At 42.7% G+C, this 206,186-nt stretch overlaps 4 protein-coding genes and 1 long non-coding RNA gene across 18 annotated transcripts; 3 read left to right on the top strand and 2 right to left on the bottom strand.

Moving 5' to 3' along the window:
- Window positions 1-13,627: 13,627 nt before the first annotated feature.
- Il2ra (interleukin 2 receptor subunit alpha) lies at window positions 13,628-60,463 on the top strand. The gene is made up of 8 exons (XM_021650916.2): window positions 13,628-13,854; window positions 43,040-43,213; window positions 44,628-44,738; window positions 47,428-47,643; window positions 51,136-51,207; window positions 51,992-52,063; window positions 54,028-54,094; window positions 58,312-60,463. The coding sequence occupies exons 1-8, from the start codon at window positions 13,791-13,793 to the stop codon at window positions 58,334-58,336; spliced, it is 801 nt and encodes a 266-aa protein (XP_021506591.1). The 5' UTR covers window positions 13,628-13,790; the 3' UTR covers window positions 58,337-60,463.
- Window positions 60,464-68,351: 7,888 nt separating this feature from the next.
- Window positions 68,352-111,219, bottom strand: LOC132649165 (uncharacterized). The gene is made up of 2 exons (XR_009587602.1): window positions 109,586-111,219; window positions 68,352-71,989 (listed from the first exon to the last, which is right to left on the bottom strand). It is a non-coding gene; the product is annotated as an uncharacterized LOC132649165 (long non-coding RNA).
- Window positions 70,833-97,972, top strand: Il15ra (interleukin 15 receptor subunit alpha). 5 transcript variants are annotated; one of them, XM_021650912.2, is made up of 7 exons: window positions 71,189-71,321; window positions 83,692-83,886; window positions 86,777-86,875; window positions 88,283-88,480; window positions 88,989-89,021; window positions 94,468-94,543; window positions 97,144-97,972. In XM_021650912.2, the coding sequence occupies exons 1-7, from the start codon at window positions 71,225-71,227 to the stop codon at window positions 97,238-97,240; spliced, it is 795 nt and encodes a 264-aa protein (XP_021506587.1). In that variant the 5' UTR covers window positions 71,189-71,224; the 3' UTR covers window positions 97,241-97,972. The 5 variants fall into 5 exon arrangements, with proteins under 5 accessions (XP_060228346.1, XP_060228347.1, XP_021506587.1 ...); XM_060372363.1 differs by lacking the exons at window positions 71,189-71,321; window positions 86,777-86,875 and adding an exon at window positions 70,833-70,960; XM_021650915.2 differs by lacking the exon at window positions 88,283-88,480.
- Window positions 111,220-116,249: 5,030 nt separating the features above from the next.
- Window positions 116,250-155,300, bottom strand: Fbh1 (F-box DNA helicase 1). 5 transcript variants are annotated; one of them, XM_060372793.1, is made up of 22 exons: window positions 155,146-155,278; window positions 150,961-151,143; window positions 142,488-142,643; window positions 139,853-140,433; window positions 136,595-136,725; window positions 136,354-136,489; window positions 135,170-135,360; window positions 132,762-132,854; window positions 132,537-132,631; window positions 130,759-130,927; window positions 129,949-130,171; window positions 129,135-129,222; window positions 128,970-129,056; window positions 128,194-128,330; window positions 126,106-126,205; window positions 125,884-126,005; window positions 124,265-124,340; window positions 123,515-123,712; window positions 122,879-123,004; window positions 121,576-121,682; window positions 117,340-117,471; window positions 116,250-116,711 (listed from the first exon to the last, which is right to left on the bottom strand). In XM_060372793.1, exons 4-22 carry the CDS (start codon window positions 140,366-140,368, stop codon window positions 116,541-116,543), a joined length of 2,898 nt encoding a protein of 965 aa, XP_060228776.1. In that variant the 5' UTR covers window positions 140,369-140,433; window positions 142,488-142,643; window positions 150,961-151,143; window positions 155,146-155,278; the 3' UTR covers window positions 116,250-116,540. The 5 variants fall into 5 exon arrangements, with proteins under 5 accessions (XP_060228776.1, XP_060228777.1, XP_021506572.1 ...); XM_060372794.1 differs by having other exon boundaries at window positions 150,961-151,140; window positions 155,146-155,270; XM_021650897.2 differs by lacking the exon at window positions 150,961-151,143 and having other exon boundaries at window positions 155,146-155,300.
- Window positions 155,301-155,489: 189 nt separating this feature from the next.
- On the top strand, window positions 155,490-188,137 carry Ankrd16 (ankyrin repeat domain 16). 6 transcript variants are annotated; one of them, XR_009587741.1, is made up of 8 exons: window positions 155,490-156,510; window positions 157,483-157,703; window positions 159,574-159,616; window positions 161,973-162,081; window positions 162,625-162,786; window positions 164,277-164,355; window positions 166,292-166,519; window positions 186,269-188,137. XR_009587741.1 is itself a non-coding variant. In XM_060372957.1 (8 exons), exons 1-7 carry the CDS (start codon window positions 156,125-156,127, stop codon window positions 166,447-166,449), a joined length of 1,158 nt encoding a protein of 385 aa, XP_060228940.1. In that variant the 5' UTR covers window positions 155,490-156,124; the 3' UTR covers window positions 166,450-166,481; window positions 167,206-169,804. The 6 variants fall into 6 exon arrangements, 3 of the variants coding, with proteins under 3 accessions (XP_060228940.1, XP_060228941.1, XP_060228942.1); XR_009587740.1 differs by lacking the exon at window positions 186,269-188,137 and adding an exon at window positions 169,154-169,804; XM_060372957.1 differs by lacking the exon at window positions 186,269-188,137 and adding an exon at window positions 167,206-169,804 and having other exon boundaries at window positions 166,292-166,481.
- The last annotated feature ends 18,049 nt before the right edge of the window (window positions 188,138-206,186 follow it).

Consider the following 206,186-nt stretch of genomic DNA (forward strand, 5'->3'; position numbering starts at 1 on the left):
TACAGCTAAGCAGGGGAGAGAACTGGGCTTCCTGTCAGCCAGAGGAGGAGGAAGTAGGGGGATTGAGCCATGGGAGAGGTCCAAGAAACATCAAGAGAAAGCGCTGGATCAGAAAAGCTACAAATTGCAAGTATCTCTGGAATGTTTGATGGAAGAGAACCAGATTAGTTTAGAGGGTTAAGAATAGAGTAATAACTGTTCAGTTCTTGTGCTCTGACACTTATTATTAGACAAACATAATAGAGTCTCAATTATTTGTGTGATAGCCAGGTTAAGAGAGAAACTAAGAGAAAAAAAATCACAGCTATATAACAATAACTGTAACAGCATACACAAAGGAAAAACACCCATATACATGAAAAATGAAAAAAATATTTTAACTATGTGTACATGTGTGTAATGCATGTGGGATGTGCGCTTGAGTGCCGTTGCCCATGAAGACCGGGGGTGGCAGATCGATTCTTACCCAGTCTGATCAATGAAGCAAGTACTGTGGAATGGAGAGAGAGAGTTGAGGGCGGTGCTGGGGGTGCTGAGTTTAGACTGTGGGCCTCACAGATACGAGGCAATCACTCTGTCACTGAGCTACACCCCAGCGACTGCCATGCTTTTAAAACGGAGCCTCAAACAGCCACCACGCAACATCTCCCGGCTCAGACTGTACGTGACCCCTATAGCACCTGGGCAACTGTAACAGCTTGAGTGCATTCTTCATCAGTTTTCTTCTACCTGCAGCTTCCCAGGACAGATGAAAATGCCACGCCTGACCTGCCTGCTAGCCTTGAAACAATTTAGTCCTGTGAAAATTCTCATCTTTCATCTCTCACCCATGTGCCTGGCTTCTCTACCCCGCTAGCCTGTGTATTGCTCTTGCGACATTAGTTACACTGAACCCTTTAGCTCAGAGGTGCTCTCCCCTTGGAGAGGGATGTTCACTGTTCTGTCAGAGCACCATTTCTCCAATGAGCTGTTTATCCAGCACACACAGAGTGTCTCTGTTTCGTTTTTATGTGGTGTCTCGTGTATCCCAGGCTGGTCTTGATCTCATTATGCAGCTGAGGATGACTGGGTCTGCCTCACCCCACCCCCAATCTCATACGTAGGCCAGCTTTTACTCAGTTCTCTCTCAAAGTGTTTCTGGCCCTCCCGCCCCTACGTCCAGATTTCTGGAATTACAGGGTTGTGCTACCATGCCTAGTTTTATGAACTGCTGGGGAAGGAGTCCAGGGCTTTGTGCATGTGACAGGAGCACTCTGTTCACATAGTTACGTCCCCGATCCAGAATCGCCAAGTGTCAATATCAAAAGCAGAATTCTTGACTGTATGTCTTTCTCATAAACCCAGACCAGCTTCTACTCCACTTCAGCATAGCAAGCATTGACATCTCTCATTTCCACACAAATGGCACCTTCCCTGAATCACGTTTCCCACTTGGAAGGGCATCCTCTCCACTCTATCCCTGGCACGGTTTGCCTACTTTCATCACTTTTTGTGTGACACATATCACCATGGAACATTGTGCTGCACTCTCGTTTCGTTGCTTCTTGTTTGTGAGCCCCACCCCTGCTGAAGCGCCGTGGTGATAATAGCAAGGGTTCTGTGTGGATTTTCCTCCTGTTTTGCCAGTGCTTAACATGAACCTGGCACATAGTAGCTACTTCATAAAGAGTAAGGGGGTCACAAGGGTCCAAAACTAAGCAGAAAACATTCTCTATAATGTTTATAAAGCAGGTAGGCCTATCGACAACATGGGGAAATGTAGATCATGAAAACAGAGATTGTGTTCAGCAAACGGCAGAGAGGTGAGACAATAATTAAAAATGTATTCTTTCAGCCTGGTTTGGTGGCATAATCGCAGCACTAGGGAGGCAGAGGCGGGTGTGCCTCTGTGAGTTCAAGGCCAGCCTGGTCTACAAAGCAAATTCCAGGACAGCTAGGTCTCTGTTACACCAAGAAACACTGCCTTAAAAAAAAAAAAATGTATCTTTTCTGAGCTGAATGTGATGGTGCACACCTATAATCCCAGCTCTCAGGAAGTAGAAACAAGATGATCAAGAATTCAAGGTTATCTGCAGCTACATAGCAAGTTCAAGGGTAACCTATCTACATAAGAACCTATCATGAAACAAAAAAAGGGGGAGCGGGGGGAGAAAGATGGAAGAAAAGGAGGGAGGGAAATGGAGGAAGGAAGAGACGGAGGAAGGAAAGAAAGGAGAGAAGGAGGGAACAAGGAAGAGAGGGAGGGAGGAAGACAGTCCTTTACACCCAGGCTCAGTCTTTTCCTGCATAAAAAAAAATTACAGACCAATTCCCCCTATGAACATTAATTCGAAATTCTCAGTAAAATACTTGCAAACTGAATCCAAAAACACATTAAAAGTATCATCTACCATGACCAAGTAGGCTTCATCCCAGGGATGCACAGATGGTTCAACATATGGAAATGGTAAGTGTAATCCTAGACCATATAAACAAACTGAAACCATCTCATTAGATACAAAAAAAGTCTTTTGACAAAAATCTAATACCCCTTCATGATAAAAATCCTGGCTATATTGTGGATACAAGGAACAAATCTCAAAATAATAAAGGCCATTTACAGCAAACCCATAGCCAAAATCAACTTAAATGGAGAGAGTCTCAAAGCAATTTCAATAAAATCAGGAACAAGGTAACATCCCCTCTCACTATACCTTTTTAATAGAGTACTTTAAGTCTTAGCTAGAGCAACAAGATAATGGAAGGAGATCAAGGGGTTACAAATCGGAAGGGAGGGAGACAAGGTATCTTTATTTGCTGCTGATATATGATACATAACTGACTCAAAAAATTCTACTGGGAATCTCCTAAAGCTGATAAACACATTCAGCAAAGTAGCTGGATACAAAATTAACTCTCAAAAACCAGTAGACCTCATATATACAAAGAAAGAAATCAGGAAAACACCACTTTTCACAATAGCTTCAAATAATATAAACTATCTTGGGGTAACTCTAACTAAAAAAGTGAAAGACTTGTATAATAAACACTTTAAGACACTGAAAATGATATCAGGAGATTGAAAGATCTCCCCAAGTCATAGATCTGTAGGATTACTATAGTATAAATCGTCATTCTGCCAAAAGCAAGCTACAGGTTCAATGCAATCCCCATCAAAATTCCAACACACTTCTTCACTTCATATGGAATTTTCAGCTTCATATGGAAAAAACACACACACCAAAAGCAACAACAGGATAGCAAAACCAATCCTGAGTAAAAATAAAACTGCTGGAGGTATCTGTGCTACTTCAAAGCTATAATAGTAATAATAAAAAAACAGCATGTATTGGCACAATAAGAGACACTAATCAATGAAGACCCAGATATAAATGCGCACATATATGGACACTTGAGCCCAGAAAAACTACTGGAAAGAAGACCTTCTTCAACAAATGTTGCTGGTCAAACTGGATGTCTGCATATAGGAGAATCCATATAGATCCATACTTATCACCCTGCCCAAAACTCAAGTCCAAATGGATCAAAGACATCAACATAAAACCAGATACATTGAACTTGATAGAGGAGAAAGTGGATGGATTGACACAGGAGACAAATTTCTGATCAGAACACAGATAGCAGAGGCACTAATATTAACAATTAATAAATGAGACCTCATGGAGCTGAAAAGCTTCATGGCAAAGATTTTTTAGAACCTATTAGAAGGCTGATATCCAAAACACACAAAGAACTTAAGAACTAGTAATAATAATAATAAATGATAACCCAATTTTAAAATGTGATGCAGACCTAAACAGAGAATTCTTAAAAGAGAAAACTCAAAATGGCTGAGAAATACTTAAATGTTCAACACCCTTAACCAACAGGGAAAATGAAATTCAAAACTACTTTGAGATTCCATCTTACACCTGTCAGAAAAGCTAAGATCAGTAAAACAAGTGACATCTCAGGCTGGTGAGGATATGGAGCAAGGGGAAGAGAAATATGATATGTATTTGCTTATATGTTGATATTAGCTGTTGAGTCAGTGATAACCACGCTACAATCAATGTAACTACAAAGATTGCATATAGAGTAAGGGACTAGGAGGGACAGATAGATCTCAGGAAAGGTAAACAGAATATGTAGTTATGGATGAATTGAGGAGGAGAGCTACAGGAGAATCAAATGGAGATGTTAAGGGGGAGGGAGGGAATATGGGGAGAGTGTTAAAATTAAGGGCCATTTGAGGGGTAGTATGGAAACAACACAGTAGACTCTTTAATATATGCATATGTGAAATGATCTAATGGAAATCACCAAATAATGGGGGAGACAGAGCTTTAACTAGTGATCTCTTGTCACCAAATGAAGCATCCAGTACCAGGACTGGGTTACATCTATTTAATTTTTGGCCAAATGGGTTCCCTGGGAATCTCCAAACAATCTAGGCTGAGGCCAAGAATATAGGTTGCTCTCTGCAGACTAACGTCAAGGCCCCATCGTCGAAGACAACACCGACACAATTAATTGAACACGGAGAAGTTGAGCTGCTGCCTACATAGAGCCTTTTACCACTATGTTCTAGCATCTTTGGTACAGGGAAGGTATTCTTCATGCTACCAAAAAATAAATTCCGACTCAGCCACAAAATCTTAGGTAGACAATGCTGTCCTGCCTGCAGGGTATACTAGTTCGATGGTGGCACAAAGCTCGTGGGAGTAATCACCCAATGTCTGCTTTGACTTCATACCTACTCCATGAGATGAAAGCCATGCCCAACACTGCTTGGGTAACCAAGAATTTAAGACTAGATTGCCCAGGGACCTAGGGTAAAACCAAATACTGCTGTTCTAAAACAAGACAAAACAGAACAGCAACACGAAAAATGTAGCAATGAAACAACTCTTAATGACATTCCTGCTCCACTCTCTGATGATCAGCCAATATCAGAGAAGCTCCCTCTTGCAGCACATGGGAACAAATAGAGATTCACAGCCAGACATTATGCAAAGAATGAGAGACCCTGGAATACACAGCCCTAAATGGGATATATCCATCAAATCCCTTCCTCCAAGGCTCTGGGAACCCCATGGAAGAGAAGGTGGAAAGAGTGTAAGAGCTAGAGGCAATGCAGGACACCAAGAAAACAAGGCCTTCTAAAATCAACATGATCAAAGCACATGTGAACTCATAGAGGCTGAAGCAGCATGAGCAGGGCCTATATGAGTCTATGTTATATATATATATATATATATATATATATATATATATATATAATATTATTCTAGTTAGGTTTTTATGGGATTCCTGAGTGTGCGAATGAGTGGGTCTATGATTCTTGTGTCTTCTCTTGGCCTCTCTTCTTTCTTTCTGTTTTGTCCAAATCCAATAGGTTAGTTTTTGTTATATCATATCATATCATACATATCATATCATATCATATACTGTTCTCCTTTAGAAGCCTATTTGCTTTCAAGTGAGAGGCAGAAAGGGGGTGAATCTTTACTGAAAGGGATGAGAAACAGAAGTAGGTGGAGTAGAGGGAATGGAAATGGTAATCAGGATATATTACATGAGAGAAAAAAATCTGTTCTCAATAAAAGAAAAGAAATTTGAAAGAGTAATTGAGGAGTACATATGATTAAAATATGACCAAATATGCATGTCTGAAAATGTCATAATGAAATACATTTCTTTGTAAAATTACTATACACTAACTTTTGGGAAAAAAAAAAGAGTGAGCAAGGCTTGGGGTTATAGACGTTTCAAAGACAACTAAAAAAGGAGAAGGCTATTTTGGGGAATGATGATTGAACAGAAAGTGTGAAGGAAAAAGTAGAGAATTCATATTGAAGAGGGAGGCCGGGGCAGAATATGAAAACTTGAAAATATCAGGCCAGAGAATTTGGGATTAATTTCAGTGTTGTTTTGGCCATTTCTAAGATTAACTTGAAAAAAGGGGAGAACAGTGTTCTTCAGGTAGACTTACCTGAAGTAACGGGTGAGACTAAGGGAGGCTTTAGGACTAGGGCAGTGATGAGGCACTTGCCTTGGCATGTGCCAAGCCTTGCATCTGATTACAAGCACTGGAAAAAGGCAGAGGAGGGCAGAATGTCTGAGTCAATGAAGTCAGTAGGAAAGCCATAGTTACACAGATGTCTAGACAGGTGACACAGACATGACTTCACCTTCCTCCAAAAACCCAGCCCAGTGCTACCAAACCTCACAGTCTTTGCCTCCAGAAGGCACTGGAGTTCGTCACTGCTAACTTGAGAGAGTGAGCTTCACTATTTTCCACACTTGAGCTAGAACCAGGTCAGAAGAGGTCAGGGAGCTTTTCCTGATGTCCACATGGTGATCACTCAATAGACAGGGGGTTCACGGCTTGGGAGGTGCATCAGCACTTGCAACACAAGCATGGAGACCTAGGTTTGATGCCCAGCCTCACTATAAGTGGTGTCCTATAGTCCTAGGACTAAGAAGACAGACAGGACTTAAGAATCAAGTAGCTGAGTAAAACTAGGCAAGTTCCAGGTTCGGTAAGGAACCGTGTCTCAAACTACGATGAAGAGTGATTGAGGAAAACACTCAACATCAATCTCTGCTGATACAAACACCTGCATGCCCCCCATACACGTACACACACACACACATACACACAGAGAGAGAGAGAGAGAGAGAGAGAGAGAGAGAGAGAGAGAGAGAGGAGACAGAGAGGAGACAGAGAGGAGAGAGAGAGAGAGAGAGAGAGAGAGAGAGAGAATAGGAAACTGACTACTACTTGGCATAAGCAGCAAATGATAGCAAAGTTGATGTTCAGTTTCAGCATGGGGACTGAGCTTGTGAATCCAACAAGCCAATGATTTCCCAGTTCTGTTTTTGGGGAGTAACTTACAGGTCAGGTAGCCCCCCTCCCCAGCATTGCACAGAGGACAGGTCCTTGGTGCATAGTTGATTCTGGTTTTCCACAGGACCCTGTCTAGTAAAACCTGGTGGAAATTACAAACTGAGACCTTCAGCCCCATGCCACAATAACAGGATGCACCTGTAGATTTCACAGAACTAGCTGCTGTCTTCTCTTAACCCCAGTTTGAGAAAAAGAAGCCTGTTTGTCTGCTGCCAAATAGGGCAGAATCTGAAGTGTTCCCATATATCTGCTAATGATGGAAGTTATTAACCACAGTGGCACTGTCTTTCCCCCAGCCACCCGACAAGGACTGAGACCTGCTTGCCTTCCCTTCCCACCATGTTCCCTCTTGTTGGTTCCTCTGGGAGCTATCTATTTGGACTTGTCTGGCCCTGCTTCTCCATCTCCATGGTTAGATTTCCAGCTCTTTGAGAACAGGGATCCATTTCAATCCATTTTTTGATTACACGCTATGGCACAGGATCCCCTTTTTAGATCCTTAACTCACATTTATTGAGTTGAATACTAGAAAAAAGATGCACCCACAGTGCATGATATGTGAACTGTGTAAAGGTGAAATTGTGGGGACTTAGATGGACATCCAAGCCCGTGCCTAGGCGATAAGGGCTCAGTGCCCCATAGGCTGAAAAGCAGCTCTAATTCACCTAAGAAATGCAATAAATATATAAATTATGGGTTCTCTGAGATACTTACAGCCATTTCCAAGAAAATGAAGGGTCCTTTTCTCCTCACCTCTCCCTTTTCAACTTTCCCTCTCACTGCCTCCATTTTCTTCTCTGTACCTACCCTTTCCAGTCCTCTCTCTTACCACTCCCTTCTCGTCTTCCTTCCTTTCACCTCTCCCTTCTCTCTCCTCTCCTTTCTCCTCCCCTCCTCTTCTACTCCCCCTTTCCCTCTTTTCCTTTCCTCTTCCCTCTTCTCCCTCCTTTTCTTCCCCTTCTCTCCTTCCCTTCTCCTCTCCTCCCCTTCCAATCCTCTTTTCTTCTACCCCTCCATGTCCCCTCCCTACCCTCTTCTCCCCTCTCCTCTTCTAATTCTGAGACCACAAATGAGCACAAGGCTCTTCAGAGAGGGGAGTGAAATGACAGAGTGAGGGTGCTTTCATGTGGTGTCACTCGGGTGGTGCAGACGAGTCTGATAGTGTCAAGGATCAGTGAGCAATTGCTTCCCTTTTCAAGGCCTGGTTTCTTTTTCTCCTTGAGTGAATTATGGGCAGTGATGAGGTTCGCAATTACATCATTTCAGAGCCAAGTGATAACAGTTTAATTTATTTAATTGCAGGCACTCAATCAACATGAGTTCATGGATTACTTGAGAGAAATGAAGTGCTTTGATTTGAGTTTCAGTTCTTCCTTTTTGTGGACATCCTCCAAAGACATCAGTAGACAATTAATAGACAGGAGTATGGGGAGGAGGCAGCGAGGGAGGGAGGGAGATCTTGAGACTCAGCACTACACAACTCCCTCTTATGCCTGGCTCACAGAGAAAGCGCTGCTCAGAATTAGAACACACTCTAGAAGCTAATTCAACTCCAGAATGTATAAGAAAAGGGAATTTAATTTTTAAAAAAACTTTGGGGTGTTGGGGAAAAGGGTTAATGTCACAAAAAGAACTATAAAGTATTACTGACTAATGATTTTTAGGATTTATTTTGCTCTCTCCATTGTGCCCCCAAAGTTGCCCTAGTCTTTCTACTCCGTCTTGGTACTGTCCTGGTACTGTCCATCTACCACATTTCCTTTTCTTTCTATTAATTCACTTTCTATGCATTCATGTGTGTGTGGAGTGCATGCGTGTGGGACTGTTTGCATGTAGGTGGGTAACTGAGCTCCTGGGTGTATGCACGTGTGCATGTGCGTGTTTGACATCCGGTGGCTTCCTAGGTCACTTTCTACTCCATGTTCTGAGGCAAGTCTCTGGCTGAACCCAGAGCTCCCCTGATTCAGAGGGTCTAGCTAGCCGGCTTGCTCTGGGGACCCCATTTGTAAGTGCTGGACTTACAAGCAGCTACCATGCCTGCCTGGTTTTAACCCGGATTTTAGAGCTCTGAACTCCAGTCCTCATGCTGGTGTGGGAGTATACTTCATCCACTTAGCCATCTCCCTGCCCTTCCTCATCTTTTCTATAGGGGAAATCTTCTTGCTCTTTGTATCTCTAATTTGTGAAGTCTTGCCTACCACGTTAAGCATGTGAGAAAGACAGAGAGAGACAGATATGCTGGGAATCAGAGCCTCATACATGCTAAGCAAGTGCTCTGTTGCTAAACTATGCCTTGTCTTTGAACCATGTCTTAACAACTGAAAATAATGCTCAATTAATTCAACTGATCCCTGTTTTTAAAAATAATCATATGTTATTATTAATTTATTTTTCATTGATGTTTTACCTGCATGCATGTCTGTGTAAGAGTATCAAGATCCCCTGGAACTGAAATTACAGACATTTGTGAACTGCCATGTGGGTGCTGGAAATTGAACCTGGGTCCTTTTTGTAATATTTTTTTATTTTTAAATATTGATTACAGTTTATTCACTTTGGGTTTTTTTTTTTTAGTTACAGTTCATGAAGATTTATTTATTTGTATACAATATTATGTCTGCATATACATCTGCACACCAGAAGAGGGCACCAGATCTCATTATAGATAGTTGTGAGCTACTGTGTGGTTGCTGGGAATTGAACTCAGGACCTCTGGAAGAGCAGCTAGTGCCCTTACCTCTGAGCCATAGCTCTAGCCGAACCTGGGTCATTTGGAACACCAGTCAGTGATCTTAACCACTGAGCCATCTCTTCAACCCATTATTTCTATTTCTTATATGTACGAGTCTTTTGCTGTGTGTATGTAAATGCACCATGTATGTGGTGCCTTGGTGGTCAGAGGGAATTAGATGCTCTAGAACTAGAGTTATGGCTGAAAGCTGCTATGTGGATGCTGGGAACTGAACCCAGGTCCTTAAGAAGAGCTGATAGTGCTTGTAACCCCTGAGCTATCTCTCCAGACCCTCAGCAGATGCCTTTTGAAACTTATCTAATGGTTACCAAAATACAGTTAGAAGGAATAGAGCAGCTCTAATGTGTAGCATGGTAGAATAACTGTAGTCTACAAAGCTTATGAGAGAAGGATCTCCATGTTCCCAGTACACAGGAATGAAAGAATTCAAGGAGATGGAAATGCCATCATCAGACTACATCATTACAGATTGCACATATGTACTGAGGTGAAATACTGCACCTCATAAGTGAGTAAGGCACTAACTTTCAGTCTTTAGAAAAAGAATGCTTTGGTCTGGAGGTCTATGACTCAGAGATAGAACATGTACCTAACATGATGGGACATGTGCTTAGCACATGTGAGGCTCTGGGTTCCATCCCCAGCCACAAGACAAACAACAAAAGGTCCAACATTATGAAAATGTTAAAGAAAAACATTAGAGTAGTTTTTATTTGTTTTTAAAAGTAGGACATTGGGCCTTCCAGAATCAGAGAAAATAAAAGCAAAGTTAACCTGCAGAATAGAAGATTAAAACCATCGTAATATGATTAAAAAAGGAAAAAAAAAAACAGAAAGCAGAGATGACAAATTATACAAAATATCTGTGTCAAAACAATTCATGTGAATATTTTAAACTTGCCTACAAAAAAATCAACGGAAATGTAACCTGGGTGTGGTGGTGCATGCCTTTAGTCCCAGCACTCAGGAGACAGAGGCAATGGATCTCTGTGAGTTCAAGGCCAGTCTCCTCTACAAAAGTTCCAGAATAACCAGGGCTCTGACTCAAAACACATTCATGGAAACATTAAAATGCTTCATATATGAAGGTAAAAAGAATCCAGTAGAATTCTTATCCTAGTACCCTTTTATGTGTAGGGTGAGGCCATCTGCAATAGAGAAGAATGAACAAATGTGGTCCTCGCTAGCAAGGAGAACATGCCACCCTCTGAGCAGTTCTGCCTTATCCCATTCATGTCTCCAGTCTTCATTCGATCCTTCATGCACATCCTCTTCCTTCCTTTCTTGGGCTCCTCTATGCTCTCTGAGACTGGCAATGTTTCTGAAGTGACTGTGACAAAGCAAGGGGACAGGGAAAGGGAGTGAAGGGGGGTTGACTTTTCTCTTCACCTTCTCCTTCAGCTCCTTTCCATCTTCCTCTCTAGTCTTGATTCTCATCAGCAAAACCTCTATGTGAAAAGTCAAGTGAGGTGGGGATGGGAGAGACTAGGAATCAAATGTTCGGGTAGACAGTAAAAAGATCATCTTCAAAGACCATCCCATCCAGTGGGAATGAGGGAACTGCCCAAGCTGACCCTAACTTCTTTCTGTTAGTGGAGCTAATCCATCTTTCTGCTGCTCACTTACTACCATCCACACTTAATACCTGAACTCAACCCCTTCATGTGCTTAACTCAAGTCAATGAATTTTACCTCTGCTAATGCCCACAACCTCGGTTCTCTGCCTCCCGCATTCTGTTTTCCCTGTACAAATACTCTGCCAGCAAGACTCCATGTTATTTGGATTTATAATAAACTCATTTAGGTATTTATTATTTAATGCCTGGAGTGTTTTATTAGCATCTCTCAGCCTCCATTCTCCTTGAAAATGTACTCTTCCCAGCATACCAATACCAGTTTTGGTGTTCCTGGCTGTCTTAGTTCGGGTTACTATTGCTGTGATGAAACACTATGACCATAAGCAACTTGGGAAGGAAAAGGTTTATTTCACTCACAGTTCCAAAAAACAGTTCATCATTGAAAGCAGTAAGGGCAGAAATTCAAGCAAGGCAAGACATCTGGAGGCAAGATGAAGAGGCCATAAAGGAGTGCTTCCTGGCTTGCTCATCATGGCCGCCTCAGTATTCTTTCTTATAGCACTCAGGACCACCAGCCCAAGGAGGGCACCACCCTCCCCCACCAATCACTAATTAGGAAAATGCCCTACAGCCAGATCTTATAGAGGTATTTTCCTCAATTGAGGTTTCGTTTCTGATAACTCTGACCTGTGTCAAATTGACATAAAACTAGCCAGCACATTGGAATCATGCCCCACCCTGTTTGGACATAATCAGTGGCTCAGATCCAATCATCTTAGACTGTCCTTCAAAGTCTTTTTTATTATTAACCCAGCTGACATTTCTGCCCCCACCTTCTTCTGGCCTCCTACTCAAATTTACTTCTGGTTAACTGCTGACCACGGTGGCGTGAAGCCGCAAGATCCATCTGAAAAGGCTACATTCACCCTTCCTGGGTATATTCATCTACAACTTTTCCCATGCTAAGTGTCTCCAGCTCTCCTTTATCATGGTCACCAGCCAGCTGCTACCTTGTACTGTTAGAAAAGCCTTGTTTCTAACCTAAGATGAGGCAATCTGGGTCAGATATTTGGTGCCTGATATGACATACCCTTTCTTCTGAGAAGTACCAAACATTTCTGATAACAGAGTTGAGCAGCTTCCTGATATGCCAAGACTCGGCTTTATACATTGACTGACCAACCACCTGTCCTGAAGGAACACAGTGACCTTTAGACAAATGTTTCTTAAATTAATCTATTGGGGCCATCTAGACTACCTTTTCTTCCTTAAAAGTATTTGTCAGGAATAAATATTTGAAGTAGACTTAATGAAAACTATTTCCAAACAAAACTTTGACATGTGCTCTTAAGAGCATGTTGGGAATGGCTTGACATGTATGCTTGCTAAATATTCATGCTCACATGTCCTAATGCATCATGGTTGAATATCCATGTGTGTTGTGTACAGCTCAGTGGTGATGTCAAAAATTCACTGGCTGTGGCCTGTCTCCAGAGCCCACAGCGTGGTAATTTAACCTAAGGTCCTCAGACTGCTGGAGTTCAAAGTGCCTGTGACTCTCCTATAAGTGGTCTCTTACTGATTATAAGCCAGTGTGCACTTTTTCCTCGAGGGAGGAAACCAAGATTCCATCAGATTTTGTTCACAAAACAAGATGTTCAGCAGCTAGGCTACAGATTAAAAAAAAAAAAAAAAGCATATAAATAGTGGGGGACAAGACAGCATGGTGACCCTATGAGAGAATACAAAGGGTTCTGAAAGGCCTTCTGAGAGAAGTCATACTCAAGTCTTCCACCACAACTGCAAACTCATCTCAGGAGCATTTGTGGATCCCACACTCTTGGAGCAATGAACCATGCATCAGAATTATGCAAAACAATCTTGCATGGGCTGGAGAAATACAGATGTGTTTGCTTGTCATCATCCTCTAAACATACAGCACAGCCTTGAACCCAGCTAGACTTCTAAGAGGGCTCCAGGGTCAGGCCAATTTAGATGAACAAAAGCTTTAACAAAAGCTGCCTTTCCACATCCTTTTGTGACCTGGCTTCTTGATCCCCAGTGGCTTTTTAGTCCTCTGGGGAAACTCCACCCAGGGGACTCAGTTTACAAAACCCTAAGTGAGACCACTGCCAAGAAGTGCTTGCTCACCCCTCCTGCAATGGCTGGGGAATCTCCCTTTCCTTTTATGAGTGAAGCACAAAAAAGAATTCATAAGTGGAGCCTGATCCTTCTCACCAAACACAGCCCACACCTCCCAGTAATTGAACTTGAAAAAAAAAAGAAGTTTGAAAAAATTACCGCAAACTATATTGTCATCAAAAACGCTTCCTACATGAGATCACAGAAGAGAGTAGGCTCAACTTCCTGCTGAGCAGATCAGCCTAATGCTTAAATAGAACAGCTCCTGACGGTCATTGACATTGTATGAAAGCCAACAGTGACAGTCTGAGAGGACTGGGCCCTTAATCTGGCATCCTCCCAGTAGGATGCAGGAAATAGGCTGACCCAACATACTACAGAGAATTCATCCAGTTCCTGCTCCATCCAGATTCCACAGGCCTGGAAGATGGAGTCACGCTTGCTGATGCTGGGGTTATTCCCATTCATCATAGTACCCTGCTGTCTGTCAGGTAAGAGGCCAGGGGTTGCCCTGGGGATCTTGTGAAGAAGACTTATGGAATCTTGAGAAGCCTCCATCTCCTCAGCTACAGAGCCAGAGGGAGCACAGAGGTAGAAAACTGGGAAAAGAGTTGGATCCTGGGTTCTACCTCTTTTCTGTGGCGCACCAGGAAGCTATTTTGTACCTCAGTGGTCCCTAATCTATGAACCTTGCCAAAATGGCATGAAGGATTTTGTTACAGTCCTTTCCTTTTTGGTTTTTTTTTTTTTTTTTTTTTTTTTTTTAGACAGATTCTCATGGAGCCTTGGCTGGCCTCAAACTTCAGTATGTATAAATAAGGATGATCTTGAACTCCACTGTTTGGTATCTGCTTGTTTTCAGGCAGTCATGTAGCCCAGATTAGAGCTACCTATATAGCCTAGACTGGCTTAAGGCTGAAGATCCCTTTCCTTAGTCTCCTAAGTGCAGGGATTATAGGCCTGGGCCAACATACCCAGCTAATACATTTTCTTTTATTCTCCCACTACATCCCCAAACACAACTGTATGATAAATCTAAAGAGCTACTACAGACATCTCAAGAGTCATCTTTAATCAGAAATGCTTCATCCCAGGAATGCTTTGGTTTTGCTGTCTTGGGAAGTTCTTTGTGAATGTGATTTTTATGGCAAAGTCAGAAAACATAAATATACTCATTTTCAGCGCATGCCATCTTTCTGCTCTTTATGTAGCTTCTCTACGTATACATGTAAATTGTGAATTCAATCAACATAAATTTTTTCAGATATTATCTTAAGAAATAAAGGTGACCAACTCAGATACCAAACAATTCTTAATTGGGATGAATTTTCATATATATATATGTATACACACACACATATATATATATATGAATGTATATATAGAGAGAGACAGAGACAGAGAGATACCAGCATCTCACTATGTAGTCTTGGATTGCCTGGAACTTCCCATGTAAACTAGATTGGCCTCAAACTCATAAAGATCCACCTGATTCTGTGTGTGCCACCACACTAGACTGAAAATATATTTTTTTGAAAGTCTATAATGTCACATTCTTAATTTCTAGAAATGTATTGGATTTCAGGGAAAAAATTATTTAAATGATTCCAGGAAAAAAAATGTGTTGAGAAGAGAAAAATTATGACCTGTGCTCAAAGTTTGGTTGCTGACTTGGGGGCCAGTGACCACACTGTTTTGGACCACTTAATGGCCAGCTGTAGAAGCATCTTGGCTTTGGAGTTTAGGTTTTTATGCTTTTAGGAAGCTTTTAATGCCATCTCTCCCTCCACAGCACCTTTTCCAAGCCAGTCCAAGTCAGAACAATCAAATCTTTGCAATCAAGCATATTCTGTCTGTGAGGAAAGCATTTAAAGTAAACTTGTGTTATGAGCTATGACTGACTTATATAGGGCTCATTCACTTGGTTTTGTGAAACACTAATACTTCTTCTGGCATATGCATCTGGAGAAATGATGGTAGTACAGGTATTAGAATGTACTTAATGCTGCAGGAGTGTGGGGCTGTCAGAGAAGACTTCATGAAGGTAGCATGTCAGTGGAGCCCTGGGGACTAGTACATTTTCATAAGAAAAGATTTTTACATGAGAATATACATGGACCAATACATAGAAGGGACTGGAGAGTCAATAAGTGGTCCCATGTATTCTCTTCCCTGGACAGAAATATGGGAACACTGGGTGAAGAACAGAAAGATACGAATGGGACGAAAGGATTTAAACCACTGTTCAGAAAGTTCAATCTTTTTCTTTTCCTGTGTTGCAGGGGATAGAAATCCAAGGCTTTAAGCATGTGAGACAAGCACTCTACCTCGGAGCTGCATTCCTAGCCCGCAACTTAAAATGCTTTCACTGTATTTGGTAGGCCACAAAAAAATTCTCGAAAATGTGAAGGGATACCATTTGTAGCGTACATTTGAGGCATCAGACATATGCATTTTATTGCAACTTATAACTACTTTGCAGTGTGCGAGTCATAAATCAGCAAAATAACCCCAAAGGCAGATTATCATGATTGTAAGGCTCACATCCAGCTTATCCTTTGATATTGTAAACGAGAGCAAAGGTGACGGTGTCTGAGATTAGGGTATCAGGTGCAAGGAAGCATGTCAAGAGGCAAATTGACTCCCAGTGAGAAAGAGAATAAAATAGCTGGGCTTTCTCTGAGGTCAGCAAGCAGTTCAGAAACTACCCCAGAGCAAGAGATAATCTCATTTAAGATTTCTTTTTCCTCCAGGAAGAATCAGGTTTAAACAATCAATGCGGATAGGGAAATGGATCATTATTGGTTTAGAGTACCCATTGCCCTTGCAAAAGACCCAGAACCCAACATGGTGGCTCATACCCATCTGTAACTCCAGTTCCAGAGCATCTGACTACCTCTTCTGGCTTCCATAGGCACTGTTCACACATGGTGAATAGAATACATGCAAGCCAAACACACACAGACACACACATAGGTATAAATACATACATATATATATATATATCTTAAATATTGAAAAGTTTAGAAAGAGAAACAAGTCTTTCTATTCCTCAGGGGTAAGAGAGAAGTCTTTAACAAAATAAAACAGACTGTCAACAGATGTAATTTCTAGCTGATTCATAAGGCAGATTTTCATTCTGAAAATTTCCAAAGCCACCATTTAAAATTGTGATGTGGTTCAAGGGCTGTATTAGTCAACCTGGGTGGTTTTAGTCTCTATATCACTAGCCTTGGGATGTGGTTAAAAGAGAATTCTCCCTGATGTTGCCAACACAGCGGGTTACTGAACGCACCTTTCTCAGAATTGTGGAAATTCTGAGGCGCCTCTTGATCATCTTTCATTCTAGGAATTCTGTAATCAAATCTTTATCCCTGTAGAGTCAACAGACAAAAGGTGTGGAAACCCATTAGGGTGATACGCTTGTCTAATTATCTCTTCTGGTAAAGGCTACTGCCCACACTAGAATTTCCCATCTTCAGCTTTGTTACTGAAACATAGCCTTCACATGGACTCCTTCAGTTTCTCCACAGAATTATTACTGTTACTTTGTTCATCTTCAAAATAGACCTTGGAGTGATGAGGCTTTCCTAAGTATTGGAAACACTTATAAAATAGTCATGACATCCCCCCCCAACACAGTGTCTTAAATAGACAGCTTGATATGAAACCTATGCTTGTGCTTCATTTAGCTTTGAGAGTTGAGAATTCCGTCCACTTATGTGTTGACTGGCCATCCTCTGAAAGAACAGCTTGTGTGCTTAACACCTCCGTCACTCTCTTCATCCCATAGACAAGGATTTTGGAGATTTTTGTGTCCATATATTTACATGTGTGTTCACATGGACACAAGTACATATGAATGAGTGTGTGTGGAGACCAGAGGTCAGCTTTGGTATTAATCCTCAGCTGCCATTCACATGAGGTTATTTTCTTATTGCTTGGAGCTTTTATTGTTGTTGTCTAGAAATGGAGTTTCTGGCTATTCTGGGCCTACATGGTCAGGCTAGGCTGGCTGGCCAGAGAGTTTCAGGAATCAGCCCATTTCTGATGGGCTGGTATTAAAGGTATACACTGCTTTAAAATTTTTGACATTATTTTATTTTGAGTGTATGAGTGTTTTGCCTGCGTGTGTATATGTGCAGCACATGCCTTCCTGGTGCCCCTCAGAGGTCAAAAGAGGGCATTGGCTTGCCTGGGACTAGAACTTCAGATGGTTATGTGCTCCTATGTGCGTGCTGTGAAGAGCAGCAAGTGTTCTTATTGCTTTCTTATTGCTAGCCCCCCCCCTCAGTTTTTATGTGGGTACTAGGGATCAGACCTGAGGTCCTCATCCTTATGCAGCAAGCGATTTACAAACCGAGGCATCTTTCCCGCCTTGGAAACACACACTCAAAATAAAAATTGAGAATTCTAGGTACTTTTGTATAATTTCTTGTGGAAGTCATTCCTGTGGTAGCAGTGAGCACCATGAAGGCAGACCACACCTCAACACAGTGGTTGTTCATGCTCATTCTGCTTTCTTTATTGTCCAACAGTGGACACGCATATTGCAAACAAAGAATGAGTTTCCTTAAGAAATTTAGCATGCCACCAGTGGTCAGTGAGGAAGAGAATTAGGAAGCAAATGCGCTTTTTAAAGAATTGGAGTGTGAAGCAAGAAATCTTATGATGTTAGGAGAACCGAAAGCAAGCCCTAGGAAATAATCACTTTCAGTAAATTTCTCTCTGCAAAAGAAGAAGGTTAATACAGAGATCTTGAAATCCCCTTCCAGTTCCATATTCTATGTCAAGAATTCTGGAAATAAAAAGATCTGCATGGACATACAAAAATCCTTTTTATCCTAGGGGACTTTTGGAAATAAAAAAAATTCCCAGCCAAAGACATGCCCAGTATCATATGGATTGAAAGGTCATCCAGTATCAACAGACTGAAATCTGATAGTTTGGTTGTAGGTTATTTCCCACTCTCAAAAGGTACTGCCCTGAATTGCAGCACAATTACTACTTCCGTACTTGTCAAGTTGTGGGTGTAGGGTAAAAACACCACTGTGTTTTGGTGAAGCCTTCTTGTGTTGGTTCACTTGCTCCGGGGATTTTTACCTTCAAACAATGTCCATGCTTCTCAAAAGGAGTGGGAATCTATCTCTTTCTTCTCTTGATCTTGAGTCATTCCATGTGAGGGAAAAAGAGGAACCTCATTCAATGCATTACTTCGAAAAGTTCTAAACCCCAGGCCTGCGATGCCTCAGTGGTTAAGAGCACATACTACCTTTTGCTGAGTTTGGTCCCTATTACCCAGGCTGGGAGTCTCACAACTGCCTGTTTGGATCCAGTGACCTTTTCCAGATTGCATTTACTATATACAGACACACACAAAAATAAGAGTAATTCTTTTTAAAATGTTATAAGCCCTTTATCCCTAAATGGGTTTCAAATAAAGGCTGGACTCAAATCCAGACATTTTTGCTGTTGTTCTGTTTTGTTTTTTGAGACAGAATTTCTCTCTTGTAGCCCTGGCTGAGCTGGAACTCACTTTGTAGAGCATGCTGGCCATGAACTCAGATATCCACTCTCCACCACCTTCCAAGTGCTGGGATTAAAGGTGTGTTTGGCCACCACCTAGTAAACCCAGGCTTCTTGATTATTGGCTCAATGTTTCTTTATCCTGATTCTCAGAAGTGACATCCCTTTATTCATCCATTCATACATTATGGTTATAGGGATGGAAAAGGTACAGCCCTTGTTCTCCAACATTCCTATCTTGAAGACTGCCAAGGGAAAGCCAAAATCTGCCAAAGAGTCAACATTCCATTCCATTACCAGTTCTCCACCATGTTTTCCAGAAAGTCATCCATTTGTAGGAAAAACAATTAGGCAATCCCAGGAAATGTTGGTACGTTCTACTCTAAAGTTGCTTAGAGAGGTCTTGAGTGTTTGATTTTATAGTCATCCTGGGCTTTGCCTTCATCAACAAGAGAACACAAGTCTCATTGGAGACTGTGTAGAACAGTGTTTTGCAACAACAGTTGCACATTGTTGCAACTGGGATACCTGGGACTTCTTAAGACCAGTGAAGTCAGACTCTCTAGGGAGAAGAACAGATGTACTGATGACATTGTTTTTATGTCTCTCCAAACAATGAAGACTCGGCTAGGATTGAAATCCAACCAGCACAGTACAGAAGTAAAACAATGGCACAGGCCAGCATGGTGTGCACAACTGTAATCCTTCCACTTGGGAGACTGGTGCAGGAGGATTGTGTGTATGAGGCCAGCCAGAGCTGCACAGTGAGCTTGTTTTTTGTTTTTTTCAAGAGAACAAACAAAAAGAGGAGGAAGAAGAGAGAAGGAGAAGGGAGAGGAGGAGGAGAAGGAGGAGGAGGAGGAAAAGAAACTCAAATGATTCCCATGTTGGTCTAATTTCATTATTTCATTTTTATTCATTAAGAACAGAGAAGGACTTCTCAAACTTTACAGGACACCTGGAGATTCTGTTATAAAGCATTCTGTTTGGGTGGAGATTTGGTAGCTTCCAACAGTTCAAACTAGTTCAAACAGGCCCCAACATGAGACCTGTATAGTCAGTCCATGAGCACAGTTCTGAGCAGCAGGCTGTCGTGCAACAGAAGAAATGCATACTACCTAGCCACACAGAACTGGAGACTAAACTGGGAAGCAACTCCAGAGAAGATGAACTATTGATCAAAGGATACAAAGTCTATATAACAGCCTGTGGATATTGTAAGACTATAGAGAGCAGCCTACTGCCTGGATAACTAAGGAACAAGCTCTGAGAAGGGCTTTTGGAGAACCTAGCTCTGAAGGGTACTTAAGTATAACAGAGGATGTTGGGAGACAGTACAGTGTGACAGCTCTTTTGAAGCTGTACCCATGGACCACCATCCATGCTGGTAAACTGAAGACTGAGGAGCTGAACAGAACTACCAAATCAACGAGCTCTGTCATATTAATATGCACGTGTATATACATACATACACATGTGTCTGAACAAAATAAGATTCAAGTGCATAGTGATTCTCCAATAAAAAGTAATACCTTACCCACGCAAAGAAGATGAACGTGGAGGCACATGTTTGTAATCTCAGTGCTGGGAACGCATAGATAGGCAGATTCCTGGGGCTCACTGGTCTACCAGCCAAATTGGTGAGCTTTAGACTGATGGGAAACCATATCTCAAGAGAAAAGGTGGATGGATTCCAAGGAATGACTCCTGAGGTTGACCTCAGGTCTACACGCACACACACACACACTCACTCACACATGCACACACACAGACACACACACACACATAGACACACAGAGATGTACCCACATGAACATTGCAATAATTATAATAATAATACTGTTGTTCAGACAAATGACTTTGCATGTTCCTCATCCTACTTTAATCCTCCAGTGCCTATAAGCATTAGTTGATGGATTACTGACCAGTGTTGCAAGTATCACATGGTATCACTGGATATAGTCAAAGAATTTTTGAGTCTTCTACCCCTACATCTATGTTTTTAACTCTTACCCAGCCCTGTCAACCTCTGCCCTCCAGGGCAGAATCCCAGGGCTTCTAACATGACAGCTTTCTTCTATCCTGCCAGTGCACTAGGCTTCAACCAGCAACTTCCAAAGCAGTACCAGGCATCCTACAAGCAGGAGGCTTAGGCTCACAGAAGTGGACTATCATCAATATATGGTTTCACCCAGAAGAAGCAACTTTTTGTTTCTTTATTTAAAAGTCTTAGCGATTTTAAGTTATATTTTCTGTTCAAGTATTTGGCCTGTGTGTATGTATGTGCACCATGGGAATGCTTGGAGCCCAAAGAGGCCAGAATATGGAAACAGGTCCCCTGAAACTGGTTTTATGGAAGGTTCTGAGCCACTATGTGGGAACTGAACCCAGATTGCCTGCAAGAGCAACAAATGCTCATAACTGCTGAGCGGCTCCTCCAGTCCCAGAAGAAGCATTTTAACCAGTGATGATAAAGCCAAGAACTTATGTTCACAGTCTATGTGCAGCTTCTCAGGTATTGCATTAAATCAGTCTCTCTTGATTTGATTTTCAGAATAAGGTGGCTTTGTTGGGTACTGTGGCCTATGCCTTTAAGTTCAACACTTGGAAAACTGAGACAGCAGATATCTGAATTTTGTGCCAGCCTTTTTGACACAGAGCAGTGGTTCTCAACTCTCCTAATGCTGCGACTCTTTAATATAGTTCCTCATGTTCTAGTGACCCCTAACCATAAGATTATTTTTTATTGCTACTTCGTAACTGTAATTTTGCTGCTGTTATGATCATAATGTAAACGTCTGTGTTTTCCGACTGATCCTCTTAGGCAACCTGTGGCCCACAGATTTAGCACCACTGAAATAGAGAGTTCCAAGCCAGCCAGAGCTACATAGTGAGCCCCTGGTACTCAAAAAATTTTTTAAAAAGTTATAATTATCTCCACTTTATAGCTGAACTGAGTCTTTGATCAGGTCATCAGCAACTTATGTAACACAGCTAGAAAGTCTCTAGGATTTGAGTTTGCAATGTCTCTACGTACCATTCTGAGCCATGACTACCTTGCATAGCAGCTCCACGGTCTACCAGAATGGACCACTTGTTGAATCTCTTGTATTTTTTTTTTGTTTTTTTGCTGCGTATGTATACATGTATACACACACACACACACACACACACACACGTATGTGTAGGTCAGAGGTCAACATTCCACCTTCTATTTCTTCACCTTATGTATTTATTTGTTTGTTTGTTTATTTTATCTTATTTTTTATATAGACAGTGGACTTGAGAGCCATCTGGTCAGAAAGCTCGAGTGACCCTCCCTGTTTCTCCCAGTCCCACTGCTGGGGCTACAAGCACACAACATCAGGTTTGGATTTTTAGTAAGGATCTAAAATCTGGGTCCTGTGCTTTCACAGCTGTTACTACCCAGCATACGCTTAGCCTTTCTTTCTTTCTGAAACATGGTCTTATGTAGCCCAGGGTGGCTTAGACATTCACGATGTAATTAAGGGTGGCCCTGAAGTCCTGATCTCTCTGCCCCCACTTCCCAGTGCTTGGATTACAAATGCATGCCACTATACCTCAGTCTGACAGGACCCGTCTAGCCCTGAGAACCTCTATTTCCTGGATCATGCTGCTTCCTTTGCGGCCCTCTTTCTGGTTCTTTCAGTGAGCACTCTAGGGTGTTTTCCTTGCATCTGATTGTGCTTCAAAGAAAGCACTGCAGCCAAGAGTCTTGGCAGCTTACACAACAGAGGAAATTCTGAGCACCTTTGGGCATGAGTCACCACACCTTGTTCAGGAATTGCCATCTCTGCCCACAGAATCACCCACTGTTTTCTGTTTGGGACCAAAATAGATACCTCCTTCAGAAACTGTCAAATTTTTTGTGCTCTCAGTAATAAAATAAAATTAAAAAAAAAATAGGCAAAGATGGGTTTGTGCCTCCAAAGTTGGACTAGGAAGCTGCTGTACAGGTAAATGTGACCGGTAGAAGGAACAGAATGACAGGGAACAGCCCATCTTTGTGGCAGGACTTCTGATTATTTCTATGTCTATTGCTTTGTTCAGTCCTCTTTTCATTAAATCAATCACTATCTATCTATTAAGCGCTTACTGTGTGTTAGTCACAAGGTTAGATGGGCAGAGCTGAGTAAGACCCAGCTCTTCAGGAACTTACTGTTTATGAGGAAAGAGAGACTGCCTGGACTCTTGCCACCCAAGCCAAGTGCTGGGTTCAAGTACAACACAGAGTTGGTGGACACATAGGCCACTGCCCATTACTCCTGCAAGACCAACATGCTGTAAGCCTCCCATTACTCTTACAATTTAGAACAGGGAGGAGGGTTGAGGGCCTTGTTTTGTCAGCATGAATCGTTAGTATTATTGGAATCCAATCCTTTCCATTTTGAATTTAGATCAGTTTGGATGGAGGGTATGTGTTTTATTTGTCTCTCCTCTCTTCCCTCCCCTCTCCTCTCCTCTCCTCCCTCCCCTGTCCTCTCCTTCCTTTCCCTCCCCTACCTTCTCCTTCCTTCCCTCTCCTCTCCTCCCTTACCCTCCTCTCCCTTCTTTTTCCCTTCTCTTTTTCATCTCCTTCTGTCATGCAGGAACATTTCAGGTAGGATATATTTGGAGTTCTTTAGTAGCAGACTTTGTTTTGCACAGCCTCATGAATCTTAGAGGTACCATCTATAGGGCAATTGCCACATGTCTGAATGCTTTTGAAGTTCTCTCCAGCCCTCAACACCTATGACCTCTTCAAGGAAGAAAGAAAAAAAAGGGAGGGAGGGAAGAATGGAGGGAAGGAGGGGAGGAATCCCATTAATCCAATTCATACTGTTAGTGAGTTTCCCTTTCCCTCCCTTCCCTTCCCTTCCCTCTCCTCTCCTCCCTCCCTTCTCCTCTCTTCCCTCTCCTCTCCTCTCCTCCCTCCCTTCTCCTCTTTTCCCTCCCCTCTCCTCTCCTCTCTCCCCTCTCCTCTCTTCCCTCCCCTCTCCTCTCCTCCCTCCCTTCTCCTCTCTTCCCTCCCCTCTCTCTCCTCCCTCCCCTCTCCTCTCTTCCCACCCCTCTCCTCTCCTCTCCTCTCCTCCCTCCCCTGGCCTCTCCTTCCTTTCCCTCCCCTACCTTCTCCTTCTTTTCTTCTCCTCTCCTCCCTTACCCTCCTTTCCCCTCTCTTTCCCGCTTTCTTTTTCCCTTCTCTTTTTCATCTCCTTCTGTGGTGCTAAGGATCTAAGCCAGGACCTTACACATGCTAATAGAGTAAGCATTCTACCACTGAGCATAGCTCTTGTTTTTTAAGAACAGGATTCTTCTAGCTTGGGCTGAACTTGAACTTACAGTCCAGGCTGGCCTTAAACTCATAACCTTCCTTCCTCGGTGTCCTCCAAGTGCTGGGATTACAAAGTATATTATCACCCTAGGCTTTTGTTTTTGTTTTGTGTCACACTGAGGATTGAACCCAGGGATTCATTTATGCTAGACAAACACTTTACCACTGAGCTGCATCCTCACTGCTTACTATATTTTATAGAGCAAAGAAGCAGAGCTTCTTTAAACATTTATTTATAAACTATAAGAACAATACATGATAAATGAGTATAAATAAAAATATAAAACATATATATACATAAATGAAATTACCTCCCAAATCAAACTGGCCCATGTCCCCAGGGAAAGGTCAGTTTATCATGTTGCTGGGTGATGGCAAAAGAAATGTTTCAAAAACTTTTGTTTGAAGTCTCCGACATCTACGTTGACGTCAACCTCTTCCTGCCCAGCACTCTGAGAGTTTCCAGGGAGTTTTGGGGCCAGTGACTTGACACCTGTTTGCATGTTTGACACTTGCTGACTGTGGGCAGGTTGTGGTGGCTTTCCCTACCAAGCCCGTCACTCAGCTGAGCATCAGCGCAGTGTCTGCTTCCTGTCCTTGTGGTAGTGACACCACTGTTCAGAGCCTGATTTAGAGCAGAAAGAACCTTTGTAAAGAGAAAACTCCTTATTTAAAGGAAAGTAAAACAAACTTTTTAAGAGGATTTTCAGAATAGAAGGCAATGTCCTCAGACTTCCTGCTGGTACCCCTGAGGGGAGGCACACCTTGCAGGCTCTTGATGTGCAGTTTTTCACTTCTAGGTTTTCCTGCCTGATACCAACCAGTCCATCACTTTCCCTTTCTCACTGTTTCCTCAGGTTCTGCTTTTCTGAGGCAATTTCTAGCTACTGATGCTGAGGAACTGTTGGCCAGAGCTTGCCAGGCTCTAGAGGCATCTGGCGGCCACTCTCCTCCTCCTTAGAGACTACAGTTGAAGCCGTTGATAACCTGGGCTGTCTAGCCAGTAAGCTCATGGGGTCTGCCTCTCTCCACCTCCTCTTCTTCTCCAGTATGGAGTTTGAACATGCACAGCCAAACCGAGTTTATGCTATGTGGGGTAAACAAACTTGGGATCCCATGCTTGTGTGGCAAACCCACGGGACTACCTCCCTGCTTTGGTTTTATATATTTCAAGACACATTCATATTTTAATATACATGTAATATAAGTTCTTATACTGCAGTATTGGCAATGCTCAGTATGCTTGCTCCTAGGTGCCTCTTATTTTCCATTACTTTTTCTTTGTTTTCTGTTTCTTTTCTAATCCTAAATTGCTGTCCCACATCATGTTTACTTCTGTGGTCTTTTTTTGTGTTTTATTTTATCATTTATTTTTTAAAAGATTTATTTATTTATGTATTTTATGTATATGAATGCTCTATTTGCATGTTTGCCTACATGAGGGCATCAGATTCCATTACTGATGATCATGAGCTACCATGTGGTTGCTGGTAATTGAACTCTGGACCTCTGGAAGAGCAGCAATGCTCTTAACCACTGAGACATGTCTCCAGTTCTTATTTATTTAGAGACAGGGTCTTGCTATATATCTTGAGCTGACCTGGAGCTTACTACATAGATAGGCTGGCCTTGAACTCATGGTGGTCATATCTCTCAGCCTCTTGAGTAATGGGACTACAAATGCAGGGGAAACCCCACAGACATCCATTTAAAAATCTCCTCATCAAGACAACTTAACATCTTGGAAGGCTCTCTCTCTTTTCAGAAGACTGTGGGTGGGATTTACTAATTTAGCACGGCTCTGCTAAAAATATGGCTCCTTCCCAAGAAATCAGTTTCCAAGATTTGAGGGGAAATTTGTCTTTTCAGAGAAAGAACAGGGATATTTTCTCCCCCATCTGTTTTTTTTTTTTTTTAATCTGATAATACCTTATTTAAATCAAGTTGACATTCTGCGGTAAGCTTGTGGTTAACTCTTTCAAGTACTGACACTTGTTTTTCAATGAGGAGACTGAAGAATTAGAAAAGGCCAGCCTCCACCACTATAAGGCTGGAGTGTTGCAGATTCCCGGACTTGGCAGTGTAGAGGCAGCTATGTGTGACAGTAGACATTGTCAGCCAGTAGCTTCTGTTTCTCTTTCTAAAAACAAATTCCTAGTTCCTCTAGGCCTCTTGCTTGTTGTTTATGTAATTACTGTCAACGAAGGCACAAGGTTTTCTCAAAAAGGGTCTTACTGGTGAGTCACTCATTCCTCTCTTGTGGAAACTGCAGCTTTGATGCAGCCTGGGAGAACTGGGCCTCAGAAACTGTGGGTCAAATAACACCAAGACTCACAAAGGAGAAAGATGAGCCCTAGTGAGACACCATTGTGCAAATATTGTTTATTTTTAGTGACTTCCCTTTAAGTTTAAGAAACTTCTCTTTAATAATGACTACACACATATGTATTTTTGACAGGGTCTCACTATGTAGCCCTGGTTATCCTGGAACTCACTATGGAGACCAGGTTGGTCTAGAACTCACAGAAATCCCCCTGCCTCTGCTTCCCAAATTCTGGTATTAAAGGGATGTGCCACTGTGCCTGGTTTTAACGAAAATTTTTAAATTATCTTTGGATTATTATTATTATTGCTTTTAACACGACCACAGAATTTTCTACCTTTCAACAGTCATGAATCACATCAAGAGATTTTTTTTCCATTAGTTTACCATCCACCATTGCCAAGATAAATTCTAATTGATCAGAACGTTAGCTTTAGTCATCCATGGCTAAAACTGAGTACAAATACTATAATCAAAATTCTAACATCTGTTTTTATAAGTGAGACTGTTCTATGACCATTTTCTTTGCAGTTCTTCCAAGTTTGATAGAAAGACTAAATTAACCCTATAAAATGAATTGGAAAGAATTATTTAACCATCCGTGTGATCTGAGTGAGAATGTCTCCCATAGGCTCATATATCTGAACACTTGGTCCCCAGTTGGTGGAACTTCCAATTTGAGAAGGATTGAGAGAACTGGCCTCGTTGGAGGAGGCATGCCACTGGTGGTGGGCTTTGAGGTGTCAAAAGACCCCTGGGATGCTCCAGTGCTCTCTCTCTCTCTCCACCTCATGGTTGTGAACCAAGATGTGAGCTCTCAGCTGTTCTTTTGTTCTGCCGTCACGGATCCTACCCTCTGAAACCATAAGCCAAATGAAATGTGCTCTTTGTAAGTTGCCTTGGTGGCCATGGTGTCAAATCACAGCCATAGAAAAGTAACAAAGAAACCCTCTGGAACAGTTTGCTTTAAACATCTGGTACTTATTTCATATGTTTGTTCATGAGTTGACTTTTTCAAAAAGATTGCTTTCTTTATTAGTTATAGTTTTACTCCTTCAATTTCTCCCTGTCTTTGGTTTCTCTATGTGTCCCTGGCTGTCCTGGGACTCACTCTGTAGACCAGGCTGGCCTCAAACTCACAGAGAACCATTTGCCTCTGTCTCCCAAGTGCTGGGATCAAAGGCATGCACCACCACCATCGGGCTTCTCTCTCTCTTTCTCTGTGTCTCTTTTTCTAAGACAAGGTGTTGCTATGTCCCTTGGGCTAGACCTAAACTCAAAATCCTGCTTACTTTTGAGTTTTTGATGATCAGTAGTTACACCTCCTTTTCTTCAGACTGTTGTTTTGTTGTACTTGCTCCTTCTATCCTGTTTATTTTCGGAATCTGCTTAAATTAGTAGCTTTTATTTTGGCTGACATTCTCTGCTGGGTTTTTTGTTTTTTGTTTTTAATCAATCCTATCTATAGTCTTTGTATCTTCTGATGTCCTTTTTTAAAAAAAATATTCCACTGTTTTTAACTTCCTTCAGTAAATATTTAATTGGATAATGCTTGTTCTAAACGTGTATTTAGAGTTGTATACCTCCCTGTAGATAAGAACTGCAGGATTTAATGCTTATTGTTTTCATTGCCATTCAGTGCCAAGTATTTTACAGAGTTCAGAGTTCAGAGTTCCCCTTTGATCCACTGATTTATTTGGAAGTTTAAGCTTTCTTTTTAAAACGTGTGAAGTTTTATTATTGTTTGTGGTTTTTTTTCTTTCTGTTCTTAACTTTTGATTTCGTTACACCATGGTTAGAAAATGACTCTGTGTGACACTTACTCTTTGACACTTGTAGAAACCACCTCTGCTGCCGGGTAAGAGTTCAACTTTTGTGAAGGTTCCACAGGTGGTAAAAAGAATGTACATTTCCTATATGTTGGGCATACAGCTACACAAATACCCACAAATCAAGCTTACTGAACAATTACCAAGACCTTCTCATGGAATAGCCTTCTCTTGAGAGTGGTCCTTGGAATATCAGTTTGTTGTGTAGTGAGTGGTGAGTTAAATTCTAGTTAGTTTGCTTCTTGTGGTTTCCTGTAGCTTCCTGGGCTGCCTTTGGTAGCTTCTGATTGGTTGAGTGCTGAAGGACCTGCTTCTACTGTAGGATTCCCATGGGGGGGGGTCTTTGGTAGTTCAGGAGTTGTGTTATAGACAGTGAAGCATATGAGATGCATTATCTCTGGTTATTGCTGTAGACTCAGGACTATGTAACTTGGAAGACAGTAGAAGTGATTTGTGCTTCTCTCGTGTGGAGTGAGCACAATGTGCTACTTCTCTCTTTTGTTATATCCAGTGTTGAGTCTTCAGCCCTGATCCCAACCCCACTTTTCCGAATCTTGGGACTTTTGTCTTCTTTGTTATTCATGTTGAGATATTTCCTAAGTTTGAGCAGGCCTAAGGAATAGAGGGAATAAGAAGGGTGCATCCAGAGTGTAGCCAAGTGGATAGATAATAAAGCATAAGCTATAACACTACTGAATCATAGTAAAATATAATGTCAGCTCCACCCTCTTGCCAGCTGTGAACAACCACTTCCAGAAAGAAGAGTTGAAAAGTTTAAAATTTTGAACTTAATTTCACCTTAGAAACAAAATGAAAGCTGAATATAAAGATGGCTGCAGCTTTGTCTCAAATAGCAGGCTGCAGCACCCTATGTGTTTACAATGCTGGCCTTAAGCCTCAGCACCAACAGTAACATCAATGGATCAGCAGCAAATCATGTTCTAAATGTACAATAAAATCCCATTAAAATAACATCTCCAACACCAATGACCATAAGAAAGTGAAGAGCTAATATCAAACACACAGAAAAAAATAAACAATAATGAAAGCAAAATTAATATAAAAAAAGGAATAAAGTGAAAAATAGATGGAAAAGATCCAAGTTAGGTAATTAACAAACACAGATAAAAAAGCGAGAAAAAGTAGTGAGGGAAAACAAAGGTAAATGCAAAACAAATGAAATTAAGCAAGTTGAAGGTTCCTTCTTGCCTAGGTGACAGAAATGTTTCTTTCCCCAGCCCAGGACTCTATGGCTATAGGAGGCGCCTACATGCTATTCTCACTGGCCAATCTTGTCCATGTGCCTGCAGGAGTGGGTGGAAAATGGCCCAGTCATTGGCTAATCCTCTAAATGTCTCAGAACCTCTGAACATGGAGAACATGACCAAACCAAAGCAATTGGTGCTGAGCTGAGGGTGGGGTGTCAACAATACTGATTGTCTCACTCTTCACCTCCTAGAAGGTCCTCTACATCTGCCCCCGCTTATAAAGGAAGCCACTTCCAGTTCCTTCTGCAAAGGATACCATGGTTTCCACCAAACAGATTCTGATCTGTAAATCTGTGTCTAAGTCATGGTTAGTGTCCTAGTTCTGTACTGAATCTTGGTGTGGCCACATGCTGAGCCAACCAAGAAGGCAAGCCTATTGGAACTTGGAGATGTTAAAGAACAATAGTGCGTGCTGGCAAGATGGCTCAGCAGGTAAAGATACTTGATATGAAGCCTGATAACCTCAGTTCAATGCCTGGGACCCACATAGAAGAAAGAGAAAACTGATGCCAACAAGTTTTCCTCTGACCTGCACACATGTACTGTGTGGCATATGAGCACTTGAGTATATACACAATAAAAATAAATAAATAAATAAATGTATCAATAATAAAGAAAGAACATATCACTAGGTATAGTGGCATGAGCCTTTAATCTCAGCACTTGGAAGGCAGAGGCAGGTGAATCTCTGTAAGTTTGGCTATACCATATACAAAACACACATATCAGACATTCAATGGTCCATATTTTTAAAAGAAAAGAACGAGCACAGTAGCCCATGATCTCTCAGGAAGAAGATCACATTCCAACCACAACTAGAAAGAACACATGAATGTATGCATGTTAGTGTTCGGCTTGCTCTCCTTGTTTTAATTAGTGCCCAGGGAATGGTCAGCCCACAATTAAGATGGGTCTTCTTACATCAATTAATGCAATCAAGACAATCCCTCAGACATTCATAGAGGCTACCCTTAAGAGCCAGACAATTTCTCACTGGTGTGAGATACTTACCTGCTAAGTGACAATTAATACTGAGCATCACAGCTACTGTGTACAAGGGGGCGAACTGAAGAACCTGCTGGCATGGCTCCTCCATGGCAGGGTGAAGATTTTTACTGCAGATATGAGAGAAAGCAGAGAGAAAAAGAAGCCAAATTAACATGGCCAAAGCAAGGGAAACAGAAAAGAAGAGCAGAGATGGCGAGATACCAAGAGACGAAGCAAAAGACAGAGAATAGAGCAGAAAGAGAGTGAGAGGAAGGATAGTAGAGAATTGTGGGTTATAAGTAGGGTGAGTAGCTGGGGAGAGAAAGGCCAGGAGACTGTCATGGGCTCTTGGAAATGTGTAACAGGTACTGAGGAACCTGGAGGCAAGCATGATAAGCTTTGATATGCTGACAGAGACTACAGGTAGCCATATGTTTCTCCTGTCGGAGGTCAGGGAAATGACTTCTTTTGGTAGAAGGGAACCAGTTTCACAAGTTCCTGAGGAGTGCTGGTTTTTATCCTCCTGTAGTCTGGGTTGGGCTCCTCTCTGGATATTTGGACTGCCTATACACCACCTGCCTTCTCTCTGTTTACAGTATTTGGAAGTGAGGTCTTTGGGAGGTGATTACCATATAGGAGGCCATAGGAGTAGGGACCCACAGTGGCCTTAGTGGCTTGACAAGAGCAGAGAGGCAAGCTACCACTCTTGCTCCATCTACCCATGTGATACCCTCTGCCTTGGCTTGCTCAGTTTGCTTTATTATATACCCCAGGACCACACCTGCTCAGGGGTGTCACCACCACAGTAGGCTGAGTCTGGGCCCTTCCATATCAAGCAAGAAAATGCCTTACAAGACTGCCTACAAGCCAATGGGTTGGAGACACTTTCTCAGCTGAGGTTCTCTCTTCTCAGTTAACTGTAGCTTGTGTCAAGTTGGCAAGGAAAAAAAAAGAGCAAACAAACAAGCCCACTACCAGAACAGCTGGTTTTGAAAGTCAGTGGAGAAGGGGCTATGAATGCAAGAGTGTTGTGACTCTTGGAGGATGTGTGGATGTGAAGATCAGGTTTAAGTGCAATTGGCTTGGATGATAACAGCTACTAAGGGAAACTGGATGGCTTGTGTGTTTATTTCTAGCTTTTTACTTCAAGATAAATTCACACTCTGTTCTTTTCCCTCTTGGCTATGTCCTAACACATTTGAGTTTTCCATTTGAAGTAATTTTCTGAAGGTAAAAGGAAGATTTGGGTTTGTTTGTTTGTTTGTTTGTTTGTTTGTTTGTTTTTTAAGATATATATACAGGCAGCCATCAGACTTTTGACAGCCAGTTACTACCACTATGAGAATGTGGTTTGGGTAACTTGGCCTTTTGGGACCTCAGTTTCTGGCTGTGTGAAGCCGGAAGGATATCTCCCTTTTGTGATTGCAGAGACCATTGGAGGTGATATACACAAAGCAGAGCTCAGAAATTAGAGCTGTTATACTTTAAAAAAAAAAAAAAAAAAAAAAAAACAAGCGGGGGCCTGACCATTCTGAGTTCATAGATAATGATCTGAATGGAACCACAACGTCAATAAACACCGCCTGCTATTCAGGTGGCTTAGACAGCTGAGCCATCTCCCTGCAAGTGACAGCCACCAATCATCCTGTCTCCTGGAGGTTATACATCTTTGACATGGTAGGAAGATTTCTGAACTTGGAATCAAAGAGTTCAGGTCTTCCCTCCGGCTTTTCCAAATTTCGCAGAAAGGACAAAGAAAGGGACAGGTTCTTCCTTGTGATTTTACCAACTCTCAGAGCATTTTGATTATGTCAAAAGATAGTCATCATCATGTTCTTATTTTATTTTAAGTATTTTATTTTGCACAAAAGCACACTGACTATAAGGCCCAACCATTGATTTGGGCTGGAGACAACCTTGACATTGTCCTTGGCTTTCTTGGATGTGATGTGGAAAAGAATGAGTTTCAGGCAAAAGCCAAACTGTTTATCAGGTGCCTTGAACTCCTGAATCCCTTATAAAACTTAGTAAATGCCCAACCAGCAGATACTGTGCTTGGTGAGTGATTCTAAACTTCTTCCTCACTCCCTATAGCTGGATAGGGGAGAGGCACAAAGGCAAAGACACTTTCTCCGTGCTGGCAGCAATACAGACGAAACAACTTTCCCTTAAATCACCCACACAGCAAGGACTCTTATCTCAAACTCTGTCCCCACCCTTTGGGAGCCCCGTCCTCTTCTGTACCTTTCATGGCACTTCCATGGGGCCACAAGGGTCAGAGAAGTTCCCATCTTAGACGTCCTAAGACAAAACAATGCTGCTTTCTCCGAGCCCACAGTATTTCTCACTCACCTGCCTTTCCTCCAGCCGCGAGCTAGATCCTGAATCAAAGTACTCGCCACTTTGAAGTCACAAGAGTCCCCTGGAAAGCAAGAGGCAGCAGCCAGAAGTTCCCCCTAAACCTTACCTACCCAGTGTGTGTCTGTAGGCAGTAAGCACCAACACCTCTCGTGAGTGTCTTAGAAAGAGCCAAGTCTATAACTCCAGGTGCTCTGAGCCCCCCTTCGGCTCATCTTTCACCCTCCATTAGTGCCACTGCCACCTGTCTTCCGGGTAATCTTCAGACTGTCCAAACTGTGTCCCGCTTAACTCGAGGGACACAGAAGTATGTCAAGGCACAATTAATTCTAGTTTTATTCTCTTTCTAAAAGTGAAGGTGTTAAAAAATAAATTAAGGGGATGTTTTTCTGTTTGAGGAGTGGAGTTGAAGCCAAAAAAAAAAAAAAAAACCATAGAAAGGGGACCAGCAGCTAGGGTAAGAAGTACTGAGCCAAGTCCACGCTCTTTAATCTCTTTACTGTTCATGGAGGTTCCTTCCTGGGGTGAAGAGGGGAATGGTGAGAAAAGCAAACATGACCTCATTTCACAGCAAGACTCCACCTCTGAAAGGCTCCCACAATCGTCCCAAAACAGCGCCACCAGCTGGGGACCAAGTGTTCAAACACAGGAGCCTACAGGACATCCAACTTTCCCATTCAAATTACACGGGCATCATTCTCTACCTGTCCTGCGCTGCAGTCCACAGGGAGGAGGATATGTGATTGTCACTAGTATTTTCCAGAGTGTTATCTGGAGGACTCAAAAGTTGCTACAACGCCTTGTATTCCAGTTGTTCAGGAAGTTCCTGGAGATCCACAAATAATCGCAAGAGAAGCTGCATCATGGTCTTATTTCAGAGTGATAGGAGGGAATTGGGGAGAATGGGACCACCCCAATGGTGCATCTGACACAAGACGGGGAGCTTGCTCAACACCGGAAGGGTTTGGCTTAAGTCTCTCATCGTGGGTCTCGGATCAAACCCTTGTATCGGGCTGATAAACAACCGCCGGCTGCCTCTGTGGCCCTGTGCCCGAATCTCGAGAGGTTTAAGAGCTGAAAGGCAAAGCCACACTCATGTACTTGGGAGTCTGTGCTAGGAGTCTCCTGGGAGCCCCACATCCCAAGAATTTAGGAGGAGAAAAGCCTGGCAGCTGAGTTTGGAAGAAGTGCTGCTAGTGTTTTCAGCAGGGAAAAGTAGAGAGTGGAGGCAGCCGCCACATGATGCCATCTAAGGCTGTTAATTTAGCGTTTCTTTTCCGAGTTGTGCACATGGAATTCTCCTTCATGACCTCTCTGAGAAACGTCTAGACGATTTATATTTTGTTCTTTTTGGCCATAGCGCTAATGTTTCTTTTATGACACCGGAGTGAGAAAAGCTAAGAATAATCCAGATTTATTTTCTTATGGGATTATAAAGAAGAAGAAGAAGAAGAAGAAGAAGAAGAAGAAGAAGAAGAAGAAGAGGAAGAGGAAGAGGAAGAGGAAGAGGAAGAGGAAGAGGAAGAGGAAGAGGAAGAAGAAGAAGAAGAAGAAGAAGAAGAAGAAGAAGAAGAAGAAGAAGAAGAAGAAATAATGTAATAATGTCCAGGGCTGCCTGTCCCACGGACTCTTCTGCCTCGGGGTCGTTGGGTAATTTTTGGAACACGTTTGGCAAGGCCTTTCAGGGAAGAGAATTTATGAGCAATTCCAGGAAAGTTTTTTATTTTTTGTTTTTTTAGGATTGGAAAAATCTGTGAGAATACAAAGTTCTAGAATTTTGTGTTCCCCACATGTCCCCACATGACCTCCTTGGACAGTGAACCAGTCTATGATGCCTATGGAAATTTCCATGGCCTTGTCTAGAAAGACACCACCGTGCATTGAAGAATGCCTAGGGGTGCACAGTTATCCCAAAGATAACCTATCTGACCCTTTTCAAAGTTATGTGTTTGAAACATTTCTTGGCTTGTGGTTTGGTGCCAGATTCCAAATGTACTTAAAATTAATCCTTGCCGGGCAGTGGTGACACATGCCTTTAATCCCAGCCCTTAGTAGGCAGAGGCATGCAGATCTCTGTGAGTTCGATCCTACCCTGGTCTTACAGAGAGAGTTTCAGGGCTACACAGAAAAACTGTCTTAGAAAACAAAAAAGAAGATTGATCCTTGACTATTTGTGTTGATGGATAGTAATTCAAGAATTTGCTAATTGATTTTGTTGCAGTAAAATAAGTTATAGAGAAATTATTTTTAAAGATTAATTATTATTGTTAAAGATTACATACATTAATTTAATGTATTTAATGTGTGTTCCTGTGCCTATGTGAGTGTATTCACACTTGTACGTATAGGGGGATATGCTTGAGTATTATTTTTATTTATTTTTTTAAGATTTATTTATTTATTATACATACAATGCTCTGTCTGCATGTATGCCTGCAGGCCAGAAGAGGGCACCAGATCTCATTCATTAGAGATGGTTGTGAGCCACCATGTGGTAGCTGGGAATTGAGCTCAGGACCTTTGGAATCACCTGAGTATTATTAAAGTGCATAGATGTTATTAGGTGCTCCCCTCTGTCACTCGCTGCCTATTCCTTTGAGGCAGAGTCTCTCTCTGAACCTGGGGCTCAGACTTTCTCAGCTAGTCTGGAAGCTAGTAAATCCAAGCTGTCTTCCTGTCTGTCCAGCTCTGGGCTGGTGTTATAGGCATTTGCAGGAACACCCAGCTTGCTTCATGGTTCTGGGATCCACACTCTGGTCCTCATGATTGTGGCACAGACAAGAACAGCAGCTGATCCATCTCTCCAGACCGCAAACCTACAGGTTTTATTTTATTTTCCTTATGAAGGTGATGATTATTATTGTATGGGGTTGTGTTAGGAAGCCTGTTTATAAAGAAGCAGTTTGTACAGATTTGAAGCAACTGTGCAAAATCATGTGGTCAACACTGAGCTCTTTTGTGCTGTCTCCTTTGAACTGATCTCCATCTACCACAAGAAACCACTGGCCTAATTTCTCTGTTTAAGCACGCGCACTCTCCTCTCCTCCCCTCTCTCTCTCTCTCTCTCTCTCTCTCTCTCTCTCTCTCTCTCCTTTCATCCCTCTCTTCCCCTTTCCATTCTTTAAATTTCATGTAATTGGATCATACAGTATGACTAGTTAATTTTTTTTTTTTTAGATTTAATCTATGTTGTGTGTAGCAGGAATTCATTCCTTTGAATGCTTGTGTGCCTTTTTGAATTTGTACTTTATTCTCACAATGATAGGTACGTAAGTTATTGAGTTGTGGTTTTGTTACTTTAGAGATAAGGTCTCTAGTAACCCAGGCTGGCATCAAACTCATAATTCTTCTGCTTCAGCTCCCTGCAATCTGAGATTAGAGGTATTTACCACCATGTCTCACCTTGGGCTGGTTATTAATCAGTCTGCTAGAAGCCTTTGTAAAATTCTGTCTATGTGCACATTATTTCACTGCTCTTAGACAAATGCCTCAGGGCGGAACTGCTACACCGTAGCTTAGGGGTAGTTATTTTCTTTATTATTATTATTATTTTTTTTTTAGATTTATTTTATGTTCAGGAGTTCTTTGCCTACATGAATATGTGAGCACTACATTCATGCCTGGTATTCACAGAAGTCAGAAAACAGCATCAGGTCTCCCTGGAAATGGAGTGGCAGAGAGTTTGGAAACACAGTGTGTGTTCTAGAAGCCAAATCTGCATCTTCTGCAAGAATACCAGCTCTTAATTGCTGAGCCATCTCCCCAGCCCCCATTTTAAACACCTTAAACCAGTGATTCAAAGCCTTCCTGATGCTGCAACCCTTTAATTCAGTCCCTTACGGCATGGTGAACCCCCACCCAAGAGATTATTTTGGTTGCTACTTTATAACAGCAGTTTTGCTACCATTATGAATCACAATGTGAATGTTTTTGGAGACTGAGGTTTGCCGAAGAGGTCACAACCCACAAGTTGAGAACTGCTGTCTTAAATGTTTCTCCAAGTAGTTTTGTGTTCTTACTACTGTAAAAGAGAATTCCAGCAGCTCTGATTACCCTTCACATTTAGTGCATTTTTCTTTTCTTTTTTTTTAATATTCATTTGTTTGTTTGTTTGTTGCCATTTCACCCAGAATGTGCAAATTCATGGTGATTTTTAATTTGTGTTTTATTTGTGTGTGTGTGTGTGTGTGTGTGTGTGTGTGTGTGTGTGTGTGTGAAGTGCATAAGCATACACGTATGGAGGTCAGGGAACAACTTTCAGGCATAGATTTTTCTCCTTCCTCTGTGGGTTCTGTTTAATGAACTCGGGTCATCAGGTTTGGGCGTCAAGTACGCTTAACCTACTGAACTCTCCAGCCTCTGTATTTTCTTGATAGTTTGGTGAGTGCCATTTCAACTTGACTTTTTGATAATTGTATATTTTCTTTGGAAACATGACTATTCACGTGTTTGTTCACTTGTCAAGTCACTTACCTTTAAGTGTTGATATGTAGGTCTATTATTCTGGAAAGAAATATTGTCATATACACATTATAAATACTTTTTCTCATAGTTTGCCATAGTTTGTCTTTTCTATCTTCTCACGACCTTTGGATTAGTTGACACTGTTTGAATTTTTTTCTTTTATAAAATGTTTAATCTGTGCAGCAGTGGGTAGGAAGATGTTGTCAGGTCCTCTGGAGCTGGAGTTATAGGTGGTTGTGAGCTGTTTAGTTTTAGTGCTGAGATCAGAATACAGGTCCTCTACAAAAGCAGCAAGCTCTCTCAACCACTGAGCCATCTCTCCAGCCCTATTTTTACTTTATACTCAGCACATGTTGTGTCCTAAGGAATCTCCACCGATCCCCAATTTCTAAAGCTGTTTGCCTTAATTTCCTTTAAGACATTTTACAATTTAAATTCTATGGTTTCATGTTTAGTACTTGTTGCTAACATATGGTTCTTTATATTAAAGAAAAACAAGTTTTTATCTGTGGAAGGAAGTTCTTTGCCCTTCACACGTTTGTCCATATGAATTGATAGTATTTGTCAGGAGCATTTTTCTTTCTTCGTAGAGCTGCTCTGGCAAATTGGGGTGGGGGGGCAATTCAATGTGTGTGAGTTTCTAGAACTTATTTCTGTTGCTGTATTTGTTTTTCTTCCAATTGATGACTAGCTTTATTGATAGTCTGGGTAACAGATGGGTATGAGTCTCTAAACTTCATTTTATGACTAATTGTCTTAGACACATCCAAGGAAGTTTGAAAACAACTTGAAAATTTAACTAAAAAAGCATGTTGGCTGTTTTTATTGTAATTACCTTGAATTAACAGATGGATTGATGGGAAACTGGTGTGTCTTTTTAAAGATCAGTCTTCTAATCTATAAACACCATATGTTTCTCTGTTTACTTCCCTTAAAATTTATCTCAGCAATGTTACTGTTTTCAAGTCTGATTTTCTTGGAGGTTTGGGTGAATTTATTCTTGAGTATTTTGTGGTTTCGATGTGTAAATGCAATTGATTTTAGATTTTTGTCTAATTGATTAAGTATATACAAATGACAAGTGATTTGAGATTGCCACACCTAATGACTTACAAATGCCATTGTGTAGAATTCTTGGTGCTTTTATAGAAAGAGGCATTTCAGCTATTAATAACACCCCTTCTCATGAAACTTCTCTCTGATAGTAACATAGCCATATCAGCTTTCTTATGCTTGTTTCTGCATATCTTTTTTTAAATTTGTTCACTCTCAATTTGTTGTGGTTTTTATATTTAAGCATGTTCTCTCATATACAGCATGTTGTTGAGCCTTGCTGTTTGTTGTCTGAAAGTTTTCATTTTAGAACATTTAGTACCTTTGTGTTTAATGTATTCAATGATAATGGCTTAACCTCCACAGCTGCCTCCACCCTCTATTCTGTATTTGCTGGACAGCTTTCCTATCTGTTCCATTTGTATTCTTACTTCTTTATTCTTCTTCATTTTGGCTACTCAAATATATGTCCGATACATATTGGAATATTCTATTTAATTTATTCTATTACCACCTTTTTAATGTGTTCATTATTTCATTATTGGATGCCTTCTCTGAGAAATTTACTATGCATTATTAATTTTCCATGTCCTATTTGGTTAATATTGTACCATTTCAGACACGCTAGAAAAACTTAAAAAGCTAAAGGTCCATTAGCCTCAACCCTCTTTCTAAGCTTGTCATATGTTTTATATTTACATAGGTGGTAAGATGTGTCATGCAGGGACTGGTAAGATGGCTAGTGGTTAAGAATGCATACTGCCTAAAGAAGATAATCAAGAAAGCGGACACGGGGTATGATGATCAATCCTCATTTAGAAAGACAAATGGGATATGCATTGAATGTATGACAGGAGTCTACCGCAGAAAGCATCTGAAAGCTCCAAAGTAGATACTAAGACTCATAACCAAACCTTCGGCAGAGTGCAGGGAATCATATGAAAGAAGAGGAGTTTGATGTGGAAAGGATAGGAGCTCCACAAGAACCAAACATATCTGGGCACAGGGTCTTTTCTGAGATGGACACTCAATCAAAGACCATGAGAGGATAAAACCTAGAACCTCTGCTCGGATGTGACCCGTGATAGCTCAGTAATCAATTGGTTTCCCATAGTAAGGGGAACAAGGACTATTTCTAACAGGAACTCAATTACTGGCTCTTTGACCTCCCCACCTCCCAAGGGAGGAGCAGTACTGTTAGGCCACAGAGGAGGACTTTGCAGCCAGTCCTGAAAATACCTGACAAAACGAAGTCATATGAAAGGGGAGGAGGTCCTCCCCTATCAGTGGACTTGGAAAGGGACAGGGAGGAGATGAGGGAGGGAGGGTGGGATTGGGGAGGGAATGAGGGATACAGCTGGGATACAGAATTAACAAAATGTAACTAATGAGAAAAATAAAATTAAAAAAAAAAAAGAATGCATACTGCCCTTTCAGAAGATCTGAGTTTAGTTCCCTGCACCCACATTACAAAACTCATAATCACCTGTGGCTCTAGAGATCTGTCACTCTCTTCTGGTCTCTAGGAGCTCTTCGTTCATGTGCCCCACCCTAACACACAATTAAAATTAAAATAAATAAAAGAACTACTACACACTGTTATTATTATATATTAAGTAATCCTTTCAAGAAAATTATGGCATCACCACACTCATGTATATTTAGCATGACTTCATTATTCCCAATAGATTTCTATTTCTGACTAATATAATTTTCCTGTGGCAGTCCCCAGCTTTTTTTTTTCCATTTTTAATAATGCAATACAAGTGAGCTAGTGGGATTCTGTAAACTTTCTCTTACCTGAAAATGTGCTAGTCCCACCCTCATCTTTGAAGAGTGTCGCATCTAATCAGGATTCTGAGCCGACAAGCTATCTGTTTGAAGGCTGGCTTTGTTATTTTCTGGCTCCTTTTGTTTCTGTGGCAAAGTCAGTCGTCACCCATCACTTTTTCCACTATTGTGTGTCACTTGTTCCTCTGGCTGCTTTGAGATGTTCTCCTTAGGTTTTTGGCAGTTTGGCAGTGGATGCACACCCATCTGCCTTTCTTCATTCTGTAAGGTGTAGTGAACATCCTGGATCCGTAAGTTAATGTCTGTCTTCAGATTTCAGAAATGGGCTGGTAGGGTAGCTAAGGGTAGAAAGGTGCCATCCCGTGTTTCATCCTTCCCAAACAGTTCCACCAACTGGAACCAAGCATTCAAATACATGAGGGCCATTCTCATTCAAACCACCACACAGAAAGAGGTAGAAGAAAGAGAAGGAGAGAGATATAGGAAGAGGAAAAACAGGAAGGGGTGGAAGAAAAGGAGGGAGGGAAAAGCAGAATGAGTGGAGAGAGAAAAGGAAAAGGGAGAAGCAGACTGGATGATAGAGAGAACATACTTCTTTGCCTTCTACTTCCTGTCTCAGCCATGTCCCCAACTGACTGTTGGGTGTCTGCCCACCCTGAGGGTGGGTCTTTTCCCTATTACTTTGTGAACCCATAGACAATCATTCCTGGTAATATGCTTACTAATACACCCAGAAGCATGCTTTGAATTCTCTAGGCATCCATTAGAACATTCAAAATGATACTGCAAACTAACCATCATGATAAACAACAGTCTGGTATATACAGCAGTTGCTGGGACCAGCCTCAGCATGCTCCACAAGATGGAATAGCAGCTTGATGGCAAGCACCTTTACATACTAAGCCATTTTGCCACGATGGTCTCCTGCTTCCCCACAATTTCCTTTCCTTGCCATCATGCCATCCCTTATGCAGTTTGTGGCATTTTCCTAGTCACCAATCTCATCAAGCAGAAGAACTTTTTGCAATAGAATGATTTTCAGTTAGATCAAGATCACTTCCCCCCAAGAGTTGAGTGTAGAGAGTTGGCTGTGCTGGTGTTCACCTGTAACCCCAGAACTTGGGATTGGAAGCAGGATGATAGAAGTTCAAGGTCATCTTCAGCTACATAATGAACTTGAGTCCAGTTTGGGCTACATGAGAAGGCCCCTTCTCAAAAAAAAAAAAAATTACACATGGAACCACTGTTTCTGGTGTCATACTAAGATACCAGGTCTGACCCTGAAGCTTTGACTTACCTTGGCCCACCCACCCTCTCTTCTGTATTTGCTAGACATGAAGTATCTTCAGGATAAAACTCTACTCATTTATAGTTATTCCTTCTATAATGTGCATTTTATACTATAGAGGAATTCGAGTGAACACTGCTGTAGCATCTCTGACACAAAAATTTATCTTTTTAGTTTTATTAGCATATATTAATCATATAATGGCTTTCATTATGACATTTGCATACATGCATGTGGTGTATTTTGATCATACTCACATACATACCCATTACCCTGTGTGGTCCCACTGATGCCCTGCCGCTAACTCCCAACTGGTTGTTCTTCTGTGTTCACACCTCTCTTTGTGGTGAACCAATGAGTTTAGTGCTACTCATGGGAGCATGGTATACGGCTATTGATAGAGAGATAAGCAACATACCAGTGGCTCTGCAGTCTTACTTTCCTGAGGAAAATGTCTCTCCCTCTCTCAGCAACCAACAATTGCTTATATCTTTAGTGGTGGGGCCTCCGGATATCCCTCCATCCAGCAACTGTTACCCGTTTATAAACCATCAAGAATGGGTGGAACTTCGTGAACCCCTCCCCTCTTTGTGAGGGAACGTTGACAAGCACAGTATTGTGCAGGCAGTGATAGTTGCTGGGGGTTCAAGAGGGCCACACCCAAGTCATACTCGGAAGACAGTGTTCCACATTACCCCACTCCTTCCTCTCACTCTTACTTTGTTTCCTTCCCCTTTTCTGCAGTGTTCTCAAGCCTTGCAGGCAGTGGGCTAGATGCCACATTTAGGGTCTGAGCATTTAGCAGCCTTTTCTTCTCAGCATGCAGATCATGCTGTGCATGTGACTGACACCCGCTGCAAACGGAAGCATTCCTGGTACTGAGATTTCTAAGGAATTTTCTTAGTTAGGGTCACGGTTGCTGTGATTAAAACATCATGACCAAGAGTAATGTGGGGGGGGATTTGGCTTAAACTTCCAGATCGTTGTCCATCATCAAAGGAAGTCAGGACAGGGACTCAAACAGGGCAGATCCTGGAGACAGGATAGGCCAAGAAGGGGTTCTGCTTACTGGCTTCCTCCTCATGGCTTGCTCAGCCTGCTTTCTCATGGCACCCAGGACCACCCGGCCAGGGTGGGGACACTCACAATGGTCTTGACCCTCCCCTATCAATCACCAATTAAGAAAACACCTTACAGGCCTCCATCTTAGGGAGGCCTCATGTTATGGAGGCATTCTCTCGGTTGGGGTTCCCTCCTCTCCAATGACTCTATCCTGTGTCAAGTTGACATAAAAAGCAGCCAAGACAGGATCCACAGTGTGAGCCCTAGTTCCTTTCCTGAGGAAGTGGAGTGCCATCCTTTAAATGGAGGGAAGAAATGTGTGACTAAGCCACTACACCATCAAACTCACGCCTCACCAGAACATCGCACAGTAACATTTCTTCCTTTCTTTACAGAGATGTGTCCACTGGACCCACCAGAGGTCCCCAATGCCACATTCAAAGCCCTCTCCTACAAGAATGGCACCATCCTAAACTGTGAATGCAAGAAACATTTCCGAAGAAGCAATTCTATTTATATGTCTTGTTCGGGGAACTCCTGGATCAACCCCTGCCAGTGTACAAGCAACTGTAAGTGTCCCTTTTGTAACCTTGATGGGAAAGGGACTGGGCATAAAAGGAAACACACCCAGCTCCCGTGAACTCAGGCCAACAGACCGAAAAAAAAAAATGGTAGACAAGTCTTTGGGATAATGGATCTTATCGGCTTCTGGGATAACCGCCCATTTAACATGATTTAACGAGTGTCTGCTTGGTCTAAGAACTAGGCTTGCTAAGCCTGAGTCAATCTGATAGATTCCAGGACTGTGCTGTTGGCCTTTCTTCTTTCTTCCTTGGGTTCAGAATGCTCCTTCACACAACCTGTTTCTTCTCTCTTCTGGGGCGGGGGGTGAGATTGTGGAAAAGTGGTAGTTTTATGAATGCATGCACACACACACATATCTAACATTTTCATTACATGTATCTATCATACATAGTCCTGGGTTATATAGGGATATTTTCACACAGGTACACACTGTAGAATGAATGTGTTCTGCCCCCGCTCAATACCCCCTACTCTCTCCTCTATTCCCCCCCCAACCCATTAGTCACTTTTAGTTTCCATGTAAGTGGTTTTCTTACATTTTTAGGTCATATAAACATACTTGATTTTAGGGACCTATAGAAAATCTAGGAACCACAAATGGAAAAAAAAAATCTTTCTGTAGGTTTATTAATTTGCTTAATATTTTTCTCTAGTTGCATTCATTTTCTTTTTATGGCTGAAAATTTTCCATCGTGCAGCTGAGCAGAGAGGGGTGGCACAAATGTTTAAACCCAGCACTCATCAGGCAGAGGCAGGCAATCTCTATGAGTTTGAAGCCAGCCTGGTCTATATGATGAGCTCCATGCCAACCAAGACCGCAGAGTGAGATCTTGACTCGTGTGTGTGTGTGTGTGTGTGTGTGTGTGTGTGTGTTTTCTGATCACTGCCTTAAGAGCACATTTCTCCAACCACTAGAGGCGAGTGAAGGGATTAAATGAAGGCTGTGGGGTTAGCCTACTCCTACCTGCCATGTGTGACACTGGCAGCGCTGATGACAAGGAAAGATCCACTTATGTTTGAGTCACATGCACACAAGGATTTTCCAGTAGGAAAATCTCGCATTTCTTCTAGGAATATGTTGTGTCCATTGCTAATATGCATATGAATATGAATATTTAGAAGTCAGTGCTGGGCTAAGTGTGCTGATTCTGTTCAAGGGAGGCCTTATTTGTGCATCTTTCCTAACCCAGCACTGGGCACTCGAGAGATGTCCTGGGGTGAATGAATGTATGAACAGCATTTTTTATTAAAATTTTATATTAGTTTATTTATTTTACATCCCGCACTGAATTTTTCTATTCTGGGAATAGAAAATTCTATTCTGAATTTTATTCTGAATTCTATTCTGAATTTTCTATTTGGGAACTTATATACCTCATTCCTCCCATAATTCTCTAGCCAATGACAATGCAAGAAAGGAAGTTACACATGCACCTGAAGACCAGAAAAAGCAACAGACCACAGTATCGCAGAAATCAACACAGTCTGTGCATCAAGGGAACCTTCCAGGTAAGACATGAGACTCAAGAGTCATCCCCTAGCTAGCCCCTGGGAGCTGGTCTTTGGCTACATGGAAAGGATGAGCCAGATGAGGGAGAATAGTCCTGTTCTCCACAGACAGGTGCAATTTATTCACTCCTCAGAACACCATGCAGATGCAGATAACAATGTTGCCTATGTTACCTCATTCTGAAGGTAACATAGGCTATGGTTTGGCAGCATAAGAATTCAAGTCCTCAGATTCAATTCAGTTCAACAGCAAGTGTCGGGAATAGCCGTGCATAGGGCACTGCCCACAGAAGAAACAAGATGAATAGACAATGATCCCTGCCCTCACAAATTCCTCCTGTTTTCTCTAAAGTACAAACAATGAACTGCAAGCAAAACCACTGATAACAATTTGCTTCTTACAGAACATTTATAAAATGAAAAGCTCAGACAGTTATTTACTAGTTAATAAAGAGTGTTGGTGAGTGGACACTGTGTCTGCCCACACCTCTACCAAATGAAATAATAGTACTTAAATTAAGCCACAATGTCAGGAAGAAAGAGAGTCAGCTAGGGTTACATGACATTTGTGGGGACCAGTTGGCCATATGAAGACCCTATAGTCTTATGACAGAGTTTTAACCTTATGAAGAACATCATATGTAATATCATTTGAACCCCACAACTGAGTGATTCAGGGAGCGGGAAGAAGTACCTTGATGACCAAAGAAACTGAGACATAGCAACATTAAGCAATTTAGTTAAAGGCACATAATAGGGTAAAAGCAAGACCACTGGTCTCCTAGATTAGAAGAGGTATCTCTCTACTGAGAGCTCATTTTTAAATACTTAAAAACTACTCACAGCATCCAATACTGGGGGTGGAGGGTCAATCTAGGAAGTGCTATTGCGATGTGATGTTTTCAGTTCCTTTCTTCTCCCAGCTCTGTCCTGGGGTGATGTTTTCAAATACATTTAATGTTTCCTATGTTCTTTTAGAAACTGATGGCAATATCTACAGTTATTGGGAGGTTTCAGGAAAGTCGATGTTTGTTCTTACTCGAGAAAAATCAGCTGAACTAGGCATGTCTGTAATCCTAGCATTTGGGGAGCAGAAGCAGGAGGATCAGAAGTTCAAAGTCATCCTGAACTGTTTGATGTCCGCCTCGCCCCCACAAATAATAAAAAAGAGAGAACCAGATGTTTCTAACTGAGGGATTGTTCACAAATCGTCATAGTTTGGTGTTTACGTCTTAAAGAAACAAATCAAATTCAAACAGGTTCTGACAATTATGTTGTTTCTTGACCTTAAAATAATAATTTGTTCTGGGAGTAAAACATAGTCCCAGCACTGTTATGCTAAGTGCAGAGTCAGAAAATGGCTCAAGTCAGGAGCACTCAGCTTCTAGTTTGGGGCAGAAAGTCTGTATGTGGTTCTTTGGGAGATTATTTCGGTTACTGGGGGTTTTGAAAATCTGGAAGGTTCTAAACTTATGAGTAATTTCATGATCCAGAGTTAGACAGTATGTATAGTTCTGTATGACCAGATGGAGGGCAGTTGGTAGGGAATTCCAAGATTAATTCAGAACAGGCCGTGATCTCTGGGGCCAAAGTTCAGCCAAATCTGGCTTCATTCCAGTGGGTGCAAAGCTGCTGGCCATAGAGGATCTTTGGAAGGCTTGACTGGGCCAATATGGGTCAAGCTTTGGGTGTGGTTTAATCAAGGACCATGATATGTTTCACTGAGATTCTCTCTGTATCTCCCCTGCTCCAAACATTTGCCTTATCCTAGGTTAGCTCCACAAACTCCTAAGATAACTACCAAATTTGGTCCTCCTCACGTATTCAATGGCAATACAGAGTGGTCTGTCTCTTGGCTCCATGCTGCTGCTGTCTCTCAGCTGAGAGCCCTCTTCCACCTGTCTACTTTTCCAAAGCCCTTGGGATCTTTGTAACATCAGTCAAATAAAGAGCTCATTCCCCTGTGCTCCCAGGAAGCAGCCACTCTTAATCTGCCACAGCCACTGTCTATCCACTAGCCTAAGTCTTTCTTACTTAATCAACTGTCTGACCCTTGCAGGAGTGACAGGGTGCTGTGCTCCTGGGGAGACCTGAACAAACATTTGGTCACCAGACAGAACACTGACATCAAACTAAAAAAAAAAAAAAAATCCACCCAACTATCAAATTTATGAACCAATGAATTTATTGGGCTTGTTTTGGGGAGTATGGAAGACTCAATTGCAGCTGCCTCAACAAAAAACCCCATAGTATGGACGACAGTCCTCAAAAATTGCATCTCTGGAGCTCCCTCCTGGGCAGACCTCTCCCACAGTTTGAGTCTCCTCCCCTCAGTCATTGTCACTGCTTATGTAGCAATAAGAAAAGGAGGGCAATGAGTTTCAGGAGCATCCTGAGATCTGTGGGGTTTGCTTATTTTTCAGAATTGTAAGGAGCCTTCCTCCAAAAGGGAGTATTTCAGCTCAGAGAAATAGTTGCATCACACGGGGTTCCAGGCTTTCCTATGATTGCCTAAATTCCTGTCAGCTGGATACACTCAATACTTGTATGTTCAGTGAAAAAGTGAAACAAAAGAATAGAATCAAGATCAAGTTTCTAGTGACCAGAACCGGTCTGAGAGCAAGAAGTTACCCAGAGGCATTCACTGTGCCTTCCCAAACTTGCCTTCAGAAATCTCTTCCTCTTCCAGGTCACTGTGGGGAGCCCCCTGCGTGGGAACATGAAGGTGCCAAGAGAATCTATCATTTCGTGGCAGGACAGAGTGTTCACTACGAATGCATTCAAGGATACAAGGCTCTACAGAGACGTCCTGCTGTGAGCATCTGCAAAACTATGTGTGGGAAAACAGGGTGGACGCAGCCCCAGCTCACGTGTGTAGATGAAAAGGAACACCATCACTTCCCAGGTAGGCTGTTCCTTTCTTGTGTCCATCCCATTCGTTTTTCATCTGGAGTACTGCTGCTTATTGGCTTCTTTCTCCTTGCGACTTGCTCAGCCTGCTTTCTTTCTTTTTTTAATTTTTATTATTATTATTTTTTGTTACTTTACATCCTTGTTATAGCTCCCTCCCTCCTCCCCTCCCAATTTCACCCTCCTCCCCCTTCCCCTTTCCTCAGAAAAGGGGAGCTCCCTTTTCTATCCACTCCAGCTCATCAAGTTGCATCAAGACTGAGTGTGTCCTCTTCCCCTGTGGCCTGGCAAGGCAGTCCCACCAGGGGAAAGTGCTCAAAGAACTGGCAAGTGAGTCCCTGTCTGATGCAGTCCCCACTTCCCTTACTAGAGGACCCACATGAGGCCTAAGATGCCCATCTGCAACATCTTTGTAGGAGGCCTAGGTCCAGTTTATGCATGGTCCTTGGTTGATGCTTCCTTCTCAGTAAGCCTCTCTGGGCCCTGGTTAGTTGGCTCTGTTGGTCTTCTTGTGGAGCTCCTGTCACCTCCAGGTCCTTTTCTCTCTCCTCCACTTTTCCACAAGACCCCCTACGAATCACCCAATGTTTGGCCCGAGTCTCAGCATCTGCTTTGAGGTGCTGCTGGGTAGCAACAGCCTGACATCTCTGTCAGGTTCTTGTCTGCAAGTTTAGAAGAGCATCGTTCATAGTGTCAGAGGTTGACACTCTCCGATAGGGTGGGTCTTTGGTGGGCAGATAGGTGGGTAGCTATTGGTTGGGCATTCCCTCAATCTCTGCTCTATCTTTATCCCTGCACATCTTGTAGGCGGGCTAAATTTTGGGTCAAAGTTTTTGTGGGTAGATTCATGCTCCCCTCCCTCTGCTAGGAGACTAGTCTAGTTAGTGGTGTCCTTTTCAGTCTCTGTGGCCTCTGCTACTAGGAGTCTCTGCTTGAATCCCTCTCGTAGCCTCCCAGGAGCCTACCCTGACTTAGGTCTCCAGCTTGTCACAGAGATCCTCCCATCAGTTTCTCTTTTCTCTACAGGTCTTCTGCCCTCTTGCCCTCACTCTCCCCATGTCTGTTCTCCACCTTCTTAATTCTCTGTGCCCCCTCTCCTACCCTGTTCCCTCTCTTCAGCCGCTACCACTGTCTATTCTATCTCCCCTTCTGAGTGAGATTTACACCTCCTCCCTTGGATCCTCTATGTTACTTATATTCTCTGAGTCTGTGCCTCGTAGTATGCTTATCCTGTACTATATGGCTATATCCTTACAAGTGAGTACATACCATGTGTGTCTTTCTGGATCTGAATTACCTCACTCAATTCTTTTCTAGTTACATCCATTTACCTGAAAATTTTATGATTTGTTTGTTTTTAAAAGCTGAGTAGTATTCCATCGTGTAAATGTGCCAGTTTCTTCATCCATTCTCCACTTGAGGGACATCTAGGTTGTTTCCAGATTCTTGTTATTGTGAATAAAGCTTCTATGAACAAAGTTGAGCAAGTGTCCTTATTATATGGTGGAGCATCTTTTGGGTATATACCCAGGAGAGGTATAGCTGGGTCTTAAGATAAAGCTATTCCCAATTTTCTGAGAAAGCACCAGATTGATTTCCAAAGTGGTTTACACTCCCACCAGCAACGGAGGAGGGTTTCCCTTTCTCCACAACCTCGCCAGCATGTGCTGTCATTTGAGATTTTGATGTTAGACATTCTGACCAGTGTGAGATGGAATCTCAGAGTTGTTTTTATTTGCATTTTCTGATGACTAAGGAAGTTGAGCATTTCTTTAAATGCTTCTTCAACAGTCAAAATTCCTATGTTGAGAATTCTGTTTAGTTCTGCGCCCCATTTTTTTAATTGGGTTATTTTGTTTATTGGTTATTTTGATTTCTTGAGTTCATTTTACATTTTGAATATTAGCCCTTTGTAGGATGCAGGACTGGTGAAGATCTTTTCCCAATCTGTAGGCTGTCTTTTTGTTCTATTGACAGTGTCCTTTGCCTTACAGAAGATTTTCAGTTTCACAAGGTCCCATTTATTGATTGTTGATCTTAGAGCCTGTGCTGCTGGTGTTCTGTTGAGGATGTTGTCTCCTTTGTCAATGAGTTCAAGGCTCTTTTCCACTTTTGCTTCTAATAAATTTAGTGTATGTAGTATTATATTGAGGTCTTTGATTCACTTGGACTTGTGCTTTGTGCAGGGAGATAAATTTGGATTTATTTGCATTTTTCTACATGTAGACATCCAGTTAGACCAGCACCATTTATTGAAGATGCTGCCTTTTTTTCCATTGTATGGTTTTGGCTCTTCCTGTTTTTAATCAATCAATTTATTTATTCACTTTATATCCTGATTGTAGCATCCTCCTCTGCTCTCTCTCCCTCCCCCTTCTCCCACCCCTCTCCTATTCCTTAGAAAAGGGGAGACATCACACCCCATCTATCCACCCCATCTCATCAAATCACATCAGGACTGAGAGTGTCTTCTTCCTTGTGGCCTGGCAAGGCAGCCCCATCAGGGGGGTAGTTCTCAAAAGCATAATTTAAGGTTTATTTATTTATTTATTCATTTATTCATTTAATGTGTATGATACTCTATCTGCATGTACAACTGCATGCCAGAAGAGGGCATCAGATCACATTATAGATGGTTATGAGCCACCATGTGGTTGTTTGGACTTGAACTCAGAACCTCTGGAAGAACAGACAGTGCTCCTAACAGCTGAGCCATCTCTCCAACCTACCAGTCTGCCTTTTTTAGAGAACCCAGGATCACCAGCCCAGAGGTGGCACCACCCACAATGCACAGGGCCCTCCCACATCAATCACTATTCAATAAAATGCCCTACAGTTTTGTCTACAGCCCAATCTTATGGCAGCATTTTCTCAATTGAAGTTTCCTCCTCTCCAACGACTCTAGCCTATGTCAAACTGACATAAAACTAGCCTGCACACTGGGTCACTGATCACAAAGGAGCTGTCAAAGCTCTGTTTAATTCTTTTCATGATGGTGGTGAAGGTGGTGGTGGTGTGTAATTTTGACCCAATTCCAAAACAAGGGTGGCATCCAAGGCTGAGTAGGCAGCCTGAAGAGAAAGACTCTCTCATAGTTCTATAAGAGAGTCACTGTCAGGGTTAGGATTCCCCCTTACATGCTCTACTGTGCCCCCCTTTTGGTTATTGTTTTTGAAGACAGGGTTTGTCTGTGTGTCCCTGGCTGTCCTCGAACTAGTTCTGGAGACCAGACTGGCCTTGAACTCATAGGCCTCTGCCTCCCAAGTTCTGGGATCAAAGGCAGGGGCCACCACCACCCAGCTGCTATGGCCTCTTAACTGCTTCTAGTTCCCCTGATGTGAAACAGTGCCTCAGAGACATTCCCAAAAAATGTGCCATGTGTTAGCAGGTGTATGTGGGGCCATCAGCAGATGGTGGGTGGAAGGAGGCATCTGAGTCTCATAGTTCCAGCTTGGCCTCAAAGTGCATTGCCTTCTTTCTTCTGCAGCTAGTGAAGAATCTCCAGAAAGCAGAGATCCTTCTCCTGAGAGTGAGACTGACTGTCCCATCACCACCACAGGTATGGAGAGAGCTTCCACAAACAGACATTTGGCCATCAGGCACAAGCTGACAATGACTATGCAAGCCTCTCCTGAGAGGAACGAGGGGGAAGCCAGCATAGCTGTCTCCCTCTCTCTCTCTTCTCCAAAGCAAGAATGTGGCCATTGCGATATAATTACCCCAAGGCAGTCTGGGAAGATGGCTCAGCTGGTATGGTTCTTATTATGTAAAGCCCAAGGACCTGCCTTTGATTCTCCCAAAGAATCACACTAAAAATGTAAAAAAAAAAAAAAAAAAAAAAAAACAAAACTATGCAAGGCAGTGGTTATCCTAGCACTGGGGAGGCAGAAACATGAGGGTCTCTACAGCTTGCTGGTCATAGTCTAGTCTAACTGAACCAATGAGAATCAAATAAGAGAACCTGTCTCAAAAAAAAAAAAAAAAGTGATCAATGAAGAAAGACATCTGATGTTGACCTCTGGCCTCCAAAGGCACATGTGCATAGGCACTTGCACACACAGATGCACACATACGTACACAGGCACATGAATGCATACGTCCCTTACACACACACACACACACACACACACACACACACACACACACAAAATCTAAAGAAAGTGTCAGAAGGAGAAATCACAGGACTGAGGTTGAGGTCTCCAGACAGACTCTGCTCACCCGGCCCTCACATCCCTTCCCCTAACCTGAGTGACTAATCCACCAAGAAGCCCCTTCTCTTCCAGCATCGTGCCGTCCTGTTCTTGCCATAAACCTGAGTGCCCCCTCATCTCTCTTTTCCACAGACTTCCCACAACTCACAGAAGCAACTACAGCCATGGAGACATTCATATTTACAATGGAGTATCAGATAGCAGGTAGGTCAGGTCATTTCATTTATGCACAAACTGTGCAGTGCCAAGATGTAAAAGTAACTTTTATTTGCCTGATGTAATTGTTGTCTTGGAGGCTTACTGCCTCCATCTGCTAACCTAGGCCTAGACCTGGAAGCATCTAGTCTCTGTACAATCTAATCTAGGCCTAGAATGTTTTCAGCATCTGAGACTTACTGCTGAATAAGCTCACTCTAGTTCATTCTAAGCTCTGACTGGCTGGTCAACTCAGCAGTTCTGGCTCAAACTACTCTCCTAGCTGACTGATTCAATCTGACTTCTCTCTTGGCCTCTGACTGAATTGCTCTGCTTGGCCTCATACTAACTTTGGCAATGTGTTCTAATCTTCTGGTTCTTTCTCATTCACTAGTTCATTCTGCCTTCACCTGTGTTCTAGGTTGTAGCGACCTTTCTCTGTACAACTGTCCTGATAAAACTGCCTCCTCCCTTTCTCCTTGGGCACTGTTCTCCCTTAAAATGTGGGCATATCCTATTCTGTCAAATCTTCCTCGGATTCGTCACTTTTTCTGCCCCTCAATTAGACGTCACTTTAAAACATAGGGGGTTCCTTCTACCAACTAACTTTAGTTCATTGTTTGGGATTAAAAATGTATACTCAGGGCATGTCTATTCCAGGAAGAGGGATTAGAGGTGTGTGCTAAGGGTGTGTCTGTATTCCAACCAGAGTTGGAATTACTGGATTAAATTCCCTCTGCACCAAGACATTTGTAGTCTAGTTGAAATAACCCCTTCTTTCTCTAATGTTTGCTTATAAGGGGAAAAGATGACTTTAGTTGCTAACATTGCTCAAAATCGCATGAATCAGTTCTAGTATGTTGTGAGTTGTGTTAGCTACCTTTTGCATTGCTGTGATTAAATGCTTGACAAAACAAACCGAAGGGAAGAAAGGTTTGTTCTGACTCACAGTTATAGGATGCAGCCTATCACTAGGAGAAATGAATGGCAGCAGGAAAGGAGCAGCTGGTCGTGGTGAATCTGCAGTTAAGAAACAAAGGCTGGCCGTGGTGGCCACACCTTTAATCCCAGCACTTGGAAGGCAGATCTCTGTGAGTTTGAAATCTCTGTGAATTGCAGCCAGAATGACATCAAGGGATCCTGTCTCAAAAAAATTAAAAAGAGAAAGATGAATGCTTGTGTTCAGCTCACTCTTTTCATGGATCCTAGAATCCCAGCCCATGGAATGGTACCGCCCACTTTTAGAGTGGATCTCCCTGCCTCAGTTAACCTAATCTTAATCTCTGACAGACATGCCCAGAGTTTTGTCTTTAAGGTGACTTCAGATTCTAGCAATCAATATTGAACCAAGAGCATCACCACCGTTAACCCTTAAATCACCCTAAATCAGTTCCTCCCACATACATCTTCAAAAACAATGACCCCCAAACTTTCAGGAGGGACAAAGCAAGGCCTCAGGGAGAGAAAGAAAAATGTCCATAAGCAACTCAGTTGTTCCTGGTAGGAGGCGAAAACGGGCTTCAAAGCTACCCCCGCCTGGGCCACTGAATAAATGGTGGGTTCTGGAACCTTCACAAGTCAGCACTTGGGAAGTCGAGCACTTCCGGGAGATATCAGTGTGTTCAGGATTTCTCATCTTGTTTCAACATTTCCTTCATGGAAGATGCTACTACTGAGGCCTGTCCTCTGTGCCTTCCTCAAGATTCCAGCTACAATCTGGTCCAGAGGACAAGTGCCAGTTTTCCTACAGATGCTCCTTCCATGCCCAACCGGCTCTGCCCTGGCTCCTTGAGCCTTCTTAGAAATCCTCAGGGAGAGGAGGAAAGAAAGAAGAAACTGTAGCCCCCACCATGCAGGAGGTCCTCGCTCACCTAGATGATTTTCTCTCCAGCCCTTCGGATCCATCAGCCTCTCCCATCCACCCACCCACCCCAAGCATAGCCCAGACCTAAACTCCCTTTCTCTCTTGACAGTGGCCAGCTGCATCTTCCTGCTCATCAGCATCCTTCTTCTGAGTGGACTCACCTGGCAACACAGATGGTGAGTCCAACACTGTAAGGATTAAACGTCCCAGTGTTTGGTCCCCGGCCTGGCAGTATGAACTCTGCCTAGAACTTCTCAGCTGACAGGCTGGGAAGACAGCCCCGTTAGTCAAGGGCTTCCCATGCAAGCATGAAAACTTGAGATCAATCGCCAAAAGCTTTTTTAAAACAAAACAAACAAACAAACAAAAATGGATGTGGTGGTACTTAACCTGTAATTCTGTAACTCCAGTGCTGAGGGACGGAGCAGAGGTGGATCCCTCAGACTCTTGGGCCGGCTAACCTGTTGACACTGGTTCATTGAGAGACCCTGTTTCAAACAATAATGTGAATGGTATTCTAAGGGACAATACCCAAGGCTGACCTCTACCTCCACATACACAGACGCACACATGTCCCCATTCATACATGCTTACACACACACACACGGGGGGGGAAGAGGGGCTGGGTATGATGTCACATTCTCAGAGGCTGGAGGAAGAAATAACATGCCGGGGGAGGTGGTCTGGTGGGTAGAGGGAGGGCTGAACATGCTCGCAAAGCTCAGGCTTGATCTCGGCGCCATAAGAAACCAGGTGTAGTGGCTTCCACCTGTAACCCCAGCACTCAGGGGTAGAAGCAGGAAAATCAGAAGCTCAAGGTTAGTCTTGAACTTATATTAAAAAAAAAAAAAACAAACAAAAAACTAATCTTATATTAAAAAACTAAATAAATTATTTTTAAAGAGTTAAAAAGGTAAAAAACTTCTCGAGAAAAGCCAACCCACCCTCCTTAGAGTCAGCTGTTTGAGATGTTCAGTCCCCGTCTTAGTTTCACTTCCTGTGCCTGTGATAAAATGTCCTGACAGGAGGGACTTAAGAGAGAGAGGGTTTCTTTGACTCAGTGTTCCAGGCTGCAGTCTGTCACCGGTGTGGAAGCTAAGGTGACCAGAACCTGAAACAGTTACTCACACCATACCAACGATCAAAAGCACTGTGCAATGAATTAATGCATGCACACTCGTGCCCAGCTCACTTTCCTTTTTTTTTTTTTTTTTTTTTTTTTTTTTTTTTTGGTAATACAATCTATGACCCAAACTTATGGGATGGGTTTAAGCTGGGTCTTCCCACATCAAATTAAGATAATGAAGACAATCCCCTGTAGACAGACCCACAGGCAACTTAATCCAGGCGAGCCCTCCGTGAAATTCCCTTCCAGTACTTTTAGGTTGTGTTAAATTGACAATTAAAACTAAACCACCACAGTCCTAAAGGTCAGGGGTGTGCCTCTCCTGCCAGGGCAGGGTTTGCCTAACCCTGATACTCTTAAATTTTAATATCATGGCCAGAGGGTAGATGGGTAGGAATCCAATTTCTCCCATTCTTATGTTGTTCATCTGGCCTATTCCTAATTTTCCTCAACTGAATAATTGCTATCCAAATGAGGATACCGTATTTGGTTATTTACAGCCCTGACTGTCTACCTATGTCCTTATGCTGTTCTTTTTTGGGGTTCTGGGACATGAAGTATGATATCTGACAGTCGAGGGCCTCAGTACTTGTGACACCTCCTCCCCTCTCAGGATGAGCATCTACCTGGCAAGGGCCTTTTCATTTGGTATCTTAAAGACCCACATACCCAGATTTGGTGTCTTAAAAGACCTTCCTCGGACCTGGAAAGCAGGACTCTTTGTGAGCCGTGAGAGCACAGAGTTTTTAAATTAAAGTAAGGAATGGCCTAAAACCAGGTGAGATCACCCTAGTATCACAATCACCCCAAAGATCGCCCAGTATCACAATCATTATTAGGGAGACCGAAATATAACATCAATACGACTCCTTTGGTCAAAGAACTTGTCCAAAACAAACAGACAGACAAAAATAATAAATAAACACATAAATAAGTAAATAAATAAATAGGTAGATAGATAGATAGATAAATAGATAAATAAATCAATCAAAAACAAAGTTCTATAGTTCTAAAATTCCAGCACCAGGGAGTCCAGCCTGTGGCTACACAATGAGACCCTGTCTCAAACATACAGGAGCCTACATTCACATTTGCACACACTCCCACGTAGACACATAATCAATAATAAGATTTTTTTTTTCTTACATGAAAAAGTCTAGAAGCTAATTTCATCTAATGATGCCCTCTTGTGGCCATTTGGAAACCCTACCTCTGAATTACTGAAAAAAAAATGAGATTTTTTTCTCTTTTCTTTTTTTTTATTAATTACACTTTATTCATTTTGTATCCCCCCATAAGCCCCTCCCTCCTCCCCTCCCGATCCCACCCTCCCTCTCCTTTCTGCATGCATGCCCCTCCCCAAGTCTACTGATAGGGGAGGTTCTCCTCTCCTTTCTGACCTTAGTCTGTCAGTTCACATCAAAAGTGGCTGCACTGTCCTCTACTGTGGCCTGGTAAGGCTGTTCCCCCCCAGGGGGAGGTGATCAAAGAGCAGGCCAATCAGATTATGTCAGAGGCAGTCCCTCTTCACATTACTATGCAACCCTCTGCCCTACAGACAGATGCTCAGCAGATGCTGAGCCTGATGGTCAACTGTTGGGCAGAGTGAATGGAATTTTATGTAAGAAGTGGGAAATAGTAAAAAATGAGATCTTTGCCAGAGGAATTTTGGTTGTTTTGGAATAATTACTAGGAGTGTGCAATGGCTGGCTCAGGCTGGTTAGGTTTTTAGGAATTTCGTGCTTTGTTGTTATTTCTTTTTTGTCCTGGGAACTGAATCCGAGTCCTTGAGCATGCTAGACACGTGTGTTCTATTCACCTGCAACCTAGCCTTTATACTGTTTGCTTCATATTTTTTGTCTTTTTATGTTTTTAATATTGATTTTTTTTTTTTTTTTTTTTTTTTTTTGGTGGGGCTGGGACACTTCGTGTGTGTGGAAGTCAGAGGACAACTTTTGATAGTGAGTTCTCTCCTTCAGTCATCAGGCTTGGCACCAAACATCTCTGCCCGCTGAGACATCTTTCTTGCCCTGTTGGATTGTTTGGGTTTTATTTGTTTGGTTTGGTTTAGATCAGTGATTCTCAACCTTCCTAACACCAAAACCCTTTAATAGAGTTCTTCATGGTGTGCTGGCCCCAACCATAAAATTATCTTGTTTTTTACTTCATGACTATAATTTTGCTAATGTTGTGAGTCATAAAGTAAATATCTGTTTTTGAATGGTGTTAGGTGACTCCTGTAAAAGGATCATTAACAACCCCCCCAAGGGGGTTGAGACCCACAGGTTGAGAATGACTGTTTTAGAACAGCTGTTTTGAGACAGGTTTTCACTATGGAACCCAAGATGAGCTTGTCTTCACTGTGTAGCCCAAGTATCTTTGAACTGACAGCAATCCTCCTATCATACGACTTTTTAAGTGTTGGGATTACAATGGTAGCTGAACACAAGATGTGGTGGGAGTATTTTTACAAAAGAACTAGGTAGCATCTTCGTGGATCGGGCTGTAACATGTTTCCAGCACACATCTCTTTGGAGCTGTGGCCTGTGATGTTCCAGGGGAGATGGGAAACACCCTCGTGAACTAAGAACTGGGGGGAGCCCAGCTCCAGAAATGGATTGTATTTCATTTAAGTTTCAACTTACAGAACTACAGTATGGTCTTAATTCAATTCTTAGAATGGGAGTCTGTGGATCTGCCTGAAAGGAGGAAAAGAATCAAGCAGTACAGAAAAGAGTTGACCAAATCAGTATGATTGGTTAAGCTGAATAAAAGCAGGAATTAAGGAAGAGAAATAAGTCAGAGAGGGGCCCTGGGTTCCGAGATAGGGAGACCCTGGAACCATCAGATCCTACAGTGAATGGAAAGTGGGAGTCTGAAGTAATACACTTCAGAGGTTAGCCACAAGTACAGCCCATTAGGACATCCCCTTGCTCAGACCCACTCAGCCTCCATATCTGTACCATCCAGCCTGAAGTAAACAGGGGTGTGCGATGATTTCTTTCCTTCTTTCTCAGAGCACTAAGTTGAATTACTAACGCACAGAGCAGAGACTGGGTGGACAGCTGGTTCTGGCCTCTGGAGGAATGGAAAAGCCATGAGGTTGGGTTTCATCAGGTGGGAAAATAACAAGATTCTGAGGCAGGATTTGGAGTTAGAATATCAGAGATAAAGTGGACTGTTCTGTCCACATGGGTTTGAGTGGGGACCGCGTAATTCTTGGTATACTATGACATATGTGGCTGTCATGAGTTAATCGTCTTCCAGGAAGAAGAGTAGAAGAACCATCTAGAAAACTAAGAACAGTCAGAGGCCAAGAGAAGTTAATGGGAATTATGAAGCTCAAGCAAAATCTAAGAAGTCACTCACTCAACAGGTGCCTTTGGGTGATCTCTTGGGTTCTACAAAGTTCGGAAGTCACAGGACGTATCAGCGCATCGGGAAACTTCAACTCCATCACTAAATTGGACTTTGCCATGGAAGAACAGGAGTTAACCATTCTCTCTAAAGTCTTTAAGAGGAGAGAGGGCCCAACGGCACTCTATGTGTTTTGTTTTCATGTATATATGTTGATGAGAGCTCGGTGGCTTTAGGTCGATTTCATTGTAACCTCCCCGTTTGGAAAGCCTAAGTAAAGCCCAGCACTAATGTAAATATTCCTCCTCCTCTCTCCTCCTCCTCCTCTTCTACGCCCCAACCCACTTTTCTTCTTCCTTTCTGTTTTCACAAGCCATGTGACTCCTTTCTCAACCTCTGGTTGCCTAACTGGTTCTTCTGATTTCATCACTTACCGATCAGCCTGTAAAACTCCAGGCTGGTAACCAGGACTCCGTACGCTCTTAGCCCAATCCTAGATGGAAACCCCCTTTCCACTGAAGCTTCGGTTTTGAATTCCTAAAGAACAGAACCTGTGGTGGAATGATTTTTGGATAACATCAAAACAAAGTAGCCAAGGTGTGGGGACCATGGAGTGTCAATATTTGGAAGTCTCTGTCTAGGGACAGTGCCAGAAGGCTAAACTGTATTCTAGGACATGAACTATACTAATCAAAAGCTTTATGAACAGGTCACTGTAAGAGCTGGCTTCTTTGAGACTGCTATCAATTGTACTCTAGATTTGATCTGCACTTACAGGTGAACACAGACATACACCTGGTATGTATCATGAAAACACTGAAAAGAAGGGATAGTTTCAATGTTTACGGGGCCGGGGGGATGATAAAGAAGTAAGCAGAAGATTCTATACTAAAGATGAACTATAGACTGGATATCCCAGCCATCCTCGTGTAACTCCAGCCCCCCAAACTCCCAATCCAGAGTCACCAGGAAGCCTTGTGAAAACAGATCGTGGAGGCCAGCCCTATCTTTGAGTCAGTACATATGGAATTTCGCACACATCCTGGGTGGAGCCTTTATGCTGACCTCTAGACCACACTTTGGGAACCACTGGGCTGTTCCTGTGTGTCTCCTCTTCCACTGCTACCAAAAGCAACTGAGTTTTGGTGCCCAAGCTCCCGGGAGCATTCTCGTTCAACCTCTTGCGTAAGATTTCCTTTCAAATGAGTTGAGTCAGATGGTAGAGTTTAACAGCTCTTTAGAGGATTCATAAGAAGCTTAAACTATATCAGTTTTCATTTCTGAAAAGACCAGAAAATGTTATGAAAAAAAAAATCAAAGGTCAGAAGGAAACATTTTGGATCTTTTATGTGATCAAGTGTGAACCAGACTTTTCCTACCTATGGTCTCCTCTTTCCAGAATATACCTTTAGTGCTGGTGGAGGTGGGGCGGGGGCAATTAAGTAGAATCTCAAACCACTAATTTTAGAAAAAAAAAAAAAAAGAAAAGTTAAAATCTTATTAAAGAGCCCTAGGTACTGGTACATACCTACAAGCCCAGCACTCAGGAGGCTGAGGCAGAAGGATCACAGTGAGTCTGAGGTCAGCTTGACCTACACAGTAAAACCCTGCCTCACCATCCACCCTCTCCATAAAAAGTCTTACTTACGTGAAATTAAACTTTTAATATATATATCTGTACACCACGTGTGTGCCTGGTGCCCAGGGAGGCCTGAAGAAGATGTTGGCTTTCCCTGGAACACGTGGTGATGAGCTGCCATGTAGGTGCTGGGAACTGAATCCTTCTCCTCTGAAAGAACAGCCAGTGCCCTCAACCACTAAGCCGTCTCTCCATCCCCAGTAAATTGAATTGTACTGTCATTATTCATGATGGAGATGGAGTTAGTACAACAAAACTTCTTCTTGATAATACTAAGATGTTGTCTACCTGTTTTTTCTCTCCTTCACAAATGTGTGGTGGAATTTTTAAAAAGCTAAATGTGTGATGTTGTCATCACTCTGGTGTTAACATATAATGGATTTATCTTGCTTATAAAAAATTAATAAACAATATTTTTAATTTTTTGGTTTTAGATTTAAGATGATTACTATTGATAGATACTAGTTTACATTAAGAGAGCCTTTTGGGATCCTCAATAGTTTTTAATGGTTTTAGTAATTTTTAATAACATTAAAAAGGTCCGACAAACTATGCTAGAAAGCTGTTGTGGTTTGAACTGTCAGTGTCTCCCAAAGGCTCCTGTGTTCAGACACCAGCTAGTAGTGCTTCTCTGGGCTGTGGAACATTTAAGAGGTGGGAACTCGCTTATGGAGCCGGGTCACTGGAGATGAACCTTTTCGGGTGACAGCCCAGTATTGCTTCCAGTGCCCAGTGTCCAGTGTTCCTCCACTGTCCCGTGAAGCCACCACGTGAGGAGTTCCACAACACAGTTCTGCTGCCACAGAGTCACTCCTCCATGCCTTGCCTGCCTCTGTGGAGTGTACCCCAAAACTGTACACTACAGCCAACCTCTCCTCCCTACGTTATCTCTGCCAGATGCTTTGTCACATGATGAAAAAAGTAGCTAAGACAAAGGTGAGACATGGTGTGGAGACCCATGTGAGCATCACAGCCAGACTGAGTTACAGCTGAGAGGCTGGAATTACCGAGTGTGGGGTGTACAGCAATGAAAAATGAATTCTTTTGACAGAAATTGCTATGGCACCCTAAGTCTATTCTTCTCTTCTTTCCATTGGCAATGAAAGCCCCATGTTTTAGAAGAGCATATCTTGTTGGTGTTAGAGTTAGTTTATATTGTCGACTTGGCACAACCTAGAGACACCTGGGCTGAGGGAACCTCAGTTAAAGACTCCCCCTGATCAGATTGTCTTTACTGATGGTTGATATGGGAAGGCTCAGTCCATCCATAGATAAGTGGACTTGGGTTAGACAAGAAAATTCGCCAAGTATGAACCAGTGAGTAAGCCAGCAAGCAATGTTTCTCCATGGCTTCTGCTCCAGCTTCCACTTGATTCCCCTCAATAATAGACTGTGACCTGGAAGGATAGGCTAAAAATAAACTTGTTCTTACCTATAGTTGCTTTAGATCATGGTATTTATCTCACAGGAACAGAAAAGTAAAATAGAACATCTTTCTCCCAAGCTAACAATGACATTTTCCAGCCTCCTTTGTAGCTACATGTGGCCATTTGATTAAGTTTTGTACACAGAGATAGGAGTAGAAGCAATATGTGCAATGTTTGAAGAGAATGTAAGTTGCATTTCCTCTTTTAGCTTTTCTCGCTAGAAGTCACTTGGCCTTGTGGTGGGAACTAGAACTACCAGCGGCATAGAAGCTCATTTTAAGTTTGAAGAGGAGACAAAATTGAAGAAGTCTAGACATTTGTCTGATGCCAGGGAGGATTTACAGTGTGACTGTAAATCCTTTATGTTAGACTGTACTTAAGACCAGAAGTGCCACTCCGATGGAGGCCACTATGACTTCTGCCCTTGTTAGGACAAACTTAGCAGTAACTAACACCTGCACTGTTATCAGCTCTATACATTCTCTTGTTCCACCTCTAAATGTTTTCTTATGGTAATATTAGCATCAAAATATTTTACTAGAGAGAGAGGGAGGGAGAGAATCACTATTTGACATAGTGCACACTCAGGTTACTTGTTCTATGTTGAATGGCTCTTTGCCTGAGAGTACCCTCCAGCAGGTAAGTACACGAGATGAAATGGCAAATCTCTTTCCTACTTGGACACATGCCTTTACTTGCCTTTGGAAATGCAACCAATTTACAACAACCCTGAAGGATTTCTAGGAATTGTTGGCTCATATGGAGATATGGGGCCCTGGAGAAGTCACGAATTAGAAAAAGAAAGCTGCTGAGATTTCCAAAGCCCTTCCTCTTAGTTCCATTCCTCTTCAAGAGATAAAGGGTAAAATGCATTTCCTCTTCTGCTGAAATAGTAAGGACTTTTTTGTCTTGGTCCTCGGCCACACAACAAAACCTTATAGAAAGGCACCAGTGAGATGGATCACCAGACAAAGATACTTGCTGCCAAGCTTGATGACTGAATTCAATCCCTGGAAATAGAGACCTGACCCCATTAACTTATCCTATGAACTCCACATGCACACCATAGTACAGGGTTTTCCCAACACACACACACACACACACACACACACACACACACACACACACACACAGGAACATGCACATGAAGCCCTTCTAGGAAGAAAAACGAGAGGCAGAAGTTGGGCATACAGGCTTCATGAAGTTAAGTTGGTCTTTGGATAAACCTAACACTACTGGTGACATAGAGGAAAAAAAAACTGCAAATTAGGTAGTTTTCTTATTTGAGACAGACTCTCACTAGGCAGTCTAGGCTAGTCTGAACTCACTTTTATTTTTATAGCCCTTTTATTTCAGCTTCCTAGGACTGCAAGCATTCACCAACTTACCCAGCTCTAACTTTTTTTTTTCTTGAGCCTTGAACTTCCTATGTATTGAAGGGTACCCTTGAGCTTCTGGTCCTCCTCTCCACCTCTTGGGGGCTGGGGTTACAGGCACACATAGCCATGCTTCACTCATGCAATACAGGGAATAAATCACATGACCTAGTGCAAGTTAGCCAAGCACTCCGACAAACCAGACTCAAAAAAATAAATTCTGGGCCAGACATCAGGGTACCAGGATATCCTCTAATCCTCCATTTCTCTTCCAAAATTATAACTAGAGTCCTAATCTCTGTCCCCTAGGCTGTCCAGACAGTCCAGATAGACCTGAACTCTAGTGGTAAATTCAGGGGAGGAGAACTTCCGATCCACACACTTTAAGATGAGGTTTAAGAGAGCTGGGGCATTCTTTATTCTGTTAAGTTTCCGGCACCTGGTACCTACCAAGTGGTAATGCTGGGTAGTTGTTTTGATGAATGGATGGAGAAATGAAAGTCTGTAGGACTTGAGTGAAAATGCTAAGAAGGGAAAAGACTTGAAGCAGCCCCAGGAAGCAGAGCTGTTTTTTCTAGAACCAACCTTTCCTAACACAGGCACTGTGGGGTACCAATGATACAGCCCATCTCAGGGAGTTCGGAAATACTGGCAGGACACCTACATGGAGAAACTCCATAACTGAAGTGCTGCATTTCAGCTAACAAGCTGAAAAAACTAAACTGTGTGCATGTCCCTTACAACCACCTACACATGGATGTAGGAGCTTAAAAATCACTAGATATTAATCTCCTGGGTTGAAAAACATTCCACCTGACGTGTGACCAGAAAAGTGGAGGAGCAGGAAACAAACAGAACTGGTTTCCTTCCTACCCACTCACTGCTTCACTGTGAAGGAAAGGGGAAAGATGGATAGTGAGTGGGTTAGGCCAGAGCTTCAATCTTTCTCATGCTTTGTGACCTGTGGAGGAAAGGTGGTTCAAAGCTCCAGTTCCCTGCTAATCTGAGGTACCTGAGAACTTACAGCTGTCTAGCTGTGTGTTGAGACCAACTGCTGTGAACACAAGTCCTGCAGAACGGAGGTGGGGAAACAAGGGAGAATTAGACACACCTCTCCGAATTTTCCTCTAGCAAATGTGGTCCAAATAGGACCCAAATGTTCCCACCTGCCCAGCTTGTGGAGAATGGTTAGCTGAGGGCATGAGCAGGCATCCCTCCCAGGGGATTCAGGAGGAAAGTGCTCAGAGACCCTGCCACAAGTCCACGGGAAAGTGGGTCTCCATGTGGGCACCGTCCTGGGAATTGAATGGACACCCACAGATCTGCAGGCTGCTGCCTGTTACACTCCCTCTCCACCACAAGGCATCTTTGACATCTTGACACACACAGGACAGAAAAGGAACTGAGGCATCTACTGCAATGTGTGACTAGCCACAGCTTTTCCATTGTTCCTTCCCAGAGTGCCTGATGGCTGGAGTTTTCGCAGTAGGTACCCAGGAAGAGTGAGTGAGAACAATGAGGTCAAATTTTAAACCAAATTAATAATTGACCTAGGAAATTACTGAAGTGGATAAAGAAAACAAGCTCGGGGGGAAAAAAAGTTCAAATGAGGACACCTTGTAGACCAGGGGCTTAGAATCAGATATTAACTACTATGACTCTAAAATATGATTCTTACCCTAAATTGTAAGGCCAACATGTTCCTTTGTTTTAGGAAAAAAACAAAAAACAACATTGTATTTTGTATTATTTTGTATTATTATTTTTGTATCCACAAAAATAAATAAAATAAATAAATAAATAAAATAAAAATAACTGAAATTGGGGGTCATGGCTGTTTTATTTTCTCTTCAACAGTTCCCGGAGATGTCTCGGGGTGAGCCGTTTTAAATCGACAAAACATCTCCTATAATTCTGTATTAGTTACTGTGATCAAACACTTGACAAGAAACAACTTAAGAGAAGAAGGATTTGTTTGGGATTGCTGTTCTAGGGAATGCAGCCCATCCTGGCAGGAGAGGTACGACAACAGGTGTGGGAGAAAGCAGGCAACATCTAAAATCTGGCAGCAGAAATGAATGGTCGTGCTGAGTTTGCCCAGCAAATGATACCACATCCACATTCAGTGTGGATCCTCCCTACTCAGTTAAACCTTTCCAGAAACATCTTCATAGACACACACAGAGGTGTGTTTCCATGGTGATTCTGCATCTAATCAAGTTGACAATTAAAAATTCAAAGAAATCCTAAAAGACATATTATGGGATACATTGGCTACAAGGAGAATGCACCATACTCTCTCAAAGCAGGTACATATATTCATAACTATTTGGTGGCACACACGGGGAAAATACTCTTCACCACACTCGTAAGCTCAGGTGAGGTCGCATGATTTGGTTTAGCCAAGAAATATGATAGATGCATGCATACCCATTCTGCAAGCTGAAGCTTAAAGAGATAGCACCTGCCTTCCCAACTACTCTTCTCTTTCCTTGCCTCCTAAGTCTGGAGATATTTTTTTCTCGCAGTGTATCAGGTTGTCGAGACTAATTGGAACATATTCTTAGCCAATTTTTAATACAATGTAGCTCAACTATAAAACCACTTGTGTGGTTGTAAACCATAAATGAGGGATCTTTGTTACTGAAGCTCCACCTGACTGATTATGATTGATACACAGACTCTCAGACCCACATGGAAATAGCTGCTTCTTCCTCCATGCTGGCTAGCTACCATAGTATTAGAAGATGCTATGTAGGCTGTGGGGGAGAATTCTCAACATCTTACACAGCTGTGGATCCTGTACACTATACTATTGACCTGCCAGGCAAGATATGCCCTTTGGTACAATAGTGTATGATTACTATGAGGTAACCAACCACTCTTCCATTCAATTCATGCCTGGAACTGTAAACCTGGTCAAAAGCCACAGGCCAGGAAGGTCATAGGCTCTACTAGAGAAGCAACTGCTGTTGTTTTGTTAAATGGACAAGATGTCCTGTCAAACTGTCTCCTGGATATTTGTGCTTATACCTATAGAATATATTTGGTCAACTTTGGTCATAGAATCTTCTTTTTGCAATGACAAGTAGTTACTGTAGAGATTTATAACTGATCAAAGCTCTGAAAATAATAGACTGTTGAGCTAGATGGTAGTGGTGTATGCCTTTACTTCCAGAACTCGGGGGGGGGGGGAGGAGGGGGAGCAGAACTCTGCAAGTTCCATGCCAGCCTGGTCTATAGAGTGAGTTCCAGGACAGCCAGGCCTATACATTGAAACCCTATTGAGAGAGAGAGAGAGAGAGAACTGTTGAATGTTCAACCATAAATGGGACATTTATCCCACCCCCTACAAAGAACAAAGAACAGCAAGATGAAGAAAGAATGTAAAAGCCAGAGGATGGAGTTGGGTAGAGTGTGGTGAGGCACTTTCTTCTGGACATGATGTAACCATTGACCTCTTGAACTCTCAGAAACAGATTACCTGCTTAAGACCTGCATAGAGCCCATCAACACTCTATCATAGAGGCTAAGGGCCTTCCTGAGCATCTGTAGACAGTTATTGGTTGCTGGGAGACAGAGAAACATTTTCTTCAGTGTTGTAACTACTGGTAAGTTGCCCGTGCTCCTATAATAACCCCTCATCTATATTCCTATACGTAATCTTCTGTAACTTTAATTAAAGTTATTGTTTATACACACACACACACACACACACACACATACACACACACAATGTGCAAGTAGAAGGGGAACTATCCGTGATGAGAAAAGAGAGTGAGAGAGGGACAAGAGGGTAATGAGGGCGTATATACATGTACTAAAATATCATAAGAAAACTATATATGTGCCAAACAAATAATTACAGCTTCCTCATTGACTCTATAGTAAATCTGGCTTCATTCACTAGTTGGCAGGAAAGTGTAATGTCTTATCTAGTTTAAACAATTCTAATAGGAATTTCTGGGTCTCTAATTAACAGAAATGCTGCTTGCAGGCCGGCCAAATGGCTCAGCAAGGAAGGGCACTTGCTACCAAATTTGACAACTAGAATTTGATCCCTGGGATCCACATGGCAGAAGGAGAGATCCAATTCCCATGCTTTGACCTCTGACCTGCTTCTTCCAAGCAATGTGGAGACCTGTGGGGAGAAGATCAGCAGCTCCAACTTCACAGTACTGTACGGAGTCAGGGTCCACCGAGGCAATGGTCAACAGAGGCGATGCTCCCCACATCTTTCTCCAGATGTAGACATTGATTTACCAGCTGGGGAAGGGTTTCTTTAACTTTACAGATTACAGTTCATCATGAAATGACGTTCAGGCAAAAGCTAAAGGCAGGAACTGATGGGGAGACCTGAAGAAGTGCTGCTTATTGGCTTGTGCCCCGTGGAGCCATCAGCCTGCTTCCTTATAGCACGCATGACTACCACCTGTGTAGGGATGATGCTATCCACAGTGATAGGCCTGTCCACATCTATTGTCACTCACAAAAATAAAAAAGCTTCACAGACTTGTACTTCCTCAGCTGAGGTTTCCTCTTATTCCAGCTTGTGTCAAATTGACACAGGAATGAACTAGCACAGATGTCATTCGGTATGGGACTCCGCTGGATAAGGTTGAAGTCAGTCGTCTCTGGATGGTCAGTCATTTGCACTTGGTCTGTGACATAGACTGCTTTTTCTCAGCAGGGTTTGGAAACATCTCCCCTGATCTGGGTAATTCCAGGACTTGTAACAAGGGCACATACCCCTCAGGGCAGATTACAAGCCAGACTCTTCCCTGATGAGGAAACTGCTCTAGCAAGCAGCTGGGAATTCCTAGAAACCCCACCACCACCCTGCTAAGGATCTTAGTCCAGCAGTGACCTTCAACTGTACTTGGAGATTTGCCCTGCCCCCTCCCCCCCCAAGGATAATTAATTACTGTATTTTCCTTCTTGTGATAAGACCGGTTAAGTATCCCTGACCCCAGAGAATAGAAGACATTCACCCTCGAAATCCCTTCCTCTGCCCAGGGTTTATATTACCCTTGATTTCACATGAATAAAGGTACACAGGTTCGCGCTTTCTCACTTCAAGACCATCTGAGATTCGTCATTTATCCTCTGCCTGGTTTCCTCTCACTGGACCTGCCCTCTGGCCCACTCTTCCTGGGCCTCTCCTGGCCTGTGTCATAGCTGCAAACCAACCAGGCATGGGCCTTGGCCGTCACCTCTGCCATGCTCAGCACAGCAGCTGGACCAAGAGCTGGAACACTTCGGTATCTCCGTAAGCTTTGGAATTGCCACTGGCAACCTCATGCTAAAAGAGCTAAACTGTAACACTCTGTGGAAAACCTTTTCCATACCCGGCTTAACATGTTCTCCGTCTTGAAGCTGAATTCCAGGACCAACGTGCCCCCCCCCCACGAAAGGAAAACAACAATTCAGATAATTTAATCCTGAAACTGAGAATTGATTCGGATGAATATGATGAAGGAAGTTGTGGTAGTTTGAATGAAAATAGTGTCAGTTTTTCATTTTGCTTTATTACCCCTACATACATGCTTAAGTATTCAGGAAGGAAATGGAATGGCATCCAGGTTGGCCTCAGTTGGAGGCATTATTCTGTTCCTGCTTGGATAAAATAGTGGACTTCCTGTGGCCACCATCTGGATGGGGGATGAGTAGGTGGGTTTAACTGTCTTGTTTTGTTTTGCCTTGTTTTTATTTTTGAGACAGGGAGGGTCTCATGCAGCCCTGGCTGGCCTCCAACTCTGTGAGGCTGATGCTGACTTTACCTCCCATCTCCCACCTCTAGCTCACCAGTATTAAGATTATGGGCATGTGCCGGCATGCCAGGCTTACGCAGTTGGAGGTTAAGGATTCAGGGACCCATGCATGCTAGGCAAACGTTCTGCCAACTGAGCTTTATTCCCAGCTTTTTCTGTTTCGGTTTTGGTTTTAGATTTTTTTTTTTTTTTTAGACAGAGTCAGCTTGAGGCAGGCTAGAAAGACAGGAAAAATTAGGGGAACACAAGAAGGAGAAGGAGTCTTCACTCAGGAATCTAGTTAAAGTGTTTCCCATCTAGGAAACAAGAATGCCAATGCTGCTGATGTTTTCTGTAAATGCTGCTAATGTAGAAACATCATTCCTTTCACATATAGATATATGTTACATATGAACCTGGCTTGAGGTTGGCGTGTCTGTGACCTGGGGTGGGGCCTCACTCCTCTCCCTGGATATTGTGGGAGAATCTCAGAAAGACGGTTAACTGTGTGTAATAAAGGTTGTCTTGCTCTCCTATGATCTAAACCTTTACTTATCAATAGGGTCCTCAGCCTTTCTTGGAAGAAAATAGCTTCTACACCCAACAAAATTATTGTAAACGTGGTGAAATATAACCCCCTTTTAGAGAGCCCCACACCTGAGTTCTAGGATGTGCTTTAGCTTTCTGAGATCCTCCTTCTTTGAACTCTCTTCTGAAACCTGAATTAAAAGTATCTTCAGTAAATCCCAAATCTGCACTATTGCCCAGTCCTGGCACTTTTTTCTGCATTGAAAGCCATGAGTCCCAGTTTGGTTCTAGACTTTTATCAGGTTGCTGAGGGTGACACTAGAAAGCTTTGTTACTGTCCCTCACACATCACTCACAGTATCCTGTGACAAGCTGGCAATGAAGATGCTGTGTAGTTAGACTGGCTTCTGGTCCTTTTGCCTTCACCTCCCATGTGCTGGAACACCATGCAGGGCTCCTTCTGTTTTTGAATTTGAAAATGTCCATCATAAAAGAAGTGTTTATAGTTTTGAAGGACACAAAATGTTGGCATTAATTTTAATTATTTTTTACATTTTATTTTATGTGTATGAATGTTTTGACTATATGTATGTTTGCACACCATGCACATACAATGCCTGGGGAGGCCAGACAAGGGAGCTGGATGCCCTGAAACTGGAGTTATAGTTAGTGATGAGCCCCTTGTGGGTGCTGGGAACCGAACCCCGCTCCTTGGAAGAGTGTCCAGTACTCTTAACCACTGAGCCATCTCTCCAGCTCTTTCATTAATTGTAAGAGACGGGGATATGTGGTTTCTGATCCTCTCTCTGAACTCTTATTGTGCATTTTTCATATTTATTGTGCCAATTTTAAGACTTTGTAGGGAAGAGGGGGACAAATATAGAAAGGTCACCTTTTCCTAGTGTGCCTAGGGGGATGGGAAACTTCAGTCACATGTTTCTCTACATTTTTTTCCAAACAGTATCAGCATGAATTCTCTCCCTGGCTCCATGATGGTGCTAGATTTTATTTAGAAAGCTATAAACTGAAACTAAGGTTTGTCTGTCTTCCTAAAACCACATCTATATAGACAGGAGCATTTCTCACTGAGCGCTCAGTGTTTTCCCAGGGCCAGATCCCATCCTCCACAGCATGGGGATTGACTTAAAATCTCAAGAAAGTTAAAAATAAAACAAACAAACGAACAAACAAACAAAACCACATACTTAAAAGAGGATGTTTTCTTAGATGCTGAAGACTATTGTCTAAAGAAATCAAATGTGAGGTATAGAGATGAATAACTTGCCTTCCTTCTCTCCCTTCCCCCTCTCCTCCCACCTTTCTCCTTTCCTTTTTTTTTTTAACTCAATGCCTTTTCTCCCCCCCCATCTTCCCCGGCCTTTCCTCCTCCCTCTTTTCCTATCCCTTCTCTCTTTCCCTCTCCCTCTACTTGGCATTTTCTTGAGTTAGAAAGGTACAGCCGGAACACAGCAAAGTGTCCTGGGCCTGGAGAGGAGTTAGTCATTGCCATTACCACTGCAGGCAGGCAGCTAGGAACAGATGTGCTCTTTTCTTGAGGCTGGAGTGCACCAGGAAACTGATCTGGGTGTAGAATCTACCATCCGCTCAGAACTGCCGCTGGCTGCACCGGGGCGACAGACACCTCCTCAATCGAGGGATACAGGGAGGGAAACTCTGAATTGCAATCGGAACTACTGAAGGCCAGCAGCCAGGGTAGGAGACAAATGGACGAGGTTGGAGTCAGGTGTGGAAGCAAAAGCAGCAGAGTGGACCCAAAGGAATTTGCCTCTGCAGTGAAGACAGCATCAAGGAGCAAAAGGGAGATCGCGGCTTATACAGGTGAGGCCCCCGAGCTTCTGAGGACAAAAGCAGTCTCACTGGGGAGGGGGTGTCACTGGGGCCCTCCGGGGCTTCTTCCAGAGCAGGGGTGGGGATGCTGAGTCACAGATCTGTCACCACTTAGCACCTCTCTGCAACCCCGGGGGCTAAAGCAAAAGCGAAAGCGAATGCTCCTGGCTGCCGGCTGGTCTTGGAGCTGAGCTAGGCACCTCCAAGGGACCCCAGCCTTGCATCCCGGTGGGTCACCGCGAGGGACGATCAGCCATGGCCTCTCCGCGGCTCCGGGGCTGTGGAGTCCACGCCCTCCTGGTGTTGCTGCTGCTGCTGCTACTGCTGCTGCTCCCGCTGCGGGTGTCATCGGGTAGGAAACGTCATGCGCCCAAGCAAGGGCGCAGAGGGGGACCCCAACGCCCAGCTGAACTTGACCCGTGGGGGTCACACCTTCCCGGGGCCACGCCAGGGGTCCAGCCGGAGAGGGTCGCTGCGGGGCGTGAGGGGTTAGGGAAGGACACGTGGAGGCAGCCTCGGAGAGCACAGATATGAGCACGGCCGCTTGCCCTTCTCCAGGCTGGCTCCTGGGCCACGCGTGCCAGAGAGAGTCGAGCGACCCCACTGGCGGCGTTTCGGTGACTTAGGGAGGAGAGCAGGTCTGACGAGATCGGCAAGAGTTAGGGAACTTGGAGAAATGTAGGAGTGTTTCTGCCAGCCCACCCGCACAGCTCTGGGATGTCGCGCCGCGTTGTGGGGTTCCAGGAGGGGCTGGAGGAAAATCACCCCTCATGACTCTCAGGTCCAAGTAAATTAGATGGTAGGCACTGGGCAAAGGACTGCGCTCCCGGGGCAGGTTGCACATCTGAATGCTGGGAAAAAGTCCCAGTTCTCAAGCACACAGGAAACTCCGTGCTGGGATGGTTGGAGCGGAGAATGTGCTTGCAGGAAAGACGGGGTGTTGTATGTTCCAGGACGTGTTGACTAGATCTCATCTCATTGAGAAGAATGAATGAGACTCCTAGTTTTGTTCCGATAGGTCTAGAAGGAAAGAGAAAGAACAGATGAATCTAGTAATGTCCCAAACCGGGACGTTTCATCTTTTTATAATTATGAAATTCTTCAGTCTCATAAAAATCTATGTACTCTCTGTACAGAAATGTGCAAGAAAGCACATGCTTGCAAATATGCGCATGATTTGGGGGCCAAGAAGTCATCAATGGACTTGCCTGTGAGTTAGCAATTCCTCATCCCTGAGAGTGTTTTATTTTATTTTTTTTTTTCAATGCAGTTTATTCAGGAACATTGAACAATCCTCGGACCCCGGGGAAAGCCAGCCCACAGCTTAAATAGCCTCTGGGTAGCCAACCCAGGCGTGCCACGGGGGCAATGCAGATAGGTCCACATACATGGAAGCAAGCCAGATCCTTGGCCTTAGCCAAATGTGGAGTTGTTCGTGACAGAGAGCACTCACCATCGGGAAGGTGGAAGGCGGAAACCAGCTCTATCTTTAAGGCATAGCATTCCACAGCTCTCTACAGTTCCCCCTTTTTGTTTTAGACGCATCAGGCAAGAGTAGAGGTCTGATCTCTGATATTAGAAATAAATTGGGACTTTGTACAGATGTTCATTTAGGTGTCATCCACCCAAAGAGCATCAGACCCGTCCAATACCTTTTTCTCAGAGGCGGGACCTGGGGCATCAACCCGCATGCAATCAGACATACTCTCCTGAGAGTGTTTTAAAGCAAGATTTCCCAGATGGGCAGCAAACCCAGTCTCCTTGGGATTTGGTCATAGTTATCCCACTCAGACATGCTCCTGGTGTTGGTTCTGTAGAGGTGTTGTGGAGTTTCGTTTTCCTACGGCTGTGATTCTTGCCTCCACCCCCCATCTGTAAAGCTGGGTTTTGTTGGTAAATTCCCCTTAACTGGATACCAAAGAATGTGGTCCTGAGATGCCAGAAATAGCCTACAGCTATTTCAAATAGCCTGAAAGTGAATGTAGTTTTACTGCAGCACAGTCTAGAGAAAGCACCTCCCTTTTGCCTGAACAAGGTCTTTCTGTCGTTATGGTACCCTACTGGGTCAAAACTAACTCAGGTAAACTGAATATATTTAAATTGTGCATTTGTTAAGTTTCTAAATAAAAGCATATGCTCTTGAAACTATCACCACAATCAAGAAAGGACATGCCCATTACTGACAAGCTCCCGTGTCCTCCAAAATCCTTATCTCCTGCCCTGCTCTGCAATGGCTTATCTTTTTTCTTTGGCTTTGTTGCACTTTCTAGAATTTTACACAAATGGAGTTTTACAGCAAGTTTTTTGTTTGTTTGTTTGTTTGTTTGGTATGGCTTCTTTAGCTCCGTAATTATTCTTCGTTCCTGTCGGAACTTGTATCAACAGTAAATTCCCAGCACTCTGAAGGCTGAGGCAGGAGGATCTCTAGCTCAAGGATAGTCTGGGCTATATAGTAGGACCTAAAAGCTTAAATATATATATATATATATATATATATATATATATATATATGTAGAAGAGTGGCTGCTGAGGAGATGGCTTAGTGCCCCCCAGATTTGAGGACCTGGATTCATGTGAGCTGGGTACACGCACAGCAGAATAGGGTGGGATGAGAGGCAGGGACAGAAGAATTTCAGGTGGGAAAACAAGAGAGAGAGGGGGAAGGGAGAGGAGAAAGAGAGAGAGAGACACTCAAATAATGTGGAAGGTGAAGAATGACCCACTACTCCCTGCACCTCAGCATCCTTTACATACCCAGTTAAACAACTAGTTATTGTTAGAGCTGTGGTTGAGCTTTAATCGCCTCCTGACTATTGGGTATTTGGGTGGTCTCAGCATGGCACTATTTAAGAGGCAATAAGTTGGGTAACTATATTCTCTCTTCTCATCATCATCCTCTTCCTCCTCTTCCTTTTCCTTCTCCTCTTCCTCTTCCTTTCTTTGAGACAGGGCTTACTGTGTAGTACTGGCTGGCCTTGAACCTTCTAAGTAGACCAGACTGTCCTTGACAGAGCTCTGCCTCCCAAATGTTCACTCTGATCCCTGGCCCTGCTGATCCTTTTCCTTATATAATCCCTTCAATGTGTTCTAAGAATCACATTAGTGTCCTTCATCACATATGGTAGTAGATATTACTGGAAGGCTTCTCCCTTGAAAGAGTTAATACTCTTTTGGCCAATACAGTAGGGGACTTTTGGGTCTGTGGAGGAAGTACATTGCTAGGCTGCATGATGGACGGGTGCTCTAAGACTGTAGCAAACAAAGTGTAATCAGGAGATCCTGAAAGCTACAAGTGAGATTAAGGTTTCTGTAATAGATCAGTGAGTGGTGAAGAAATCCTGAAGCAGAGGTGGTGTCTCTGGGAAGCTGGAGCAAGATAATCCCTCCGGAGTCCAAACAGTATGGAACAGGTTTCATTCTTTTCCTGTCCTGTGATCTACAACTTTGTACCCACCCAGCCTTCTCACCCTCAAAGTTGATTGGGAAACCTAGCTAATGGACCCAAGGGGTAAAGGAGAATGGATGAGTTCAGGGGAAATGAGCTCAGTACAGCCTGTCCTTATTGCACCATGAGGAAGTATGTTGGGTTGCCTGGCACTTCAGCCAGGAAGAAAAATAGGTTACTGGGAGCCTAGATGTCCTGACTCTTTCTTTGGGCATGTTTGATTCAGAGTGAGCTTCTGGAGGGCAAGAGCCCTCTTCTCGGTGTCTTACTGCCTATCACCGTGTTCAAATGGAAGAGTAAGGACAAGAAAATGCTGAAATGAAGCCTACTCCACATAAAGAATGGGAGGGGCACGCTAACCCGACAACTCTTGAACTCCAGATACAAGAGTAGGTGAGGGCTCCTTGCCCATCTTAGACTCTGGTGAGCCAACTTGATAAAGAAGCCTGATCCACAGGTTCTGGAAAACAGAAAGGGGTGTAGCCTTGTGCTTCATGCAAATGATCGTTAGGACTAGCTATGTAAGTTAGCTCCAGTTTCCATAACTTCATCCACTATATGCTCCCAACTTAGAAAAACCTACTGTGTATGGGGCTTAGACTTGAGAAAGGAGTACTAGAGAACTGTGACATACACTTGCCGTCTTCATGGTGCTTATAATCTGGCAGACAAGATGAGACTTGCTTACACTGGACATCTCCCATCTAAATACCAACCAGGCCTGACCTTACTTAGCTTCCAAGACCAGACAAGACCTATTGTGTTCAGTATGGTATAGCTATAGATTTACATTGAATATCTTAGGATATATATGGATATATATACACATATCTGTATGTATATATAGAGAGATTGTGTCATTGTAGTATTAAAAGATGTAATTAAGGCTGAAGGAAATGAAAGTTAACATTACAATGAAAAATATTTCATTGTAACGTGAGACCATCTAGCTTTGTAAATTAACTGCCACTTGGCTGTTTGGATTGACTGCAGTATTTTGATATCCTTGTACATTCAAATGCCAACTATTCCTATGTTTATCTCTGAGTACCATTCACTATGGAAAGACCCAATATAGACTTCCTTTTTTAGCAGAAAGACAAAGTAAATAATGCAAAGCCATTTTAGAACAAAACACCCAGGAAAGATTAAAATAACATAAGTACCTCTCTAAATTGATGGTTGGTAGAAGAAAATTTTGCTGTTGAAAACAAAAACAATAATAACACATTAGTGTACTACAGTGTATGTAAAAGAAAAATGTATGATAACCATAACACAAGGCCTAGGAGAAAATACATGGAGAATAGTCTTTAAGGTGTGTGTGTGTGTGTGTATGTGTGTGGTGTGTGCATGTGTGTGCCAAAGGAGAACATTTGACATCCTGTTCTATAACTCTTTGCCTTATTCCTTTATGATAGATGTAATTAAGTAGTTCTCTCCCTGAACCCGGAGCTAGGCTGGCCGAGATCCTCTTGTCTCCCCACCCTCAGCTCTGGGGTTGTATGTGCACACAACCACACCTAACTTTCTTACATGAGTGCTGGGGATTTGGACTCAGATCTTCACACTTGGACAGCAAGAGCTCCTCCTGGCTGAGCTATCTCTCCAGCCCTGTTCAGAGTTCTTATATTGTAGGTGTGAGATAATAGAATACCACTTGGTGGTAAACAGTGGTACCCTAAAGCAACCTATAAAATAGTACAATAATGCAGCTGGGTGTGGTGGCTCGTGTCTATAATTATAGCACTCGCAAGACTGAGAAGGAGAATTGCTATGAGTTTGACGGAACGCTGGTCTAAATAGTTTTAGGCCAGCCTGAGCTACATAGTGAGCTCATGTCCAAAACTAAAACTCAATCAATGAAACTAATAAAAATAAAATGCAATAATGATTTCATTAATAAGACAATAAAGGAGATAAAATGGTATCATGAAATATGTTCAAGCAAGTCATGGCCAGATCATGTCCTCAGGAAATCCCGTAGGACCTATAGAATGTTTTTGAGTTCGTAGAGACTGTACAATACCAAGTCAATACATTTTTTGGTTGTTAAAAAAATAAAGCCACAGTAAATAACAACTTAAACACATTATTTCCATTGACATCAAAAATATTAAGTCCAGAACTCATGAGGCCCCGACCCAACCTGAGTAGTTGCTAGTTAATGGCTCCTGATGTCTGGGGAGTCACTTCTATTTATTGGTGTAGCCAATAACTCCACACCCAAACTCGTGAAAGCAACTGTACTAACACTCTGTGTGTCATGCTTCAGCAGCTAAAAGTACAGGCTGCCTTTCGGGAAGGCTTAGGTTCACAACCATCTAACTCCAGTTACTCCAGTAACTCCAGTTCCAGGGCGTCCAGCACCTTCTCCTGCCCCTATGGGCACTAATTAAGAAAATGCCTTACAGGTCTGCCAACAACCCATGCTATGGAAGCAGTTTCTTAACTGAGAGGTTCCCTCCTCTCTGATGACTTTAGCTTACGTCAACTTGATACAAAACTAGCACAATATATATTTTAAAAAGACATGAAAGTAAAAGGAGGACTTATTGGAAAGAAGAAGGGGACTGGAGGGAGCACGAAGGTGATAAGAGGAAGCCACTGGGAGTGAATATTATCAAAGCACATTATGTACATGCATGAAAATATCAGAGAATAAATTTTAAAATTAAAACACTAAACCCTTAGCACACCTGGCAAAAGTTATACAAGGCTAGCAGGCTGAAAGCTCGAGGTGAGATGGCGTGAACAGACTGCTGGAGATAAACCTGTGTGGAGACAGGGTCACAAACGCACTAAAGATGCATGTGAGGGGCTAGAAGTCAAGAAAGCCTGAAATAACAAAGGCTGAAAATAACAAAGCTCACCTGACTTTGATCCCTGGCATCCACATGATTTCTGCATGTTGCCATCTGATTACCACTCAAAAGCTGCAGCAGGAGTAACCCCCTGTCTTAAACACACACACACACACACACACACACACACACACACACATATATGCACATACACAAAATAAATAAATAATCTTTTTTTGGTTTTTTTTTGTTTTTTTTTTTTTTTACTTTAACAAAAAGGAAGGGTTAGAAATGTTGATTTAGACTTGGGGAGGAATATGCTGAGAAATAAATAGCACCTGCTTAGGAAACCACAGAGTGTGAATTTTGGGGGTAAAATTTTTGACATGGTCTCATATAGCCCAGGCTAGCCTCCAACAGGCTATGTAGCTGAAGATGCCCTTGAATTTCTGGTCCTCTTGTTTTCATGTCCTCAGTGCTGGAATCACTGTCATACGTCACCAGAACTCGGCAGCAATTTCACATGCCTTTAATTCTAGCACTTTGAAGGCTCAGGACGGATGATCTCTGTGACCTAGAGACCAGCCTGGTCTACCTAGTGAGTTCCAGAATAGACAAAACTACACAGAGGAACCTTGACTCAAAAGACAAAAGTGTGGGGCATGGATGGCACACATTTTTAATCCAAGCACTTGGGAGGCAGAAGCAGATAGATCTCTGTGAGTTCAAGGTCAGTCTGGTCTATAGGACCAGGGCTACACAGAGAAACCCTGTCTCAGAAAACCAAACAAAAAACAAAAACATACCTGGCTTTAATACAGAGTTAAGGATCAAACCCAGGGCTTCATGTGTGATTGCCGAGCACTCTACCCACTGTGTGTGTGTGGGGGGGGGGGGGAGAGTGTGTGATTAAAATAAAGATACAGGAGGATAATAGAGAGACAGATGAGTAGATGAAGTGGCAAAAGCAAAGAAGGGTTGCAGAGAGGTGCTGGGGCAGAACTTAAGTGCAGGCAGTGCTGACATCAAAGGAAAGGATGCAGGAGCATCAACAGATGCGGATGAACAGACTCGAGGTCCACAGTCCCTGCTTTTTCTAGTGTACTTTTTTTTTTCTATTAGTTGTTGTTCTGTTTTCATCATTTACTCATTTCCTTGCTCCTTTTAAGATTTATTTATTTATTTTTTGTTGTTTTGTATTTTATTGTGTGAGTATATCTGTCTCTGTGAGTGTCTGCCATGTGTAGAGACTGTGACCATACCCAAGGGAGCCAGAAGACGATGTTAGGTCATCTGGAATTGGAGTTACAGGCAGTCATGAGCTGCCTGATGTGGATGCTGGAGCCTAACTTCAATCCCCTGGAAGAGCAGTATTTGCTCTTAACCCCTGCATCCCATCTATTCAGCTCCAACTTGCTTTTAAACGCCCATCATACCAGGCAGGGCTTCACAAGATACTGACCCTGAGGGGAGACACCTCAACCTGCCAGCAGTGAGCATGTCCTGCAGGCCCACAATGTCTGAGTCCTCTCACAGGAATATTCTGGAAATGTATCAGTTCTTGTTGACCAGATTGAACTGCTTGCCCTGCTTTCCCCCTTATTCATCTGGCTAATTCTTGCTCGTCCTTGAACTTTTTCATGACAGCACTTTTTCAGCCATTGCAGTTTAGACAACAATGTCTATCATTCCCAGCTGTGTCCATCTGGTTCATCTGATACACCCTGTACGTCATGTTCCAGGAGCAGGAACGCTCCAGATGTGTGGAAGGATCAAGCAGAGCTCACAGCAATTATCAGCCTTCAGGAAGAATGTTCCATGAAGAATGTTCTTGTGATTCCAAAAGGCAGAAATGCCCCATGCGACGAAGGGGTTCTTAGGCTCCTTTGCCTCCAAGGTTTCGAAACGACCCATGACAGGGCCTGCCAGTTCTCCGGGGGAAGAAACCAAACTGTCTGATCTCACAGGATCCCCTGCTGGCCCAAGACAGGACAATAACTTTAAGAAGAAGGCTTGGGGCAAAATAGACAAAGGGTAGTTCATCCAGATGCCTCTCTCTAGTCTTTCCTCCTGGGAACCACAGGAGTCTCTGGAGATAGTGATCTATGGCCACAGACTGTTTATCCAAAGATGATGTAATAGCTCTGCCAGAGGTCCAAAGGTCCAAGCATAGTTCAGAAGGAGGGAACATTTTATCAAAGATCAGGCCTGGTATTTCTCACTGGATTTTCCATTCTGATCTCCTGCCAAATGTTCTCAAGATTATTTGAATTGATTTTTATGATTGTTCCTTCCCACCCCACACCATTACTCCAAGTCTAAGCATTTTCCAAACAATGTAACATACGGCCGAGTACCACAAATGAAGATTTAAAAGTTTGGAAACATTGAGCTAAACACATGACACACACACAGTGGGATATGGATTTTAGAGATGGAGGTGGAGGAGTAAGATCCACTTAATAGATAGCCATTGAGATGGCTCTGCGGGTAAAGGTACTTGCCAAGCCCGATTTGACCACCACCACCCCTAGCGCCTGCATGATGGAAAGAGACAGCTGACCCCCACAGCTTGCCCCAACCTCCACATGTGTGCTGTGGTAAAACACACACACACACACAAATAAATAAATGTGTGTGTATGTGTTTTTTTGAAATAGGGTTTCTTCATATATCTCTGGCTGTCCTGGAACTCACTCTGTAGACCAGTCTGGCCTCAAACTCACAGAGATTCACCTGCCTCTGCCTCCTGAGTGCTGGGATTAAAGGAGTGCACCACCACTGTCTGTCAATAAGTGCATTTTTAAAAGTTAGAGCCTTAGACTAGAAGTTTGAAAGATCATATAAGAATGCGTAAGAGAAATCCTTAATGATGGAATCCGTGCCAGGACCTGGAGATGCTGTGAGCAGGCTGTCCTTCACACCTTTGTGTCGTAAACAAAACACCATTTGCTCTGCTGCACTTGTAGACAGCAAATTCCCAAAGCGTGGTTCTTGGACCTGCAGGGCCTGCACCATATAGGACTTGAAAATGCAGATTCCTGGGCTCTGCCTCAGATCCACCAGCTCAGTAGCTCTGGGTTGGAGCCAGCTAGTTTTTACGGGCTTTTCAGGTGGGTCTACACATAACGCCTGAGCATCGATGAAAAAAGAGGACCTGAGGTGACAGGAGGCAGGAAACAGCAGAGAAAGGGCTCCACATGGCAATGGTGAGCTTGCCTTGAGAAACAAAGCTACTGCTAAAATTCCACAAACAGAACAAGTGGAATTGACAGCACCGGGCCCTGGTCATGGAAGAGGGAACTCTGAAAGGTGGGACTAGGTGGCTTATAAAAAGGGGTGGCACGTCAGCACTATGAAAGCCACATCTAGGGGAGTAACTAGAGAAAAATGTCCTCACTAACTGATAGTCTTGGCCTGAACTGTCAATGGGCCTTGGAGTTTTTTTCAAGAAGAATCCTGGTAGAACACTTGCCTAGTATGTGCAAAGCCCTGAGCCTAATCCACAGCACTGAAGAAGAAAAGGAGAGGGAGAAGGAAAAGAGGAGGAGGAATTTTCAGAGGTCCTAGTCATAGGTAATTTTCTGTTGCAATAATAGAATACCTGAGAGTCACAGGTTTTTTTAGAGACCCGAAATTTATTTATCTTGTGCTTCTATAACCTGGGAAACCCTGCAAGAGACATCTTCACCTATTCTAAATTAAATAATGCATTTACAGTTAGATGTGGGATAGTTATATAATGTTAAGTGGAATCATGATCTGGTTATTGTTTTCATTTGGAAATTAAGCATGACATAAGCGGGTGTGACTGTGAATGAAGCTGGCAAGATGTGCACTTGTGGTGGATAATCTTGGTTGTCAACTGATTACATCTGGGATCAACTAAAATCCAAGCAGCTGAGCACACCTTTGAGGGATTTTCTCGCTTGGATCATCTGAACTGCACCTCTGGGGGCAGCCCACATGAAAGGATGTGGAAGAAGGAAGCTTTTGTCTTTTGTCTGCTTGCCTTCAAGCTGGCTGGCAAGTTCATCTATTCTTTCCTGAGACATTCCTCTGATGGTATTCTGCAGGATTCCATTGTAGAGTGAACAGCAACAGCTCTCCAGGACTTCTCTGGGACTATATATATCACCAGATTATGATTCTGAGACATTCAGAATTGCAACTGTCTTTGTGCCAGCAGGCAGCCATTGATGACTACATTGTAACTATTGTTAACATGTTCCCCACTTTAAAGCCTCTCCAGGGAAAGTCATGAGTGTTTTATCTCAATGTGTGCAATGAATGCTAAGAGTTGAAAGAATCCTCGAGGAGAATACTTCAAAACTTAGAAAATGTAAAATGACTTGTTGATAAAAAATCCCCCAGCCTGGGTTGGCTGCTCTTCCAAAGGTTCTGAGTTCAATTCCCAGCAATCACATGGTGCTCACAAATATCTAGAATGATTTCTGGTGCCTTCTTCTGACATGTAGGCATACATGCAGGCAGGACACTGTACACATAATAAATAAATCTTTTTTTTTTAATCCCCCAGTCTGGAAAAACAAAACAAAACAAAACAAACAAACAAAAAAAGAGAAAGCAGTGGAGACAGAAAAGTGGCCCTGAAAAAAAAATGGATTCATAGTCAAGTTATTTCAAATTAAATTCAGTTGAACTTAAGTAAAAAATGTTCTAAAAGGAAGTCAGGCAAGCACTGTGCAATCAGAGATCGGGAAAGATAAAGAGCAAAGAAAGTACAAAACCGGCTGGAGTGATGGCTCAGCAGCACTCGCTGCTCTTCAGAGGACCCAGGCTCAGGTCCCAGCATCCATGTGGTGGCTTGCAACCATCTCTAGATTCTAAGTTCCAAGGGATCCAACACCCTCTTCTGACCTCCAGTGGGCATAACACACACATGTGGTATACATACAAACATTCAGGTAAAACAAACACATAAAATAAAAGCTAAAAATCTAAAAGAAAGAAAATTACAAGAAGTCAAACACATGGGGGTGGAGAAATGGCTCAGTGGTTAAGAGCACTGGCTGCTTGTCTACTGGGTTTGGTCCCCAGCACCATAAAGAGGTTAAAAACCATCTGTAGCTCCAGCTCTGGGAGCTCTGACATCCTCTACTGGATTCCCTGGGCACCAAGGATACATGTGGTTCACATACGTTCAGGCAAAACACCCATACACATAAAGTTTTTGTTTGGTTTGTTTTGAGACAGGGTTGCTCTGTATAGGGAGGTCCTGGAGCTTGCTGTGTAGACCAGGCTAGCCTCAAACTCACAGAGATCTCCCCGCCTCTGCCTCTGGAGTGCTGGGATTAAAAAGAAATCAACACAAGTATGAAGTATGACAAACAGAAGTGACCAACATTTTGGACCCTCCATTTGTTTCTAGGACCTTAGATATCATACCTCCTATAACCCCTCATTTCCACAACACAGAGCTCTCCCACTGTAGTTTTGCCATGTGGGTCCAGTTCCACCTATCATGAAGGCCTACCTATCTGGAGCAGTTCATCTTTGGGACAGTTCATCTTGTTTCCTAGTTTCTTCTGAAAACGTGAAAATAATCTACATGTATAAAAATAAAACAAACCAAACTAAATTACACTGGGAGGTCAAACTCCAGCTTGATATTGAAGAAAAGTGTTTATCCATCATTTTTTTTCAATTGTTTGTTTTAGACAAGGTCTCACTATATAGCCCTAGCTCTCCTGGAACTTACTATGTAAGCTAGATTGGCCTCAAACTCACAGAGCTCTGCCTGCTTCTGTCCCGAGTGCTGGGATTAAAGACATGTATCTCCATACCAAGCCTACCCATCATTCTTTTAACAAGTATCTGAGCATCTGGTATTTCCAAGTACAATGTTGAGCAATGTAGACGTGGCCTGAACTCTCACATAGCTCTGACAGCAGATGGTAAAACATACATTAATTATCTAATCTCAACATCTCAGATACAAACTGTCAAGCAGGCTATAGAGTATAAAGGGGAAGATCACGGAACTTTAGGATAAGGTTACCAGCAAGCAAATAAAGGCTTTCCTGGCAGGTAAATATGGCAGTCGGCAAGAGACCATGATGGGAGATAGTCAGCTGAGAGTATGGTAGTGGGTTGTGAAGAAGGAGGGGTCATGGTGAGTGGCAAGGGGGAATCAAAGACTGGCGCAGCCTTTGATTATGTGAAACCAAAACAGAAGACATCTAGAAGGGCAGACTGACGAAATCTCATAGGCTTCTTATGCATTTTGTTTTTTTTTTTTCCGTGAGAGTGGCAGGCTGCCAAGGAAGAAGAAAGTCTAGGATACCTGTGCTGTCCTTTCTTATCACACCCACGCGCTGGTGCCTGGTGTCTACCTGATGGGGTCCCTGGTGTAAGCTCGACCCTAGCTACAAACCTGTTTCTGTGTTCCCCTGAGGACACCCAGGAAACCCCAGTCTTCTCATCTCTCTCCCATCTCATGCACTTTATAGGCACCACCTGTCCAACCCCCATATCCGTTGAGCATGCAGAGATCCGGGTCAAGAATTACAGCGTGAACTCCAGGGAGAGGTATGTCTGTAACTCTGGTTTCAAGCGGAAAGCTGGCACATCCACCTTGACTGAGTGTGTGATGAACAAGAACACAAACACTGCCCACTGGACAACTCCCAACCTCAAGTGCATCAGTAAGTAGCCAGTCTCCACACCGCTCCCCCGCCTCCCGCCAAGGCTGAACCGAGAGCAGAGCTCAAGCGTGGGAGCTGTGGGAGCCAAAGAGGCCTGTTCTGAGATACAGAGCTAACTAAACCAGTGGGGCGTGAACCCCCGCCTAGGATGGGAATACAGACATCCACAGTGGGTTCTGTCATCCAATCTTGATTCAAGTCCCAGCTCTGCCACTTGCACATTTGTGACCTTGGGCAAAACCCTTAGCTTCTTTCCCCCTCCCCCCTCCAACCTGGACTCTCTGTGTGTCCTGGAATTCACTTTGTAGACTAGGCTGGCCTCAAATTCACAGAGATCCACCCGCCTCTGCCTCCCAAGGGCTGGGATTAAAGACATATGTCACTATGCCCAGCATTCCTTAGCCTCTTGGAACTCTGGTTGGTCACCCGGAAAATGAACCTGATGTCAGCAGTGGTTTATAGAATTGAGTGGAACCTGGTAAATGTTAACTATTACAACCATCAGTGTTTGTTTTGGCTGACAGTAGCAAGTTGTCTGTGGACAAGGGTGTGTGCTCAAACTCACCACCCAGTGAGCTTTTTGGAACTTTTACAAGGCATAAGGCTGCAGGTAAACATATGCTGTTCTTGTTTGCTAGAACCCAGGAAGTTGGATAAACCTAACAAACAGAATATCCCTCTCTTACCCACCAGTGCAGTGTCCAATTAATGCTCAAGAATAAAATGAAGGGGGGGGGGGATACCAGTCAGTGGTGATGTAAGCCTTTGATCCCATCACTCAGGAGGTAGAGGCAGATGGATCTCTAAGTTTAAGTTCAGCCTGGTCTACAGAGTGAGTGCCAGGACAACTACCAACACACAGAGAAATACTGACTGGAAACAAAACAAAACATAACAACAACAACAATAATGATGGCTGTAAGAATCGAATTAAAAAATAAAAATCACCCACAATTGGATGAAGGTCAACATTCCTGGGGTGAAAGCTACTTGGTGGTGCTTTCAAGCATACTAATCCTCATTCTACTCCCTAGAAAAATTAAAAGTGGCCCATAATCTTCCAAGAGAGTACTGCTCAAGCAATCATCCACAATGTATCCAGTACATGGCAGCAGCTAGTACAGTCACCCAGAGTGTGTGTCAAAATGTTAGACCCATCTTCTGGGAACTCCTGAAAGAGTCAGGTTTCTCTCAGGCTGTCAGATCGCCCTCATCCCTCTTCTCCATCCAGCCCCAACTCCATACACACCCAGCTTCAGCATGAGAGTTCAGCAGAGGGGAGGGCAGAAGAGAGCCCTGATACCAGTTCACAGGAAATTCAGAGCTGGAAAAGCAAATTGGCTCATGGTTCCAGCTGCAGTTAAAGGGAAAAGTCTGGGGAAGACCAAAGACAAATAGTAGCTTTGGGAACTGGAAATGGAAACCCGGCACTTTTGCATTCTTGGGAAATGTAGTGAATCAGTTAGTTTTGCATTGCTATGACTAAAATGCCTGGCAGAAAAAGTATTGTTAGGCTCATGATCTGGTTCACAGTCCATCATCACACAGAAGGAAAAGCCAAGAGGCTCAGTCGTGGTGGTGGGGACGTAAGGTGGAGCTAGCTCTTCACATGACATGGATCAGGAAGCAGAGAACGGTGGCAGAAGCAGGGCAGAGCTGTGATGTTCAAAAGCCCATCTCTGGTGACTTCCTTCATTCAGCAGACCCTGCTCCCTTGCATAGCCTTTGAAGAAATGCTACAAGCTGGGTACCCAGCCTTTAGAACATGATCCTGAGGTCACATTCCAGCTCCAAACACTCAGGTTTCCTCAAACCCTTACAGTCTTTGGTGAAAAAATCCAGGATGGAAAGTTGCTCTGAATAGGGACCATAAGAAGGAGAAGAAGAAGAGGAAGAAGAGGAGGAGGAAGAAGAAACTGCATCAGAATGTTTTCAAATTACACTTAGTTATTTAATCTATTGGGGAAGAGGCATCACAGTTTGTGTATGGAGGTCAGATCTGCAGGAATTGTTTCTCTTTTTCTGCCATGTTGGGCCTAGGGATTTGTACTCAGGTCTCTAGGCTTGATGGCAAGAATGTTTACCCACCACATCCTCATTTCTTCTCTTTTTGAAATATGTGTGTACTTGTTTATGTGTATGTACATATTTGTATACACATATATGTGTGTGTGCACACGTGTGCTGGTGTGTGTGAAGACCGGAGGTCTGTCTTAAGATGTCCTTCCTCCACTGTCACTCTACCTTGTCTCTCACTGAACACTCACTGATTGGCTGAGTGGTGAGATTTATAGAGATGCCTGTCTCCGTTCCTCGGCAGCACCGGGGCTGCAAATTTACGCCATCATGCCCTGATTTTTATGAGTGTGGGGGATCAGAACTCAGATCCTTATGTTCCTGTGACAGACACTTTACTGACAGCTGTCTCTCTAGCCCTGTAATCAGGATTTCAGAAGTCAAAGGCTGGAGGGATCTTTAAGTCTCATCTGGTCCAAAGGTTTTACTCCTTGGCCATTTTTTATCACCAGCAGCTCCCTTCCTTGTTTTTCCCTAGTTCTTGTGCACTGACTATTTTCCATAAATAAATGAACTCTGATGAGTGATAGTTTATTTTCCCCATGAAAAACTAATATGATGAAACTTAATTAATGCCACATATATCATTCTATGCAAAATCATTTGATGACTGATCTTCAGAAAAGCAGCTTACAGGCTGTGCATTTGAGTTGGGCAACTGATTTTTCATTTCCTGTGCCTCTAGCTTTGCCCCAGGAAGCCAGAAATAAATGTACACCGATGCATTAGTAATTTTTATTTATGGGGCAGTTCTGAAACTGCCCCAGATTCTGCCCTCAAAATCATAAATGCCATGTGACTATTCTCTCTCTAGGAGACCCCTCCCTGCCTCACCAGAGTCCAGTGTCACCTTCCACAGTAGTGACGCCAAAGGCAACCCCACAGTCAGAGAGCCCTTCCCTTCCTGAAAAAGGTAGGAATACTGGGGAAAATTCAAATACTATCATCTAGGACCCTATCAAAGATACAATGGCCAACTGTTGCTGGTCATTGCAAACCCACTCAACAGAACACGTAAGACTCGGAACTTATAGCCAAGCGCGTTGATGCATGACTTTAATCCCAGCACTCAAGAGGCAGAGGCTTACCTAACAGCCATAAAGCTCTAGGTTCAACTTCCAGTACTATTAGGAAAAATAATGATAAAATAAAATAAAAGAGGGTCTCTTCTAGTGAATAGGTTGCATATAAACAGGAGAAAGTGGTAGGAACTTGACCCACTTAAGATGGACGTGATCCCCAATCTCCTTTGGGGATCTCACACAGTGTTTACTCAAGAGACAAGAACGATCAACTAGTATCTCTCAGCCTTTCCTCTATGTCCCAAATGCTTTCTCAGATGTTCCTCGTTGAGACAAAAATGTGCAGTCATTACTTGGACACTAACTGGTGTGATCATGGGTGCTTGGATGTGAATGCTCTGTGGGTGTGGTAGTTTGGGGAGGGAGAGACGCACATGAGTAGTACCAATGGACTGAAAGCTATGAGCACTTCTTACACGGTGGATGCCTGGCTGAGAGAGGTTGGGAACAGAACACATCAACGCCTCTGGAACGCCAAGATGCCTAGCTTCCCAGCATTTTCCAGGCTAGATAATCGCCACAGTGGAAGACTCATTTTCAGTGGGAAGGGAATGGAGAATAGGGAGCAGGGAGGCCACTCAGTTTAGGGGCATCCATCCAAGGCAGACAGGAATCTAAACCCAGGCATCCTCCATGCCAGCAGGAACTGCTTCATAATACTCTCCTCAGACACTGCCTACGGCATTCAGGGAAGCTGGAAATAAGCTTCTTCTTATTTCAAAATGCCAATGCCATGCCAACCTGTAAATAGAGTCAGGTGTGACAGTGCACACCTTTAATCTCAGCACTCAGGAGGCAGGGGCAGGCAGATCCCTGTGAATTTGAAGACATCCTGGTTCTACATGACAAGTTTGAGGCCAGCTAGGGATACATAATAAGCTCTGCTTCAAGAAATAACAAAACTGAAAGAGAAAACAACATTCCAGCTGTCTTTGGCAAATACAGTTTCACTTATGTGTTGGCCTTAAGTCTTTGAGAATAAAACATACCTTCTTCAAAGAACAGGCATATCTGCACACATCTCTTGTTTTGTATCGTATTGTTTTTTAATGCCTCATAATAAATGACTTCATTATTTAGAGTCATCGCAAGGACCATCTTCCAGTGGATGGCTATGCTATCTACTTAGAGGACAGTTTTCTGGAAGTGGGCTGGCCAGGATAGGCTCACCAAAGTGGATTCTTGTGTTCCAGGCACTAGTGTGAATTTTCATGTCTCTGTCTTGGAATTTCCTGCAGAGCCAGGAGGGTTGCCTCCCAAATCAGATACCACAGTGGCCACAGAGACAGCTACTATGCCTGGCTCCGGGCTGACACCATCCCAACCAGCTTCTGCAGAAACCGCAGAGACAGGCAGTCATGAATCCTCCCGAGCCCCATCTCTTGCAAGAACAATAACCTTGGAGCCTACAGCCTCCACTTCCCTCAGGATAACAGGTTAGCCTGAGTTTTGCATAAGGACAGACCAATTCCCCACCTGGAGAATTCTGAGACCTGGGTTGGAATCTTGCAGGAGGATGTCTGCATTTGCTTTGGGCCACTTGGGCTCAAGCCAGGACTGACTGAATAGCCCAGTTGCCTCCATCATGCTTAACTTGTCTCTACAATGCCCACCATAGGGATAGCCAGAAAGGAAATCCCTTCTCTCACATATGACATGGCTTATTGGCACGCATGCTAGAGGGGGGCAGGAGCATTTGACAGTGTGGAGCTGTGGTCTGAGAGGTAGAGAAGCCACTGACGGTTACTCCTTTTAAGGCATAGTTTAGGTGTGACCAAATACCTCAGCAAGTTAACCTGTTTGTTTTGCTAAGACCAATTTAGTTGTGCCAGCTCTGAATCTCTAAGCTCTGGCTCTCAGGTAGTAGCTAATCTCTCCAGCATGGTGAAAACCTAGTGTTCTTGGGACTCCAACACTGACTCCGCTCTCTTTTCTCCTCTGCAGAGATTTCTCCACACACTTCCAAAATGACAAAAGGTGAGGTTTGTTTATTTGTTTGTTTGTTTGGTCTGATGTGTTTACAACCAGGGACTACAAAGCAGACCCAGCATGCTCAGCAGCCTGGTCCAGGCCACCCTAGCACAGTCACCAGCAGCACATTCTTTACTCTTTGAATTGTCTTCATCAGAGAATAACTTGTGTAATAAAATACCCTATTTATGGAATTTGTCATTGGACGTGGTTACTTAAGATAGGTAGATTCTAACTGTCAAACTAGTGGTGTACAAAGGAGGGAGTTAGTATCCCACAAAAGAGCTTAATAGCTCAGGTACTCACAGTTAAGCCCCACTAGGCTCCACTCACACCCAGCGTATACAAGCAAACCACAGGAGCCTGCTGCTGCCATGCTGCCAGAAGCTGCATGAACCTCACCCAGGCTGGAACACTGTGCACTATGCAGAGAGATAGTCCAGACTGCTCCATCTGGACTAGAGAAGCCACCGACAATTACTCCTTTTAAGGCATGGCTTAGGTGTGACCAAACACCTCAGCTAGCTAACCTGTGTGTTTTGTCAAGACTAATTTGGTTATGCCAGCTCTGAGTCTCTGATGGTTCTAAGATGGTAGCTAATCTCTCCAGCATGGTGTTAAACCTAGTACTCTTGAGACTCCAGCAGTAGGTTTACCTAAATGGTTTCTGTCGAGAAAAGACACGGAGCATTACGGAACAGAAAGAGGCTGTAAAAGCCATGCAGGAGGAAAGCAAAAATAGTGTTTGTGAAAAGTAGGAAGGGAGACTTGAAGAAGAAAGAAAAGAATGAGAGAGAAGGGAGGATAGGATGCAGCTCACTGACAGTGCACTTGCCCCACAAGTCCAAGGCTCATGCTTGTTCTCCAGTAGCATAGAGGAGCTGCATGTGGTAGCACACACTTTTAATCCCAGCACTTGGGAGGAAAAGGCAGGAGGATCTCTGTGAGTTCAAGGCCAGCCTGGTCCACAAAGAGAGTCCAGGACAGCCAAGGATACACAGAGAAACCCTGTCTTAATAAACAAAACAAAGTTATAGAGGAATACTGCTTGCTCACTCACTTTTTGGCTCATGCTTTGCTAGCTTTCTTCTTCTTCTTTTTTTTTTTTTTTTGTCCTCGAACTTGCTCTGTAGACCAGGTGGTTGGCCTTGAATTCACAGAGATCAACCTGCTTCTGTCTCCTGAGTGCTGGGATTAAAGGCATGAGCACTGCCCAGCTCAAAAGTTTTTCTAAAAGATTTCTTTTTTTTTTTTTTTTGCCCACAAGTACATGAGGGCAATCACTCTAGAAGGCCAGAGGCATCAGAACCTCCTGGAACTGGAGTGGCAGGCACTAGTGAGCTGCCTAACGTTGACACTGAGAAGGAAACTCCCACCCTCTGCCAGAGCAGTATGTGCTTGTAATGCTGAACTACCTCTCCAGTCCCATTATCAAGCTTTCTGATAGAGCCGGGACCACCTGGTCAGGGAATAGTGCTAATACACTGGGCTGGACCCTCTACATTGATTAACAACCAATCCCTGCAGACATGCACACAGGCAGTTTCTCAAGTAAGGCTTTTCCTCTTAGATGCCTCCAGGCCATATCAAGTTGGCAATGAAGGTTCACCAGGACATAACTTAAAAATCCTCCTTCCCAAACTTCAAAACCACCTTACTCTCTTTATTGTCTATAGAACATTCTACCTCCATATAGACCTGAGCACAATTTACTTAGCCAGTCTCTTTTTTGGACATGTAATTATTTACTGTCTTGAGTTATATTATCAATGGTAACTAATTGGAAACTCAGGTGCAAGTATATTTAGCAGATAAAAACCTACATGTAAAAGTTTTTATATAGAGTTTCGAGCAATTTATGATCTAACATTTATTTTTCCAGTTCATGGGTTTCACGAGATGCAAAGATCAAAAATTATTCTCCTGCCCTCTGAAATGCATATCAGTAAAAATTAACTAAACCCCTACAAAGAAAAAGATAATTCTGTGCAAGGGACTGTGGGAAATACAAGGATTTTTAAATTTTAAAAACTGCTTCATGTATAATTAAGGTGTTCTTTCTTAAATGTAAACATGAGAACGCCCAATTATAAGAGAAGCCAAATTTTTAGCAAAGAAATGATAATGGGATATTGAGAGTTTTTACTGTCTGCTAATAAAGTATAAATTGAGATTAAAATCAGTCTAGTTTTGTGAGAGCATTTGTGACAGTGCCTTCAAAGCTTGCCATTTACATGCCATTCATCCCAGTCACTCAAGATCTGCAAAGATCATGCTGCTCCATGGGCTACAAACAGATGCTTGCTGGCTGCTTAGACACAGGGTGAGGGGCTCTGTCTTCACACATAGGCAATCAGCTGAGTACATCTCTGTAATGCAACAAAAACTAGCTTGGCTGCATATGGGTGCATAGGCATATGTGTATGCCTATGGCCATGTGGATCCTGGTGCCTGCAGGGATGGAGGGGTAGGGAGTGTATCAGGTCCCCTGGGACTGGAATTACTGACAGTTTTGAGCTGCCAAATGAGTGCTCGGAATCAAACCTGTGTCCTCTGGAAGAGCGGCCAGTGTTCTTAACCACTAAGCCATCTCTCCAGCCCCACATTTGAATAAATGGTGAGGAAATGAGGCTTATGTTTTCGTTGTCTTAATTATCAACTGGTTCACTTGACAGCCTTTCTTGTCAAGAACTTTATTCGGTTATCCCAGTATCTTCTCTCTGAGTTTCACCTAGGCTGTTATTGAAGACTCATGAGTATTTTTAAAACTTTAGAATCACATATACATACATACATATATATATATATATATATATATATATATATATACACACACACACACACACTCATATACATATAGTGTGCATGTGTGGGTGGGTGTGTGGGTGCACACATGCATATGAAGGTCAGAAGACAGTTTATAGGAGTTGGTTCTCACCTTCCACCATGTGGATCCCAAGTATTGAACTCTGGATGTCAGGCTTGGCCACAGATGCCTTTGCACACTGAGCTAGCTCACCAGCCCAAGACTCCTGATTACAAAATGCAAGCCTAGCGTGCCAACTGCAATAGCACTCATGCTGCTGTACTCAGTTCACTAGCACTGAAACAGTTGTTTTTCAGAATGGTACTGTGTCTTGATATGGGTTTGCTGAAGTAAATATGCTCTGCATTTGATGGGAACAGCGTTCATCATTTTGTCATTCATCTACTTGTCCGATGAAAGTTGAACTCTTTACCAGGGATGGTCCTAAGTTGCAATGAAATGATGATTCCTGATTTTAAAAGATATTGAAGTTGGGAAGATGGCTCGGTGGGTAAAAGCAATTGCCATTGCAAGTGTGAGAACCTGAGTTGATGGGCTCAGAGGTTAAGAGCACTTGATGTTCTTTCGAAGGTCCTGAGTTCAATTCCCAACAACCACATGGTGGCTCATAACCATCTATAATGAGATCTGGTGCCCTTTTCTGACCTGCAGGCACACATGCAGGCAGAACACTGTTTAAATAATAAATAATCTTAAGGGAGAGAAGCTGAGTTCAACTCTCAGGACCCGTGCTAAACTGGGTGTGGAAGCTCATGTCTATAATCCTAGTACTGCTAAGGACAGATAGGGGGCAGAGGTGGCCCTAGCTCTTGGGCCAGTCAGCCTGACAACCACAGAAGAGAACAGCAGAGATCCTGTCTCAAAAAATGGTAGACAGTGAAGGCTGACAACCTGAGTTTGTCCTCTGACCTCTTCACATGTGCCCTCTGGCCTTCATATAATCACTGTGGTGCAAGCATACCCAGACTCATATAACACGCGTGCGCGCGCGCGCGCACACACACACACACACACACACACACACACACACACACACACACACCACCTTAAATTCATGGAATTTTAAAGGCTGAGGTAAAGCGATCAGCTCTTGAGTGTCTGATCTTTTATTTATTTTTCAGTCCTAAGGACAGAACCTAAGCTCTCGTTACATGGTAGACAAGAATTCTACATGTTCAGGTCCTGAGTCCAACTCTTCTTATGAACCTAGGACAGTAAGGAAGAAAAAAGAAACCTCAGCCCAGGAGTAATGAGTGGATGCTCTTCCTTCAGCATCTTCCTCTGAGGCAGACTCACAGTACCGTGTTCCTGCAGGACTGGCCTGTTTTACCTGGATCCTGCTGAGGAATCTGTTCCCTCTGTGTTCACACACAGCGATCTCATCATCCTCTCCAAATGCTGGCCCTGGCTGTCTCTGCTGCCTTCTCCGTCTTAATCCCAACCTACACTGTGAGCTGAAGCGGAAGCAGGGCAGTGGTTCTCCTGGCTTCCTGTACCATAATCATCTGTTCTCCTCCATCATTTCCTTCTTTTCTTCTCCTTTCTCATCTCAGATCTTTATCAGATCTCTCTTTCTTCCTTTTCCACCCAAAAGGGTGGGAAACTTGGCATACAATCTGTTAGTTCAGTGTCTCTGGAAGTCTGGTTTCAATTTCTTGTTCAACACTGTGTGGATATAATTGAAAAGAGACTGAGGTTAAGGCTCCAAATTCAGATGGCTTTGTGATATTACTGGCCTAGAGACTGCTTTCCTGGTGATGATTCTGCAATTGTTTATTCTTATTCAAAAAACAACAGGAAGAACATTGTAAAAGTGGAAGTAATACTTTCTACCATTAATTCCTCTTTTCCAGTAAGTCACTCCCTAGCAGTAAATGAGTGCTAAGCCTACCAGCCAGTGTGGAGACAGTTTACATGCAACAAATATGAAAAAAAAAAAGTCAATCTAAGACCTCAAGACATCTTTCATTAATTTATTGTGTTTCCTAGTATTTTTTTTTACAGCTTTGCCATGCTGATTTCATTTGTTTTTTGAAAGACAGTCTTCTTTCTATGGGTTTACTGCTTCTGCTATCAGTGTCATTACAAAACACTGGGGTCAACAAAAAAAGAAATGCTTTTAGTGAAAGTAAAGATTACCTACAGCCTCGTCATGACTTCAAACTTTTTACCCAACACCCACTAGACTCAAGAGTTTTCTGTGCATACAGTTGTGACTTGTTGAAATTACTTTAAGTGTATTTTCAGCTAGCTTTCCTTTTCTGTTCCTAATTCTTAGATTTTTTTATTGTTTTTAATTATTTTGGTGGTGGGGGGGGAATATATGAGTGTAAATACGGATGCCCACACAAGCCAGCAGATGGTAATCAGATCCCCTGGAGCTGGGATTGTGAGCTGCCCAGTGTGAGAAATAGGAACCAAACTTGGGTCTTCTGAAAAAGCAATATGTGCTCTAAATTGCTGAGCTTCTCTTTAACCCAAAGAAATGGTAATCATGGCAGGCTGGCTATTTTCTAGCATCTGTCCTGGGCAAGAATAAAAATTACCCATAATTTACCAGTTCTTGGCAATGAATGCCTTTATGGGACTTTCATGGGGTTCTAGCTTAGCTCTGTTCTGTTTCAGTGGTCATCTCCACATCGGTCCTCCTGGTTGGTGTAGGGTTTGTGGTGGTTTTCCTGGCCTGGTTCATCAGATGGAGGTGAGTGGCACAGGACCAAATTCTTCCTTTCCACCTGAAGAGCTTGATCATAAATATTCCAAGAGGCTCTCAGAGAGTCCCTTTCCTGGCTATCAACTCTCATACTCGGCCCCTCTGTAGCCGCTAGAAGAAGCCATATGAGACAGGGCAGAGGGCCCTTCAACTCTCATACAGCTCTCAGACCATGTGCTTAAAACAGGGTCAGCAAGAACTGAGCCTATGAAACAGGAGGTCATATCAAAGGCAATTTGTATCTACTCCTTTTGTGACACCCTCATGAATATATTCTCCATGTACTCATCACACAGGTATACCTTCTTATAACCATGTTCACATCAGTCTTAATTCTGTGTTTCTAATAACAGCAATTATACATTGCAGCATTTGTGGTGAGTTCCCCCTACTTCCTAACATTTCATGAAAATGAAAAAATATATTTTTCATTTTTCTCTAAGCATGTATATCATTCTTTCTTTAAAACCTCACTGGCTTATTGGCTTTGACCTTGCACTTTTGCCATTTAGTCACCAACTGACATAGCTGTCAATTCCATACAGTCTATGTCTCTAGATTCCACCTCTGTATTATTGCACGAGTGACTATCAGCATTCTTGTAAGTGAGCATGCAATCACAAGGAATGAAATGTTAACTAGCATATCAATATAAAACTACAGCACTTGAGCTGTAGACGTAGTCAGCTGGCAAAATACTTGCCTAGCACGTACAAGCCCTTGTGTTTGACCACCAGAATTTCAAAAAAATAAAAATTATATGGCTGAGCCTGGTTTTGATAAAATGGACATTCTCTGAAACACTGTGATGAATCCCAAAAGAAAGCTAGTAATCAAAACTTCCCGTAAGACTTGACATCTGTTAATGCAAGTTCAACTGAGAAAAGTACCAGAAGCTGTTCTCTCTTGCTCCTTGCTGTTTCGGTCTCTCTTCCCTTTCTCTGTTGGAGCTTCCCCCATCTCTGTCCCTCTGTCTCTCTCTCTTTCTCTCTCTCTGCCCTCATGGCTCACTCAGGCCCTAACTCTCTTCTGCTTCCCTTCTCCCGAATAAATATATTCCATACACTGGCTCTCGAAATCTTTGATCTCTAAGGCCCTATTTCCCAGCTTTTAAAAATCTTTTCTTTCTAATATCTGTACACTCTGCTCTTAAAAAAAAAAAATACCAGAAGCCCCAGAAGTAATTAATAAACACTTAAATGAAGATTAGTATATATTCAAGAATTTTCTTAAAAATAAAAAATGCTACATGCTGACAAACATAGAAAGTGATTTCAAAGGCTTTTCAAAATATTTTCATAACTGAGTGATTTTTATCTAATATCCTGAACTTACAGTTATATTCTTGAGAGATAATAATTATGTAAGGGGTCCATGTTACAGTAAAATAGGCACCATTTGTTGTTGTAAAATAATTTATATATAAAGTGTTGGGCTATATAATGTTTACTATTAGCCCTAAAATTATGTAACCCATTGTCACAAATAGTGAGACACATACACCTGTTAGATTTATAATTGCCTTATTTACCTTGGGCTGGGCAAATATTTTCCTTACATTGTCTCAATATACTCACTATCCATCTCCCAGCCCCCATCCAATGCCATCTGCCTTAATCCTCCTCAGGTCCAGAAATGTACATGTTGTCTTTTTAATGAATAATGTGTTACATTTGTAAATTAATTGATTAATTTGGTATATAGAGCCAGTAAACATCATAATAAAATATTAGTATTATTAACAATATTTTAAAGTGCATCTGGGCAGAGGTAAGTGGATCTCTGTGAGTTAGAGGCCAGCCTGGTTTACAAAGTGAGTACAGGACAGCCAAGGCTACACAGAGAAACCCTGTGTCTAAAAAGTGCATTTGGATGTTTCTTTTTTTTTTTTTTTTTTTAACAAACTGGATGATGGGTAGATTTGCTATTTAACAGACTGGTTTATGTTGAGCTGACCTAGATTTCTGATTGGTGTCTGTCTCACACAAACCTGCTTCCTTAATCATGGCTTGAAAAGATGTTATTCCTAAGAAGACATTATAGGAGCCATTGAAGACAGCACTGACCAAGATACTTAGGGCCTAAAAATCGAGGGAACTCCAAGATGGGTAGACACACAGACATGGCCAGAAAGAACAGAGCCTCTCCTTTTTTAATGTTAAATGCTAAGAACTGTTTTTAAAGCTTCACTGATATCCAGCCACCTTCATCAATATCATCAATCCTGGTCTAGCCAAGGTCCCAGTATCGTCTCTCCATTCTTTGCTATTCATGCTGGGTTTTAGCAGAGGACTGGTAGAGCTGGGGCTGAGGGTGAGGTGGTATGATTTCTTCCAGCAACATTTGTAAACCTCCAGTGGATGGATGGTGAGGTTGAAAATATACAAATAGGATTAAAATTCTTGCTGTCTGCATATTTGGGTAGTCCAAGTTTTCCTAATCTTTAGACAACACATACCTCTGAAAGCAGGGCTGCTGTTTGCTAGTGTGGCCTACTCAGTACTGGACACACATGTTTAATGAGAAATATGTTGACTGAAGAGTGGCCCTGTCCTTGTTTCAAAATCTCTGAATGAACTGCTTTACAGACAAACTTCTCAGCCACGTGGTGTTGAAGTGGAAACCATGGAAGCAGTACCAATGACTGTGAGGACCAGCAGCAATGTTGAAGACACAGGAGCCTAACCATGTGACCTCAGAAACTCGGGGAAACCTGCCCAGCTCAGGGGCGATGTGAAGGCAGCTCTGTGTTGGCTACGGAACACTTGGACACAGAGAGCCAGGCACCAGGAGAAAGCCTACTGTGATAACATAAGTCTCTGGTATAAACTGTTTTACTATGCCTGGGTGCCTCCTGTATGCACACCTGGCTCTCCAGCACTAGGAAGGACACTGCCCTTCCTCCTGGCTCAGCACAGAAGCCAATTTCCCAAACTGCAAGCAGCTTGAGCTCTCTTGGGAGTCTCATGGTCTTTACAAAGGCCTCTAACTTTACTATGACATTAACTCAAAACAGCTCATCTGCCAGACTCTCTTTTCTGTTTCCTTCCTTGGTTTACAGTTTACAGGGATTAGCAATACACTCGAGGCTCTTATTGCACTCCAAGGATTCTCTGGTGCAGGAGATGTCTGTGAAAGAAAACGGCAGCGTTCGAGCTCCTGAAGACTCGGCTGTTGCTACTTTGCATATATTAGAAGAGATCAGAGAGAGACAGAAGAGATATTGAGCCAGTGAACACTTTTGTATAGAATTCATGACAAAAATTAAACTCAGTGACTTTATATATATGTAAAATTGTATTTATACATTTATACTTCCTTTTCTATCTACATATTGTATATGATTTATATTTGAAAGTGCCTTGTATAGACAAAATAAAAATATCTATTTTTACTACAAAAATACAATAAATTATCAACAACAGCAAAAAAAAAAAATGTTCCACAGAGGAAAAAAGGAGAAAGAGGAGTGATAAGGTATCTAATGTGGTTGAACTCAGGCTTTCCTTCACTAAAAGAAGAGTGGAAAAAAACTCTTGCTCAGAATTCCCACAGATCACAGCTTTGGTGGGATTTCTAACCAAATTTCATGGTGAGTAGAAGCAACATAGGCTAAACAATGACAGGTCTGAGCCCAGCTAGCATCAGATGCATGCCTTGGTTCTATTTATTAATTTATTACTATTATTTATCTAAGGCAGCACCTATGATAGGCAAGCATTCTACCACCAAATGCTTGGGACTCATATCGTCTCCTAACTCCTACATTTACTAGTAAAAAATTGTAGCCTGGAGAAGCTGGCTTGCATAGTGTCACATAGCTCAACAAATACCACCATTTGGACAGAACTGGGGTGGGAAGTGGGGTAGGAGAGGAGTGCTGGTTGTGAGTCAACTGCCAACAGGCCTCCTTCATGTGGGGTAAGGCCTGCAGAGGGTGCGTTAAACACCTGAGTCACAAGCTGCCATTCCTCACTGACTTCTGCCAGTCATCAGCTTATGTGGTTTCTTTCATCAAAACTAAAGGAATCCGTTCCACAAAGCTCGTGGGCTTCCTCACAACATGGTGATCTCCATCTAACTAGACTGTTTGGTTTTACATGGTGACCAAAACAAAGTAGAATCCCCTTTACTCTTTCCTTCTCTAACTGCCTGACTATCCTCACCTTGTACTTGTTATTACAGTCAAGGTGTAATGTCTCCTCCTCACCAAGTCTGGGAGCATTTGAGGCACCCAGGAAAGAAACCAAAATGGCCGCTCTGAGGATAAAAGGGGGGGAAAGTTTATTCCAAACTGCCAAGGCTGTCTCTCTGGAAAGCAGAGAGAAGCAAAAAGAGAAAAAATCTTGAGGGTTATAAGGAAAAAGGGTATCTGTAAGAAAGAGAGCCTGAGAGCTGGAGGGAGGCTTTGAAATGTGTAACAAGTAGTGAGGAGTAGGGATTGAGGGAGCCAGCATGGAACAACATGATGTGCTGATGGTCACGAAAAGAATATATGTTAATGGGAGAGCCAGTGTCCCTCCTTATCAGAGGTAAGGGAAATAACTTCTTTTGGCAAGTGGAAACTGTCTTTTATCTAACAGCCAGACATCCTCCTATAGTCCAGGTTGAGCCTATTTTTGACTGAGCCCATTTAGACTGTCTTTTGGAGTTTCAAGAATTGCAATTTCCTTTGAACTTGACACAGGGGAACCCTCACACTGTTGGACTACCTCATGCCCACTAAAACAAAGGCCAGTTCCTCCCTGGCCTACGGCACCTGGACTAGGCCTATCAGACCATCTCACCTAGTACTCTGAATGTGACTGAATAGTACTCTAGGTGACTGAATATGGAATGAGTGAAATGTATCAGAAGCTGTCCAATAAACTGGCTAGGGTTGTTTTCTGAATGGTAATAACTCCCCCCTCCCCATAGGGTTATATATTTGAAGAGAAAGCCAAGAGTGGGTTATTGCTGTGACACACCTGTTCATGTTTTGTTTGTTTGTTTGTTGTTGTTTTGTTGAGGAATGTGAAAGACTTGTTAGGAGACAGTTTTCTGGGTCCAGCCATACCAGGAGCAAGTTCCATCCTGCTGACAGGGTCAAAACTGAGTTCACATTCCCAGGCCCTAGAATCCACCTCTTAGCCTGCTTCTTGAGGTGTTTCATGGTTGTCTGTTAATTAGTAAAGGATGTAAAGAAGTAAGTTGCCATTATCAAAGCTAAGGCACACAAGTTGTTAATATGTTGCCTGTTTTGAGTTAAAGCTTGCCTGCTCCTTTGTTCCCCTATCATTCTAAATTTCAGGCTAAAGCCCAAGAGAGGACATGACTCAAAAACTGAGTCAAGGGTCCTGAAACCAGGGGACCTGGAAAGGGCCAGTCACCCAAGTTTACTTCCTTGCTCCACTTGTGTCAAAATCTGATTGGTCAGTGCAACATCCTACCCCACTCCTGCTCCCATCCTTTAAAACTGTTGTACAATCTCCCTTCAGGGCAGCGGTTCAGATTCTGAACTGGCCGCCTCCCTGCCAGAGCAGAAAATAAAGCTTGCATTTTAAGCTTCGATCTCTGAGGTGAGTTTTCTCAGCTTCCCCCCCCCCCAAAAAAAAAGTGGGGCTCAATGGGCCATTCTAGGAGGTTCTAGGAAGAGAGTAGTACTGAAAACATCAACTGTGGGGGTCCAGCTCAAGAGCTTTCAGAGGGGAATAATAGCGACTGGGCTAGAACCCATTCTGTGGCATTCTGACAAAGAGCATGGCTGCTTTTTGCTCTTTTCCTAGTAATCTGCCTGAGGTTGAACTGAAGAGTTTTGGACTAATTTCAGTATCAAGATAGCCTGATATTCACTTTGCCGCTTGGTTATTAGTAATCACTCTTATGCAGATCTACAAGCAAAAGGAGCAAGTAGGGGAAACAACACAAAATGGACAGCTTGAGGAGAAAAAAGTACTAGGAAATGCTGGAGCCATGGCATGTGTGGAAAGAGATAAGAAAAACATGAGATAAAGGGAGTACTGTCCTCATGGTGACAGCCCACACAGCTAACCTTGCAACTTGTGAAAAGAAAAGGCCTAAGCAATTACCTGCGCCTAACAAGCACAAACAAAGCCTATGCAAATGTAATTCAACTGGGATGAGGACAGTAGGACTTGGCAGCTTTGGCCCAGCTTTAAGAGTCATGAAGGATACAGGAGGAAAGGGATTGTGGAATCTTCTTCTGAGGTTAAAGAAAGCTACTGCGGCCAAGCATAGAAGTCGAGAGGCCATTTCAGGAAAGCACGAAAGTGAAGCCTGAATTGTGTGGGAGAACCCCAAGATGTTGGAAGTAGCAGAGCTGTGGGATACCTGCTAAGGAGAGCTGCAGATAGGGAGCAGAACCAGCCTAGGAGACAGATGTTGTAGGTAGCAAGGGTGGAAAGGTGGAGCCACCTAAGCCCTTTAACATCACAGATGGAGTTGCAGGCCTTAGAGTTTGCCCTGCTAGGTTTTGGTCTTGCTTTTGTCCAGTGTTCCATCATCATGCCCTCATTCCTCCCTTTTGGAATGGTAATCTATATTCTGTGTCATTGTATGTTGGAAGTAAGCAATTTGCTTTTTGACTTTACAAGGGGTTGCAATTAAAAGATTGCTTTGAGTCTCAGAAGGGACTCTGGAATTTAAAACTATGTTACAAATGTAAAAGGCTATGGGAATTTTTAAAGTTGGACTGGATGCATTTTGTTTTATGACATGGCTACAAGTTTATGGGAACAATGAAGTGTAATGTGGTGGCTTGAATGAGCCTGGCCTCCAAAGGCTCATGGATACAAATGCTTGGTTCCCAGTTGGTGGAACTATTTGGGAAGGATTAGGAAGAGTGACCTTATTAGAGGAGGTGTGTTACAGGGGGTGAGCTCTGAAGTTTCAAAATGGGTTGAATAAGAATGGCCCCCACAGGCTCATAAGGAGTGGCACTATTAGGTGTAGGCGTGGCTTTGTTGTAGAAAGTGTTTCTTCCGGTGGGCTTTGAGATGCTCAAGGTTGACCCAATGTCTCACTCTCTTCCTATTGCCTGCCTATTCGAATGTAGAACTCTCAGCTACCTCTCCAGAACCATGTCTACCTGCGTGCCGCCATGCTTCCCACATAATGATACTGGATTAAGCCTCTGAACTGTAAGCAAGCCCCAATTAAATGTTCTTCTTTTATAAGCGTTGCCATGGTTATGGTGTCTTTTCCCAGCAGTAGAACACTAAGACTCCACTCCCAGTTAGATGTGAGCCCTCAGAGAGTCTTCCAACACTATGCCTGCCTCCTACTAACCTGCTCCCAACCATCACGGTCTCTGAAACCGTAAGCCCCAATAAACTTTTTCCTCTGTAAGTTGCCTCTATTGTGGTGTGGCTTCACAGCAGTAGAAAGGAAATAAAACAAAACAGAGATCACAGGTAGATGAGGAGAAACTTCCAGCACCTGGAGTCATGGGCTCTTCAGTGTCCAAAGCCTAAGAAATGGTCCATGCATTCAAGCTTACAGCTTTGAGCTCCAGAAGTTGGAAGCTGGAAGTCTCATAGCTTTTGTCCTCAGGTTGGAAGCTTATTTTTTTGGGCGCTGACCACCAGTGATCCCTGCACATGCAGCTATCCAATCGTTGCCTTTCGGCGGCAGTGGGTGGTGAGCAACAGCAGGTGGCACCTTCTAGAGTTACATAGCTCTTATCCAGGTCTCCAATGCTGTGACCCTCAGCCCTTCAGGCCTATGGTGTCAGGGTCCCCAGCCTTGAGCAACACTTAGTGCTACAGCTCTCAGGATCCAAGTGTCTGAGTACGTTAGCTCTGAGGTCTCTAGAGCTCTTCCAGTGACCAGCACACACCACCTGTCAGCAGAAAATAGTCTAAAAGGAGCAGTAGTGATAAAGGTAAAGACAAACAGGAAAGAAATTACCCACTCAATAAAGAAAGGACAAAGTGGTTGGGATGTGAGCTGTTAAGCATGATGAGCAGCCTGGGTGGATGCAGTTCATGAGGGCCTGACCAGTGGTTCAGAACTTTAGATTTCAGGCACATACAAGTGAATTAGCCACTGATTATTGCAAGTTCAATCCGGGTTCTTGACTAGACCTGAATACTTGTCTTCAGCATTGAAAACCTAACATATTTTCCCTTCCACAAAAGTGCATTCTGGGAGTTAAGAGCCTGTTTGCATGGTATACCAGCTCACAGACCATTTGCATCTTATCCCTGTGTCATTCATCTCATGGATTAGAAGACTGTAACAACAAATGCATGTGTGGTGGTTTGAATAGGTATGGCCCCATAGACTCAAGGGTTTGAATGCTTGGCCCATATGAATGGGCACTATGGTGAGGTGTGGCCTTGCTGGAGGAAGTGTGTCACTGTAGAGGTAGGCTTTGAGGTCTTATCTATGCTCAAGCTATACCCAGTGTTGTACAGTCTCTCTACTTGCTGCCTGTGGATCAGGATGTAGAATTCTTCACTCCATCATCAGCATTATGTCAACCTGTATGCCGCCATGCTTCCTGCCATGACAATAATGGACTAATCCTCTGAAACTGTAAGCTAGCCCCAATTAAATGTTCTCCTTCCTAAGAGTTGCTTTGGGCTGGGCGGTGGTGGAGCATGCCTTTAATCCCAGCACTTGGGAAGCAGAGGCAGGTAGGTCTCTGAGTCTGAGGCCATCCAGGTCTACAGAGAAAATTCCATGACAGCCAGAACTAGACAGAGAAACCCTACCTTGAAAAACTTTTTAAAAATGTTGCCTTGGTCATGGTATCTCTAATAAAACCCTAACTAAGACAGCATATAAGGGGGGAAATCACTTTAAATTATGCAAACATTAGTTAGAATTAAAACATTCCTAAGTCTGGTGTGTGTGACGCAGATACTGTTTTAATAATATGAATAATTACACACAGATCTGGTATAAGGAGGCTTATTGTGGGAAAGGAATAAAGACAGTGAATGGGCCATGAGGGAAGAGAAAGAAGATGGAACAAAGAAAGAGAGACAGAGACAGGGACAGACAAACTGAGAGGTAGGACGACAGGCAGATTCTTATCTAGCACACACCTGGCAGCGACAGGTGATGACGTAAGCTGTTGCTAGGACCCTGAAAGCAGGCTAGCGGGATCACCTGTGAGCAACATGCCTCCCTTGTTGTTTGATTAAAAACGACAAACTAGGAAGGTGTGGTGAGGCAGGAGTGAGGGCGGTATGTTCTTTTGACTGCTTTCTATGCAAGACAAGTTAAAGTATATAAATGTAGGTTTAGTGGAAGCAGCTCTTGCTGCCATGTAGGGGAGGGAGAGAGAGAAACAAGCAAGAACACCAAAATGTCCAGATTATAAGGTGAAGGGGGAAGCCCTACTCCTGGGCTTCCGGGTAGAGGGTGAGGCATGCCAGCCATGCACTGCAGCAGCAGGTAGGGACCGAGGGATGCTGGAAGAACCTGGAGTGGCTTGCCTTTTGTTGATAATAAATAAATGAGGGATGGTATTTGTCTATGACTGCTTCCTGCTGACACTGGGTGTTGATATTGGGGTTTGGGGGGAAGAGCAAAAAGCTGGAATGTTGGCCATGTCCAAGGAGAGCAGGCTACCTGCTGTCCAGGATGTGTGAGACCATCTTGCGGCTAGAAGTGCAGACCCAGCTGAAGCTGTCTGTGAGATTAGGTCAGAGCACCTGTGTTCTGGATGCAGCTCTTGCGGAAGCACCTGAACCTGGCAGGATGCTGGAACATATATACATATATTAGGGGCAGAATATACATCTGAGACTTTGAGGCCCATGGTCTGGGTAGATGGATGCATGGTCTGCATTGCCTTCAGCCAAACAGGCTGTTGACTGACAGTACTTATCTGGAGTCCATTTGACCTGAGAGGTGGATTTGCTGTAGCTTACAAGAAATCTTTTTAAGTTTACAAAGGAGATAAACTTCAGACATGTTAGCATTACCATTGTTTGCAGTCTGCAGTGAAATGCACTTTGCAGAAAAAAGGCAGTAGACACACATTTTTGTGTCATAGCATAACTGAGGCTTAGGAAACAATCTTGGAGTAAAAGCATAAACACTCTTTAAGGTGAGCGTAGGGAGGACAGAAACCTCACAATCCTTCTGACAGGCGTCCTAAGGCAAGCTCTGGGAGGACAGAAACCTCCCATGGAGCAAAGGGCAAAATCTCACTTGATTTGATTTTCAACATGAGTACACATCACGAAAGAGGGGCTTCTTCCTTCTATCCAGAAGACTGGATGTACATAAATTTAGTGCAATGAGAAAACACTTTTAAGTCTATACAAACCAAAAGAAATTTAAAATCTTGAACTTGGAACTATAATAGTGGATCATACAGTGGAATGTTTTACCAGAGTTAGATTAATAAATCAGAGTTCTATTAATAAATGTAAAAGCTCCAAACAGTCTTAATACAGCAGTAGCATAGCAACAGAAATCTGAAGCATTTTTCATCCCTTTTATGAGTCACTTTCTTAGACCCTCAAATACTTTCTTAGGTCCTCACAACGTAAGCTTCTGTATCCTTAGGCCTTATGTGAGCTTTGTGTCTTTCTCGGTAGCCAATTATTTACCATGAGACACAGATGAGATTATTGGGAGCAGTCACTGTAGAGCAAGCCCCTTTAGTTAAAGGAATAGTAAAAAGTTACATCTGAGACCTGATTATCTTTTAACATGAAGCCATTGAGCAATGCAAATTTGTTTGCCTTTTTAATAAGAGACCTAGTACCTAGTAGTTTTAACTAATGAATTGATTAATGATGGTGGATTACCTTGGGGTAAGGAGTTGTCTGTTTTCTAAGTCTGGTAACAAGGTAGATTCTGCCTAGACCTAGTGGTAGAAGTTCTGGGAGAGTGAGGTTTAAGACCTAATTTTTACACATGAAGAGGACTGAGAATGCACCTGAAGCCTGGGTTTCTGCTGTTAAACTCATAAGTATTTCACTAGTCTAGTCTTCAAACTCATCAGAGAGCTGAGAAGGATAAATTGCTGCAGGAAGTATAATCCAAATGGTCTATGTATCGACTAATATAACCCATTATTCAGATGTCCTTCCCACTAGGCTCCTGTAATGTCAATGGCTTCATTGTGGGCACAAGTCCTAGGGTAGCATCAGTCTTCAGCTGTCATGTCATGCATATACGAGAGGTCTTTCTGTGGAGGAAATTGGGAGACTGACCAACCTAATTTTGTCTAGGCAAAATGGGGCAATCAATTCTCTGGGTGTTCTGTTTGTCCACAGTCCAGACCAGGCCCCAGCAGCAGGCGAGGCACTGGGGCAGTCTGCCCAGTGGTTAGCATGACATAATCCAGGTGGAGTCACCTGTCACAGTGATCACATCTTCTTGGAGAACGTGGAAAGTTACTGTTAGGATTTGGGAGTTTCTGTCATAAGTTTAACTTTTTGTTTGTTTGTTTTGTCCTTTCAAGATAGGGTTTCTTTGTGTAGCCTTGGCTGTCCTTGGACTCACTTTGTAAACCAGAACTCATAGAGATCTGCCTGCCTCTTCCTCCTGAATGCTGGGATTAAAGGCTTGCCCCACCACCCTGGCTAAGTTTAAATACCTTAAATTCCATATTCAGCAGGACTCTGATAGGCCTGAGGGCTAGCATATCTGAGTTAAGCAATCTTTGTCTGTCTTTAGTTATCTGCTCTAAACTATACCTTACAAATATAAAGCAGAATGTTATGATCTATAATTATGCCATATTCTTCACATAAGTGTTTGACAACCATGTCTATCCCAAGTGGATCTAAATAGACAAACTTTACTTGTTTCTAGTTACTGTTTAACTTTGAAAACATGTACAGGAGGCTAAATAAAAGCTTAATATTCCTACAGATGTATTTCTGAACACATTAAAGAACTCCTCAATTATCTCTGATTGGTAATAATGAAATGATCAGACTAACTTTGTATCCTATATGTCCTCTAAAGCCTATAGTTTTGAGTTTTAGGTCCAGGTTAAGCTAAAGCCTCTTAGTACTTTTCCAGAGAATGGAGGAATGTGACCCTATCTGTGAGGACAGATATAAAAAAAGCAAGCAAGCAATGACTTTCACTCAGCAAAAAGAATGACCAGACCTTTGTCTTCGAGATAGCAACTAACCCAGATGGCCTCAATCTTTCTTCTGAATAGACCCTGACCTCCAGCCAAAAGCCCGAAGCCCCAATCTTCAAGGATGAGCTAATCACCCCCACCTTTAATTGCAGCTGCATCCACACTTGGCAGGACTGGCCAAGCTTGAGCACCTAAGACTAACCAATTATCTTACTTTATAGCTTCCTCATCCAATCCTGAACTGCAACCTCAAAATTCCCGCACTTTGTCTTTTAAAAACCCAAGGCCTTTGTCTCCTGGTGCCACTCCTTGCTGACTAGCAGGGGTGACCCCATTGCACAACGGTCAAAATAAACCTCTTGCGATTTTGCACCGAGACCCGTCTCCCTTCTCGTCATCCCTTCTCGAAATTAGGCTCATGCTGGGCCTAACAATAAAGAATCTGAACATCCAATAGCTGGGCAAGAGAGTTAGGGCGAGACTTTCATTCCCAGTCTGGGGGTTCCAGGGTGAGAGAGAGAGGAGGTCACCATGGGGCAGTCACCATGGAAACAAAGATGGAACAGGAGAGGCCAAAGCAAAACAAAAATAGAGGACAGGTAACAGGGCATGGCTGGGAAGTAAGCCAGGCTAGCATAGATGGGTTAGAATAGATCAACATCTGCCCAGTTATGGTGTTTGAAGCTTATTAATAAATCTAACAGGTCTCCATTTCATTATTTGGGAGCTAGAGCAGGCATAGAAAAAAATATATAATTCAATAGAGAGGGGCCCAGACCTCATCTGGGCAGCTCAGTAGAGCTGGCCCCGGTGGCATGGAATTGGGAAAGCTGGCCCCCAGGGTTGTGAGAATGGGAGAACTGCCCTTGCCCCTACCTGAGGCAGCACTGGAGAGCTGGCCCTGGTGTCGAGGGTGCATGACAGCTGGAAGGCTGAACAATGCAGCTGCCACCCACAGGGCCAGTTCCAGGGCTCTGAGTTGGCCCACCCACAAATACCTCAACTATGACCTGCTGGAGCATGTGAAAGGACTGGTCCTGCACATCAAAAGCTGTAGGAGTTACATGGCACAGGGCATCAGGATAGCCGGGAAGAGTCTTGATGAGGATCCAGAATTGGTAGTGTAACAGAGGTCAGAGGCCTCAAACCAGACTAATGATTCATTGCAATGAACATTTGCAAGCGAAGCTGTTCCGGAAAGAGGGTGCACCATGTGATACACGAATGCAAAGCATCTTCCAGGGCGACATGGGGTTTGTTTTTGTTTTAATTAATTCTTTGTTTTCTTTGGCGGGGGGAGGTCTCAAGGGCAGAGGGTGGATCTGGAGGGATGGGGAAATGAGTGGAATTGACATGAAATCCAAAAGAATCAATAAAAAGAATATTTTAAAAATTTCCCATTTTAAACAGTTACTTTACTTGATTAAAACAATCTTAAATAAAATGTTACCATAGAGAGAGCTAAGAGTGATACACACCTGCGTTCCTAGCCCTGGGGGCCATTGGGAAGGATAATCAAAAGCTCAAGGTCAATCTGGACTACAAAGGGAGACCTGTGTACAAAATGATAAAGCAGAACTAGTCTGTGTGGTTTAGCTTCATTTTAGTAGGCTACTTGAAGGCTTGTTCAATAACTGTTAAATAACACTGAAACATAAGTATTAGACGGCAAAAGTTTTGCAAGTATTATACAACAGAACCTTGGGATCCCAGCCCCTTATCTCTGGCTCTAAACAACCAGCTGCTCCCTCTGGTAGACCTTACAATGCTGCAGCTGTTTCTGGGTGATTTCTCCACAGCTCAGGCCAAAGAGCCAAAGGCACTAATTACAAAACAAGTACATAATAGTCCAATCCCCCCTTAAAGTAATTTTTATGGATACAAATTTCTCCAGGACAAGTGGTTCCTGCTTATGGTTGATGCTGTTTTCAGTGCTCTAAGAAGTCTTGAAGATTATAGAGGTAGACACTCCGAGGATGCTCGTACTGATTTCTGTAGTGGCTGCACTAGCTTATATTCCCCACATCCAGACTGTGGTAGGTAATGTTATTTGACAGGATCTATAATCACCTAGGACAAGAGTCATCAGGCACATTTGTAAGGGATTATGTAGATTAGGCTAGCTCCTGGTCCTGCCTGTAAACAACTATCTAGATTAGGCTAGCCTCTGAGCTTGCTTGTGTGGGATTATCTAGATTTGGCTAGCCTCTGGTCCTGCTTGAGTGGGATTTTCTAAATCAGGTTAGCCTATGGTCCTTCCTGTGAGGGACTGTCTAGGTCAGCTCAGCCTCTGGTCCTGCCTGTGGGAATTCCCTAGATTAGGCTAGCCTCCAGTCCTACCTGAGAGAGATCATCTAGATTAGGCTAGTCTCTGGCCCTGCCTGTGAGGGATAATCTAGATTAGGTTAGCCTCTGGTATTTCCTGTAAGGGATTATATAGATTAGGCTAGCCTCTGACTCTGCCTGTGAGGGATTACCTAGATTAGGTTGAGGTGGGAAGACTCACCACTCCTGGTCTTGGATACAGGGGGTACTGCACCCTCAAATTGTTAAACAAAAAAAATAAATCTTTCTTAAGTTGCATGGGTCAGGTATTTGTCACAGTAAAGAGAAAATGAAGACAGGCATTGTCCTTCCATCACCTGTATCCTCAGCAATATTTATTATGTTCTCAGTGACAGAGAAAAAGCGAGTCCCTCTGAATGCTAAGGACAGTATTGAATCTTACGAGAACTAAGATGTTTAGAAAAACCTCAAAAACAGGTACGCATGTAGTGTAGAAAGGACGTGAGCTGAGGAAACCCTGTGCATGCTTCATTTGCAGCCAGCTTTAGCTATGCCAGTTCAGTAAAACTCCAAAGCCATCAGCCTCTAGTCTCAATACAGTCCACATTCCTAAAACTTGTAAGCGCAAGGTGATAAGGGAAGAGCCAACGAATCAGGATTGAAGAAAAATATTAACTCACAGGTGTCAAGTGTCAAAGTCCCCTTTAACCCTGTTAGCTGTTCCCGGAGACAGACCAGATGCCACCGCAGGAATGAAGCATGGCTAGAAACATGAGCAGTGACCATACTTCCTGGACAGAACTGTCTACATGGGACTTTATACTTTGCCTTCCAGGCTTACTGAGCTGCATCAGTCCCATCACATGATCAGAGCTCCCACACTGAAGCTTCTACATGAAAAGCTACATATCTACAAGAACAAAGTCTAACTACAATAATGCTGCCTGGATATTGTGCACTTTCTCATCAGTTTCTGTTCTTCCAACATCACCCCACACTTCAACAACCTCTTTAGATGATCTTATTTCTGATTTAATTAGAAAAAATATTATTAGGTGAAGTCTTGGCTTTGAGGACAATGTGGAGTAATCCAGGATGGATATTCTATCTTTGTGGATAAGGCTAACAGAGAGCCAGGCTCCTAAAGATGGGGCAAAATTGGGATCCCAAGTCAAGGCCTTAGGGAAATTGCAGGAGCTTCCAGTATCCCAAGCAGACAAAATGTTCAATTTTGACTAGCTTTACCTAAAGCTGGCAGAAGACCTTTGGGAACTGTCAACTGAGCTACAGACAGGCCAGCAAAGATCAAGACTCTTCAGACTAAACAACCAATTGTCACAGTGAAAAAGAACTTGCCTACCCAGAACCAGGGCAGCTCTATTCCTCCAGTTATCTCAATTTTGACAATTCTGACATGACTCAAAAGCACAGACTGCACACTACCCTCAAAGGAGTGGCCCTCACAATCTTCAGGAGGTCCTGACAAGCACCTGGACCCTCCTCCAGCTATGAGGAAGTCCTCTCCACCATGGGCTTCTATCTGTTGAGAAATCCCCAGTCTGCTGCCAGTCAGGCCCAGATGGGCTCTCAGGATGGGGAGCAAGCCAGAGACTAGAAGAAACACCCCCAACTCTTTGGACTGCAGGCTCTGGGTAGTAGTGAGCCTGAGACCAATGATCCACCCAAGGGGCCACTATCTGGGCAGGTGAGGAGCACAGCCTAGAGGATCACCAGGTGGACACCATGGAGCCCAGACAAGGAGAAGGCTGAGATGATCACCAGTCCAGTGATCTGCAAGACCTGCAAGCCTTGGGGAGCAGACTATGCCCAAGAGGATCCCTGGCCAGCTCCATGATGCCTGCGCAGGGCATAGCAGTCCTGACAACAGTCCTGAGGTGACCGCAGACACTAAGAGTCCTCAGGTGCCACTAAAAGAAGCAAGTAAGTGGTGGAGAAATGAAACAGGAAGAGAAAGAGAAGATTATGGGCACAATGAAGACAGGTAGACTGGAGACTCAAGGGTAGTGAGGAACAGTCTGATGTGAGTAGCCAGTGATGCTCCCTGGGACCATGGTGGGTTCCTGGCCCGTGGTGCCACCAGCTGCTATGTAAGGCTCAGTGGCCCTCCATCAACAGAGGTCTGTTACCACCAAAGGCCAGGCAAAAGACTCCGATCTAGGCTGCTTGCCAGGGACATCCTGATGTCTGAGCATTGTGCACAACTAGGTCCACCCTTCACCTGGACATTGTGGGAGAGCTGGCCCTGGGGGCATGAGAGCACGAGAGCTTACCCTGCCCCTAGCCAGCAGCAGTACTGTGGAGAACAAGCCCTGCACATTGTAGGGAGAGCTGGTCCTACCACTCTTCTCCTGCGAGATGGTGTGAATGAGGGAAAGATATCCTACTCCCCTTATCCCTCCCTTACTTCCTGCAGCATTCGGAAGACCTGGCCCTGGGGTCATCAGAATAGGAGAGCTGACCTGAGGTCATCAGAGCGGGAGAACAGACCTGGCACTTCACCTGGGCAGCACAGGAGAGCTGATCCTGGATGTGAAGATTCTGAGTGAGCTGGCTCCGAGAGCAAGCACGTGGGACAGCTGGCCCTGCCTCTTGTCTGCTGTGTGGCAACACTGGAGGGTAAGAAAGTTGGCTCCAACAGGATCATAAAAGCAGGAGAGTTGGCCCTGACCCTCACCTGCTCCAACACTTGGAAGAGCAGATCCTCCACCTCACCTCACCTCAGCTCTACTGTGCTGCCCCTGGTTGTGGGGTTTGCTGGTGAGCTGGCTCCAAGGGTATGAGAGCAAAAAGAGCTGGGGGCTGACCAGCTCAGGTACCTCTCAGGCCAAGATCCAGGGCTTTAAATTAGCCTATCCCAATATCTACCCTACTGATAGACTGCTGGATTGCATGAAGGGGCTGGTTCTACAGATCCAAAACTATAGTATCTCCAAACCACAGGGCCACAGCAGGATATCTGAGAGAAGCCCCAATGAGGTTCCAGTATTGATAGAGAAGCAGAAGCCAGAGGCCTCAAATGAGACCAATGGGTTATTACAATAACATCTGCAAGCAATGAACTTTGGACAAAAGGGTATACTGTGGGACACACTGTGACACCCTAGAGCTTTCACAATGTGATTTCTCCCCCCTCAGTTAGGGGGTAGGTTGCAAGGGTAGAGGGTGGGTATGAGGAAAGGGGAATACGGGGGGGGGGGGCGTGCATGATATGAAATTCACAAAGAACCAATAAAAATAAGTTAAAAAAAAAAACTGCTATAGAGCTCCAACGTGACGTAACTACAGCCACCTTGGTTATAACAGCCATTTTTTTTTGACCAGGGAGCCCGGGCATGCTTCCTAAATTCTACTGGCCACCAAGTTGCTAAAACAGGAGTGTTTATCTAAGCCACTGGTGCCCAGACTGCTTCTTAGCCCATGTGTGGTTTATGAGAAAGACCAGACTTTACAACTGACCACCACCCACCTTAGTCTATCTTAGCATATAAATCACTTCCTCCTGCTTGAGCAGATAGTCACTTGTCTTCGGGTGCTCAAAAATTGCCCCTGTTTATAAGTCACCAGCAAATTGATCTTTATGCAGTCCTTGATTTGCCTGTCTTTCTTTGGTCTCACAGCACCATGCTGGCTAGTGTCATGTCAACTTGACACAAGCTCGAGTTACCTGAAAGGAGAGAACTTCAAAGGTCATTTTTATTTACTTGCCTGTAATTGTTTCAGAGGCTTACTGCCTGTCTGCTAACCTAGGCCTAGTCTGGAAGCTTCTGGCCTCTGTATCTAATCTAGGCCTAGAATATTTTCAGCCTCTGAGACTTACTGATAAATAAGCTCACTCTTCTAGCTTTTTCTGAATTCTGGATGGCTGGTTCAACTCAGCTGTTCTGCCTCAAACTCCTCTCCAAGATGACTGATTCAAACTGGCTTCTCGCAGCTTTGCTTTGGCCTCAAACTAACTCTGGCAATCTGTTCTATTCTTCTGGCTCCTTCTCATTCTCTGGGTCATCTGTTTTTCTAAGTGTCTAGCTTGTTCTCTCTCTGCAACCTGTTTCTGTCCCTTTAAAACTGCCTCCTCCTCCCTCTCTGCTCTCTGTGCTGCTCTGTCAAGTAGCTTCTTTTTACTGTCTTGTGAGTTGGACATATCATATTTTATAAAATCTTTCTCTGCCTCTCAATTAGACATCACTTTCAAACATGGGTTCCTTCTACCATCTAACCTTACCTTCATTGTTTGGGATTAAAGGTGTGTAATAAGGGAGTGTCTGCATTCCACTCAGATCACACAGACCTAGAAGATCTTTGAATGTGATCAGGGCAGCCATGTTGATAGATTAAAATTCCTCTACAGAGAACTTCAATTGAGAAAATGCCTCCATATCCAGCTGTAGGGCATTTCTTGTGATTACAGTGGGCCCAGGCCATCGTGGATCTGCCATTCCCGAGATGGTAGTCCTAGCTTCTATGAAAAAGTAGGCTGAGTGGTAATAGCACACACCTTTAATGCCAGCACTTGGGAGGAGGCAGGGGCAGGTGGATCTGTTTGAGTATGGTCCTGAACACTAAGGCTACACAGAGAAACCCTGTCTCAACAAAACAAACAACAACAGGAAGGAAGGAAGAAGGAAGAAGGAAGGAAGGAAGGAAGGAAGGAAGGAAGGAAGGAAGGAAGGAAGGAAGGAAGGAAGGAGGGAAGGAGGGAGGGAAGGAAGGAAGAAAGGAAGTAGGCTAAGAAAGCCATGAGGAGCGAGCCTGTAAGAAGCGTACTTCCGGGGTGGAGAGATGGCTCAGTGGTTAAGAGCACTGTCTGCTCTTCCAGAGGTCCTGAGTTCATACTCCCAGCAACTGCATGGCAGTTCACAACCATCTATAATATGATCTGATGGCCTCTTCTGGCATGCAGGTGGAGCATTCACATGTGTAAAATAAATAAATATTTAAACAAGGTTGATGTAAATAAAAAATATAAAGAAGCATTCTTCGATGCCTCTGCACCAGCTAGCTGCTGCTCCATGTTCCTGCCTTACTTCCTTGCATGATGAACAATGATATGGAAGTGTAAGTCAAATAAACCCTTTCCTCTCCAACTTGTTTTTTGGTCATGGTGTTTCATCACGGCAATATAACTAAGACGGAGCATTTTTCCACCTTTGGTGGAGGAAGGTTATAAACTCTAAATAAATTCAGTGACTGACTTCCTCCAGCAAGGCTCCATCTCCTGAAAAAGTCCCCAGTGAACAGTGCCGCCAACTCAGGTATTTGGACCAAATGTCCAGCCCTGGGGAACACTGCTCACCCGAACCTCCACAGCCACCAAAGTTCTTGAGTTGGTGGCCCTGTTTGGGGAGATTATGGAACTTTTTTTTGGAGATGGAGCCTTGCTGGAGGAAGTCAGTTACTGGACTTTGAGTTTACAACTTTCCTGCATTTCCTGCTCACTTCCTATCCTCAGTGTGGATGGAAATTGGCCACCTAGCCTTCTGCTATAGCTCCCTGCTGCCAAGTCTTTCTCATCACGGACTCTCCCTCTGGAACTGTAGGCCAATTAATGTCCTTCTGTAAGTAGCTTTTGGTCATGGAGTTTTATCCCAACTATAAAAACTAATGTGGGTCTTAGTCTCCAACTCTGGGGCCTGTCTTTTTGAAGCACTTGCTTTTGTTAAAAACTACTTCTGCTGACTGCAGCTATCTCCTCTTACACTGTTCTGTCATAGAATACCAGACAGTCCCATCCTTCCTGAAGAGGCTGCCCCACCCTGAGTCCTATGAACTATTCCAAGGTGGTCTGGTTCCCACTCACATGGCAGCCCATGGTATCCTGTCCTTTTGTTTGGTAGTTTCTTAAGGAATATACTCCCCAACCCTGGCTTTTCCACACACTCACATCACTTCATTACATCCTCCTGTACTATAGGGTTGCAGTGTAGATGGTAGGTGAGGTAGATAAATTGAAGGGCTTTGGTGAATTCATCCTACAGGTGTGTGAAGAATAAGAAGGGCAAAAGTTCACTCACACGTTGGCCCACTGCAGTTTAGCTTTCCAGCATGAAAGGGTCCTCCCAGGTTGTCCACCCTGACTTAGAATTTGTGATCATTTGGCTTCAGCCCCTTGAATGTTAGGATTATGAGGAGATGTATACTACTGAGCTGAACTGGCAGCTAACATCACCACTGATTTGAGGTGCTCAATAAGGGGACGACCTCTTTTCACTTTTGTTTCATGTGGTCTCTTGAAGCATTAGATGTTGATGCCCATTTTTCTCAAACTTTTCTCTCGTGTTCAGTGACAACCACATGATGGTCATTTCCTGAAATCCACTGTCACTTACCTTTGTAAAACCCTTTTGCTTTCTTTACTCCAAGTCTTTCATCCTCCACCCTGCTTCTTGGACTTCTGCTTATCTCATTCTTCACTCTCCTGTATGAAGAATTCACCAAAGCCCTTCAATTTATCTACCTCACCTACACACTAACCCCAAAACCTGTATTTTAACCCATGTTTCTTTGTCAGAATGTAGAGCTCATCATACAAAAGCTTCTTGGGTGGTTCTTCTTGGATTCTTCTGTGAGCCCCACAATCCTACCCAGCACTGCTTCTACATGTCTCCCATTTTCCCTTTATCAATGAGCTACCTGAAGAACCAGCCAGAGAATAGGGGTCATATTGAGATTCTATCAGTTACCATATCCAACTAAGCACTAAAAACTGGCTCTACCTTCTTAATATCAAGACAAGCTCTTAAAATCTAGTTTCTTAGGGTCATTTGTAAAACTTGCTAGGGCATGAGCTCAAATTTCTGACTCTGGAGTTCTGGAGTGGCTTCAAAAATCCTAGGTGACGCCATATGCTTTTATCCACCAGTCATCAGCATCAGAAAACTGCTAACTGGCAAAAATCTCAACTACTGTAACAAAGGACACTGACATGATATGGTATTTCTGCTGGTGGTTTCTGTAAGAACTTTCTCTTTATAAAAGGAGCCACCTTACAACCTCAGTAAAATAATCCAGGAAGCAATTTCTCCTCCCCCTTACTGACCCTCTGTCCTCTTCACAGTGACTGCTCACCGTACTTTTCCTGCAAGTGTTTTTGCTCTCCAGCTGTACCAGCAGGAAACTGGGAAACCTACCTACTGTCATTTTGGTGCCTGTCTTCTGAACATGATGCCACTTTCCTGTTTACTACACCGTGAGCCCTATATGACAAAGATCCACTATGGTTTATTCCTGTGTCACTCCTCAGCATGAAAACCATGTGAGCGGTGACAAAATGCTGAAAGAGAAAATGGGAAACAGCAGGAGGAAGCTTAGAAATGACAGTACTGAAGCTAGACTTCACAGTGGCAAGCCAGTGGGCAATGCCTGTTTAATTGAAACCTTGTAATAAAAGTTTAAATACATAAAATGATTTTTTATCAAAAGAACTTCCCCCACTTCCCTGACCTGATGCATATGGAGGAGAGGCAAGTGGAAACTGGCTATCTGTAAGGAATGGAGAAACGGTAGGTCCAACTCTGGTTGGTATCTTCTTCCTCAGAGATGCTCTGTGATTGGACTCAGGGTCTCCTGCGAGCAGGAATGCAGCCCAGAATGGCTCCTTCAGCATGTGCAGTCACAGCCTCAGAAGACAAGGAAGAGCAGGGCCTCATGCCTGGGCAGCACTATGTCTTCCACAGTGCGCTCCATGGCACGCACTTGCTCTGGGGAGGCAGTCAGGAATGCCAAAGGCCCGATCCGCTGCTCTGCACATGAGTGGCAGAGGTAGCCACCCTTGTTTTCCTTCCTGTTGCTCTACAGGGATGGACAGGAAAAAGAGGTAAGAGGAGAAGCTGAGAGTAAGGATTTGTCTACCAAAGAGTGCTGCATTACTGTCCCAACTGCCACATTCTGATGCATTATCTGTGATGTTCTGTGCAAACCCACAGAGATAATCCCCACATTGAAGCTGTCATCCAGATTCAATTCTATCAGTCCTTTAGAGGAATAATCACAATTATCCAGTCAAGAGAAAAAGAACGAGTGACTGGAGCTATTGCTGAGTGATTAGCATGTTCAATCCCTAGCACCAAAGAATTAAAAATATTAAGAACCAAAAATAATAACAAAAAACAAAACAAAGCCAAAAACACTGACCCAGGTCCTCCAGGTAAACAGCTCCGTTCTGAGGTATCTGGTCATAACTGCACCTCCCATGTTGGAAGGCTTTAGCACACTCAGGCAGTATCTGTCATTCACCTGACTCCATTAGTTCCATCTCTGACAAAAAGGCGGACCTCACATCTGCTATGCTTCTTAAAAAGCTCTTAGAAGAGCATTACACAAATTTCTCTATTACCTTCTTCACCCAGAACCTAGACAGGCACAGAGCTCACAAGCAAAAGCATGAGTATGAGTGAATTCAATCCTACAGGAAACGCACATAAGTGATAGGCAGTTTCTTCATGGTGAGGGCGGTGTCCACACGGATGGTGTTGTTGCACTGACCCACACAGCAGTGGACCACTCCTGTTTTCAAAACGTTACTTGTCAGCTCTGCTTGCAAGAAGTACTCCTGGGAAGGAGAAAGACAGAAAGAAATGAATTCCAGTACTGCTACCTTCCACTTGAAAATGCCAACAGCAAGGACCTATCCACTCCCTCCAGATACAGCCAAAAACAGAGAGCCACTGTCTTGTTTCTTCATTTTCTAATGTTCCCAACTCTAGTATTATTGCCAAGAAAGAACACTCAAGACAGTCCAATTGGCATTTTGATAAAATTAATAGATTGAAAAAAAAACAGACTAATAAACATGAAAAAGTACCATTTACAATGACATTTTCTAGATTCACAGTTCCTACCCAATTGCTGCAACCTTAAGCAATTATTACTATTGTTATTACTTTGAGACAGTCTCACTATGCAGTCCATGGTGGCGTTGATCTCTCAATCCTCCTGCCTTTTCCTTCCATGGGCAAAAACTGCAGGCATACTATGCTTGACCCAGAGAATTATCTGCGTAAATTACAAACCAGGTGAGCTGAAACTCAGAATTGTAACAAACAGTTGCCCCACTGGAGCTACAGCTCAGTGACAGCACTTTCCTAATGTGCCCAAGGCCTGGCTCAATTCCCAGCATCAAATCCAAACAGACTCAACACTCTCCTGTCTCCCCAACTGTGTACTGCCTAGCAGGGAAGGTCTTTGCAGCATTTTTTATCTGCACCTTTTTCACACTGTCTCTATAAAAAAGAAACACATGTGATCGTTACTGCCTGGCACATAGCAAGCAAGCACCCAAACAGAACACTAAAGACACCACTGGGCCAGGGCCCTTCATCTCAGGTTGTGTGGCTCCCAGAGTTCTACATAATATAGACTTATCAGCAGACTGCACATATTTTCTGACCATGAATGTATAACTTCACATTTGCTGGGTATCAACTAGCTACTTACTGAATTTTTCACTACCTATGACCCTATTTTGAATCATTTGGTTCTCTCCCTTGTGTGACTTACCTACATGTTACAGAAAAATAGAAGAAGCATAAGCACTGTGATAGCCAGGTTGACTGGATAGAAAATCAATTTACTAGGAATTAGTGAAGCATGCTCTTGAGCGTGCCTGTGAGGATAATTCTAAAGACAATCAGGTCCTGGGGACTCTAATCAAATACATGGATCCATACAGTGGCATGACTAGGGTGGTGAAAAGTAGGAGGTGGGAACCAGCTGGGGCATCTGGACATGATCTTGCCCTTACCTGTCCCTCTAAAGCTCTTTTTCTGATACATCACTAACATTGTGAGCTACTCTGCTGCAGCATACCTTTCTCGCTGTGATGAACCTCTGAAACGGTGAGCCGAAACACAACTACCTTTCTTTAATTAGTTTATAACATCTATTTTGTTAAAGCAAAAAAAAAAAAAACACTCAAGTTCCAATGGGGTGCTAACAACTGACAATATAAAATCCTTAAAAGTTACAGATTATTAAGTTCCTTTGTCCAGCACCTCCATGCTCCTCACAAAGCAGGAGCACAGGACTTGGCATGTCTTTTTGATCCATAACAAAACAGTTTTGAGTCTAGACAAATCCAAGAACATAAGGCAACATTATTAATAGGTATCTGCTTACATTCTTGGTTCCCTTCTAAGCTATTCATTCCTTCCAGGGCCAAGTTCTCTTACCCTCTGAGCCTCCTCTCCAGCCTTAATGTATTATTTTCTTAACTTTACTTATGGTCTCAAGATTTCCAAAATATCTAACTCACTGTGAAAAAAAGTATTCTGTTCCATAACACTTCCATTAAGAAGTTGCCAGATGCCAAGATGGTTTGTTAAAGGTCAGATCTCTAACATAACAGTAATTCTATCAGAAAAACCACTTGGAAAATTACAGAAAAGTTCTTACGGAGGCTGAAGAGACTGGTTAAGAGCACTGGCTGTGTGATCATTGTAAGGACTTGTTAGGATCCCAGCAGCCACATCTCCAATACTGAGGGATCTGATGGCCTCTTCTGACTTCTGCATATGGACAGGCACCTGCAGCCCCACACACATCACATACACTCACACAAATAAAGAACTGTGTAATAGGGATTACTTGCAGAGAGAGTGCTACGCTGCTTACCTCATGGGGGTACTGGGTTAGAGATCTAAACTGGAGTCAGCAAACTGTAAGTGAGCCAAATACAGGCCCAGGCCTGTTCTGTAAATCAAGTTCATTAGAACACAGACACACTAATGGATGAAGTGGTTTACCCATGGCTAGCCGATCTTGTGGCATATGGCAGTGCTAAGTTGCTCCTCAAACAAAATGTAATCAAGCATAAAATATTTACTATTTGATACTTTATAGGAAAAGTACGCAGGTGACCCAGGTGACCCTGAAGATGTGAATTAAGAAAACTTTAAGGTTTGGGTTGTAAGTTCTGATGAGAGGGCTGTCACAGTGAAAGACAGGGCAAGACTGGCTTTAGAAAATATGCAGATGTTTCAAACTCCACAGTCTCAAGGCCAAATAAACCTATCTCAGAGGCTTAAAGGAAAATGACAAGTGGGAATAGCAGGTAAAAGTCTGATAAAAATGCAAGCTAATTGATCCTATGGCAAAGGCTTTTGCATACCTGTTTCACTATTTAAGACAGGGTCTTACCATGTTCCCCAGGATGGTACCAAGCCACCTTCCCACCTCAGTTTTCTAAATATAGGAACTACAGAAACACATCATTATGTTCAGTTTAAAATTGTGTTGACGAGTCATATAAAAGATTTACTTGCAACGGCTCTCTTTAAGCTCTGACATTATCTTTCCCTAAACACATGAAAAGAATTGCTTTTTGTGTATTTTTGTTCACCTCTTAATCTAAATGCAGCTTATGGGGACAGGAATTTCTCTTATCCACCAATATAATTCTAGTATATAGAAGGTGATTGGAACATAGAAGAGACCCAGCCAATATTCAACATTGAGTATCAAGAGTCATTTGTACCACTACTTACGAACTCTGGAACTTTGAATGTCCCTCACTAAAAACTGCTAACTATCTCATCTAACTTTAGACTCTACAACACAAACTATGTTGTCTCCTTGATAAAAGGTGTAGTACAGGTAAATGGCCTTTCTATACAGTCTTACAGTACGGGATTGATGAGTCCTGGCTAGTTTCATGTTAATTTGACACAATCTAGAGTCATTCTGGAAGACAGAACCTCGACTGAGAAAATGCCTTCATTAGATGGGCCTGTGGTACATTTTTTTGATTGATGACTGATTATGGGAAGATACTTTGGGGGGCTATAAGAAAGCAGACACAGAAAGCCATGTGGAAGAAGCCAGAAAGCAACACTCTTCCACAGCTTTTGCATTAGCTCCTGTCTCCATGTTCCTGCCCTGATTTCCCTCAGTGATGAACTGTGATGTGGAAGGATAAGCTGAAATAAATCTATCACCCCAAGTTGGTTTTGGCCATGGTGTTTCATCACAACAATAGAAAACCCCATCAATGACACTAAAGAAGAAAACACTCCCACTGGCTTTTACACTTACAGTTTAAACTTCCAACAAGTATCTTTAGTTCAGAGAAAGATGCATATTGGTAACTGTTAATGCCAATTCAAGGTTGGTAAGACTGACTTGTTATACTCATGTCTGTGAAAAGCAGGACAGAGATAAGGGAGGAGAAGAAGAGGTTTGTGGAGAGTACAGGCCAAAAATTATAATGAAGGCTGAGTGTGAAGGAGCTCACTGTCTTCAATCTCAGTAAGGAAGTTGGCCCATATACCTGACTCATGTTCTCCAGAAGGCTGAATTCTTTTGGAAAAGTCTACTGCTAGAAGCAGCTGCCATTTCAAAAGGAGCAGGGAGCAGAAGGGAGAAGTGTAGTTACAGAACACAAACTTGCCAGTTCCCCCCCAGGATATGTGAACTAGCTGAGCAAAGGCAAAATTAAGAAATATATGAAAACCACTGCCATTTTAAACAGACCTATACTGTCTGACACGAAGTCCCATTCTCATCTCACTTGTTGGAATACTCCCTGCTCTAATGACCTGTCTCTGCACCTTTAAGGAGCCTGTCCTTTCCACCCAGCATCCTCATCTTTAGGCCTAAGATTGATCCCTCAAAGCACATGTGGCTCAAACACTGGGAAAGTCCCTCCCAGCACTCTTACCCCAGCCAGAGTCAGGATGTTCTCTAGTGATTTGGTCATTATGAGACGCTTCTTGGCACGAGTGACAGCAACATACAGCAAATTCCATTCATCTTCAGAAAATGACTCTGAAGAAAGGAGAGCAAACAATTCAAAAGCCTACCTGCAAAAACTCACTTTGTCATCCAAATACTCATAACTCCCCACTACTTTCCTTACAAACCTTTCAACACTCGCTAGCTACATATACAGTTTCCTACAAATGCCCACAGGAAACAGCAAAACCCTCAATAACTAATTGCACAAAATACTTGCTCCTTGCTACCATAAAGCTTAGGACTGTATTAACTAACTGCTCAATATCTGCAATGAACCAGTGGATACTAAAGTGTGCAACAGACCCAGTGGACACATATGTGTGTTGCCCCACTTCCTGTCTGTGAGGCAGGTGGTTTACAGAGGGTGTGTCATCCACAAATAAACCTGCCATTAATTAAGGGCTGGATCGGAAATAAGGTCTAGGCCCCACCCACTTTCCTAGAGTCTATCTGGATTAACTCACTCTAATCTAGAACTGCCTCACATCATCACAGGGAAGATGACACATTTCTAAGCCCACCTCACACCTATCATCTCCCAGTCTCAATGCCTAGCAAACTAGATCAGCCAATCTATGAACACATTAGATGCCACCAAGCTGTATGTACACTGAGTGGATGGGCTATGGAATGTGTAAGTCACATCTCAACAGAGCAGGTGTCAAAAAAAAAAAAAAGTATGTTAGTACAAAGAGAACTTTTTGGTTTGGAAACTTCAAATGCTTTTATTCTAAGATCTAAAATCAAAACAAAAGCACTGCTGTACAGACTTTAACAATGAGCCTCCAGAATCCACTGATAAATAGTAATTGATAGGCAAGCAGTCTGTGGGCTGGGATACAGCACCTGAACTTGTAGAACTCTCTTTTTAACCCCTAGCACTGCAAACAATAACAAACACACTTTTTTTTTAGTAAGTAAACTAATGTTTTGAAGCATGTATGAGGCTGGGACACCTAGTGTATGATGATGCAAAGCCCAAAGCTGATGAGCAATTGTGTTGACAGGGACATCATGACTTAATACACATCAGCCATCTAAAAGAAATGCGCCATGGAACACTGAATTCTCTAAAACCACAGTATCAAAAATCAGAAGTTTAGGATTAGGTGTTATTTATTGTTCTAGAACAGAAGGCCATTTTACCCTATCCAACCCAAAGCAGTCAACTCCCAGCTACAACAGGAGCATCCTAGGAGCTCTGTGTCCCACCCCAGTATCCTTACCAACTCTGAAGTGAGGAAGCTGGGCAAGATTATGCCTGGCACAAGGCACTTTCACGAAATCATCCAAAACGTGCACAGTGTCAAACTCTAAGCCTTTGGCTTTGTGCACAGTGCCCAAAATGTACTCTAGAAAAGAAACATGGCAAATTAGATGGGGATAGAGGAGACGCCACAGGAAAAGAAGTGAGAGGAGAGAGAACATGCTTGCAGGTGTGCAACTGCAAAGGAATAGAGCACCGGTATAAAAAGAGGGCTCAGAGAGTAAAAAGTTAGTGAGAGGACGACGTCAAAATATCCCACTCATGAGGCCAAAGTGACCTGACCACGTCCCACTCACTTACACACAGAGGAACACAGGCCCCAAAGACAGCTGTCCAGCTCGCCCAAAGTTACACATGGCAGAGCTAAGTCTAGTAAATTCTATTCCACTGGCTTGAAAGCAAAACAGAAATAAAGAAAACCCAAGGGAAAATAAGCGCTTTGCTTCCTTATTTAATTATTATTTAACATGGTATTAGGGATCAATACCAGGGCCTTGTGCCCTTTCTCTTAATGAACATAGCCACTGGCAGCCACAGATGCAGGGTAGTTCAAGAGACCATCTACTCCTCCTCTTGGAGGCAAGGTTTTCCTTACCTGCAAAGTCCAAATCGTCTATGTGGCATCTCTCTATCCTGTCTACCAGTTCTGGAATTCTGATATTGTACTTTTCAACCACTGCGATCTTTGCTTCCAGCTCCTTGTCCTCTGCAGCAGTCACATACCTCTTGAAGCCACTAAAGCCTTCTTTGTGCACCCATCTTCTGATGAACCTGTCTTTAATGATGAGGTTTCCTAGGGAGGAGAAACATTCAGGTGAAAATGAGGGAGACTGTCTAACACAGGACGGCTGCTGTGCATGTCTAGGCAGTAACACAACAGAGGATGGCTTAGAGCTTGGAGACCCAGGTTCCATTCCTGACTGGATAAGTGACTCACTGTGTGTCTCTGAGCAAGTCAGCACAGTGATTCCTCTGTCTCCAACTGAGCATCACAAACCATATGCTCAGAAACTTCATAACTTCACAGATATTTGAAACAGTACTATCCAAGGAGGAAAAGTGCCACAGACATAAGTTTTCATCTGGGGCCCGCAGGGATGTAATGGTGTGTACAGCTGCCCTGAGAGAAAACAGGAGAGAATGGCTTAAAGGACTGACACCGGCAACTCATGAGACTACTGAGAAGGATCTGGAGAAACTTGTCAGTACTTCTCAAAACAGGCAGGAGGCATCTCCCAAGACAGAAGAGCAAATCCAGCTCTTCAGAGAAACAAGAACCCTGATTCAGGACCAGCCCCACACTCCCAACCCTGGTGAGTGCTGGTTTCTGCCAGGAAGTACTCACGTTTCCTCCGTTCTTCCTCTGGCTGAAGGAGGGTCCAAATGTCAATGATTCTATCCAATCCAAATGATTTAATCCCCTGAAAAATTTTTCCAGTGGCATTTTTGTTTTGTTTTGCTTTTTCTTAAAACAAAACAAAATAAATCCAGAGATGGGATCTTGAAATGAGATGACTTCTTAGAAACAGATCTCAAATGTGGCCAAAGCACACACAGAGAAAACACAAAGCACCAAGCTATTGCCTCAAACTCTACCAACACTTTAGAAAGCAAAACAAAACAACAACAACAAAAAAGAAACCCAAGAGCGTACTGTTCCATCATCAGTAAAAATACAAGTTCAACATGCTTTTCATAAACACACAATGTCTAGGACATGGACAAAAATGATAACACAGCTGGCAAGCAAGACCCTCACTACTGTTTCTTATGATAAACAACCAGAGGGAGTCTGTTGCTCTAGTTTTTCTATAATATAAAATCGGCTCTTGCAGGAAAGGCCCTGACTGTGCCATAGGTTTGGCCCTGCTCTACCTAAGAAGCGCCTATTGGGTACTGTCTGTGGCTCTGGCATGCATAGGGAACCATGCCCACCACAGAACTGTGACAAGGGCTACACTGCTAACAAGTTCTTATGCTGTGGTGAGGGTCACTATATAATGCTGATAGTATACACTGTAATTTATATCAAGTGTGTGGCTTAGCACCATGACACATGTCACAGGCAGAAGTGTGCATAGAAGAGAGAGAACACACTCCATATTCAATATGGATGATATTCCAAAATTACTATCTCTTTCAGGAACGAAAATGGCTAAATTATAACCACATCAAATTAATACAATGATCAAATAAACTGTGATATGTTGAGTGAAAAAGTAGTAAGTTTATGTATACCATAATAAAAATTATGTAAAAATACACATTTATAAGAACAAAGACAAAAATACTTAGCAAAAACGTGAGACTTTTAGGAAATAGGGCAATTACATGTGATTTTTTTTTTTCCCTTTTGGTGCCAAAATTTCTATGTAATACTTACTTTAAAACAAAAGAAAAAGATAGTTTGTGATTTAATATTTTTCTGAGTGCCTAACACATACTACGCCCTTGAAAATGTCCCCAGAAATTCCCTTTATTCATCTAACTTCAAAGTTAAATATGCCACAAACATGTCACTTAATCTCAACTGTCCATGAAACTGGCAAAGGCATGACACTGTTTTATCTTGAGTTGGAGAATGAGGCACACAAGTGGTGACCTGTTTCCAGCCACACAAGTTAGTGACAGAGCCAGAGTGGAGTGAGAGCCCAGATGCTCACCTCTGAACGCTTTCAGGTAACAACTGTGCTTACACTAATGGTCAGCACACCCTCAGGAGAACCCTGGGAGCCAGGAACCTCACTTGCAGTCACATGTAAGAAGAGTGATCATTCACTGACTGGGCCTTATTCCACTGGACTGTTTCACTAGAACAATCAGAGTATCTGGTCACAGTGTGGCCCAGGGAGAATTCAAAACTCAAAGGCTTTCCTGCATCAAGTCCTAAGAAAGCTAGCACTTTGCTAGGTCTGGTCTCTATACTGTTTCTGTGCATAAAGTAGTCAACAAATTTACTCTTACCCCAATCAAGTGTATCCTTGAAGGTGATTCTCCTTCTGTTACCCGCACAGCCTCATCAAACACATTGGCATTGGTCCGGGACAGCAAAGCCACTTGTCCCTTTACATCACCTCTGATGCCACCTGGAGTAGAAAGCACAAACCCCATGCAAATCAGCATGTAGAGCACAATTAACTTCGGTTAAATAATAATAATAAAGGGAAGAGCAACAGAAAGCTTTACTCTGATGGTTTCCTCCAACCAATGTCTTTTTCCTGACTCTCTTGCAGACATCCAAAATGGTAGCTCCCACATAAGCTATTTCCACACCAAATCTAAAACTCTGTTGGAAAAAACAATACAACAAATGGTGTTAGGAGAACATGTGAGCTTATTTCTGCACTACCAATACTTCGTGGGAAACGGACATGGAACTTCAAAAGTCACTTAAACACAAACAGAAGCCTGATTGAAAAATTACTATTTCTATTAACAGCATTTTCTCCTTTTCAAGACTTATTTTTATTATTTTTGATTTGGTATATGTTTGTGTACCTGTGTGTGTGTATGTGAACACAGTGTCATCCACAGAAACTAAAAGCAACAGATCCTTCTGAAGCTGGTGTTCAGTGGTTATGACCTAACATCGGTGCTGGGAACGGAATTGGGGCTCTCTGCAAACGCGCTAAACACCCTTGACCTCTGAGCCATCTTTCCAGCCCTAATATTACCATATTCTACCTTGGAACCCTGGAATGATCTTTCACCTAAGGTTCCCATCCACTTCCTGCAACACATACTCATGAAATCAACATTTGCTTTTCTTACCACTGTCTTAAGCTTTACTTGACACTCAAACTTCTTGTCTCACCTATTTGGCCCCTTTACTTCTGCTCTCACACTCAAACAGTTCTGTCTCCCTCTGCCAGATGAATCTTTTTCAAACACTTTGATTAAGGAGAAGCATAATACATATAGAGAAAGAAATGCCCCACTTCCAGTGTCCTCCACTATTTGGACAGCCCTTCTCTATAATTATCCTCTAACAATAACTGTAAACTCTTTTCAGCAAATCTCCCCTCAGCCCTTCTCAAGACAAATCTTGTGGGGTTTAAATTATGCAAAAGGGAAGAGATGGCAGAGGTTTGTCCTTGTTTCTAAGACCTCTTTTAATATCAGCTATAGCCTCTGTTGCATGAGCATTTTTAGGCTGGGGATACAGAGCATGAACAGAGCTCTTCTTAGCAAGCACAGGCTTTGGTTTCAATCCCTGATACCACAAAAAACAACCCAAAACATTTTAAGTCAAGTGTGGTGGCGCATACCCATAATTCCTGGCACTCAAGAGTTTGAGGCTGGAAACTAAGTTCAGGGCCAGCCTAGGCTCTACATACAGTGAGTTCTTCTCTGAAAATACAAGCCAACATGAACAAACTCCGTATTTCTCTGCCTTGCCCATGTTGCCCCGAGCACCTTCTTATCTACCTAAATACATTCCTATCTTTCAACACTCAGCCCAAGACCCTATTTTCTTGACCACATCTGCTGGAAAAATTCCAGCCTTCCCAAATTTCCATTATTTACTGCTTTTCCCATGCATCTATGATATAATAAAGCAAGGTATTCTTTAGTTAATAGCAATAATGTTATCTATTTCATGAACTGTGGCTATATATACATCATGAATTGTCACTTAGCTGCAACCAATAAGAAGAAAACTTGACTTTCAACAGGACTTTGCTGCTATAAAACTATCCACAGTGAATCATGATCAAATTATTTGTAAAATAAACATTCATATATGACTGAAAAACAAGCAGCTTTATGCTATCATGTAATTACAAGAGAAGAAATGAGTCTCTTTTACATAACTCCAAAAAAATTATATAGATGCTCTGACACAGTCCTCTGTGTGGGCCGTAGCAGTGGCAGAACCTGACTATATCCAAGTAGCATCAGTAGTCACATTATGTACTGATAATATATACCCCTGAAACTATGAGACAGATGGCACTTCACCTCTGTAGTCCTCTGAACCATAACTCTTGTCTAACCACCTGACAAGTCTCAGTACATAGACATACTAAAACTACTTGACCAGTACTTCTAAAACTGTCAGTGTCATCAAAATCAAGTCTGATAATGTACATCCTAAAGCTGCAAAAACTAAAGAAATATGAATCACGGGCTTTAGCTGTAACAATATACTGGCTTGTTATTTGTGGAAAATGAAACATACTTTCCACAGTGCTCACACATTATATACTACAAGGGGGAAACAGAATCCTTGCTTATATGCTGTGGGGCCTGAGAAGCAGTGCAAGCTCTTACCTGTGTGAGGTAAAAGACGTGAGTATGGGGGACTGTGAAGAGAGCGTTCACTGCACCTCGGAAGGTATAGATCTGTTGGTGGGGATCCCCTACAAAGATCTTCCCACATGGCTGAGAGAGAACTATGTTCATGATAGCTGCAACCAATAAGAGGAAAAGTGAGAAACCCGAAGGGCAGCAATCCACACAGTAAAAAGAAACCATACTTAAGAAAGAAAAACAAACCTAAACCAGACCAGCCCAAGACAGATAACAAAGTTTTCTCTTCCTACAGTGCGGGCTTTCTATAAAAGGGCACAGTTTTATCATGGGCATAGTTCCGGTACATGGTCCTAGGAATGCAGATTATGTTTAGTCCTGGGTGAATTGACTATAAGAAAACATTTAAGCAAGTATAATTTTCTATTGTAATATAACACCTCCAAAATACCCAGAAAATCAAAATTTAATATTTTCTACTCTCTATTAGTCATGTAACAAAAATTTTACTCCAAATTAACTACCTTTGCTCACTCAGCATAAGGCTGTCCCTATGATCTGACGAGGTGGTTGCTCAGCATCTTAAGAACTCTTGAGTAAGACGCATGGAAGGAGATAAGTCTATGTCAGGTGTGGGGAACAGACAATTGTGCAAATTTTGAGTCTAATTTCTGAAAGACTAAGAATCATTTGCTCCTCTTCTTTATCACAGATATTAATAACAACCAACTTATTCCATGTGTGTTTCCTCTTACATATCGTGATGCTGTTTCTATGTATTTGAGACTACTGATCACCTGGGGTACAGTCCTGGGCCTCATCCACAAAGATGGCATCAAAAGAGGCAAGCAAAGGCTTGCTCAGCTGCCAGAGTTTCAAATAGCCTAGAAAAGAGTAGTAACCAAGAGTCACAACTCATGAGCAAAGCAGCTCCATCTAGTTCAATTAGGAAAGCTGCCTACCATCATGTGTCATTTGGTATGCCTCTTCTTTGCATTCCCCCAGCTTCCGCATGTTGTCCCAAAGTCGGCTAGCTTCAAGGACACCATTCTAAAAAGTAAGTGACACAGGAACCCAAAGTTTAAGACCCTGAAAGAGACAGTACCCTAAAATCACACTTCTGCTTCCACATAGTACGGTGGGAGCAAAGACAATCACCCCAGAACACAGAGCAACACGCCCTTTCCAGGGCCACATAGAGATCTCAAGAGCTCAGAGGGTGAGAGGACACAGTACGCACAGCAAAGATCAAAGACCTCAACAGCTGAAGAACCCCAAAAACTGTTTTACACACTCACTACCGACAATCCGTAAGTTAGGGAATAATTTTTTTCCCTCAAGCAAAAACAACAACAACAACAAAAAGCTTCCCGGTCACTGATTAAGATCCGAGCTCTCAAAAGCTTTAGGCAAGTCCTTCCATGTCTATTCTTACCTGGCAAACGGGGAAACTAAGGGGTAATAGAATGTGCACTTGTCTGTAATCCTAGCATTAGGGAGGCCACTGACAGAGGAGAACTGTGCATTTGAGGTCAGTCTGGGTCACAGAGACTCTTTCCCACAAAAACAGACACAAACAAAAACCTAGCAGGACCATTATGAGAGTCAGGGAGATGCCTGGGAGTGCTCCGCACAGGCGAGGATGCCACACGATTCCCAGGCGTCATGACAGGCGCTTGTCTTGCCTACCCAAGTTCAACTTAAAGAAGTGGTTCCGAGAAAGTGAAAGACAAAGATCATACCAGGCCCCTTTTTCTCAACACACCGGAGACTCACCAGCTTCTCGCTCTGTTCAACCATGACTCTCTGTCCTTGGCTGTTCTTGCACCAAATAGGCACATGATCGATAGTCAGCTCCTCGTCAGCTGATGCAAAGAAATTTTCTAAAGTCTTACACACTAGCTTGGCCCTTATGAATCCACCTTTCCCTTCAGCAAGGACAGAGTTGACCATGAAGGGCGTTAACTTGAAGAGATTCAATTTCTTCTTCAGCTGGTACCTGTAATGTATAACCCAAGTGAATGGCATTTACCATACTGTGGTATTTACCATCTCCCCCATTCTCATCACCAACAATTCCAGGTAGAACACACGGGCAAGGTTATAAAAGCCACGTCTGCACTGACATGGCTTGCCCGAGACTTTCATGAACTCAGAAATGACAACCCAATCTGTATGAATCAGCTCACAGCAGATGCTACTGTTTTTGGTGTGGTTCATGTTCCAAGTAGTCCCTTCCCTACCCAAAAAGACACCCATAGTTCCTTAAGCTTTCATGTCCACAAAGCCTCTGATACATGGGGGTTTCCTCATTCCAGGAAAGACTAACACTCTTCAGAATTTGTGACATATTGAACTTCAATGCCTCAATTCCAGAGAAACAAGAATTCCTTCTCAATGGGATAGCTTTGTAAACAAAGTATTTTTACAGTGCAAAAGTACAGACCATCAAGCTCTTTTTCTATCTCTTACTTGTACATGGAGGAAACGGCATGACACTTTCTTAGTGTTTCTAAGTGTTATCATAACAACTATCACTTGAAGACAGTAGCCATGCGAAATGTCACCAATACTTGCAATGCTCACTTTCGCCCGACGTGACTGTAGGCCATGGAGTGAAAGGTTTTACAGATGACATTGCTGGGGAAGACAAGCTCTGCCTGCTTTGCGATGCTCTTGTTGAATGTGACATACAGAAACCTGCTCTGAGACCACTTCTCAGCATATTTGACCAGGGTGGAAGTCTTCCCAGTGCCTGTGAAGCCAAGAGGAAAGAACGTGACCCTCTAACCAGGCAAACCATGCGCCAGGATCCCCATTCAGGTCTTTCTCAGGTTCTGACTGAAGTTTAAGACTGACTTCAACACTGAAAGATATGTCGTGAAAGGAGTGAGGAACCTCAGGTAAGAAAATTAAGGTGGGCTGGGATCTTGGCTCTTGCCAATCAGGAAAGGGCAAGCCACTTGATCTCACTAACTTGCTTTCTGGATCTGTGAGAACAAAGTAACCAAGGCCCACAGGAGCAAAACTGCTAGTGCTAGCTGCTGCTACACTAGGTTATCCATGTCTCTGAAGCAAGAACATGCACAGAGGACTCATGAATTGCTCTGATCCACTCTGAACTCCACCTGGTCTCCCTTTCCACCATTCATCCAATTAATCAGCTAATCAGCCTGTACTTCTTTAACATATATTTATTAAATACTTATTATGTGGTCACCTATGCACTGAGAAATGATAAAAAGATTACAATCTGGTAAGGAATAAACACCAACTGCAGGGTGAAACCAGACAACAAAATGAGAGATTAAAGATAGCACAGGTTAATTAAAAAAAAAAAAAAAAAGGAAAAGGAAAAAGAAGTAAAAGAGTAAGAATTAAAAAAAGTTCTCCTCTGCAAGGTGAGAATGTGAGAACATGCCTCCTCTTCCCAGTCTAACAGAGCTGCTCTGAAGGTTTCATGGAATAAGTGGACATACTTTTACTTTTAGAATAATGCATGTGCCAACTACTTTTACTATATGGTAATCAAGTATACTCAATTAGCACATTAAGAGTTCAGCAATCTATTTGGAAAGAGACAGAAATGATGAGCATCAACAAAGCATGGCAGAGAAAGAAAGATAAATAAGGCAGGAAAGGAAGGCATTTTAGAGAGACAGAGTCCAGCTGATGCTGGCTCTCTCACTTGCTTATTTAACCTAAAGTAAGTCTCTCTCTGAACTTCAGCGTCTTCAAAAAGGAAGGCTAAGTAATCTCACAGAACACTGCTGGAACTAACACCATAGCAGGTGACTGCAGGTGTTTAATAATGTGATATCAGGATACTGAAGTAGAAAAGCAGCAGGAAGGGATTACAGATCGAGAAAATAGCATAAACAAAAGTTCAGGTAAGACTCTCCAAGTATTTCAGGACTCTAAGATCAGGGGATTGAGTGACTACATATTTTAGAAAGCAGGCTGAACGAGAGAGAAATCTTCAAGACATTACCCAATAAAACTAAGGAGCAACTGAACGTGTTAAGCAGAATAATATAACTTTCCTCTCCAGAAGATATTGCTGACTGAGAATATACAATGATAAACAAGGGTCTCACTCTACCTTACTAATTGACTCCATAAAACAATGCCTAGGAACTATCTGTCTAAACGGGAATCCAGTGTAGATAGTCTAGGCAGTGGTAAGAGAAAACAAGTACTTCTTGTTTGGCTGCTTTGGGGATTGATAAAGGTAATTCCATAAAAGATCAAGGTCAGAGCACTTGGGATAGGTAGTGGGAAGGGGACATTGCATAGCAGACAGAAGCAACCACACTCTGAACCTGATGCTGTATACTACAGGAACCTGACAGGAGCTCCCTTACCTGCAAATGCCATAATTTTCACCACCTGGAGAGGCTCCATCTTGTGGTTCAGAATCAGCTGTTGTTCATGTGTTAGTTGGATAGGTGTTTTCTTGCTATAATCATCACAGAAGAGAAATCAGAAAAACATAAAGGAATTCAAGACCAGCCTGGCCTGCACATTGAGACTTTGTTTCAAAAAGGAATAGAAGACCAAGCACACAGCCACATGTAGTGCATACATACCCTGGCCAGACAGATGGCTCCTCTTTAACTTTGGTGGCCTGAGTACAGGAATTCTCCTGAAGATATAGGCAATAGAAAATGTTGTAGTGAATCCTAATGGGGGAAAAAAGTACATTAGACACTTCCAAATTTAATTCATAATCTATTTCATTATTTTCGTTGGAACAAGAGTATACTATCTGTGATCGTAAGAGACAGCAATCAAAACAGCACAGGAAAGCAGCCTTATGGCAATGTGAACCCTGCCTAAATTATACAAACTTACTGCCAAACTTAAAGCCATCATTCTGAACCTCAGCTGCTCATCTGCCTAGTTCTTGTGCAGTGACACTGCTTTAAAAGTATGAATAACACCCCCCCCCTTTAAAGATTCCAAAGGAAAGTTGTTCCATGGCTAGTAAGACAAGAACACCAAAGACAAGATGTCAGAAGAGCCAAAGGAGATGAAAAATGACAAAACTAAGTCAATAGAGGCAATAGAAACAAACTCAGTCCATCACAAGCAACTCCAAAACCTCTCATGTGCATACTGAGCCCACACTCTGCACATAGAACACTAATTCCCCAACGAAGTGTTCTGTTCCACTCCAGAGTGAGAGAGATGAAATCAAAGCATTTTCTTTTAATGGAAAAAGATACCTTTAATAACATTTCAGGGGCTGGACAAATGACCAGATCAACACAGACACACTATTGTGGCCTGAACTGGGCCCCCTTAAAATTCAAAAGCTGAAGCCGTATTAGTATTGGAAGAAAGAAAGGAAGGGGAAAATTAAGTTCAATGCAGTGACAAAGCTATGGCTGTGATCCACTAGAATTATCGTTTTTGTAAGAAGAGATACAATCTTGAGTGCTCTGTTTCTCTGACTCCATCTCTCTCTTGTCAATTACAGAGGTGATTCACCAGGAGCCCAATCTTTCCCACCTTGTTCTTGGATCTCCAGCCCCAAAAGGACAAGAAAACAAATGTCTGTGGCTTAAGCCAGTGGTCTGTAGACTGTTATGGTGCATACATTTGCTTAGGAGGAATGTATTCTTCATTTGATCATTTGAATGTTCTTCATTTGATCATTTGTCTTGGTTGAATCTTATCCTAGAGCTTCCTGCCCCAGGCCTCAATGCCATGAAGTGGGCTATAACATTCAGCAGCTAACAAACTAAACATAACTCGAAAATTAAGCAATAAGACATTGCTGGAGAACAATGCTATCATCTGGTCAAGGGTGACAGGGTCACCGCTATGTTATCGAGGCTCCCTAATCCCAGGGACCAGTCTTTTCCTGGAGGAGAAACCCTTTGCGTTTCTGTTTCTCTAAGATTAGCTGCATGATGGCTGCCTGTCTTTACCACTTCAAATGTGAGGGCAGGCCATTCTATACTTAAGAGATCTTCTCTCCCAGCTGGGCGTGGTTGGGCACACCTGCAATCCCAGCACTCTGGGAAACAGCGGCTGGTGGATCTCTGTGAGTTCAAGGCCAGCCTGGTCTACAAAACGAGTCCAGGACAGCCAAGGCTACGCAGAGAAACCGTCTCAAAACACACACACACACACACAAAAGAAAAAGAGATCTTTCCTGGTCCCTAGACATCTCTCAGTATCATGTACTAGTCTCTCCCATATTCAATGATTTCCTGCCATACTGGACTCTTTCCTGGTGCTTATGAAATTCACTCCAACTTTGGGTCTTAAATTACCTATTCCTTCTCTTAAATGCTCTTTCCCAAACCTCCAAACAGAGGCTCCTCCTTGACATTCAGACTTCTTAAGAGAAGGGCTTGCTCACACCATACAAAACACTGGCCCCTACTTCACTCTCACAGAGCTCTGCTCCACTTCCACTACAGCACAGCACTCCCTGAAGCACACACCCCCCCCCCCCGCCACACGTTTGCTTATGCACTGCCTATCCTCTCACAGTAGATGAGTTCCTTGATTAGTATTTTCTTGTGCTTGGACAATTTCCAGCTGCTAGTTGCTGAACACACGTATCCCTCTGAAAACTAATCTTTGCACATGTTATCAATGTCAAGATAACTCTGAATTAGCAACCAACACTCTAGGCCTTTCTCACATTAAGATAGAGTTATTCAGATTCCCATAATCCCGTAGTCTGCTCAGAAAATGAGCAAGGGAAAAAGAAAATGCTAATGTTTTCCTAGGAAAATGTAGTCAGGTATAAATAAAGTGAGGTATTTCACCTTCACCTACAGCTTCAACATTGACACAAGAACACAGAAACTATGTGAAGAAATCTTAGCTGACTGGCAAGATATTCACAAAGCACTTGGAATCTCATTTCCACAGCCCAGACCCCGTACTCAACATAGGGAGTCAGGAGGAGCTATGACAAATCTAAGGCCTTGTCGCTTCTCTTTATCATAGCATCTCCATTCCTCCAGCGTGTTACCTATTGCTGATGTTAATCCCCTTCTCCCTCATGGCATAAAGGAGCACAGCAATGCAGTACAAGGTCTCAGTGACATCTGGCATGGTCACTGTGGAGCTGGGTCTCCTGAGGCAGAAGAGCAGATGCTGGATGTCGTTCACGCAGCTGGAGAGGAGCACCATGGCTGCCACCAAGGCCCAGACGTTAATGCCCTTCAAAGAGAGAGATATACAGGATAGAAGCCCAGATCCAGCCACAATCAGGAAACTAGTGAGGAAACTGAAGGACATTTTCGCTTCTTATTTTACTGTGCATCTGTAATAAGACCCTTAATCTCTCTGCCCCTTTCAAATTACCCCAAGTGTCAACAAGGAAAGAGCCACCTTGAAGGCTAGAGAAATGTTTCAGCAGCTAAGAGCACTTGCTGTTCTTGTAGAGGACCCAGGTTAAGTTCCCAGCACCCACATGGCATCTCACAACTGTCTGTAACTCCAGTTCCACGGGATATCTTCTAGCCTCCACAAGCTCCTGCACACTTGTAGTATACAGGTGTACCCTTAGGAACATACCCACATGAAATACTATAAATTCACATACTGGTTTTAGATTTTTGGTGCGGAAAGCTTGTTTTTCTTGTTGTTGTTGAGACAGGATTTCTCTGTGGAGCCATGACTGTCCTAGAACTAGATCTATAGACAGGCTGGCCTCAAACTCAAAGATCCACCCGCCTCTGCATCTTCAATGCTGGGATTAAAGGTGGTCACCATCACTGTCCGGCTTATATTGTTTCTAAAAGGGCTATTTTACTTTCTTTCTCATTTATTTATTTTATTCACTTTACATCCTTGTAGCCCTTTCCCTCCTTTCCTCCCAGTCCCATCCTCTTTCCCTTCCCCTTCCTCAAAAAAGGGACGCTCCCAAAGGGCTACTTTGTAAGGAAACACTATCACTCAAAGTGTTCAGAGACGAGATAATTAGCACTTAGGAATATTTCAGAGGATTCCTCAACAGAATGGACTAAATGTCCAAAAGAAAGAAGCTGCAAATAGTGCCTCTTATTCTCCAAAGAGATCATTAACAAGATTAATGCTATTTGGAGATTCAACCAAAAATTAGAAAATAAATATAATCTTCAATTAATCTTAATCACTAACACACTTCTAGTGATAAATAATGTCACCAGCTCCCAGAGGACCCTCACATACCCCAGCAGCTGCATAGAGGTCAGGTAGTTGTTGACGCATGCACGCCTCAGCCTCCAAAAGTAGAGGATGATCCCTCAGGCTCCACAGCACCATCTCAGGGTCTACACTTGGGGAGCATTTGGTGGTGGCTGTGTATCTGTAAAATACTCAAAAGATGAGTCCAGAAAGTGATAATCGTGAGCAAAGGTGTATGACAAAGGCCCCTGAAAACTGTTTCACAAACAGGAAGAAAGACACCCACCGTATGAGGTTCAGCACACATAAGTCCGAATCCTTTTCTATGCCATGGCTCAAGAGAATGCCATCCACTTTGCTGACAGCCTGCTCTTCATTTATCAGGTATCGATGATACAGCTTTTTCCAAGGAATGAACTATGTGATTGAAAAACAAAATGAAATAACATACAGACAATAATTCTTAGAAAGACTGGACCGCCAAGAAAGAAAACCTTCTACCAAGTGAAAAGCAGGTATAGCTCCTAATCCAAAGCTGGACAGACAAGGGAGAAACACTGTACAAGCCTGAACTGGAAACCAGAAGAACTAGGCCTTGGTCTCTTCTCTAACACAAATGTCACAGGTGCTGGGGAAAACTAGCACTTCCGTTTCCTTATCTGAAGCTCCAGCTGAGCAGCACTTCCAAGTTCAGAAGACTGTACTGACTTTAAGTCAACAACTATCACACAACACAAAGGAAGGCACTATAGAATGATAATGCTACACAGTGACATCTTCACCAAGCTGCCATTAACAGAAAGAGTAACACCATACACTGGCGTGCAGATACACCGAGAAAACACTGACAGAACTAAAGGAAGATGATGGATTTGAATACCACAGACTACTGAACTTAACAGATCCATACAGATGCTCCATCCAAAATCCATACTCATCCCAAGCCACATGAACATTCTCTGTGTTGGGTCACATACAGATCACAAAGCCAGTTAATCAATTAAAATGGCTGAGGTTATACCATGAGAGTCTTTTCAGTAACATGAGGACACTATAAATCAAGGCAGCAGGAAAACTGAGCTACCTACAACTTAAATTAGGCATTGCTGTTCTTGAGATGAAGTATCACTATGTGGCTGAGGCTAGTCTTGAATTCATGATCCTCCTACCATCTCCTTAGTACAGAGATACAGGCATATATGCATCAGTGCATCTGACTACAAAGTGCACCCTTAGAATAACCAATTGGTCAAACAGGAAATCACAAAGTACCTTAAGACAAGTAAAAACACAACTCAGCAAAAGTTAAAAGACACTGTGAAAACATGCTAACCAGCAAGCTTACAGTTATAATGCTTCTTTTTAAATCAAGAAAGGGATCGAGCATTTGGTAGAATGTCTGTAGTTGAGCATTTGCCTAGAATGTACAAGGCATAGGCTCAATCCCTAGCACTAAAAGAACAGAACTAAAGAGAACAAACTACTTTCACGCCTCAAAGAACAATAAAAAAAGGACCAAAACTCAAAATCAGCAGAAAAAAAGGAAATTACGAAGAACAGAGCATATTTGGGCCCAGAAATGCATATCTGTAACCAGGGCTGTGAAGGTGGAAGCAGGAGGATAGAGGGTTTGAAGCTGGTTTGCAATAAATAGCAAGACTGCCTAAAAATACTAATAACAGCAATAACAGAAATGATATTAATAAAAACCATTAGCTAGATCAACAACAACAACAAAAAAAGAAAGGAACATTAAAAAATTAATGCCACAGAAGTCAAGAACTACATGGGGGGGAAATGGAACACCCATCCTACAAAGCCTGAATAACAGAACCAGAACAACAGAAGGATAACGAGTAAAGAAATAGAATCAAAAACCAAAACTTCCAAGACAGTGAAGCCCAGGATCAGATGGCTTTATTGGGGAATCCTACAGAACATTTAGCAAACAATCAACACCAGTATGCCTTACACTCTGCCAAAAGACTGAAGAGGAGGGCAAGTCTTTCGGTGAGGCCAGTACTGCAGTAGCGTGAGAGCCAACACAGAAGCTATGAGAACCTGTACGCCACGGAAACATGGCGGACTACTGGAAATACACTGCATTGTTGTTGTCCATGACCAGAGCGCCATTACTATAATATCTTTTTTTAAAGATAGATCTATTTATTTGTTTGTTTGCTTATTGTGTACACCTGTATGCCAAAAGAGGGCATCAAATCTCACTATAGATGGTTGTGAGCCACCAGGTAGGTGCTGGGAATTGAACTCAGGACCTTTGAAAGAGTAGCCAGTGCTCTTAACCTCTGAGCCATCTCTCTAGCCCTACTATAACATCTTAAGAGAGTAGTGCAAGCTTGGATGTGGTCCCAAGAAATCTTTATAACAAAAAATCCACCCTTATCCCTATCCCCAGCTCATACAAGAGAGCTTGCCATTTAGCTGACAGAAATAGTATAAGCAAGCAGGGCTCACATCTAAAATCATAAACACATTTCTCGGAAATTAGGAACTAGGATCCCACAGTAGAATGCTAAAGTGACATGAAATTTCTCTCAACCTCTTCTGTACTTAGAAGAAAAAATTAGCTATCCTGTTTTTGGGCTTTAAAAGTTCAACTCATGGGTCTCTGAAATCTAAAATAAATAAATTTAGTGTGAAGGTTACATTCAGCAATTGGTCATCTATCACTATGCTACAAAATAACATGCTGAATTGTACCATAAATGTTACTGATAGTGTTTGGGCCACCACAAGAAAAAAAGAAAGAAAATTCAAGAGAGTCATGATGGTCAAAGAAAATGTCCAAAGGATGGTCTCAAGACTAAGTTTACCACAAACAGCATCATGCTAAGAAACTACAAACAAAAAATATTATCAGGATCCAGGAAAAACAAAAGACAAAGTAAGAGAATAATGATAATTCTATAGGGAGAAAATACCTGCTTCCCTGATGGATAGAGGAGAGTCTGAGCAAAATTACTTTTCAGCATGATTAGACAAAAAAGGAGAGAAACAGGCAGTTCCTCTGCCCACGTGTGGACAGAAAGCAAAGTATTAAGTTACTCAAACAGGGAAAAGAAAGAAGGCATGGAAAAGGATGGGTTATTAAACCAAATACAGTCACATAGTTACACTGCTATCATAGCAAAGAGGAAGCAAATGAACTTGAATGGTACAAGCTGGGAAGGTACAGTTTGTACAATTAATAAGCCTTGAAGAACAAGTAAGATGGTAACGAGGGCATGGTGACCTTGTGGGATGAGTGATTACACCAAATGGCGTCAAAAATATATAGTCTATGATCAGGGCAAAGGAAATCATGTGCTTCTGGGAAAACAAAAAACAAAAAAACAGAACTGTGAGAAGTAAGGGTTCTGGAAGATTTGGTGGGACGAGTGTGGACGGCCCCAGATACCTGGGGAGTTTGCACTTTATTTATGAAGCAAATAGAAACCACCACTTTGAAAAGGTCCTCTCCTCAGAAATCTGCATTAAGTAAAGCTAATCTGCGCGGTGTTTACGCACTGAGCACGTCACTTACCAGCGGGTCACTGATTATTTCCCTCCAAAGGTGGCACACCAAGCTGAGGTTCCAGTAGAGGTCCTCCACTGGGAGGAAGGCAAAGATGTGCCTCAGGACTTCGCTTGGCAGCCTACAAATGTGGCTGGGGACTTCCGGAGCTGGCAGACTTCCGAGAAGCCCATAGTGTGAGTCAGGGAAGGGATCAGGACCAATGTCCTCAATGTCTTGGCCAGGTTCTCTATCCACTGTAGAGCGCTGTGACAAACCGTCCTCTGGCTCTTGCTTGACTGCCCTAAGCCTTGTACATGACGGGTACAAACGACGGCGGCGTGGAGTCTTCTTAGTAACTCCATCCCACTGGCTGGCCTCAAAGGAACGAGACCGCTTCCTGGCAGGCTGAGCAGACCCTGAGGAGCCCAGCCTCACTTCTCCATTATCGACCTGAGGCAGAGTACAATTGCTCTCTTCAGGGAAAATCATATCCCCCTCAGAGTCCTGATAGCCATCCTGGCCAACAGAATTGCTGTTGGCCATGTCATTGGTACAACGTTGGTGGCTAACTAGGAAGAAGTCAGTGATAGATCTCTGACATCCTTGACCTGTAGAGAGAACCCAAACAGAACAGGAAAAAAAAAATCAGTGGCTGCTGACCCACAGTACACCCAAATAAAACTATCTAATTGTCTTTGTGAACAGAAAAAAAAAAAAAAAGAGCCACTGCTGTGCTTATGGGCCAGTCGGTCCTATAAATAGCTAATCTAAAAATAATCTGACCCATATTTTGCAAGAGACAACTGCTGTGTACTGGCCAACCCTCTACCCTGCAAGCTCATATGTGTGTAAGGTCTGCACACTAGACACCTGAGAGGAGAGGGCAGACTGACGAGAAATGGCTGCTCACATTCACATAGCAGGTACGGTGCAGCTCCCTGGCTTGGTCCCACAACAGCAATTCTAAGTTTGCACGAACAGAAAGAAACATGTTTTATCCAGAAGTATCTATTTTTCATCTGACCATTCAAATAAGTTTAATTTATTTTTATTTCCTACTGTGAATCTGTTGTTTTTAAAACAAAGACCTGAAATTTTCTCATTTTACTAGCATGATACCCTGTCTCTTCTTCACTTGTACTCAATCAATGTTTTCTAAGGACATTTACTTTTGAGAGGACTATGAAGTGAAACTCTCTGACCTCACCACCTTTCAAGACAGAGCCCAAGCAACAGTGATCTCAAACAATGATCACTATAGTATTTTCTAAAAAGAGTATCAATATACAACAATATGTATGATCGCCTCTAAACCATAAAACTAAAATCTTTACTTTGGAAAGAAAAAGAATGGATTAAAAGCAGAATTAGCCTTTATATGAATTAGTGAATTTGAAATTAATGTGATAACGGGGAGAGGAACATCAATTATAATTGCTTCCAGAGCAATATAAGAGACCAATAAGTTCTAGATATTTTCTAATTGGCAAAGTCAGTCATAGCACTATGGAAACACTGCTACACACTCAGCATCAGAGGCCTAAATATTAGAACTTGTAATTAAGTCTGAAACTGCCCCACAGAATGGTTATAGCAATCCCCAAATTAAGAAATATGGATTATTTAAACTAGACTGGAGTCTGAAATTAGATGTATTAAAAGGAAAAAGGCTATCTAAAAGATTTCAAAATAGGCATTAGCAAAAGTAAGAATTTGAGATAAAGAGAGGTGACAAGAAAAATCAAACTGCTAGAAGCTGTGACATTCATGAATGGCATCAAATTAAAGAGTTAATTAATAACCCATATTTGATCACTCCACACTGTATCAAGTTATCACACTGTAGTCCATTAATGAGAATAAATATTGGATGAAAATAAAAAAATTCTAAAGTTTTTAAATTAAAAAAAAAAAACAACTGAAAGTGATATGTGTAAGTTTGAGTCCTTTACAGTAACAGGAAAACACTTCAATAGATTGTTAGAAATAGCTGTGCCATGGTAGAAGATCATCATATTGAAGACTATTAGCTTAACAATATATATTCCAGCTGATTTAGAAAAACTAAAACATGGTTACAGAGGAGGCTTATTGAGACGGACCAGGTACCAAGAAGTCAGGGGCACAGTCAGTGAAGCACTGGGGAAAGCACAGGTGTGTAATCACAGATACAGGAGCCTAGGGCAGGAGGATCATAAGTTTAAGGCCTGCCTGGGAAGCTACCTCCCAGCAGAGTCCTGGTCTAGCACACAGGACCTGGGGCTCAATCCCCAGCACTCAGTTTGACAATCAGAAAAAAAAAAAAAAAAAAAAAGCACCACCACAGGCAGAAACATTTTATTTTAAAGGGAAATAATGATCCTGTAGCTCCCTGACAGATGAGTAAGTCATGATGCTTGCAGACCAGGTAACTGCAGGAACACTGAGAGGGTCAGTGTTTTTTGTAACTTTGTAACTTTATAATTATAACAGGCTCTCTTGTGTTCTAACATTATAGGACAGAATTTTAACAGAAAACATACAAATAATGAATACAAGCATCAACCTGTTGTAACAGGTCTGAAAAATCAATGATATGAACACTCTCATGAACCTGGAAGACAGTCAAAGGTCACACTAACTACAGATTTTAAAACAGAAGATACTTTTTTTGAAGACATACCCCTATTCCCTCTTTTTGTTCTGGGTTTAGGATAGAGACCATGGTTCGGGTCTCTGTTTGTCCATCTCTGACTGAAGGGCTGAGTCACAGCCAAATGACTTCGGGCCAAATGCTGGCAGTCGATTGCTGTAAGATGTTTTCGCTTGAACCGTCTCACTGTTTTGGAACAAGAAAAAACGGGAGTGCTTGTTAGTTATTCCCGAACTCAGAAGCTAGCCAGTGAATTATACTCAAGTTACTGGAAAATACTGAACTGATTTTGAAGATCACCACAAGCAGCCTTTCTCGTCCCTGTGAAATAACTTTGTGTTAGTTCAATGTCTTAAGCATATCTCTTAGAATTTAAGAACATTTATGGCCACCGTCTCCTTGAACACACCCTTGAGCTTGTTTAATACTTAGGAGAATTTTTTGTTGTTGTTGTTTTGTTTGTTGTGACAGGGCTCTGTATAGCCTTGGCTGTCCTGGAACTCACTCTGTAGACCAGGCTGGTCTTAAACTCACAGAGATCCACCTGTTTCTGCCTCCCAAGGGATTTAAGGCGTGTGCCACTATGACCCATCCAGAAAGGAGAATGGAGGTTTTAAAGCAGACCTACCAAATGACATTCTGAGATCCTAAAATGAATTTTTCTTTTATTTATATATTTAGATTTTTTTAACTTATATATTTTAGAAGCTTTGGTCATGAAATATTCAAAAGGAAGTTGCCCAGCCTATGAAGACAAACACTGCACAGTGGCTCTCATATGTGGAGCCTCACGTTAACTTTTAGATTTGTGTCACTAATTTGGAGTCTGTAGAATCTAGGAGTCAGGAAGCTAGAAAGGGCCCAAGAGAGGGAACAGGTAAGAGGGGTGAAGGGAAGTGATGCAAAAGAAGCAGCCATTGGACAACAGACTCGGCAACTTGCCCAGTCTTCATGTAAGCCACCTTTCTACAATAACCACAGAAAATTAAGAATTGGCTCTAACTTTATTCTAAGAATAAAAACTTGTAATTTTTTGCTTGCTTGCTTTTTGTGTGGAGATAGGATATTACCATGTTGCCTTGGCTGGCCTGGAACTCAGTCATCTTCCTGTTCTGCCAAAATGAACATTTTTACAGCTTACTTTCTACCAAAAGAATAAATTAAACTACTCCTTTTAAAAACAAGCACACCAGAACCCATGTTAAAGGAGGCAGGGTTGCACAGCAGCTTAGGGCTGTGGTCCCAACCTAGGGAGACTAAGACAGGAAGATCCCTGAAGCTCACCATCTAGCCTGTCCAGCCAAATCAGTGAACTTTTTTTAAAATTACAATTTATTTACTTTGTATCCTAGGTTCAGAACACACACACACACACACACACACACACACACACACACACACACGTGTGCGCGCCTTGGGTTTCAAAATATATAATACTGAGTATAACTACAGATCATGCTTTTTATGACTATTTTTCCTCAAAACCCAGTCAGCTAAGAAATAACCCTTCCTATTTTCAGCTAGTTCTTTGAAGTTTTAATATAACTTTTTAAAAATTAAACTCCATGAATACTGTAAGATTTCTTAAAAAATTAATTCCATACACATTACTGTCTAAAAGGATTCTGGAGACCAGATGGCCATCACAATTCAGAAGACAGCACAACCGTGTCAGCCACTACAACAGAATGCACACGTGGCTCTAAGGAAGGAAACACTGGGTAGCTCTGACTTAGGTAACTCAACTTTTATCTTAGCGTACACCGATTAACAAGGAAACACAGGGAAATGTCAAATCATATGCAAAGTTATCTACCTACTTCTATTTAGCAAAGCTTATCTAACTTGAATAAAATATGAAAACATAAAAACAAGAAGTACATGGCAGGCCAATTGCAACCAATCCTATGTTCTTGTGTTCCTAGAAATACCGTTAACCACAGCAAGCCACAAGTCTCAGTCACATACTTAGAAAGGAAAAATCATACATTTAATCCAAGTACTCAGGAAGCAGAGGCTGGTGGGGTGTGGTGACTTCAAAAACAACCTGATCTACACAGTGAGCCCAGGCCAGGCAGGGTTACATAAACCCTGTCTCAAAAAGCAAAAACAAAACAAAACAAAAATCAACTAGCCTTTCAACTTCCAGCTTTCTAAATATACTGTTTCTAAACACCAAGTTGTATTCACCCATAAGGACCCGCCAAAATGAATTTTTTCTACATTAGAAAGGTTTGAATTTGTCTATATTTGAGGGTAACAATAAATGTAAATTCTGATTGCTGTTTTAAAAAAATAAGACTTTATGGTAAGTAAGATTACTCAGTAGGCAAAAATCACTTCCTATACATGCCTGAAAAACTGAGTTCTATCCCAAAAACACACAGTGGAAGAAGAGAACAACTCACCAGATTTGTCCTTTGACCTCCACATGCAGTCTGTACATGCATGACATGGCATGTACATATTCACATTGACACACATACAACAAAATAATTTTCTTTTAAATTAGACTTAAAATTTTACCTGTCCTTTTTCAGACTCCTGCACATTACACAGAAAATCCAATTGCTATTTTGGCTGCCAAAAGGAAAGCTACAAGGGGCTTTACCAAGTACAAATACATCTGGGTCCTGGTCACTCCAGGGATAGCTGCTGTTTTCTAACCTGCAAGTCAACTGACCCCAAGATCCAAAACAGGAATCTGTTTAACTCCACATATCTAATTGCTTCAAAGCTGACATGCACAGTGTCCAGAATTTTAACTGATGATAACAGAACAGTTACCACTAGCCAAAAGATGTCTCACATAAACTGGCCTGGACAGGATACGCTTTCATGGATAAAAATCACCAAGATAAGCATTACCCAATTTATACCACCTAGAAACTTAGGGCCAGTCAAATGCTTAGCTGAGTGGAATAAGTCAGATACTAGAAAGCTTCTGAGAATCAATGAAGAGAACGATAACCAATTACCACATGCAGCTCAATCAAGAATTCCAAAGCCTACCCAAATCTACAACACAATCTCTGATTAATTAAAAGAGAAAGTTAAGGCACTGATAATGACCGTCACCTAGACATATGTCTTAATCATATAGCTAAGAATTAAAACTCATGTAAGTGGCTACAAGTTGAGCAACTCATCTGTCTTTTCACTGCTGTACCTTCTGTGTGCAGCACAGTGCCAGAGAGGGGGGTTGAATATCTATGTGTTCCCCAAATTCTTATGTTGAGATCCTAACCACCAAGTGATGCTATTAAGAATCAGGTGTAGTGGTGCATGCTTATAATCCCTGCATTTGAGACATAGAGAAAGGAAGCCAGCTTTGGCCTCAAAGTCAGTTCAAGTTTGTCCTAGGGTACATGAGACCCTGGAGAAAAAGAGACAGAGACAGAGACAGAAAGAGACATACACAGAGAGACAAGAGACAGACAGAGAGAAAGACAGAGAGAGAGAGAGACACACACAGACTGACAAAGACAGAGAGACAGAGACAGACAGGATATGGATGAGAATATACCTGGGTGATTAGGTCATAAGGGTAGAGCCCATGAATGAGATTAAGATCCTATGAAAGAAAATCCAGGGGTCAGAAATGCAACTTAGAAATAAAAGTAAAATAATTGTCTACCATGAGCATAGCCCTGGGTTCAACCCCTAAAATACAAAAACAAAAGCAAATAAGAAAGCCCAGAGTGCTCCCGTGCTACTTCAGTCACATGAAGACACAGTGAAAAGACAGCCCTCTATGAAGCAGGAAGCAGTCCTTGACCACACAGCACAGACAGCTAAGTGTTTCTGATCTTGGACATTCCAGCTTCCAGAGAGTAAAAAACAAATTTCTGTTATTTATAAACTGCCTAGTTTATGGCCCTTTGTTATGAAAACTAAATGGATTGACAGTGCATGTTCAATAAATACTGCATGGGTAAAGGATAAGCAAGAAGTGGTGCAGGAATCTAACCCTACATCACTATGATTTTGATATAGAACTTGGCCACAGCACACCCTCAGCCACTCCAAGCCTCCTCAAAGACACTACACAGGACAAACAAGAACACACCAAAAATGTTCAATCTCAAGATCTGTAATGGGAAAAGAACAGAGGCATATTTTTTGTATATATTTCATGAAATACACTTGAATCTAAAATTGCTTGTTGAGAAGATAAATGTTTACAGAACCATAACAAAGGCATAGGAATAAAGGAGCTAACAGGAATGTTAGACCAGTGTTCTTCCTCCTATATGTTCTGGTACATTCTGGTGTGTTCTGGCATGAAACCATCATAGGAAGGAGCGAAGGTTAAATAGTGAAGGAGGGGGCACACTTAGAGATCTGGCTCCTGTACGCAGGAAGTTGCCTGTGTTACACTTCAGATGTGGTGGAAAATGTGATTTGCAAGGCAGAGCCAGCATTCAATGGGATTTATGCATCTATGCAAAGTAACTTCTAACTGCCTATGTTGTGGACCTGGAGAGATGGCTCAGCAGTTAAGAGCACTAGCTGCTCTTCCAAAAGACCTGGATTCAATTCCCAGCACACACAGAAGCTCACAACCATCTACACTGGGATCTGATGCTCTCTTCTGGCATGCAGATGTACATGCAGACAGTGCATTCATATTCATAAAATAAATAAATCTTTTTTAAAAATTAAGAAGGAACGAAGTTGTTTCTCAAGCATTGAGAAGGAACCAGCAGTCCTGAATGGACATCCTCTAGAGTGAAATCATTCAACTCCTCCTCCAAGCCCAAGAGGAGGGGTGGTGCCTCCCTTGGCAGATGTACATGTTACTACAACCCATGAAAATAGAGACTCTAAGCATTGGGTGCGGTGGCACACGCCTTTTATCCCAGGACTGGGAAGGCAGAGGCAGGTGGCTCTAAGTGAGTTCGAGGCCAGCCTGGTCTACAAAGTAAGTCCAGGACAGAGAAACCCTGTCTTGAAAAACAAAACAAAAAGACTTTAACAACATGTTACTCTGAATTCACAGAATGAGATAACACACATCTAAGAATTGCCAACATCCACCTTTCCATACCTATGTCAAACCCCAGCAACAGAAATAGCGGAATTACAACCACTACTTCAATCTGATTGTCTCCTTAAAAGCACATAAACCTTATTTCAGAAGCACTGGTTTTCTGGATAGCTTAAATACACTAAAATTCCAATTTTCTTAGTATGACTTTGAAAAAAACAATTCATAAATTCATATCTGGGTGTGGTGGCGCATGCCTGTGATCCCTGTACTTGGGAGGCAGAGACAGGTAGATCTCTGAGTTCAAGACCAGCATGGTCTACATGAGTTCCAGGACAGCTACACAGAGAAACCCTGTCTGGAAAAACCAAAACAACAACAACAAAAAACAGAAAGAAAAAAACAAATCCCATATAATATTAAATGCATAAAGTTTTACAAGTTATCCAAAGCAGACATAATGGTATCCTCTTCCCTTACACAGCAAGCACTTTACACCTTTTTAAAAGGGCATTTATGTTACAAAGTGCTTGTGAGTCCATAAAAAAATGACATTAGAATGCTTCATAATCAAAACTACCAGGGTTCCTCCATCCACTAGGATGAAGAAATATTAGAATTGCTTCTGAAGCTTTTCAAAGCACAGGAAGCTCCAATGATGCTCAAATCACCACCCCCATTAACCTATGTACATCTGTACCCCTCTTTCCAAAGCACTAGCACAGTGACTAATAGAAATATGGCATATCCCTCAGGTATTAGGACAGGGAAGGAAATGAGAGTCTATAAAAATAGATAAATAGATTAGATAGATAAATAGACAGTTGCTAGATGAAAATCTTGTCCAATACAATTTTGTTTAGGTTCAAGTGAACCCATTCTCATATATATGTATATATATATATATGAGATATACATATATATATGTATATATATATACATATATATGTATATATGTGTGTATATACATGTATATACACACACATATATAGTCTTTTTTTTTTTGGTGCTTTTTTTTCTATCTCCTCTTAAAAGACCCCTCCCTAGTCCCCTTCTATCTCTGCTAAACTTCTTTTAGCTCTGGGTCTGTGAACCACTGGCACCTCAGCATCTTGGTCTTTGCTAATCTGACTCCAAGGTAGGGGTCATAGCTTTTCCCAAGTTTTTGAGGTTTGTTTTTTTTTTTTTTTTTTTTTGTCAACTTGACACAACCAAGAGTCATCAAGGGATTCTCAGATGAAAAGCTGCCTCAGACTGGCTTGCGGGTATGTCTGTGGGTCATTTTCTTGATTGCTGATTGACCTGGAAAGGCCCACAGCCCACTGTGAGTGGTCCCATCTTCAGTTTAAAAAAGGTAGTTGTCTTCATGGGAGGTGGTCATTCCACATTGTGATGGCTGCTGAGAAATCCAGCTTCTTATACAGCAGCTCAGGACTCTAGTTGTGACTGTGTCAGCAAAGCCATGTTGCCTTCCTTGACCTGGTTAAGGATCTATTGCTATGCTTTAAGACATTCAAATGCAAACATATAGGTAGATACAAAAAAATAAAAATAGTAATAAAGTAGGCCAAGTATCTGGAAATAAAAAAGGTAGCTGTCACTGAGTAAGTCAATAAGCAGAGGTCCTTGTGTTCTCTGCTTCAGTTCCTGCATCAAGCTCCTACCCTGACTTCCCCTCATGATGAACTCTTAAGTGTAAAATGAAAAAAACCCTTCCCTTTCCATCATGGTGTTTATCCTAGAACTATGGTCTGAGGCAACCCAACCCACTCTGGCCCAACTTCTTTCCTTAAACAGGTCCTTTGGTGGAGACTACCCTGGTGTCAGCTCCCCTGAATTATACTCATTACAAAACCTCTGCTATTGGTCACTAAACACAGAGACTGCATCTCATTATCATTTAACCCTCAAAGTGCTTAGCACAGAGCTACCATAGCAGACATTTACTTACCTGTTGAACAAAATGTTATCACTATAATTGCCAATTAGGCTTTTATTTGCCTGGCTTCATCTTTTACTTTTTATTGAAAATCAACTTATAAAACAAGTCACAGAAAGTGAAACTTCAGGATTTCAAGGCATAGGCTCTTACTCCTCCACCTTAATACCCTCCGCACTTCTCGGTTCTGATGCAGCTGGTCTCGCTGTGAGCCTGGGCCCTTACCAATGCTCAGGACATGAAAGTCTGTGTGCCTCATCTACTCGCACTTTCCCCACACCAAGTTAAATGGGCAGCGGATTCCCCTGGATGCCAATGGAACATTCTAGAACATGATATGGCTTTGTGTTCTAAGGACACCCTGGGGAAGAATTCTAGCAGCCTGAGTACTTAAGATCACTGCTTTAAGAAGAACCTCCTCCACTGGAACACACCTGTGTACACATAAACACCCATGAGCTACCACCACATGGAACCTTTTTAGACTGCTATGTGACTTAAAAATAAAGTTTTACCATGAGGTCATTCCATGTTTGGAGCTATTTGTTACTGAAACAAAATTTACGTAATGACTCCAGGATTACTTGAAATCAACACCATTTAATCCCTGTGTCCTCTATCCTTACTAAATAGAATACTAAAAAACCTCTAGAACTTACAAATTATAGATCTAAATGGACAAGACAAAGACAGTAACTGCTTAGAATTCCTGAAGAGACTGATTATTGTCAAATAACTGCTCTTAAAATTAAAAACAAACAAACAAAAAACTAAGCCAACTTCCTTGTGTAAGGCTCCTAACTAGAGAGAATATTGCTCCAAACACCTAATTAAACTTTGCTAATTAAATAATGTGCCACCCTCCCTCACTTCCTTAGCTTCCCTACATGCTCTGAACAATTCTCTGATGAATGATGGGCTATGAAGAAGTACAGACAGACCTGATCTCTGGTATTGCCTGTGGAGATAACACAGGTATAGTGCAATCTAGCCTATTATTACTATGATTCTGGTATTTGAAAAGTTCAATGCCAGCCAGTGAAACTGAGAGTCCAATAAAATGTGGTCGACTGTGTTATTCCTTCAACTCTAGCACTCTAAATAGCCTCTCAAGCCAAGAAGTACTTAGCAGTAATACAACCACTCTGTACATTTCTGAGACACTTATAATGCTTTCATAAATATTTATTAAAATATATCTTATAGATTGTTGTTTTAGTATATCTTTGTTGTATTATATTAACAGCAATTATTTATATAATGACAATTTAATGTTTCCACTCTGAAGCTGTTTTCTGTAAGATATACAGGAAGGAGGAATGAAGAATTTATTTATGCCCAGCATCCTCCATTTATAACCTCATAAATACCTGCTAATTAAATGAAAAACTACAGAACTCTAGGACTGCCTTCCAAGATTGGGCTGTAGTAGCTTCAACTGTCACATAGCTTAAGGCTTTACAGTGCTTGCAGTTCCTTCCCTATGTTCTCATTTCATCTGCAAAATAATCCCATGATTGTTCAATTAAATCATTCAGGGACTTATAAAAGACCTGCTTCAAGTCACAACTTACCTCCTAAGCAATGATATCAGGGACTGGAGAGATGGCTCAGTGGTAAAGAACCCTTGCTGCTCTTGGGGTTGACCAAAATTCAGTTCCTAGCATCCATGTTGGGCAGTTCACAATGGCTTATAATTCCAGTTCCAGGGGGAATCAATGCTCTCTTCTGGCCTCTGCAGGCATTTGCACATGCTACTGTATACATACACACATAAATTTAAATTTTTTTTTAAACTAATAACACCACCACAAGAACTTAGCTTTTTTTAAAACTTGGTCGGGTGTGTTTTCTACTCTAACATTCTCCTTTTCTAGGCCCAGAAAACTTTACTGGAGGTTGGAAAAAGTCTCAAGTAAGTGGGACAGAAAGATACATAACTGATCCTAGCACTCAAAAATTGGAAGCCACCTGGACTATGCAGCAAGATTTTACTGAAAACAAAATAAATATCTCAAGTTGAAAAAATTATACATTTTATAATTTAGAATTTGGTTCTGTGTCACAACCAAAGATAGTTAATACCAAATATTCAGAGTAGATTAACTGTAAGAGAAATGTCACTATACAGTCTATAGTATAGACTTAAAATGGAAAAAAAAAAACTTCTCCATTTAATGCTTAAAAAACACCAACCAACCAACCAACCAACCAGCCAACCAAAAACAAACAAACAAACCACACCAAACACAAACAGACTGCATACTCAGTTCACATTCTCTCTCTGGCATTGAGTCTTCATGTAAATACCTTCCAGCTATGACATCCGGCTTCTCTAAGCTTCTCTAAACCCAAAGGTCTGCATCAGATGATCCAATATTTTGCTGTGGGGAGTGTGTGAGGGAACAATCCTGATATGCATATAGACTGTGTATGTATACATTTGTACGTATGTTTGTATGTATGTATGTGAATGTGTATATATGCATCAGGAGGCCAGGTCAACCTCAGGTGGCATTTTTCAGAATCTGTCCTGTTTTTAAGAGACAGGTCTCTAACTGGGACCCAGAGCTCACCTGACCCCACTAGACTGGCTGGATAACAAGTTCAGGTAGACCTGTCTTGTCTCCCCAGTGCTGAGGTTACAAGGCATGCATTGCCATCACAGTTTTTTACGGGGTGCTAAGGATCTAACTCAGGTCCTTATGCTTGGCTGGCAAACACTTTACCAACTGAGCAATCTTTCCAGGCTGTAAGCTCAAACTCTTGCAGTCACCTTATACCCTGAAACACTTACTGCTTCCTTAAGTACAATACCCATTTATTACAGCAAGAAAGGATGGGCTGGGCTGTTCATTCTGTGTTCCTCAGAAGGAATGACAGAAAAACAAACAAACAAACAAAAAACCCACCATTTACTGTCCAAAATATAACTTTATCTATTTGAAAACCTTTTCCTATTATTCATTAATTCCTCAACTTCCTCATGTATCTACCAGATTTACCATGAACTCCATGAGGGGTTTCCATATGGTATCCTTGTTGCTAACACTTTTTCAGACATTGAAGAGCATACAAAAATTAGTAAGCCTGACCATAAGGCAGCTACCAAAACAAACACAAATTGCTAAACATACAACAATCCAAGTGCTACATAAAAATACACATAAGGGCCCCTGGTAGTAAATAGAATTAGGACCATTAGAAGAAGCTCCATGAAGAGTTGAGCCTTAAGTGTGACTAAGATTCAGTTAGGCATGAGAAAACAATATGAAGCCAGGCATGGTGGCACACACCTTTAATCCCAGCACTTAGGGAGGCCTAGGCAGATGGATCTCTGTAAGTCTGAGGCCAGCCTGGTCTATAGATTAAGTTCCAGGACAGCCAAAGTTACACAGAGAAACCCTGTCTCAAAAAAACAAAAAAGAAAAAGAAAAAAATAAAGGCATAGCAAAACATGTGACAGAAAAGTTTCATTTCTTTAGAACAAAAAGCTAACTGATAGGGACTGATAGATAACAACGCTGGAAAATGAACTTGGAGCCAGAAACTACAAAGGTCCTCTTATATACTGCTAAGGAAACTTGACTTATTGCATAGGCAATTCAGAGCATCATGCAGTTTTCAAAAGGAAGGTCATTAGATAATCAAGTTTAGATAGACATGGAGAATGTCAGCAAAACAACCCAGAAAGTCATGGTACCAAGCTAGACAAGAAGCAGAAGTTGGGTTGAGTGGATAGGTGAATATCAACAAGGTGTTAAGACTAAGAGAAAAATCAAGGATAACAGACATTTCTGTGGAACACTAAAAGAAATAACATCATTAACTATGTTTAAAAAAAAAAAAAAGCAAAAGCTCTTTTAATCATTTTTCCCAGAGCGAGACAAAAGCCTAGCTTTAGTTTTAAAAATAATTTTTCAGGGTTTCTTATGTTTTTGTTTGTTTCTTTGTTTTGGTTGTTCATTGGTTTGCTTTGCTTTGTTGAGGTAGGGTTTTAGTTCAACTAACTGTTGGACTGACAAGTATGTGTCATGAAGTCCAGATTATTTTGTTTTTTAAGGTTCTGTAGAATACCCAGTTAACCTCCAGAAAGTTCTAAAGAAATATAAGAGTAGTCTTCAAAAAGCATGCGAAGGATCATTGACAATATAAAGTTGGCTTTGGGTGATACATTTCTAGAAGTTATTTCACAGCCAGAATTGCAAAGTCAGAATCTAAATTTGTCTAAACTAAAGTCAGCCTGGGAGGGATAGAGGACTACAAGAAAGAAAAAGAAGTGATAGTAACACATTTGAAACGAGAATTCAAATAGTATTATGTATTCGCAAGCCAGGAAACATGTTAAAGGACCTGTTCCTCAACAACAGCCAAGCAGATCCATGAAACACAGCAAAACTCAGATAGAAAATCCCTCCATGGTGGCACAGTTACAATATAACTGTAACTGTTCTACTGTCCTTTCCCCTGCTGAAAGCACTTGATTCATTACTAGTTTTGCCTAGCTCTACCATAGTCAGACAGAGACACTTGGTTTCAAACATTTTTGAAAAAAAGAAAAAAGAAAATCCCAATTCCAATGACAGCTACATAGGAATTAAGACAGTTAAAGGCCAGGCCATAAACTCCAAAGACCTTCACCAAAGAAATGGGCAGCTCAACTAAACACAGAGCAGCAACAGCCATATTCATAAACTTAAAGTATAAATGCCCACCTTTCTCCAGAAAATCACGAAGACTACGGGGCAGATTCACAAACAACATCTATTTCCAAAGGAGAACACAGATCAAAGTAAATTCATAAAGAGAGGAGAGGCAGAATCTTATTTGGAATAGCAATTAAACAAACAAGTATTTTTTGGATTTCAAGTATTTCATCCTTTCGTAAACTGCGGGTATCGGTTTTGTTTGAAGGACGCAAAACTTAAAAGCCATAAGGCAAGAAAAAAGTGAGATCATGTGTCAGTAAGGAGCAGTTAGCCCAGAGTAGCCTAGAACTCAAGGTCCTCCTGCCTGTCTCCCAAGTGTTCAGACTTAAAACCATATACCATGATCGGTAGCAAAAAGTTTGAAACTGTCAGATGCCTCAACTCTCCAACCCGTGGTAAAAATCTCTAACTTCATTAGGCCTCGATGTTCTCATCTCTAAAACCGGAATGCTGCCCATGGACGGTTTATGGAATAGACAATGTCAGGGGCTCTGTGAACCAGAGGGTAGAGCCAAAAGCAAAGGAATTGTTTTAAGCCTGCCAGCAGCGACTTCCATTTACTCCCCAAACAAAAACCACCGTGAGCTTAAATGTCTAGTTCCTCGAAAGAAATCCATCAAAGCTTGCTCGGATCTCAGTGTGCCCTCCAAAAGTCCCCAGGCCTTCTCAAGTCCCCTTAACCATCCATCACCTGGTCAGGTGTGGGGTGGGAGACTACCGGGGCAAACACAAATGTCGGGAGAAGCATACAATGACTCGCCCAAGGTCAAAAACATTACAGTGTAGACAAGCCAGGCTTGCCAGCAGCACAGGCTACGTCTTCCCAGGTGCTGCCCCTTCCGGAGCCTCAGGAAGCAGCGTAGGGACGTGGTCTGCAGAGGGCTCCTGGCCTCCTCCAGCAGGCCCACACTTGACCACCTCGGGCGCGGCCAGCTCCTGCACCCACCCTCAGCTAGGGCCCCAACCCCGAGGCCGAGACCCTTTCGCCAGGCCCCACAAAGTGAAGTTTGCCCGGCTCGCACCCCACGCCAAGTCCACGGTCTCACGCACTATGGTGGCCCGGCTCAGGACCCCGCCGCCGACACCACCAAGCCGATGCCGCTGGACATTCAGCCTCTCCCCCGACCAACAAGACTCTCCTTCGGCCCAGACAGCGGGCAGGGTCGACTGTAGACTTCCTCCGCGAGCTCCGCCCCTTTGCTGCCAAGACGCACCCTCCCCCGGAGCAGACGAACAGATCCGTGAACCAGTCGAAACTCGGAACCGGATGGGGCTCGCGGACAGACAGACTCTAGAACCAATCCGTACGCGAAGCGGGAGGGGGCGTGGCTCAAGGAGCTGCGCCACGCCCCCCCTGTGTTTCCGCTAGCGCGGAAGAGCCGAAGGAAACTTTCCCAGAGTTCCTTCGAGCTCCCTAGGTTCCCGCGGGGGCTGAGGCGGCGGCCGCCGGCGGGGAGGGGGCTTGGGTCTGCTGCGGATTGGGTGAGGAGCGGGCAGAGCAACGGACACTGTCCCATTTCTGAGAGGCCCCAGAAACCCTGCTGTTGGGAGCCTGGGCATCCTGAAGTCCCGGCTGTGCAGCCCAAGGATGCGGCTGTGCAGCCTAGCAGAGACCCCCACACATCTCCATAGGCTGTACAGTGGAGAGCAGACCACATCTGGGGTGCGAGGGCAGGCTGCAAAGCACCGCTGTCCCACTTCAGGGCTTCGCGGAACAGCGGCGCATTCCACTCTATTACAGCTCCAGGGTGTCGGGCGTACACTCTGACCCTAAACTGCCCGGGCTCCCGGATCCCAAGGCCCTACCCTGACAACCCCGCAAGTTTGGGTCGCGGTAACTAGTGCTTGTTGTCGCCTGAGAAGACACCATTCTACATAGGGGATCATGACTTCCAAACCAGGGCAAGTGGCTTCAAAAAGACGCTGGAGGACAGAATCCGTCTTGGGGGCGGAGCATCGGGGAGAACAGTCACATGCAGGAAGCGGAAGCCCTGCCCACCTCTCAGCTTCTCCCAACCTGTAGTAGCACATGTCTAGGTCTACCTCTTACTTTTGTCCAGCCTGGTCCCGGGTGATGGCTCCGCCTGGAGATCCGCGGCGCCTCTGCAAGCTGGTGCAAGAAGGCCGCCTGCGCGCCCTGCAGGAGGAGCTGAAAGTAGCCGGAGGTTGCCAGGAGCCGGAAATTGCAAGAGGCTGCCTGGGGCCTGGTGGGGACACCCTTCTCCACTGTGCAGCTCGCCACGGGCACCGGGACATCCTAGCCTACCTAGTGGAGGCTTGGAGTATGGACATTGAGGCTGCCAACCGAGACTACAAGCGGCCTCTGCATGAAGCTGCCTCTATGGGCCACCGGGACTGCGTGCGCTACCTCCTGGGCCGAGGTGCAGCTGTGGACTCCTTGAAGAAAGCGGACTGGTAGGTGCCCAGGGTCCAGAAAGATTATATCCACGCTCCCTGAAAAATCACAAGTTTTTGTCTATTTTTCAGTGTGTCCATTAGATGATATAACTTTCCTCGGCTTCTAATTCTCATCCCAACCTTCCTTTCTTCTTGGGGGTTGGTTCTTTAGTGAGGACAGCCTCTTCCCGTTGAGAGAGTATAGAAATGTAATCGAGTGAAGTGTAACGGGTGAATTGTATTACTCGGGTGCCCAGGATGTGTTTGGAGACATCTTGCTAAATTACTTGGCCACGATTACATTATTGTAATTCGCATGGCTTCTGTGGATAGGTACAATTGATAAAATTCAGTTGGACATGCACCCGATATTGGGCTCTGGGCAGTTTTGTCACATCTAGCCTTGCAGAGCCACCAGCAAGAATGTTGGTGATACCCTGCCACTACTCAAATCAATTTAATTTCTTGCTAGACTGACATCTTTTTAGTACTATGTCTGGTTCCTGAGAGCCTGTGAAATTTTTTAGACTCTTAACAATAAAGGTCCTGCCTTCAAGTGATTTCAAATCTGTCAAAACATAGGGGCTGAGGTGGTGCAGCCTCCTAGCATGCATGAGCCCCTGAGTTTTAGCTTAGCATATCAAGGACAAGAGAGAACCATATGATTAAAAGTACATTTTCCTCAATATTGTAAAGAAATAGTCCCACTGTATCTTGAGGGTTATCTGTGGTTTTTATCAGTCCTTTGATTGGCTCATAAACAGTTTTTGCCTCTCAGATAACTTACCCTTGTAGATGTACATTCAGAATCAATTTCTTCTTGTTATTTCTCCACAGTCCTCAGAGAAGTCATATGCAGTCTAAGCTGTTTTCCTGTGCCACCTGCTCCCCCCACCTACCCCCAGACTCTTCTAGATTATCTGTTTGTATCAAAGACATACATTGCCTAAAGGCTTGGTTTCTTCCAAATTCCATCCTGTTTGGCCTTAGGACTCCTCTGATGATGGCTTGCACAAGGAAGAACCTTGAAGTGATCCAGGACCTTGTGGAACACGGTGCCAATCCACTACTGAAGAACAAGGACGGCTGGAACAGTTTCCACATTGCCAGTCGAGAAGGCGAACCTGTGATCCTCCGGTACTTGCTCACAGTCTGCCCAGATGTTTGGAAAACAGAGAGCAGAATTAGAAGAACTCCTTTACACACTGCAGGTACACCCTGCAAGCGCTGTAGTCTGCAGTTGGCTTCACCCCAGCACTGCCTACACTTTGTAGTTCAGGTCACCTGCTGGGGAATGGAGGATTTGGGAAACCAGAAGTGAAGGCATCAGAACGTCTTGGGATGTCTTCACAGACTATAAGTTTCTAAAGGGATGGGAATTTCAGCTAGCATGTCATTGTGTCAGTCCACTTTTAGAGTGAATCTGTCTTACCTCCTCGTTAGTTACATGGTAAGCTAGCTTTGTTCTTTCTTAAGTCTGTGACCCTGGGTAAAGAACTCGGTCTGTATTTGAGCAAATGCCCTTTTTAGCTTTTGACAGAGGTAGTGATACCATGATGTAGAGTCAAGGGAAAAAGCAAAATTAGTGTGGAATATGTGAATAATAAGCTCAAGAGTCTATAAAATAAGTTGGAGAATAAGCCAAGCATCATGGTGTATGCCTATAATTTTTGCACTCAGGAAGTTGAGGCAGCAGGATCCATGCAAGTTTAAGGCCAGCTGGGCAATGTTGAGAGAACCTGTCTCAAATTCCCCAATACCCCCACCCCCGAGAGAGAATTTTGGAAAATAATTCTTAGTCTGAGGGGTAGTTTGTTGAATTAGGATACTCTTGCTTTCTCTAAATAAAGATCTATGCCTGAGATATACAGTTCATACAGGCTGGATAACAAGCATCTGTTATCCAGCCACAGCTAGCTCTTAGGGATCAAGGAATCCTTTCTGAAACCTTTTTAGTAAGTTGGGGGAAAAAATCAACTAGTTCATAAGTTACTTGGGCAGCTCTTCCATCTCACACACACTCTCCTAAAATATTCCCTTGGAGAACCAGTCAGCAACCTGTCACTTGCCCAGAATAAATGGAGGCCAGATAGTTAGAATCTTTCCTGTTGAATATAGGTATCTTCAGTAGGAGGAGTAAAGTTCTGGATAATTTTCATAGATTACTATTAAATTGATTAGCATCAAAATGTTTTTGCAGTTTTATGGTGAAAAACTGTACTGGCCTTGAACCTTACAGCGGTAAGGTGGAGAGATAAGTGTAAAGTTGGAAGTTTGCCATAAAAGTGCTCCTAATTGGAAACCATCGGGTACATGATGTGAAAACATCATTCTTTACCCTTTATTTGGCTGGATTGTCTCTTTCTGGGACAGTAATGGTAACTGCTTAGGCTTTCCTCTGTGAGAAAACTGGGGCAGATATGGCTGAGCCGGCTCAACAGTTAAGAGTACTTGTTGCTCTTGCAGAATACCCGGGTTCAGTTCCCAGCACCCACATGGTGGCTCACATCCATCTCTAACTCTGGATCCCAGGTTTCAAGGGATCCATCACCCTCTTATAACCTCTGTGGGCATTATCTATACATGTGGTACAGATACAAACACATAGACAAAACAGTTATACACAGAAAATAGGATAAATTAAAACAAAAATAATTTTAAAGACTAGACAGGCAGAGAGTGGAGCCAGGAGTGAGAATTTTGCCTGTTTTTGTTTGGGGGGTTTTGTTGTTGTTGTTTGGGTTTTTTTGGTTTGGTTTGGTTTCGTTTCGTTTGGATTTTCCGAGACAGGGTTTCTCTGTGTAACAGAGCCCTGACTGTCCTTGCTTTGTAGACCAAGCTGACCTCAAACTCACAGAGATACGCCTGCCTCTGCCTCTCGAGTGCTGGAATGAAAGGCGTGTGCCGCCTCTGCCCAGTGAATTTTGCTTCTTTTTAATTATTTATTTGTTGTACTGGGATAAAACCCAGGGTTTTGCACATGCTAGGCCAGTGTTTAGCCAGTGAACTTCCTCCCCAGCCAAGGTTTCAAGTGTGTACTAAAATGTTCTTGTCTCTATTCCCCTCCTCCCCATGCCCCAGCAATGCATGGCTGCTTCGAAGCAGTGCAGGAGCTTCTTGAGAGGTAAGAACAAAATGGTAAGTTGGTGGAAAGTATTTCTTAGTTATAATAAGTAGTCCTTTTCCTTTTATGTGGAAAGCTTGGGGCCCACAAGCTGAAAAGTTTGCCTTCAGTTCATTGCCTGTGCACCAATGAGCATTGCAAGGACTCTGGATCCCCACAGGAGTGTGATGGGAGGACCCAGTGTAAATTAGTGAAGACTCTGAAAGACTAAATGTCTCAGCACCAGTAAAACCAAAGCTGTTCACCTGAGGGGAGAATAGCAGCTGCAAGGGAGGGGTAGGGCAGCTTTTGCACCAAGGAAAAGGACAGCATGTTTGAGAGACTGGAAATAGTTCAGGGTAGGTTGAAATCTAAACAGTCAAGAGAATATGGATGCTATAGACCATTGCAAAAGTTTCCACTTTATTATGCGCATGTGAGGTACCATTGAGGGGTTGAGTTTGTTGGTTTGTTTTGAGAAGGATCTCACTATGTAATCCTATCTGGCTTGGAACTCAAAATGTAAACCAGGCTGGTCTCAAACATACAGAAATCCACCTGCTTCTACCACTCCAGTTCTGGTATTAAAGGCATATACCACTGTGCCCAACCCTGTTGAAGGGTTGGCTTTTCGGTTTTTTTTAGATTTATTTTTATTTTATGTAAATGAATGTTTTGCTTGCATGTGTGTCTGACACTGCGTGCATGCCAGGTGCCTTTGGAGGCCAGGAGATGGTGTCAGAAGAAATCAAACCCTGGTCCTCTGAAAGAACAACAGTACTCATCACCGCTGAGCTGTCTCCCCAGGTCCCTTGTTGAAGGGTTTTTAAGCCAAGGGTCATAAGAAATCAGTTGTCATGGATCACCTGGTTGCAAAATATAAATAAACCTGAGATGGGAACAGGTTTCTGTGAAATTGTCCCTTGGGTTAATAAAGTGTAATTGGAGAAAAATAATGGAAGCTGGGCTGAGTCAATGAGTATAGGAAATGTGGTTTCAAAGAATTAGAAGGATTAGGATTTCTTGTTGGAGGAATCATGTCATTAGGGGTGGGCTTTTAGGTATCAGATAACTCTCAGCTATTCTTCTAGTGCCTGCCTGCAGGCTCCCTACATGATGATAGTGGATTAAACTGTAAGCAAGTTCCTAACTAAATGCTTTATTTCATAAAGTTATCTTTAAAGCAGTAGAACAGCAATTAAGACAAGAAAGAAGCAGTGGATTGAAGGGTATCTTTTAAAAGTTGACTCAGGAATAGGTGAATAATTTCGTAGAGGATCTGGGAGGGCCTGGGGATATAGTTCAGTGGTAGAGTGCTTGCCCAGCATATTTAAGGCCTTGGGTTCCAGAAAATAAAGGAGAGGCAAAGGAACATTGAGGATGACTTTCACAGTGTGGCGCCTGTGCTACTTTGCTGAGACAATGAACGGTGGATGAGGACCATGTTTAGAGGAAACATAAGAATTTTGCTTTGGGACAAGTCCAGTAGTTGTATCTCTGTGGGAGTTCAAGGCAAAGAGTTCAAGTAGGCAGAGACAAGATGGGCCAGATACAAAGGCGAATCTTTGCAACATATGAATGGTGATGTGAGGTTAGAAGTGGAAAAGGTAACTTGGTCAAAGTACTCAACCCTGGGCCTAAAAACATGTGTCAAGCACTTATATTTGCTTTTCTGCAAATTTGTAAGTACTCTTCGCTGAAGAAACCCTTTTCAAGCACCTTTGTGTGTTAGGTCTGGGTAATGAAATAAACATAGCTCTTCTCTAGTGGCCCTCATAGGCTAATGAAGAAGACTGTGAATAAATAAATCCACAGAACCCTAGAATTAAGGAGCTGCATGTACTAGTACACATCGATAATTCCAGTGCTTCAGAGACTGAGGCAGGAAAAGCATGTGTTCCCGGCCAGGCTGGACTGCACAGCAAGATGACTGTTTGTTGGGGAAAATGGCGGTGGGAGAAGGTGAGGTGAGGGTGGTGATGAAAAGAGCATTAGGAGGCTGTTGTCAGCTGACTATGCATAAGTGTGAAAGCAGAGATAGAGAGGAGGCCAAAGACATTTTAATTAGCCTGGCTGTAAAATTATGTCATGTAATTGGTTGGGAGAGAAAAGAGAAAGACAGCGGTAAGGGTGACTACAAGTTACCAAGCTGAGAAGCTGAAGAAGTGAAGTTTCCTGCAGACATGGTAAAATTTAGAAGAGGAAAGTCCTAAAGATCCAGAGCTTGGTTCAGAGGCTAAAGTGATAAGAGGAAAGACAGCTCCAGACTGTCACGGACATCTGTAAGGCATAAAGTCTGCCTGCGGACTATCCTGTCACCTGTCTTAGATTTGAAACAGTGAATTCACAGTTCTGTCATTTTTGGATTTGGCTGTAGGTGTCACTATGAACCAGACTGTAGAGACAACTGTGGTGTCACGCCCTTCATGGATGCAATTCAGTGTGGCCATGTAAGCATAGCCAAACTGCTCCTTGAAAAACACGAGGTATAAAGTATTTTTGCTTATTCCTTTATTCCTTCTTTAGAAATTTTAGATCTGGAGATAAACAATACATCATTATTCATCTGGGTTTAAATCCAGGCTCACCTGAGTTTCTCTGGTGGGATCTTTGACCTCTATAAACACCCGTGAGTCAGTGTTCCTTTCTCTAAAATGGCAACAGAATGTAATTTCAAAAGTTTCCTACAAAGACTAAATGATGCTGGGGTGGAGCTCAAAGTAAAGCACTTACACAGCATGCCCAGGACCGTGGACTTATCCAGGGAGGATCCAATAATCGCACATCCATAGAGCAGTTAGCAAACTAAGGTTCAGTAAATAGTGTCACTTTGATAGTAATAGCAACAAAGTAGCCTGATAGAGCTTAAGGCACTGCAGCCAACGACTCAATTCCTTTGAGAATGGAACAAAAATTATGTGCTCTGCCCAGAAGAACTGCACAGACAGCTAAGCCTTACCAAGACATCTACAGGACAATGGCCACAGATTCCTCTGTGTTTAACATTGTTCCTCTTTCCTGCCTACTAGGCTTGCTCTTCAGCTGCAGATAGCCTGGGGGCCCAGGCTCTACACCGGGCAGCAGTCACTGGGCAGGGTAAAGCCCTACGATTCCTGGTGTCCGATCTTGGCATTGATGTGGATGTGAGAGCAACGTCAACCGGGCTCACAGCACTTCATTATGCAGCTAAGGTTAGTTGCTTCTCATGACAGCATTCCTTCTCTAGGCTCGCCTTGCTCCAGTGATGGGCAGCTCTGTAGTCCTGGCATCTTTGTTGAATTTATAGAGTGCATCATCTGTATTCTATAATCCTGACATGTCCATGATTTTGAGTCTTGTCTTTTTACTAGAAGCATGTTGTGTTTTGTTTTTAGGCAAAAATGGACAAAGGCAAACTCTTTTTGGTTTTTCAAAACAGGATTTCTCTGCATATCCCAGATGGCTGTCCTAGAACTCACTTTGTAGACCAGGTGGCCTCAAACTCAGAGATCCTCATGCCTCTGCCTCCCTAGAGGAGAACTCTTAATTCTGTCTAATACTTGGGCTTTCTGTACTCCTTCCCATTCTTATTTTCAGTAATAATGTTATTTAAAACCATAAAAATGTTGAAGGGTGAGGAGGCCTTCTCAGTTGTCTCTTAAGTGTTTGAAAGCAAATTGTGTAACTCCACTTTAGTAAAGTTAAAACTTTTCTGCTACAAATAAATAAATAGGACATAGCTCAGCTATCTCCTTGCAGACTTCCCAACACCCACACCAGGCAGGTCACAACTAGTTGTAGCTCCAGCTCTAACGGATATCACTGACACCCCATTCTGGCTTCAACAGGCTACATACATGTGTTCACACACATACAAGTAAAAGTAAAGTAACTTGCTGAAAATTAACAAGTGAACAAAATTTCATGTAATAATTATAACTCTTTCTTGTATTGAATTCAGAAGTTAAAAATCTCTTTAACTGAGACAAAGAAATTGCATCTACTGGTCTCTCCAGTACATGAAACATTGAGGATGTGCATAAATAACTAGACAAAAAGCTATTTTAGGAGCCTTGCTTATTATACATGATTAAGAAGCCACTTGCCTTTATTTGGTTTTCTAGAGGCAAGAGTACAGGTTTTCTGGCCACAACCCCTACCACACACTCCCCCTGAATACAAGGATAGACACACAAGTAGACTGAGGGTCCAGTCCACGAACATGGGAAGAAAGGCTAACATTTCTTCTGTAGAAAGATTGAACCTGCAATGTTGATTTTACCCTCACTACTTTCTGATGGGCTAACTGCCTAGTGTGTGTGTACACTTCTGTGTAAGTAATGCTAGCTAGGGCAGGTCTCTCTCTTCTGAGAGCCCCAAAATTTTACAGTTCCTCTCTGCCTTCAAGATGTTAACGAAGAGTTCATATAATTGGGAAATTTTGGAATTTTGACTTCTATGTAAACCACAACACTGTGCACTGCTGATCCAGAAGGAACCTAATCATAGTGTCCGTCCTGACAACTGAATACTACAAGCGTTGGGTGGATTGTTAGAATCATGGGCGACATAAATCTTCCTTAGAACAGGGAGATTGCAGTTGGCTTCATCAGGAAGGGTTTCTGATGCACAGCAAAGGTTGTTTTTAAGGCTTTGATTTTGTCCTCATCGCAGTGGTTAATAAACGTATTTCAACTCTCAGGAAGGACAGACGAGCACAGTTCAAACTCTGTTATCCTTGGGTGCCGACATCAACGCTAAAGATGAAAGAAATCGCTCAGGTATGAAATGATTCGTGGACCTTTTAGTCTGCATTGATACAGGGTGAGCACCTCAGTGGTGAGCTCTCACCGAATGTGCACACAGACCTACATTCAATCCCTAGCCCTGAAAACACAAGCAACTGTCTCTTCCTTCAAATAGGTTTTCCTTTGTAAAAGCTATTGGAGTCATTAATACTGATATCATGATTTTTGGTTTTACTTTTTTGTTGTTGAAAATTTTTATTTATATATAATATATATAATAATATATATATATAATGTGTAATATATATATATATAATGTGTATTGGTGTTTTGCCTGCATGTATGTAAGTGTGCCATGTGCATGCCTGGTGCCTGTGGAGGCCAGAAGAGAATGCTGGGTCTCTTTGAACTAGTTGCAGAAGACTGTAAGTTACCATGTAGGTGCTGGTAATCAGACCTGGGTCCTCTGAAGAGCAGCCAGTGCTTTTAACTGCTGTGACATCTCTCCAACCCCTAATACTGTTATTTTAAGCCTTAACGATATATATGAGGTGAAAACATTTTCTAGCTAATCCATGAGAGCTTTAATATATAGATTTGGGGCTCAGGGATATAGTCTCAGGGTGCTTTTCCTTTTCTGTGTGTGCTAGGGACCAAGGTAGACATGATTTAGTATTCAACTGTGTCCCCAGTGCTGTCCGGAGCAGACCCTCTATACTTGACTTTAGAATAAATCATTACTATTCTTCAAGCCAAGAGCATCTCAAAGGGTTCAGTGGATCCTCAGACTTCAGAGGCTCACAAATGAGCCAGTCTCAATGCAGGTCATAAAGTGTGCTGTCCGGAGCAGACCCTCTATACTTGACTTTAGAATAAATCATTACTATTCTTCAAGCCAAGAGCATCTCAAAGGGTTCAGTGGATCCTCAGACTTCAGAGGCTCACAAATGAGCCAGTCTCAATGCAGGTCATAAAGTGTAGCTGCTGCTAATCTAAGCTGGGATTCAGACCGCCTCCTGAGGTCAAGCAGCAGAGCAGGTGTGGACTCTTAGCACACCTGGACCTTTTAGTGCTAATTTCTACACATAGACTAGAAAGACTGGTCAGAAGATTTTTGTCACTATGCACTAATTCATGGTAATTCAGCAAAACATTCAGGAATTTTTAATTTTTATGTACCACTAAAACTATGTACAAATTGACCATGAGAGTGATCCTAGGCATAAACAGTCCCCTCCTGCTTCCCATTAACTAGAAAAGCTTCTTGCAGCTTTTCTGATTCTTTTGTTTTCTTTTTTTTAAATTAACTTGTTTGTTTGTTTGTTTATTAAGGTTCTCTTTATATAGCTCTTTATCTTAGAATTCACTATATGAAATAGGTTGGCACCTCAAACTCATAGAGATCTGTCTCCCATTTGCTGGAATTAAAGGTGTTGTCACCATACCTGGCAGGCTTGTTGTTTCAGAAGTTGTTTCAGCCCAGTCATCGAAAACTTGTCATGCAGTACAGGCCATTATGGGTGGACTATGAAAGTGTAAAATCAGCCTGACATGGTGGTGCATGCCTGTAATCCCAGCACTCTGAGAGGCAGAGGCAGGTGGATCTCTGAGTTCAATGCCAGCCTCGTCTACAAAGAGACAGCCAAAGCTACACAGAGAGAATATTACTAATAATAAAATGTAAAATCTGTATAACTGGGAAGCTGGCAAGATGGCTCAGTGGATAAGCACTTGTAACCAAGTCTGGTAACCTGCATTTGATCCAGCAGCCCCCACACAATAGAAGAGAACCAGCTCCTGCAGGTTGCCCCCTGCCCAACCTCTTTACATGTCCTGTGGCAAATACACATACACACATAATCACACCCAAAGTAAATAAAGGTAAGCTCTGTAAAACCGAATAATCCAATATTGTTTTCTGAGTGCAGCATATGTTCTCAGCATAGATCACTTTTTTGTCTCCCTTTAGCCCTGCATCTCGCCTGTGCAGGTCAGCATGTGGCTTGCACCAGGTTCCTCCTGAAGTTAGGACTGAAGGATTCTGCAGACCTAACAGGCACCCTGGCCCAGCAACTCACACAGAGTGTAGATATCCTTCAGTACTTTGACCACGACGTGGAATCATAAGGACGTTGGAAGAAGAGGCAGTGAAGTTCATGGTGATTCACATCAAGCTTTTTCAGTTACCAACAGATCAGTGAGTTATTTCCAAGCCCGTGTTTTCATCTCCTGCCTTTCCTTCTGCATGTTCTTCTGCTGAATGACCAGGAGTCTGGATTCCTGGCATGTTGTATGATCTTGAGCATATCCATCTTTTTCTTTTTTAAACTGTAATGAGCATTGAACTCAGAACCTGGCACATGCTAAGCAATTGCTGTGCCACTAAAGTCATTGCCAGCAAATAGAATGAGATTAAACACAAGAATGGCGTATCCTTAGGGAAGTGAATGTAATATATATATGTAATAAATAATATATGAAAGTGTAATAAAACTAGAAAAATAAACTCTTAGCCCAGCATGGTGGTGCATACCTTTAATCCCAGTACTTAGGAGGCAGAGGCAGGTGGATCTTTGTGAGTTTGAGGCCAGCCTAGTCTACAAAGTGAGTTCCAGAATAGCCAGGACTACACAGAGAAACCCTGATTTGAAAATATATATACATGTATATATGTATTTTGGTTTTACATATATATGTAATTTGCTGTTTACTCAATTATAAAACATAGTTGACCTATTTAATTTTTTTCCTTTATTAGCTTTTATGTGGCCATTTTGTTTCAGTGCCATTTTAAACAACATTTACAAGGAATTTTTGACACCTTTTTATATTCTCAGCACTGCTAGTTGAACTAAGTTTTTCATTTGTTTGTTTTGTTTTCAGTGTGAATGGATAGTTTGCCTGCATGTATGTCTGTGAGTCACATTCCTGGTACCTTCAGAGGCCAGAGAAGACATCCGATTTTCCAGGACTAGACTTACAGACAGTTGTGAGCCTCCATATGGATGCTGGGGATCAAACCTCAGATCCCCTGGAGAGAAACCAGTACTCTTAACCACTGAGCTGAGCCATCTGTCCAGCCCCAGGAATAAGACTTTAAGCTTTAAGAACTTTTTGTTTGTTTTAATAGACAAGTTCAATCATGAGCAAGACCTAATCCTCATTAGTTTAGTATGATCCAGCCAATACTATTGCACACCCATCTGCAGTATTGTGGTTGCCTTGGCAAACAGCAAAGACTTCCAACTCCTCTTAATATCCTCCTGAGGAGTTCATAAGTCTCTGTTTCTAACCACCAAATAAATGTTCCTGTAAAAACACAGTCCTGTCTTGTAATCTCTTCGTCATACACTGTATACCTATGCTTATCTGAGATGGGTTTCCATTCTCCCTGTGTCACAGAACTCTTCATTTCAATGTCTTTTGGGTCTGAGGATGATCCTGCTGTGTGATACCCTATGTATGGGTGCTGGGGCCCAAAGGTCACCCTTAGCTTGTGCACGTGCACACACACACACACACACACACACACACACACACAGCTTTCTATTCATTCTCATACATATTCTTTCTCCCCTCCCTCCTCCCCCTATAACTAAAGCATTTCTGTGTACCTGAAGCTAGCCTCAGACTTGTATTTTTAAGCTCTGAGTGCTGAAACTTGAAACCTGAGCTATAATGCCTGGTATCTCTTTTTTTGCTTGTTATTCTCCACTCATAATTAATTCCCATGTGTCATACTACTTCTGCCCTTCCCAGTACTAAACTCTAAAAATGCTGATTACTACAGGCCACTACTAAAATTACTCAATAGCCATAGATGATAGTGGTTATCACAACATTAATTGTAGGAAAAAAGTAGTAATAATATGTGCTAACAATGGAGCTGGAAAGATGGCTCAGAGGTTAAGAGCACTGGTTGCTCTTCCAAAGGTCATGAGTTCAATTCCTAGCAACTACATGGTGGCTCACAACCATCTAAAATGAAATCTGGTGCCCTCCTCTGGCCTGCAGGTGTACATGCAAACACATATTGTATACATAATAAATAAATATTTTTTAAAAATGTGCTAACAATACACGATTGCTATAATACTATATTAGAAATGCTAATAGCAATGCAGATAATTATTCCCCCTAATTATAGTTACTTTTTTTTTTTTCATTTTCTTTGGTTACCAAAAGTTACTTTCCCAGGCCTCTCTACCTAAAATTTTACCCTTTTCCTCAGCACTTGCCACCTCCTTCTTTGTGGTGGTTAGCTTTACCTGTCAGCTTCAGTGTCCACGCAACCTAAAGCCACCTGGAAAGGAGGTCTCATTGGTTTGGCAGTGGGTATGTCTGTGAGGGGTTGTCTTAAAATTAAGTTACTCAAGGAAAGACCCATCCCACTGTGGGCAGCTGCTGGGATAATCTTTTTGTAAAACTGTATAAAGGTTGTCTTTGTTTTTTCTTTCTTTTTTATTAATTAATTCAGTTTACTTCTTGGTCATAGGCCCCTGCGTCATCTCCCAGTCCTACCTTCCCTCCTGTATCCCCTACCCAGACACCCCAGTTCATCTAGTCACATGAAAACTGAGTTCATCTTCCTCCCTGTGGCCTTGTAGGGAAGTCCCATCAGGGGAAGTGATCAAAAAGCAGGCAACATAGTCTCTGTCAGAGATGTCCCCACTTCCTTAACTAGTGGGTCGATATGAAGCCTGAGATGCCCATTGGACTTATCTTCTTGAGGTCTGCATTGTAGTATGTCTAGCCTGTACTATAATGACTAAAATCTACTTATAACTGAGTATCCATTTGCCTGCATAAAGCTTTTCTTTGTATTTCTCAGATGTTGATTTCTGTACCAGCAGAGAGCTGAGGACTGCCTGGATTTTGCTATTGTTATTTGTTTTGGATCATCACCTCCCTGAGTAATTTGTAAACATTCTTCTCTGTCACTTTCCGATTGGTTTAAGAAAGAGCTGGCCTATAACAAAACAGGAGAAGAAAGGTGGGACTTCTGGGCAGAGATAGGAGTGCTAGGAAAGAATCAGGCACATGGGGGGTGTTCCCCCACCCCCGCCAGCCAGCCAGGAGGAAGTCATACTAGGATATAGAGAAGTACCAAGCCATGTGGCCTATGTGGACTACAGTAGATGGGGTAATTAAGTTATGTGAGCTAGTTGGAAACAAGCCGAAGCTAGCTATAAAACCTAAGCTTTCATAAATAATAAAAAGTCTCTGTGTCATTATGGGAGCTGGCGGGTGGAGACAGTCCCACAGTAGGCAGCACCATTACCTGCAGGGGGTGTCCTGAAATGTGTAAGAGGGGAGAAATTGAGCTGAACATAAGCAAGCAGACAAGTGAGTATGATGCAGTCATATCTCTCTGCTTTAACTCTGGATGTGATGTGATAGCTTGAAATCCCTGCTTTGACTGCTGCACGTGAACTGACTATGGCCTGGAATTTGTAAGCTGAAATAAACCTTTCTCCTCCAAGTTTCTTTTTGTCAGGGTATTTTTATTATAGCAACAAAAATAAAACTAGACACACACTCCCCTAGTTTTTTTCTTCAGAGTGTTTACCACTAGCGAATATACCATATAAAATGTGAGTGACTGTTATATATCTGTCTTCCATTGATATCTAACCAGCTTGTGTCAGGAATGAGGCCTAGAACAGCCCTGGCACAAAATAAGTTTATTGTAGTATGGTTAGTGAATACATGGTAGCAATGATTTACGTTTATTGAGTCTTAACGTAGGCTAGATGCTGTGCTAAACACTTTAAGAATGTTGGCTCATTTTGTTCTCTGGCTTTTCCACTTTACTCTGCTTCAAGAAGCGTTTCTCACACACTGCCTTGAAAAGAGGCTAATTTTTGAACCTTAGCTCACGAGCACCATCTTGCCACCCCACAGTCTGGCTTCATTGCTGCTCCTCTATGCAGTCTACTCTCTGTGAAGTTACCTGGGATTTCCTAATTGCTGGCTTAATTAATTTGTTTTGTTGTTGTTGTTTTTGACAGGATCTCACTATATAGCACTATATAGCCCTGGCTGTCCAGAAACTCACTCTGTAGACCAAACTGGTCTCTGGCTTCTGCTCTCCAAGCACTGGGGTTAAAGGCATGCACCACGTCACCCAGCTAAGTAATACATTCTTAACTCTTAGGTTACTAATATCTTCAGTCTCTTCTGCTTTCTGGACTGTTGTTCCTGAGATAATTCACTCCAAGTATATTGTTTTCCTTCTCTTTTCTTTCCCTCATGCCTCCACCCCCCCCTTTTTTTTTTTTTTTTTTTTTCATTTTCTTTTCAAAGATAGGATCTTAGGGTGTATTCTGAGCTTTCCTTGGATTTGTGGTCCTCCTGCCTTAGCCTTCTGAGTGTTGGAGTTGAAGGCGTCTGCTCTCATTCCTTGCTTCTGAGGTTTCCTTTCTGGTGTTCTTTGTGTACTCCTCTCCTAGGGTCTGTCCCTTGATTACTAGGGTGCTCAGCTTTATGCCCAGCTCACTCCTCTTATTCTGCACCTACTACTGAAGTAGCAGTTTTACCTGCACCCCAGTGTATGGCAACCACCCAAATCTATCCAACCTTATTTTCAACTGCCTGCTAAAAACAAACAAACAAAAATTTTGGCATGCCTTTAGTAAGGCTGTCTCACAACCTACTTCATGCTCTCTTCCCCATACTGCGTTCACCTCCGTCTTGTACTTCCTGCCTAGCTGAGAGCCCCTCAGTTCACCAGGTCAATCAAGTTGGAAATATGGGATCACTAAAACTACCATTCTCCTCCACAGGAAGCCCTGGCCTATTCTAGCTGTTGGATAACTGCCTGTCTTCCTTCAGGCTCTCATATATACTCTTATCTCACACCATCATTGCAGCAGCCTTGTAATTACTAATCCTGCTTCTACTTGTGTTCTCAAATCTGCGTTCCATCTAGCTGCTAGAGAGCGCTCACTAATTCAGATAAGGAAGGATATTGATTGCCAATGGTAGCTGAATGTCTGTCCTCCCAGAAAAAATACTAAAGACTTTGTTAAGAAGTCCCTCCTTACAGGATGTGATTGTTACTACTGATTGTCACCTTGAAAGGATCTAGAATCACCTGAGACATCCCTCTGGGCTTATCTGTGAGGGAATATCTAGATTCCATTAATTAAGGTGGAAGACCCACAATTTAGTGAAATTACAACAGTAGTTGTCAGGGATAGAAATGGATAAAAACTGCAATCACTTGAAAACAGATCTCCTATATTACTTTCTGTGCTAAAGGAATTCTATGAGACAATAGTTAGAGAACAAAATGAAAATGGATGGTAAGATGGGAAAGGAATAGAAATCTGGCTTAAGAAATGAGATTAGGGAGCTGGAGAGATGGCTCAGAGATTAAGAGTACTGGCTAAACTTCTGAAGGTCCTGAGTTCAATCTGAGCTCACAACCATTCTCTTCAGGAACCCCAGGACTCAGTTTTTTCGGCTCTCTTGGTCTCCTTTTGGAGCTCCTGTCCTCTCCAGGTCTTTCTATCTCCCCCTTCTTTCATAAGATCCCCTGCACTCTGCCCAAAGTTTGGCTATAAGTCTCAGCCTCTGCTTCAATACCTCGATCAGAAGAGTCTTTCAGAGGCCCTTTGTGATAGGCTCCTGTCCTGTTCCCTGTCTTCTCCTGCTTCCAATGTCTATTGCATTGGCCCTTCTGAATGAGGATTGATCATCTTCCCTAGGGTCTTCCTTGTTGTTTAGCTTCTTTAGGAGTATAGATTGTAGTATGTTTACCCTATATTATATGCCTAATAACCATTTATGTGTGGGTATATACAATGTCTGTCTTTCTGCTTCTGGGATACCTCACTCAAGATGATCTTTTCTAGTTCTTACCATGCCTGCAAATTTCACAATATCCTTGTTTTCAGTAGCTGAGTAGTATTCCATTGTGTAAATTTACCACAATTTCTGTATCCATTCCTCCATTGAGGGACATCTGGGTTGTTTCCAGATTCTGGCTATTATGAATAGAGCTGCTGCAAACATGGTTGAACAAATGTCCCTTTTGTCTAGTTGAGCATATTTTGGATATATGCCTAGGAGTGGTATAGCTGGATCTTGAGGTAGCACTATTCCTAATTTTCTGAGAAAGCACCAGAAAGATGTAGACTTTAAAACAAAAAATGCTAAAGGAAGCAACCAAAATCACCAGTAATTCCACTGCTCAGTTATCACCATTCTTTTCTTAAAATAAATACTTACTTTATTTATTATTGTTGTAATGTGGATGAAGTGTGTGCAGACAGACACACATGTGCAGAGGTCAGAGAACAACTTGGAGGAACCATATTTTCTCCTTCAGTGGTGGGCTCAGGGGTCTGACTCAGTTCATCAGGCTTGCGTGGTGTGTCATTTGCTCTCTTGTGCTGTGAGACGTACCATGACCAAAGCAATTTGGGTCAGCTTACACTTTACAGTCCCTCTTTGAGGGAAACCAAGGACAGAGCTCACGGCAAAAGCTTGATGCAGAAACTACACAGGTACCTTGCTCCCAGATTCACATTGAGCCACAGCCCAGGCCCACCTGCCTGAGGATGGCCTCCCTGACAGTGGGCCGGGCCCTTCTTCACCAATTAGCAATCAGTAAAATGCTCCCACAGATATTGTCACAGGTCCATCTGACCTAGGCAGCTCTTCAGTTGAAGTTCCCTTTTCCTAGGTGACTCTGGGTTTGTATTAAGTTGACAGATGAAGCCACCTGTGACATGCCAAGTGCTTATACCTGAGCCATCTCACAGACACAGTAGCCCACTCTTTCTCTTCCGAGTCTGTGAAAATGAATGTGCTTGAGACACTTCAGTACATGCAGTTTTGCTCCTAACTTTATACTAAGAAATTTGTGTACTCAGCTTTTAACTGTCAAGTATTGCATCATTATGTTATTTTCCATATTAATTATTTTATAGAAACTTTTCTTTTTTGCTGTATTGAGGATCAAACTAAGGTCTTTAAGCATACAAGACAACCACTCTGTCACTGAGATATGTCCTGGGTTTTGACAAAGACGGGATAATCAGTAAACATTTGTCTAACCCAACTGAAGAAATGAGGTAGAAAGTGGAAAATGACTGTTATATTTGACTGCCTGCAGGATAGAATCTGAGTAAATGCCTGAGAGATAATGACACCACAGAGGGCCTGTGTAAGCCTGTACTTCCTTGGAGGTAGTAAATGATAAGGGAAAAAAAATGAACAAATAAAAAATGGGCTGGAGAGATGGCTCAGTGCTTAAGAGCACTGGATGCTTTTACAGAGGACCCAAGTTTGAACCTGCGCACCCAAAATTGGTTTACAACCATCTGTAACTTCAGTTCTAGGAGATCTGATTCCCTCTTCTGGCCTCTGCTGGCACCAGGCCCACATGTGATATGCTGACATATATGTAGGCAAAGCACTCATGTGCAGAAAACAAAATAAAAATGTTAAAGATTAAAAAAAGAAAGAAACTGGGCTAGGGATATAGGTTAATGTTACAGTATTTATTAGCCTATCACATCTAATACCCTGGATCTCAGCAACATGCTGTAAATAAATAAATAATGAAATAGTCGAGTTAGACATAAGACAATTTTTCAGAGAAGAGCACAGCAAATCTATAACAAAGACAGAATTAGGCTCACTGATTCTAGGACTGAAGCAAGGACCGTCACCTAGTCAGGAGAAACAGGGTCAGTGGCCTTATGAAGGCTCAGCCTCAAATATGGTAGGAGTACTTTCTACGTAGAGGTATTGAAAAAGGAAAGGGCTGGGGAAGATGAGAAAGTTTAAAGCAGAATGTGTAGCCATAGCATGTTGGTGTGTCACTGTGTTTTGAGATGGGGGGTGGTTCATAGGGGTGGGTTGAGGGCAACTAGTGATGTATTCAGAATTTCTACAATACTAAATAGTGTAAATTCACACTCAATAGTCTTTATACAGTGGAAGTTGCTTTCAGCGGGCCTGGGAACACAGGCTACTCAGCTACCCAGGTGGCTGATGTTGTAGTAAATGAATTGAAGTGTTCAGCTATATGTAATGTTTATTATTATTAGCCCGAAGATTATCATGGTGGTATTATTTAACCTGCTGTCAGAAATAATAAGACACAGATACCTGTTAGATGTACAATTACCTTATTACCTTAGGCCGAGGGTTATTTTACTTACCCTGTCTAAATCATCTCAACATCCATCTCCCAGCCCCCATCCAATGCCATCCTCCTTAACTATTCTATCTTCCATCCATAATCTTATAATTACTTGCTTTTATTTTTCATCTGGGCCTCTTCATGCGATTACTGGAGTCCTTCTTCCCCTTCTCCCACAGTTAGGTATATAAACTATTTATTAACAGCAAAGGCCCAGAGATTTTTCTTTTTTTTTAATATACCCACAGTACACCCCCAGCAGCCAGTGGCCTTGATATACTAACCTTGGACACGAAGGCCCCAAAATGGCGCCGAACCCTATGGGCTCTAATCTTCTTCAGTCACTCCAGGTCCTCACGCAGCTTGTTGTCTAGACTGTTGGCCAGAACCTGGCTGTACTTCCCATTCTTCACATTTTTTTGTCTGTCCAAGAACCAGTCTGGAATCTTGTACTGCTGCGGAGTTTGCATGATGGTGATCACACATTCCACCTCGTCCTCCGTGAGCTTTCCAGCCCTCGTGGTGAGGTCAATGTCTGCTTTCCTCAGCACCGCATGAGCATATTTAAAAAAAAAAAAAAACATGGGGGCCCGGATGGATGTTTAGACAGTGTAAGTAAAATATCTCTGGGCCCAAGGTAAATAGGGGAATTATAAATTTAACAGGTGTCAGTGTCTTATTATTTGTGATAGTGGGTTAAATAATACCACCATGATAATCTTAGGGATAATAATAATAAACATTATATGTAGCAGCAGTTAATTTACTACAACAGGCTGGGGCAGGAGGCCCCTAAGTTTAAAGTCTGCCAGGGCCACAGTCAGCATTCAAGGCCCGAGGATGCAGTGTGAGCTGGGGCAGCCCAGGTAACTTGGATTCCATGTGAGGTTAGCTTAATTAGCAACCTGGTGGGCTTTAGGCTTTCATGGTCATCATCCAAAGGTGTTTACGGGCAGGTTTGATTAAGGAGGGAAGACCCTCCAAGAACATGGGTGGCAGCATCTTATGGGCTGGGTCCTGAACTGAATCAAAAGGAGAAACCACATAAGCATCGTCATTCCTGACGGCTGAAGCAATGATCGGCCTGCCTCCTGCTCCTGTCATCACACTGCTCGTGCTCCCATGCCTTCTCTGTCATAATGGACCCCTAAAATGTGAACCAAAATAAACCCTTCTTTAAGCATTATCTGATATTTTGTCACAACAATGAAAAGTAACTGATACATCCTGTCTCCATTTTTATTTTTATTTTTATTTATTTATTTATTTATTTATTTTTCAAAAAATGAAAGACAAAAGGGTGGGCCAAGAATAACTGATGATAGGGTTCTGGCTTAGCGTGTGTGACCATAGATTTTATTCCCAACTCCTGAAACAGCATTGCTTTCCTAACCCAGAAACCTGTCAGAGGTCAAGATCCAGCCTGAAAAGGCGATATGGCTATCACAGCTGGGACAGCAAAGGGGACAGTAATGATTGGGTGGTGCACATAACTGTCTGTCATTCAGCAATTACAGACTCCTAATTCCTTTCACCAGTCCTGAGAAAGGTAATTAACTTAATAATGGGGCTGCCACTAGGCATTCCTGGGAAAAGCAGTGGAGAATAATTACACTTATCAGTTCCCCATCTTCTGCCTTTGTGGGTTTTCTTGCCTGAACATATCAGCCTGGGAATCTCTGCAGACATCTGCAGCAATGCTTGCTGGGAGCTCGCCTTCCCTCTGCTCAGTAAAAGGCCCAAAGCATCCTTGAGGTATTTGAAACAGTGTTTAAAAACAATAATGGTAATTTAGTTTTAAGCAGGGTTTTTATTGTTTCAGAGTTTTCACAGTTTCAGAGTTTTGGTTACCAGTATGAGCTCTGGATTTAAACCCCAGCTTTTTCACTTGATAATTGTGTGGCCTTTAAAAATGTATTCCATGTCTCTAAGCCTCAGCTTCCTTATTTAGAGAATAAAAACATATTAACTGGTCTTGGTGCACACCTGTGTTCTCAGCATGTGGGAGGGGCTCTTTCTCTCCCTTTATATTTTTTTTAGCTTTTTATGAATCAATAAAAATCCACTCCCACTCATCTCCCCGTCCCTCCATATCTGCCTTCCACCCTTGTTACCTCCCTTCCAAAAGAAAACAAAAGATAAAAGTAAGATAAATAAATAAATAACATGTCGTCATGGAAGTTGCAGTGTGTCACAATGTGTCATACAGTATACCCTTTTGTCCACACATCTTTATCTGCAAATATTCATTGCAATGACTCATTAGTCTGGTTCAAGGCCTCTGGCTCCTACACTATCAATACTGGATCCTCGCTGGAACTCCTTGTGGGTATCCTGTTGTTGCCCTGTATCATGGAGATCCCGCAGCTTTGGATCTGTAGGGCCAGCCCCTTCACTGCTCCAGCAGTTTATAGATGGGGTATATGTTGGGGTGGGCCAACTCAAAGTCCTGGATCTGGGCCCGGGTGGGAGGCAACTGAGTTGTTCAGCCCACCGCACCACTAGCTCCATCTCTCCAGCCCATGCTCTCTCATGCCCATGCCACCAGGCCCAGCTCTACTGTGCTGCCCAGGTGAGATGTGGAGCAAGGGGCTCCATTTCTAAGCTATCAGGGCTACATAGCAAGACCCCACAAACTACATGCAAACAAATAACACTGCCTGTCATAAGGACTGAAGGGGATCTGCAGTGTTCAATTAGTCAGCAAGCACATTGAGCACTTTATTTATTTATTATTGGGGGGTGGAGAAGTTCTCTCTACAGAGCCTTAGCTGTCTTGTCCTGGGATTCACTATGCAGACCTGGCTGGTCTTGAACTCAAGACTCTGCCTCCTGTTCTGCATCTGGGGTGCTGGGATTAGAGGCATAGACTATCATACCCAGATACTGTGAGCACTTTAGCATGAGCCAGGCACATTGAACACCACACAACCCAGATAGGCATTTCTGGTTGTTTGGAGGTGTTTTTTCTTGGCATTTCTGAGGATCAGATCCAAGTCCTCAAATATTGCTAGCAAGTACTCTACCATTGAGCTATGTCCCTCTCCCCCAGTATGTGGGGGCAGGGAGTGGAGCAAGTGAAAGTGATTGTGTGCTACAGTGGAAATCAGAAGACATTTTAAAGGGAAGTCTGTCTTCCCTTCTATCATGTGGGACCCATACATGATGAGACATCTGACTGGCCTGATGTGTTTTGATGACATTGGTTGGCCTTCAAGCCCTGGGATCAGCCTGCACCCTTTCAAGGAGGTCGCCACCTTGCCCTGTTTTCACATGGGTTTTGGGGATCCAAACTGAGGTCATGATGTTTCTAGAGCAGGTGGGCTCTACTAACTGAGCTATCCCCCCAGTTTCATCCCCGTACTTCTACAAACCCTTTTTTTTTTTTAAGATAGACTCACAATGTTGCCGGATGGGCCTCAGACTTGATAATCCTGCTTTCTCAGCTATCCTAACGGCTAAGAATACAGGCCTGCACACTAGGCCTGGCTCCTAGGTAAACGTTTTAGACTCGTAGTTGGTGGAGATACTCTGTTAACTAAAAGCTTATGAAATCCAGAATGTATCAGGTGGCCAGAGTGCTAGGAAGAAAATAAAATAGTGAAGGAGACAGGAAGTGTCGAGGGGTACGTTTGTCAGTTGAATCCATGACAACATTCTAGACAGAGCCAGCTGTGCCTGCTGGGTCCTGAGGAAGCTGTGGTCTGCTGCTTTAGAGAACAGGCCAGGGAGCCAGGGTGGCAGAAATGAGTAAGAAGACAAAAAGTAGTCGAAGATGAGGTCAGAGCTAGTCACAGAGGTCCCTGTGGACTGTCACCAGTGAGACGGGAGGAAGCATGGGGTTTTGCGCAGCAGACTGATTAAATCTGACCTGGTTTTTAGCAGAGTGGTTCTGAATGTTGGGCAGCAGGCCATGCAATAACCCTTGAGAGACAGGACAGTAACACAGGCCATGGTGATGGGCAGAGGATCAGAAGTTCTGTGTATTGTCTTAAAAGAAGAACTGACTGGTACAGCTGACAGCTGGATTTGGGAGGGGAGGATAGAAAGGTTAAGTTTTTGGACTGAACAGATGGGAGAGAAGAACTACCACTCACCGAGTCGGGAGGAACGAGGTGCAGGGAGCTGGGTTTGGACATATGTCCAGTGTGCAGGGTCCCATGTATGTGCAAGTGGAGGAGTCAAGCAGGCAGCTAGGGAGAAGGATTCCCTGGGCAGCACCTAGGTGACCTGGAATAATGAGGTCACCAGAGGAGAAGCAGCCGCAGAACTGAACCCTGGGCACCACAGGACACAGGCTGGAAGGTGAGAAAGAACCAGCAAAGACCTAGGATTTAGTAGGAAACCAGCAGGCAATTAGGAGAAGCCAGAAGTGGGCCTCATCCTATAAGAGTATCCAGTGAGACTAATCCTGTACAGATCAGTGAGTAGTAGGCTGAGGCCCTGAGCTAGCACCTCGTAGTTGGTGGGGAAAGCTGCATTTCCAAAGAGCTGAGGTTTCCATCTGAGAATTCGGGACAGCAGACCCCAGTTTTTCCATCCCGGTGTCTGCTTTCTTCATTCCCTCTATGTTCTAGACTGGCTCAAGTCCTTGGATGGTGAAGGTCAGGAAGTATACGTAATTGCCCTGAAAGCAAGAGGACCTGGGTTCAAATCTCCAGCATGCCTGTACATCCTATGACTCCAGCACTGGGGTAGAAGAGGCAGGCAGATCCCAGGACCTGGCCTAGCTGAAATGCTGAACTCAGGTTCAGTGAGAGACCCTGTCTCAAAAAAAGCAAGGTGGAGAGGAAAACAGTTGTCCTCCCTCCAAATGCATACTCTCACACATATGTGCACACTAACACATGCACACATGAACAATGGAAAGGTGACCTGGAGCCAATAAATGAATAAATAAAACAAAGAAGCAACTGAGCAGGCATATTTTCTCTTATAAGCTTACATAACTGTGAATGGTGAGAAAAAGATCTAGCAAGGTGAAAATATGTTGAAGAAAAAGTGATCTCGTGGTGGGGTGAGATCCGAGGGAGAATAGGATCTTTATGCACGAGACACCTGGTCTTGTTAAATATAGATTTTGATTTGAGGGCTGTGAGAGTCTAATTTCTGGCAAGTTCCCAAGAGAAGCCACCACACTCGTGGACTGTACCACAGGCCATGCATGGAGTAGCTTGCTGACACAAAGAGGAAAATTAATGTGCTGGAGGAAATAGGAAGGGTCTTCTAGTTGCTTTTGTTTTCTCAGTGACAAGCAGAGACTGAAGACCCAATATGGTCATACAAGAAGAAAGATACGAGACACCAGCAGAGCTGAAGCACATGCAAAGGTTTGCAGACTCACACTGGAAGCTGATCAGGCAGCCCAGCATCAGGCCTGGCAATGGAGTCTAGGAACTTGCCTTTCCCTTTCTCTTTGCTTCATTCATTTGTTTAATTGCAAAAGTACACGTGTACATGCGTGTGTGTGTGTGTGTGTGTGTGTGTGTGTGTGTGTGTATGTGTGAAGTAAGTACACAAGCATGTAAGTGCCCAAAGAAGCCAGAAAAGGGTAGGGTAGCAGATTCCCTAGAGCTGAAGATGCAGGCAACTGTGAGCCACTCACTGTGGGTGCTGGGACCTGAACTTAGGTCCCCTGGAGTAGCAGCAAAGGCTCTTCACCACTGAACCATCTCTCCAGCTGCTCTCTTCTTTTTCAGCAACTTTACCAGAGCAAATCTGATAAACCAAAAACCACACACACCTACTGTATATAGGTTAATGAGTTTGGATATATGCAAACCCACACAGAAGCATCCTCACAGTCAAAGGTAATAAGCCTCTTAAATGTTTTGTGCTCTTTTGAGTATTTGGTTTTTGTTCATTCATTCATTCATTCATTCATTCGTATTGTTTTCTTATTTGGAACCCTTGCACAAGCTGGGTAAGACCACTGCTATGAAACTCCACCCCCAACCCTGTTGTTTTTATTTGGTTGATTTCTATGTGTGGTATAAACATCCAATATGAGATTTTGATTCCCTTCTCTTTCACATACTGTATGGGGCATGGTACAGCATTTTAGCTGTGGGTACTCTGCTATACACAGATCTGTAGAACCTACTCATGTCATACCACAGAACCTTTGTCAGCAACCCATTGCTCACCTCTGGAAATGTCCATGTCCACCAGATTCACTGACAGTGCTGGCGTGGATGCTTCCAGTAGGTAGCCTACATTTTCAAAGCCAGTGGTATGGGCAAAGGTGGCTGAAGTCCACTATCCTGAATTCTTTCTTTGCCTTCCAAATACTGGAATTACATGAGGCCCTACACCCACTTAGCAATTATTTGGGTCCTGGTGATCCAAACTCTGGTCTTCACACTTGCTTGCAAAGTACTTCATCCACTGAGCCAGCCTCTCATTTTTAACTCTACTCAGTACGGTTCCCTGACTCCGATGAACCACAGTTTATCTGAACTGTTAGCATTTGTGAACACAAGAATGCTTGTGGGTTCTTAATGGTATCATTGAAGGCTGTGCTGGAGTGAACACATCTTTGTGTGCTCTGAACAACTGGAAGATAAATTCCTGGAAGTGGACCAAAAGATATCTGTGTTTTTTTTCCAAGTGTCAGGTACTATATCTGTATCAGCTACAGTTCAGTTAGCAGAAACAGCAGATGTTCCCGGCAGTCTAAGCAGAAGGAGCTTGGTTGTGGGTGCTAGGTGAAATGCGTAGTCACGAGGAGGGCACAAGAACAGATCTAGATTGAACTTTGAGAGGAGACTTCGAAAGTCAGATTGCAGTTCTCAGGAATATCCGTCATCTTCTCAAGCAGGAAAACCCTTCCCAAGCTAGGGAGCTCACTGCCTCGACTCCCAACTCCAGAAGTACTTTGTCTCAGCTCCAGTCGGAAAAGTGGAATAATCAGAAAGTCTCTTTCAATGGAGAAAGCAGTCACTTTCATGACAGCCTCTGCTGGCCAAAGCTCAGCATTATGGCTTCCTCTTCCTTTCTCTACAGCTCAGTTGGTTAACAAAATCCAATTCAAATCCAGAAGTTGAGCTCTGTAGGAACCTAGGAAATGACCTTGATAGTGTTCTGGTGTTTGGTGTCTGTAGTATAGATTATACAAAGAGGACCTTGGAATGCAGTGCCTCAGCAACCATCACACTGTGTGAGTGATCCAGTGCTGCTCCCTAAACTTCGTATAGCATGTGAGAGTGTTTTATCCCTCTGGAGATCAGTGACAGGATAAAGAGTTTTGCATTTTTTAGATTCTAATTCAGATTGAAGATTTTTAGCTTGGCTTATTGGTCGTATTTCCTGGGTTTTTGTTGTTGTTTTGTTTTTAAAGATTTGTTTGTTTATTTATTTAATGTATGTGAGTGCTCTATCTGCATGTACACCTGCATACCCAGAAGAGGTCATCAAATCCCAGTATAGATGGCTGTGAGCCACCCTGTGGTTCCTGGGAACCAAACTCAGGACCTCTGGAAGAGCAGACAGTGCTCTTAACCATGAGCCATCTCTCCCACCCTCATTTTCCTGCCTTTTTCAGTATTGGAATAACTAAGTTACAGACTGCCTCAAAACTCAACAGATTATGAGGCAGTGGTGGCACATGCCTTTGATACCAGCACTGGGTAGGCAGAAGCAGGCAGATCTCTGAGTTCAAGACCAGCCTGGTCTACAGAGCGAGTTTCAATCACAGTCAGGACTACACAAAGAAAATCTGTTTCAGAAAAAAATGAAACAAACCAAAAAAACCCAGTACAACACAATACAATATGATTCTCCAAGTCACCTGGGGAAAGGGGGTTACTGATCTGGGTACTGTTCAGTGGATCTCAGATAGGCTTACTCAGGCCTATCAGTCAGCTGGGGTTATAGGATGGCACTGGCTGGACACAATTAACTCTCCTCCCTGGAGACCCTTTCTCTACCAGGCTTCACTAAACTTAAGCTTATGAAATTAGAAGAGACTCAAATACTTTTTCTGCTCTGCTATGTTTGTGGAGATTCCATTGGTCAAAGCAAGCCATAGGCCATGTCCATGACCAGTATAGGAGGCACACCTCAAAGGCCTATGCCATAAGTCAACAAACAAACAACAACAACAAAACAAAAAGAATACAAGTAGGCCTGACTCAGTGGCACATGCAAGCAAGCATATTTTTGTAAGTTCAAGGTCAGACTGGTCTAAAAAGGGAGTCCAGGACAGCCAGGGCTGTTACACAGAGAAATTCTGCCTCAAAAAAAAAAAAAAAATAATAATAATAATACAAATAATTCTCAGGGCCAGGCAGTGGTGGCACATGCCTTTGATCCCAGTATTTGGGAGGCAGAGGCAAGCAAGCAGATCACTGTGAGTTTGAAGCCAGCCCAGTCTACAGAGTAAGTTCCAAGACAGCCAAGTTTACACAAAAAAATCCTGTCTCAAAAAAAAAAAAAATTCTTACCTGAGCATCATCGTATGCCTATGATCTTAGTACTCAGGAGGTAGAGGCAGGAGGAAAACTATAAACCCAAGGTCATGGGCTTTATCATGAATTCCAGGCCAACAATAAAATCTTCATCTGGGCATACCTATAATCTCAGCATTTGAGAGGCAAAGGCAGGAGGATTGCCACAAGTCTGAGGCCAGCCTAGGTTAAAGACTCAGATCTTATGTCAAGCAAAACAAAACGAGAGGCTGAACAGATAGTTAAGAGCACTTGGGCTTGGTTCCCAGCTCGCCACTGCCTGCAACTTCAGTTCCAGGGGATCCAGTATCCTCTTCTGACCTCCTGAGCACCAGGCACACAGTTGGTGCATATAAGTACATGCAGGCAGAACACTCATGCATGTGAATAAACCTTCAAAACAACACAACAGCTCAAATCGATAAGAGACATATACAGATGCTAACTAAAATGATTGAAATGGGACAGCACAGATTCCTTAGATAACATATTTCTAAGGTAACACATCTCTATTATGATTACACTGGACAGTGCCAAATACAACCGTTAGTGTTAAGCCTGGACTATGCATGATCTTAATTTTTGCTAGTTTTGCTGAAGACACATCAACCAAGATGTAAATGAACATTAAATCATAGGAACAAATTCTACTTGTGGGTCATCTTGCCTGTGTTGATTAATCTTGTCAGTCTGATTGGCATTAGAATCATCTAGGAGATGTGTGAGACATTCTTCTATTGTGTCTATGAGAACCTTTCCAGAGAGGATTACCTGGGGAAATTCAGAGACTCACCCTGAATGTGGGGGATGACACCATCCTGAGGGCTGTGGCTCAGAGCGAATAAAAAAGCCAGCCAGGGGGTCACATTCCCTTTTCCCTGAGGTGAAGAATTTTTCTCTGCACAGTTCCTAGTGGCATAATGTTCTGCACAAGTACATGGGGCCAAGAGATGGTGGGCTGAACCTTCTGAGACCAAGAACCAAAATAAATAATGCCTTCCTTACATAGTTTGTGTCATTCACTCGGTCACAGTGACACAGGAGTGATCAATACACTGCCTTTGGGGTCTACATCTCTGCATCTGTTTCATCCTTCCTTGCAATGTAGACAAAGGTAATGCCATTTTATACTTCATTGTTAAATAGAAACAGTTATTCAGAGGTCTTCAAGTAAAGTAAGAAAGCAAAGAAGCAAAGAAAATGGATCAACTGCACTGTTTGTGAAAATCCCCTTTCTCAAAGCCCCAGCCTTCTTGACCTTATGTGTACATGAGCAGGCCCACAGAGACACATGGAAGTGAGGAGAGATAACTAGAAGTATTTCACACAATTACTCCTTTGCATCTTGTGCAATATCCTTCACACCTCTGTGCTTGATGCTAGCCATTCATTCCTCTGCTATCACTAAGCCCAGGAATAGTAGTAACTCAAGACAAAGTTCATGGTGCTGAAGAGATGCCTCAGCAGTTAAGAACACTGGCAGCTCTTCCAGAAGACCCAGGTTCCATTCCCAGCTCCCACATGGCAGCTCATAACTGTCTGTAACTCCAGTTCCAGGGAATCTGACACCGTCACACAGACATACATGCAGGAAAAAAAAAATAGACAAAGCTCATTTTCTCTCCAGAAAGAGTCAGCACCAACCAGGTTTTAGCTTAGACTTTGGTGTCTGAAGCAAGTTTCTTCTGCTGGTATGTTGCTCCCTTCTGTGCTAACAGGATTGTCCCCAGCCAGAGGAAAGAAACAAGAGCAAAGGAGAGGTCATGTAGTGCGCATATACGTTCCAATCAACCCTTCTTACTGTCCATAGCTATGTAGTAACATATGTAACATAATCATTAGAAGAAAATCAGAATTTGGGCCATAAAAGAGTTTTTGGTAACAAGCCTTTATCAGAGCTGCCTTAATGAGGATTATCTGGGTAAAATTACCTTTGCCTCCCTTTCTCCTCTTCTCTCATAGCACTCCCCAACCTCCACTTTTAAAGTCCAGGAGAGCAAGAAGCAATCCATTTGTTTAGAGACGTGTAAGGAATACCAGAGTCCTTCTCTGAAGACAGTATCAGGGGCTGAGAAAGATGTTATGGACCCATAAAGATCACGTTGGTCCCCACACTACTACTGTCCAGCTGGTGACCTTATGCAAGTTATAGTTCCTGCTTAACAGCAGGGTAACAATGGGGCTTCCTTCCTCAGTTCCTTATAAAGAGTAAACATGTATAGTGCTGCTCCATGACAAGTGCTCAGCATACATGCCTGTTGCCCATGGTGGATCCCAGCAGCAGCTGTCGACTGGTTCAGTGGAGAACTTAAGTTTTCAAGGATGAATTAAAACCTTTGTGGTTAACAGCGGCCCAAACCAAAAGGATAAGTTCAGCTATGGGAAGTAGCGCTAAAGATGCCATTTGTACTTAGGTTTTTTAATTTGCCTTTTTAAATTTCTCTTTTAGGGGATATCTCATTAGCTTTCTTCTTTCTTTGTGTGTGTGTGTGTGTGTGTGTGTGTGTGTGTGTGTGTGTGTGTAGCCAGAAACTGTGCACTTGTTTTTTATTATTTTATTTTATTTTATTTTATTTTATTTTATATGCAGTGGTGGTTTTGCCTGTATGGCTGTGTGAGGGTTAGATCCCCAGGAACCAGAGTTACAGACAGTTGTGACCTGCCATGTGGGCACTGGGAATTGAACCCAGCACCTCTGGAAAAGCAACAATACTAATTACTGCTGAGCCATCTCTCCAGGCCCCTTGTTGAGCTGTTTCTCCAGCCCAGAACTTGCACTTGTTAGACAAACTCTCTGTCATTGAAGTGCATCACCAGGCCCTCCATTTTCTTGGGGGAAAAAAAAAACAAAAAACAAACAACAACTTAATTTCATTTTTAAATCCAAGCTAAGGTATTAGGCACAAAAAGGAAATTAGTGAAAAAAGATCAATTTTTTCTTCTTAAAAGTGAATGAATCTCTCAAGAGAAAATGCATATAAATCAAAAATACAAGAAAAATATTTTTCAAATATTCGTTCTAGGGCTGGAGAGATGGCTCAGTGTTTGAGAGCACTTGCTGTTCTTACCGAGTTCTGTTCCCAGCATGCAACACAGTACAGCATGCTGTACACCTGTGGCTGCTGTCCTAAGAGATCTGATATCCTCTTCTGGCCTACACAGGTACTGCCCACACACAGTGCACATACAGATGAGCAGGCATACACACACACACATAAATTTAAAAATAGCTTAAATTAAAAATGATTTATCCTGTCCTTCCCTGGTATCTTCATAATCAAGATGTTCTCTGTCCCTCCCATGACTACATCTTTCTAATCCCATGCAACTTCTCTGATAGGTCCAAGTGCACTGCCACCATGCACGTTCCAGGCACTATCGTGGTTCCAGTGACAATGACTTCTGTAGAAAATCGACCCCTCAGTCTGAAAGCATGGAACAGCTGTTGGTCATGGTCAGTCTTGGATGCTATGGGCAAGGAATTCAAACAAAAGACAGGAATAGTTTGCCTCTGTCTCTGAAGTGACTGGGCCCTTAGCTCGATCCAAAAGCTGACTTCACACAGGTGTCAAGTGACAAGTGACACTGGCAGTTGTTTGGCAACCTCGGTTCCTTTTCAAGAGAGCTGCTCCCCGAAGTCTCTCCACAGTGCAAGCCGCAGAAGAAGCCAGACAGAAGCTTTCATATCCCAGCTTTGACAGCCACGCAATGCCACTTCCTCACATTCTGACTGTCAAGGCCACTGAGAGCTCCACCCAAGTTCAAAAGACTCTACCTGTTGATTGGAAGATGTGTTGTTTCCGGCCCCAGTGTCTTCCACACTGATCTGGCTACTTCTGCTTTTGTGCATCCCTTCATGTAGTCCTCAAAGAAGCCTGGGGGATTGTATTTCATTAGTTTTTAAATCCTTTGCATGCGTGTGTGCGTGCGTGTGTGTGTGTGTGTGTGTGTGTGTGTGCAGGTAAGTACATCTTCATATGAGAGTGCTGATATTAGTATGGAGATGGGAGAACAATCATGGAGATTGTTGCTTGTCTTTCACCTTGTTTGCGACAGGGTCTCTTGTTCATCTCTGAATACTTGAGGCTGGCTGGCTCACTCTGTGGTGAGGCTTCCATCTCCCCTTCCTATCCCACTTTAGGAGTGCTGGGATTACAGATGTGCAGGACCACAGCTTTACATGGATTCTGGCGTTCCAAACCCAGAGCCCTGCACTTGTGAGGCAAATGCTTTACCCACTGAACCATCTCCCCAGCCCTGAGTGAAGCTTCTAATGCTAGGTCTTGCATGCTCTTCCCCTCACGGAAACTCCTTCACTTGGGTTGAAGTGCCCCTGCTGTCTGTGCAGAAAATCCCCCACCTCAAGCCTCATTAACATAGCATAGGCTTTTCACTTCCTCAAACAGAACACACTAAGCTTTCTTCCACCTCAGTGTCTTCCTGGAAGTTACTTTTCTTGATATGTCATGTGCTTTCTGTTCCCAGCCTAATGAACATCACTCCTCAAGAGTTATTGTCCCTGATCTCACTGTAAAAGTTTTCTCTTACACTCTGTCATAAAAATGTGGGCAAATCAAGAGGACATTGTACTAACTTAAATAAACCAGGCACAAAAAGACAAGACACTGAATGACAGGAGTTAACTTGCATGAGGAACCAAGGTACTCTACCAGCCCTTGCTTGTGGAGTTCTTAAAGGTCAAGTCCATACTGCCGGGGGCAACCGTTTACTTGGAGAGGTTGGGGAGAATGTGAAGAAAGTTAAGATGCTGGTCAAAAAGCACTGTTCAGCATGGAGCCCGTAGTTACCTCCAGGAACATATACTTAAAACTTGGCTAACTGATGAGTCTGCTGTTAAGTGTTATGTGTTGGTTTGCTTGGGTTGCTTTTGGAAAATGCAATAAATAGAGTGGCTTTGAAACTGCAAGTCTTTCTCAGTTTTGGAGGCTAAGAAGTACAAGAACAGAGCACTGGCCCAGCCAGTCTGTGCTGAGGGCCACATTCTGGATCAGAGGTGGGGTTCTCATGAGAGACTTTTTCTATACACTAACCCCATTGCTCAAAGGCTCCACACTCATGACCCAGTCACCTCCCAAAGGCCCCAACTCTGAGTGCCACCAACTTGGGGGGAGTATATAGATATTCAAATCATAGCAGCACAGTAGTTATAAAATAATAAGAAGAGGGCTGTAGAAAATGTTTGGAGGTGCTGGACATGTTTACACATAGATTAAAGTAGTGATTTTGTGAATTAGCTCCAAATTCACCAAGTTGTGTATACTAAATATATGCAGTTTTTGTGTATTAATCATAATCTAATAAAATAGTTTTAAAGAAATAGAAACAGGTCATTCTGTTTATATTTGACTCATTTAATTAGAATTTGAATAAACAATTAATGGTTTTTGTTTTGATTTTTGAGACAGGGTTTCTTCGGATAGCCCTGGCTGTCCTGGAACTTGCTTTGTAGACCAGGTTGACCAAAAACTTATAGATTTGCCTGCCTCTACTTCTACTGCTGGGATAAAAGGTCTCCAATGCCTGGTTTACACTAAAGTATTTTTAGTGGAAGACTTTCCCAAACATTTTGCAGAAAATATGTGTACTGTATTTATTAAACAAATACAAATTCAAGTCATAATCTTTTATTTCTATTCACTGAATTTAATGACATTTTATGAAATGTTAACTCAGATGGCAACTTAGGTTCTTTTGACAATTTCTGATGCCTGGGATGCCAGCCACCTCAGATTCCTTGTTCTCTATCAGACAAGTGGCAAAAGAGACAGTGTAAGAGATCATGTGGCCCTTGTATGGGCTAAACGCCATCCTAGCACGTGTCATTAACTATAGTAGCTGTGTATCTCCACCTATACACAAGGAGGGCCTGGAGATGACATCTCACCATAAACCCAAGCACTCCAAGTTGAGGACAGGTCAGTAGAAGAACCCAGGTTCTGGTAACAAAGTTCTGAGTTCACATTGTAGCCCAGCCTTTCGCTCCTGAGAGATTCCATATAAAGTCCATTTACCCTGAGAGCCTCAGTTGCCCCATTTGTGATTAGGTCACAGTGCTCACCCTGCAGTCTTGCTGTGAAAGCTCAGTGCCTGGTATACAGAAAGTATTTAACAAACAGATATTATTATTGTATAACATATTTTATTGTCTATCATTTAAAAACATTTTAAAATATTTAGTTACTTTATGTCTTTCGGGTGTCTGCATGTATATCTGTGCACTGCATGTGTGCAGTGCCTATGGAGGTCAGAAGAGAGCCACAGATCTCTTGGAGCTGCATTATAAAAAGTTGTGACCCACCACCAGAGTGCTGGGAACCAAGAGCAGTCTGCTGAACCTCTTAACTGCTGAGCAATCTCTGTGACCACTATTAAAAATATTTCTGTGAGCCAGGCTCAGTGGTGCACACCTGTGATCCCAAAACTCCAGGAGGCAGAGGAGGCAGATCTCTGTTAGTTTAAGGACAACCTGGTATACAAAACAAGTCCAGGACAGCCAGAGCTACACAGAGAAACCCTGCCTCAAAGAAACAAAATACAAAACAAAAGTATTTCTGTGACTTGCTGCCTGATGTTGGTTTATTTAATAGTAACACAGACCAATAGTGTTATATGCAAATATGTGAATTATATGCATGTATATATGAATATTCTTCATCCATTATAGTCAAGGTTTAGCTGAGATGAGATCCCATAGTTAAGGATATCAAAATACATCTAGATTATTTTTTGCCAAATGTCCACACCCAGACACACTACATAAATGTAGAGGGCTGTATTTGCTACATTTTTCAAATACCTCAGAAATTTCTTTTTCTAGTATGAATGACAGTTATGCCCAGACTGTAAATTCTGGTTCCTTATTTCAGTTGCCTGACCACAACCTAGTAAAAGAAAACTCAAGAAACCTATTGACTTTTTCTCATTAGTTTCAACTGCGTGCTTGTCTTGGTGGGGCTGAATTTCCCTGTGATAAGCCTTGCTGATTTTTTTCCAGCAGAAATAGTACCACCTATACAAAATATTAAACTCTTTTTGCTGTACTAATGTCAATCAGAACTAAAAGTGAGCTAATGACATCAGACAGATAGCTTTCAACCACATCTTCTTCCTGCTTGTTTGGCTTTCAGCTTGCTTTCACTTTGCCATGCCGTAAGGACTTTCATGTGAGGCTGACCATGTGCTGTGCATTTGCAGTGGCCATACTCTGTATTGTTGGTGTGGATTTATCTTTACTACATCTTCTTTAAAGTGAAATGGAAACATAGGCTCAGGGGTAGAGATTCAGCTGACCACAATATCAATTTACCAGATTTCCTCAACTTTGTGACCTATTGTGACAGCCTTGGCCCATTCATTTTATTGGCCTTTCCTATCTACCATTTAAACAGATTACATTTAAGGAAAATATTATCCGAAATCTTAAAGACAAACAATGATTCCCACTTTCCTTTGAACCTAAGGATGAGGTGGGATACTTGATGGGTAGACAGCTTTGTATGCTTTCAGAGACCACAAACATCTGCAAACAGCCCTTCTCCCTTCAAGATATTTTCAGCAAGCAACAAAATACTGTTTGGGGCTGGAGATGTGGGTGAGTGGTAAGACACTTGCCTGGCATGGGTGAGGTCCTGGGTTTAATCATGAACCAAAACAACTGTTCTCTGCTCTACTTACGTCCATAGGTAAATCACAAGCTGTCTACGTTGGTTGTTTTTCTCAATGCTATGACCAAAGTCTTGACAGAAGCAACTGAAGAAAAGAAGGATTTTTTTTTTTTTTTTTTAGCTCACGTTAAAAGGAATTCCTCAAGGCAGGAAGAGCATGGTGGCAAGAATGTGCAGTCACACAGTGCTGCAGTCAGGAAACAGAGAAAGAGGAGTGCTGGCGTTCAGTTGACTTTCTTCTATTATCCCTATTCGTTCATCAAAGATTCTTCAGCTCATGGAAGGATGCTGCCCATATCCAGAGTGGGCCTTCCTTCCTCTGTTAAACCTCTCTGGCAATTCTCTCAAAGACAAACTCAGAAAAATGTCTCTCCTAGGTGATTCTAAATCAGGCTGACCATGGAGAGTAATAACCACACTGCCCGCATTTCCATGGGGCAGATTACAGTACAGTATAGATTGTACTACTGGGCAGATTGGCAAATATATTTTTTCACTATTTCTATCTTACAAATGAAAGACCGTATTTTATACTAAGGCTCAAACATATCTTTGACAAAATTAAGATGAAGTTTATGGTTTATTAGCAAGCATGTCTAACCCATGGCCCGTAGGATTAGATCCATTTTGAATGCAGCCCAACACAAAATTGTAAATTCACTTAAAATATTTTGAGATTGGGCAGAGATTTCTGTTTTGGGTTTGCTCTTGTCTTTTGAATTTCGGCTGTATGGTTCTGAGGCAGGAATGTTGTAGACAGAAGTTTTGTGTTGCAGTCTCACAGCGGTTGGACACATCTGGTTGGAGTATGCATTTGAAGTTAATATTTGAAAAGGTGTTCACTCCGAGGAAAAGAGGTCATGGCTACATTTTGTTTGTTCCATCTCCAAAGGGAAAGGGTAACTATCATAAGACATGGCTTCTCTTGACTTAAGCTGTGTCCTCGATGAGAAAACCAAGAGAATCCACTTAGTCAATTCCCAGGCATCAAAATCAAAACTGGTTGTTTTAAGAATTTCTCATAGGTAACTTTGTGTGTGTGTGTGTTGTCATCACAGCATGACTGTAGAGGTCAGAGGACGGCTTTCAGGAGTTGTTTCTTACTTTCCCCTTTGTTGGATGGAGGGTTTCTCTTACTGTCCCTGTCACTGCTGTGCTACGAACTCCAGGCTACCTATGTATGCAAACTTCCTTTAAATCTCTTGTTTTCCGCCTCACCCTGGGAGTGCTGGGATTACAAATTTGTGCTACTGTGTCTGGGTTCTGGGAAGCCAAGCTCAGGCCATCGGGCTTGCAGGTGCTTTGACCCACTGAGCCATCTTGATGCTCCCACATTCGGTGACTTTTAACAAAGATGAGCAACTAAGCCACATCTGATTTCTCTTGCCTTCTCTGTTCTAAGTCACTTTTCCTTCAGAGTACCACATACAAGAAGACAACATAGATACCTTCCACTCCACTCCCTTGAAATTAAAAATAAATAAAAGAGAGAATGAGAAAGAAAGCGGTAAGTGATAGAAGGCAATTATCCCTTCTGCAGCTAAAAGCAGTCAATTTCGTGTGTGTAGGTGTTTTGCCTCTGTGTATGTTTGCATTCCATGTGTGTACACATATGTCTGTGTGCCTAGGGCCTGTGAAGGCCAGAAGAAGAGTCAGATCCCCTGGAATTGGAGTTACAGATGACTTTGAGCCTCCATGACAGTGCTGTGAATTGAAGCCTGGTCCCATGAAAGAGCAGGAAGTGTGTGCTTAACCACTGAGCATCTCCCCTATGTGCCCCTCTTCTAGGGAGATGTGTGCCTTCAGCATGAGAGCAGGGCTTCCTTCTTTTTGGAAACCAAACAACAACAAAAATATTTAGTCTTCCTCTCATTTGCTGTGGTCAGGGAAGAGAGTGACACAGAACTCAGGGTGTGCCTAAGAGAAGAACTCTCGCTTTTTCATGTCATCAGTTTACCTTTTAGATGTGCTGGCGGGGCCAGCAAGGAATGGCTCACGGTGTTCCCTGGCTTTAGTCTACCCTTTGTGGTCAGTTTAAAGCTGCTATCACTGATTCATCTTTAACCTTGCAATCAGCTGACAAGCAACCTGTGGACCTTTACCACTCACTGGGAGGCCAGTGCTGGCTGATTTTTAATCAGGCCAAGGAAGGCAAGCTCTTTAAAATGAGTTATAAGTAGCTGGAAATTATCTACCCAAGGGCTTGAAATCTCTCTGCTTTTAAAGTCTTTAAATCCCTTATCGCCTGGGTTATTGTCTGTAAAAGTAACTTTTATTCACCTGACTAACCCAGGCCTACTCCTGGAAGCTTCCAGCCTCCATACAATCTAATCTAGGCCAAGAATGTTTTCAGCATCTGAGGCTTACTGCTGAATAGGCTCACCCTTTCTACTTTCTGACCCCTTGCTGGCTGGTTCAACTCAGCTGTTCTGGCTCGAACGAACTCTAGCAATCTGTTCTGCTCTTCTGGCTCCTTCTCGTTCTCTTGTTCATTCTGTCTTCACCTGTGTCTCGCTTGTTCTCTCTGTCTCTGCAACCTGTCTCTGGACAACTGTCCTGGTAAAACTGCCTTCTCTGTCTGTAATGTAACATTAACTTTCATTCATCTGTTGTAATTGTTGTCTCGGAAGCTTACTTCCTCCATTTACTAACTTAGGTCTAGTCCTGGAAGCTTCTAGCCTAGAATGTTTTCAGCCTCTGAGACTTGCTGCTGCATATGCCCACCTTTTCTTGTTCTTTCTGAACTCATTTTTTTTTTTCAAGACAGATCTGTGTAGTCTTGGCTGTCCTGGACTTACTTTGTAGACCTGACTGGTTTTCAACTCACAGAGGTCCACCTGCCCTCTGCCTCCCAGAGTGCTGGAATTACAAGCAGGTGACACTGCTCCCAGCTAGTCACCACTTTCAAGAATGAGTCCTTCCTTCTACAAACTGACTTTACCTTCATTGTTTGGGATTAGGGGTGTGTACAATTATGCCTGGACCTAAACTTTTGTTTTTTGTTTTTGCTTATTTGTTTTAATCTGAAATGTGCTCTATACCAGGCTGGCCTTGACCTCAGATATATGCTTGCTTCTGTCTTCTGGGTGCTGTGATCAAAGGTGTATACCACCAGTGCCTGTTATGTCTTCATTTCAGCTGAGTCACAAAGACCTGGAAAGTGTTTGGATGTGATCTCTTGGCAGAGCAGCCATATCCTGAACTAAAATTCCTCTACAGTCATTCCATTTGTCTCAGAGGAAGCTGATGTATTGATAGTCTTATGCCTCAGTTGGTGCCTGGGAAGTCATCTATTTCCATTCTTTCTTCCTAGGCTCCCTTCAGCATTCTTTGATATGTTTCATGTTTGGTCTCAGTTGCCAAGCACCTCACTGTTGCTCAATTACTTCCGGGACAGGCAGGAAGTGGACTAGTTTGGGGACTATTTCTATCCTGGGGATACAGCAAGGATACATGCTATAAACACATCATTCCTCTTTCACACTAAAGATCGATATAGAAGCAGAGCCCTGGACTATTATGGGAATGATGTGTTAATTCCATGTGAGTACCAAGAATCTTATTCTTTCATGAGAAAAAAAAATGTGTCTTGAGGTGGCACTATTCCTATTTGTCTGAGAAAGTGCCAGTTGATTTCCAAAGTGGTTGTACAAGTTTACATTCCCACCAGCAATGGAATAGGGTTCTTCTTGCTCCACATTCTCTCCAGCATGTGTTGTCACTTGAGTTTTTTATCTTAGCCGTTCTGATGGGTGTAAGCTGAAATCTCAGTGTGGTTTTGATTTGCATTTCCCTCACGACTAAGGATGTTGAGCATTTCTTTAGGTGTTTCTCTGCCATTCGATGTTCCTCGATTGAGAATTCTCTGTTTAGCTCTGTACCCCATTTTTTTAAATTGGATTACTTGATTTGTTGCTGTTCAACTTCTTATGTTCTTTATATATTCTGGATATCAGCCCTTTGTCAGATATAGGGTTGGTGAAGATCCTTTCCCAATCTGTAGGCTGTCGTTTTGTTCTGATGACAGTGTCCTTTGCTTTACAGAATCTTTTCAAGACCCAGCTGTACCAATCCTAGGCATATATCCAAAAGATACTCAAGTATACAACAAGGACATTTGCTCAATCATGTTTGTAGCAGCTTTATTTGTAATAGCCAGAAACTGGAAACAATCCAGATGCTCCTCAGTTGAGGAATGGATACAGAAATTGTGGTAATGGAGTACTACTCAGCAATTAAAAACAAAGAAATCATGAAATTTGCAGGCAATTGGTGGGATATAGAAAAGATCATCCTGAGTGAGGTATCCCAGAAACAGAAAGACACACATAGTATATACTCACTTATAAGTGAATATTAGACATAGGATAATCATGCTAAAATCTGTACACCTAAGGAGCTAAGCAAGAAGGAGGACCCTGGGTAAGATGCTCAATCTTCATTCAGAAGGCAAATGAGACAGACATTGGAAGAGGGAGAAAATAGGGAACAGGACAGGAGCTTCTCACATAGGGCCTCTGAAAGACTTCACCCAGGAGGGTATCAAAACATATGCTGAGATACATAACCAGACATTGGGCAGAGTGCAGGCAATCTTATGAAAGAAGCAAGAGGTAGAAAGACCTGGAGGGAACAGGAGTTCTACAAATGGAGCAACAGAACAAAAAAATCTGGGCCCAGGGGTCTTTTATGAGACTGATACTCCAAACAAGGACCATGCATGGAGATAACTTAGAACCCCTGCACAGAAGTAGCCCAAGGCAGCTCAGTACCCAAGAGGGTTCCCTAATAATAGGACCAGGGACCATCTCTGACATGAACTCATGGGCTGGCTCTTGGATCACCTCCACCTGAGGAGGGGAGCAGCCTTACTAGTCCACAGAGGAAGATAAAGAAGCCAGTCCTGATGAGACCTGATAGACTATGGCCAGATGGAAGGGGAGGAAAACCTCCCCTATCATTGGACTGGGGGAGTAGCATAGGAAAAGAAGCGGGAAGGAGGGTGGGATTGGAATGGGGGGGAGGGGCTTACAGCTGGGATACAAAGTGAATAAACTGTAATTAATAAAATTTTAAAAAGCAAAAAAATTGTGTCTTATATTAAGACACTAATTGCTTTTTATATAAAGTACATAAATTATACTCATAAAACTCAAAAGATACTAAACAATTTTAGTATTCATTAGAATGTATATAAAGTGGGGCTGGAGAGATGTATCAGAGGTTAAGAGCACTGGCTTTTCCTCCAAAGGTGCTGAGTTCAATTCCCAGCAACTACTTGATGGCTCATAATCATCTATAACAAGATCTGGTGCCCTCTCCTGGCCTGCCAGCACACATGAAGGCAAAATACTATATAATAAACAAACAAACAAATAAATAAAACAAAATGTTTATAAAGCATTAAAATATTTTATACCAGGCAAAATTCAAGTTATAATTTAATATGAATGAAGATGAATTATAGCAAAGGGTACAAGGTATTTACGAAACTTTTAAAACTATTTCTTACTCTTATTTATTTATTTATTTTTGTGTGTAGCAAGTATGATGTGTATGAGTGGGCACAGAATCTGTTTTTTCCTTCCACCATGTGCATTCTGGGAATGGAACTCAGGTCCTCAGGCACCTTCCTTTACCACTGAGCCATCTTCAGCCCTAGTATCTTAATAGTTTATGGTTTCATAACATTTTATTTTATTGGGGGGCACAAGTGTGTCATTGCATGCATGTGGAAGTCAGAGGATAACCTTTGGGAGTCAGTTCTGTTCTTCCATTGTGTGTGTTCCAAGGATTGAAATCAGATCATCAGGCTTTGTGGCAAGCACCTTTATTTACTGAGCCTTTGCCCTCACCCTAACATTTTATTTTTTTAATTATTAAAATTAGTAAATGTTAGTAAATGTTTTACTAACATTTGTGTTTTGGTTCCATGCATGGTGTCAGATCCCTGGGAACTAGAGTTTCAGACAGTTGTGAACTGCCATGTGGGTGCTGGGATTTGAACCTGGGTCCTCTGGAAAAGCAGCCAGTGCTCTTAACCACTGAGCCATCTCTCCAGCCCCTATCATTTTGTTTATTATTATTGTATGTGTCTGTGAATGATGTGTGCATGCTGCCACAGAGTGCATGAGGAGGCAGAGGACAACTCTGTGAAGTTGGGCCTCCTCCCACTTTTACACATGTTCTCAGGGTGTAATTTGGGCTGTCAGCCTTGTGAAGCAAGCTCTTCACTGCCTGAGCCATCTTGCCAAGCTCAAACTTCTGTGTAATAGCAGCTTGACTGAGATGTAATTATCTAACACATAGTTCATCCTTTTAAAGAGTAAAATTGAGCTGGGTGAGATGGTTCATGCTTGTAATTTCAGCACAGGGGAGGTGGGGAAAAAGGAGTGAGTTCTTGGCCAGTCTAGGCTACAAAAACAAAACAACAACAAACAAACAAACAAACAGGCCTGCATGGCCTACTTACACCATTTTTATTTATTTCATTTATGTATGTGTGCCAGTGTGTGCATGTGATTGCATGCACCACAGCACGTGTCTGGTGGTCAAAGAATGTCTCTCCTGAATGGCTTCTACCACTGCATACTGCAAACTAGCTGGCCTGTGAGCTTCTGGTGGATGCTCCTGCTTTTACCTTAGATCTCGCAACAGGAGTTTTAGGATTGCAGATGCCTACCATTACATTTAGCTTTTTCCCTGGTTTACCCGGACAGAATTAAGGCCATTAAGCAGCGAGTGCCTCTATCTATTGAGTCCTTTCCCAAGCCCCTTTTCTCCCTTGCTGAAAAAGCCCTCCCTGGATAAGATAATATATTACTTACTTTTGCATAGTGGTGGCCAAAAATATGCAACAGAAACAACCAAAGAGAGGAAATAGATTACTTTGCTCACATGTGCAGAGCTTCAGGTTGCCAGGCTTGTAGAGCTACCTGCTGAACCATTTCAATGACTCCTAAGGTTTGTTTACCCTGGCCAAACCCTAATCTCTCTGAGTCAGTTTCCTTTAGGTGGCAATTACGAGAGGTAAATGAAGCAACATGTGTTAGATACCTGGCTAGGGCTCTCCAAAGCAAAAGTGCTGGTGGGAATCTAAGCTAGAGAACTTTATCAAAAAGCAATGCTGGTGCATGAACCGTGTGACTGTATCAGTGAAGGAAGCTAGGGAGAGCGGGTGTTTTTTAAAGGTCTTCAGAATGGGGATGGAGCTTCCAGAAAGGCAGGAAATGCTAGAAATTAAGGGCTAGAGAAGGTTTGAGGGCTGGCGAGAAATTAGTCTGACTTTATAAGTCTGAGTGGCTCCCAATTAGGGACAGGCATGAGCTGACCCCTTGCTGTGCTAAGCTATTTCCAAGCCAACTGCAGTGGACAAGATTTTCTGGGGCTGCATGGCATTACCTCTGGGAAGGCCACATCCTATCAGGCCTTGTCTGATTCTCTCTTGCAGTCATCACAGTGTTTCCAGGAGAGTGGCTGATGAGGCCTATTTTTATTGGATAAGCCTGTATGAGGGCCCTTGAACCTCCACATTTCCCTGCATTCTGTAGCAAGTAGCCTTGGGCTTGAGTGAACACTGCTGCCCCCAGACCCCTCAGACATGACTTAAGGGCACTGGAGAATGGAAATAGATTGTCCTGCCACATAGGGCCAGCAAAGAAAAATCTATTTTCTAACTGCTTGGTGCATACAACAATGGTACCTTTGTTCTCCATCAGTAAACTTGTAGTCTCCAGGGATGCTGTGCAAGCCTGCAGTGACCAAGCAGAGAACATGCAGTCCTTTGATAATGGCTCTTTATGCCAGTATCTAAATCAAAGTAACAAACTCGCTGACGATGATTCCGGCAAATACAACCCGTGCTTTGAGGTCTGACCCTGAAATGAAGACCCACCCTCAGGGAAGAAGCACATGCCATTTTGGTGCATTCAAAGAAATAGAAACTTTGAGTCTTGTGGACAGCTGTACTTGCCTTAGGAGCTCAGATAAAAACAAAATCTTCTGCTGGGGGAGAAATCTGGGCTATGCAGAAGGTTTTAATAACTGTAATAGATGCTGATTATAAGCACTCCTTCCCTGGCCTGCCTTTGCCTATGCTTTACACAGCTCAATACAACTTCATAAGCCCTTTTGCTTTGGTTATTGGCATGCAATTCACATAACATAAATATAGTCATCTAAATGAACCATTCCGTGGCATGGTGGAAAGCTGACTGAAGGGGCATGGGGAGAGGTTGTCATCTATGCAGGAGTGATAGTTGTCAGTGATGCCGCTGTCTGGGGGAATCACCCATGTTCCTGTAAATAATGCCCCCCCGCCATAGTTCTGTAAGCAAATCCAATAAACTCATCAGTTCACCAAACTAGACTTGAGAGGAATTTTTCTTTGCTCTGTGGCTGATGCCGTATCTGGCATGAATAGACATTTGTCCATGTCTTCAGGAAACAGTCACACAGTAGGTTCCTTACACCAGCATAGAACCCTGTACCTCTTAGCTATCCTTCTCTCCCCACCCTTCCCTATCTGCCCTCATAACAGCCAGTCTACATGCTGTGAATTTATTTATCCCAGATATTTTCTTTTAATCAAGTCACATTGTATGTGAGCTCTGTCCTAGGTTCTTCACTTGTTAATATAATATTGCATGCTGTAGCATCATCAAGATTCAAGTCCTTTTATTCTGAATCAGAGAGAGAGAATATATAGTCTATGTGTACATGGGGGTTACCTTGCTAATGCATGGAGGCCAGAGAAAAATGATATGGGTGTCCTGTGCTACCTGTATTCCTTTGAAACAGGGTCTCTCATAGGCTGGTGCCAGAAATTCCCAGAAACCCTTCCTTCTCTGCCCCCACATTGCTGGAATTATAGGCACGGGCAGCCACACCTTGCTTTTTACATAGGTGCTGGAGGCTAGGGCTACCCGAGCCCTTCATGCTTGCCCAGCAAGTGTCCTTAACCCCTAAGTCACCTCTCCAACACCATATTTAAATGTCTTACATTTTTCCTCTCCGTTAGATACACTACTCCTCATGAGCAAAGTGTATTCATTAAAAACAAGAGCTTCAGTTCCAGGACCCAGAACAGTGCCTGGGTAGGGGTGATGGACGGAGTTAATGCGCATGAGACGATCTGTGAAATGAGTAAGCAGTAGTTGTAAGGTGAGCTTAGGAAAATGGGATTTATCCTTAGCATCCACCGCATTCCCTCCTGCATGCACAAGGCACTAGACACTTTGATTTCTGGAAAATAAGGCAGAGCAGACACACTGAAAAGGGAAGGTGTTATACTGTATAACGGCTCACAGCCATTGTGGACCTGTTCTTTTACCATTTCCCTTCCCCTTCTAGAGACAGGGTCCCTCTTTCTTTAAAAGATCTAAGTTTTTTCCATGTAAGTAGGCAGCTACTGCTGCCCTCCATTCACAGGTCAAGCCTGTATAAACTGAAGTTTCTGAAGACATTTCTGGGTCAAAAATCTTGCACCCTTTGGGAGGGGTTGGGAAGGGGTCTATAGCTGGGATACAAAGTGAATAAACTGTAATTGAAAAAAAAATCTTGCACCCTGATTCATTACTATGGGGAGATGGAATATTACAGATCAAAACCCAAAAATTATGTTGGGCTATCTTTAGTCACTATAATAACCATTTACTACCAACCTCTAAATCTGAGCCTCATGGCCACTAGGTAAAACTTTTGGAATTCATTGTCAATCTTAGCAGGCCGCTAGCTTCCACCAGCCTTAAAGCTGTGTATAACACCTGAAACCTATAGAGGATATTTCCTAACTCTGCTGTAACCCATCTATCTTATGTCTCACCAATGTGTTTTGTTTCTCCATATTTTTATGACTTTCTTATATTCAACAATTACAAAAATTCATGTAACCTCTTCCAAGGTAGAACATTTCATATGAATTAATCCGCCCAGCCAAAGTCACTCATATTTAATTCAGATGAACTATCTCTTATTCCTTCTGAAGTAAGAACTGCACTTTGCATTAACAAATGATGGGCATATTAATGAAAGAGAAACTTGAAGTAGTAAAATTGAAACTATAAAGAATTTATTTAGGAAATACTAAGATACACAAAGTAGAATTTAGATAAGAAAGCACTGTTTCCAATATGACTTAAAGACAAGTAGAATACTAACCAGGCTTGTTATTAACTGTACGAGGGAAACTTTTGTACTATAATTGAAGTTTAAGGTTGCTGAGAAAGTTCTTGCTAATGTTTATCTACCAAGGTTGACATCCAAAAGACTCCTTTCCTATAACAAAAGGAGATAAGCCTGTCTTCACAACTGGTTTTTAGGGCCACCCTCATATCAGAGAACATGTCTCTATGGAGCAGCTCACCAGGGCAATGCAGGGTGACAACCATCATTAAGTCCTGCTCTGTCATTAAGTTTTTCATATCAGGGCTGGAGAGGTGGCTCAGAGGTAAAAAACACTGGCTGCTCTTCCAAAGGTCCCGAGTTCAATTCCCAGAAACCACATGGTGGCTCACAACCATATATAGTGAGATCTGGCCTGCAGACACACATGCAAACGGGATAGTGTATTAATAATACATAAATATATCTTTCCAAAAAAGTGCTTGTTTCTTAAAAAAGAAAAAAGTTTTTCATATCAGCCTGGTATAGTGGCTCATGCCTTTAATCCAAGCACTCATGGAGGCAGAGGCAGGCAGATCACTGTGTGTTCAAGGCCAACCTGGATTACAAAGGAGTCCAGAACAGCCAAGGCGACACAGAGAAACCCTGTCTGGGGGCAGGGGGAGAAAAATTCTTTCATATCAGGAAAAACTTAATTCTGCCAGCTGGGCAAGATGTTACTGGGTAAAACTATTTAAAAACAACTCAGGTGTACTTAAATAATTCTGATAGCCAGATGGCAGTGGTGCATGCCTTTAATCCCAGCACTCAGGGAGGCAGAAGCAGGTGGATCACTGTGAGTTCAAGACCAGCGTGGTCTACAAAGTGAGTCCAGGACAGTCAGAGATACACAAAGAAACCCTGTCTCAAAAAACCAAATAATAATAAGTCTGACAATACTTTTGCTGTGTAAATTTCTATATGCCCAAGTGGCCAGGCTTGCCATCTCCTGTCTCTATTCTAATTGTTCAAAGTGTAACATTGGGCTGGGACCTGAGAGAGATTAAAGGATGACAATGTATGTGGAATGCATAAGCCTAAGGTATACTGAAATTAGTAAATTTTTTTTATTAGAGGCCAGCTCCTTTTTGGGCATTAGCCAGAGCTATACCTGTACTATATTAAAGAGCTTTTTCTTTATTAATTATTAATCTCTTAAGTGTGTGGAGTGACTGCTCACTGGGAAGGCATATTAATTCTTTAGCAATATAATCCAAATGAGATCAATGAAAGCTCTCACTAGGTTCCTATGGAAGAACCTTTGTGCTGGAGGGAGTAGCCTGCTCAGAAGCTATGGTGATCCAGAAGAGGCTGTCCAATATTTGAAGAGGACAGAGCCCCAGCACTGTTATTTCACCTGTTGGGTTTAGCCACACATAGAGACTGAAGACCCAAAGTTCTGAGACCATTGAAAGATGGTAAAGATGGTTTGAGTTGAATTTCTGTAAAGAAAACATTGACTTCGAGACAGAGTCCCGCCATACAGCTGTTGATGGCTTTGAACTGGCTGTGCATGTAAGCTAGCCATGTGCTAATGATGCTCCTGCCTCTGCCTCCTAAATGCTGAGATTATAGGCATGTACCACAACACTTAGGCAAGTTTTAATACATATATAAATTTTGACAAAAAGAGAAAATACCTCACATTTTGGTGTCAAACAGACCCTTGCCACTTATTGGTGGTATGGCCTTGAGTGAGGTATGTCTCATCACAGCGCTGCAGTTTCTTCATCTGAGAGTGGAGAGGAAGTCCACCTCCATCAGAAAATCACAGATAACCAAGCTATGCATTGAGGCCATTAGTGTGACTCCTCTCCTCTCTTCTCTTTTCTCCCCTCCTCCTATAGAACCTGACTAACTCTATTTTTGAAGGCAGTAGCCATTATGCTATATTGTTAAAAATAAGTTTCCATTTACTGTAAGAGCTGAGTTACAGTTTTAAAGTCTGCTTCCTGGAGCCTGACTTGCCCTAACCCACGACCTTGATCTGTTTTTCAGAATACCCTTAACCTCCCTGACCCTCTGTGACCCTCTCTAATCACACTCCCTAATCACATGGTGACTATATGGGTTTTGAAATTTTTCTGTATTTCCTTACTTCCCCATCCTCTCTTTTCTGTAAACCTGCTTTGCAACTACTTGTAATTTTTCTTCTTAAAGGGGGCCCCCAAAATGGATTTGGGGCTGCTCTCTTTAACCCAACTTAGGAGGCAATGGAGGCCAGCTCTTGTGTATACCCTAATAAAATCAAGGTTGCTTCAAATTTGCTCAAATTGTGGTAGTGGTCTTATTTTCACCCATTGGGATTAATGCTCTCCTTTCTCTTTCCCTTCCATCTCCTCCCAATTTCCACTCTTTCCTCCCCTTCTCTTTTTTCTTTTTTCCTTCTCTCCCCTCCCTACTCCCTTCTCTTCTGCTTTGTCATACCCTGTCCTATGGAAAAAATGTCCTTTCTCTCTTTCTTTCTTTCTTTCTTTCTTTCTTTCTTTCTTTCTTTCTTTCTTTCTTCCTTTCCCTTCCTTCCTTCCCTCCCTTCCTCCCTCCCTCCCTCCCTCTTTCTTTCTTTCTTTCTTTCTTTCTTTCTTTCTTTCTTTCTTTCCCTTCCTTCCTTCCTTCCTTCCTTCCTTCCTTCCTTCCTTCCTTCTTTTTTTCCCTTCCTTACTTCCTTCTTTCTTTCTTTCTTTCTTTTTTTCTTTCCCTTCCTTCCTTCCTTCCTTCCTTCCTTCCTTCCTTCCTTCCTTCCTTCCTTCCTTCCTTCCTTCCTTCTTTTCCAAGAAAGGGTTTCTTTGTGTAGCTAAACCAGGCGGGCCTGAAACTCAGAGATCTGCCTGCCTCTGCCTCCCAAGTGCTGGGACCAAAGACATATGCCACCGCCGCTCTGCCAAGTGTCCCATTTCTGCTCAAAGGAGCAATGCTCATCTTTGATATTAGACCCCCATAAGAACAGGAACTATAACTGTAGTGTTCACTGCTCTGTGTCCATCCTCATCACAGCATCTGGTATGCTGTTGCCTTGTAGCATTTCCTGATTGACTTTTTCACTAATTGATTGAACAGGTATAGCAAACTACTCTTCCATTTGCTTCTAATCCTCTGATGACACCCCCCCCCATCTGCCTGTAAAGGGTATCTTAGAGTGTTTAAAGTGCAGTTGGTCTGTTTTTCTGAATCTTGCCCCATGAACTCTTACTAGCTACTAGTTTTGGAATGGTCATGATTTCCCCAGATTTTTCCTGGAAAAACAAAAATGTTAGTCTTATTTCAGTTCTGCATAATTTCTAAGTTTCCTCTTCTTGAACATCTATGGGAGGGGTAGTCCTTGGAGAGGTCCTTAAGGGTTGCTGAGGTTCCCTATTATCTAGTCATCACCTATGCCCACAGTGCCCACAGTGCCCACAGTGCCCACGTGAGGCCAGCACAGGGGCATGTGAGAGAGGTTATAATGGAAGAGTCTGCCAATGTAAGTGACCTCGAAGCTCAGAGCTCAGCCCTACATTTTGCAGATATTCAATGTAGATGCTCACCCCTTAGTCTGCAGTGGAGGCTGCCCCTAGGTTAAAGGCAGGTCCCCTTGAGTTTCTAGAGTATTTGCAAAGCCCAGCAGAAGTCTGGGATTTTTCCTTAGAATTTAATCTCTTTGATTTAAGGCACTGATTTCTGTCAAGATTCCAATGCCCAAGGACATGTTTTGCTTCTCTGTCGCAGACATGCATTGTCAAAGATTAAAGGAGGGGTCACTTGGATACTGACTGGAGGGCACTTTTAACTTTCATCTGATGGTATCCAGACAAAAACGTGGAGCAAATCACTGAGGTAAATCAGGCTTCGCATACCCCAGGTTTACCTGGCATCAGTCCCAGAGGCCTATGGTGCCTTGCCAGCCCTGCCTCTTCTCTCTCTCTGTACCTTGTGCTCTTGGCCCCTGGTCTTCCATAGTTAAACCCATCCATGACACCGCTACTCACCCAGCTAAGAACTCGATAGACCACCCAGCACTTTTGAGACTTGATTCCAAATTTGCTTTTTTTTTTTTTTTTTTTTTTTTTTCCCTGCAGTTCAAGCTGTTGGTCCTATCTGGTGACACAGGATGTTGGAGCAATGAGGGTGAATATAAGGTGATCCAGGGACTCAAGAAGCAATTGCCCTGTCAGCATGGATAAGGCTTCCTCACCTGTCACTACTCAGGAGAGGAGAGGCAGGAACAGCTACATCTACTTCAACTGTCTTTTGGCTTTTTGAATTCGATTCAATTCTTTCGCTTCTTTTGTTTTTTTTTTGTTGTTGTTGTTTTTTTGTTAGTAAGAATCGATCTCACTATATAGCCTTGGCTGGCCCGGAACTCACTATGTTGAATATGCTGGTCTCTAACACATAGAGATCTACTTGCTTCTGCCTCCCGAGTACTAGAAGTTAAAGGCCTGTGGCCACCGTGGCTGCCTGATATATTTTTTTGTTTTTTGTTTTTTTCAAGACATGGTTTCTCTGTGTAGCCTTGGCTGTCCTGGACTTGCTTTGTAGACCAGGCTGGCCTTGAACTCACAGAGATCTACTTGCCTCTGCCTTCCCCAAATGCTGAGATTAAAGGCAAGTGCCACCACTGCCCAGCTCAGCTGGCTGATATTCTTTTAATTTACGGCTTTTATCTGCCTCCATCTGATTTGGAAAGATGGGTTAGAAAGATTTTGTTGTTGTTGTTTGGGTTTGGTTTTTGATGCAGGGTCTCAGATATCTCAAAACTAACCACTTCCTTTGTAACTGAGGATAATCTTGACTCCTGATCCTTCTATCTATAGGAGTGTGTGGACATGTTTGGTTTATGTGGTTCAGGGGATAGAACCCACGGCTTCATGTATGTTAGGTAAACACTTTGCCAACTGAACTATACCTATAGGCTGGGAAGTCCGTGGAAGTCCTTCAGGAGCCCCTTCATTTGTTAGTTCATCAGCCAACACTTCTGTATCACTTCAACCCAGTATGGAATGCAGTTCACAGGCTATAGATGCTGACCTCAAGGAGCTTCATCCATTTGAGAAATCTGATGTCAGTACTACCTTGCAGCAAAGTGATTCATTGGCTTTGCCAGAGTCTCTAAGGTTCTCAGGCTCATCTGCTTATCCCTATGGGCCTTAGCCTAGACTCTGGAGGAATAGGCTATCTCAATACAAATGGGAAGCATGATAAGAGAAGGGTGTCAGACAGCTCACGGTCCGGGGCACTGTGTATCTCTGCTTTGTGTTTACTAGTTGTCTCCCTCCTGATTGCAAACAAATGACACTAGATGGTATGAACACTGATTACTCCATGATCGGGAGCCAGGCCAGACCCAAACTAAGCCAATCAGAGTCCTTCTTAGTGTAATGCCCTGGGCACAGAAACAGAATGAAGGTTGGTTTCTCTGGTGGTAGAGCTGAA

Source organism: Meriones unguiculatus, chromosome 19 (genome assembly GCF_030254825.1).
Source record: "Meriones unguiculatus strain TT.TT164.6M chromosome 19, Bangor_MerUng_6.1, whole genome shotgun sequence".
NCBI classification, from domain to species: Eukaryota; Metazoa; Chordata; class Mammalia; order Rodentia; family Muridae; genus Meriones; species Meriones unguiculatus.

Coding starts and splice junctions, on each gene's coding strand:
- Il2ra (XM_021650916.2), top strand. CDS start 13,791: ATGGAGTCACGCTTGCTGATGCTGGGGTTATTCCCATTCATCATAGTA. Junction 44,739..47,427: donor GCATCAAGGGAACCTTCCAG/GTAAGACATGAG, acceptor TTCCTCTTCCAG/GTCACTGTGGGGAGCCCCCT. Junction 47,644..51,135: donor GGAACACCATCACTTCCCAG/GTAGGCTGTTCC, acceptor TTTCTTCTGCAG/CTAGTGAAGAATCTCCAGAA.
- Il15ra (XM_021650912.2), top strand. CDS start 71,225: ATGGCCTCTCCGCGGCTCCGGGGCTGTGGAGTCCACGCCCTCCTGGTG. Junction 83,887..86,776: donor TCCCAACCTCAAGTGCATCA/GTAAGTAGCCAG, acceptor TTCTCTCTCTAG/GAGACCCCTCCCTGCCTCAC. Junction 94,544..97,143: donor GCCTGGTTCATCAGATGGAG/GTGAGTGGCACA, acceptor ACTGCTTTACAG/ACAAACTTCTCAGCCACGTG.
- Fbh1 (XM_021650897.2), bottom strand. Junction 136,726..139,852: donor AAATAATCAGTGACCCGCTG/GTAAGTGACGTG, acceptor TCAATCACATAG/TTCATTCCTTGGAAAAAGCT. Junction 126,206..128,193: donor ACGTCTTTTACCTCACACAG/GTAAGAGCTTGC, acceptor TTTTTCCAACAG/AGTTTTAGATTTGGTGTGGA.
- Ankrd16 (XM_060372957.1), top strand. CDS start 156,125: ATGTCTAGGTCTACCTCTTACTTTTGTCCAGCCTGGTCCCGGGTGATG. Junction 159,617..161,972: donor GTGCAGGAGCTTCTTGAGAG/GTAAGAACAAAA, acceptor ATTTGGCTGTAG/GTGTCACTATGAACCAGACT. Junction 162,082..162,624: donor TGCTCCTTGAAAAACACGAG/GTATAAAGTATT, acceptor CCTGCCTACTAG/GCTTGCTCTTCAGCTGCAGA.